The sequence below is a fragment of the Equus caballus genome, chromosome 1, assembly GCF_041296265.1.
Source record: "Equus caballus isolate H_3958 breed thoroughbred chromosome 1, TB-T2T, whole genome shotgun sequence".
NCBI classification, from domain to species: Eukaryota; Metazoa; Chordata; class Mammalia; order Perissodactyla; family Equidae; genus Equus; species Equus caballus.
This window is the reverse complement of record NC_091684.1, coordinates 110,568,681-110,817,325: the sequence shown is the minus strand read 5'-3', so window position 1 is coordinate 110,817,325 and position 248,645 is coordinate 110,568,681. Positions and strand designations below refer to the sequence as shown.

Sequence of the window (248,645 nt, the reverse complement as noted above, 5' to 3'; positions counted from 1 at the left end):
TTTGAGCACTTTGAGGGCAAGCATTCTGTCTTCCACCTTAGTATCCCATGGACCCTCAGCCCTTGCTGCCTTCCTTTCCAGGCTGCCAAGGCAGCCCCGGTTGTGCGGGAGCACTGAGAATACAACACAAGTAGGTGCTAAGAATCTTGTCCTTGAGAATCTGCCATCCAAGTAAGGTGGCAAGCTCAGCATTTATGAAATGATTGTGGCTAACACAAAGCTGAATATGATTAAGTATCTAAATTGAGGGCTAAAAAATAAGGGCTCTTTGAGGTCCAGAATTGGAAAAGTCATCGTGGGTGGAAGTTGCCCTGGGAGCTTCTTAGAAAAGGGAACTTACCCTGAGCAGTGAGGACCTGGCTGAGCAGAGGGAGATGCTATGTAAGGAGCAACAGGCCTGCCATCAGTGCCCCTACACTGCGCTTTTGAAAAGTCATACATTTTAAAGTGAGTATGTTAACATAGCAACTACTCAAACTGGATTAAAAAGAAGAAGCATAAATGTAAAGCTAGCCTGAGACAGGTAAAGAAACGATTGCTCAGCCAGGGATCCTGGGCACCCCCCGCATCCTGGCTCCCTCCCTCAGAACGTGGCCACACCCCTGCACAAGCAGAAGGTACACCTCTCACCTGACACTGCTTTCTAGTCCCAGGTGCCCAAATTTCCTGCCCCTCCTCCACTAAAATCCAGGACTTGTGGCCCGCTCTTCTCTATCATGGTCCTAACCTCCCACCAGAGTCTTCAATAAACTCATTGTTCCACCTCTCCCAGTAGGTGCTTCGTCTGCAATCCTCCTCAAGGATGACTTGTTTCCTTTCTCTTTGTCACTCACCAGGAAAAGAAAAACATCCAAAGCACAAAGAAGGCAGAAATTACTTCCATATAATCCTGAAATTAGCCAAGAAACTCCTAAATTGTTTTAAAGCGAGCAAATTATATAATAGAGAACCAGCTTTGCTCAAAAGCTTTATAGCTCAAGCTATACTTCATCCTGAGCGCAGCATACTGCACTTAAAAATTAACGCAACTGATGAAGTAGAGAGATCAGTTTGCATCACGTGCCGCCTCAGGCTTGGAGGTCAGATAGCATGATGTGTGACATGACCACATTTAAGGGTGAGGTGGATGGTGTTAACCAGCTCTGTTAGACACGTTTTAAAACTATGAAAAAGAAGAAGAGGACCGAATTCTAGGAGCTAATATTTTCCAGTATACTTAGAAATGGGAAAATACGTAAAGTCCAGGAAATATGGGCAGGGCTGCAGAAGGAAAAATTGCAAGGCTGGGTAGGAATTAGGGCTCTCAGCAGGCGAGGTTTTACTGCTTAACTGAAATGCCACAGGGCTGCAATCTTAACCCCTTCTGTACCAGAAGTCCCCGATTCAGTCTCTTTATTTAAATAAACGCTAGTGGAGAAAGGGATTTGCTGTAGCACAATTAACTTTATACCCAAGTGTTATATAAAATAAAGCTTAGGAAGGAAAGCTACTTCAAGGAGGCTTTTAACCCTTCTTTCTCCTCAATCTCATTACAGAGTAATTGAGGAAATCTCATGTTCTGTGCGTTCAAATATTTAGTCGTAAATATTACAGATACAGGCCAGGAGTGCGTCCTCATGAAACTGATCTACAGCTGAAAACAACACCCTGGCCTCCAAGGAGGAAGTAGAAGAGATCCCCAAAGACAAGAAAGGTCTGTTGGTCTTGGTTTTGGAGCACAGAGGTAGGGTTTTAAATACCTGAAGAGGAAGTAAATAGAAGAAGTGCTAGTGGGGGCCGGAGCAGCTTCCTCGTAGGGCTGAAGCTGTGGTGCTGAGAATCAACAGCCTCTGGCCTAAGAGACAAGCCTTTGTTGAGAAGAAGCAACCTATCATGGAGAGTCAAAGGGTGGACGTCTCAAGCTGGGCAACTCAAAACAGCCCGCCGCTGAGGATGGAAGTGGATCCCTCTGGCTCAGGATGGAGAAACACCTCCAAGCCTGGGAAGAACCTGGGGTCACTCCAAAGGCTTGAATTTGGCAGAACTTGACTCCCACGTGTGAGTGGGCAATTCAACATTCATGGTGCTATTTTTGTGAGCATTGAGGCTGTCTATAAGCCAGAATTATACTAATGGTGACCTGACCTTCATGATCATGCTTCAGGTGGCAACTGGACTCTAGATAGATCATTTTCCTAGGATCAGTATAGAAGGTCAAGCAGACCGAAATAGAACATTTCTCCCCAAAATTTACTTAGACACAAGAGGAAGGTACATCTATGACACACTAAAATACATAAATGCCAGAACTGCTTTGTATGAAATTGTATCTGCTTTTTTAAAAATTGTGGTAAAATGCATATAACATGAAATTTACCACTTTAATCATTTTTAAATGTACAGTTCAATGACATTAAGTATATTCATATTGTTGTACTATCATGTATCTGCTTTGTAAAAAAATTTTTTTATCTTATTGAGATCACATTGGTTTATAACATTGTGTAGATTTCAAGTGTACATCATTATATTTTGGCTTTCTATGGATTGCATCATGCTCACCATCAAAAGTCTAGTTTCCATCTGTCACCGTGTGTGTCTCTTTATCCCTTTCTCCCTCCCTTCACCCCCTTCCCCTCTGGTAACCACCAATCTGTTCTCTGGATCTATATGTTTGTTTGTTTGTTTGTTTATCTTCCACATATGAGTGAAATCCTACAGTATTTGGCTTTCTCTGTCTGACTTATTTCACTTAGCTTAATACCCTCCAGGTCCATCCATGTTGTTGCAAATGGCACAATTCCTATCTGCTTCTTTAGAGTTCGTGAAGCACCTCAGGATTTGGGGGCTCATTGGGTGATTATTGAGAACATTAACTCCAGCCATGCAGGAGATTTGGAAATGCCTGTAAGTGGAGAGGTCTAGTTAGCAGAGGACTGGCTTTGATTCTCTAGTGTTCCTATTTTTCTCTGGGTCTGGTAGGGTCTGTTATCAGCCCAGTGTTGGTCATGGGAGCATGACTGTGTGCAACTCGGGGTTATGTTGGTCTGAGAGGCAATATGACAGAGGGGTTGAGAGCGTCGGTCCAGAGTTGGACTGCAGGCTCTGAACTGAGACTGTGCCACTTACTAGCTGTAAGACCTTGAGAAGTTCTTTCACCCTCTCTGCCTCTGTTTTCTCTAGTTTAAAATGGAGGTAATAATACCCACCTTACTGGATTGCTATGAGGGTTAATTGAGTAAGTATATAAAATCCTTAGAACAGTGCCTGGTAGGTCTTACGTGCTATGAAAGTTAGCTATTATGATTATGGGAGGGAAAGAAGAGAAGAAGTGGGTAGTGGAACAAAAGTGACGCTTCTGCGGTTTAGCCTCGAGAGAGATGGAACTGAGTCAATACAAGAGGGTGGAGTCAAAACAAAAGAAACCAAACCAGGGTAGAAGTGATTTCTGCCTGCGATGGAGGAGCTGTTTGCGAGGCTGGCCCTGAGGCAAATTGCGAGCCAGGTATCGGTGTCCTGCTGGTACTGCTGTGATGGGGCGTGCAGAGAGCTTTTTCCTGTGGACCTGCAGTTAGAAATACACAAAGACCAGAGGACCTCATGTATGCATGGAGGACCTCACACTGGCTACCTCACATTGGGTACCTCATAGCGGCTGCCTCAGGAGGGTAAGGAAAAGGGTGGTCTAGTAACTTTGGGAAAGCCAGGACTAACATTTGATTAACTTTGTGCTCATCAGGTTGTGCTTCAGGTTCTTCACCTGAACGCCCCTTGCCATGTTTCTGTTCCAAGCACAACGCACCCAATCGGTCCCTTAAAGGACATACATTTAATTCATGGGGAGAGGGGGGAGATAACCAGCCTTTATAGCTATGAAAAGATCCTCAAAGTAACACATAATAAATGAGATGAAAAATAAAACTCTAATGAGCTCTGTTCCATAACAGATTGTCTAAAACCCCAAAGGTTGACAATATACACCGTTGGCAAGGCTACATACAAAAAGGCACCACCATGCATTGCTGGCGGGAACGCAAAGTGGCAGAACCCCTTTGCAGGGGAACTCGGCAAGATTGAGCACTGGCCCCTCTGTGCTCTGAAGTACATACCAAACAGATCTAGCAATCTAAACCAGAGTCCCAGGGACTCCCCTTGATCTAACTCAGAATTCTTAGCAAAGCAAATGGGTACAGAAAAACAGAAGGCATTCCTGTAGGCCCTGTAAAGTTTCTTCAAATTCTGTACATAAATTCTCGAGGGGATGTGCAGAAAAGAGTCAACACATCAGACCTGAGACTGTTATTCTTAGAAAGGCCTGTTTGCAAGGTTGGCCCTTGGCTGACATCCGTGAACTCGGATTTCAGGAGGATTCTCACCGTTTCCAGAACTGATAAGAGTGGCTTACTGCGTCTAAACTATTTGCACAAACAATATAGTTCATGCTGAAGACCTGCTTTCTTTGGGAGTTTGGAATTTCTGTACTAACTAAGTACAAGGGGCCTATGTGACCAGCCCGCAATAAAAATCCTGGGTATTGAGTCTGTAACGAGCTTTCATGACAGACAACATTTTGCAAATGTCACAAGTCATTGTTGGTGGAAGTAAATGTGTTCTGTGTGACTCCACTTGGCGAGGACTCTTGGGAGCTGGTGCCTGATTCCTCCAGACCTGAAGCACCTTTTCCATTTGCGGGTTTTGTTTTGTACCCTTTTGCTGTAATAAATCATAGCTGTGAGTATAACTATATGCTGAGTTCTATGAGTTCTCCTAGCAAATTATTGAAGCTAGGGATGGTCTCGGGGACCCCCAACATGGAGAAATCTTAAGATTTCTTAAGATTAAGAGACACTTGGTCAAGTCCTCTGACGATGTTGCCTGTTACCATCTTCTACATAATTTCCCTATATTTTGTCAGCCTCATCATTTTCTAGAGATGAAGTGTGACGATCACCACTGTGATAAAGTGCCATTCACATTATTTAAAATGCAACAGAAGTAACTGCAGGCTCATGATCAGAAATAGCTGTCTTTGGTTGTCTCTGTGGTATCAGTAAGTGATGTGGACTTGAGACTGTTGTGACAGAGTCTGAGATGGAAAGAGTAATAATAGGAGACCAGCTGAGCATTAGGTAAGAAGTTCTTCCATGGAAATATCCCTGCAAAATCAACATAGATGTTTGGCTAAACCTCCTAGGTAACTTTTAAAAACAAGGTCCCTTTAGCAGTTGATACCCAGCAGTCTGATGCTTATTATACTTTGTTGTAGTCACCTTGACATCAAAGTCAATTCCTAACTACCAGATTGGACAGATAGCTTCCATGAATCTAGATAGCAAGATACCAGTCCCAACAGATGGCCCAGGAAAAAGGTCCCCCTGGTCAACTATGATGAGGAAACCCTGCATACTAGTGGTGTTCACCATGCATATTAATAGATTAATGGCTCTGAGAAATTTTGTAGTAAATAAACATGTCAAATTTTGTTTAACCCAAAGTTTATTAAATGTTTTCAATCATTTGTCTTCTAAAACTCCTAAAATATATACACTGCACAACATTTATTGACAACCTATGTAAGTAGTGTTTTTCGGAAAACACTTATCCTCAGGAAAGAGTCCTACTAGTCCTTTGTGATGGATACAAGTTGCAAAGGCCAACTACAGTCTCTGTGTCTCCAATGTCATGCCTAGAAATCTATCCATCATTCTTACACCAGAGTTGTCTTCCTAGTACACAAGCTGAACAAAATCACCCCTCTTTTCAGGAACTATAGGTTACCCGAACTTCCTGTGAAAATAGCTTATTGTTTGGTGCCCACTTAGATGATTTGATCACTCTCACTATTGTAGCATCAACTCCAGCTACAGCTCATCCTTCCCCATCTCTCCACTCCAGCCGGAGTGAGGTGCAGCATATGTACTGGAAAGAGCATGGGCCTCGGAGTTAATCCAATCTAGTTGGACCACCATTTGGCCATACATTAACTCTTGGGAAGTTACTTATCATATTTGAGTCTCAGTTCCTCATCTATAAAATGAAGAAAATAGTACCTTATCTTAGGAATATACAGCCATGAGGAGGGGGAATTAAATGAGACAACATACATAAAAGTGCCTTCTATAGTTACAAACACTTAGTAGTGACCCAGTACATACTAGTTTTCTCCTCTTTGGCTCCTTATCCTGGAAATTTTCCAGATTCCTGGAAATCTATTTTTCCACTTTGCTGCCTATGAAGAAGCTACTAGTCCTGCAACCCTGAGCTCATGGACCACTTCCTTTCTTAGGTGGAATTAATGGATCCTTCCTCTGGAATGTTTGTGACTATATTGCAGCATTTGTTCCCATCTGCCTTACTGATAATTAGTTTGCATGTCTGTCTTCTCCACTAGACTGTAAACTCCTTGAAGATGGAAATCTTCCCTCCTTCCTCTTTGCTTCCATCTTATCCAAAGTACATATTCTAGATCTTTGGATGCTTTTGAACCTCAAAACATGTTATTCAACGGACATTCCTTTTCAGGGATGTAAAATAAACAAATTTAGTGAGGAGAGTTTCTTATCATCGAAATATTTTAATGTTAGTAATCATCTTTAGTGACAACAACTAAGAATATTTTGAGCTTGAAATGCAATTATTATATGAAGAAAGTATTCTTTTTTGTTTTTTGAGGAAGATTAGCCCTGAGCTAACATCTGCTGCCAATCCTCCTCTTTTAGCTGAGGAAGACTGGCCCTGAGCTAACATCCACACCTGTCTTCCTCTACTTTCTATGTGGGACGCCTACCACAGCATGGCTTGCCAAGCGATGTCATGTCCGCACCCAGGATCCGAACCGGCAAACCCCGGGCCGCTGAAGCAGAACGTGCGAACTTAACCGCTGTGCCACCGGGCCGACGCCAAGAAGAAAGTATTCTTAATGGAAATTATTTTTATAAAAAATGCACTGAAAGTAACATGTCATTTAATCTAATTAGATAATAATTTTAAAAGGTGTTCTTTAGCATTGAAATGCTCTACAACTATTTTTCCTTGTTCTCTTTCTATAAGATCATCAGCAATTTTATTCCACTTTAAGATGAAAAACTAAATAACCAAATTGAAGTGACTTCCTGTTTCCGGTACCTAAATGGTGTTCAAATCGGTCAATAAAATTCCTTCCTTCCTTGGATTTTAGAGGACTACAGAATAGACTAAAATTTCCAAAGTAGCCTTGAATGGGTCAAATTACCTTGGTTTAAGCATTTTTTATACTTGTGATTGACGACTTATGATTGGCCATTTGCTATTTCAAAAGGAAAAAAATCCTCCAAAACAGGACTTGAATCTTTACTCTGATACTTTAACCTTTCCATCATTGGATTTCACCAAGAAACTTTTCTTTTTAGTTAGCTGTCGTTCGTATCCTTCTGTGGAGGGACAAAAATTTTTTAATGTCTCTCTATCCAAAGCTCTAGGAAAAAAGGCCCTCATGGGGAATGGCTGCTACTGAACCCATGAAAAGACAATCATTCTTTTAATCTGTTAAAGAAATTCCAGAATGTTTTTAAAAACAATTAAAATGAAGCTTTCCAGCTCATTCAAATGAAATTGCAGTATAACTTTTAAAATAGGTGTTATTGAGAAAATGCTCATGAAAATAAAAACCAAACAAATGTATTCTAGTCTGAGCGTGGACTGTGGAGAAACTTGAATGTGGGATTACTGCTTCTCTTACAGAGAAGTTCTCGCAAACTTCTAAAGAATCCTAGAATGTGATTCTAAAGCAGCGATTCTCAAAGTTTCTGTGGGCATTCAAAACACCTTCACTTGTGAATGGACAAATGGGAAACAATGTACACCTTCAAATGATCTCATTGGGAACCTGTTGGTTTCTTTACAGGATGGGTATAGACTTAGTGTCTGAGTTTTCATGCCATCGTTTCCGTTGAATTATAAGAACTTCTATTTATGTATCTGCTATGCAAAAATTGTCCCCACCTAAAGTGAGAAATTGAATCAATGTCCAAGACTTTCTTCTTCATTAAGAAAAAGAAAAAAGTAATATATGCTTCCATGTTGTATGAGTTTCCTAGAGCTACTGTAACGAAGTGCCATAAACTGTGTAGCTTAACAATAGAAATTTATTCTCTTACAATTCTGGAGGGGAGAAATCCTAGATCACGTTGTTGGCAGGGTTGGTTCCTTCGAGGACTGTGAGGAAGAATCGGTGCCATGACTCTCCCCTAGCTTCTGGTGGTTGCTGGCAATTTTTGATGTTTCTTGGTGTATAGAAGCATCGTGTTGCTCTCTGCCATCATCTTTATGTGGTGTTCTCCCTGTGTGTGTGTCTGTGCACAAGCTTTCCCTTTTTATAAGGACATCAGTCATACTGGATCCTTGGCCCACCCTACTCCAGTATGACCTCATCTTAACTAATTAATCTACAATGACCCTATTTCCAAATCAGGTCACATTCTGAGGTACTGGGGGTTAAGATTTCAACATACGAATTTGGGAGGAACACAATTCAACCCAGAACACATGGGAATACATTGATCTTAACAGATAACTACATGGCACTGTGTGAAGCATCTACTCTCTCTGGATCTCAGATTCTTCATCTCTCAGGAAGGGTGATTGTTACTGCTCTTACTCTCAAGATTGTGGATCTCCAGGAGACCAAGGACTGGCTTGCTCTATTGAATAGACAGAGAGGGAAGCAAGCCCAACTTTACTTCTGCCCAGACAAGCACCTGGAAGCAGGACTGTCCCCTTATCTTACCATCAGTGCTGGGGGTGGAAAGCCCTTTGTCCCACTCAGCTGCAATCTTTGTAGATAAACTCTGCTTCATCACCAGCTCGGCAGCAGCTGCCCACGTGATTCTAGCTTCACTGCTAGGATGGCATAGCGCCCGCCTCTCACCTTCCCAGTACATGAGCAGGTTCTCATATCTGGCTCCATATTCTTCCTCTGATTTAGTGGCACCCTGGCCAACTAATATCTCCAGCCTCCCTTTCCCAGGCCCTGCCTTGTCCTCCCAAGACTAACAGGGGCAGAGCCCTTGCCTCTATACCACCTCCGGACAATGGGTGTTTAACCACACATTCAGCTGTTCCTCTTGTCACATGTCCTATTAGATCTGAAACTCTGAAATAACTATTTTGTCAAGGCTATACACAATGTAACCCTAATTCCTAGAATGGAATTCACTGCAATCCAACTTTTGGAGCAGTGCGTTTGTTTCACCAGTGAACTAGCCATAGAAACATTCTGGCAATGATTGTTCTCACAAATCAATGCTATCAAAATCTTACAATATATTTAATAAAACCTAGTAGACCACATACTCATAGACAAGCTTTCAGGATCACGGAAGCATGGTCTGAGAGGGACCTTTAAAAGAAAAAAGACTAGCTGCCTTCCTGGATTTGTGATAAGGAAAGAACGTCAATCAAATGGGAAGATGGGTGTGAAGGTTAATTTCGTGTCAATTTGGCTGGGCTATGGTGCCCAGTTGTTTGGTCAAACACCAGTCTAGATGTTGCTGTGAAGGTATTTTGTACCTTTGTACTATGTAAACGTTTATGATTAACGTTTACAATCCGTTGATTTGAAGTAAAGAAGATCATCCTCAATAATGCCTCATCAAATCAGTCAAAGCCCTTAAGAGCAAAACCTCAGGTTTCCTGGAAAAGAAGGAATTCTGCCTCAGACTGTAACATGGAAATCCTGCCTGAGTTTCCAGCAGCAGACCTGTTCTATGGATTTCAGCCTTGCCAGCTACCACAATCACATGAGCCAATTCCTTAAAATAAATCTCTCTCCAGATAGAGAGAGATTATACATGTGTGTGTATGTGTATATGTCCCACTGGTTCCATTTCTCTGAAGAACCCTGACCCATATGATCAGATTCATTCTTAATGGTGGCCAAGAGAACAGGGTAAGTTGTTTGAGTAAGGGATTCAAAATGAACTAATTGAAAGGCTAGAAACAGAATCTTTCATAATTTTCCACTCCAGATAGTAGGGAAAGAGAGAAAGAGAAAGAGAATGGCATCTGACAACTCCAAATAATTTGCTTCTCACTTTGAAGTTGCACCAGTAAGCCAAAGTCCTTCCAAGAAGGATGCCTAAGATGTTTTCTTAAACCCACATACCTCAGATATAAAGATGGAATGAATTCTCAACATATCTCTATAAATAAATGCTTAGAAAATTCCCCTGTTGACAGGCTACAAGCATAAGGTGGACTTTCCTCCCATCTCTATACAGTTCTTGAAAAGATGCAATAAGTAGGTTATTTTAGCCTCAAAGGCAATGAAATGAATTATGGATGACTCAATGGAGAGAACTGAACAGATAAAAATGTACATCTTCTGGGCCAAAAATAAGCTAATTAAATCAAAACTCAAAACTAGATGAGGGGAACTATTTATTAATAATGAGGAACAGAATTAATAGTCTTAATATTTAAAGAGGTCACAACATTCAGTAAGAAAAACCCCAATTGATAAATGTACAAAGGATTCCGCCAGACAATTCTCAAAAACAGGTTATATAAATGGCTGGCAAACATTTGAAAGAAATATCCAACCTCATGAATTCAAAGAAATGCAAACAGAAACAACAAGGAGATTGCATTTCCCACCTATCAAATTAGCAAAGACGGGAAAAAATAAAACTACGAATCATGGTGCCAACAGAAGTAAATAGCCTATTGGAAAGCAATTTGGCAATACCTACAAGTCTTGACCTAGTAATTTCTCTTCTGGGAATCTACCTAAAGAAGGGTTGAATCACAAAAATGTTGCACGCAGCATTGGTTAAAATAGCAAGAAATCAAAATGTCCTACCAGAGAGGAAGGGTTCATTCATTTAGTCATTGAAGTATATATTGAGTGTCTACTGTGTGATCATTTCCTGAGATGGTTAAACGACTAGTTGTTTCAAATGAAACTTCTTTTAAAATGTGGGTAGAATCTGTGAAGATAAATAGATGTATACGGTTATACACAATCTTCTGCATGCCTGTATATGCTTACGCCACCACTGGAAGGCTACACAAAAAACTCCTAACAGAGATTGCCTTTGGGAAAGGAGCTGGCCGAGGGGTAGGAGGGCAAATTACTTTTCACTGTACTCTTTTGTACATGTTGAATTTTTTAAACATGTGCATGGATTTTGTCAGCATTTCGAAAGTGCATGGTGATTAGATGCACTAATCTTATTTTTCAGTGATGTCTTGAGTTGTTTTCAAATGATTTCATGGGTGTCTCATCTTCCCGGATGTGGAAAGTTCTTCGAGAGAAAGGGCTGTTTTATATTTCTTTGGATTCTCCCATAGTGCTTAGCACAATTTGGGAATATCCTGGGTGCTCAAAAAATCTGTTGAATAGAAACTAATGTAATTTGGTGCTCAAATATCCTGAGAGTAGACGATAAAATCAATGACTCTGGGTATTGCTTTAATGCCGACTTGTGTGTTTTAAAGCATATCACTTATCTTTTATACCACCTAGTTTTGCTAATCCGCCAACGGGGAAAAACAAGATAATTGATTGAAATTCTTCGATGAAACTATAGATAAATGCAAAAAGCTCTTTTAATTCCTATGTATCCACCTGCAATCTTAATAGCTAAATTGATTTAAAGACCCCCTCGATATCAACTAAGAAAACATGTAGATAATCTCAAGGTTTTAATTACAAAATATAAAAATTTTATTATCAGGTCTATTTTGTGCCTTTGTAAGAGATTAGGTTTTCTTTAATACTCTTTTTGAGACATTCGTAATCTACAGCAATGCTTTTATCATCAGATACAGGTTTTTTTCTTTATTCTCCTCTATATGAGAAACAGAGAACAAAGTTGTTATGGTAATAAGTTGCATTCACCAGTGAATTTCCCTCTTCTACAGTTTCATGAATGAAGGATAACATCAGCTGAAACTGGCACCTGATTTAGTATATTGATTCCCTTCACCAATTCTTCACTCCTCGCCTCCTGCCATAGCCATGTACTTTCAAAATATCATTGCCGGCTGAAGAAATTAGCTGGCAAACTACCAAAAGGAAGTGTACTTCACTAAATGAAGTTCCTGAAATGCAGCTTTTGTTTTTTTATTTCTTTTTGCTCTGCCAGCAACTTCAGGTTATGAGAAAGCGCATTCTCTGCATTGCATAGCAATAAGACAGTTCAGGACTGTTCCAGAAGGTACAGCCATGATTCGATACAAAGTATAAAGGCCGGGGGCAGGCAAGGTTGAGCAAAAAAATGAAGGAATTTTTGAACAAAGGATGTGTTTTTGTTTCTGAAATTCACAGAAGGCATTACTTTGATGTTGAATGAAGTCCTATTGGTGAAAAGGTGGACAGAGAAGGCCAGCCCAGCATGCAAACAGAACTGGAGGCAGAGGTTGTAAATAAGGTCTATTAACGAGAGAGCGAGAAGGACCAAGTTCAGTGAAAAAAGGAGTGAGCAAAGTTCTCTGGCCAGTTGAAGGGGACTTTGCTGCAAAATTCCTCAATGAAAGGAATCCACAGACTCGCTGGATGCAGTTGGGCTGGATGGTGGGAAATTGGAAGATTTTATTAAACTAGAAAATAAGATGGAGGGGCCAGCCCGGTGGCGCAGCAGTTAAGTGCGCACGTTCTGCTTCTTGGCCAGCCCGGTGTTTGCTGGTTCAGATCCCGGGTGTGGACATGGCATCGCCTGGTAAAAGCCATGCTGTGGTAGGCGTCCCACATAGAAAGTAGAGGAAGATGGGCATGGATGTTAGCTCAGGGCCTGTCTTGCTCAGCAAAAATAAGAGGATTGGCAGCAGATGTTAGCTCAGGGTTAATCTTCCTCAAAAAAACAAAAGAAGATGGAGATGCTGGTAACGGTAGCCTGTCCCAGTGCACCAAGAGACAAATTACCAATTGCCAATTGCCAGCCTGAAGCCAGAGATCTGGAAAGTTGGCCCAGTACTACCTGGAGGGTATTGTCACTGAAGGAGAGAGGACAGGGTGCTGTATGTATTTTGGCCTCAGTACTGTTTTCCTTGGTAAGAGGAAGAAGAAAGAGAAAGAGGAGGAGGATGAAGAAAAAAGGAGGAAGAGGAAAAGAAAAAGACGAAAAAAATGAAGAAATTTTCATTTCATAGAGAATAAAAAAGGATGAGAGAGGGGGCAGGCCTTGTGGTGCAGTGGTTAAGTTCGCATGCTCTACTTCAGTGGCCTGGTGTTCACCAGTTTGGATCCTGGGTGCAGACCTATGCAGCGCTTATCGAGCCAAGCTGAGGTGGCATCCCACTTATAAAATAGAGGAAGGTGGGCATGGATGTTAGCTCAGGGCCAATCTTCCTCAGCCAAAAAAAGGAGGATTGGTGGCAGATGAGAGGAGGGAAGAGGAAGAGGCAAGAGACCACATTTATAGATGTCACTTCATTTCTCCTCTCTATAATCCCAGAGTGGTATTTTATCCCCATTTTACAGATGAAGGAGGCACCAGGCCACACAGCTGTAAAGGAATAGAGCTGGACTAGAACCTGACTACGGTCGTTCTCCTCCCTTCCATGCCACATATGAACATTTTCAACGGTCAGCAAAGAGGAGGTCTGTTAGTGATGGTCCCGTCACTTGGTGTGAACGTGTAAGGGGAAATCAGTAGGTGGGACATTACTTGCAAAACTGTTGCTGTAACATGAAGTTAAATTTCACCTTTGGGAAAGAATAATGAAGGGCAAGGACAAGCTTTTAACTCCTTTACGTCAATCCTGAACACGTAGGAATGGAAGTTACAACCAGTCATGATGGCACGCTGAAGGACTTGGCCAATGTTAAAAAAAAAATTAGCTCATCCTGGAAATAAAAAGCTAAGAAGAGATTTCCGTGGTACAAAAATGAAACATTAGGGACTTGCTATTTTAGATCATCATCGCCAAAAAAGAGAATGGTAACACAGCGTGAGTGTGTACGACAGAGGTGAATTGGAAACACTTAATTTGGAATCTTCTGCTCTGACTCTCTCAACACTTCATGTATCCCTTGGAATTGATGAATTGGCGTACTGTGTTCTTGTCTAAACGCAGAGCTTTACGGGCTGAGTTATTTCTCGTTGGTGCTGACACCACGTTAGAGCTAGACGGAACCAGGACACAGGCTCCAACTCAGTGTCAAACCCCTCAGCTCACAGAGGACAGTACTACGGTCCTGAACTCTCCCAGGTGCCTACTATCATTCCAAACCCTCTTCAGTCCTCAGACTCCTCAATTAAGCATCTTTCACTGAGTCCCCAGAACTACTGCGTCCTTTCACCCCAGGTAAGGGTGATCAGGGACTCTCCTGAAATCAGCTTTGGACCACCACTTCGTTACAGGGCCCTAACTTCCGGCTTCCAGCCCCATACTTCGTCCTTGTCGTGGCATGCCTCTTTCCTAGCTGCTGTCCCCGGATCTCATTAAAAGTGAAAAATACAGTGTCCTTCTAACTGGCTAAGGTAGAAATGAGACAAAATCACCATGATAAAGCAAATGAACTGATTTTTTTATTAATTCTTTTTAATTGTAGTAAAAATACACATAACACAAAAATATACACATAACACAAAATTTACCGTCATAACCAGTTTTTAATGCACAGTTCAGTGCAGCCGTCACCACCATCCATCTCCAGAACATCCTGCAGCACTGAAACTCTGTACCCATTAAACACTAACTCCTCCTTCCCTCTCCCTCCAGCCCCTGGCAACCAGCATTCTGCTTTCTGACTCTAAGAATGAAAACTCCAGGGACCTCGTGTAAGTGGAATCATACAGTATTTGTCCTTTTGTGACTGGCTTGTTTCACTTAGCAAAATGTCCTCAAGATTCATCCATGCTGTAGCCTGTGTCAGAATTTCCTTCCTTTTTAAGGCTGAATAATATTCCATTCTATGTGTGTACCACATCTTGCTTATCCGTTCATCTGCTGATGGACCCTTGCGTTGCTTCCACCTTTTGGCTATTAAACTGATTTTTAAAATCATGCATTTGTTCAGAAACTTTAAAGAAAGTTTTAAAGTACTTTTCCATATATGATCTTGCTTTATGCTACGTATCTTCTTCATCGCACATAGGAATAAATTCATAGGGTTACTATTTTACAAGTTTTGAAAGGGAAGTCAATCACGAAAGGTGGAAAACCACCATGCAAAGCATGCCAATTGCAACCAGTCCATGGAGCAGCCTTAACAAGGGCACAGAGGGTGAAGAGGCCCCAGCTCTGTTCTCTGGGGCAGCCCTGGGTATCGGGTTTCCCCTGGCACCCAGATTGGGGCAGGCAGGAGAAGGAAGGGCTTGCTGAGACCCTGGCATTTATGATCTGCTGTCCTGTTTTTTGACTGCAGGCAAAAAATACAATGGGTTCAATGTTGCTATAACATAAAGGAGGTCAGAATGCAAAGAAGATCAAACTCCCTTGTAATTCGTTTGTTAGACCTAATGTTTGCATAGCGCAGGATTAGGGAGATTTTTCATCATAGTTATCCCTATCAGAAAGAAACTTCTAGAGTTAATGATTAGAGAAAGCAGCTGAAGAATCTGACAAGTATTTGATGAGCTCACCAACATTCATTCAGTCATTCAACAAATATTTTTAAGGACCTGGTGGGTATCAGCAATTTCACAGGGGTTGTCTCACTTTGACCTTGCAAGAACCCTCTGCAGCAGGCCTGTTCAGTCACATTTTATAAGGTTAGTACCAGGCACGGTGCTGAGGGCAGCACAGCATGTGGGCCCTGCAGGCAGGGGAGCCTGGCCTGGCTCCACATTAGCAGCTGGGCCACCTGCAAAAGCGATTTTGCCCCCCTGAGTTTCAGTTTCCACATCTCTAAAAGGAGGCCGATAAGAACGTCCACCTCCTTGGGCTGTTGAGGATGGAATGAGATAGGTGCATAAGGTTTAGCCCATTGATTGGCAGACAGGTGGCATTCAATACATATCACCCATTATTGCATGGATGCATTTCTTTCAGTTGACTTGCCCAACAACCCCATGAGGACTATATTCTTAATATGCCCATTTTACAGATGAGAATACAGTAGCTCAGAGAGGGTGAGTAACCATCCAAGATCTTGTGTGCCCGCAGTAAATAACGGGTGGCGTTCAAACCTGTAGTCTGGGCCAGCCTGGTGGCGCAGCAGTTAAGTTTGCACGTTCCACTTCGGTGGCCCGGGGTTCGCCAGTTCGGATTCCAGGTGTGGACATGGCACCACTTGGCAAGCCATGCTGTGGCAGGCGTCCCACATATAAAGTAGAGGAAGATGGGCACAGACGTTAGTTCAGGGCCAGGCTTCCTCAGCAAAAAGAGGAAGATTGGTAGCAGATGTTAGCTCAGGGCTAATCTTCCTCAAAAAAAAGCTGGAGTCTAGTTCCGATCCCAGATCTCCATTCGACAGCTGTCTGTGGAGCTGGACCCCCCGGCCAGGAAGTCTGTGAGGCATGATGACACCACGCTCCACTGTCCTGGGATGGCTGTCCTGACCGCAGCTGGGGGAAGTCAACAGGCCGTGCTCAGTCCCAGGAGGTGGTCTGGGCCCCAGCAGCATCCTTAACTACACACTGCCACTGGGGTACAAAACCTCTAGACCCCAGCTCTCAACGAATGCCCATGCCAATGACGTGACCCGCTCTCATCTGCAAACCCCGAGACTCTTTTCCTGAGTCTTCATACGCCTCCCTCCTCACCTCTGTCTTCTCATCTCTCATCGCGTCTTTGCCTTCCCGCTGCCACATTCTCCCTGTCCATTTTCCTGGAAGCTTCCTTCTCTCTTCCCTCCCTACTAGCCTAATTTGGAATGGAACTAAATTATTCTATGTTCATTAAACAATGCATTAAGTTTCCTGTTCCGAAGTTTTAAAAGCAAATGAATTGAATATTTAAGCTAGGCTTTCAAAAAGCCTCAAACATCAGTGGCTTGGAGAGATGGAAGAACATACTACGAGGAAAGCAGATCTAGCAAAATGTTAATGGTAAAATCCAAGTGGCAGATAGATGGGTGTTCACCGCATAATTCTTGCAACTTTTCTGTCTGTTTGGGAATTTTCAGTATAAAATGTTGTGTAGCAGGAACCAATAGCTTTATATTTGTCACTTTCAACTAATTTTTGTCATGAGGAGGGCTAGGACAGCGGCCTCGATATGAAAAAGGTCTCTCCTGTGTCCTGGTAGAATGCACTTGGGGTGGGGTGGGGGTGGGGCTTCTCAGTGCTGGTGTCTCTTTCAGGAGGGGAAACACTGAGGGGCTCACGGGGGGGCTGGCAGTCAAGCGAAGCATCTTCAGACAAAGCCGGGCAGAGGCAGACATTCAGCTGTCGGCTGTTCTAGGAGGAACCACTAGCTTCACCAAAAGCTTTGATCTCAGGGAAGAGAATGCGAAAACTGAGCTGCCTTAAGCTGCCCAGGTCTTTTCAGAAGAGAAACAGGCACAGTTAGGTAGCCTTCAGAGAACTCCATCCCATTCGTCCCCTATCTGTTGGTCCACATTGCCCTGGATTTATAAGCAGTGCCTCCAGCTGCGTGAGTCACATAACCAGCCCAGTCCCTGGGACTGAGGGCCGTGCTGGAAAAGATGACAGTGGCGTACTTAGCCAGGCATATTTGGAAAAGCTCACAGTGTGTTTTCATTGCTGCAGCTACCAGACCACTGATCAGTGGAGGGGGCGTCTGGATGCTTTTTCTGAGCTGTACCTCCATGTAGCCACATGAAGTCTCTTCTGACTACAGCCCTATGGAGGAAACTCCAGCACTAATATAGGCCTTGGTGGCTGGGGGAGGGCATGCCATAAACTCTGCTCCCTCCCCTGCACATGTGACGTATCAGAGGGGCCTGCACCGCAGTGCAACAAAAACGGGCAGATTCACTACCCTGGCTTGTTGGAGCTTCTGGTTAGAAACAGCCTAAATAGTCATCACAGAGAGCTGGCTAGATAAACTATGACACAGCCGTACAACAGAAATATACAGCCCCTTTTACTTTTTATTTATTTATTTTAAAGGTTTTTTTCTTTCTTTCTTTCTTTCTTCCTTCCTTCCTTCTTTCCTCCCTCCCTCCCTTTCTTTCTTTCTTTCTTTCTTCTTTTTTCGGTGAGGAAGATTGTCCCTGAGCTAACCTCTGTTGCCAATCTCCCTCTTTTTGTTTGAGGAAGATTGTCCCTGAGCTAACATCTGTGCCAATCTTCCTCTCTTTTGTATGTGGGATGCTGCCACAGCTTGGCTTGATGAGCGGTGTGTAGGTCTGTGCCCAGGATCCGAACCCAAGAACCCTGGGCCACTGAAGCAGAGTGCATGAACCTAACCACTACACCACTGGGCCAGCCCCTACAGCCCCTTTTAAAATGCAAGAGAGTTGGAGGCTGGCCCGGTGGCCGAGTGGCTAAGTTCGTGTGCTCCACTTCAGGGGCCCATGGTTTCGCTGGTTCGGGTCCTGGGCATGGACATGACACCACTCATCAAGCCATGCTGAGGTAGCATCCCATATGCCACAACTAGAAGGACTCACAACTAAAAATACACAACTATGTACCAGGGGGCTTTGGGGAGAAAAAGGAAAAATTAAAAAATAAAATAAATTTAAAAAAATCTTTAAAAAGCAAGAGAGTGCTTTAGATATCGACAAGGAATAATTCCCAAGCTACACTGTTAATCAGAAATAAAAAGGAAGATACTGTACAGAACAGTGAGTATAGCATGTGCCCATTTGTGTGGTTAAAAATATATATCTCTATGGTTAAATATGCAAGAATATCTTTGGCTGGATGTACAAGAAAGAGGTTGTCTCAGGGGATGGAGGTAAGATGAAGAATCATATTCGCTAGATATAATATGCTTTTTGTGTTATCTGACTTTTAAACATGTGCATATTTTCCACTAAAAAAAAATTACTTACCTAGAAAAGGTGGAAACAAAACCAGATTCTCAACACAATACCACCAGAACTACAGTGTTCAGGCTGCCCAAGCTTCCTTTTCTGACTGACAGGTGAGTCCCAGGTCATTCATGCCACATCGGCCTGGAGGGATGCAGAGCCGCTCACATCTCAGTGAGGACGTGCCGGGGAGACCCCTCCAGCCTGCAGCAGTAACTATTCTGGGAGCCCTGCCTCCACCAGTGCCCCAGGGCAAGCTCCCTTGGGCATCTGCAGCTCTAATTTCTGATTTCCAGGCAATTGCAGGGGAGGAAAAGAAAGGGGAAAATGCAGCCAGGTTGGAGTTTGCAGTAGAAGGTGTGGCCATGTTGGGCCAGTGGGAGCGTTCCCAGGTGGGCCTTTGGCAGATTCCCTGGGGGTTAGTGAACTGTGGGCTCTCACACTCTCTATGGCTCTGACTCCTGAGGACACTTGACCCTAGACTTTGATGACAAGCTGCCTGGGCTTCCCATCCTGGCTCCCCCATTGACTGTGGGACTCGGGACATGATAAATTTTCTAAGCTTCAGTTTTTGTCATTCAAAAAGTAGGAGGGAGGGAGGGGATGGAGAGAGAATAATGCTACCAATGTTATGATAAGGTCATTGTTAAAATTAAGCTTTCAATAACTGTTGCCTAGCTTAGTAAGATCATGGACTCTGGAGCTGGACTTGCCTGGTTTTAAATCACAGCTGTACCATTTACTAGTTTTGTAACTTTGGAAAGTTATTTAATCTCTGTGCTTCAGTTTATTCATTTGTAAAATGGGCATAATAACAATAGTACCTATATCATAGTGATTTATGAGATATAAATAAATTAACACTTTAAAATGCTTAGAATAGTGCCTATGACATAGTGATTTTTGAGCTGGGTAAGGTCTTAACCCAAGCTTTTTATTTTTAATAACGAGGAACTGTGGTCCAGAGAAGGACTTGCCCAAAAGGGGACTAGTGATTAGCAACAGAGCCAGGAGTAAAACCCATCTGTCACTCCCAGTCGAGAATAGTTTCTACTCTTTCCTTTAGGCCAAAATGTTTTCTTACATTCTGCCATACAATTAGAAAGAAGTGAGGAAAAACCTGTTTTGGGTCAAATCAAATGATATTGGGTTCAAATTCAGCTGTGTGGACATGCCAAGTTTCTTGAGCTCTCTAAATTTCCTCTTCCTTGGGAAGAACATGAGGATAATACTGCGCACTTTGTAGCAGTGTTGTGCTAAGTGAGCTCCAAAAGGTAAGATGCCTGGCACATAGCATTTCTCATAAACGGTAATAATATTAATACCAATAGTATCCCACCACAACAGGTGACGGCATAGTTCGGATCAGGGGTCCCACATCTGTGAGCTTTTATTCCTTACTCTTCCAGGGGCTCGCAAACTAACTTGAGATATCCCAATGTGGATAATTATTAGCTATATGGAAGCAATTATATTTAAAACAAATTGGAAATGTAAGCATAAGCTCTAGTACCAGAGGCAGGCATGAGCTGGTGTTACGACATGTGACTATGAAATATCATGGTGAATAAGCTTGGTTTCTAAGTTGGGTAACAATATTTCTGATTAAAAGTAGGTGTGGCGTCATCAGGAAAATGCAAATTAACACCACGATGAGAAACAACCCCACGCCCACTGGAAGGGCTAAACTTTGAAAGACCCGACGATGGATAGCAAGTGTTAGCAAGGATGCAGCATCTGGAACCGTCCCTCATACGCTGTTGGTAGGACTGCAGAACGGTAAAAGCACTTTGGAAAACAGTGTCGTAGTTTCTTATAAAGTGAACCATAATCTTACTAGGTTAGTGACCTATTGCTATGTAATAAATTACCCCCAAATTTAGTGGCTTAAAATAGCATTAATCTTTTTTTTTTTTTTAACTCTCATGGTATCTGTGGGTCAGAAATTGAGACAGAACGCAGTTTGCTCCACCAGGCCTGGGCCCAGCTGGAAGATCGAAGGCTGAGATGAGATCACCCGAGGGCTGATTCATTGACACGTCTAGATGACGCTGGTGTTGGCTGGGGACCATTGTTTGGAATACCCACACATGGCTTTTCCACACGTCATGGGCTACCTGACAACACTGTGCCTGGGGTCCCAGGCAAGCCTCCCAAGGGAGAAAGAGATAGAGATAGAGAGAGAGAGATCCCTGAAAGCAGGGATCATGTCTTAGCCATTTTTATACCCTTATAACAGCTGCAACCTGGGAAGCAACCTTGTAATTTAACAAGCGCATTTTTCAAAATGGGTGTGTTAGCCTGTGTGACGGTTTACTTTATGCATCAACCTGGCTGGGCCACAGTGCCCAGATATATGGTCTAATGTAATTCTGAATGTTTCTGCCAGAGCATTTTCGGATGAGGTTAACATTTAAATCGGTAAACTTTGAGTAAAGCAGATTGCTCTCCATAATCTGGGTGGACCTCATCCAATCAGCTGAAGGACTGAACAGAACAAAGACTGACCTCCCCTGGGCAAGAGGGAATTCTGCCAGACACGGCCTTCAGAGTGGACCTGCAACCTTGGCATTCTGGATTCTCTGGCCTGGCAGTTCACTTTGCTGATTTTGGATTTGCCAGCCTCCATAATCACAAGCCAATTCCTTAAAATAAATCTCTCTCTCTTACTGGTTCCGTTTCTCCAGAGAACCCCAAGTAATACAGCCTGGTTCTATAGTATTACCAAAACCATGGACTTTCTCGTCCAGAAGTTTTTGCTCTTGCTTCGTAACCACAAACGGGATTTTCAAGTAAAATATTTCCTGTGCTATTTCCCAATGGTAGACAACGTGCCCCTAATATGAGCATTTACATGATGGCTGTAAAGCCTTGTGGCAAGGTGGCAGTTCTCAGTGGTCTTCTGAGGAGGACGTGGACAGGAGCCATTACATGGCTCGTCAGTGAGCTGTTGAGGAGAAGCTGTGCTCATCAGCGCAGAAGTCAATCTTTCATTACTGGAAAATGTGAATCAACTCAAGTGAAACTGGGTTCTGTCAGCTTATAAAACTTAATTATGTTTTTAACTCCATAAATTTGTCCATGTAAAGATATCCGAAAATACCTAACTTCCAGTTTGAGCTGACAGAGAATTAATTGCAAGAATGCAAACGCACACGGTGTGTGAGGAAATTATCTGAATTTCTTAACTGTGTCTTCCGGCAAGGGCGTGTGCTTTAAATTTTTGTGTCAACTCTGCATCAAACTTGCTCAGTTTCCTCTTATACAACAAACCCCAGATCATTCTAAACTTTCAGAATAAGAACATTCCCCAAAGAAAAGAAATTAGGGTGGGGGAAAAAAATCAGTACGTGACTTAAGTTGTGCACCCTTGTGGAGTTAAGAAAAACATTTCAGCAGGAGGACAAAGGCTCCCTTGTTTAAGTGCTTCCCCAGCTGCACTTCAACTAAATATATCCTGGGCAGAGTGTTTTCATTTCTCCACCCCTCTCCTGGAGCCAATCACAGGGTGACAAACAGCTCCAAGGTCCCCAGGGACTGGCACTGCAGAGGTACTGGCTTGGTTAAACGATCTCACCTTTCTTTCCAGCACCGGCTCTGCGGCAGCCCTGTCCCCCCGGGGGCCACCGGGGGCCACCGGCAGCCTGGGGCAGGCGTGCTGCGGGCTCTGCTCAGCTCTGCTGGGAGAGGAGGCCTGCAGGGGTTAACTGAGCCGCCTCTGTCTGGAATTCATGCACCACCTGGGCCGACAGCATGAATGACTCATTGTTTCCCCTCTGAACAGTCTGAGGAGTGCTTCTCGGTGTCAATAACTGAGGCAAAGTAAAAGGGTTTTTTCCCTTTCAACATAACCATTTTTCTAAAACTGAGCATAGAACTGGAAATCTGGAGAGTGCGTTTCTTCTGCAGCAACCGTAGCCAAGGTTACTGCTCTGAGTTGGTCTGTGGGGACAAAGGATTTAAATTTACTGTCTACAAGCAGAAAGAGGCCTAAAGCCAGGGGTCCTTTTATTTACGGCTTATGTGACAGTCCTATGAAAGGAAGCAAACTTAGCTTAAACCTCCAGTCTGCCTAAACCTGTGGGCTGACTGAATACTAGATTTTATGTTACTCTCGATTTGCAGAAATGGAAATTTTGACTGTACATTTCCCATAGTTAAATTTAAGACATGTATGCATTGAAGTCCAGCTATGAGACTTCCACACCCTTATTTCTAAAGGAGTGTATTCATAATCATGCCCCACCTCCAATTTTCCACTATGGCACCCTTCCTTGTTTGCAAAAGCAAGATTGACGCTCCTTGCGAAACTAGCCTGTAGGTTTTCCTGGACTGTGTCCTCTTTAGCCTTTCATAAGTATATCTCAGCACCAAAGCTTGAGAGCCAGACCATACAGACATTTCACTACTTTTCTGCAAGTGGGTCACAGACAACATTTGAACTCTTGTTTCTATGGCCTCTTCCTTCTACTTACCTACATGTTTAGGTATTCAAAGGAGAATGTTTAAAAAGGAAGATATGGAAAAAAGAAAGAAATATAGAAAGGAAAGGAAAGAAGTCCTATGTAGATTCAGAGTCTAGATTCTAAGTTGAATCTAGGAGGTTAGCGTGCAGCAGAATGTTCTCATCAAGCCAAGTAACAGCCCTGAGTAGATTCCAAGTCACTCTGACTTGAAATAAGGATGAGGAGAGTTGACCCTGAAGAAGAGGGGATATTCATGGCATAGGGAGATTAAATAGGGCGCTAACAAAAAGGCAGTCAATGCCTTTATTTTAAGCCCATGTACCCTTTACATTTCTGCAGTAATAGGAGACGGGTTTGGCTTTGGCTGGTTTTGTGTGATATATGGGGCTACTCTACCCCATGGATGGAAACTCATGTAGATCCTGAATTAGAATCAACATAAAAAATATTTCCCTCTCTTTCAAACCTGTGCTATAATTTAGCAAATTGAGTATCTTTCTTTAATTGCCAGTATCCTTAAAAGAAAGTCAGGTATCAAAATATTTTCATTGCCCTTTTTGAAGCTAATGAAAAGCCACAAAGATTAAGTATTTCTGCATTTCTGTAGACAGGACACAATTATTGCAGCACGCTGAGAGACACGGCAATAATCAAAGCTTCACCTTCACACATCTAACCACCAGTAAACGTGCAGTGCTCTGAACAAGCCTGTTTTCCATCACGTGCAATTAATCTATTTGCCAATGAGCTTCCTTAGCTACTAAAGATTTTTGGTCCTTGTTCCAATGCCACAATCAAGCATAGCTGGTGAAATATCTGGAGGACTGTGACTTGAGACAAGCACAATAAACACAACCCTACTACATGCAATATGGTTTGGGTCTTCCAACAGGATGAGATTTAAAATCTCTGGGCAGCCTCTAGCCTTTGAGACAGGCGGCATTTCCATTTTGTCATCAGTACAGCCATCTCCCCTCGTCTCTACCGAGTCTTTTCATCAACACACAGGTCTCAGGACTCCACCTTTGCTTTAGGTCCTTCTAGAGGGTGGTGGGTTCATTCTGCTTTTCTCAAGTGCAAAATAAATGCAATTTGCGTAGCTGATTGTTCTCTCTCCCAGTGCAGAGAACTCTTTCACCGTGAGTTTAACAAACGTAAAATTCTCTGATGCACCCTTCCCCTTGGGAACCCCTGGGGCATACCTTCCACTTGTCTGTAAGTGGGCCTAAAAGGAAAACTGGGGGTTCTTACAGACAGGGTATGCCCGATTCTACTGTGAAGCTTTTCCTAACTGGTTCCACCCAAACCACTGCCCTAATAGGTCTCCACATTTGGAAAGGAATAATATGGCCAGGCAAAACAATAATTTAGGGGCTGGCCTGATGGCGCAGCAGTTAAGTGGCCATGTTCTGCTTCGGCGGTCTGGGGTTCGCTGGTTTGGATCCCGGATTGCGGACATGGCACCGCTTGGCACACCATGCTGTGGTAGGCGTCCCACATATAAAGTGGAGGAAGATGGGCACGGATGTTAGCTCAGGGCCAGCCTTCCTCAGCAAAAAGAGGAGGATTGGCAGCAGTTAGCTCAGGGCTAATCTTCCTCAACAACAATAACAAAAAACCCAAAAAGAACCCCCAATAATTTAAGGACCTTAAAATCTCAGGCAAGGAGAAGGGAACAGATGACTTGAATCATATTTCGTGATGTCACAGCATGTTTGGAAGAGAAAGCAATACTTTACCTTGGCTCCCTATTATCATTCCATACTCAATAATGCCATCAAAAGACACAAGGTGTTCAGAAAGATTCTCTATTCCATTAAACCAGATAGGATTCGTGTTCAAACAATGTAACTCTAAGCTATGAAAATGTAGAAGGAAATAATAATTTAAAATCCTCCTTGAAAACAAAAGCTCTATTAAGCAAATCTCTGGAATTAAGAACAATACTTGTAACTTCTTTAACATGTTTTTATTATCTTGGTTGATTTTATGTGATACAGAACATCAATATCCTTACTCTGTACGTGCATCAGTATTTCTTATCTCACTGGTATTTAAAGAGGAAAGATAGTATTTATTTAGACGTTCATCTTTTTTGAGGGAGTTTAGCCTTGAGCTAATATCTGCCACCAATTCTCTTCTTTTTGCTGAGGAAGACTGGCCCTGAGCTAACATCCATGCCCATCTTCCTCTACTTTATATGTGGGATGCCTGCCACAGCATGGCTTGACAGGCAGTGTGTAGGTCTGCACCCAGGATCCGAACCGGTGAACCCCGGGTCGCCAAAGCCAAAGGTGCAAACTTTACCGCTGCGCCACCAGGCCAGCCCAAGACGCTCATTTTTATATGTAAGCATTGATAGCAACAGGACTAAGAATCTCCTCTTGTTTCTAAGTTTTACAAAATAGTTCTCAGTTTTACCCATGGAACATTGTCTATCATCTATAAGGTGTGGATAATCCTCTGGAAAACTGCCTGCATGAAGTGAACTTTGTTGTGTGCATTCTATGCCAGTGGAGTCACTAAGGACAAAGGGCATATTTATGACCTTATCTCACTGGATTTTGATAAGGTAGTTGCTATAGGAACCTGAGTATCATGTACACACCAAACCAAAACGCAGCACACGTTACAAGAGATGTTCAGGGTGAAATGGAAGGATTGGCTAAAGGTGGTAATATGTGAAGTCGTTTAAGTAGTCAGATTAAAAAGTTTGGTATCTTAACCATTTGCTGAACTTGTTTTTCTTTCCTTCCTTCCGTCCTCCCTTCCTCAAACAGCTTTTGAGTCTCTACTCAAAGGGTCAAAACCTCAAATAGCTCTATCTTCCAGGAAGATAACGTGAACAAGCAAAGCAGGGGGAGACAGACACATTTCATGTGCCTAATAAACACAGAGGCAATTCTTCATTCCTGCCAAGAAAGGAGCTCTCTCCCATTATTCTTGAAAGATATTTTAGTCATCTTCTCTCCTTTGGTACTGAGAAATATGTCACTCCAAGAAAAATGTCAGCGCACACGCAGGATAAATGACACCTCATACTTAGCCTCAATGGGGAGGCGCTAGGGAGTGGCCAGGCTGTGATGAAGTGGAGAGCTCGTGTCCCATCTCAAGTGGCCCATGTCTGCACCAGGTACCTGCCACCATGTAGAAATAGGCGCAGGGTGGCCATATCTTATTCTTCAAGAGAAGTCAAAGACCTTGCTTTGTATGTAAAACCAGATTTGAAAATGTGACCTGAAACTTCTAAAAATAAATTTTAAAAAGAGCCAAACAAAACAGTCTGGCGGGCTGGATTAGGCCTGTGGGTCACCAGTTTGAGATGTCAGAGCCACTCATTTAAGCACCCTGCTGTGAGGTGCTGGGAATACAAAGATTAAAAAAAAAGATCTTTGCTTTCAAGTTTATGCACTAGTACATTAAAGATGACTACACACACCTATCTATGGGCGTGCTGTAATAGGGGCAATTACCGAATGGTCTGGGAGCCCAGGGGAGACCAAACCAGATGCAACTGAGGGAGAAGGGAGGCGGGTCAAAGAAGGATTCCAGAAGGAGCTCGCTAGTTGAGCCAAGCAAGCAGACACGGTGCAGGAAGGTGGTCCAGGTTGAGGTTATCAGGACATGCTAAGGCACCGAGGCCATAAGCAACCTGAGCCTTTGTTCAAGAAGTTAAGGTAGGCGTTTGAGGTGTAGGAGGTCAGAGGAGGAGAGAGGTCCTCCCTGTCAGGCATCTCCAGGGCTGTGCAACCAAGAGGGAGGACGGAAGAGCGAAGACTGAACTCACAAGAACATCAGAGCCAGTTGTCCGTGCGGCACTTCTTCCACGTCCTCATGATCTGGTGCAGCACGCACGTTCACTCAGCATCTGCTAGAAATTATATGTAAATTCAAACAAACCAGGAAGTAAGAATTTGAATCAAAACAGAAAATTTAACTCTCAGCATTAGGTAATACACTTCTCCCGGCTTCCTACTATTTGGCTCATTATGATGTCTGTGAAACGGTGACTAGAGAGGTGACAATCTGAACGTAAGCCGACTTTTTTGGATTGGAAGAGCTGCCCGGAGTAGTCTCTGTATCCTGTGTCACAGTAAATACAAGTCTAAATAAATAAATAAATTTCCCTCATACAGAAAGGCAAAGAGACTCCCCTCCCTTGTTTTCAGCATTTACTTTAGAAAATTCGTGACTGTAAATTCTTCTCTGCCCCTTTGAGAAGTATGTGAACCTTTGTAAAAGCTAAATAAACCTCCTGCCAGCTTTACAGCCCAGGAATGTCCTTCTCAGTGACCTGGGAGCCATCTCTTTGAGATGTAATCACCAGGGATTCCTACATCCCAGTTTCCTTGGGAGGGCAGGAGCCTAACTTCGCTGGGTGCCTGGTTCCAAGCTGCAAACCCACCTCCTGTCATAAAAATATAACTTTATTTTTCCTCTGGATAAAGCTAACTAGCTAACATAGATTACCAGCTACCAGCTACCAGTTTAGGACGAACTATGTGTGACAAATAGTGCTGTCAAGTCCTCTTACTTGAGGACTAGTTATTGTTTATCTTGAGACCAGGTATGTAACAGAGTGTCTCTGCTTAGCTTTGTAAAAGGGTAAATTTCTGTCTGTCTTTGCAGTCTCTCAGAGGATTGCCTGTGATGCACATCATATTTTGGTTTAATGCTTATTCCATAAGAAAGCTGTTTTCTTTCCCTTCTGCTTTCGTGGAGAGGTTTTTTGGGTTGACAGGAGATTTTTTTTTTAACTATATTCCCCCCAAGCCTGCCACGAGGGTCGGCTAGGTTTGGTCTTCCAGCTCAGAGGATGGTAAGTAGCTAAATGCCCTGATACAAATGTGAAAAGTCGATTCACAAGAAAGAGGAACACATTTCACGGAAACAGACTTTCACGCTGCTCCCCGAAAGCGCTGCAACTCGTACCCCCCGCAGGATTTGCAGACGCGGCGCCGCCCCAAGCTCGGCTTGAAGCCTGGTTCCACCATTTACTGGCTGTGGCGCCCCAGACAATTACTTAACCTCCTGGTGCCTTAGTTTCTCTATCTGTAAAACGGGAGATAAAATAGGGTTCCCTCCCTCATAGCACAGTGCTCGGCAGAGTCAAAAGCGTCAATAGTTAACCTGCATTACGTTATTTAGCAATATTATTTGAAGGTTTGTTATAGGCAGAAACACTTCTGGGATAGAAAGATGAATAAAACATAGTTCCTGTCCCCAGAGGAATTTACAATCTTATAATAATTATAATGCAGCCATAAGATTAATCTGGGTATAAATAACCTATCAAGAAAAAGAAAAATAGAAAAATTAACAGGTGTGTTTAAAGGGGGGCGGACACGGCCAGGGCTAATATCCTAATTGAGCTCCACATAATTATATGGTCTATAGTTAAGCGTCATCGTCCAGTTTAAATCTCAAAAGACTTCTTCCTGAGCTAGTTTAACAGGAAAAACCAGAATTCTTATCAAAAGAAATGAATGTATCAGCATTAACTTTGAAGCCAAAAGCCCCGCCAGGGAAAGGCTGAGAGACGGTGACCTGCATACCTCGAGGCATTCCCTGATTTTTCTCCCATCCAAACAACCTAACTGAAAGGATTTTTGTGAAGTTATAAAAGTAAATAAATATTGACACTGGACACTTAAAGCCAGCCATACAACTCCCGCTTTCTCCTAAGCTCAAGGGTGTTCAACTGGCTTTGTTCCCAGAGTATTAAGAGAAGAGTCGGAGGCCATCTTGGAAACAAAAGGGCTTCGGGCGCCGGGGGAGGCGGAGGCGGTATCCCGGCAACGGGAGGCGCGCGACGCACCGCGCAGGCGCACTCCGCAGCGCCCGGCCGCCCGCCGCCCGCCGCGTGGGCGGGGCTGGCGGGGGCGGCGGAAAATTACCACGGTTCCTCTTAAAGGCGCCCGCACGTTTCCTGCTTGAAGCCCTTGCGCCAGTCGCCCGTGTAAACTGGAAAGTCTAAGTGTGCTGTCCAATTAATCTTCTTAAAGGAAAGAAAATTCCGTTGGAAGTCAATTCCCAGGGCAGCACGAGTCTATAATTAGGCAGATAATAGCGGAATAGGCTTCTTCATAACCAAGTTAAGAAAAGCAAAATAAAAATCTGAAATTTCGACTCTGATACAGAAAGATACTGAACACACAGGAACGGGGCAGAAGGAGCAACTTCATGAATAAAGTCACATTGACTATGCAACAGGTTTAAAAATGGGCTCTGAAGCAAAGAAATCTCATTTTCGACAGAGAGATTGACAAATTATGACATACTAAAAATTATCAAACAACAGGATAGAAGTGTTTAGGAAGCAGCAGGCTGGGTTTAACATGCATCAGAAAATTTATCCTCTTTATGAATCAGTTTTTACAGTAGAATAAACAATCTACAAGATTTTTCCTGCTTCTCAGTCATTAAAGAATTTTTTCTTCAGGTTAGAAGCAGCTTTTATGATCTACAAGTTAAGCAGTATTTATTGCTGTCTTACTTTTCAAAAGAACAAATAAATAACAATTCAGCTGGTTTTGCAACGTAAACACCTAGGGTATATTTCACTACACTCCGTAGCGCTGAAATTATTCCCCTTACCAAGCAATATTTACTAGAAGCCATCCTGGAAACAAGTGGATGAAATAGAAATATTGGTCTTCTCGAAGTGAAGCTCTTGACACATTAAATGTCTCTTCGGTCCATTTCAAAACATAAAAGATCATCCTTCGCTCTGTTCCTCCTCTGATGGTTTGCTGGGTGATAGCTGTCTTTTCCGTTGTAAACTGCCATCAGGCATACCCATCCACGGTTCTCAGGCTCTGGCTGCAGACACTACTGTGGGTATCAGAATGGATTCTCAGGAAATATGGAAGTGATGTTCCAGTCTTATCATGGCCCTGGCAAATTGATTTTCCACTCCGGACTGAGCCATTTTCCCCGTGCTTGTCGTCTATATTATTATGTCACATTACATTTCCACTCCAACTGCCTTTAGTATGTCCTCTTTTTTTTTTCCCACTGTAAATTCTCACATTCCAGTCACCACTTCTCAGTAATTTTTGACGGCCCCTTTTGTGTTTTTCAGAAAGCAGAGCCATGACATGAGTACTAAGCAAATGTTTTGTATAAGTTTACACACGATGGTGTTTAGCTTGTGATTTTCAGGTTTGGACGGCAGAAAAGGGACGACACTTGTGACATTATCTTACTTTCTAGGACCACAGGGAAAACTAATTACATGTAACAAAAAGCTGTGTCGTGTAGAGTTCTCATCCACTTTGAAGCTGCAAGGGAATGTGATTTAATGGAACGGGAACTGTGCCTTTGCAACAAAGATATGTGCAGCTGAAGTTGGTGCCTGCATTTTTGGCTTATGAGATATTTACCAGTGTTAAGAAATTGAAATCTGAAAATCCCCGCTTTCAGATAAGACGGTGTTTCTAACTTTTAAAATAGTCTTGTTGTAGAAAGCATAGTCTGTTCTAATACTTAATGGCTGCTGAATTGGCCAGTGCAGGTGCCAGTGCTGGACAGTGTGGCTCCCCCACTTCCTCAGAAGGGAAGTGGCATTTTACAGCCCCAGTCTCTGCGGGGTTTCTAGAATGGCTCTACCACCTACCGTGCCGGGAGATAATCTCCTCTTACCTAAGACTACTGCAGAATTGAGACAGAAAGAAAATATACAGGGAATTCAGATGGAAAGAGTCACCTGGATTTTCCCTCTTAGATCCAATTCTGTTAAGTGGCTAAGAGGCTAAATTAGTATAAATTAGAATGTAACTCTGATGGCTAAAATATAATAAAAGAATTTTAGAAGAAAGCAAAGTGTTTAGATGTGTGTAAAAAAACCCTGTAGTAAGCAGAGTTGGGAGATTTGGGTTGCTTATTTATATTGTAAAGATGATATTGCATAGTTCATAAAAATCTCTAAGAAGAATTGTGGGGCTGAACGCAGGAAGACAGGGTGTGGGAATTTAGCTTTTCATGTAGGGCTGCCAGATAAAACACAGGACATTCAGTCAAATTTGAATTTCTGATAAACAATGAATAATTTGTTTAGCATAAGTAATGTTTGGGACATAGTTACACTAAAAATATTGTTTGTTGTTTATTGGAAATTCAAATGTAACTAGGCAACTTGTATTTTTATTAGTTAAATCTGGCAATCCTACATTAAGGGCCTTAAAGAGGGCACATGTAATTGAGTTTTTGCACCTGTATTAGAGAGGTAAACACCATCAAAAGCTTCCGGTTCAAGGTCCCAGGCTGAGGTGAATGTGACACACACAGCACTCAAGTATGTTGTCCCAAATAAGTAACAGATGGCCACCAGGCACAGCCCATCAAAACATCACGAGCACTTTGCTATTACCTTGTTCACTCATTCATTCACGCATCAGTTATTTACTGAGTGCCTGCTATGTGCCAGGCATAAATTCAGGGAAGAGTAAAATAAACAAGGGAAAAATCTGTGCCTTTGAAGAGTCCTTGCTTTTGTCAGGTGGAATAACTTGTAAAGTGATAATTGTAATAAATGACCAGTGATCACAAGTTTCATCAGAGAGCTGTGGGCACATCAAGCTAAGTTTATCTAAGGTAGGGGGAAAACAGGAAGGCTTCAAAGAGGAAGCGACTTTGAATGAAGGAGACTAGGCTGGCGGAAAGGACATAGTAGAGGGAACTGCATGTGCAAAGGCAAGGAGTGTGAAGACATCGTGGGTTTTTAAAAAATCAAATAAAACAGGACAACCCACCAACAACTACAAAAACTGAAAAGACAGGTGTAACAGGAGCTACGGAGCTATGAGAGGGTTTGCTGGGAATGTCTGACAAAATTGGGTGGAGCCCATTACGAAGGTGAGTCTCCAGAGCTCAAACTCTCCTGTGGACAACGAGGACAGGTTCAGGGCTGTGGGGACTGGTAATTCATTCTTCCCAGTAATTAATCCATTTTCAATTCATTCCTTCCAAAAACAAAAGTGTGTGTATGTGTATCATCTTGGGCTGAATTCATGGAGCATATAAATGAATATAATACCAATCCTACCTCCTAGATAGTCTCTGTTTTCCAGGGAAACCAGTCATGTAGACAGTTATACTCAATACAATGGGATAAACCACATTCAAAACACTGGGGCGACTCAAGAAGCATGAAGGGGCTGGGGGGAAATTTCCTGGGAAGGGTGGGAGAGGGCCAGCCAAGGCTTCCCAAATGAAGAGATGCTGGGATTAAGGTGTTTTGGAGTTTTTTAAATTTAACTAAATTTAATACTTTATGCAAATGGTTAGACATTTTCCCCAAAGAACAAAAAAGTATACAGTGAAAGGGAAATTTTTCCACACCTAGACCCTTGACTGCCCATCAGAGGCAAACCCACCATCCCATTAATAGAAATATCAATGTATCACTCCTCTCTCTTCTTTTTACACAAATGGAGTCATCTTCTACTCAGCTTTTTTTTTTTTTTTGAGGAAGATAAGCCCTGAGCTAACATCCACTGCCAATCCTCCTCTTTTTGCTGAGGAAGATTGGCCCTGAGCTAACATCCATGCCCATCTTCCTCTGCTTTCTATGTGGGACGCCTACCACAGCATGGCTTGCCAAGCGGTGCCATGTCCGCACCCGGGATCCGAAACCGCAAACCCCGGGCTGCCGAAGCGTAACGTGCGCACTTAATCGCTGCACCCTCTACCCAACTTTTTATACCTTGATTTTTTTCATTTAGCAATATTATTTTAGAAATCTGTACATATAGAGCTACTCACTTTTTTTTAATAGCCCCATTATATTTCATGGTAGGGCTAACTCAAAAATTTTTATACAGGACCAGCCCGGTGGTGCAGTGGTTAAGTTTGCACATTCCGCTTGGGTCGGTCCAGGGCAGGGTTCGTCGGTTCGGATCCCAGGTGTGGACATGGCACTGCTTGGCACGCCATGCTGTGGTAGGCATCCCACATATAAAGTAGAGGAAGATGGGCATGGATGTTAGCTCAGGGCTAGTCTTCCTCAGCAAAAAAAAAAGTGGAGGATTGACAGCAGTTAGCTCAGGGCTAATCTTCCTCAAAAAAATAAAAATGTTTATCCTAGTGCTCTATTGGACATGTAGGATTTTACAATCTTTTGCTATTACAAACTATCTTTGTATACATTCCTTTTTCCCTCTGTGGGAAGATATCTACAGGGTACATTCCTAGAAGTAGAATTCCTGGGTCCATAGGTTGGTGCACTTAAATTTGGATAGTCTTTGTAAAAACTCCCCTTCCAGGAAGTTATATCAATTTACGCTTTCATCATCAGGATAGTAGGTTTGAGTTTTGATGAGTGAGTGGGAGTTTACCAGGCAGAGAAGAGAGCAAAGAGCATGTTTAAAGGGAAGACTGGTACAAGGAACAGCAGGCAGCTCAGAGCGCTGGGCTGGAGGGCTGGAGACCAGTGAGGAAGCAACCGGCCCAGGGAGAATGGGAGATGAACGTGAGTAGAAGATGGGTTAAGGAAGTAGAGGATTATAATCACTGCCGTCTACTGAGAGCTGATCTGTGCCAGGCACCGTGCTAAGCACTGCGTACCGTCCATCATGTAATCCTCACAACAGAGAAAGGAATATCCCCAATTTACAGGGAAGGAAACCGAGGCCCAGAGATGTTAACCTGCCCATGGTCACACAGTTTGTCTGTGACAGAACTAGAATCCAACCCTGGCTTCTTCGGGTTCCCAGCCCCAGTTCTTAACCTCTGCTCCATGGGCTCCCGAAAGAACGAGGAGCAGGGTTTTAGGGCTATTTGATATGGGGAAGAGAGGGAGACTGCGGGAGACCCGAAGATAGTGATGCATGAGCCCAGAGAGCCCAGACCCTGCTGGAAAGTGCCCACAACTTGCTGACATAGTAACCAAGACTCTGGGGCCTAGAGTCTAGGACAGGAGACAATCTAGAGTCCCTCTTTTATTTCTGGCAGGACTGAGTTAAGGGGCAAATTTACAAGACCTTTGCCTTTCATTGCTGGGCACTAACTGTACCTGAGAGTGGAATCTGGATCTTTTCAAGATTAGGTAATTTTCAAATATTAATATATATTTCTTCTTCTTCCTCCTCCCACCTCCACCCACCTTCTTCATTTATATCAGCAGCAGATTTTAAACTTCAGCTCCTAGCAGACAGGTTTCTACGAGCTATATAGCTTCCAAAAGCTGTTCAAAGTCAACTGTCCCTTAAAAGAACTAAAAAGTAAAATATTCATCCATTTGCTGTCTTGGGTATTAGCTGTGAAATCTAAATGATAACACAAACCAACCAACAAATAGATCTAGAGCCGTTTTGAAAGCATTCGAGTGAATGAATCTTTGATCACAGATTTTAATCTCAGACGCACAGTGCTGGTATAGCAAAAAAAAAAAAAATCTTCACGTGTTTATTGCTGTGCATCTGTGGAATCAGACTCTTTAATAGCTGGCCTCAAATACCCAAGTCCCAGAAATAAGTCACTGCACTGGTACTGTCACCAAAAGGAAGACTACAATAATGATTGCCACATATGGTAGCTCTTAAAGCCCCAAAGACTTTTGAGTAAATATTCTTAACAAGCTGTGTTCTCCATCCTAGTGGAATGTATCTTATTCCAAGTTTAGTAATCAGAAGGACATCAAGAGAGACTAGGGTGTTTGAAGTATATAGGGGGTGATCAGAACTGAAATTACCCCAGGAAAGAGCGTCCCATTCTCTGAGGTGATTTGAAGATGGTCACGTAATGGCTCTGCTGATTGATATTTTCGCATTATTCATGCACTTGTTTTATTCCTCCTTACTTCTTGGTATTCCCTAAATCATTTTTAGAGAGCAAAGGAATGATTGTGGCAAACAGAGTTTAATTGTGGAAGAACAGACTATGGAATGGTTTCATGGTAGGGAGTATCTAAGTATTTTTACACTGATCTCGAGGAGAAACCTTACAACTACTTGGTCACTTTGCTTTCAACAGAGCTGTCTTTCCTGTCCTTGTGGATAAAGGTCTAGCAGCAAATCCATGATAAAACAACTGAAAATAACTAATAAAGTGATAATATATGATGTTCAGAGGCCTTTAGCCTTAAAAAAACAATACCCCCCACAAATGTTCTTTTATATTAGATAATTTGGAGAACTACAAAGTTTGTGTACTTGCAGCACACGGGAAAGAAACGTCAGCAGTTTCTTTTGTATCACATCTACACATATAAATGAAGTAGTTAAAAGGAAAAGAGGTTCTGTATTGCTGACAGGTTGACAGTGAAAAGGCTCCTCTTAAATATTTAACTTGAAATTAAACATCCATGTCTGGTAGTTATTAGGCACACCTCCATATAGAAAACAATATACTTAGAATATATGATTTATAATTTTCAAAAAAAAATTTTGAAAAGTGAGGGCAAAGTAGAAGAGACTTGACCTCAGGTGGAATGCTGATGCACAGTCATGAGAAGGCTCAAGATGGAACGCCATTAACTCAGCAATTTGGGGAGTCAAATATGTCTCAATAAACGTAAAAAGTTCACATTCATTGTAAACCTTATTTTACAAAAATATGTTAAAAGCTTTTTGTAGAGAAGTAGTCATGTCAACATTATCTATAACAGCAAAACATGGCAAACAAATTTGGTGTCCAATAGTAAGAGAACTCTTATGGTTAATTCATCTGATAGAATATTATGCAGACTCTAAAAATCATAAAGATTTTTATTTGACATAAGAAAATGCCCATTATACATGGTTAAATACAAAATGTGGGTTACAAAATGAGGTATGGTGTTATTTTAAGACAAATACAGACATACAATTTGTTTAATAGTGTTTATTCCTTGGTACTGGCATTCGGGGTGATGTTTTTTCTTTCTATTTTTCTGTACTTTCCATGTTTTCTTTTGAACATAATTTACTTTAGTAATATGAACTAAAACAACATATTTTTAAAAGTTAAGAAGGTACCAAATTGTACACACAACATAATCCCCCCAAACAAACAAATCTATGCCAAGAAGGACAAATATCTCTGAATTATTGGAGTACAGTTTCTTTTTTCTTCTCATTACTTTTCTGGTTTTTTTAAAAAAATCAAATTTGCTATAATGATATTTTAATTTTAAAATACATTTTCTCATTTCAACAGGAAGGCAGTGCTAATGAAATTCTAGAGGCAAACAACTTAAGGGCTGAGGATGCTCTATAATTCTTGTGCTCAGTGGCATTTGCAGAAAAAGTTGCCCGAGATTCTTTTTGAATTATGAGTACAAAAGGAGACCAAAAAAAGGGGTATTCACTGCAAAATATAAGGACACAATGCGGCAGGCTCCTTTAGAGTAAAGGCTATGAAGGAAACCGTACTCTTTTCCCAGGCTGAGGGGAGGGAGGGTCCTTATCCTCCAGGTTACAGCATCCTTTGGAAACTCCGTTCAGCGTTCTTTGCAAAATGATGGACGAGTCTGAAGTGAAACCCTTGAAGGCGTGGATACAAAAAGCAGCAGCTGAGGGAAATTCTCTCAAACCTCTGCTTGGGTCAAAAATGCGCATTTAAGTCTTAAAAGAAAAGCCGTGAGTTTTTTTCCTCGTTTTCCCCCTTCTGATCACATTCTACTGTTTCTAGCCTGTCACTTAACAGCGACGCAGTTTTGACCACGGCATAAGTCTTAAAATCTACCAGGCTGAGGAAACCACAGAGGCTCCTTCATAAAGAAAATGTCTTTCCCGAGCTGTCACTGCAAAGTCCCCCCATTCGGGGACCTTATTACATTCAGAAATTTTTATTAATTAAGCCTCCCAAACATTTGGGAGGCAAATTTTATTATTATTTTTTATAAAGCAAAAAATAGTCCCATCATTTCAGAGACTTGCCAACGGTCTCAAAAATTAGCAAAATGAGAGAACTCGAATCCCAAGTCTAAGATGACAAATTTATAAATAAAACCAAGGACAACGTCTCCTTCATTCTAAATATACCCTCACAGGCAGAATGGCTTGTGTTAACTATTTTTACCCACTGCCTCGCTTGCGTCTCAAACTCGTGTAAAACGAAACGGTGGCGAAGAAGGACAATGAAGGCCGCTGTCCCGGCGCCCGCAGCGCCCGGTCTTCTGGCTCCAGCCCCAGGGACGTGCGGGGACCCGCCGGCCGTGGTGGGACCGCCAACACGCCGCGCCCGCGCTTGCTGTCCCACCTCCCGCCCTTGACAATACACCACACCCGACGTCTGCACTTTTCCTTCCGAAACCACGGCCAAGGTGGCCTGACGTCAAACAAGAGAACCGGGGCTCGGCCGCACCTTCGCGGTCGCAGCGCAGCTCCCGCGAGCAAAGCACGCAGAAGCCCGCAGCCCCGGGCGAAGGCGGGGACGCTGCTTTCAAGCCTGTATCACCGGGGGTTCTCCCTCCAGCCAGAGGGAGTCAGGGCCAACCCTTGGAACAAAGGCGGGAAGCGGGGGCCAAAGTGCTGGCAAGAGAGGAGAGGATGCATTTCGGTCCATCCAGGACTCGCCCGCTCCACCGGCAGCACCTGACCTCTCCCTCCAGACCGAGGAAGGGGTCTCTCCGGTCCCAGTCCGCAGGGACAAAGGGGACCGGGCCCGGACTGAGCAGCTTGGGGCCGCGGTGACCCCCGGGGGGTGCCCAGGGCCGCACTGCCTCGCACGGCTGCCCGCGCCCGGCGGCTCCGCGGCGGGACAAAGGGACAGCGCACCACGTCGCCCCTGCCCCCCAGCATCACTCAGCTCATCCCGCTCTTCCCCGCGACCACCGCCCTTCAAGGGGCACGCGGCCTCAAAGCCCCGCCCCCGCCGCCGCCGCCGCCATCTTGTTGTTTTCCCCCGGTCCCTGCCACCCGGCCACGTGGCGCGTCGCTGCGGAAGCCGAGGCACCGCCCCAGCTTCCGGCCAGACCGGTTCCAGCCGGCCGCGGCGCGCAGACGCACGGCTGCCCCCTCGTGGCGGGCCGCAGGGCTCCGGCCGCGCCCGCCGCTGCGCCATGGCCCGCGCTGCCCGCAGCACGTCCGCGCGGCCCCGGGGCGGGCCGGCCGCTGCGCCCACGTGTTCAGTCCGGAGCAACCAGGGGCCGCCCCTCTTTACACGCAGTCCAAACAGTAAGCGCCGTAGGGTTGCGTCGAGGGGCTTTTGGGACGCGGTGCTTTGTGTTTCAGGACTTTCCAACGGGCGTCCCCAGCCTCGGTTTGCAGGTGTGGGGTCTGCGCTCGGCCGGGACAGCGAACGCCAGCCTGGTCCCCGGGGTGGGCAGGGCGGCCCCCTTCTCTGGCCCGCGGGTTCCTGTTTGCCCGGCCTTCCCCCACCTTCCTAGCGGTTCCACGTCCCTTTCACGTTGCATTTCGTGAGCGTTTGCCATGAGCAACGCCCGCGCACGTGCTTTATCTTATCTAATCTGCACAACAGCCTTTGACATGGGAGTTGTCTCATTTGTGTATGAAAAAAAGAAAACTGAAGCTCAGAGCGTAATTTGCCCCGGTGGCCCAACCTGCGTGGGAATCTAGGGCATCTCAGTCCCCACTATGCCTTGAGGTTCCCAGTTGGCTCCCTGACCAGCAGCATTTGCAGCTTCAGGGAGCTCGCTGGAAATGCAGATGTAGGGCGTACCCCAGACCTTCCAAATGGAAACTGGAGTGGGGTGCAGGGAGGCAGTCTGTGGTCAACAAGCCCTGGATGAGTTTTAGGCGCGCTAAGGACCTCTTCCTGCACAGCCTTTTTATGGGTAAGAAAAGGGACACTGTCTTTATTGAGTGCTAACTCCATGCCAGGTGCTGGGCTTGGGCGTTTTCATAAACCTCTGATGTCTCTCCTCACCGCCCTTTCACAGCAGAGGGGATTGTAGCTCCAACTTTCTGTTAAGTCTAGAATGCTATCATTTGTATAAAATGGTACAAGATTGTATGTGCCATTTGCTTGTACCGTATATGCATAAAGTACCCCTAGAAGGAGATCAAGAAGGTGTTAACTTTGTTCTACCTCCAAGGAGAGGAGGTGGGTTGCTAAGCGGAAGGTAGGCTGCTGAGTTGGGGAGATTTTTTTTTTCTGTAAGTCTGTAAATTTTGAATTTCCACTATATGAATCAATGACTTCAAATAAAATGAAACAGTAAAAAATTACACCCAGAGCAGTATTAGAGCTGAAACCAGAATCTGAATTCAAATCTGACTGGCTGCGGATTCCGTTTGATCTATTGACCACACATGAAAAGCTTTTAAACATAAGATGCTCTATAAATTTGAAGTATTGTTACTAATAATGAAATACTAAATCATTTCTTAGAAATTTAGTTTCTATTTTAAACCTTTGAACAATGATTGTGTCTAATTCTGTTCTCTACGTGACGCATTGTATAGTACATGAAACTGTTCTTATTTTCATTACTATTAATGGCTATAAAATAACCATAAAACAGATCATAACTGTAATGCCTAGCCTCTGAGGAATATTGATGTGTAATTAATTGATAATTGCAAAGAGATTTGAACTCTTTCAGCGGAGATGAAGATGGAGAGGCAAAGTGCTGTTATCCCCGAGACTGATCATTGTGAAGAATTTTATTGGTGTATTTCTCTATCGGTTAGGTTCAACTTACAATTAAATATGTATAAATAATGCTTTTTAATTTTACACAACTTTATATCTAAAGTATATGAAGAATTTCCTGGGCTGGGAGGATGGTCATCTATTCTGCCACTCTTTATGGGAAATTGCAAAGGCAATTCAGGACTCGGTGACTTTGGGCATGTTACTTAACCTCTCTGCTTCAGTTGGCTCATCGTGGAACCAGACCATTAAAGTACTTGCCTCATGGGCTTGTGGTGAGGATAAATTGAGTCGTGGTATGCATTGCACTTGGAACAGTGTTTGGCACAATGTTAGATAAATCTTAAAAAAAAAGAAGAGATGTAATAATAAAGTTTGATGATAGCTCAGAGGAGAAAGATGTCAATGTTTGTTTTGTGCCTAGAACTTTATTGATGGAAGGAGTTGTAAAGATCCTTGAATGTTTTAAACACTTGTTCCTAGCAGTCGTAGTTGGTCCCTGAAATTAGGAAATTGTCTCTTTGTAGTGATCCTCTGAAAGCTACATTGTCCCATCCCTGCGCCTGCGAATTCTTACTGGGTGAAGGTTGAAGTTTTTCCACAGGTCCGAGGCTGGGAGCAGCAGGGATGTGCTGGGCTTGCCTGGTGAGAATGACTGTGCACATCTCTTCTCCACTGTTTTTCAGTGACAGCGTGTTGGTGGCTTGAAATTGGCCATCATGAGAATGTTTACACCCCAGGGATAGGTAAACACCACAAATCCAAGGCTTTTGCCCCTGGAGAACTTATTGTTGAACATTTATCAGCACACCACTGCCTGTAATCCCACAGCAGAAGCTCTGCTGGAACAAGCCCGGAGAAGGCAGCCAGCTTCTCAGGTTGCCCGGTGTTACACCGTGCTTGGGGACTCAGGAGTCCCTCAGTGGCCTTAGGCCAAGAAGTTTCAACAGCCTTAGTCTCCTAATCAAATCAAACGGTAAACAAGGGGTGAGTCACGAGTTAGTCCTGGGTGAGTCAGGCCAATATTGCACAAGCATTTCTAGGGGAAAGGGAAAAGCTGGGCAGCTTAGGGAACCATCCCCCGCAACCCGCCCAGGACACTAGCATCGAAAGCAAAAGGGAACTAATGAGGGAGAGGGGCACACTCTTCTCCATGGGAGGTGTCTGTGGCCCACTGTATTTCAGGAGTCAGGAACTCCACAATCTGTTTGGTTTTTAAAGACCTTTTAAAGTGCGGAATATTATAGGAAGGACTCTGCCTCTAAGGCTGTATCTAAAGCCTGTCAGTGGAGGAGATGGGAGGAGAGGGGGATTTTCCCCAGTAGAGGAAGCCATTCGTTCACTCATTCATTCATCAAACCTAGAGTAAGGGCCCATCTCAGTGATTTTCGTAGCTACATTAGAATCACAAGGAAGGCTTAAAAACCTACCTCAGGGGCCGGCTCCGTGGCCGAGTGGTTAAGTTCGCGTGCTCCGCTGCTGCTGCGGCCCAGGGTTCGGATCCTGGGTGCGGACATGGCACCACTCGTCAGGCCACGTTGAGGCGGTGTCCCACATCCCACAACTAGAAGGACCTGCAACTAAGATATACAACTGTGTACGGGGTGGGGTTTGGGGAGATAAAGCAGGAAAAAAAAAAAACCTACCTCAATTTAGTCTGATGGAGTTTGGATGTGTGGTAGGCTGAATAATGGCCCCCCAAAAGACATCCTAATCCCTGGAAACTGACTTCACCTGACAAAAAAAAAAAGGACTTGGCAGATGAAAGCTAAGGCTTTCGAGATGGAAGATGATTTTGGATTATCAGAGTGAACCCCAAGTGTTAGCATATGTGTCCTTAGAAGAGGGAGATGGAGGAAGGTTTGACCACAGACAGAAGAGGAGTAGACCAGTGTATGGCTATAGAGGCAGAGAGTGGAGTGACGCGTCCACAAGCCAAGGATTGCCAAGGAGTGCTGGCAACAACGGAAGTGAAGAGAAAGGTGTGGAACAGATTTTCCTTTAGAGCCTTCAGAAAGAGCGTGGCCCTGCTGGCACCTTGATTTCAGACTTCTAGCCTCCAGAACTAGGAGAGAACAAATTTCTGTTGTTTTGAGCCACCAAGTTTGGGATAATTTGTCCCTGCAGATAATTTGTCCTAGTTCCTAGGAAACTAACACAGGGTAGGACAAGACTTATGTGGAAGTATCTTGGTAGCACTTGATATATGATTTAGCAAACATCAATTATCCATGTTAGCAATGAAGGGTCACTGCTGGTAAAGATCACAGACTCATTCAATGCTGTCCACAAGCCAGGACCTGTCCCGCAATAGGTCTGGGACCCAGGAATCTATATTTTGAAACAAAAAGAACAAAAACTCTCCTGTGATTCTTTTTTTTCCTTCCTTTTTTTGGTGCGGAAGTTGGTCCTGAGCTAACATCTGTTGCTAATCTTCCTCTTTTTTTTTTTCCCTCCCCAAAGCCCCAGCACATAGTTGTATATCCTAGTTGTAAGTCCTTCTAGTTCTTCTGTGTGGGTTGATGAGTGGTAGGTAGGTCTGCACCCAGGATCTGAACCAGTGAACCCCAAGCCACCAGAGCAGTATGTGAGAACTTAACCACTATGCCACCAGGCCAGCCCCTCTCTTGTGATTCTGATACATGGCCATTTGCAAGTCCATTCATCTGCTATGTACCAGGTATTAAGATAGACATTAGAGATGCAAAGAAGGTCAATAATAGATACATGCCCTGTCCTCAAGGAGCTTACAATCTGTCAAGGAAAAGATGCAGGAATAAGATCATTTCAGTAGAGTCTGGGAAGTCTTAAGTAGTAACAAATATTTGTTGAGCTGTTTCTTCTTGCTAAGTGGCATCTCTATATGCCACCCTTCCTGATCTGCAAAACAATTCTATGGAGAAGTTATTAATATCCCCACCTTAGAGAAGGTTTTCTAGAAGGGTAAGCAGCTTGGACTTCACCCAGCTGGTGAGGAGACAAGGAGGATGCTGGGAGGGCTGGATGCCCAGAGGGGTGTTCTGGGCATGAGCTACCTCATGAGCAAGGGCAAAAGCATGTCTGTGGGAGAGAGCCAAGCCCATCTGGGAACTGCCTGTTGTTTACTGTGAGCAGAACATGGGGCGATGGAGGGGTGGGGCAAGAGAGAAGGCAAAAAAGAAAAGTGGGGGCTTGTGCCCCCAAACCTGGGACTGGGCTAGTTCTCAGCCTAGGTGCTGCAGGGTCTCCCTCAGCAGCCTGGAAGAAGGAGGCGGGGAACCTCTGAGTTTGGCCGGAACAGTAAATGTGTGGGTGAACGTGCAATCACTGGCCCTTCCTACCGTCTTCCTACAGTCATCTCCCCAGCATGCCTGTGGCCCTCCACGCCTTAGGGTTGGTGTGCCGGAAGGGAAGTCCTCTCAGCTGTCAGGCTCTGAAATCCAAGAAATGGTGCAAAGCTTCCAATTAGTCATCAGCAATTTTCAGCTGTTTTAGGATGAAATTAAAAAAAAAAAACTTGCATCTTAGAGCAAATCTGAGAAGAAAACGAGTTATAGGGCAACGTTGCCCCCCAGGGCAGAAGGGCAAATGAAAATAAGTGGGAAGGGATTAAGGACAAGATTCCAGTAAATAAACTACAGAACTATGTGCTGGCACTTTGCACTTTTACTCCACACAGCAACTGTGGTTTTAAAAAAACTTCTTGTTATTAAGAAAAATTAAATATATGGAAGTAGCAAATAATGTAATGAACCTCCATGCTCCTGTTCCCAACGTTGACAGTTCTCACTAATGGCCCATCTTGTCTAACCTGTACTCCCACTCTCCCTGCCAGATATATATTATTTTTATATGCCCACAACACTTTTTATTTAGAAAGTTTTAAGCCTACTGAAAAATTACAAGAATAGTATCACAAACATCCGTATCACCCAGATTCACCAATTGTTATTTTTCCAGCTTTATTGAGATACAATTGACATATAACATTGTGTAAGTTTAAGGTGTACAGTGTGTCAATTTGCTATACTTATATGTTGCAAAATGGTTACTACCATAGTATCAACTTAGATTCACCAGTTGTTAACATTTTGCTAAATTTGCTTACTTGCTTGTCTATTTCTGAGAGTGAGTTGTAGAGCAACCATATTTTAAAGTTGGGGAAACTGGAGTTTAGAGGCGTAAATAATTCCCAAGCCTCTCACTGTGTATTGAGGAGGGAGGTGGGGTTTGAACCCAGTTCTGTGTGTATCTGTTACCTCTCCTGAAAAAAAAAAAAAAAGTCAAGGCGAAGTGTTTGACACAGGAATGGCTGAGAGAAACTGAGAAACGTCTCTGAGATGTGAAGTGCCCTCCTTCAGGGCTGCTGACCCTTCTACCAGACCCAGCGCCTCTCCTCCCACAGCCTCTGAGCTGAAGGCCGTTTGTGTGATGAGGTGTCAGGAATGCTGGTACTTGGGTTTCTGGATCAGGCTGTTTAAACAGCCCCTGCAGCAAGTGGGGACCATTGGCAGGAGCCATCCTTCATCTCTGAGAGTGATTTTTCAGGAAGTGAGAGAAATTTGCTGGGAAGGGAACTGAGTCACAAGCTTCTTATAATCCTCTCCTCTTCCAGTTTTCTTTCTCGGCTTTGCTTCTCTTGAAACCCTCCCTTCTCTCTACCCTGACCTCTGTCTCGGGTTAGATTTCTACTGCTGTGTGGGCGTCTCTCTTTTGTGATCTGCTGCTGGATTCCAGGGCCAAAGCTGTTGGTCTTCATCCAGGTGGCCATGCTTCTTTCTCTTGTCTTCACCCTGCCCAGCTGACTCACATGGTTGTATCTTTGAACTCTAGACTCAAAGGTTTCTTGGCCTTCTGGACATTTCCTCCTGGCTGTCTCAGGACCCCTTCAAAGTCAGCATATCTAACAAGGAACTCATGACTTTCCTTCTCTGCCACCCAACTGCCATTTAAGACCCATTCACTCTTTCAGTTCCCTTTCATCTGCTGCCCTGTCTGAGCCAGACACTTGGGCCATCTCTGGCACTCCCCTTTTCGGAGCCACCCTCTAGCCACTGAGTTCTGGTACTTTCCCCTCTCTCTCAGTTCTTTCCCTTCATCTCTGTTGCCCTACTCTGATCCAAGACCAGCCCTTCCTCCCTGGACTCCCCCTCCCGTCCAATCTCCAGAGCCGACCCATCTCCCCGTCAGAATGCAAACCTGACCTTGTCAAATGCAAGTCTAATCTAGTCACCCAGCTCTCTCCCTTCCCGGAGTTTAAGGCCCTTCAGTGACCTCCTATTGCTCTTTGGCTGTAGATCCAAGTCCCCCAAATGAACAAGGCTCACGAGGCAGCTCCCACCCTGCCCCCCTCCCCTCTGGGCTCCAGCCACGTGACCTTGCAGTCCCGGCTCACCTCGGAGCCTCCGACAGCCTCTCCCCTCTGCCCAAGCACTCCCACCCGACACCTGCCAACTCCTGCTCTTCCTTGAATCTTGGCTCCTTCATCTGTTCTCAGGGACGCTACCCTGCTCCCTGGGAGGCCGGTTCTCCCATTGTGTACACTCCCAGCACTTCCTCAGGTGTGCTCTTTTATTCACTTCCTCACCTAGACCCTAAGGTCTGCGGACAGGGACCGTGTCTTCCCTCGCTGATCCTCGTATCCTAACTGTGGTGCCGGGCACATAGCAGGCACTGAATAAATATTTGTTGAATGAATGAAAGAATAAATACTGAGTAACAGTGCTCAGTTCTGAGGAGCAATGTTAATAACCAATTAGCACCGTTACTGCCATCTGGTGGTGACTGATGTTATAGGGATGGGCCCATTCTCAGTGACTGCCCTGCACAGTTGGCGAGATCTGTCGCTGTACTCCGGGCACAGAAGGGAATCAATACATGACCGATAGATAACGGTTGAGTGTGTGCCTTGTTTCAAGTATTGTAGGCACGTCACAACACTGCCTCCTTGACACCTGAGCACAGGGAGTGTAAACTGCCTTTCCAAGGCCATGTGCTAAGAAGGAGACCCATAATTCGATCCCAGGATACCGACCCTGTGTTTACTGCTCGCTTTAATGGCAGAAAACATTTTGTAACTGGAGAGGGTACTACGGGGCTCCTCGAATGTCAATAAGATGTCTGAATCCCTGGAGGGCTGCTCACCTGCTCCAGCCGAGCACTGTGCAAGCTCTTGTTTGGGCGGCCCCAGGACAACTGGATACGCGGTACTTCTGGATGGTCCACAGACCATCTTTCTTGGCATATGTTCCCTAGGTTTTTTGATTTTGTGGCCTGGAAAACTTTGGCCGTCAAGTTTCTACAAAGTTTCAGGTCTTTTATGGAGTAAATTGTCTATCAGTCTTCAGAAAGTACATTTGAGATTTCCGGTAAAAATTAATTACATGTACACCAGCCACCTCAAATATTTTTTTTTTTAAAGATTGGCACCTGAGCTAACAACTGTTGCCAACCTTTTTTTGCTTTTTCTCCCCAAATCCCCCCAGTACATAGTTGTATATTCTAGTTGTAGGTCCTTTTAGTTGTGGCATGTGGGACACCGCCTCAGCATGACCTGACAAGTGGTGCCATGTCCGCGTGCGGGATCCAAACCAGGGAAACTCTGGGCCACAAAGTGGAGCGCACGAACTTCTTAACCACTCGGCCACGGGGCCAGACCTTCAAGTATTTTTTTTGAAACAAGGTAGAACTTACATAAAATGTATGAAACAGTTGTACCTTGTTTTTTTTCTTTAACGTTTTTCTTTCCTGTGAGAAAGATTAGCTTTGAGCTAACATCTGCTGCCAATCCTCCTCTTTTTGCTGAGGAAGACTGGCCCTGAGCTAACATCCGTGCCCATCTTCCTCTACTTTATATGTGGGATGCCTAGCACAGCATGGCTTGCCAAGCAGTGCCATGTCTACACCTGGGATCCGAGCCAGCGAACCCCGGGCTGCTGAAGTGGAATGTGCGCACTCAACCGCTGCGCCACCGGCCGCCAGCAGGCTGGCCCCACTTGCATCTTGTTTTATGTTCATGACAAGTTTATGTGAGTAAATTTTTTCGGGGGAGGTAAATTTGATAATATTTTCTATGTTGAGTAAATTAAAAGGAGGCAGACTGTTAACTTTAATCGTGAAGTCAGGTGGAGGAGTAAGAAGCATGCACTTAAATTCGCCACCTGTGGTGAATTCTGTTCTAGAGAAATGCTTTTATTTATTTATTTATTTATTTGAGGAAGGTTAGGCCTGAGCTAACTGCCGCCAATCCTCCTCTTTTTGCTGAGGAAGGCTGGCCCTGAGCTAACATCCGTGCCCATCTTCCTCTACTTTATACATGGGATGCCTACCACAGCACGGCGTGCCAGTCAGTGCCATGTTCGCACCGGGATCTGAACCGGCAAACCCCAGGCCACCGAGAAGCGGAACGTGCGAACTTAACTGCTGTGCCACCGGGCAGCCCCCGAGAAATGCTTTTAAACTTGAACTTGCATAGGAATCACGGGGGCTTGTGAACACATAGATGGCTGGGCTCACCCCCAGAATTTCTGATTCAGCAGGGCTGGGAGAGGGCCTGAGAATTTGCATTTTAACCAGCTCCCAGGTGAAGCTGATGTGGCCGGTCCAGAGATCACACTTGAAAATTCGAGAGCAGTGAATTATCCCCAATTTACTGCAGTCTATTTCCTGCTCCCTGTCTTTTTCTGGACAGGTCAGGGTTCACCCAGCCTCACTGCTCCTCTTCCCCCTTTGGCTGAAAGCCGCGTCCTTCTGGGAACCCTTTGCAGCGTCAGTCCCTATGGCTCACGTCTTGTCCAGCTGATTTGGCGGTGGTTGGTGAACCTGGGCCTGGCTCTTCCTCATACTCTGGAGGACCTCACCAAAAATCCTCTACCATGGCCTGCCGAGAGGTCTCAGGCTAGTGGCCACTGCAGGTCTCTGTGGTCTGACCACGTTGGCCCACCTGGTGGTTTTGGAAACATCTGGGTCTGGCTGTGCAGGTGTGTGCCTGGGAGACCCTGGGTGAAGGCTGTCATCATTTCTTGCCAGGGTTGTGGTCTCCATCTCCTGCTCTGGCCTGCTGCCCGGCTCCCTCTGCTCTAGCCTCCATGCAAAGCCAGAGTCCTCCTAACACACAGGTAGGGGGTTGATGTGCTGCATAAACCTTTCAGAATCTTTATTTGTTCTTACAGAATAAAATCCCCTCTTTAGCAAGGCACCTGGGACCTTTTTTTTTTTAAAGGAAGATTAGCCCTGAGCTAACTACTGCCAATCCTCCTCTTTTTGCCGAGGAATACTGGCCCTGAGCTAACATCCATGCCCATCTTCCTCTACTTGGTACGTGGGACGCCTACCACAGCATGGCTTTTGCCAAACGGTGCTGTGTCCGCACTCTGGATCCGAACCGGCGAACCCCGGGCCGCTGAGAAGCAGAACATGTGAATTTAACTGCTGCGCCGCTGGGTTGGTCCCAACCTGAAACCTTTTTCTCTGGCCCTACTCGCCTCTCCATCGTCTTCTCTCTGGTGAGGCATTTTGATTTTCACATCCTGAGCTTTCTGCCTAGAACATCCTCGTGTTATTTCTTTGCTTATTTAATTCCTTTTAATCTTTCTTAGCCTAAGGATAAGTCCTTACATAACTCTCTGTGTGATTCTGGCACATGTAAGTTTATGGAATGAACAAATGCATGAATGAATAAATGACTAAATAAGAATACAGAAAATGGGTTTTTAAAAATTGCGGTAAGGGGCTGGCCCCGTGGCCGAGTGGTTAAGTTTGCGCGCTCCGCTGCAGGCGGCCCAGTGTTTCGTTGGTTCGAATCCTGGGTGCGGACATGGCACTGCTCATCAAACCACGCTGAGGCAGCGTCCCACATGCCACAACTAGAAGAACCCACAACGAAGAATATACAACTATGTACCGGGAGCTTTGGGGAGAAAAAAGGAAAAAATAAAATCTTTAAAAAAAAAAAAATAAATAAAAAATAAAAATTGCGGTAAAATACACGTTACATAAAATTTACCATCTTAAGCATTTTTTTGGTGTACAGTTAAGTGGCATTAAGTATATTCACATTGTTGCACAGCCATCACCACTGTCTCCAGAACATTATTCAACTTGTGAAACAAACTCTGGACCCATTAACCACTGGCTCCCTATTTCCCTGTCCCCCCCAGGCCCTGGCGACCACCCTTCTGATTTCTGTCTCTCTGAAGCTCTAGATGCTCCATCTCAGTGGAATCATACAGGATCTATTTCGCTTACAGGGCTTATTTCACTTAGCATAATGTCCTCAAGCTTCCACGTTGTTGCTTGTGTCAGAATCTCCTCCCCTTTATGGTTGAAGAATGTTCTATTAGACCACTTGTTGTTTATCCTTTCATACAGAGAATGGGTTTTTGTCCAGGAGTTTAATATTCAGCTTTGTATGAAATAGCAAAAGAGGGGGCCGGCCCTGTGGCCGAGTGGTTAGGGTCGTGCGCTCCGATTTGGCAGCCCAGGGTTTCACTGGTTTGGATCCTGGGCATGGACATGGCACTGCTCATCAAGCCGTGCTGAGGCAGCATCCCACATGCCACAACTGGAAGGACCCACAACTAAAAAAAAATATACAACCATGGACCGGGGGGCTTTGGGGAGAAAAAGGAAAAAAAATAAAATCTTTAACAAAAAAAGAAGAAATGGCAAAAGACTGGAAGCCATCTCAATGTCCGCGTGTAGGGGTCAGTGATACAAAACAGGCCTATCCTTCCAGTGGGATCCAGTGTAGCATCGATCGAGTGGGGCCTCTCCATCTGCACTGAGATGGAACACTCACCAAAACAGAATATTAAGGTATTGACAACTGTGTAGACCTGTTTTACCTTTGGTATATGACCAAAAAAAAAAAAAAATCCCCAAACAACAACTAGGGGCTGGGTATAGAGGTACATGCTTTCCCTAGTTCCCAGAGGCTGCCCCTGGGGGAGGGAACCACAGGATGTCGTTTTCTCTCTGTGTTCTTTTGTATCTTTTGTACCAGGCATTGCATATTTCCTATTGAAAAAAATGTTGGAAAGAATGCAAATACCCTGTCCAGAGGGAGAAGTGATTAATTTCCTGCAGATCTTACACAGGGAGCGATGCTTTGTGCTTACAATTACTTATTAAATCAAGTCAGCAAGAAAGGCCTAAATTTAATTAAACTTGGTTGGTTAATTCTCTTGCCGCTCAGTAAAGATTAGCCACAGATCTGATTCTTTGACCACCCCGGGGATTTTTAATAACCGCAGCTTATCAACAGGATAGCGATCAGATATGTGCAGTACCCAGAAATTGACCTGAAAAAGCTCCAGCCAGGTGAACTGAAGGACAGAGCGTGGGCTTTATCCACCGGGCCTCTCAGTCGCTGTTCAAGTGCAGGCTTTTGAGTGGCTCCTCCTTGACAGCAGTCTAAAGCAGCTGGGAAAACTGCGTTCAGATGAATTTGATGACCTTGTCAGAATAAATGCTTATGTCTCAGCGCAAAGAGGCCGGTGTCTCCAGATCAGGGGTGATGGATGGGCCTTCCCATAGGATGAATGTTTGTTGATTACTGAAGCATCTGAGTGAGCCACGGTCGTTTGGGTTACGGTCTCTCGTCAGTGCCAGTAGCGATGGAAGAGTATCTGGCCATCTTTCAGCTGCGTCTCACCCCATTAAAAGCTGTGAGATTATCAGATCCCCTCTCAGAAGACAGTAAAATCATGCTGGCACATTAACACCATGACAGACGTGCCCTGGACATTTGTCATCAGTGACAAATAATTTTTCTGTTTCAAATATTCCAGTTTAATAAACAGGTAATCATAATGTTCCTGACTTCTGAAGAAATCTGCTTGGAAATTCTACTGTGTAATCAATGGAGCTAGAATGACCCTGGGGAACGGCTCATGTTTCTGTAGCTCCTTCTTACCTCTCCTCACTCCTCATTGTCCTCTAAACGCCCTGCTCATCAGGCACTGAAGCTGTTCAGGATGTGGTCCTATCCCATCTCTCTGTCTTCATTTCTTCACACCCCGCACCTTTCATAGTAGCTCCTCCAGCTTCCTAAACCATGCTGAGCTTTCTGAGCACACTGCAGTTTCTTATTTCTGACCTTTGTGCTGTTCTGTCTCAAATGCTAGAATGTTCTTCCTTGCTCTGCTTTGCCCAAGCAGCTCTTTCTCCAGAGCCCTGCTGAGGTGTGACTTCTTCCTGGGTGTTCCTTGCCATTCTTGGTGAGGGCAAGCATCCCTCCAAGGGCTTTCATGGCTCCTCTCATGGCCGTTTGGGTGCTGTGCCTCCCCCCTGCATTGTAATTGCTTGTTTATGTTTGCTGGACTTTGAGCTCCTCTGGGGAGTGGATCTCAGACTCCTCCGGGGCATCGGCCTCACCTGGAGGGCGTGTTAAGGCTCAGCATGCTGGGCCCAGAGTTCCTGATTCAGTAGGTGAGGAGTGGAGCCTGAGAAGGTCATTTCTTCAGAAGCTCCCAGTTGATGCTGATGATGCTGGTCTGGGGGGCTGCGCCGCGAGGACCCCCGCTCTGGGGCAAGGACCGGGTTTGCCTTCTTCATCTCTGTATCCCTGGGATCTGGGCCGTCTTGGTAGTTGATAGTCAGGAGGTACCCGTTAGTGTTGAACGAATGAGTGCCGTCGAAGAGGGTTATCGTGGGTCCTGTGGACCCCAGGTGTTTCCATAATATGCAGAGGGAAATCTGAATGCTTTCAGAAGATTGATGATGAAAGTAGTGGGGGAAGAGGCAGGGCCTGGCACGCAGGAAGAGCTCAGTAAGTGCATGGAATAGAGGAGGGAGGGGTGTGGGTAAGGTGTGGGGAGGTTGAGGGGGAAGCGAGGAGGCATGAGAGGTGGGAGGTAGATGCTTCTTAGCTTCACAAGTTGGGGCTTAACATATTAATTTTGTGACATTCTTATTTTCTAACCTAAACCTTTTAAGGTTGTAAACTTCCATCTAAATGATATTTTTGTTGTATCCCACATGTCTCAGAATGTAGTCGTTTTGTTATGGTTCACTTCTAAATATTTTGAGATTTCTTTTATGATTTCTTCTTCGATCCATGAGTTATCTAGAAGTGTATCCTAAATTTCAAATCTTGGGGTTTTTCTTGTTACCTTTATGTAATTGTTGACTGCATTGTGGTCAGAGGAGGTGGTCTGTATGTTGTCAATCTTGACTTTTTTTTGAGCTAGCCTTACAGGCTTAGTAGGGGGTTGCCTTTGTAAATATTCCACGTGTGCTTGAAAACAACACACATTCCCCATTTGCTGGGTCCTGGGTGCCATGTGTGTCCACTGGGCCAAACTTGCTAATGATGCTGTCTTTATTCTTAGGATTCTTACCGTTTCTTTGTCAGCTCCATCTATCCATTATTGAGAGAGAAGGGTTAGAATCTCCCCCTTTGGTGGTGCATTTATCAAGTTCTCCTTGCAGCTGTGTGAATTTTTGCTTTATATGTTAAGTGCATACCAAGTTAGACTCATCTCTTTCTGATGGGTAAGACCTTTTATTGTTGTGTAGTTGGGTTGTCATCTCTTTGTTTACAGCCTGTCTTGTCTGATAATACAGCAATATCAGCTTCCTTTTAGTTAGTATTGGCCTGCCATATTATTTTCTGTCTTAAGACTTTTGACCTTTCTGTGTCTTTCCTTCCTTTGGTCTGTCTCTCTCTGTTTTTTTTTTTCGCTGAGGAAGACTAGCCCTCAGCTGACATCCGTGCTAGTCTTCCTCTATTTTTCAACGTGTGGGTCGCCAGCACAGCATGGCTGCTAACAGAGTGGAGTAGATCCACACTCAGAACTGAAGCTGGGCCGCTGAAGTGGAGGGCACTGAACTTAACCACTAGGCCACTGGGGTTGGCCTTGTCTGTCTCTTTTGAGGGAGATGACTTCTTTTTAAAATAGCAGGTAAAACTATATATTTTTTTACTTTTTAAAAAATCCAGTCTGAAAAATCATTGTCTTTTAATGGAAAGTTTTGTCCTTTAAGTTTATTATAATTATTGATTTATTCAGATTCATTTCTACCACCTTATTATATTCTACTGTATTTCTCCTGCTTGCTCCCCCCTCACTACCATCTACCCTTCTTGCCTTCTATTGGATGATAGATGGTTTTTGTTGTTGTTGTTGTTTTAAAGATTGGCACCTGAGCTAACACCTGTTGCCAATCTTTTTTTTTCCCCTGCTTTTTCTCCCCAAATGCCCCCGAGTATATAGTTGTATATATATTTTAGTTGTGGGCTCTTCTAGCTGTGGCATGTGGGACGCCCCCTCAGCGTGGCCTGACAAGTGGTACCATGTCTGCGCCCAAGATCCGAACCAGTGAAACCCTGGGCCACTGAAGCTGAGCATGCAAACTTAAGCACTTGGCCACAGGGCTGCCCCGATGGTTTTGTTTTTCCCTTATTCTAGTACTCCCCTGACCCCAGTATTTTGGATATTTTGTGTCTATATAAAAATATGTATTCTTTGAGTGGTTACCCTAGATGTTTTGATGTACATACTAAACAAAATTTAAAGTTAATCAGCCTCTTATTTTCCTTCAGCCACAAAGATCTTAGAATGCCTGAGATCAGCATCTTCAAACTGGAGCACCGTGCATGCACGTTCTCCAAAGTGTATGGGGACTGTTTTAAGGGAATCAATTTCCAGACCTGCTGTTTTCATGTGCACCCTTTTCTAAAACTGATTTTCCTGGGCACTCCTTTGAGATGAAAGTGCAGGGTTTCCTTTCCTATTTCTTCTTGCATAATCCCCATTTTCTCACCTCTTGCCTGTCCTGAATTTGACTCTGGCACATTGCCCTAGGTGTATAGACCTTTAAGGTACCAACAAAGGGTTGACTCAAAAATGTCAGCGGTAAGTTTGGAATAGTGAATGACCGTAATGGTTGGGTAACAAAAACGTTCGCAAGTTAATTGGTTTTCATTTATTTGAATAATTTTGGTGCTAGATCATGTTGTTGAGAGTTTAGCTACACTACTCCATAATATTACTGTTTCAGCATACATTTTGTGTGGCCAAACAGCCTGCAGGGGTAGCCCCTCCCTAGACAACTTTATCCCCTCCCTAGTTACCAGCCGTGCTCTCTGCCTGCACCTTGACGTCCCGTCCCCATGTGGCCTCTCCATGTACCTCCTCCAGGATCTGTGAGTAATAAACGTCTCTATTTCAATTACCCTGTGGTATTTTGTTGAACAGAAGCTCACCATCCAACACCCGGGGGGCTCTGCTTAACAAACGTTGATTTAACAAAGTCTCAACAGTCATATAAATCAGAAGTTCAAAGCATTGAATGGCGTTACTTTAACAGACATCCTTCCATTTCCAACTGCTTACTTCTGTGAGCAAGGTTTCTCAGTGCTTGCATCTGTACAAACCAAAATCAGAAATGGAATTGATGCTGAACCTTTCTCATGCTGGTGATTATTAATATTCATCCATGACTGCATGAATTAATTGGAAATAAAACAGTCCCATCCGTTTTGTTAGTAGATACATTAAAAAAAATTTTTACTTTATATACTTAAAAATTATATGTCAAAACTGTCTATCTAGAGGCTGGCCTGGTGGTGCAGCGGTTAAGTTTGCACGTTCCGCTTCTCGGTGGCCCGGGGTGCGCCGGTTTGGATCCTGGGTGCAGACATGGCACCGCTTGGCAAAAACCATGCTGTGGTAGGCATCCCACATATAAAGCAGAGGAAGATGGGCATGGATGTTAGCTCAGGGCCAGTCTTCCTCAGCAAAAGGAGGAGGATTGGCAGCAGTTAGCTCAGGGCTAATCTTCCTTAAAAAAAAAAAAAAAGTGTATCTATATTGCTTTGATCTGTTGTGCACTAATCATAATTGTAATGCTAACTCAAGCTGGTGGGATTTTTTTTTTTTTAACACTTAGCCTTATACAAGAAATAAAAATGTTCAATTTATATTCATATTTTTGCTGCTGAACAGTCAGAGTGATCTATAAAAGACTTTCAAGAATATAAATTGTTACATTAGACTCCAATTCTATGGGAGAAGTGGCAGAGAAATAATCATTCAAGGGATAAAGGAAAGATGTAAAGTAAGAAAGAGGCAGCCTCTGACATCTGGGGGCTAGCCTGACACTGAGAGCTTGGCCTCAGTGTTGTTAGAAGCTAGCCTGGCTCTCACAGCCAGGCTGCGGTGTTCTCCCAGGCAATCCGATGCTCTCACAGTACACCAACCTCAGACAGGGTCACTCTGTGACCATGGTGATGTGAGCCAAAAAGAGAAACAGGACCCATTTATAACCTTCTCTAGACATAGGCAAGAGCGAGGTCACTGTGCAAACCAAGATCCTGCTAAACATCCCCATGCAGGACACACCCTAGGGAGGCCATCATGATTCCTGCCCCCTAGAGTCCAGACCTCTGTGTAAGCCTCTCCCCTTGAGTGGGAGGGACCTGTGACTTCCCTCTAACAAACTGAATCTGATAAAGGCGATGGGGTATTATTCCCATAATTAGTTGACATTATATGGCATAGCTGAATTTGCCATATAATACAGATGTAATTAAGGTCCCTAATCAGTTGATTGTTTTTGTTAAGGAATCATTGTTTTCATTTTGATATAGTTGGAGAACAAATCAAAGGAAATAGTTCACCATCTTTATATGGAATGGGTTTGCATGAATCTTTCAGAGGAAAGAGTAGTCTGACAAATAGGCAGGATAAGCAGAGGGGGAGGTCTGAGTATTAAAATCCTTTGCTCACTCAAGGGGTTAGAGCAGAATCTAGGTTTTAAAAATGCTGAAAGAACTAGGTTCCATTTGAACAGCAGAATAAGCAATGCATAACCTTGGGAAGATGGATCCTTCCCCAGTCAAGCCTCCAAATGAGAATACAGCCCAGCTAGCACCTGGATTCCAGCCCTGAGAGATCCTGAGCAAGGGACCCCGTTAGACCATGCCCCAATCTGACCTTCAGGCATTGTGAGATAATAAATGGTACTGATTTAAGTTCCTAAATTGGTGGTAATTTGTATAAAGCAATAGAAAACTAATATAATTCTGCTCTCCCAGCTACTATGAGTGATTGCTTCTCTGCCAATTAAAGCTTTAGCGTTCTCTATTCTTCCCTCCTTCCAGCTAAGATTTACTTAGGCCAATATAGAATTCCCCCTGCTTCCTGACCTCATCTATTCCAGAGCAAAGCCCTGCTTCCTTGAATTCTCCCTGAAAGTACCTAACACAAGCCCAAATCCTATGAGTCCTTATTAATACCCTGGCACTGAGATGCCCTATGGTTCCCCATGGTAAGTGTTCTCCCTTATTGCAATGAGTCAGTAAACTCAACTTTGTTGCTTGTCATCTTTGGCCGGAGGACATTGACAAAAGTTTTTGCTTTTTGAAGAAGAGCTCACTCATGTATTTCTTAAAAGGCTAATGATGGGTATCCACTCATTATATTTAGATTCTACTGGATATGTTTGAAAGAGTGGTGTAACAATTTTATTTAAAAATACCACAATTTTAATATATTGGAAATTATATAGTTTGCAACTATTTAATTGGGAAATGAAAAAATTTGCATGCTAACTTTAAAATTTGTGAAGAGACGCACAGATTTACAAAATTCTTTTAGGGAGGACACTTTCTGTTCAGAAATGTTTGAAGACCCCTGCTTTGTATCACTCTTCTCCCACTCTATATCCTCTTGCTGTCCATGATTTCAGTTTTGAATCCCAGTGTTGAGATCAAGGGTCTGAGGGCTCCCACCAGTGCCTGAGATCTAAGTCTTCAGAGGGGATGGCAGTGTGAAAATTCCTAGAGAGGCTGTATCTGTGCCCAGTTCCTGCCAGCCTGCTGGAGGACCAAGGCCCCACTGTGGCACAAACACAGCAGGGCTCAAGAATCTGAATGAATCATATGAGCAAGAATAAGAGGCATCACAGGGATAAACAGTGTGGACTGATGATCGAGGGGACTTCCTAATACTTGGTTGCTGCACGTGAGCCACGACCATCACAAAATGGAGGTGGAGGGTGGGATAAAGGATCAGAGGATAGTATGGTAGGAGGCCCAGTAATGTCTGAATTTCTGGCCAATCCAAATGGATAGCATTAGAGACAGATTTAAATTGGTTGAACAAAAGTAAAGAGTTGCTAAATTTCTTACACACCTGAGTTTATGGTTGCAGATTCACACCTGCTACATGTGGAACATTTTGCCTACACTTTCATTGGGTTCCTTGATGATTGGAAGCCTGCTCAAGGAATGTGGGTCAATCCTATAACCTTATTTCAGTGACAGACTATCAAAATGGATTCACTTCTAAGAGGGTACCTAGCATAGCAATGGAATAATATAGTGTAGAGAGAAGTAATAATGTGTTTGAATGTGAGTGGGCATAATGTTACCACTCAAATTGGGGTTAAAAGTCTGTATGAGTCACTGGGAGCTCGTCACCAACAAGCTGGGTCTTGGGCTGCCAGGACCAGGCCGCTTCCTATTGACCTTTGGCTGACAGATGCAGAAGGATTTGTTCTTTTCACTGAGGCGCATGGACTTGGTGAAACTCACTGTCATTTTCCAAACGCGAATAAAATTTTCACCCCTGGCCCCTGAGTGAAGTAGCAGCAGTGGAAGAAGCGCCGAGCCGTGGTTATGAATCCTGGCTCCATCACTTTCCAGTGGAGACACTCGGGGAAGCTGACACTTGAGGTTTCTCCAGTGTAAAGTGGGGCTAATTATACAGGACTATGGGTTTTACAAAGTTGTGATAAATCAGAAATTTTTGTTCCATGTACTTGGTTGAAACCAAGAGCCGCTGGGTCTGCTCCTACTACTTGTGGTGGGGGGGGGGGGGGGGGGTAGGGAAGGAGGATAGAGAAGGGCCTGCCCATCTTGAGTTGGAACACTGTGGGTCTTTGGCCATCCAGGGGCCTTTGATGGCTGCAGTGCAAGTGACACCCCATCCCGGAGTTGCACAAGGCATACAGTTCAAAAGGTTTGCCTGTCTTGATGGAAGGATATGTAAATCTGACTCAGTTCACAGCCTCTCTTAACAGTTCAATTGAAATTGCATCTAATTTAGGCTCATTCATAATCGTCATTGATGTAGGCAACTGCAAATGTGGAGGAGCCCACCACAAGGCCTGATAATTACTTCACAATGAAAACCCAACTGTAGGAACCTCATGGTTGCTATGACAACCATGAGAGAAGCCCGGTTGCCCAGGTTACCCATGTTACCAGATGTCGCTGGTGCTTGAGTCTTCGCTTTGAATGAGCCTCAGGAGCATAATGGGGAAAGGCCATGGGAACTGTATGAGTCTGAATGAAAGAGTCTCCTTGCGCCCACAGGCGTCTCTGATATCCATCCCTTTGCTTTCCTCGCCCTGATGGGTTCATGAAGAGTTTATCTCATTACAGGACCATTAAGTTGTCATATGGAGCCAGAGAGTCCTAAAATGACCCCTTCTCTAAAAGCTTTTCTTTTTTTTTTGAGGAAGATTAGCCCTGAGCTAACTGCTGCCAATCCTCCTCTTTTCGCTGAGGAAGGCTGGCCCTGAGCTAGCATCGTGCCCATTTTCCTCTCCTTTTATATGTGGGACGCCTACCACAGCATGGCATGCCAACCGGTGCCATGTCCACACCTGGGATCCGAACCGGCGAACCCTGGGCCGCTGAAGCGGAATGTGCGAACTTAACCGCTGTGCCACCGGGCGGGCCCCTAATTCTTTGTTAAATTTTTAAAATATGTGGTTCAAGTCTCAAAAAATACAAAAAGGATATGGAGAAATTCTCCTTCCTATCCTTGCCCCTCATCTACCCACTTCTGATCTTGCCCCGAAGGTATTTTTTATGTCTACTTACAAAATGCAAAATGTATTTTTTCTTTTTATGCAAAAGAATATATATAATACACACAAAAGAATAATATATACTCTGCTCTGCACCTTCCTTTTTTTCCTTAATATATCTTGAAATTGTGTCATTTCAATCCATAAAGTGCTTCCTCAATCTTTTCCAGTGCAAAGTACTGCATTAGATGGATGTGCCAAATGCATTCAACTAGTCCCTATTAATGGGCATTTAGGTTGTTTCCAGGACTTTGCTGTCACAAAGAAGGTTGCAATGGCTAGTCTTACATTTTGCGTGTGTGAGTTATCTGTAGAGGAATTTCTAGATGTGGAATAGCTGGGTGTATGGATTTGTCATTTTAAATTGCCCTGCATGGATCTTGTACTGATTTGCATTCCCCCCACCGTCTACATCAGGCTGTTTCCCCAAAGCCTCACAGAGTGTGTTTTGTCAAACTTTTGGGTTTTTGCCAATCTGTAGGTGAGAAATGGTATCTCAGTAGGGTTAAAGTCTGCATTTTTTGGTTACGTGTTTAATTTTACTGATCTATTCATATGCTTTGCCTGTTTTTCTCTTGGGTTGTTGGTTTTTTTCTTAGGGGGAGCTCTTAATATATTGGGGAGATTAGCCCTTTGTGATATGTTCCAAATTTCTTTTTCTTCCAATTTGTCATTGACGTTTGACTCTGATGGTAGAGCGTAATGGATCAGAGCACAGGCTCTGGGGCCAGGCTCTCCAGGTTCAGAGTCCAGCTCTGCCAATAGGCTGTGTGACTTGGGAAATTAGCTTCTTTGTGCTTCATTTTCCTCATCTATAAAATGGGGACAATAGTACCAACCTCATAAGGTTTTTGTGGATGAAATAAAGATATTTGAAGTGTTCATAACCATGCTCTATATAGGACATAGTAAATTCTATGTCTGATATTTGTTATTATTTAAGTTATTTTTATGGTTCCTGGATTTTGTGTCCTAGTTAGGAAGGTCTTAAGAAGCTTTCCCTGTGCCCTCCTTTGACTGTCCATGATTTTTTCACATACTTCTCTCAGAGAAGCAGTGTAGCTGAGTGGTTATGAGTGCTAGTTTTTGAGTCAGACAAACTTTTATTTTTTTTTTGGTGAGGAAGATTGGCCCTGAGCTAACGTCTGTTGCCAATCTTCTTCTTTTTGCTTGAGGAAGACTGTTGCTGAGCTAACATCTGTGCCAATCTCCTCTATTTTATGTGGGACACCACCACAGTGTGGCTTGATGAGTGGTGCTAGGTCCATGCCTGGGATCTGAATCTGCAAACCCTGGGCCACCGAAGCAGAACACATGAACTTAGCCACTTTGCCACTGGGCTGGCCCCAAAGTCAGACAAACTTGAGTTTCAGTGGCAGCTCTAGCATTTACTAGCTAAGTGACCTTGATCAAGTCATTTCACCTCCCTAAATGTGGATTAAAATGACGCCCACTCACAAGGTGGCAGTGGGAATTGGGATTGTGGCTGGTACATCGTGAGTGTGCATGTAAAATAAATGGTGGCCATTGCTTCTCTTAGCATAGTGCTAGCCACACTTCAGACTATTTAATTTTACTTCTGTGTCTTCCCAGCAGGCTGTGAGTTCTCTAAGGGCACTGACTATCTCTTGTTTTGTCTCCCCAGAGATCCATACAGAAGGGGTTTGCCAGATGCTGGTTGATGAGTGAACAGAGAAACAAGCTCAAAGCACTTTAGAGGTCGCTTAGCTTGGATCGTCCCTGGCAGTTTACAGAGGAGAAAACAGAGGCAGAGTGATTTGCCCGGGGTCAGAGTCAGGATGCAACCTGGAGGTTTTGACTTCTGTCCAAGGCTCTTTCCACCCCCTCAAAGGGCAGCAGCTGGGTGGAGGAGGGAACCCTGCCTCCCTTGATGCCATGTTGGCCCTAGGCTAGGAAGGGCAGTGTTCAGTGTCCCTCACAGCAGACGTCTCTGCCAATCACTGAGCATCAAGATCTTCTGTTCCAGCTTCTGAAGCTTCGTTCATTTTCCTTGTTCATGGTAGAACTTCAAAAAAAAAAAAGAAAGTGTGTGGGATTGAATTGAATCGAGTTGAATTTCTCTGGGCCTTGATTGCTCCATCTGTAAAACGGGAGCGATCCTTCATTTATTCACTCGTTCATTGAACAAATGTTTGTAGAGCCTCTGTGGATCCTGTCTGGGCCTACAGTGGACACTGAGGCTGCAAAGATGGCCATAGTGAGAGCTCTGCACACACACAGCTCGGAGAACCTCAACGATCCGTCAACAACGCCTGATCTTTTTTCGCTTGCTGGGGCCTGCACGGGAGCAGGGACACGGGACTTGGGAGAACACAGCTGAGGGCCTGTTTGTTTGGCTTGGGACAGAGATAAAGAAAGTTCACAGGGGACGTGGCCTTTGAGCTGCCTTCTGAAGGATAACTAGGTGCGTGGGGTTTATTGGCCTTGCTGCTCTTTAGAGATTGCTCTTGGCTGACGATGCCCTTTGTATGACAGGCCTTGTTGGGAGCAGGTGCAGAGATTATTTCAGAGCTCGAGGTTTGTGCTGCTTTAATGTGATGATGCTTCCTCTGGCCAAGCCCTTGCAATCCCTATTTCGACTCCTGCCCCTAGTGTGGGGTTGCCAGACTTAGCAAATAAAAATACAAGACTCTAGTCCAGTTAGAACTTCAGATAATATTTGCATGAGACATTCTTGTACCAAAAATTTATTTGTTGTTTATCTGAAATTCTGCTTTGACTGGGACACCTGTATTTTATCTAGCAAACCTACCCCAGTAGCACATGCCACCAAAATCTCGCTGCTGGAGTCCCTTTTCCCCAGCCGGCTGCCTTCTTGCGCAGAGAACATTCAGGATGGCTGAAGCCCTGACACTTTCCTCAGCACCACTGGCCCATGGGAAAGCTTACACATCTTCGTCACTTCAGACGGCGAGAGAGGAGGCTACCTCGTGGCTGCTTTCTCTTCTCTCCCATCCCGGAAACTCCAACCAACCCTCCTGTTTCCTGCCTCCCCAACCCCCCCACCACTTTCAGCATTCTCTGGATGGGAAGCACACATCAGCGTCTGTTTGCAGACAGACCTCAGACTCTAGGGGACGTGCGTTACACTTTCCCAAGAATGCTCAGGCTTTGGCAATATAAGAGAAAAGCCCATAAGCTGGTGTAATAACATAAGGTGGTAAGCATACACGTGTTTCCCAGCTCTGTCTGCTGAGAGGGCATGGAAGAGTGACACCCAGTAGCAATGAGCATACTCTAAGCCCACATCTTAGTTTCTAAATACCACTCGCCAATAAAAGGAACTAGGACTCCTTGAAAAAATGGCTGATTCCAGGATTGGGGCAGGGAAGATGCAAGATGAGCCTGGAGCATCTTGTAATAACAAAGAAATGGCCTCCAAACAAAACTAAAAACACAAAATGGATGAGGGGGCCGGCCCCGTGGCGGAGTGGTTGAGTTCGTGTGCCCTGCTTTCGAGGCCTGGCTTTTCGTAGTTTCGGATCCTGGGTGCAGACATGGCACTGCTCATCAAGCCATGCTGAGGTGGTGTCCCACATGCCACAACCAGAAGGTCCTACAACTAGAACATACAACTGTATACTGGGGGCCTTTGGGGAGGAGAAAAAGAAAAAAAAGAAGAAAATTGGCAGCAGATGTTAGCTCAGGTGCCAATCTTTAAAAAGAAAGAAAAGATGGGGACATGTCCAAAGGACCTAGGAGGCAATCTGAAAGCTCCCAATGGCCAAATCTGGAACAATTTGAGCAAGAAAATAAATAATGCTAGTATTAGATTATAACTCAAAGAAGATAAATATCCATCAGCCTATACAGATGTAAACAAATGATTGAATGACTAAATAGGAGAGAGAAAGAAATCTTCCATACAGAATAATTCCAAACAATATATGTAGATATCTCTCCTGCTAGGAGGTGGAACTTAATTTTTCTCTCCTTGAGTGTGGGCTGGACGTGGTGACTCACTTTCAAACAGCTGAGTGTGGGGAAATAACAGCTTTACCAGTGAAGAAGCCTGGCTGACACCCCCTTAAGCAGGTGATCAAGGCTAACATCACCAGTGGTACATCATGGTGACATCACATACTCCTGATATGATGCAGTGAGAATGGCGCTTCACTTCTGTGATATTCTTCCCCCAAACTCTTAAATCCAGTCTATCATGAGAAAACATCAGACAAAATCCAATGCAGGGACATTCTACAAAATGGCTGACCAGTATTCTTCAAGGGGTCAAGGTTATAAAAAGCCAGAGGAAAGACTGAGAAAGTCGCTGGTTAGAGACGACTGAGGAGACACGGTGACTAAATGCAGTGTGGCATCCTGGATGGGATCCTGGGATGAAGAAAGGACGTTAGTGGAAAAGCTGGAGAAATCCATGGTAACAGTAATGTTGGTTTCCGAATCTTGAGAAATGACCACAGTAATGTAAGATGTTAACCTTAGGAGAAGCTGGATGGGAGTATATGGGAACTTATTATCTTAATCAATTAAGATAATATCTTAATTAATATCTTATATTATCTTTGCAACTTTCCCATGTCTGATATGATTCCAAAATAAAAAAGCAAAACAAACAAGTAAGCAAAAACCATAAGGTGGTTTAAACACATAAGGTTTTATTTTCTTTCATGTAAATGAAGTCCAGGGGTAAGCAGTCCATGGTGGCTCCATGATCATCAAGGATCTGGGCTTCTTGTATATTTCTATGCTGCCGTCTTTAAGCACTTCATGTTATGGTCCAGGATGGCTGCCAGAACTCCAAACTTCCTGTCTACATCCCAGGCAGCAGTAAGGAGGAAGGAGAAAGGACAAAGAAAGATAAGAATTCTTTTAGTTGACTCATTTCCCATTCAGGAGCTTTCCCAGAACCCCCAGACAACGTTTCCACTTCCACCGTGTCGGCCTGGACATATCTAGTTGCAAAGGAGGCTGGGAAATGTAATCTTTTTCTTGGTGCATTGTGCACTGAGTAAAACAAAAGATCTGTTGCTAGGGAAGAACTGTATACTGCTTAGGCATCTGGTCGTCATTGAGCTTTCTGTTTCTGTGCATCAGGTGGCCTGTGACTTTCTCAGCTCAGTTGTGCCTGGAGGAAGGCAGACAGTCTCCCTTGAAGGCACCTCCTGTCTCTATGACCATTCTCTTGGCTTGGAGAAGGGGAAACTCACAATATTTCCCACCAGGCTGACGACTCACCTCCCTTTATAGATCTCTCCATAATAAACTTCAGTTTTTGGCTTCTGTTGGCTGGCTGGAGATAAGCATTGAAGGACAGTTTGTCTACTTTTTAGTAAGCTCTGTGGGTAATCTCCGAGTCCTCTGCTTTGGGACTGTAGGTAAAATTGTGGGGTAGCAGGAAAAGCCTATTCAACATCCTGTTATCCAGGTTTCACTGAGAAGAGAAGGGGGAGAAGAAAGACCAACAGGCCGTGCATCTTGTATGATCTCATGGTAGGACAAACTGTTACCTCGCTCTCTTCCAGAATGTAATTTGGCAGATATATCCAAAGTCTTCGAAACATTCGTACCCCTGTAATATAACCTTCTAGAAACTGGCATCTATTTCAAGGAAGTAATCTGAATACAAGGAATAAAAAATTGCTCGAAGGTATTTATTTCAGTGTTATTTATAATGTGAGAAAATAGGAACCAATTTAAAGTAAATGACGCGTCTTTTACTAGATGGATTTCATGTAGCCAATAAAAATAATGTTCATTATGATTTAAAGATAACATGGAGGGGCCGGCCCAGTGGCGCAGTGGTTAAGTGTGCACATTCCGCTTCAGCGGCCTGGGGTTCGCCAGTTCAGATCCCAGGTGTGGACATGGCACCGCCTGGCATGCCATGCTGTGGCAGGTGTCCCACATATAAAGTAGTGGAAGATGGACACGGATGTGAGCTCACGGCCAGCCTTCCTCAGCAAAAAGAGGAGGATTGGCAGCAGATGTTAGCTCGGGGCTAATCTTCCTCAAAAAAAAAAAAGATAACATGGACCTGTATTTATATTATGAAGTTAAGTGGAACTAAACTGGTTTCACTATTGCACATACAGTATGACTTAAAAAATTTGAAAGGAAGACATGCACCAATGTGCTAACTCTATTACAGGGTAATAGAGATTTTCATTTATTTGAGATGAAAAACATTTTTTCTAGATAAGTGCAGAAAAGCATAAGGAAGAAAAAGCATATTGGTGATTTTCTTAGTTTTGGGTTATCAAAAAAATTCAGTTTGGTAATTTAGAGTCAAGAGGTACTAGAAAGTATAAGTAGCAAAAGAGCTGTGCCCTATCTAACCTCTCCCTATTCTCCTGGGCAACCCTGTTTAAGCCTTTAATTTTTGCCCTCTGGGTCAAAATAACGTGCTTAGGTTGCCATTTCTTGATTTATCGATTGTAGACATTATCTGTTGGCTTCCTGATAAGGTAGATGGGGATTTAGGTCTCTTACACCCCCCATAGTAGGTGAATAATGGCCTCTCAAAAATGCATGTCTACTTGGAACCTCAGAATGTGATCGATTTGGAAGTAGGGTCTTTCCGAATGTAATTATGGATCTGAAGATGAGATCATACTGGATTTAGGGTGGCCGTAAACCCAGTGACTGATGTGCTTGTCAGTGGAGGAGAGGACACACAGACGCGAACAGAGAGAAGAAGGCCAGGCGAACATGGAGGCGGTGACTGGAGTTACGGAGCCCCAAACCAGGGATGCCAAGTGTTCCTGGGATCCGCCAGAAGCTGGAAGAGAAACTTGGAACACATTTTCTCTCACAGCCTCCAGAGGGAACTAACCGTGCCAACACCTTGATTTCAGACATCTAGCCTCCAGAACTGTGAGACAATACACTTCTTTTGTTTTAAGCACTCAGTTTGCGATAATTTGTTATGACAGCCCCAGGACAATAATATAACCCCCATCTCTCTCCATCTACCTGCATGTATACATTATGAATTCTTTTAACCTTTTTTAATTTCTTAGCTATCAGGACTGAAGACTGAAACCGCCTGTGTCAACACAATTACCATTTATTCCAGAAAGTTTTTGCCCGGGAAAGATAAAACTGTAAACCATTAAATATTTCACTGTTTGCTTTGGAAATTCCTGAAAACCAATTTATTCAAGTAAAGGAGTGCACATTTGGGTGCATAGCCCCATTCTCAGAACAGCTGGCTGCTCACTTGGGCAAAAAGTCCACTTGCCAAACAACTGTTTCCTGAAAGACTTGCTCCAAGGCTCTTGCCTACTGTGGCCACCGATCCTAATGTACGACGTCATGGACTTTGCCCAGTCCTGATGAGATGCGCATATTGAAAGACCCATTTTAAACCACCTGAGCTCAGACACCAAAGCCCAATAAGCCTCTGCCCCTGGTCTCCCCCTTCCGAGACCCTCCTAGGCCTGGTCAGGGTGCAGCTGCTGTCTCTGATGCAGGTAGCTGAAAACATGGCTTCGTTTGGTGTGCAGGCTGTTCTGGTGGTCTTTCTGGGAAGTCAGCAGACAGCAGTGTGTATGCGTTTGAGTGTGTGTGATGTGTGTGCTTGCTTGTAGGTGAGTGTCTGTGAGAGGAAGTGTGCGTGGATGTGTGTGTGCCTAGTGGCCAGAGGTTAGACCATAGAGTACAACAATTTATGAAAAGTCTTGAATGCCAAGCTAGAGAATCTGAATTCTCTTCCGTAAGCAATGGGAACCTTGAAGGCTTGACTAGAGAAAGAATGGCAAGTTCAGGTCAGTGTTTTGGAAAGATCTGTAATCCTAGGCTTGGGAGAACTCTCAGGGACACAGATAAAGATACCCACATAGTCACAGCATAGAAGTGGAGGAGGTTTCGAAACACCATTGCAATGGATTAAAGATGGCTGCTGATTCTTTGCCACTCTCCCATCAAGAGGTGGAGCCTATTACCCCTCCTTTTGAATCCAAGCTAGCCTTGGACTTTTGACCAGTTGAAGGCAATGGAAGTGACATTGCGTTACTTCTGAGGCTAGGCCTCAAGAGCTTGGCAGCTGCTGCCTTCCTTGTTGGAATGCTTCCTCTTGAAGCCAGCTGCCGTTAAGCAGTCTGATTACCTTGAGACCAGCATGCTGTGAAGCAGCCCATGCTAGCCATGTGAAAAGAGAGAGGCCACGTGGAAAAGCGTAGAGGCACCTCAAAAAGAAGCAAAGGCTTGAAAATGCCACTCCAGCTCAGCCACCAGCTGATGCCATGTGGAGAAGAAAGACCACTCAGCTGAGCCCTCTCTGAGTTCCTGACTCTCAGACTCTTGAGCAAGGAAAATGGTCATTTTAAGCCACTAGGTCATGGAATAGTTTGTTATGCAGCAACAGACAATATTTCTTGATTAGTCAGTGCCTGTGGAGTATAGTCCTAGGCAATATATATACTTTTTTTTTTTGAGGAAGATTAGCCCTGAGCTAACTGCTGCCAATCCTCCTCTTTTTGCTGAGGAAGACTGGCCCTGAGCTAACATCCATGCCCATCTTCCTCTACTTTATATGTGGGATGCCTACCACAGCATGGCTTTTGCCAAGTGGTGCCGTGTCCACACCTGGGATCCAAACCGGCAAACCCCAGGTGGTCGAAGCAGAACGTGCGCACTTAACCACCGCACCACCGGGCCGGGCCCAAGTCCTAGGCAATATTAAGATGTCAATTATCCATGATTACAGATTCAATGTAATCCCAGCCACTTAGATTTTAGTATTCGTGATCGCATTAGCTATTTTCCTGAAAGTATTGTATATTTAACTCCTCTTTTTATTCATAAGTAATTTCTGCATCAGAAATTTCTCTCAATATATATATTTAATCCAAATAAGACGTGAACCAAATGAATCCAAATTTGTGTCCTAAATTAGTCACATATGCTATCTTTCAATAATACTTTAAAAAAATAAACAAGGCATGGTGCCAGGCCTCCCCTCCTTAATCCTTGAGGTAGATGCTATTGTTATCCCCATTTTACAGAGGGGGACACTGAAGTTGAGGGAAAGAGCATGAGGGAAAGGAAGGATGGAACTAAAGGAAATGCGGAAATGGGCGGAGGAGAATCAGATGGGGAAACTGAGCGAGAACACCAGAGAGGAGAGAGGAGAGAGGATAGAAGAGAGAAGGTGTGGTGAAGCCCTAGTGGCCCCTACCCACTCTCAGACTGGGCTTCCTTTGTAGGATCCCGTTTTTGGAGAGGCATGCTACCTTTGGATCTGGGCTGGCTCCTGGCTTGAAGTGTGTGTCTTGCCTCCTTCCTTCAGATTCCCCAACCGATGGGCATCCAGGTTAACCTATCCCCCTGTGCCTCATTAGAATTTCCAAGTGAAACCTGGGTTTGGGGTGAAGGCTTACTTACTATTATTTTTTTTTGGAGAGGAGAGGTGAGTAGCAGGGAGAGAGAGAGGCTAGTCCTAATCTCTTAAATCGATTAGTTCAAAATATTTGCCTGTCTGGATTTCAGTAGCCTGGAGAAATCAACTCTTTAATGAGGAATTTCACCAGCATGAATTGATATGCAAATCAATGCATATAGCGTGCAACTCCTCCTGGGCCTCTGGAGACAGGTTTTTGTTTTCAACAGGATTACTTCACTGGGCCAATTCAATTGGGGAGAGAAAGCCCTTTGCAAATGGGATTTTCATATTAATAAGAGCTGCCATGGATTGAGTATCTGGCACTTGATGTATCTATTTATAACCTTCCAACAGTGGAACTGGGCAACCTCCACACAGCTTCTTGGAGTTGGTACCCAGGTTTGCCTACAGAGGAATATGAAAGCTGTTAGGCTGAGGCATTTCCCTCAAACAGCCAAATTCCAATGCTAAAATATCAACACCCATTTCTTAATTTCAACTGTAGCAAATTTACAGAGTATGATAAGACTTTTTAAAAACAACGTTTTCTTTTTCTGATGCAAATAATGACTATTGACAGGGAGATAAGAATGGAAGTTAAGTGTGCCTATTCTGGGGTCAGGGGCCTGGGTTTGAGCCCAGGTCCACCACTTCCCAACCCAGAGAACAGACCACTTGGCTTTTAATTGTGTCTCAGTTTCCCCATCTGTAGCCTGGAGATAAAACTGCAGGGTTGGTGTGAGGATTAACTGAGTTCATTCTCAGAAAGCACTTGATGCCTGGTGCTAAGGAGCTGCCCAGTAAATGTTAGCAAGTGCCCGGGAAATAACGAAGATGATAGTGGAAGGGAATTTCTTTTTGCTCTCTCATACATTTCTTTTCTTTTCTTTTCTTGAGACGGAATTTCTTAATCAGCGCGAGCAATCAATAAAGCTGCAACGTGAGAGAACAGTCACAATTTGGCCATGGCTTTTAACCCTGTTGATAATCTGAGACCTGGCCCTAAGCAGATTCAAAGCATGTTGAAAATGCAGGTCTTTGCAAGGTATAAAGGAGAACAAACACATTGTTAGTGAATGAACACTCATTTTTGGAAGGCAAGCATTCTTTTTTGTTTGTTTGTTTTTTTGAGGAAGATTAGCCCTGAGCTAACTACTGCCAATCCTCCTCTTTTTGCTGAGGAAGACTGGCCCTGAGCTAACATCCATGTCCATCTTCCTCTACTTTATATGTGGGACGCCTACCACAGCATTGCTTTTGCTAAGGGGTGCCATGTCCGCAACCGGGATCCGAACCGGCAAACCCCAGGCTGCTGAGAAGCGGAACGTGCGAACTTAACTGCTGCGCCACTGGGCTGGCCCGCATTCTTTTTTTTTTAAATTTATTTTTATTGAGACAAAATTGACATATTGTGTAAGTTTAAGATGGACAACGTGTTGATTTGATGCAGTTATATATTGCAATATGGTTACCACCATAGCATTAGCTAATATCTCTATCGTGTTACATAATTATCATTTCTTTTTTGTGGTGGGAACAATTAAGATCTAGTCCTTTCACAACTTTGAAGTATATAGTACAGTATTGTTGGCTGTAATCACTGTACTTGTAAGGCAAGCACTCTTCTTAAAAAAAATGTTTAATCCAATTTCCCCACCCAATTTTGAAACTTTTTATTATGAAAATAATGAGGTGGGAATACCTGATGTCTCGAAGGTTGGCCTCTCTAGTTTTGCTGTCTAGCTCTTCCTTCTGGTCTTTGAAGCCGCCTCTAGAAATGCTAAAGATGATAGCTTCTTCCATTTCATCTTTTGACACCTTTTCATGTACTTTGTGCTTTCCAGAAACTTGTTGAAATCACTCGTCTGCTGATGACCTCCAATTTATTCTCTCTTCTGTTTTGTGCTTGCATCTTTTCTATTTCTCTGTTATTGTTTTAGTTGGGTTTCTGTAATGAGAGAGAAATGAATGGTCTTTGAGAACCAAAGTTCCATTAAAGTTTATTCTCTTAAGATAATAAGTGGTACTTCGGGGGTCATAGGGTTTTGGTTCTGGTAAGAAATCTTGTCAGTTTTACCCTGGAGAAGTAACGTGGTTTGTCAGGAATCCCAATTTAACAGCTACAGTAATCCAGAGAGAGCTCACAGTTACGGGCGGAGGAGAGTGAATCCGTGCAGCTAAATCGGACTTTCCCTGGATTTTACAGAAGAGGAAGGTGCAGCTCAGAGAGAAGGGGTCACGTCCACTCAGTGAGTTAGTAGCAGACAGGAGGGGACCATCTTCTATACCCAATCTGGGTTCCTTCTAGTACGCCCTACAGTTTGTGCACTCATGACTGGGAGCCCGTTCTCACTGGCACTGACGCGCTATGGGGCATCCATCACAGAAGCTGAGGGGTGGTGGGTTTCAGAAGCGTGGGCTCTGTGGTGGAGCACAGCTGGCTCGATCTCCAGCTATGAGACCTTGGTCAAGTTGAGGATTTCTGCATTTTAGTGTCTTCACGTGAAAATGGGGACAATAGGAGTACTCATCATACACATTTGTGACATAAAGTGCTTTTTATAGCACTTGGCAAAAGGCAGTTGCTTTACAGGCACTAGCAGTTTTGAATTATTGTCCAAGACTAAGGACTTACTGGACCTGGAAAGGACCTTAGAAGTCATTTAGTTCAGTCTCCTAGCCAGTGCTTCAGGCTATCTACAGTGTCTCCACCAAGAGATCAGTGGTCTCTTCTTGACCACCTACGATGATGGGGACACTCAATACCATTGGAGGCAGCTCATTCTATTTAAATGGTTTCAAAGCTTATTTTCTTCCATTATAAAAATGTAAATGTACTTATTATAAAAAATCAGGAAGGGGGCCGGCTCCGTGGCCGAGTGGTTAAGTTCGTGCGCTCCGCTGCGGTGGCCCAGGGTTCGGATCCTGGGCGCGGACATGGCACCGCTCGTCAGGCCATGTTGAGGTGGTGTCCTACATCCCACAACTAGAAGGACCTGCAACTAAGATATACAACTATGTACGGGGAGGTTTGGGGAGATAAAGCAGAAAAAAAAAAAAAAGATTGGCAACGGTTGTTAGCTCAGGTGCCAATCTTGAAAAAAAAAAGATCAGGAAAATACAGAAAAGTGGGAGACAAAAAAGACAATGCTTATAATCCACTTCTCAGAGACAACACTTTTGTGCATGTTGTCCAGTATTTATAATATGATCATTTTTTCACACAGTCGTGATCACATGGCATGATGTACAACTGTTTAGAGAAGCGTGTCTCTTTACTCACTATAGAAAACTTGGTAAACATGGGGAATGTAAATTTTCCAGGTTCCTACACCCAGAGATTGCTCTGCTTATATATTGTGGGGCCAAGGGGGCAGCCAAGTGTGGTGGTTAGGAGGATATCTTTAAAGCCAGGCAGCCCTGAGGGACATTGGTCAAACTCCTCAAATCTCTTTCTAGGCCTGTTTCCTAATTTGTTTTTACAGTTAGTTTCTTCTTTTATTTATTTATTTATTTATTTTGAGGAAGGTTAGCCCTGAGCTAACTGCTGCCAATCCTCCTCTTTTTGCTGAGTAAGACTGGCCCTGAGCTAATATCCGTGTCCATCTTTCTCTACTTTATATGTGGGACGCCTGCCACAGCATGGCTTGCCAAGGGGTGCCATGTCTGCACCCGGGATCTGAACCGGTGAACCCCGGGCCGCCAAAGCGGAACGTGCGAACTTACCTGCTGCGCCACCAGGACAGCCCCTGTTTTTTCTTTTAAATTGAGATGAAATTCAGATAACATACAATTAGCTATTTTAAAGTGTACAAATCAGCGACATTTAGTGTATTTGCAATATTGCCAAACCATCTCTCTAGCTTCAAAACATTTTCATCACCCCAGAAAAACACCCTGTACCCATAATGAATCACTCTCATTTCTCCTACCCCCTCCTAATCCCTAATCTGAATTGTCTCTATAGATTTGCCTATTCTGGATATATCACATAAAAGCAATCATACAATATCTGACCTTTTGTGTCTGACTTCTTTTACTGAGTGTCGTGTCCTCAAGTTTCATCCATGCTGTAACATGTATCAATTATTAGTTCCTTTTCGTGGCTGAATAATATTCCGTTATATGTACACACCACAATTTGTTTATCCATTCCTCTGTCGATGGACATTTGGATTGTTTGGTTCATGCTTTTTGTGTCCCATTTAAGAAATCTTTGGCTAGCTTAAAGTCACAAAGATTCTCTGTGTTTTCTTCCAGAAGTTTTATAGTTTTAACTCTTATATTTAGGTTTATAATCAACTCTTATAATTTATAAATTGTAACTTATAATTTATAATTTATAACTCTTGTATTTATAAATCATACAAGTTAACTCTTGTATGTTGTGTGAGGTAAGCATTGAGGTCCTTTCTTTTTTTTCTCAAATAGATCACCAATTGTTCTGGGACCATTTGGTGAACTCCTATTCTTTCCCCATTGAATTACCTTGGCAGCTTTGTTGAGAATCAACTGACCATATATGTGTAGGTCTATTTGGATTCTCTTCTGTTCCGCTCATCTGTGTGTCTGTCCTTTTCCCAATATCACGCTGTCTTGATTTCTGTAGCTTTGTAGTAAATCTTGAAAGTAGGTAGTGTAAGTCTTCTGACTTCGTTCTTCCTCTTCACAATTGTTTTGGCTCTTCTAGGTCCTTTGCATTTTACAATCAGTTTGTCAACTTTTGCAAAAAAGCCTCCTGACATTATGATTGAGTTTATAGATCATTTTGGGGAGAAATATATCTTAACAGTATTGAGCCATCTGATCCATGAACACAATATATCTCTTCATTTTTCTAGGTCGTCTTTAATTTCTCTAGCAATGACTTTTCCATTGGGTCGCTTACTGTAATAGATGACAAGAGACAGAAGTCTATAATATTCCCAAGGCAGACTGGTGCAGAGCTGAAAATTTCATTACGCTGAAGCAGCTAAGACTCCACACCCACAGGTCTGAGATAGACGGCCCAGAATTCCCACCTAGTTCCCAGGAAGTTATCCTAACATCTACCTCCTGAGGCTGTTTTGAAGATTAAATGAATTCTCAGAAAATGCTTGCATACTGCCTTGCACACAAACGTGCAATAAATATTAGCTATTATTATTTACATCCTCAGAGTCTTTTTCTTTGCACTCTGTACATAATGAAAACATATATTGCATGTGCTTATTTTTAAAAAAGTTAACATAGGAGTGAGAAGGTCTTAGACAGAAGACAATATAAAATGAGGCTGGATGACAGGTAATCTACTACTGGTGGTTAATTTCTCTTCAACAGTTACAAATACTAAGAATTCACTCCTTAAAAATGAAGTTTTTATTTTCATTAAATTTTTTTTTAGTTATAAAAATGTCCAAACATACGCAAAGATAAGGAGAATATTTCACTGAACCCCTATGTACCTTTTACCCAGATTCAATAATTATCAAATTTTCCCACATAAGTGTCTACTCCTTTTTTCTTTTAAAAGAAAATTCCAGTAATGAGGTCATTTTGTTCCACATACTTTAGTATGCAGCTCTCATAATAGGGGGCTTATTTGTATAGCCACAGTATAGCCCCTTTTCACTCCCATCCTTGTGTTGCAAAAACTGGGTCAATTGTCCTAGAAAATATCGCACATTTTGGCTTTGGCGGTTTGCCTCCTTGTGCTCTTGTTTAACTAGCTCCTATCCTCCTTGCGTTTTATTTTATTTTAAAATTATTTATCTTTAAAGGCTTTCCCAATTAAAGGATATAACGCGATTGTTGTAAAAAGGTAGAAACGTCATGGAGCTACAGCTGGTCATGGAAAGTACAGGTTCACCACAAGCCTACCCCTGGAGATCATCATTGTTAATTGTCTGGCATATATTCAACCAGAATTTTTTCTTCACTCAATAAAAAAATTCCTCAAGTTATTTTGCAGTCAAATTGGTCTTTGTGTGATTCTTTATTACAGCTCGGTTTTGGGGCGATTATTCGGTGATTCTTTGCCTTGTGTCCCAATCCTGTAAAAAGCTTAGCCCTTTTTAGAACATGCTGGGGCCTGGCACCAAGGTTATTGTTTTAAGTCCAAACTTGGGGGATTTCGTACATATTGAAGGCTGACGACTGTCGCACTGGGGAAGGAGCAGATAGAGAGTGGGAACAGCCAGGTAAAGCATGCGGGCTGAGCCGACTCCAAGCTCCGGATTCCATCAGCTAGGACACCACTTAATGGGACCACAGTGCATTTGGTGTCCAACAGATGCAGGAAAGAGCCATTAGTGTGGTACCTAAGTGACAAGGACAGTTCCTTCAAACTGTTCAAACTCTGTCTCCCTGGAGCCTCTCAGCCTGCCACTCTCCCCTCCCATCCTAGGCCTGAGCTGTGGCTGGGGTGCATACCGTAATCTTGCTTCGTGTTGGTCAACTGTAAATTAAAACAAAAAGAATAATTCTAATGTGCAAGCCCTCCCTTGCCCAAGTTGAAGCTTTACACAAATCCTCTTATCCTCAAATTCCCTGTTTTTGCATTCTTAATTTTGCCTTTTCTTTCAGTTGGCCTTACTATGTCTTCAAATACTTTTTTTCTAAAAGCAACGTGCAGGATATGTTCTTGAATCCTTGGACATCTGAGAATAATTTTCTTTGCCTTTGCACATGAAAGACTTTCTGACTAGATTTTAGAATATTTGATTACAACACTTCTTCTTTTCTTTTTTTTTTTTGAGGAAGATTAGCCCTGAGCTAACATCTGCTGCCAATCCTCCTCTTTTTGCTGAGGAAGACTGGCCCTGAGCTAACATCCATGCCCATCCTCCTCCACTTCATATGTGGGACCTACCACAGCATGGCTTTTGCCAAGTGGTGCCATGTCCACACCCGGGATCCGAACCAGTGAACCCTGGGCTGCCGAAGCGGAACCTGTGTGCTTAACCGCTGTACCACCAGGCCAGCCCTGATTACAACACTTATGCTCAAAATTTAATAGATATTATTTCATGTCTTTTCTTTTTCTGTCTGCTGCTGGTCAGTCAACTGTGTCTTCAAAAGCTATATTTTGTCAAAGTCCCGAGTTTAGAATTGTGGTCATCAGGAGGAATAGTCTGATATAGGTTACTGTGCTATTCCCAGGCCGCTGTTATTCCTTGCTTCTATTTTTATAATGTGTCTTCCTGTGCCCTTGCCCCCTGCAGCCCATGCTCACCCTCATAGCCAGTCATCCTGTTAGGATGTTAAGTCTGATAATACTATTCCTTTCCTTACAAGCCCCGGCCCATCTCCCTCAGAACAAAAGCCGGAATTCTTGCAATCAGCTCCATTGTCCTCCAATATATCCTCCACCCCACTCTATCTTTTCTCTCTGACTTCGTGTCCTTTACTTTTCCTTTTTATTTGTTTTTTTTTTTTTTTTTTTGGTGAGGAAGATTGGCTCTGAGCTAACATCTGTTGCCAATCTTCCTGTTTTTGCTTGAGGAAGATTGTCGCTGAGCTAACATTCCTGCCAATCCTCTATTTTGCATGTGGGACACCACCATAGCATGACCTGACAAGCGGTCTGTAGGCACACACCTGGGATCTGGGCCTGTGAACCCTGGGCTACAAGAACTTAACTGTTATGCCACTGGGCTGGCCCCTCTTTTCCATTTTAATCACTCTGTTCTTGCCAAACTGACCTTCTTCCTACTCCTTGCACTCGCTTGAGGGCCCTTTCCCTTTCTTTTGTTTTTTTTTAAAGATTGGCACCTGAGTTAACATCTGTTGCCAATTTTTTTTTTAATTTCTGCTTTTTCTCCCCAAAGCCCCCCAGTACATAGTTGTATATTTTAGTTGCGAGTCCTTCTAGTTGCGGCATGTGGTATGCCACCTGAGTGTGGCCTGACGAGCGGTGCCATGCCTGTGCCCAGGATCTGAACCTGTGAAACCCTGGGCCACTGAAGGGGAGCGTATGAACTTAACCACTCGGCCACTGGCCAGCCCGGGCCTTTCCCTTTCTGTTCTCTCTTCCTGGAATGGGCTTCTCTCATCCTATTTAAAACTGTAGACCCCGGTATCCTTACCTCCTCTTATAGTCTCTTTCCGTCTCCCCTGACCCTATCTCCATAGGGCTCACAAGCAACTTGTTCATCATCTGTCTCCCCTCACAAGGATGTAAGGTCCATGAAGGCAGGATTTTTGTTTGTTTTGTTCACATCTATATTCCCAGGGTCCAGAATAAAGGCTGAAATTCAGATAAATGCTGAATGACTCGGCGTCTCTTTCTCCATAGGGAGTCTATCGGCTCAGCTCCTCAGTACCGGAAATGTATGTCAGGGCAGCTCCCAGCCATGTTATGAAACCGGCGTATTTCATCCTGGCTATTTCTATTCAGTCCTATAGACTTTCCTGTAGCTCCTCCCTTGCAGTGCTCGTCTCCTGGGACACGGCACTGTGGAATTTGATAAAAATCCTAGGGAATTAGGTGCCCTGGGGTTTGGATTATTTTTATTAGAAATAACTTCAGGAAAACATGGCATCTTTTAAATTTGTGACTAACGCGTAAAATACACTAGTGTTTTAGTGTTTATAGAGTGAATAGGATAGAGATAAGAAAAAGAAGGGAATATTAGTTTAATCATCGTTTACATAATGCAGTTTATGAGTCTACATAAATTATGCATCATTGACCTTTACATTAATTTAGGCTTAATGAGATGGTTTCATTATGTTTTAAGGTGTCATATAATTATTTTATTATGTTTTTTATTATTTTTTAAGCTTATTTATGTTTTGTCCCCCATCAAGACCCACGTGTATTGCCTTCTCGTTGAATATTGTTTTAGCTGTTTTCTGGTTTGAGGTTTGCAGAAGTCTGATCTCACTGAGGTATGGTGTTACTAAATTGTTTCATTTTCCAAGGCACTCTTCAACGACTTTTGATTTAATGGAGACCTATGTTTCCAAAAGAGTTAAACTTTGTGATCTGAAAATGAATTCTTTAAAAACGTAGTTTGCAACAGGGATCCTTATCATCCTGGACTCAACAAGTAGAATCGAGAGCTCAGTGAGGCTTGGCCTAGGGCCCTCTAGTGTTGAATCTTGAAACTGCAGATGAATTTTGAACACGACGTTGCGACCCGTGGAGTCCCAGGTCCCCAAAGGACCCCGGGGAATCTGAAGGGAGAGAGGAGGAGGCTGAACAGCTGCACTCTGGTCTCAGCCCTTTCAGCGGCGAAACTCCACTTTTACATAGTTTCATCGTTTTGGGACACTGCTAAGTTCTCATTGATAAAATGGTTATTTTGGTGCTTTAAAAATAAAAGTTTCAAAACTATAGTGCTAGAGTGTAAGCATATGAAACCCAAGAAGCGATTGAAGTATTTATGTTCATTGATGCCACTGGGTTTTAGGATCTAGGCAGTATTTCTTTGTATAAAACATATAAATACTTGGGCTAGCCCCAGTGAACAGTTTAACCTATGGTGGAATTGAACATTTATGTATTTTCATTAAAAAAATAGGCAACAGGGGTCTGGCCCGGTGGCCGAGCGGTTAAGTTCGCACGCTCCGCTGCAGGCAGCCCAGTGTTTCGTTGGTTCGAGTCCTGGGCGCAGACATGACACTGCTCGTCAAGCCACGCTGAGGCAGCGTCCCACATGCCACAACTAGAAGGACCCACAGGGAAGAATATACAACTATGTACTGGGGGGCTTTGGGAAGAAAAAGGAAAAATAAAATCTTTAAAAAAAAATAGGCAACAGAAAACAGTGTTCGTATGCTTGGGTTTCATGCACTCATAGTCAAACAGCCAGGCTTCGGGACTCATTTGCAATACTGTATTTATTGCTGATAATCAACCAGTCTTTGATCCCAGTGCGGGTGGCCCCGGGGGAGGCATCCTGAACCAATTCTGATGTTTCTGTGCTGTGCCTGGTAATGAAAGGTCTCCCTCAGTCCCTCATTAAAACAGTATTTAATGCTGTTTTTCTCTGGTTTTCTGGGTGGGAGTCAAAGTGTATGGGGAGGGGAAGTGGATTTATTGTGCAGTGGGAAACTGAGCTGGAAGGGGCCTGAGGTCCCTCTGGTTAGTGCCATGGAGTTAATTCCAGCTCCTAGCGACCCTGTGTACAGCAGAGTGGAACGCTGCCCACTCTTTTTCACCATCTTCTCATCTTCTGGTGCTGTATCAGAGGTGCTTCTGGAGGGGAGGAGAAGATGGGGTTTAGGGGGTCAAGCCTTTTCCAACCTTCCCGGGTAAGGATCTATACCCCCCTAGTAGTTTTCTCCCAAGGCTCTGCGTATCCCCTTAATTTCTGGGCACTCCAGCTTCATTCTCACAGTTCAGATCTGGGCTCATGGTTGCTTCTGCCTTTGGCTCTGTGATAACCTCCGCTGACCTTGAGATCTTGCTTCCTGCCCTTGTGCCTCTTTTATCAGGACAGTAGAGACTTAGAGAGAGACAGCAAGAAAAAGAAGGGGTGGGACAGTGGAACATCCTGCAAGGATGTGGGAATTTCCTGGGGCCCACTGTGGGGATGGCGGGGTGTGTCCTGGACCTGCTGGGGGAAGGTCCATGTGGGACACTGGAGTTGATTTCCTCAGCCTTGTCATAGTGACCAGATGTGTGCTGGGGTGCTTCCCAGCTATTTGGCATTGGGTCGGCAGGAGTTTTTAGGATGGTTGGAGGGCCCAAGAGGATAAAATATACTCCCACCCCAAGAATGTAAAAGGGAGAAATTCCTGAAGAATCTGATGGTATTCTGCTACTGGATGTCTTCAAGGAGCTGGAAAGACTGGGAAATGTGCCTGTGGTAGACAGTCTCCCAGAAAACTTGCAAGGATTCCGCACCTCTTGGTATTCATACTCTTGTTTAATTCTCTTGAGTGTGGGCTGGACCTAGTGACTCTCATAAATAGATTATGGCAGAGGGATGAGATGTTCCAAAGAGACTGCGGCTTCTGTTTTGCTCACACTCACTCTCTCTGGCTCTTCTTGCTTACTTGTGCTGAGGAAGCCAGCTGCCATGTTGTGAGCTGCTCCATGGAGAGACCCACGTGGCAAGGAGCTGAGGGTGCCTCTAGCCACCAGCCAGCATGTGAGCTTGGAAGCAGATCTCTCCCTGGCTGAGCCTTCAGATGAGTGCCCAGCCCCTGCTGATGCCTTGATTACAGCCTTGCGAGAGATGCTGAGCCAGAGGACCCATGTTAAGCCATGCCCAGATTCCTTACCCACAGAAACTGGGAGAATAAATGTTTGTTGTTTTAAGCTGGTAAGTTCTGGGGTAACTCGCTGGGCAGCAGTGGATAACTAAGACAGTGCCCCATGGAGTAGGAGTGTTGGAGAACCTTGTTTTATGTAGGGGAGGGTAATGAGTGGCTTCTTTCACCGACCTTTTCCTGTGATTCTTGAGCCAGGGGTGGGAGCCGAGGGGTGTGCAGAAGAGTAGAGCCAGGGCCAGGGTCCCTGTGCCAGGGAACTGTGCACCACCCCTCCCTCCAACGAAGAACTCCCACATCGTCCCACGAGAGAGTCAGAACCAGCATTTGAAGACCTGTCACGCAGAGACCAGCAGAACCTCCTCAGGGCTGGTCAGAGAAGCCATGTCACCCAACACAAGGAGAACTCTGGCCAACTCCAGCCCAGTAAGGAGACATTTGTCTTCTATCCCTTCAGGTCCTCAGCACCAAGTAGCCAGAGCTAGCGGATGGGATGAGTGGAGGGTGTGATGAGTTAACTCCTGAGCACATCAAAATAGTAGGTTTTCTGCGTACAAGGGCACAGCCTACCACCCTCCAAGAATGACCTGGTGGTCAGCAGAGGAAGGAAGCCTGGGGTTCACCGGTTCGGTTCCTGGGTACGGACATGGCACCGCTTGGCAAGCTGTGCTATGGTAGGCGTCCCACATATGAAGTAGAGGAAGATGGGCACGGATGTTAGCTCAGGGCCAGTCTTCCTCAGCAAAAAAAGGATTGGCAGCAGATGTTAGCTCAGGGCTAATCCTCCTCGAAAAGAAAAGAAAACTTCATTGCCTAGGAAGAGCACCGAGTAGGGGAAATAGTATGAGCAAAGGTCCAAAGGCAGGTAGCATCCTGGCCTCACTGGCAATATCTTTACAGACCATCTCCAGGGTCTGTTTTTCCCATAACCCCAGCCCCCTTCCTAGTGTTATTTCTGTGTGTGCGTGGGGGGCTGAGCCAGCCAGGAACCCCACAAGAGACCCAGGTCCCTGCTCATCCTCTCCCTGTTCAGAAGCTGGCTGTGCTTCAAAGAGGACAGTTAGGGGTGGCGGCCAGTGTCACAGGCTTGCTCCTTCCTGGAACCAGCATCGAGGACCTCTAGGAACTGTGTAGCCGCTCAGATTCACCATGAGGACCGAGGAGTTTCATTTTCCTAGCAAAGTCAAGTGACAAGGTCGCACAAAAGTCAATGGGGTTTAGTGACCAGCAGAGGGTGAGTCATTTAAAAACTTGTTTTTTCCCTGATGGTAAAAGGTATACATTTTTATTCTGGGAAATTTGGAAAATATCAGATAGCACAAGAAAGAAGAGAAAAAGAATGGTATAAAGAAACTTTGGAAATCCTCCTCCCCACCCCCCCAAGAGATAACAGGTTTGAAGTGACAAGAAACTCCTGAATAAGTTCCTTTTCCAGTTACTACTGATGCATAACAAACCATCCCAAAACATAGTGGCATAAACCAGCCATTTTCTCATGCCCGTAGATTCTGTGGGTCAGGAATTCAGAGTAGGCATAGACGTGATGCATTGTCTCTGCTCCATGGTGTCTGGACTTTAGCTAGGGAGACTGGAAGCTGGGGGTGACTTGGCTGCTGGGGGCTGGAATCCTCTGGAAGTTTCTTCATTCACACATCTGGTGGGTGATCTAGATGATGGCTAGGACCTCTCCTTGGCTGTTCCATGTGGTCTCTCTGAATACACTGCTTGAGCTTCCTCCAAGCATGGCAGGTGGATTCTAAGAGTGAGTGTCCCAAGAAATGAAGTAGAAGCTGCCAGTGTCTTGAGAGCCTGGACATGCTCATATAATTTCTTCTGTATTCTGTTGGTCAAGGACTAACAATTGACTCCACCTCTTGACCGGAGGAATGGTAAGGACTTTGGGGCTCTGTTTTAAAACCTCCACAGTTCCCTAGATGACAGTGTAGCTCAGTGGTTAGTTGATGAGGGTCTGGACTCAGACTGCCTGGGTTTACATCTCACTTCTGTTCTTCCTGGCTGCATGACCTTAGGCAAATTCATTGTGGTGGAAAATATTGTTGCTCACCAATATCTGTTTCTTTTTTTTTGCTGGGAAAGATTCATCCTGAGCTAACATCTGTTGCCAATCTTCCTCTCTCTCTCTCTTTTCCTCTCCAAAGCCCCAGTACATAGCTGTATATTCTAGTTGTAAGTCCCTCTGGTTCTTCAGTGTGAGCTGCCACCACAGCATAGCTACTGAGAGATGAGTGGTGTGGTTCTGCACCCGGGAACCGAATCCAGGCTGCCGATTCTGAGTGTGCTGAACTTTAACTGCTCGGCCATCAGGGCTCACTAACCAATATCTATGTCTCTCCTCCTCCTCCTAAGGACACCAATAGGCTATTTCCCAGCCCCCTGCATCCAGAGCCAAGAGACTGGTTTGAACTAGTGGACTGTGAGCAGAAGTGCCACATGTCACCATGGGTTGAGGGAGGTAAGAGCCACGGGTTTTCTCTCTCCTCCTCACCTGCTAGCTAGATACAGAGGATCCAGTGGTGGACTCCTCTACAGGAGGTGGTGGAGTCACTTTATGGAAGGAGCCTGGGTCCCTGAATGACTGCTACAGTGAGTCCTTCCTCTCATGCCAACAAGGACGTTGGGGAAAGGTAGGCCTTCTCTGTGTTAAGCCACTGAGGTTTTGGGGTTGTTTCTGAGAGCAGTTAGTCTAGCCTAATATATTACCCAGCATCTCTGAACCTGTTTCCTGGGGGGGTATTAGCTGTAGCTCCCTTTGGGTGCCCTGGGAATTAACTGGAATAATTTAATGTACAGTGCCTGGCAAATAGCAGGCACTCAATGATGTTAGCTATTGTGATTAAGTGAATGTGACTGGCACTTAGAAGAGGGGCCGGTTTGTGTCTGGGAGCATGGTGGTCTAGGAGGAGTGTAGCAGTAGGATTGTCATTGTCATCATCACCACCGTCCAGATGGCACTGGCCGTTTCCTGAGCACCTGCTTGGGCCAGGCTCTGTCTGAGAGATGCTTCACTTGGACACGCAGCCCTTGTTTTATTGTACTTTGCTTTATCGAGCTTCACAGATAGGGCGTTTTTTACAAGACCCTCCACCAGCAAAAAGATTATGACTGCCTGAAGGCTCAGATGATGCTTAGCATTTTTTGGCAATAAAGTATTTTTAAATTAAGGTATGCACATTGTTTTTTTTAGACATAATGCTGTTGCACACTAAGAGACCACAGTATAGTGTAAAAATAACTTCTATATGCATTGGGAAGTCAAAAAATTTGTGTGACTCGCTTTATTGCGGTGGTTTGGAACCGAACCCGCGATGTCTCCAAGGTATGCCTGTGTTCATTTCATTCAGTAACACCTGAGGGAGCTGTTATTACCCTCGAGGGCGAGTTGAGGACCCTGGGGCCCAGAGTGGCTGCTGCAGCCGTCCGGAGTCACACAGACAATGGCACAGGCAGGCTTTCAACTCTGGGCTCCCTGACCTCAGAGCCAGAGTCCTTTTGCTGCAGAGATGATACCAGGTGCATTTTTGGGAAATGTGACACATATTTAAAGAAAAAAACCATGAGGCCACCATCTGCTTTGCTTCTCACTGGGAAAGGGTTGCGTTTTCCTTTTGAGACTTTCTCTGCTTCAAGTTGTAAGGATTTGCTTTTATAAGTTAATCTTTTGGCGTCTAGCTTGGCTGCAAATGTGGGAGGCCCACCTTCCTTCCCTTTCCGAGGGTCCTGATGCTGCTTTGTTCTGTTTGAACTCCGCAGGCTCTCTGTGGAGTCAGTCAGTGGAAAGGGGCTGGCTCTCCAGAACCAAGCCCATGTTTAAGGCTCCCGTGACTAGAGCAGATATTTGAAAGCCTCTCCGTGACACCGCTAACCCAAGGGGGGACTATCGCACCCAAGTGGCTTCTTTTTTCCTGTGCAACTTGCTGGATGCACCTTCTGTTTCTTTATTTCTTTGTGGAACATGGGAAGATTCATTTGCAATTCCACAAGAATAAGAAAGACCCAGTGAAACTTCTGAGCTGCTGGTGCTTAAAATCCTGATATTAGATTTACTACATTAACCAGTTTTCTGAGATTAACCAATGATTAATTTCACAATGATGTGTCGTTTGCTCCCTCGTCCTCCCCGTTGAGATATCAGTTTTGGTTTTAGCAACATAAGCCATCTCATAGACTGATAGATCTGTAGGTGTGGATTCAATCATTAGCGGCATAGGACTGCATCTCCTTTTATTTATTTATGTATTCATTTTTTTTTTTTGAGGAAGATTAGCCCTGAGCTAACATCTGCTGCCAATCCTCCTCTTTTTTCTGAGGAAGACTGGCCCTGAGCTAACATCTGTGTCCATCTTCCTCTACCTTATATGTGGGATGCCTGCCACAGCATGGCTTGACAAGTGGTGCTATGTCCGCACCTGGGATCCGACCCCGCAAACCCCGGGCCACTGAAGCGGAACATGTGCACTTAACCGCTGCGCCACCGGGCAGGCCCTGCATTTGCTTTTAAATTAACAAGACGATTCTACTAGCAATTGTTTAAGTCGTGCCCACTTGCCAAGTGCTGCAGTGAGACAGCAGGTAAAGACCAGGGTTTATAATATATTTTACTTATACTGCTCCTCTTCTGGCTCTGATAAAGCTTTATACACAAAAACGGATCTTTCTTCCTTTTTATTTCACAGGTAGTTTCTCTGTCAAAGGCAATGCTAGAGGCAAGATGGATAAAACCAACTTCTACACTTAAGGTTATCTTTGAAATATTTATGAATATGTTCAGGAAAAAAGCCTTGACTACTCCGTGCGACAACAATGGGTAGAGTTGATTTTCTTCTAGAACGTCATCATCAATGTTATTACTATTGTTGCTATTATATTATTGTTATTATATAGGATACTGTAGAAATTCTTCTACAATAAAACTTTGAAAACTGTTTTGTTCTTTAAAAATAGTTAATAGAGATTAAAAAAATCTGTGGCTATTTAAAAAGTAACACAAGATGGCGCCAGAGAGCCGAAATGGAGATGGATTTGCTTCCAGGGACTGGAAAGAGACCTGAGAGTAAGGGGGCGGCCTGGGGGTGGAGACTGTTTCTGAGAGATGGCATCGGGGGCGGCGGGGGCGGCGGGGGCGGCGGCAGGCAGCCGTCGCCTTTGCCCATCCTCACGGGCTCATCTCTCCTCACGAAGCCTTTTCACAAGCTTTCCGCAAACTTTTCAGCCGGGGCGCCATCCTCAGAACCTGGAAATCTGTGGAAGCGGCAGACTGGCCTGGAGCAGTAAATGGAGGAAGGAGGAGAAAAAAGCGGGAGGGAGTGGACCGCTTCCTCAGGCCGCTTCTGAGTGAGCATTTGCCCAGCACGGCCCCTAGCGAGTGGATGGCGCCCGAGCCTTTGCTGCCGGGTGGCCGCAGACAGAGAAAGGGGAGGAAGCGGACACCACGTGGGAAGCTGGAGAGGAGAAGGGCTTTTGCCAGCAAGCTACTTCTCCTCTTTGGGCCCCAGGTTTTTCAATTAAAGGATGGAGAACTTGGTTTTTAGGAAATTGTGGTAAAATATACATAATATAAAACTTACCACTTTTATAACTAGAAGGACCTACGACTAGAATATGCAGCTATGTACTGGGGGGCTTTGGGGAGAAAGAAAAAAAAGAAGATTGGCAACAGACGTTAGCTCAGGTGCAAATCTTTAAAAAAAACTTACCATTTTAACTGTTTTTTCTTTTACTTTTTCATGATGGTAAAATATGTAACATGAAATTTACCATTTTAATGGTTTATGGTGTATAGCTCAGAAGTATTAAGTACATCCACATTGTTGGGCAACCCCCCCCACCGTCTCCGGAACTCTTTTCGTCTTGCAAAATGGAAACTCTGTCCCCATTAAACACTACCCCCCGTCCCTCTCCTCTCAACCCCCGCAGCCACCATTCTACTCTGTCTCTGTGAATTTGACTACTCTCGGTACCTCATATAGTGGAATCACGCAATATTTATCCTTCCGTATCTGGCTAACTTCACTTAGCATAATGTCCTCAAGGTTCATCCGTCTTGTAGCCTGTGTCAAAAGTCTCTTCCTTTTTACGAGTGAATAATATTCCTTTGGGTGGATACACCACATTTTGTGTATCGGTTTGTCTGTTGCTGGACACTCGGGTTGCTTCTCCCTTTGGATAATAGTGCTGCTGTGAACATGTGCCTACGCATATCTCTGTGAGCCGCTGCTTTTGGTTCTTTTGGGTGTATGCCCAGAAGTGGATCGAATGGTACTGCTGGGTTTAACTTTTTGAGGGATGTCCATGCTCTTTTCCACAGTGGCTGCACCATTTTACATTCTCCCCAGCAGTGCATAAGGGGTCCAAACTCTCCATAGCTTCACAACGCTTGTTATTTTCTGCTTTTGATTTTCATTTTTGATAATAACCATCTTATTGGGCCTGAAGTGGTCTCGATTTGCATTTCCTGGAGAAATTGGTTTTATGGATTTATTTTGAAGTCACAGACTCTTTCTTCAGTCAAGAGCTTGGGCAGCATGGCCTGGTGGTTCAGAGTGTGGGGTCCGGTGTGTGACAGCCTGAGGGGGATTCCCAGTGCCTTCATGTCCTAGCTGTCTGATGATGGGGAGTCACAGCCGCTCACAGCCTCGATGTCGGTGCCTGTCGGATGGGTTCACGAGAATTCCTTCCACACAGGTTGGTTGGAGGAACTCACATAAGGCCCATAAAGCTGTCTGCCCAGTTCCTGGCGTGCAGCAAGCACTGAGTTAATAGCCCTGTGTACAGAGCCCAGTGTGTAAAGCAGTTTACTGGGGAGGCCCTGAGGTTGAAGTGGCCACGGGAGCCTTCCAGCCCTTCCTCGACGCCCGCCTTTCCCCAGACAGCTGGCATCCTGGCCTGTGTCGGGCATCGTCAGCAAAGAGGAGCCCACTCTGAGCCCTGTGCTAGGCGATTCCCAGCGCCCCTCTCAGTGCTGGAGTCCACACCACCCTTGGAGGTCACTGAGCTGATTCCTGAGACTCCGTTGGGACAGACCAGTGTCACCAGCATCGGCCTAGGCCCTTGGAGCCATTTGAGGCTCGTGGCTCACACTCATCTTCCAGACCATGACACCTGGGCCAGGGTTCCTGAGGACTCAGTTGGAACAGACTGGTTAGGACACTGGGGCTTCCGTGTGCCCGGCTCAGCTTCCTCTGTGGAAGACTCCGGGGGAGGAGGAGTCTGCCGACTCGGGGACTGTGAGCAGTGGGCTTCCTAAAGAGGCCAGGGGTTATTGTTACTGATGGCATGGAGCGAGGCTGGAAGGGAGCGGATGGTCTTGAACTCCATTAAGTGTGGTCACTCTTTGCAGTATGAACGGAGGAAGAAGCATTTTGAAACAGAGAGCAACAAGTTGGCTGAGAAGTCAGGAAGCTGGGAGGAGGGAGGCCAGGGCAGGACACGGGTCCCCTTTTTGTCCAAGGAGCTGGTGACAACTTTGTAGGATGGTTGGCTTTTGGGTCTCTGCCAGGAGGTTTCCGTTTATTGTGCAGGAACAATCTGTACAGGAAGAAAGAGTATCAGTTAGGGAGCAGCAGAAACAGGCCGGCTCTCAGAGGAGCCGAGCTGGGGAGGGCCCAGCTGATGGGGCAGGAGAGGGAGGTGAAGGAAGGGGCCGGCCTGGAGGGAAGGGCCGAGCCCAGGACTGAAGGTGAGATTCAGATGGGCCACGAGAGCTGCCCGAGGTGCTGATGCTGCCAAGACACTCTTCCCGGGGGAAGAGAGTGGCAGTAGAAGCTTCTTTGACCGTTCAGAAGGGCTGGGGAGTGGGGCCTGGGGGACCCCTTCTGGCATGCAACCACGGTTTATTGAGCATGTGAATCAGACCTGCTTTTGGTCCTTAAAGGCCCAGTGGTGAAGCAGTCAGCCTAGACTCAAGTTGGGGTTGAGGGGACTCAAGTGAGGCTGGTCAGGGAGTATAGCCTGGAGGAGGTGATGTGTGAGCTGGGGCTTGAGGGATCTGTAGGAGTTCTGAGAACCTCACAGCTGGAATATAAGGTTTCCTATGGTGGTTGTGTAGGCCTAAGGTGAAGTTGAAGAAGGAAGCAGGGGCCACTTTGGGCTAGGCCTTTTATGTCTGGTAAGCCTTGCTAGGGAGTGTGAGTTTTATCTTGAAGACAGTGAGGAGCCACCAGAGGGTGTGAAGCAGGGGGTGATAGGACATGCCGTTTCAATAAAGGACTCTGTGGAGGCTGGATGTGGGGGCAAGACTTGAGGCAGGGGCTGGTATTGCCCTCCTCCAGACCAGGCCGACTCTATTCCAGGGTCGAAATAGAGGTCAGAGTTAAGTAGCAAGGAGTGGAAAGTGCCCGTTTCCACTGCTAAACTCTAGGGGGCACCATTCTCATGGACCACAGTGAGAATAATACGCCTTAGAATTTCACAGTGCACATCCTGTACAACCGCATGTGGCATCCCTGAGTGAACAGATTGAAGCTTGAAGATCAAGAGGATAAATGATGGAGGTTGATTGAATATGGGGGAAGGAATAGAGAAGAACCAAAGATGATTGCTAGGCTCTGGCTTGGTTACTAGGAATTAGGGGATATTGGTACCATTCACTGAGTCAGAGAAACGCAGAAAGGGGAGCAGGTTTGGGAGACAGGACTGGGACAAACTGGGAAAGCAGAGGGAAGCAGAGGTGTGGCTGTTGACACACAGGCCTGGAGAGCAGGCACTCTTTCTGTGTGGCTCCCAGCTGGGCACATGGTGGCCTCTCGTGACCCCCCCGGGGGCTGATGCAGACTCCTTGAGGCAGTTAGGGTTAGTGTTGGGAATGGTGGGTAGCTTTGGGGTCAAGAGCTTAGAGCAAGGAGAGTAAATGCTACACAAGAGCCCTAAAGGGACATCCTACATTGTTTCCATGGTGACCTCAAACAGACAGAGAACCCATGAGAGTAGCCGGTCATTATGGAGTCACTCATACCCCTTCCAGGACAAATGCCCAAAAAACCCAGGTGGTGGAACTGAATCCATCTCATTTTGTGTGTAGCCAGGCATCCTGAGAAAACTCCAGGACGAGCTTGGGATTTGGTTTCCCAGCCCGAACAGGGCCCCCCAGACTGGGGACACCCAGTTACCACCTCGTTTCCATTCAGGAAGAAGCTCAACCCCACACTTCCCCCGTGGTCAGCCACTCACCGCTCTGCCGAGAACATTAAAAGCATCTACAAAAGAGATGGCAGATTTTGTTGGCCGTAAACCTCAAAGATGAATTTTCCGTTCACATTTTACGAGTGTGGGTTTTAAAGCCTTCCTAATGCAGGGCAGCCCTCTCCAGTGCCCAGAACTCCCTCCTGAGGGGTGATTGGTGTTGTTAAGCCGCCAGGAGAAGACCTCGGACGATACACAGTGACCTAACGTATGGAACTAATAGACGCGAGTATCTTTTCTTTGGATGCAGAGGGAGGATCTTGCCGTCTTCTTTGAGCTTCTTAGTCCATAGAGGGGATCCCCTGTGGGGCACTTGGGTGGGGAGCCCACCCAGACAGGAGATGCTGTGGTCTCCAACAGTATCCAAAGACCTGAAGGTTAGAAGAACAGACAAAATGAAGACATGGGTTTTGAAGGGACCCCTCTGAGTGGAAGGCGATGAGATGAACAGAACTGTAGACCGTTAGGGCTGGGCAAAGCCTTGGGGATCGTTTGCCCCAGTTTGTTAAGGTTACAGTTTGGGCTTCAAAGCCTGATGGCTGAGGCTGCACTCAAGGTTATCCAGGGCCTCAAAGACTTAAAAATAATTCTTTAATTTACAAAAACGAAGTTTCTTTGGTTAAGTGGTGCAGTTAAATAAAACACATGCCTTCATTTGCGGTCTAATAATAACCCCAAAGGTTCCTCCTGTCCTAAATTAAGAAACCTCATTAACGAGCTGGGCTTTTGTTTGCAAGAAGCCACAGAGCAAGGCGTGTGTCCCCTGCTCAGAAGGACAGCAGCAATTACTGCCCATGGCCTGGACAGTGACTTTCCGTGCCTGCTCTGTGCTTGCGAGAGGTGAGAGTCATCAATGAGACGCTAAAGATCCAGCCCCAGACTCAAGTAGAGTTCACTTCTGCATTTCCTGGGCGAGGTGAAGGGGCCTCTTTTTTCTTTTTCCCTCTCGTAACCGGTGGGGGTATATATGCCAACCCTGGAGCAAGGGGCGGATTTGCAAAAGGGTGGGCAGACTAAACCCCAACCATTTTGGCAAAACCGTTTCTCCCAGGAGTGTGTACTCAGCAAGGGTGCACAAGCCCAGATCATAGGCATGCATTTGACTTGCTTTGGAAACCTGGTTCTCCCTCCGTTGGCCTTGTTTTCCGTCAGTTGGAGAATGCATGGTCTGCAAAAGATCTGCTTGGCCACCTTCTGCTCACCTGGCTTGACCTCGGAGTTGGATCGCTCTTCCCTGTATGATCATGGACACTGGTTTTGAAACAAATGCCTGAGCTTCCCCTTTAGGCATGGGCAGTGTTGTTTTCCTCTCTTGGTAGAGGCTGTGTCAGATCTGCACAATGTATATAGAGCCTCTAGCTCGAGGCCTGGCACACGGCAGGGGCCCAGTTGCTTTAGTTTGGGTTCCCTGGAAGCAAATTCTGAGACACTCTGTAAGGAGTTGGGGGAAATGAGACGAATGTTATGGGTGTTATGAGGCCAGCTCCCACTGTGGCAGCTGGAGCTTGATCCCATGGGAAACGAGGGATGTGGGAGAGGATTATTGCATCCGAGGGGTGAGGGAGCTGGGGTATTTATATGCCAACTTGTCAGTGGCTGGTTGAGAGCTGGCCGGTGTTGATTCCTTGAATGCCTGTGGATGTTCTGTAGCTTTGACAGAGCCCTCAAGCAAAGAGATGAAGACATTGGCAGTTGGCAGTCAGCCAGAGCCATGGCCCCCCGGGTACGCGCAGGGCAGGGACAGAAGCTATCATATCATCATATCCTTTCCGTCTCACTTCTCTTATTTTCTGCCTGAGTGTTAAAGTTTTTCCTACAAACTTTTGACCCATTTCCAGCCACCAGTTGTCAGCTGAGATTCTGCTCCAAGCTCAGTATCTTCCCTTAATTTCCCTGGGGCACCACCACACCCTGGCTGTGACATTTGGTTTTCTTAAGTCTCTTGCAGGAGTGAGCTAGAATATGAAAGTGGGTTGCTGTGGATCTCACACGTTCCCTCTGCCTGCTGGGATGTAAGCTGGGAATAGACTGCCTTGATATTTTAAAAACTGCACCCCAAGGGTCTCCACAGTCCTCCAACGGCCTCGATGACCTGGAAGAGGGAGTCAGAGCACACAGCTGGGGTGTTCTCTGCACTCCCAGTGTCCTAAGCCAGTTACAGAACCTTCTGGAAAACATCCTAGGGGCTGGCTGCCCACCTCAAGCAGGCTTTCCATAGCTTCTTCTTGGAGAGTCAAGAAATGTGGTCCTGCCACATTTCTCTCAGGGGAGGGGGTGTCCCAGAGTGGCTTTCTCTGAGCAGACTCCACCATAGGCCCAATCGGAGCATCCATGACCGATGTGTGTGAAGATGCTGTTCTGGAAACTGGGAGCAAGCTCTGGCATGGGTGGTGGTTGCCTCATCTACATGTCTCTGCCTGACCACTGCTCCCTCCTCATTGGTCTGCCTCACCTCTGCTCATGGATAACGACTGCCTTAGGTTGGGCTCCCTCAGAAGTGGACCCTGAGAGAGGATCTGAGTGCAAATGGTTTATTGGGAGTCAGGCCAGGGAAGCGTCTGTGTGGGAGTTGGAGGAAAGACATGGAAGGAAAGGGAAGGGAGCCAAGAGGGCAGGTTGATGAGCCCTTATCTCTGTGGAAGGCTGGGTCACAGTCCCCCTGAGAACCCTGGAGGGATAGTACTGAACACACCACAAAGCCCCTCCATCCAGGGGCAGAGAATTCTTTGTCAGCACCTCCCATCCTGCCAGCCTGCGACAGCGGGCCCCTTGCCCTCAGCATAGAGCCACAGGCAGTCACGGGAGAGGTGCTGGTGTGTTCAGGGATGGTGGGTGTGAGCGACTGTGACTGCAGTCGGAGCCTCTGCAGGTGCGTCCCCCCATGCTTGCCTGCCCCCCTCTTTACACAGAGGAGGAAAGGCGAGAGTAAGAGCTTGTCCAGGGTCACGCTGCTTGCGCGCTGGCCTGTCCTGCCGCAGAGCCTGAGCCATTTTCCTGGTGTCTGCTTCGAGGTGTTGTGTCTGGCCCCGGGCTCTGTGCAGTTGGCCCTCTTGGTCTTGGCCTTGGGGACATCTATTGAGAGCTGCTCTCCTGGGGAGCTCCAGGACCTCCCGCCTGGGCTCCAAAGGGCTGCGTGTTGACACCTCAGGAACACAGGGCGGGGGTCACTGTGAAGCCCACTTTTCCAATGATGTCCTGGGGGATCAGAGGTTGAGAGGTTGCCCAAAGACCCATGGTTGGTGAGGTATGGAGCTGGCTCCTGGGTCATTTGGTTCTCCCAGCAGTGTGTTTTCACTGTGTTGGGGTTTGGTGAAACAGGCACTCCCATCGCTGCTGGATGGGTATAAACTGGGGACATCTCAATGGTGGACAGTATGGTTAATATCTATCAATCAAAATTATGAATGCCCATGGCCATGCACGCAGTAATGCCATCTCTGGGAGGTCATCACGCAGATACACCTGCATGTGTATGAAATGCTTTATATATTTAGCGGGTCCCTGCAGCATTGTTTGTGCTAGTAAAAGATTGGAAATCGTTGAAATGTCCATCAATCGGAGGCTGGCTAACGCAGACATGAGCCACCCATGCAATGCGATGCCACGCAGCCATAAGAAAATGAGGAAGCACGCTGTGAATTTATCTGTTAGAGAAAACCCCCGGGGTAGAACAGTGTGTGCCTTGTGCTGTAAGTTGTGTAAAGAAAGAGCACGTGTGTGTGTTAGATTGCTTATGTGCATCTCTGGTAGGGACCCAAGAAACAGGAGACGCAATGCTGATTGCCTCGGGGTGGGAGATGCGGGAGGCTGGGGGCGGGTGGGAGGGAGACTTTGTAACCTTTAGCATCTTTCAAAAGTCAGATCATATGGATATATTGAATACTACTCAGAAGTAAATAAAATTAAAAAACATTAAATTCGGTGTGTCCTTTTAGTTATGTTGCATTTCACTCTGAAATCCCAATTTCGTCATCTGTAAGATGAGAAATGTAATATTCATTTCAGAGAGTGATGACCCCTATGTCCTTTCCTTTCTAGCACTTATCACCTTACACATTTAATTTTAGGAGCATTGACTTGATCTGTCTCCTGCTCGAAGAGAAGCCTCCTGAGGGCAGGCCTGGGTCTCACCACTGTATCTCTGGGGCATGCAGTTAGTGGGTGCTAAACAAAAACATTTTTTTTGAATGAATAAATGAATGAAAGCGCTTTGCTAATTAGAACATGCTGTTTGTGTCTTTGTTGTTAATCTTTATGGCACCAAACTGCAAGAGGCAGCTGTGCGCAGAGGCTCAGACTGTCTAGGTTCAAATCCCAGCTCTGCCATTTACTAGCTGTTTGACTGTGGGCAAGTCACTTAACCTCTCTGTGCCCCAGTTTCCTCATTAGCAAACTGGGAGATGTCGAAGTACCTAGCACATAGAATTGCTGTGAGGACACCAAAGCACTTAAAACAGCACCTGGCACCCAGTGAGGTATTATTATTTGCCATGACTTGGAAACTTTCCCGTTATAAATACTCATCTCTATGATTGTGGCAAAACTTCCTTCAGGATTTTGGAAGACCTTTAGACGAGCAGGAATTCTTCTTTGCTTGTTTCCACTTTCAATTCTTCCTTCCCTGGAACATTAAAGCGCCTCATTTTCTCAATGGTCTCTCTTATTTTCCCGGAGAAGACCATTCCGAGAACAGAGGCTCCTTAATTAAGATGACAGTCAACCTCCAGGCGACTGGGCAGGGGTTGGAGGGGCTCTTTCTCAACACCTCAGTCTTCACGCAGTGTGGCAGTCCCCCTGCACAAACCCCTGGGCTCCCTGTTCGCCTTTCCCGTGAAGCCACGCCCTTCCCATGAAGCCACGCCCTTCCCAGGTGCCCCAGGTCCAGCTTGCTTGGGGTTTGTTAAAGCGCCAGCTTGGGTTCAGCGTCTCCCTCGGGGTCCTGAGGGAAATGAAGTTGGCCCGGGAGGCCTGGAGAGCCCAGGATGCCTTGGAAAGCAACCCTCTGCTTTCTCTTTGAGCCGGAGTGAAAAGGGACACCTGCGCAAGCTAACTGATTATTATTGTTCAAAATTGTGGTTTGAGTGGCCTTAATGGAGACACACAAAAGACGTGGACAATTGGGGCCTGAACTGCTCAGGGCAGCTCCACAGGGAGTGGGGCTGGATCCACGGGAAGCTCGGCTGAGCCGATCAAAGTGCACTGGGAGAGAAGCTTTCAGGACATTTTCTCAGCATCTGTCCGCATTCTGACGGGCTCCCCGCAGTGGTCTTGGGCCCTTGAGTTCTCTGACAGGTCGGGGGCCTTCCTGCTGCTCTCGCCCTCCTGAGCCCCTTTCATCTCACGGCTTGCACTGCAGCTGTCATACTTCAGGGTGATGCTGGAAAGTTCTCTTGCCGCTGGGAGGCTGGGTGCTAGTGGAAGATGGCTCATTAGTGCCAGGCATTCTCCACGGAGTCGTCTGTGCCCGTTTGAAATGTCTCCTTGAGAAGGCGCAGGCCACCTTGGGTTGGTTCATTGGAACTTGAGCAGGTGGCCGTGACAGTCACACTCAGAGGATGACGGGAGCTCTGCACACCAGGGCCTGGACTCCGAGGCTGCAATTAATCTGCTTTCTTTTCAGGGTCTCTAAGCACATTTGCTTTTCATCCTGTTTCCTGACACAGGATAACATCTTATCACCGTAAAATGAAACTTCACTGTCCCCCCCACCCCCCACGTTGCTCAGCCATATGGGAACAGCAGTACACAAACGCACCGCTGCGTTTCAAAAACTGAAGACAGGACACAAATTGGCAGCAGCTGAAGGGGAGAGAAGAAACCCAACCTCTTCAAACCGTAGGATTTGGCTCCGTATCTACTGGATCCTGGGGCAGGATGGAGAAAGAGCCAGAATGTCTGACTTGGCTGTTTCCTTTTGCTTTGAAGTCCCCATACCCCGGGGGTCATGACAAAGAAAGAAAAAGAATTTCCAGAGCTTGATCTTCCGAGTTAGGAAAGATCCCAAACAAACAGACAGATACTCCTTCTGGTCCCCTCTGTCCACACGCACCTCCTAAAAGCAACACAGAAGTAAAGGCCACAAATGGGTAGGTTGTAGGCTGTATCCGGCTGGCTGATGTGGCTTGTTTGGCCCACATTGTATTTTTTTTATTGAAGTATAGCTAACATACAATATTTTATTAGTTTCAGGTGACAACGTAGTCATTGGACATTTATGTACATTACAAAATGATCACCTTGATAAGACTAGTTACCATCTGTCACCTTGTTGTTGACTATGTTCCCTGTGCTGTACCTTACATCCTCATGGCTTATTTATTGTGTGACTAAAAGTTTGTACCTCTTAGTCCCCTTCACCTCCTTTGCCCTCCTCTCCCCTCTGGCAACCACCAATTTGTTTCCTGCATCTATGAGTGTTTCTGTTTTGTTCCATTTGTTCATTTGTTTTATTTTTCTCAGATTGTACATTTAAGTGAAGTCATATGGTATTCTTTTTTGTCTCTGCCTGGCTTATTTTATTTAGCATCATAACCTCTGGGTTCATCCACATTGTCACAAATGGGAGGATTTCACTCTTTTTTATGGCTGAGTAATATTCCATTGCGTATATACACCACATCTTCTTCATCCATTCATCTATTGATGGGCACTTGGGTTACTTCCATATGTTGGCTATTGTAAATAATGTTGCATGAACATAGGGGTCCACATATCTTTTCAAATTAGTGTTTCATTTTCTTCAGATAAATACCCAGATGTGGGATTGCTGGATGATATGGTAGTTCTATTTTTAACTTTTTGAGAACCCTCCATACTGTTTTCCGCAGTGTCCACCAATTTACGTTCCCACCAACAGTGCACAAGTGTTCCATATTCTCCACATCCTTGCCAACACTTGTTACTTGTCTTTTTGACAATAGCCATTCTGACAGGTGTGAGGTGATATCTCATTGTGGTTTTGATCTGCATTTTCCTGGTGATTAGTGATGTCGAGCACTTTTTCATGTATGTGTTGGCCATCTGTATATTGTCTTTGGAAAAATATCTATTCAGGTCCTCTGCTCATTTTTATATTGGATTGTTTGTTTTTTTTGATATTGAGTTTTATGAGTTCTTCATATATTTTGGATATTAACCCCTTATTGGATATATCATTTGCAAATATATTCTCCCATTGTCTTTTTGTTTTGTTGATGGTTTCCTTTGCTGAGCAAAAGCTTTTTAGTTTGCTGAAAGCTTTTCCTCTAAGATCAGGTACAAGACAAGGATGCCCACTCTCCCATTCTTATTCAACATGGTGATGGAAATCCTAGCTACAGCAATCAGACAAGAAAAAGAAATAAAAGGCATTCAAATTGGAAAGAGATAAGTAAAACCGTCATTATTTGTAGCTGACATGAAACTATATATAGAAAACCCTAAAGGCTCCACCAAAAAACTATTAGAACTAATAAGTGAATTCAGTAAAGTTGCGGGATATATTATAGAAATCAGTTGCGTTTCTATACACTAACAACAAACTATCAGAAAGAGAAATTAAGAAAATAATTCCATTTACAATCGCATCAAAAAGAATAAAATACCTAGGAATAAACTTAACCAAGCAGGTGAAAGACCTGTCCACTGAAAACTGTAAGACACTGATGACGATACAAATAAATGGAAAGATATGCCATACTTACGGATTGGAAGAATTAATATAGTTAGAATGTCCACACTACCCAAAGCAATCCACAGATTCAGTGCAATCCCCGTCAAAATACCAACAGCATTTTTCACAGAACTAGAAAAAAGAATCCTGGGGCCTCCTGGTGGCATAGTGGTTAAGTTCACACACTCTGCTTCGGTGGCCCCCGGTTCGCAGGTTTGGATCCCTGGGGAGGACCTAGCACTGCTCGTCCAGGCATGCTGTGACAGCATCCCACATAAAAGAGAGGAAGACTGGCACAGATGTTAGCTCAGTGACAATCTTCCTCAAGCAAAAAGAGGAAAATTGGCAACAGATGTTAGCTCAGGGCCAGTCTTCCTCACAGAAAGAAAAAGAAAAGAATCCTAAAATTTGTATGGAATCACAAAAGACCCTTAATAGCCAAAGCAATCTTGAGAAAGAAGAACAAAGCTGGAGATATCATGCTCCCTGATTTTAAATGGCACTACAAAGCTATAGTAATCCAAACAGTATGGTTCTGGCACAAAAACAGACACATAGATCAATAGAACAGAATAGAGAGCCCGGAAATAAACCCACGCATATATATAGTCAATTAATTTATGACAAAGGAGCCAAGACTATACATCAGAGAAAAGACAGTTTCTTCAACAAATGATGTTGGGAGAGCTGGACAGATATATGCAAAAGAATAAAACTAGACCACTATCTTACACCCTATACAAAAGTAAACTCAAAATGGATTAAAGACTTAAATATAAGACCTGACACCATAAAACTCCTAGAGGAAAATGTAGGTAGTACACTGACGTCAGTCTCAGCAATATCTTTTTGGATGTGTCTCCTCAGGCAAGGGCAACAAAAGCAAAAATAAACAAATGGGACTACATCGAACTATTTTGTTAAAAAATTTGAACCAACATTTAAACATTGGGGGATTTCAAATAATAATCCAGAAAATCCGGAGTCCCTGGCCACGCTCATAATTGCAAAACCAGATGGAGCCACAAAGTTGAAGGAGCTCGAAGCTTCTTCCCACCCCATTCCCTGTTGTCTTAACTGATCTCTGACCCCTGGGGGCACCTGAGTTTGCCACCTCTGACGTAAAACACCTGGCCACCAGCTGTTGTCACAGTGTTTTTCTGGATGAAGCTTTCTGGAGCAGTGGGGTATGGCTCTAGTATTCTTAGATTCTCCTGCTCCAGATTTCCTCGATTCCCTTGACTGGTTTTATTAAACATCTTTTTGTATTTGTGTTAAGCCTGGCAGGTAAGCTTCCGTTTGAGTGTCTCTGCTAAGACCCTGTCTTAATGAACTTTGCTATTTGATTTTAAATTATGCTGCTTTGTAAATTTATGAATGTTCTGATTGAATGGTTTTGAGAAAATGGGAGAGTGTAATTGCGTAGATGTGTAAACTATGGCATTTTCTTTCAGTTTGTAATTGAAATTTCAGATTTGTTCTACAGCCTTGAGCTGTGTCAACTTAGTAACTTTTTTCAAGGAATTTGTCTATTTCATGCAAGTTGTGTTTATTGGCATAAAGTTGCTCATAAAGTTTCCTTATTATTCTTTTACTGTTTGCAGATCTGTAGGGACATCCTCTCACTGGTTTCTGATATTGGAATTTGTGTCCTCTTTCTTTTTTAGTGTTCAATCTAACTTAATGGTTCTTAAGATACCTATTGTTTGGCTATGTCCGTGTGTCCTCATAGACCGTCTGTACCATTCTAGGTTCCCTCAGTTGCCTCCTTTATCCTTAAGGCACCAGCCACCTCCTGTACCATATTGGAGACACCAGTGGGGCCAACCAGTCACCTGCTCTCAGCACTGGGCCCTGCCCCTTCCCTCTGCCATGTAGCTGGGCCAACCAGCCATGTGCTGGGAGATTCCACGTCTTCTGCCATTTTCGGCATGAATAAATGGAAGCACCACCGTCGTTAGGGCTCAGGCATCTGCAAGTTCAAAGGAAGTTCACCTTGTGGGGCGAACGTTGACTAATGGGAAAAAGAGACAGGCGTGAGCTGACCAGGGCTGGGACCAGGGTGCGGTGAATGAGGCACTGCAGGCTCAAAGCAGGGAGGTGCCCAATCAGGGTCACACCTGTCCTCCGGGCTCTTGCTGCCTCACCCCTCCTCGCCCCAGAACTGGCAGATAAACGCCCCTCCTTCCTTTCTTCACGGGCTCTCTGCGGGCCGGTCTGTCCTGCAGCGCATCTGCATCTCTGAGCTAACAACTGTTGCCAACATTCTTTCTTTCTTTTTTTCTTCTTCTTCTCCCCAAAGTCCCCCAGTACATAGCTGTATATTCTGGTTGTGAGTGCCTCTGTTTGTGCTATGTGGGACGCTGCCTCACATGACCTGAAGAGCTGTGCTAGGTCTGCGCCCAGAATCCACAGTGGCAAAACCCTGGGCCGCCGAAGCTGAGTACGCAAACTTAAGTGCTACGCCACCAGGCTGGCCCTTGAATTTTTACCTTTTAATAAGATGTTGTAATAGGAAAAAAGATCACTTAATTCTTATTTTTTGAGAAAGAAGTAGAGTCGTTAATTGGATGTTCACAGGCTGAATGTGCTGTTTTCTTTGATCTATATGTCTTTTAAAAAAAAATTGAGGGACCACTTAAGAATCAGGCAATTGCCTGTAAAAACCTAGATTTTTGACTTCTTTTGGGACGCTGGAAGATCTGTCAATATAGGCCAACAGTTGGCTGGAGCTGGGCATTGGCTGCCCTCTTCAGATGGGGTGGGCCTGCACACCAGCTGGATGTGGTCCCCGCGCTCCACAGGGACGAATCGCTCCACACGTGACCCCTCCCCCCTCATTTATGGAGTACGCGTGGCTCCTTGTAGCCATCAGAGTTTGAAATCTCCAAGAAAGGGACATTCAGCCAGAAGTCCTGTTGGGATAGCAATGGCTTCTTAGAAGCTTATACAAACTGTGGCTGGTGACCTATAGGTTTCTGAGTCGTCTGGCCCAGTTAGAAGTGTTCTGTGATGGATGGTGGGGGTCAGAGCAATAGCATGGAACACAGGCCAAGACGCCCCCTGCGTGTGCTGGGAAGACTCTCCCTAAGAAAGCGACAGTTTCCTGAGAGCTCCTGCAGCGTGAGAGAGAGGGACTTTGGCAACAAAGCTTCTGAGAATTAGAATATGTATATACATATATAATATACTATATACTAGTGAATATGTATATACATATATAATATACATACTATATACTAGCATATATGTATTATACTATATACTATTATATAATTATAATATATACTGTATATAATATATTGTGTATAAATAGTATATATAATAGTATACATAGTATTATATGTGTGTATGGGTGTGTGTGTATATATATATATATATATAGCATGTATATAGTATTGTGTGAATTCTGTGATGCCCCGTGGAGTGTAAGACACTAAACCACGGGTTCCTGGTTGCAGGTGTGAATGGCTGGCCAATAAAGTGATGCTTATTTCAGGATGTGCTACATCCCGTCTCTTTGTCAGTCTCCCTCATTTTCTTCCTCTTCTTGGTGTCAGTCGCTAGGTCCTGGCTGTCTCCCATCTCTACATGATCTACAGCAACCGAACTGGGTTGTAGAGAAACAGCATGTGGAAACGAGCAGATTATTCCGTAGCTTCTTTCGTCTCAATGACTGACACCGCCCCCTTGCCGGTGAGTGGTACTTTCATATTTTCAAAGTGCTCTCAGCTCTTTCATCTCATCAGATGCCTCCAATAGACCCTGAGTGGGATAGAGCAGGCAGACCCTCGACTGAAGATGGAGAGTGAGTCACAGCGAGGCTATGGGATTTGTCCTGCCCTGATCAGCAAGGCGGTGGAAGAGCAGGGACTCAGGCCCAGGTCTCTAGTGTTTTCCCACTCAACTCCCAACTTGTCACCGGGGGACATTATCCAGCTTTCATTCTTCAGCTGGGACTGATGGAAGCAGTACTTTTACAAATGGGATGCAACACAATAGTGAAATCAATTTAACAGGTGCAACCAGTTTTTACAAATGAAATAGAGCAGAATAGATAATATCAAAGCATGTCACATGTAAAGTTAAGTCTTGCTGGTACAACTTAGGTGTAAGTCTGCTGCTCTTTCGGGTTTCCCAGGCTCTAGCTGCTGCTTGGTAGGGAACAGAGTCACATCCCTTTAGACATGGGTGTGGATGCCGCGAAACCTCATCAGGTGCCTCCGTTGGAGTTTCCAGGAGGTTAGATTTCAGTGACAGGTTGTTGGCACGTGTTGCTCTTGCACATCTGACAATCAGGACAGAAATGCACCTCACAGATGCTGGGACTTCCATGTGCCTACGATATTGGACTAAAATAAAATTACAACCGAAAAACAAACCCAGGAAGATGGGGTGGCCCTGCCTAGGAAGGCTGGAGCCAAAAGGGCACAAGCTCCTAGGTCCTGGCACAGTGCTAACATATGATTTTAGAGAGAGTAGCATTTTAATACTCTGCTCTGCACATTTGACAAGTAAATGCATGGGCCTCAGGGCAAACAGGTGGAAGAGGCTGTGCTGGGCAGAAACTGGGGGCAGGAAGAGGGCAGAAGCGGATATAACGCAAGGAGTAAACGTGACTTACAGCTGAGGAGGGGGACAAGGTCAGTCCTGAGAGGCTGTCTCATGACCAGGGCAGTTGTTAAGAGGTGGGGGAGTATAGGACAAGTCAGGGCACAGTGACCACAAAGAAGGGGAGGGTGTTGAGGAGCTGTTCCTAACAGGCGCTGCCCACACGGCTTACAGGCGGTTTCCATTGAACGTCTGGACAAATGACTACGAGTGTGAATGATTAAGTAGTCAATTTACATTGGGTCATTGAGAAAAACCAATAAAATGGGAGCCAATCAAGAAAGGTGTTTAATAAATAATAAATATGCTTTTACCGTGGAGCACTCTTTCTAATTGATTGCCTGTTTGGCTAACTTTTCTTGCTGATGTCTAGGGAGAGACTCACAGACTCATAAATCATACTCAGTCAAAGGGAGAATATTCATTTAAGGATCTAGTAGGTTCCATCTATGGCTTTTACTGCATATATCAAAGTTTTTTCGTCTGTTGGATAATACCTCCGGAATGAAAATGGAAGTCAATGGGAAACTGAGATGATTTACAAATATTTGTTTTACATGAAAAATTTTCAATTGGCAACCTAAAAACATGGTGACAATGAAGTGAGTAACAATGGCGAAGTGATGATGGTGTATAAAAAAGGAAAAGCAACAGTAGAAGAAGAAACATAAAATGGCTTGGGATCTATAGAGAAGTAGGGGCTGGGGGTGGGGAGACAGGAGCAGGCAGATGAGAGAGAGACACACTCCTGCAGACCAGAGAAAGGGCATGATTTCCTGGAGACCTCAACCTTGTCCTTTAAGCCTCTTGATAACTCTCTCCATCCAGCATTGAACTCCCTTGGTGGGAACCCCATGGCTCCCAGGAAACTTGATTCTCCTTGATCCAATCTGACTTATTAAACTTGGGTTCACATACCTAACAGTAAATATTTTTATCTACATAAAGATATATTAAAATGCATAAATAAATATGTAAATAGTGATAAATCTATAAAACGTACTTATGTACACACACATACTCTACAGACCCCAAACAAGCACAGGGCTCTTAAAGAAAGGACAATAATGGTGTTGCTGGCCACATATGCACACGTGGCCTGTGACACCAGCTTCTTCTACTCTCAGTTGTATTTTCCTCCCCTGTTGACCTCCTGGCTGGCTTCCCTTCCTGTGGTACACTGAGCCCTCAAGACGATAATGGTGGGGCTGATCAGGAGAAGGCCATGGTCATGGTTGGACTGAGGAGAGGGCTGGGAGATGGTGGTCAGTGGAGTGTTGAGTCAAAGCAACGGGAAATAATAACCCAGGGTGCTTTGTAAGGAGAAGATCCAGAGAGGAGCGGAGAGACCAGTGCACGTGCTGCATCAGTTCAAAGGAGTCCACACCCACACCCTCTCACTCTTCCTTAGATCTGAGAGGTGCTGTAGATGGGCCCTGAGGGGCAGGAGCCTCTGGAAGATGCTCCAGGCGACAGCTGGTGTTTGCCTCTCAGAGGATCTGCCAAGGAGAGAAATATCTCCATGGAGATTTTCCTGCCTTTGCCTCCATGTTGCCCCAATGGCCACAAAGTTGAAATATGCCTTTATTGATAAACTAAAGGAAAGGGAGAGAAAGGTAACTATCATTACACCTGATGGGTCAAACCCATCTCCAACCTCTGTCTGGTCAGCTGCTTAGGGGAAGGGAGAATTCTTGAAAGATAAAGCAACATATGAGACTGTCCCACCAATGCCATTAAGCCAGAGGACCTGAGGAGCCAGGCCTTGCTGGTCTTGGGGTAGGTGGCCACTGGGAGATATGACAATTGAATCAAGGCTCTGGTTAATTAAACTCTACAATAACCCCTGGACATGTTTCAATGACGTGTGTCTGGGTTTCAGCAGCATCAGCCTCTGGGATGTAAATTGCACAGTCGCGTGGCCAGAAGCATCCAAGTTGGTTAGACCTTCCTAGGGGGATGTCCAAAGGTGACTTCAAAATTTCTATCTAGCGTGGGTGGCTTTGGGACAGCAATCAGGTCGGAAGGGGTTTCTTTTGAAGCTGTATTCATATAAGTGTTGCTCAGACTGAGACAGCCTCAGTGGCCCTCATCAGAGGTGGTGATGGTGGTAGAGTTGATGGACACTTGGGGTGTGTGACTGGGGTACCCCCACTCCCCAGCCACTACTAGCTGTTGCCATCAGAGTCAGCCAACTTCAATTTGAGGAAGATCCCTGATACCCAGATTAGGGGTGGACAAATCCCAGGGTCAGTTTGAGAGAGGATTATGGCCACTGCATAGCTTCACTTTACAAAAAGTTCTGCCTCAAAGTTTTCCTTCTCTACTCCCCTCTTTCCCACCACATTCTGTGCGCTGTGCACCCTTGTACCGCCAATGCTGCCCATCCTCCTGAATTTCCACCATAATCTTGCCAATGGCATGTTTTGGCCCATTTTCTTCACACAAGAATGATATTGATAGACAGTTGGTTTTTAGCCAACATTTGTCACCATCTTTGTGTCTGCAGCCACCACCTGGACACTGACACTGACGCTCAGAACCTTCTGTAATTAATCAATAGTTCATTCTTGCCTGAGGTCCTTTTAGTTTGAGAATTCTTAAGGCTCAACCTTCTCATGTGTAGTTGAGGAAACTGCTTCTCAGGGAGGTTAAGTGACTTTCTTTCGGAAACACAGGCATTTAGGGAGGACAGCCTTTTATATTAATATATGAGATTATATGAAAATGCACTCTGGGACCTCATTATTCTCCATTGTGTGGAATTTGGTAAGAGGTGGTAAAGTGGGCCTGTGTGGTCTGCCCAAATTCCTTTCCCCTCTGGGTAATGGTGCCCAGATTTCCTCGGAGCACTTCCCTTCTCCCCCGTGTATGTGGGCTTCTTCAAAATGCCCCATCCAATCCTGGATAAAGGGTGGGCACATGACCCAGGCTGCACTGTCCGACTGTCTCTTTGCGAACCCTGAATCCTGAGTGGGAGTGACACATGAGGCGGGAGATGTTTGCTTTCCATATTTATCTCAGCAGTGGGGCCCTGATGAGCTATCCATCAGGCCCTGCTCCCCTTCTCCCTAGAGAGGGTCTGGTTTCCACCTTTCTGGAACTGATAAGGCAGCTCTACATTGCATCCTGCAAGCAACAGATCTTTCCCAATCTTGCCTCCCAATCTTTCCAACAGATCCCATTTACTTAAGAGAGGCGGTTTTCGTTGCTTGCACCAAGTACCCTAACTGTACAGTGGCTATCCTGAGTAATGGAATTTTAAAATGCAATCGCTGCCCTGGGTTGTGCTTCATCATGGTGTTCAAAGGCAAGGTGGCTGAGCATGGAGATGGCCAGCATCATGGTCTGTGTCATGCATCCATGCTAGATTGTCCCGCACTCTCTGAGCGTTCACCGTTTGTGAAGACAGTGCCCCATTCAAGATCCTAAGCCTCTTTTAGCTAACACGGAGCCCCTGAGGCATGAACAATGCCTAAGTTTATTTTCTTAACATCTACCTTCGGCTTTCTCAGATTGAAAAGCCCTTCCCTGCTGTCTAATTCCTTTGGCTAAATTCAAATTTTAGCTTTGACTTTGTTTGCTTCCACCCCTTTCTGGTCAGTTTGGTGCGGTAACTCAATCACTTACGGCTGGAAGCCCTCATTTGTTTTCTCAGAAGGCTTGGAATGAGGGGAGAGAAGAATGAGTCCAGGAATGGTTTGTGACAGACATTAGACCTCTGAGCTGCACGAATCAGACACTGCTTGCAGCAGTACAAATGTGGCTGAGTGGTCCAGACGTGGCCGAGTCTAATTCTAACCTGCCTGGAGGGGGGATTAATGACTCGGGATGTAGTCTGGGTCTGGCGGTATAAGGCAGGCCTTATTGATCGTGATCTTGGATGCTTTTGTCAGTTCCTTGCTCTCACCAGTGCTCCTGATAATGCGCACTGGGGCGTCTACTCAAAGTAACACTGGACTGAAGAAGCAAGGAGCTGGAGAAAGGACTTCCCCCAGCTCCCGCTCCAATGTAGAGATGCGCTCAGAAGCCACCTTCCCTCCTCTCTCATCTTCCTCTCTAACACACGAAGGTAGGGCTGGCTCCTGCCCCTGAGCTCCAGAGGGCAGGAGGCCCAGCAAGTTCTGGGGTCCTGTGCTGTACTTTGGAGGGATCAGGCAGAAGAGTGAGTGCCAAGATAAGTTGTTGGAGAAGGGTTCCGTGTAGGTAGTGCATTTGGGCACATGTAGAATTCAGGCCTACCAAAAAAGGTGGGAAAAGTTATTCTAGACAGAGATGGATGCCAGCGAGTTATACGGTTATTTGGTTGTACTGTCTCACATTGTTCTGTATAATTTTCTATATTCCTTACAAAATTATTACAATTTTGAAAGCAGAGGTCTTAGAATGACTCTTCCTCAGTGTCTTCCAGCATGGTGATGGACACGTAGAATATGCTAGATAAAGACTTGTACATTAATTGGCTGCACTTTATTCAGATGGTGAAATGTCCTTCCCTCTGCTCACAGCTGACCTTTACACTGACCTGTTGGGGACAAGCTGCAGCCAGGAAAACCGTGAACTGATTGCTTTTCACTCCAACAGTTTCTACAATATGGACCAGGAGCGTCTATCTATTATAGACCGATATAGAATTCTGCTTCTTTTCCCTTTCCCTCGCTGAGCAGCTGTCTCGTGCCTCTGACTTCAAGTCAGTTGCTGGGCCTCAAATTTACTGGGTGAGTCCTCAGCAACCTCTGAATGATTCCCAGTGAGCCGGTCACCCTGAACGTGATTTTGAATTAAAAGTTCACCTATTGCTTGGAAGGAACATGACCGTCATGGGCAGAGAGGCAGAGAGGATGAAACGGTGGAGGCTGGCTCCTGGTGGCGGTTGGGGTGGGGCATGAGATAGAAATCTTTCCAGCTAGTGGAAGAGCAGAGCTCAGCATATTAATATTTCACTTTGATGCTCATCTAAGATTGTGCTGCAACCTGGAGTTCTCTGATTCCTGGGATGAGCTAGCAGGTGGTAGGCTTTTTAGTGTTGATATGTTCGATTTAGAACATGGGAGATGGAAACAGACCCAGAAAGCCACCCTGAAGAGTTGTGGGCTGATGGGCAGATCTGAGCCCTCCTTAAATCACCCTGTGATGGACTCTGTTTGCCCTCTTGTTGTAGGGCTCAGCACTAAGGAAGTGGAGATTTCTCCTGGAAACAAGAATTTCACTTATTAGGGATTTAATTCTTAAGTATTGCCCTCTCTGAAAAACCTCTGCTGTGGGGATAGGAGGATAACGTTGTTGTCAGTGCTTAGTACCTCAAAGTGAATTAATTTATCAAATCACTTTTATTCCTTCGCAGGGCAGAAGGATGGTGGGAAGTGGAGGGAACAGAGGGAAATGATGGTTTATTAAGGACCTATGATGTGCCAGGCACAGTGCCATGAGTAGGACCCATCTATCTCATTTTTTTTTTCAGGAAGATTAGCCCTGAGCTAACATCTGCTGCCAATCCTCCTCTTTTTGCTGAGGAAGACTGGCCCGGAGTGAACATCTGTGCCCATCTTCCTCTACTTTATTCATGGGATGCCTTCCACAGCATGGCTTGACACGTGGTGCATAGGTCCACACCCAGGATCCAAACTAGTGAATGCCAGGCCACCAAAGCAGAATGTGTGAACGTAACTGCTGCGCCACTGGGCTGGCCCACCATCTATCTCATTTGATCCTTATAACTTAGTGAAAGAATTTTTTTGACCTTGGAGGAAGAGGGTTGAGTTAATGACACCTCATTGTTGGTCAGTGCAATGTCCCTTTCTTGTTTCACTCATTTTTATACCTGTTTATCTTATTCTCTCTGTCCATTCCCCAATCTTCCTAATGGCAACCATTCTAATATGTTTGATGTATGGGCTTTTATTTGGACTTTTTTGAGTGCTTATATTTTAAATCTACACAAATGGTGTGGTAGATATTGTTTCATTATTTTTTTTGCTCACCGCTATTTAAAAAACTCTTTATTATGGAAAAATTTCCAACATTTTAAAAACTAGAATGGTACCATGAATTCCAATGTACCCATCAACTAAAGTCAAATGTAAACTTAAAGCCAATTTTGTGTCATCTATGCCTGCACCCATTTCCACTCTTCACAGATTACTCTGAAGGAAGTCCCAGAATCATACTATTTCATCAAGAAATATTTAGGATGGACCTCTAAAGTATAATCATTAAATCATATTATAATACCTAAAAATTAGAAATAATCACTTAATAGCTTTAACTATTCAATCAGTGTTCAAATTTTCCCAATTGTCTTGTAATTTTTTTAGTTGTCTGAATCAAGATTCAAATAAGATTTATACATTGTGATTGGTTGATGTATCTCTTAAGTCTCTTTTAATCTATGGGTCTTCCCTCCATTCCTAAAAATGTATTTGTTGACGATTAGGTCATTTATCTTCATAGAGTTTTCCACAGTCTAGATCCTGCAGACTGTAACCCGTGGTGTTGTTTATATGTTCCTCTGCCCTTTATGTTTCCTGTAAACTGGTAGTGAGATCTAGAAACTTGGTCAGATTCAGGTTACATTTGGTTTTTTGGCAAGAAACACTTCATAGGTGGAGTTATGAACTTCTTTCAAGAGGCATCCACATCTCAACAACAAAAAAATCGAAAACCCAATTCAAAAACGGACAAAAGGTCTGAACAGAGATTTCTCCAAAGAAGATATACAGATGGCCAACAGGTACATGAAAACATGTTCAGCATCATTAACTATCAGGGAAATGCAGATCAAAACTACAATGAGATATCACCTCACTCTGGCAGAATGGCTATAATGAACAAGACAGGAAACAACAAGAGTTGGAGAGGATGTGGGGAGAAGGGAACCCTTGTTCACTGCTGGTGGGAGTGCAAATTGGTACAGTCACTATGGAAAGCAGTATGGAGTATCCTCAGAAAATTAAGATCTACTATATGATCCAGCTATTCCATTGCTGGGTATTTATCCAAAGAACTTGAAAACACAAATGCATAAAGATACGTGCACCCCTATGTTCACTGCAGCATTATTCACAATAGCCAAGACTTGGAAGCAACCTAGGTGCCCATGAAGGGATGAATGGATAAAGAAGATGCGATATTTATACACGATGGAATACTACTCAGCCATAAGAAGTGATGAAATCCGGCCATTTGTGACAACATGGATGGTCCTCGAGGGTACTGTGCTAAGTAAAATAAATCAGAGGCAGAAAGTCAAATACTGTATGATCTCACTCATAAGTAGAAGATAAAAACAACGACAAACACATAGAGACAGATTGGATTGGTGGTGACCAGAGGGAAAGGGGGCAGGAGGAGGGCCAAAGGAGTGATTAGGCACATGAGTGGTAATGGATTATCATTAGTCTTTGGGTGGTGAACATGATGTAATCTACACAGAATTCGAAATATGTTATGATGTACATCTGAAAAAAAAAAAAAAAAAGAGGCACCCAGTGTCTGGTTGTCTCCCTTTGTGATGTTACCAGTATTAACGACCAGCATCTAGGTCCACGAATTCATTATGGGCTTTAAAATGATGATCAGCTAATTCTATAATTCCTTCTTCATTTATTTGCTGGAGAATTTATAAAGAGAAACAGTTACTTTGAGATATAGTTTGTATAGGAAAGGAAATGCTTGCTTCTTTCCTTTTATTTATCAATTTTCAAAATGAGTTAATTCCTCTTGAGCTAAATCAATTAGGGTTTTAAAAATAGTATTATAAACTCATGGATTTAAATGTATTTGATTATTTCAATTGTTTGTAGTTATTTTGCATATGGATGCTCAAATTGTCCCATCTTTGGCAGATGGGCCTCTACAAATCATTTTGGTTTTTTTAAAGTCATTTTTGACCCTGCCTCATTAGTCTTTGATAACTTTCTTGCTGCCTGGTATGATAAGATGTTGCTGGCTTATCTTGCGTATTTATCGATCGCCCCAGACCTGGCGTCAGCCATTTCTTCAAGGAGTCTTGGTTCTGACTAGTGAGAGATTATATGTAGAGGCTGCGCACTCCCCGCTACCACTAACAACACAACAATGAGCATCTTTGAACACGTTCCCTTAAGGAGCTGCGTGAGAATCTTTTTATTCAGGTCAATGTTATTATTTCTATTTTATTCAGGAGGCAAGCAAGCAACTGGGAGTGAGAAAGAAAGTGGGGAAATAGGAAAGAGGGGAGGTGCAGAAAGAGGAGATGGGGCCGAGGGCAGAGTGGGAGAGCTTCGAGCCTGTGTTTCCCTTGTGTGTCTCTTAAGTGGAGGCTGCTCATGCTTCTGTGGTCCTGGTATCAGGAGGCCTGGAAGGAGCACAGGGCAGGGGATGGACCAGCATTCTAACTCCTCATGGCTGCTTCCCTACGTTATTCATGAGTCAAAAACTCCCGGTGCTTTAAGGCTCATGCCAATGGAATATCACACAGCTTTATAGTTGTGTTTGTTGTCTACACTTGTGTTTCTTCTGCACACACACCAAGGGCTTTGGCAGGAGACTCTGAATCTTCTCAACTTAACCTCTTGCCATCATCATCCTAGCCAACACTGTTATTCATATGGACAACTTATTCTGCAGCACAGCCTCTCAGCAACTCGGTCTCCTCTATACCAACACTCTTCACTCTATTCCACTTTGGAGGCTTGTTCCATTGCCACCCCATGGACAGGGTTGGTGGCTAGAAAGAAGGCCATTAAGGCTAGAGCACAGGATGCAGAACCCACGGTGCAAGATCGGGCCCCAGAGTTAGGCATGGCCCTGTCACTGAGAGCTTTGCAGGTCAGAGTAGAGATTTTGGCCTCTATTCTAAGAGAAATAAGAAGCTCCTGAACAGTTTTAAATGGGCAGAGAGGGTGGCATGAGTTGCTGATGGTGACTGATCAAATCTGTGTATTGAAGAGATCTCCATGGCTACCATGTAGAGAATCGACTGGAGCAAGATAGACACAAGCCGGCCGTGAGGAGGCCAATGCTATAATCCAGTAAGAGATAAAGGTGGCTTTGAGCAGGACAGAGACAAGTTGACATACTTGGGGGATCTTTAGGAATAAAAATCTCCAGGACCTGTTGCTAGTTTGGAAACAGAAGGAAATGGAGAGAAGGCAGTCAAGGATGATCCCCAGGTTTTTAGCTTATCCACCTGGACAGCAGATGGACATTCCCTGGGCAGGGGAGCATGGGGAGAGGGCGAGGCTTGAAGTTTGGCAGTGGTAGTGGAGCAGAGTGTTTAAGGGTGGGGAGGGGGCACGAACACTCTCTTGGATATTTTGAGTATGAGAAGCCTTTGAAAGAAGCCAGTGACGATCTGAGTGGGGAGGGGCTGCCCAGGTCTGGAGCTCAGAGGAGACATCCGAGCTGAAGAGGGGAAGTTGGGCACCAACAGCATGCAGGTGGAAATTAAGCTGCAGGTGTGGCTGAGATGGCCTAAGGAGGAGTATCAGATGAGCAGAGAAGAGGGTCTGGGCCCAGCCTTGAGGAGAGCAGTGTCCACTGGTTACGTTGAGGAGAATGACTGTGCAAAGGGGACAGGAGGAGCTGCCAGAGAGGCACCAGGAGAAGCAGAGAGCTTGGTGTCGTGGAGGCCATGGGAAGAGCATACTTCAAGAAGGGAATCTCGCTCTGCTGAGAGAAAGGTCAGGAAAGATGAGGAATGAAAAACGTCTGTTGAATTTAGCCATGTGGAGTCATGACTAAGCTTAGGAAGTGCTGTTTCAGCCAGTAATGGGCCAGAGCCATGGCGGAGGTTGGGGAGAGTGGGTGTGAGGAGGCGGCAGTTGAGGGGCTTCTGGGAAGGCGCTTTAAGGGGTGGGTGACTCGATTGGGGGGCATGTCCTTCTGCCTCATCCTCCTACTTCCTGCCAGGAATGTGAACGTGATGGCTGCACAACAGTAGTGGCCATCTTGGGACCATGAGGACAAGGGCTAGAGACCTCAGTGCCAGCACCCTTGAGCTGCTGAAGCAGAGCCAGCTGTCACCCATCTCCGGATATTTCTCCACATGAGAAAAATAAAACCCTTTGTGTTGTCTGCAGCTGGAGATAATTTGCAACTGATATGGCGTGTCACCTGCGTTATCTCATTTAATCCTCGTGATGGCCTTTTGAGGTAGTGCTGTTATCATTTTCAGACAAGGAGATCAAAGCACAGCCAGGTTAAGAAACTAGGGTGACACAACTTAAGTGGCTGAGATTTAAAGACAGGGTTTCTGACTCAAGACCGTGTTCTTAACTGCTGTGATATATTTTCAATAATACTAGCTATTGGTGATTTTGTTGTTATTATTGCTGTTAGCCAACTCAAAAGATCATTGGGAGATGTATTGGGAAAAACTCACTCCCTCTGTGTTTTTCTCCTTTCCTCCCACACTACGACCACACTCACAACATTTCTGACACTAGAGGTGTGCAGGTTTTCTCCACCAAGCAATTCTCTGACACGAGCTGGGTGTCCTACAATTTAACTCAATTCTGACACTGTCTACCTGGAGAGAGAGTCAGATCCCGGAGATTAAGGGCTCAGTCCCACGAGACTGCTCCCACCCCACATCAGATGCCAATCGTCACCCTCCCAGCACGTGGATGTCTTCACCCACCCGGAACTCTCCAAACCCTTTACTTTTGGGGTTTTTATGGAGGCTTCCTGACATAGGCGTCATTGATCATTAACTCCATTTCCAGCCCTTTTCCCTTCTCAAGAGAATGCGGGGCAGGGCTGAAAAGTCCCAGCTTGGAAATTAGAAATCATGACTTGGTCTTTCCAGTGACCAGCCCTCACCTGCGAGCGCACTCAGAGTGGCCTCATTAGAACAAAAGACACTCCTATCACCGAGGAAATAAGCAGTTTTAGGAGCTCTGTGCCAGCAACTGGGGGCAGAGACCAATATATACATTTTCTACTATTTCACAGGAGAATGAACGATGCAATGATGCTAACTCCCCTTTCACCGGGGTAGTCATATAGCAGATACTTACTACGAGCTTTAAAATACCTAACAGTTCTTCGTGTACCTCTTCTGTCACATGCTCTGTAGAGAGGGTGGTGGTGGTAGGGATACAGAGAGTTCATATGAAAAGTACTTTCTAGAACGATAATTCTACAGTCGCACTTTAAACGCACTGCGGTGGTTCACGTACGGAACAATCTTCCAGCTGAGGACCACAGGGGGAAAAGTGCTGAGACCAGAGAATCAGAACAGCGAGCCTGGGGGAATCCAGTTCCATTTCCGTGGCGGTAACCAGCCGTCAGCAGCAGTGAGGGATGAGCACCCTGGGAGCGGCTCTGTTTATCGCTGTTCTGTTCAGCGTGATGTCACTAAGGGGGATTGCGAAATCACCCAGTTCCAAGCAGACTAGAAAATCTGTCCAAGTTGTGCAAATGTTATTTAACATCCTAGCCATCAGCCGTAAGCAAAGTCCCTGCAGTCACATTGAACTAGAATAGTTTTCAAAGATGGTTTTTATTACTGAATTCTTACTACAAATGTGCTTCCACCCAAATAGAGCAAAACATACAATTTTCTGAAAATCAGGGCTGGAAATTGCATCCCCAGAATATTTATAATGACTGTTGGTGATCCACTTGTCAGCATCTCAATACGCATCTTTAGGGGGAAAGACTGGCCCCCCAGCACGAGCTTGTATCAGTAATTAGTGAAGCTGCTACATTTTCTTAATTTAATTTAAAAATCGAATTTAATAAAGAAAATTGCCTGATGGCTCATATCTTTCTTTTTTAAAGATTGAATAAAGCTTAGAATTGCTTAAAGTATTTACATTACTTACAATACTTTAAGCACTGGTCTAATATATATAAAAACTTGACATGTGGTAAATAACAGGTAAATGTGTTTCACTGACCAAAATATTGGGTCAAGTGAGAAATGGATATTTACCTTCCTTTTTCAATTGTTGCCCATCAGTTTAGAACATATGAAATTCAAATTATTCCAGATTCTCTACCACCATCATCTTGATCATGAGGACTTATTTTAAAATGTGCTGATAATCAGTTTGCTGACCCATCCGTTATGAAGTTAGAGTGAAGAGTTGGGGTGACGTATGCATTTGCCACGGCTATTCCTGATTTACTCTGGTCATGCTTGGCTAATACTTTGAATGAACAATGATTAAGAGTTGGAAATCCTTTCCACCAGTCTTAGGAGTCATCCATTTTGGATTCATAATAATTACCATCTCTCTACTTTAGAGATCCTACGTATTTTAAAGGGTGCAACTCCCTATAACAGGGGGAATGGGATACCAAGGAAATGGATGGCTAGTGTCTTTATTAGGGAATTAGTACACCCACACTCTATGCAGAGTGCCCACTGTGTGCCAGGAACTTTGGGTTTATTACCATGATCGTCACAACTCTCTGAGGAAGGTGTAACAGCTGGGGAAACCGACACTCAAGATGGTGAAGAAACTTGCCCAAGGTTCCATCACTACGAGGAGATAGAGACTTGAAGATACCCCTCTGCTGCTGCTGTTTACCACAGAAGGGAGCTACTGGCTGACATGATAAGGAAATAAATAAGAGGAGAAAAGATGGGAAAGGGAGAAATAAAACTGTTTACACATGATATAAACACCAGATTATCTGGGGTGTCCCCATGGGGGCATGGGTGGTACAAACAAACCATGGAGTTCTGTGTAGCAGCCGAAAGAAATGGACTAGATGTCCATACAGCCACATGGATGGATCCACTTAGATCTGAATGAAATAAAAAATTAACTGAAATCTGTAGCATAATATTTATGTAAGAGTATGTATTACACAGGGTTTCCAAATTTAGTAAAAAACAAAACAAAACAACAAAGAGAATGCCCAGTTAAATTTGACTTTCAGATAACCAATGAACGATTATACTAAAAATTGTCACTTTTGCTAAACGTTATTTATTTTGTCCTCAAACTCAAATTTAACTGGGCGCTCTATATTTTATCTGGCAATCCTAAGTTTACAAGAAAAGTACTTATAAAAGAATACACATAATAGGGGTTAGAACGGTTGTTCAGAGTGGCAGGGGTGTGTGGTAAGCGTGTAAGTGTGGAAAAGGGTAAAGCGGGAAAAGACAAAACAAGACAGGGTTTTGCACGAACCCACGATGATAAAACGTCATAACTGAGGAATGTGGTGCAGTTGACCCCTACACGTGAGGTCAAACTTTTTTGGAAAAAGTAGCTCAAGAACCAGCTGCCATTCTCAATTTACAGGCTCACGTCTTCGGGGCCACATGGAGGTGAGAAGGGCCTTGACTCAGGATTAGGGAACCAACCACTCTGGAAGGGAGAAGCTTATCAATTTAGTTTCTGAGATAAGGAAGGTCCTCCAAATGCAATCAATTAATCCATTGACGAGCATTTAGAGCATTTAGAATTTAAACGAGAGGGACTGGTCATAGCGGATGACACGGAAGCTCCTTGATTGTCTCCTATGTGTCAGACACGCCCAGATGTTATTTCATTTAATCCTCCTGCCAACTGTACCAGGTGCACATTTTTGTCCCTATTTTATAGATGATAAAATTGAGCTTTGGAATGTCTTTTTTAGTTGGGAATGATTTGAGCTGCGCACACCAATGGCTTGGGCGCATGGGACATTTTAAAATTTCAAAAGCAAGAAATCCTGAAGTGGGTGATCTCAAGATCGTTCAGAGGCCCAACAGCATCCTTGTGGACGGAGGCCGTCTCTCTCTTTCCTCTGTTCTCCTGGCTGCAAGGGCTTCGGTCGTAGGGCAGTCTCCTGCTGCAGCTTCCCCGTGTCCCCTTCTCGCCTGGCAGCCTCCAAAGCAGGAAGGAGGAGGAGGGCTCCAAGGCCTTTTTCTCACAAGTCTCTCTCTTATCACGGAGGGAGATCCCCCCTAAACCTCAGCTGCTTTTGGAGAAGTAGGTCATATGCCCTTGTCAAAACCAATGTCTGGAAAAGGAGGATGTTGGGCACGATTGGTTCAGGAATGTGTGTGTGACCTATTTGTCTAATGAGATCCAATTTGGGGGCTTATGTTAGAGCTGTTGGGAGACAGAATTACTCTTTCCACTAAGGTCGCTGAGAGAGTAGGATCTCCCAGCTTGGCATTGGGGCTTCTGTCTGCTGTCTCGCCACCATGACGGCAGGGAGAGCCTGCTGGAGAACGCATCCATTGTGGAGGAAAGTAAGACTCGGAGATCGGGTGAGATCTCAATGGTGACACTGTTTGACCTCCTGGATCCAGACGTGCCTGATGCCTTCCACTCCTGAACTTCCCAGTTTGAGTTAAGAAAATCCTTTTGTGCTCAAGACTGTTTGAGTGAACTGGTGTCACTCGTTACTGGAAAGGCACTGACCATTGCTCCGAGTACCAAGGATGAAGACCAAGCACATGAAAACAGGACTTGGTGTTCTTATAAGAGAAAGCTTACCACAAACTTTTATTTTTTATTTTTTTAAAGATTTTATTTTTTTCCTTTTTCTCCCCAAAGCCCCCCAGTACATAGTTGTATATTCTTCGTTGTGGGTCCTTCTAGTTGTGGCATGTGGGATGCTGCCTCAGCGTAGTTTTATGAGCAGTGTCTTGTCCGTGCCCAGGATTTGAACCAACGAAACACTGGGCCGCTTGCAGCGTAGTGCGCAAACTTAACCACTCGGCCATGGGGCCAGCCCCAGCTTACCACAAACTTGACCCTGTACTAATGGAACCATAATTACTGCAATATAGGAGTATTGGAATGAAATATCTGTATTAGTTAAGGTTTTCCAGAGAAATAGAATCAATAGGATATATATTTATATATGCTCACACATATATATAACATACATTTTTACATATATATTATATACACATATATATGTAGATATGAATTGGCTCAAGTGATTGTGGTGGCCGATAGTCTGAAATTTGCAGGGCAAGCTGGCAGGCTGAAAATTGAGGCAAGAGTGGATGTTGCGGTCTTGAGTACAAGGCTGGAATTTCAGGCAGAATTCCTATGTTGCTGTCTGGAGGCAGAATTCTTCCTTCTTGGGGGACCTCAGTCTTTGCTCTCAAGGCCTTCAACTGATTGGATGAGGCCCACCCACATTATAAAGGGTAACCTGCTTTATTCAAAATCTACTGATTTAAATGTTAATTGCAGCTAATACCTTCACAGCAACATCCACACTGATGTTCGACAGAGCAACCGAGCACCACAGCCGAGCCAAGTCGATGCATAAAATTAACCATCACAATATCTGTTGTAGGCTGAATTGTGTCCTCCCCCTAATTCATATGTTGACATCCTATCCCCCAGGACCTCAGAATGTAACCATACTTGGAGATAAGGTCTTTAAAGAGGTAATTAAGGTGAAGGGAGGTCTTTAGGGCGGGCTCTATTCTAATATGACTGGTGTCCTTATAAGTTGAGGAAATTTGGGTATGGACATGTGCACGCACAGCGGAGAGACCAAGTGAGGACAGAGGGAGAAGGCGGTCATGTGCAAGCCAAGGAGAGAGGCCTCCGGAGAAACCAGTCCTGCTGACACCTTCAACTTGGACTTTCAGCCTCCAGATTGCGAGACAATAAATTTCCATGTTTTAAGCCACCTGTCTGTTGTAGTTGTGGCAATGCTGGCAGACCAATGCAGGATCCTATAGAACTGAGCAGAACTGATGTTTATATAGCGCTTCTGGGAGCAGCGGGGGGGAGGTGAGGAGAAGAGAAGAAAAGGGGAACTAATATCCCAGGCCCTCTGGGTCCCGTGGACCGACAGGGGTCTAGGCAGCAGAAACTCTCTGCCAGGGAGACGGGCGCATAGTTGGGGTTCTGTAAACCCTGGCCGAATGGGAAGCCCCCTCCTACTGACCTACCAGGCTTGGGAACTGGGCTCCGAATTCTGGGGCCTTGAGCTGAGGGCTGGGGCAGCCTCCTTCTCTCTGGAGTGGGGGGTCCCTCTCTTTGCTGAGAGAGTAGGAGCAGGGGGCTTCTCCCCACTCCCAAGGCTGACCTTATGTGGGGAGGGGTTGAGTAAATACCGCTTGCCGTGTCAGCCTTGAACTCTGCTAATTAGTTTCATGTGGGTAAACAAACATGGCAGATGTGTGTGTTTAAAGTGATCGATCGGTCATTCACAACTTACGAAAATAAAAACGAAAATCTAGTTTGCTTAATTACAGCTAGCTGAAAAGTACATTGGAGACTTGGGCCTCATTGCCAATGGCCCTGCGATGGACAAGTCCATGCCTGTCTTCCCCACCCCCGAAGGGGCTTGCTGTCTCCCCTCTGTGCGGGAACAGCGGGGCCAGCCCTCGGCCCCATCACTTTGTGCATCCTCTGGTTACATACTCAGAATTTCTAGAGAAGTTTCGGGAAGATCTCTTTTGGATGAAAGGAGGTTATGGGATGAGGTTAAAAACGAAAAACCAAAAACACACTGTCCTTCCCCAGCAGGCCAAAGAGCCCCTCCTGGAGGTTAGTAGGCACTCTGACAGCAGCATGGACCATTCCCTGAGCACCCACGGGGAAGACGGGCATGTTCTCTGCCTCCCAGACATTTCTCATCACTTGCAACGTGTACATCACACCCAATGACAACAGCATTCTCTCCGTTTACATCAAGGAAACTGAAGCTCAGAGTGGTTGTGTCCAAGGTGGGACAGTGTCTGGATCTGAATTCTCACCCAAGCCCGGCCCACGCTTTGTGCTCCTCTGCCTTGAGTTGCTGTCATGTGGTATGAGAGAATCATAGAGCCACTGAAAGTTAAAGATAGAAGGGACCATAGCCCTCAGGGAGATGAGGATGCTGAGGCCTGGAGGAGGGGGTGGTGGGAGGAGACGAGAGGTGGTGGTGAAAGGACTTGGCCAAGGGCCCTCGGCCATTAAGTGACAAAGTAGCCTCTACCTCTAGTGACAAAGCAGAACTGGGGCCCAGGGAAGTGTGCTCGACTCCAAACTGCTGTCTCGAACCTCTGGTTGACTAGAGTGGGACCTGGGAACCCGATTTTCTGACTGTGCTCCAGCTGATTCTGATCTACAGCCAGGACAAGTGTTCCAGACCAGGAGGGAAAAGATAATTGAGGCAGATAACAACAACCAGAATTATTTTTATTATCTCAATTAGGTATAAAGGAAAACTAGATATGAACTGTTTATGCTTATAGCTCTTATGCACCTATAGAACCAAACCAAATTTATAAGTTAAAAGCAAAGTATATGGGCACAACATCTAAATAAACAACATTATTTTGATGGGATTTATGATGAAGCTCTACTAAAAATAAATCACTATCGTTGGCTTAATAATGGTAAGAGGTAGCCTTGGGTCTAGTTCTATAATCTGTTTCTGTATTTTCACTTTAATAATAGCAGTCTGTCTCTTCTCATAAGAAAAGGGCATGAATGGTACTGATAACATCAAGGCTGCATTTGTTAATGCTGGACTTCTTTGTTAGTGCCCTGGGGTTGATTCCGACTCCTAGAGACCCTGTGTACAGCAGGGCAGAACCCTGCCCAGTCTTTTTGGTCTTTTTGCGCCATCCTTTCAAATTCCAGTGCTACACCAGACAATGCTCCACTGTTATTCATAGAGTTTTCATGGCCAATTTTTTGGAAGTGGGTGGCCAGGTCTTTCCACCATGGGTGACCCTGCTGATATTTGAAATACCAGCAGCATAGCTTTCAGCATCACAGCAACATGCAGGCACCACAGTATGACAACCAACAGATGGGTGATGTGGTTCCCTGGGAAATGAACTGGGGCCGACAGTGAGAGCGCTGAATCTTAACCACTAGGGCATCAAGGCTAGTGCTCACACTAGAGTGTCAGACACTATATGACCAGTTTGGCCAGTGAGTAATTCCCAATTGCTGGTTTTAATGAGGTGTTGCTTGGTAAGTCTGATTGTTCATGTTCACTTAGAGATATGGTTAGCCTTATTAAAATCTGCTTTAAATGGGGTTTCTCTTCCTACTGTTTTTGGAACGGGAAAAAATATCTTTAAGCATATTTACTAGCTATTCCTAGTGGGCTGCTGCAAACTGTTATGCATAGACAGGATGCTCAAGCTGCTAATGGATACTCGCTGGTCACTTTGAGTCTGTTTTCCACCATAGGAGGACTCAGTTTCCCCTCTTGATCCCTCTGTTTGGACTACTTCAAAATCTGTATATGTGCGCTGCCTTTACTTGATAAAACACAAACACGGCACTCAAATCTTGCAGTAGGTCTCTTATAAAGTGACGACCAGATCGCGTACAATAGTCGTATTTCAGATTATCAGCAAGTTGAAAATGCAAACAAAAAAAAGTTCTCATGCAGAACTGGTGCATCCCTGAAAAGATGTCTGTGGACCTCAGTTTGACAAACACTGACTAGAAAATGAAACCATCTGTCTCCTTAGGGAAGACACAGGTGAAGTGACCTCTTTTTCATTCCTCCAAGTTCCTGAGAGAATATCAAGGTGTGGAGGTATAATAATGCGTAAGGGCTGTTAGGAGCGAGGGTACCAGCCAGGAATGGTTAGGAGGACAGGTGGACCCCCTCATGTCAGCTGAGAATTCTCCAGTTCTTGTCCTGAGCACAAGGGGAGGGAGACAAAGGGAATTAAGTACTTGCTGTTGACAACCTGCTAGATTAGGGAAAACTGGAAGGACCCAGGGCAGCAATTAAGAGTTTAAAGAGCAACTAACCCAGTGCCCTATGGCAGAGGTTCTCTCCTGGTTGCCTATCAGAATCGCCTGGGGAGCCCTTAAAGGAGCTGATGCATGGATCCATCACTGGAGATTTGAATTAATTGGCTGGGTATTGGGCACCAGTCTTTGTAAAAGTTACCTAGGGGATTCTAATGTGTAGCCAAGGTGGCCGACCACTATTTTTTTTAACTGAAGTATAATTGACATACAATATCCTGTTAGTTTCAGATATACATCATAGTGATTCATATTTATATACATTATGAAATGATCACCATAATAAATCTACTTAGCATCTGTCTCCATACAGTGTTATTAGAGTATTAATAACTATATTCCCTATGCTGTACATTACCTCTCCATGGCTTATTTGTTTTATAATTGAAAGTTTGTACCTCTTAATTCCCTTCACCTATTTTGCCCACCTCCCAACCCTTCCCCTCTCTAGTAACCACCAGTTTGTTTCCTGTATCTGTGAATCTGACTCTATTTTGTTTTGTTTGTTCATTTGTTTTGTTTTTGGATTTCACACGTAAGTGAAATCATAGGGTATTCGTCTTTCTCTGTCTGACTTATTTTGCTTAGCATAGTACCCTGTAGGTCCATCCATGTTGTCACAAATGGCAAGATTTCATTCTTTTTTATGCCTGAGTAATATTCCATTGTGTATGTATACCACATCTTCTTCATCCATTCATCTGTGGTTAGACGCTTAGGTTGCATCCATATCTTGGCTATTGTAAGTAATGCAATGAACATAAGGGTGCATATATCTCTTCAAATTAATGTTTTCGTTTTCTTTGAATAAATATCCAGAAGTGGGATTGCTGGATTGTAGGTAGTTCTATTTTTAATTTTTTTGAGGAGCCTCCGTACTGTTTTCCATAGTGGTTGCGCCAATTTATATTTCCACCAACAGTGCACAAGGGTTCCCTTTCCTCCACATCCTTTTCAACACTTGTTATTTTTTGTCTTTTTGATAATAGCCATTCTGGTGGGTGTGAGGTGATATCTCGTTGTTGTTTTGATTAGCATTTCCCTGATGATGAATGATTGTTGAACATCTTTTCATGTGCCTGTTGGCCATCTGTATGTCTTCTTTGGAAAAATGTCTATTCAAGTCTTCTAACCATTTTTTAATTAGGTTCTTTGTTTTTACGATATTTAGTTGTGTAACTTCTTTATATATTTTGGATATTAACCCCTTATCAGAGGTATGATTTGTGAATATCTTCTGTTCAGTAGGTTGCCTTTTCCTTTTGTTGATAGTTCCCTTCGCTGTGCAAAAGCTTTTTACTTTGATGTAGTCCCACTTGTTTATTTTTACTTTTGTTGCCCTTGCCTGAGGAGACCAGTCCAAAAAAATGTTGCTGAGGCTGACGTCAAACAGTTGACTGCTTATGTTTTCTTCTAGGAGTTTAATGGTTTCAGGTCTTACATTCAAGCCTTTAATCCATTTTGAATTTGTTTTTTTATATGGTATAATATAGTGGCCCAGTTTCATTCTTTTGCATGTGGCTGTCCGATTTCCCAACATCAGTTATTGAAGAGACTCTCTTTTTCTCGTTGTACATTCTTGCCTCCTTTGTAGTAGATTGATTGAGCATATATGTGTGGGTTCATTTCTGGGCTTTCTATTCTATTCCATTCATCTAGTTGTCTGTTTTTGTGCCAGTACCATACTGTCTTGATTACTATAACTTGTAGTATAGTTTGAAATCAGGGAGTGTAATACCTCCAACTTTGTTCTTCTTTCTCAACATTGCTTTGGCAATTCTGGTTTTTTTGTGGTTTCATACAAATTTTAGGATTCTTTGTTCTAGTTCTGTGAAAAATGCCATTGGTATTTTGATGGAGATTGCATTGACTCTGTAGATTGCTTTGGATAGTATGGACGTTTTAACAATATTAATTCTTTCAATCCATGAACATGCTATATCTTTCTATTTATTTGTGTTGTCTTCAATTTCTTTCATCAATGTCTTATAGTTTTCAGTGTACTGGTCTTTCATTGCCTTGGTTAAGTTCATTCCTAGGTATTTTATTCTTTTTGATACAATTGTAAATGGAATGGGTCTCAATTTCTCTTTCTGATACCTTTTTATTAGTGTATAGAAATGCAACCAATTTCTGTATATATTGTATCCTGCAACTTTACTGAATTCATTTGTTAGTTCTAATGGTTTTGGGCAGAGTCCTTAGGGTTTCCTTTATATAGTATCATGTCAGCTGCAAACAATGACAGTTTTACTTCTTCCTTTCCAATATGGATGCCTTTTATTTTTTTTTCTTGTCTAATTGCTGTGGCTAGGACTTCCAATACTATGTTGAATAAAAGTGGCAAGAGTGGGTATCGTTGTCTTGTACCTGATCTTAGAGGAGTGGCTTTCAGCTTTTCACTGTTGAGAATGGTATTAGCTGTGGATTTGTCATATATGGCCTTTATTATGTTGAGGTGTATTCCTTCTACGTCTATTTTGTTGAGAATTTTTAATCATAAATAGATGTTGAATTTTGTCAAATGCTTTTCATGCATCTATTGAGATGATCATATGATTTTTAAAATCTTTTGTTAATGTTGTGTATCACACTGATTGATTTATGAATGTTGAACCATCTTCACATCTGTGGAATAAATCCCATTTGACTGTGGTGTAGGATCCTTTTAATATATTGTTAAATTCAGTTTGCTAATATTTTGTTGAGGATTTTTGCATCTATGTGTATCAGGGAAACTGGCCTGTAATTTTCTTTTTTTGTGATGTCTTTGTCTGGTTTTAGTATCAAGGTAATGCTGGCTTTATAAAATGAGTTTGGAAGCATTCTTTCCTCTTGAATTTTTTGGAATAATTTGAGAAGGATAGGTATTAACTCTTCTTTGAATGTTTGGTAGAATTCACCTGTGAAGCTATCTCGTCCTCGATTTTTGTTTTTTGGGAGTTTTTAAATTACTGATTCAATTTCATTACTTGTAATCAGTCTATTCAAATTTTCTATTTCTTCCTGATTCACTCTTGGAAGGTTGTGTGTTTCTAGGAATTTATCAGTTTCTTCTAAGTTTTCCAATTTGTTTACATATAATTTTTTGTAGTAGTCTCTTATGATCCTTTGTATTTCTGTGGTGTCAGCAGTAACTTCTCTTTCATTTCTGATTTTATTTATTTGGGTCCTTTCTCTTTTTTTCTTGATAAGTCTGGCTAAAGGCTTATCAGTTTTGTTTATCTTTTCAAAGAACCAACTCTTAGTTTCATTGATCTTTTCTATTGTTTTTTAAAGTTTATATTTCATTTATTTCTACTCTGATCTTTATTTTTTCCTTGCTTCTACTAACTTTGGGCTTTGTTTGTTCTTCTTTTTTCTAGTTCTTTTAGGTGTAAAGTTAGATTGCTTATCTGAGATTTTTTCTTGTTTCTTGAGGTAGGCCTGTATTGCTATGAACTTACCTCTTAGGACTGCTTTTGCTGCATGCCATAGATTTTGGAAAGTTGTGTTTCCATTTTCATTTGTCTCAAGCTATGTTTTGAGTTCCTCTTTCATTTCTTTGTTGACCCATTGGTTGTTTAGTAGCATGTTGTTTGGTCTCTACGTGTTTTTTTTTTTTTCTTTCCAGTTTTCATCTTGTAATTGATTCTGATTTCATACTGTTGTGGTTGGAAAAGATGCTTCATATAATTTCAGTCTTCTTAAATTTATTGAGACTTGTTTTGTGCCTAACATGTGATCTATCCTGGAGAATGTTCCATGTGCACTTGAAAAGAAAGTGTATTCTGCAGTTTTTGGATAGAATGTTCTGTACGTATCTATTAAGTTCATCTAGTCTAATGGGTCATTTAAGACCAATGTTTCCTTATTGATTTTCTGTCTGGATGATTTATGCATTGATGTGAGAGGAGTATTAAAATTCCTTACTATTTTGTATTCTCATCAACTTTTCCCTTTATGTCTGTTAATATTTGCTTAGTATATTTAGGTGTTCCTATCTTGGGTGCATAAATATTTATAGATGTTATATCCTCTTTTTGGATTGACCCCTTTATCACTTCTTTGTAGTTTTCATGGAATATCTTTTTCCATTCCATTGCTTTCAGTCTGTGTGTGTCTTTAGAGCTGAAGTGAGTCTCTTGTAGGCAGCATATAGATGGGTCTTGTTTTTTTTTTTATCCATTCAGCCACTCTATGTCTTTTTTTCCCCCTTCTTCTCTCCAAAGCCCCCAAGTATATAGTTGTATATTCTACTTGTGAGTACCTCTGGTTGTGCTATGTGGGACGCTGCCTCAACATAGCTTGGTGAGTGGTGCCATGTAGCTGAACCTGTAAAACCCTGGGCTGCTGAAGTGGAGCATGTGAACTTAGCCACTCAGCCATGAGGCCAGCCCCCACCCTATGCATTTTGATTGAAGCATTTAGTCCATTTACATTGGAAGTAATTATTAATAAGTGTGTACATATTGCTGTTTTTAGAATTGTTTTCTGGTTGTTTTTGTACTTCTTCTCTGTTCCTCTCTTGTGGTTTGATGTTTTTTAGGATTATGTTTGTATTCCTTTCTTTTTATTTTTTGTGTATCAATTGTAGGTTTTTGGTTTGTGGTTACCATGAGGTTCATTTATATCAACCTATATATATAGTACTCTATTTTAAGCTAATACTTGCTTAAGTTTGAATGCATTCTAAAAGCACCACATTTTTACTCCTCCCCATCATGTTTATGTCTTTGATATCATATTTTACATTTATTTATTCTGTATATCCCTTAACTACTTATTGTAGTTATAGTTGACTTTATTACTTTTACTTTTAACCTTCATACTAGCTTTTTAAGTGGCTAATCTACTTCTTTTATTTATTTATTTTTTTCTGAGGAGGACCAGGCCTGAGCTAACATCCGCCGCCAATCCTCCTCTTTTTTGCTGAGAAGACTGGCCCTGAGCTAACATCCATGCCCATCTTCCTCTACTTTATACGTGGGACACCTACCACAGCATGGCTTGACAAGTGGTGCCATGTCCGCACGCAGGATCAGAACCAGCGAACCCTGGGCCGCTGAAGCGGAACCTGTGCACTTAACCACTGCACCTCCAGGCTGGCCCCTACTTCTTTTATTATGTACTTTCCTTTACCAGTGAAATATTTTTCTTTCACATGTTTTCTTATTTCTAGTTATGACCTTTTCTTTTCCACTTAAATAAGACCCTTTAACACTTCTTTATTGTTTTTTTAAACAGACACATTTTATTTATTTATTTATTTATTGATGCATGCTGAGGAAGATTGGCCCTGAGCTAACATCTGTTGCCAATCTTCCTCTTTTTCCTTGAGGAAGATTCACGCTGTGGTAACATCTGTGCCAATCTTCCTCTATTTTTGTATGTGAGTCACTGCCACAACATGGCCACCAACAAGTGGTGTAGGTCCTCTCCAAGGAACCAAACCCAGGCCACTGAAGCAGGGCATACCAAACTTAACCACTAGGCCACAGCGCTAGCTCAAGACCCTTTAACATTTCTTGTAAGGCCAGTTTAGTGATGATGAACTCCTTTAGTTTTGCTTGTCTGGGAAGCTCGATCTCTCCTTTAATTCTGAAAGATAACTTTGCTGCGTAGAGTGTTCTTGGTTGTAAGTTTTTTCCTTTTAGCCCTTTGAATACATCGTGTCACTCCCTTCTGGCCTGCAAAGTTTCTGCTGAAAAGCCAACTGGTAGTCTTATGAGAGTTCCCTTGTATGTGACTGGTTGTTTTGCTCTTGCTGCCTTTAAGATCCTCTCTTTAACTTTTGGTGTTTTGATTATACTATGTCTTGGTGTGACTGTCTTTGAATTCATCTTGTTTGGTACTCTCTGTGTTTCCTGTACCTGGATGTCTGTTTCCTTCCCCAAATTAGGGAAATTTTCAGCCATTATTTCTTCAAGTAAGTTTTCTGCCCCCCTTCTCCTTCTGGGATAGGTATAATGTGAATGTTAGTACATTTGATGTTGTCCCAAACTCCCTTGAACTATCCTCATTTTGTTTTGAGGAAGATTGGCCCTGAGCTAACATCTGTGTCCATCTTCCTCAATTTTATATGTGGGATGCTGCCATAGCATGGCTTGATAAGCAGTGCATAGGTCCATGCCCGGGATTTGAACTGGTGAAGCTGGGCCGCCAAAGCGGAACGTGTGAACTTAACCACTACACCACTGGGCCATGGCCAAACTATCCTAATTTTTTAAAGTTATTTTTTCTTTTTGCTGTTCTGATTGGATGATTTCTACTATTCTGTCTTCCAGATCACTGATCTGTTCTTCTGTATCATCATTAATCTGCTGTTGATTCCCTCTAGTGTATTTTTCACTTTAGTTATTGTATTCTTTGGCTCTGATTGGTTCTGTCTTATATTTTCTAACTCTTTGTTGAAGTTCTCACTGTGTTCCTCCATTCTTCTCCTGAGTTTGGTGAGCATCTTTATGACCATTACTTTGAACTCTTTATGAGCTAAGTTATTTATCACTATTTCATCAGAGTTTTATCTTGTCATTTTGTTTGGAACATATGCCTTTGTCTCTTCATTTTGTTTGGCTTTCTGTGTTTGTTTCTATTAATTAGACAAAAGAGCTACCTCTCCCAGTCTTGAAGGAGCATCCTCTGTGTAGACTGGATGTGCCAGCCAGCTTTGGCAGACTGACTGGAGCTGGAGCAGGTGTGGGCTTGGGAGTTCCAGGGTGCCTTGAATTGGGGCGGCTTTGGCAAGATGGCTGGATTGTGTGCAGGCTAGGGGCAGGGGGTCCTGGGGCAAATCTGCCGGGGCTGCCTTGGCAGGATGGCTAGAGCTGGTGTGGGTCAGGGGTCCAGGGTGCACTGGGGTGGCCTTGGCAGGCTGACTAAAGAGTCTGGATTATGTTCCCTCTCATGCCATCAAGGTGGAGGGGGAATGCCAAAAATGGAGCTCACCAGCTCCTCTGACCCCGGAGAGAGTTCCAGCAGTTCCCCACCCATTTTGCAAATGCTCTAGGATTAGTAAATGGATTTCCTTCAGATATAGTCTAGATGCCCTTTAAACTGCTGTTTTGTTCACTGTGCCCCAGGGTGGGCGAGACTGTGTGTGGGCCCCTCAGTGATGTCTCTCCCTGCTGCATTCACTGCATTGGAGTGGGATTCCCATCGATACCATGTCTCCGTCTCTCCTACCTCCATCTCTGTCTCTCTGTGTGGTCCCTCTATCGTTTGTTGTGTAGAAGCTGTTCCTTTAGCCCCCAGTTCTCCTTCAGGAGGAGTTGCTCTATAGGTAAGTGTAGATTTGATGTGTCCATGGTAGGAGGTGAGTTCAGAGTCTTCCTGTGCCGCCATCTTGGACTCTCTTCCCCAAACAATGTTTTAAGGAAAGCTTCTCTATGGTATAATTACATTTGAGGCCACCTGTATTAATTTATTAAATGAGAGGAAGGGAACCAACCTTTATTGAATGTACTGTGTTAACTCTTTAAACAATAATAATATATAGTAACAGCAGCTAATGTTTATTGAAAGCTCGTTATATGCCAGGTATTATGTTAACCACTTTACATGCATTTAGTCATCACAACATCTCTATGAAATGAATATTATTATGTCCATTTTACAAATGAGGAAACAGAGGCTAAGCGAGACCATGAAATCTCTCTTAAATCATCCAGGCACAAACAAATAAATATGTAAATGAAAGTAATAACTTGCTCAAGGTCATGCAGGAAGGGGGATAGGATTTGACTCATGACCTTTAGCTCTTCCACTGACCCAATTAATTGCTACCTCAGTGAACAAATTCAGCAAATATTTACTGAGTATGGACCATGAATGTACCTGACACTAGGTTAGATGTTGGGGATACAAAGCTGAACAAGGTAAAATTTCTGCTCTCCAATCTTATCAGAAAGATAGCTAGCTCCAAAGCAATGTGATTAATCCTATTGGGGTGACCAAATGCCCCTGTTTGCCCAGGACTCTCTGGTTTTAGCACTAAAAGTCCCACATTCTGGGCAACTCTTCTGTCCTGGGTAAGCTGCGACAGTTGGCCATCCTAGCTGTCACAGAGGACTGTGTGTGGGATGGGGTAAATTTGCATGGGACGGCAGAGGGTTGTGAAGAGGAGATCAGGAAAAACTTCATAAAGGAGCGCGTGTCTTATTTGTAGAATGACTAAGGGTTCTTTAGGGAAAAAATGGAGGAGAGGGGTGTATGGAAGAGGATTCCTAGGAGAAGAACCCAGGAATAGCTTAGGCTAAGGCTCGGAGGGGAGGGATATCAAGTAGTTTAGTAACGTTAGAGTTTGGGGTGCCTGAGGGTGGGGGTAGATGAGGCTGGGGCTGTACTAAGGGGTCTGGACTCTAGAGGCAAAGAGCTCACTCTGATTTGAGAGTAGGGTGGGGATAACCCTGAGGGGAGGTGTGTGGACTCTAAGAGAACAGTTGGGAGGGCGTTATAACACAAGTGAGACCTGAGGATAGGGGAGAATGATGACAAGAACAATGGTAGTAGCTAGCAGCTGTCGATTTCTTGATATGCACCAGGCACAGTGATGAGCTCTTTGCGTGTATCGTCTCACTTAATCCTAATAATGAACTCTTGAGTCAGCTACTATTTTTGTGCCTGTATTACTGATGAGGAAGTTCAGACTTAGGTTAAGTTAATTTAGTTAAAAAGTCAACAGAGAGTAAATGGCAGGGTCAAGATTCAAACTCTTGCCTTCTGGCTTTAAATGTGTACGCTCAACCACTACACTACCTGACATAAACTAACACAGTGCCTATTTGCTCATTCAGCTGAGCATCATTTATTGAGCACTGACTATGTGCCAGGCACATTTCTGGCTGATAAGGATACAGCAACGAACAAAGCAGACATAATTCCTGACTTGATGTATATTACGTTCATGCATGTCTTTGTGTGTTTTGAGAAGACAAATAAGCAAATGAATGAGTCAGTATAATTTAATTGTGGATAGATCTGGACTCCGTTTTGAGGGAGAAGAGACAGGACTCTGCGAAGTGGGAGTGAGGAGGGGGAGGGGTATGTGGGACCCCCAGGTTTCTGGCTCTGTCAACAGAGACAGGGAGCTCAGGAAGCAGAATAGGTTTGGGGGGAAGACGAGAGTCCAGTTTTGAGCATGTTGAGTTTGAGGTTCCTGGAGTCAGAAGCTCTTAAGGATGATCAAGGGACAAATTGAGAAAGCCACTTAAAGCTGGGGCCATGGTTGAAGACCCAGGGAAGGGGACAGGGTGAGAAGAGGTCACAGGTGGAAACCCTGGGGACTGAGCTCAAGGCAGAGAAGTCAGCTCCAAAGAGGAAGAGCAAGTCAGAGAGAAGATGGAAAAGCTGGAGAGAAAGAGGTCCCGGCCCTCCAGGAAGCAGAGAGTTCTGAATCAGGAAGCCCCAGCATCGGCAAATGCCTCCTAGAGCTTCCGGGAAGGAGCAGCCGGAGATATTGGGGTCCAGGAGGGAGACACACAAAGTTGATGGGATTTTTCTTGAAACTTGATGAGAGACCAGAATGGGAAATATCTAGCAGAGGATTGAAGATACAGGAGAAAGTGGAGGCAATTTGTGGAGCAAAGTCTTAGAAGAGATGGAGAAGGCAGGATCCGGGGTAAATGTGGAGGGATGGTCTTGAATAGGGGGGCATATCCCTGAGATTGGAGGGGAAAAGGAAAGAAGGGTAGGGATGCAGAGCAGAGCTTCTTGGGAAGCAGGTGACAAGGTTGTTTGTGAGATAGAAGGGTCGAGAGTGGGACTCAGAGGCATCCACAGACGGGTAAAGGTTTGGAATTCACACTGTGGGGATGGGACAGGGTGCCACCTGGGACCATCTCAAAACTTACCCTTCTTCTGCCCTGTCCTTCAAAGGGAACTGGAACACGAATTCTCAAAAATGTGGTACCTAATTCCAGCCTTCACTGAGAGGCCAATGATGCCAATTGTGGGAATTACAGCAGGACAGGCATGGAGGGGATGTCTCTGGATGTGGGGGTGACTCTCACTTGGAACTGCAGACCCTGAAACATGCAGCGACAACAGCTGGTGTGTTTTCATCGAGCAGGCTGGAGTCCGCCTCACATCGATATTTATTTTACAAACGGCCATCCGGAGGGTGAACGGCCCCCCTCCCCACCCTCAGCTGTTTTGGAGAAAGAAGTCTGTGGCCTGTTCTGCTCAGCTGGTCTTCGCCTCTCAGAATCTTCATTTTGAGAAGAGGATGAATGAATGTGACTTTGATGTGCGTGAGATAAATGCTGAACAGCAAAAGGAGCTGTGGCCAGATGGTCACCCTTAGATTGGAGATTGGGGCCGTGCCCACATTATGCACCTCAGGACTTTGTGTCCTGTTGAAATCCCATAAAAAGTTTCTCTGTGGGTGGCATTCTTTGCTGCATCGTGATTGGCTGGGAGGGCTCCGTCAGCCAATATTATGTCATCACTGGTTGTCGGCGGGCTCTCCTAGGGGACACTTGAGAAACTTTGATAGAAATATTTCTCTTTGGCAACGGCCAGCTGTTTCCATGCTTGGACAATATTAACCAGATGTAAAGTAGGCCAGCAGAGGAGACGCTGCCCCGGGGGAGAGATGGCCCGGCATGCACTCGCGTCTAAGCCTGGGCAAGTTAGCTCACCTCCTTAGGCCTCCATTTCCTGATCTTTCAAACAGAACAACCAAAGGAGCCTCAGTTATCTTCTGGTGTTGTGAGAATTAGTGTTAAAGAACTTCGCCAAATTTTGAGTTCTTTTGGTGAATAATTGTAAAGTCCTTTGGAGCATATGTTTTAGGAATGAATGAAATAATACACAAGCAGGACTTAAGCATGGTGATGTTAATTCTGCAAAGGTCTAATAAACTATTGTTTGCCATTCTTAGAGATCTACTAATTTAAATAAATAGTCCTCTCACCTGATTGACAGAATGTTTTTAACCTATTATTTTTGAAAAGGTAATAAACTCACATGGTTCAACATTCTAAATGTGTGAAAGGGTATAGTCACCATTTTCCCCTCTGCCCTATCCCAGCGATCCAGATCCCTGAGCATAGGTAGGATGACCAACTGCTCCTGGTTTTCCTGGGACTTTCTGGTTTAGCGCTGAAAGTCCTGTGTCCCAGAAAACCCTCAATCCCTAGCAAATGGGTTGGTCACGCTATGTCATATACAACCAACATTATAAGTTTGTTGTGTGAGACAGGAAACAACAAATGTCGGAGAGGATGTGGAGAGAAGGGAACACTTGTACACTGCTGGCGGGAATGCAAACTGGTGCAGCCACTATGGAAAGCAGTATGGAGTATCCTCAGAAAATTAAGAATAGAACTACCATATGATCCAGCTATCCCACTGCTGGACATTTGTCCAAAGAACTTGAAAACACAAATGCATAAAGACACACGCACCCCTAGGTTCATTGCAGCATTATACACAATAGCCAAGACTTGGAAGCAACCTAGGTGCCCATCAAGGGATGAATGGATAAAGAAGATGTGATATATATACATGATGGAATACTACTCAGCCATAAGAAATGATGAAATCCAGCCATTTGTGACAACATCGATGGACCTTGAGGGTATTATGCTAAGTGAAATGTCAAAAGGAGAAAGTCAAATACCGTAAGATCTCACTCATAAGTAGAAGATAAAAATGACAAACAAACACACAGCAATGGAGATTGGATTGGTGGTTACCATAGGGGACGAGGGTAGAGGGCAAAAGGGGTGATTAGGCTCACATGTGAGGGGATGGACTATAATTAGTTTTTGGGTGGTGAACATGATGTAATCTACACAGAATTTGAAATATATCACGATGTACATCTGAAAGCTACATAATATTATAATCCAACGTTACTGCAATAAAAAAATTAATTAAAAAATGTTTGTTGTGTGTCCTTTTGAGATAATTGAATGAGAGCCATCATAGTATTTTAAAAATCATCACAGGTGACGAAACAAAGATCTTGTAAAAAAGTAGTCCATGATATGGGGGGGTGGGGGAGGGGAGGAGGTACCCATAATAACATGGAGACCCAAATCTTATTGTCTAATGATTGTTTCTAAGCCTTCCCAGCTCTGGAATTGCCATCTCTCTGCAAAAGAAACCCCCCTCTCAGGCTTGGGAAAAAGACTCACATAAGCATCGTCTGTGGCCCCATTCCCATAGCCATGGTTGACCATAGACTCCATCATGCTCTTGTTTATAATTTATTTTTGTGGAGTTAAAAAAAGCATGTGTGTACTAGGAGCTTGGATTACATAAATATGCTTATTTGCCAAGTTATCTTTTAGATTTCCCTATGCGAATGTAACTGATTTGGGAAAGCCCAGTTTCAGAGAAAGCATAACACTGCCCTTATCAAGTGTGAACTGAGAAAGACATCGGAAGGCCTTTTCCAGGCTAAAAATAGACCTAGAACTTGGTGTATTTTAGCTTTGGGACTTTCACAAACTGTCAGGCAAACCAGCACATTATTATTTTATGAATAAGGCTCCAACGTTCCTTTTAAATGTTCCAGCTTCAGGCTATTTTACTTTTGTGCAAAAAAAGATGAATTATTTATAAAAATAGGCATGAATATCATATGATAATACCCTCATTTCTAGCAGGGAGTAAAATGAGCTGCAGCTGGTGCTCTCAGCTCCACGGGAGAGCCGAGTGGGAGCAAGATGAGGATGGGTGAATCCTTCGGAAGGTTGATTTCTGAGATGCCGCACGTCCTCCTGGGAGGACGTTCAAGTCTCCCTTCTCTCACTCATCCTTCCCTCTTATCCTCCTTCCCTCTCTCCCTCTTTCTTCCTTTTTCTCTCCCTCCACCCCCCCGCTTCCTTCCCAACTTCCCAACTTTCTAATTTCCGTCCTAACTTCCTCTCTCCTGCCCTCTGTCTCTCGCTCTGACAAACTTCAGAAAGCAGAGAACAGAGCCCCTTTCTAAACTCAAGTGTGGGCAGAAGCTGGTCTTATGAAAATATTTGTATACAAGTTACTTAACCTCTTTAAGCCTCAGTTTCTTCATCTGTGAAAGGAGGTGATAATTGTGTTTTCTCTTTAGGTCTGAGCTGAGGATTAAATGAGGCAAATGTGTAAAGTGCCTGACACTGAGTAAACACTCGAGAAACACTGGCTGTTACTAAAGTCGGCCAGCTGGGGATCACCGGGTGGGGTGTGCACGTGGGCCAAGGAAGGATGAGAGCCAGAGGCCTCATTACCTGAGCGCGAGAGGTTGGGTAAGGTGCCCAACTCTTCTTGCTTTGTCCAGGACTAGCCTGGATTTAACACGGAAAGTCCTGCATCCCGGGGACCCTCTCAGACCCAGGCACGCCGGAGCGCTGGTCACCCTCCTGAGTTAGTTTGGCATGGGTTTGCCTTTTATTCTTCCTCTCTGTTCCTCTCCGTAGACTGTTTCACAGTGCCAGAGCTCCAGCATGCATGCGGTTGTCTGTCCTCTGGGACGTGCCCTCCTGATAACAGGTCACTAACTTACCTGCATGTAGAAAGGGACGGGAGAGCCATCTTACATGCATGACTCCCTCTGCCCCCAGGGCCACTTGCTTACAGAGAATTGTGAACTGGGACCTTCCCCCCCCAACCCCTGCCATCGCCCCCAAAGCTTCCCAGTTGACCCAGGAGAAGTGGGAAGAAATTGTAAGGACTTAAAAATGAAAGAAATACAAATCCTTTTATAATATAGATGATAAAAATGAGTATAGAGGAGCCCATTTTGAGACTTGATTGATGTTTCACTGGTATTCTGGGCTTATGTTTCATGACTGAGGCCTATGTAAAAGGGGTTTGGGACGAGCTTCTGGAGGGTTCTCCCTCTGAGCCAGCACTCCTCTTCCGAATGCTCACAGACTGTGGAGGTTTTGGTGGTGAACGGGCATCCTTAAGGGGGCAGTGGGCTGCCTGGAGAGGGTCTCGCCCTCCATCAGGAGGAGGACAGCCTGGGGGGCGGGATCTGGCTCTGAGCCTAGGTACTGGTGTGACCTCAGACAGTTGTGGGACCCCCGGGAGAACACAGACCACAGATGGCTGCTGTGAGGACTGAAGCGCCGACGTGTATGAGGTAGGCACTCAATACATATCAGTTCCCCGTGTGAACTCTTCTGGCAGTGATTGTGCAGCACCCTCAAACCCAATTATCTACTCTCCCTGACCCTTTCCTCTTGGGTCTGGAAACATTATTTACTATGATTGGATTAGCGGCCAGCAGGTCTTGTCTGCAGATCAGAACAGCTTTCATTAAGGCCAGAGGCCACGGGTCCCATGCTTCTCCTCTCCCCACAGTGCTCAGCCCATTACAGGAGCACAGAAAATATCTCTTGCTGTGGTGAGAAGCCTTGCAGATGACATGAGCTCTGCTGACATACTGAGGAAAAATGAAAGACAGGCCGGGACACTGTGGGGTTGCAGCCCTGGGCTTCTGGCTCAGTTGTGTTGGGTATCTCCTCTACCTCTTTGCCCTGGGTGCCCTTCAGGAAGATGGTGGGTCAGCCGCTGCTCCAAGCTGGAGTAGAAACAACTCCCCAAGGCCCATAGGGAGCCCCTCACCAGGCCTGACCTTACTCTCACTGCCCAACACATGTGTCCCTCTCCAGTCCTTAAACTGAGAAACTGAGATGAGCCTCAGTTTCCTCATCTGTAAAATAGGGATGCTGATGCTTACATCCCCTAGGGTTGGAAGGTTAAGTGTGATTACGCATGTAAAGCTCAATGAACAGTGGCCATTATTATCCGGAGCTTCTTTACCCCCATTAAGTCAATCCTTAGGAATCATTTTCACTAGAGGGTGTTGGGGTGTGAGGTAGAGCAGGAAGGGAGAGTGCCAGCCCTTGGGTTCCCGAGTCTGCCTTTCACGTTTTCCTTACACACGCTCTCAAGTCTGATCTCTGGTCATCTTTGCAAACTTTTTCCCCAAAGTTATATTAAAAAGAAGTTGATTCACTCCATTATTAGTTTTAGGCAACAAAATAGTTCAGATTAGAATATATACTGCATGTAAAAAAATTACAAAATTAATACTATTAACACAAAATAAAATACAGAATTAATTATTTATTATAGAGACTAGAAGATTCTGACAAGGAAAAGAAGGAAATGCAAATGTCCATGACCGCACATTTAGGGATAGCTGCTATTAACACGTTGGTATATTTCCTTCCAATGTCTTTTTCTCTGGTGTCCTTCCGTTTTAAGTCAGCTGTTAGTTCCAGAGAACTGAGAACATCTGCCCTCGAAGGGTTAGGTTACTTGCTAGAGAACTGTTTCCTCTGGGCTGACACATGGAAAACCAGTGAATAGGGGAGAGACATCCAATGGTTGTTCATGCTCTGAATTAAAGGTAGTCTAGCCACTGTGAACAAAGGTACCAGTTTTGCTCGTCAGCTACTGCCCCAGGAGGCATCTCAAGCAAGAAATTGGAAACTCTCTCCTTTGGGTATTGGTGAGCCTCGAAGGTAGGAAAGAGAATTTACAGTTAAATGTTTTATGCCATTTCAATGTTCCTTCGTCATTGCTGTTAATAATTAACGCTTCCTGAGCATTACCATTTCTTAGATATTGCGTTAAGCATGCTACAGGTATTAACTTATTTAGACCTTGAAATACACTCATGAGGTAGGTTCTCTATTATCCCTATTTTACAGGTGAGAAAACTGAGGGCATAGGAGGTTTAAGCCAGGCCACACAGCTAGTAAATGGTGTGTTGGGATAAATTACTGCTCTTGTATTTGCTACGTATAAATAAATAAATAAGGATGCATATATAAAAATATGTATATATAACTATCTCTTCTATCTATCTATCTATCTATCTATCTATCTATCTATCTATCTATCCTTGTTTGATCTAAATTATTTCTGAAGAATTTTTATCTATGCTGCAAGTGGCCATTTGCATTTTTGGCTACACTGCATCCAGATGTCCTTCTTATTTTGCTGGACTCCCCGACCTGGTATGAGCCTTGGTGGAGGAGGACCCCACCTCTCATTGGGAAGCTGAAGGAGGTGGGGTAGTCCTTTCTCTCTCCTGGAACAGCTAGGACAATAACTATGTCAGCAAATCAGATTCCCCATCCCAGGACTTAGAATTTTAAGCAAGTGGTGCAGTTCAAGGGCAGTATAGAAATTGCTCTTCCAGCAGCAGCAGTGATGACAGTGGCATCTGTGGTCCAGTGACAGAAGAGGTAGTGGTAACGGTGGGGTCTGTAGAACATCTGCTGGACAATGCCACTGGGTAGTGGTTTCCTCACTGCAGCCTTCCTGGGGTCTGATTTTGGCTTTGGTTCTAGAAGTCCAGCCACACTCAGTTCCCTATTTCCTGCCTGTTGGAATGGGAGTTGCAGTCTATGCAGCGTCCATTTCTTCCCTTCCTCCTCTCTAACAAAGACTTCCCTCCCCTTTCATTTTCCTCAGGGGGCTGCCCTATCCCCAGTTCCAAGGCAGGTACAGTCCAATCAGTAGGGCGTTCTCTTGGTGGGCTATAACTCAACATGCACCAGTCAGACTGAGAGGAGGGTTTATATTCCATGGCTGGAAGGTATTTTCTCTCACCTGCCGTGTGTGAACATGAAGGCATGCCACCCTGATTGCCACTGCAGTGATCTTGTGACCAGGAGGCCACCCTCCTAAGGCTGAAGCCAATGCTGTGGGCAGCACAGCAGACAGATGGAAAGAGCCAGGGTCCTTGACATCATGTAGCTGCTGAATCAACCAACCCTGGAGTTGCCCCACCTGGGACTTCCTTTATGTGAGAGAAAGGATTTCCATTTCGTTTATATTCAGTTCAAGGTGGGTTTTCAGTTTCTCACAGCAAAAAATATCCTCATTGATTTTTTTTTTTGCTTCTTTTTTCCTCTAGCTTGATTCTCTAAGCTCAGCATTTCTCAAACAACTTTTTGGCATCAGGAAATTTTTGGTCTCTTTTTAATTTCCAGGCTTAAGAAAGATGAAGGACCTCAAAGAGCTTCTGTTTATGTGGGTTATAGCTATCGATATTTACTGCAATAGGTATTTAAAATGGAGAAGTCTTTAAAATATTTAATTCATTTAAAAACAAAAGTAATAAATATATTAACATGTTAACATCAATAACATGTTGCTATGAAAAATAAATGTATTTTCTCAAAAAAATTAAAGAGAAGAGTTGAGCTTTTGTTAACAGTTTAACATTTTCTTTGCAAATCTTTTAAATGCCTGGCTTGATAGAAAATAGCTGGATTCTCATATCTATTTTTGCAATTTGCATGGCAATCTGTTGCAATTCGTTGTTTTGGTTGAAGAATATGAAGAAAATCCAGCCTCACCCAGATATGTTGTTGGAAAAGGGAGGAGAATTTTAATAGCTTTTTTCAGATAGTGTGGATATTCTCCTTTGATAGCACATCAAAACTTGCAGCTAGCAGTTTCTTTCTTTTCAAAATTGTTTTAAATTAAAAAAAATTTTATTATATACTTTTTATTGAGGTAACATTCGTTTATAACATTATATAAACTTCAGGTGTACATCATTATATTTTGATTTCTGTGTAGATTACATCATGTTCACCACCCAAAGACGAATTACCATCCATCACCACGCACACGTGCCCAGTCAGCTCTTTCACCCTTCTCCCTCCTCCCTTCCTCTCTGGTAACCACCACTATAATCTCTGTATCTATGTGATTGTTTGTTGTTGTTGTTTTTATCTTCTATTTATGAGTGAGATCATATGGTATTTGACCTTCTCCATCTGACTTATTTCACTTGGCATAATACCCTCGAGGTCCATCCATGTTGTCACAAATGGCAAGATTTCATCTTTTTTTATAGCTGAGTAGTATTCTATTGTGTATATAAACCACATCTTCTTTATCCGTTTGTCCCTTGATTGGCACTTGGGCTGTTTCCATGTTTTGGCTATTGTGAATAACACTGCAATGAACATAGGGGTGCATATATCTTTAGGCATTCATGTTTTCATGTTCTTTGGATAAATAGCCAGCAGTGGAATAGCTGGATCATATGGTAGTTCTATTTTTAATTTTTTGAGGAATCTCCATACTGTTTTCTATAGTGGCTGCACCAGTTTGCATTCCCACCAGCAGTATATGAGGGTTCCCTTTTCTCCACATCCTCTCTAACACTTCTTGTTTCCTGTCCTGTTCATTATAGCCATTCTGACAGGTGTGAGGTGATATCTCATTGTAGTTTTGATTTGCATTTCCCTGATAGTGATGTTGAACATCTTTTCATGTGCCTGTTGGCCATCTGTATATCTTCTTTGGAGAACTATCTGTTCAGATCTTTTGCCCATTTTTTAATTGGGTGGTTTTTTTGGTCATTGTTGAGATGTATGAGTCTTTATATATTTTGGATATTAACCCCTTATCAGATATATGGTTTGCAAATATCTTCTCCCAATTGTTAGGTTGTCTTTTCATTTCGTTGATGGTTTCCTTTGCTGTGCAGAAGCTTTTTAGTTTAATGTAGTCCCATTTGTTTATTTTTTCTTTTGTTTCCCTTGCCTGGTCAGACATGGTATTTGAAAATATGCTGCTAAGACTGAGGTTGAAGAGCATGCTGCCTATGTTTTCTGCTAGAAGTTTTATGGTTTCAGGTTTAACATTCAAATCTTTAATTCATTTTGAGTTAAGCTTTGTGTATGGTGTACGATAATGGTCTACTTTCATTCTTTTGCATGTGGCTGTCCAGTTTTCCCAATGCCATTTATTGAAAAGACTTTCCTTTCTCCGTTGTGTGTTCTTGACTCCCTTGGTGAAAATTAGCTGTCCACAGATGTGTGGTTTTATTTCTGGGCTCTCGATTCAGTTCCATTGATCTGTGTGTCTGTTTTTGTGCCAGTGCCATGCTGTTTTGGTTACTATGGCTTTGTAGTATATTTTGAAATCAGGGAGTGTGATACCTCTAGCTTTGTTCTTTTGTCTCAGGATGGCTTTGGCTAATTGCGGTCTTTTGTTGTTCCATATACATTTTAGGATTCTTTGTTCTATTTCTGTCAAAAGTGTCATTGGGACTTTGATAGGGATTGCATTGAATCTGTAGATTGCTTTGGGAAGTATAGATATTTTAACTATGTTAATTCTTCCAATCCAAAAGCATGGAAATTCTTCCCATTTCTGTGTGTCTTCTTCAATTTCTTTCAACAATGTTTTATGGTTTTCAGTGTATAGGTCTTTCACCTCTTTGGTTAAGTTTATTCCTAGGTATTTTACTCTTTTTGTTGCAATTGTAAATGTGATTGTATTTTTAACTTCTCTTTCTGCTACTTTATTGTTAGTGTATAGAAATGCAACTGATTTTTGTGTGTTGATTTTGTATCCTGCAACTTTACTGTATTCATTTATTATTTCTAATATATTTTTTTGGTGGATTTAGGGGTTTCTATATATAAAATCATGTCATCTGCAAAAAGTGACAGTTTAACTTCTTTCTTTCCAATTTGGATGGCTTTCACTTCTTTTTCTTGCCTAATTCCTCTGGCTAAAACTTCCAGTAGTATGCTGAGTGAGAGTGGTGAGAGTGGGCATGCTTGTCTTGTTCCTGTTCTCAGAGGGATGACTTTTGGTTTTTCACTGTTGAGTATGATGTTAGCTGTTTGTTTGTCATATATGGGCTTTATTATATTGAGTTGCTTTCCTTCTATATCCAATTTATTGAGAATTTTTATCACAAATGGATGCTGTATCTTGTCAAATGCTTTCTCTGGATGTATTAAGATGATCATGTGATTTTTATTCTTCATTTTGTTAATGTGGTGTATCATGTCAATTGATTTGCAGATGCTAAGCCATCCCTGCATCCCTAGAATAAATCCCACTTGATCATGATGTGTGATCTTTTAAATATATTATTGTATTCGATTTGCTAGTATTTTGTTGAGGATTTTTGCATTGATGTCCATCAGTGATGTTGGCCTGTAATTTTCTTTTTTTTGTGTTGTCCTCATCTGGTTTTGGTGTCAGCGTAATGTTGGCTTCATAGAATGAATTAAGAAGCTTGCCCTCCACTTCAATTTTTTGGAAGAGTTTGAGAAGGATAGGTATTAAATCTTCTTTGAATGTTTGGTATAATTCACCAGGGAAGCTATCTGGTCCTGGACTCTTATTTTTGGGGAGGTTTTTGATTACTGTTTCAATCTCCTTACTGGTGATTAGTCTATTCAAATTCTCTATTTTTTCTTGATTCAGTTTTGGAAGGTTGCATGATTCTAAGAATTTATCCATTTCTTTTAGATTATCCAGTTTGTTGGCATATAGCTTTTTGTAGTATTCTCTTGTAATCTTTTGTATTTCTGAGGTGTCCATTATAATTTCTCCTCTTTCATTTCTGGTCTTATTTTTTGAGCCTTCTCTCTTTTTTTCTTGGTGAGTCTAGCTAAAGTTTTGTCAGTTTTGTTTATCTTTTCAAAGAACCAGTTCTTTGTTTCATTCATTTTTTCAAACCTCTATTTCACTTATTTCTGCTCTTTTGTTATTTCCTTCTGCTGATTTTGGGCTTTGTTTGTTCTTTTTCTAGTTCCTTTAGGTGCACTGTTAGATTATTTATTTGAGATTTTTCTTCATTGTTGAGGTAGGCCTGTAGTGCTATAAACTTACATCTTAGCTTTTGCTGTATCTCATAAACTTTGGCATGTCATACTTTCATTTTCATTTGTCTCCAGATATTTTTTGATTTATCCTTTGATTTCTTCATTGACCCAATCATTGCTCAGTAGCATTTTGTTTAATCTCAACAGATTTGTGGCTTTTCCAGTCTTTTTCCTGTAGTTGATTTCTAATTTCATACTGTTGTAGTCAGCAAAGACACTTGGTATTATTTCAGTCTTCTTAAATTTATTTAGACTTGTTTTGTGCCCTAATATGTGTTCTATCCTGGAGAATGTTCCATGTGCATTATAAAAGAATGTGTATTCTGCAGTTTTTGGATGGAGTAAGTCCACCTGGTCTAATGTGTCATTTAAGGCCAATGTTTCCACATTGATCTTCTGTTTGGATGATCTATCCATTGATATAAGTTGAGTGTTAAACTCCCCTACTGTTATTGCATTACTATCTATTTCTCCTTTTATGTCTGTTAATAATTGCTTTATATATTTAGATGCTCCTATGTTGGGTGCATAGATATTTACAAGTATTATATGCTCTTGCAACTAGGAGTTTCTTAAAGATTAGTTCCAGTGTGAACTCTGGAACCATATCAATGAACTTTTTTTTTTTTTTTTAAAGATTTTATTTTTCCTTTTTCTCCCCAAAGCCCCCCGGTACATAGTTGTATATTCTTTGTTGTGGGTCCTTCTAGTTGTGGCATGTGGGACGCCGCCTCAGCGTGGTTTGACGAGCAGTGTCATGTCCGCGCCCAGGATTCGAACCAACGAAACACTGGGCCGCCTGCAGCGGAGCGCGCAAACTTAACCGCTCGGCCACGGGGCCAGCCCCCATATCAATGAACTTTTGTACTCTGTTTCATCAAAATCCAATGGTCTATTTTGCACTTTGAATGGATCTTTTACCTGTACATGATTTTGTAACATTGTGTATTGGTCATTTGGAAAAACTGGTTTGCTGATTTATGCAGATCTTCAAAATTTTGACGTATTTCATTATACAATATAAAACTCCACAGTTTTTAGTATCGCCACCAAGCTCATCAGAAAAGTCTTGAAGTATTGGGAAGCAGTCCAGCTCACAGCAGAAAGCATCCTAAGTGACAAGTTTTCTAAAAATTCAAGCTTGTCCTTGAAGGTTTGAATTTTATTATTGGCTACAATACTGTCAGTTGTTATCCTTGAAATGACAGGCTCATCTCATTCCTTTCTGAGAAAATGCCTGCCAAAGACCAGATCTGAAGTCTTTCAGGCTCTCTTTTGATTAAAAACGGTGTTCCATGAAAAAAGTGGGTAGCTCAGTTTGCAACTCTAACAATTGCACGTACTTTTTCTTAAGACAATCACCATGCTTCAGTGTGCAGTTGAAGTGATTTATTCATACTTCCCATTTCATCACATATAATATTAAAATGATCTGTTCTCAAGAGTCAAGATTAATAATTTCATGGCTATATCAAGGACATTCTAAAGTAAAACTGGCATTTTTTTCCTATAGTGCATAGTTGTGAAGAATACAATTACTGGGAGTACAGTTTGTCTTAATTCATGCTAAGAGACCATCAGTTTTCATCACTATTGCTTTTGCACCATCTGTGCAAATGTTAACTCAGTGAAAAAGTCAAATGACATCTTAGTATTATTATGGAATTAGTTTTGACTTTATGGGTTCCCTGAAAAGATCTCAGAGGCCCCAGGAATCCACAGACCACACTTGCAGAACTTCTGCTGTAGCCTATAGTTGATTCTGGAAGCAACCCAACATGCTTCTGATAAAATCCCTTTTTCTGAAATCAGCCAGTTGGTTTCTGTTGCCTGTCACCAGTGTTCCATGTTAAAAATGTCATTTCTTATGGTTGGTTGAATCAGAATGTTTAATGAACTCTAATTTAGGGCAATTTATAAGTAAGCCTTTTGTTGTCATGATTTTCCCAGCAAACAATCAGGAAGAAGGAAAGATTCTAAAGTTTCACTTTACTAAAAACATCTAACATTTGTGCTCTCTACATTCTTGGTGTTAAGTCGATGTTAACTGACCAAACAAGTCTGTGTCAGTCCATGAATTGTGGCAAAAGAAGGGTAGGAGTGCTAATATTTTCTCTCTTCTTATGAATGCTTCCAGTGACCTCACTGAGCTCAGTCTTATTGTCCTCATTTTAGATATTTAAAAAACTGGGATTTGTTGGTTAAGTCCTTGGCCAAGGCCACTCAGTGGTCAAAATTGTCATCTTGGCTGAGTCTCCAAACCCAGGACCTCTTTGCTCTATTGCACAGGAATTACTGTTAAGGACAAAAGTGGGAGCCTGTGACGTCTGAGGTTTATGCCTTAGAGGGCAGTGCTGCAAAATCCTGGACGTCAGAGGTGCTCTTTTAAAGGGATTTCTTTTACAGATTCTATCCTGATGCTATGGTAATGCTGGCTGTGTACCAATGCAACATTTTCGACATACCACAAAGTGGTATTTTAGAGTTGGACAAGGCCTAAATCATGTCATCTGTCCAAATTTCTCACCACTGGGTCATGCTGTAATTTTCAATGTGCATTTCAAATAGTACTTCCTGGGGTCTGTCTTCTGATAACCTGATTATTGTTCATCCCACTAAATTGAAATGTATCACATAAAGTGGCAGGCAGCTTCTTACATGGCCCCAATAATCCCTGCTTCTTGACATTCATGCCCTTGTGTACTCCCCTTCTCTTGAGTGTGGCTGAGATCTGTGACTTGCTTCTAACCAATAGACTACAGCAAAGGCGTTGGGATGTCTGTGATTAGGTTTCCTAAGATAGTGACTTCTGTCTTGCTAGTAGACTAGTGACTTCTAGACTTGCACATTTTTTTTCTAATTATTTTACTGAAGTCATAAAGGTTTATAACATTGTGTAATTTCCAGTGTACATTATTATTTATCAATTTCTGTATAGACCGTATCATGCTCACCACTAATCTAATTTTTATCCATCTCCATACATGTGTGCTCCTTTACCCCTTTTGCCTCCCCCACAAACCCCTTCCCCTCTGCTAACCACTAATCTGTTCTCTTTGTCCATGTATTTGTTTATCTTCCACATATAAGTGAAATCATGCAGTATTTGTCTTTCTCTGTCTGGCTTATTTTAGTTAACATAATACCCTCATGGTCCATCCATGTTGTTGCAAATGGGATGATTTTGTCTTTTTTTTTTGAGGAAGACTGGCCCTGAGCTAACATCCTGTCCCATCTTCCTCTATTTTATATTTGGGATGCCTGCCACAGCATGGCTTGATACATGGTGCATAGGTCCGCACTTGGGATCTGAACAGGAGAACCCCGGGCCACTGAAGCAGAACATGCTAACTTAACCTCTGTGCCACTGGGCTGGCCCCAGGTTTTGTCTTTTTTCTGGCTGAGTAGTACTCCATTGTGTGTGTGTGTGTGTGTATATATATATATATATATATATATATATATATATATATACCACAGCTTCTTTATCCAGTCATCAGGGGATGGGCATCTCGGTTGCTTTCAATTCTTGGCTCTTGTGAATAATTCTGCAATGAACATAGGGGTGCATAAGTCTCTTTGAATTGTTGATTTCAAGTTCTTTGGGTAAATACCCAGTAATGGGATCACTGGGTCATATAGTATTTCTGTTTTTAGTTTTTTGAGGAATCTCCATACTGTTTTCCATAGTGCCTGCACTAGTTTGCATTCCCATGAGCAGTGTATGAGGGTCCCCTTTTCTCCACATCCTCTCAACATTGCTATTTTGTTGGACTTGCACATTTGGCCGAGACAAGCTGTCATGTTGGAGAGGCTCACATGGTAAGGAACTGAGGGTGGCTTCTGGCCAACAGCCAGTGGGGAACGAAGGCTCTCAGTTCAACAGTCTGTGAGAAACTGAATGTGGCCAAAAACTACTGATTGTGCTTGGATCCTTCCCCAGTCAAGTCTTCAGATGAGACCCCAGCCCCAGCCTTGATTGCACCCTTGTGAGAGCCCCTGAAGCAGAGGACTCAGCTAAGCTATGCTCAGATTCTTGACCTACAGACACTGTGAGATAATACATATGTATTCTTTTAAGCGGATGAGTCTTGGGGTAATTTTCAAGGCAGCAATGGCTAAGGAATACACTGTACTATCTTTACTTATCTGTCTCTCTCTCTAGCAGGACCAAGAATGAGCTGTTTAAGGTCGTTGAATCTTTGTCATGTGTGTTTACTTGATTTCCCACCATTGGAGAGCTTCCTGCCAGGATCCATCCTCAGGGTACAAGGTGGAACCTGAGGCCCTCAGTGTAGCTTCTAGTTCTCCAGGAAAGCGCTCTGTGCCCTCCATCAGTTCCCACCTTTGGGCCTCCCACTAGAACCTCCGTAAAGGTCTCTCTCCACTTCAGCATCATTTAGCCTACAAACCAGAGGCAGCAAGCCAATTACTCCCTGGAGTCTGAAACTTGAGCCTGGGAGGGAGGCTGCTAACTGCCCCACTGCTGTTCCACAGCAAAGGTATGAATGCAGAAATGCACACCTCAGTCTAGTTCATCAGCAGAGGTGCAGAACGCCTGAAAAATCGCAAGCCATGAGATAAGAAACCCCTTTTGAGAGAAAGGGGGAAATTGGGGAGGTATTGAAATATATGCAATGCCTAGGTCATTGGGCAACCCTCTTCCCTCTAGAGCCTTAAGTTTCCCATCTGTGAAACGGAGGTTTCCCTCCACGGTCTTTGATTCTTAGTCTGACAATCTGAGTTGCTGTGAACTGGCTCTCTGGGTCCTAAATCAACGATTAAAGGAGGATGACAAATACCTGTCTCCTAAGGAGGTTTTAGGATTAAAAGAAATAAAACATGAAACGGGCAGGACAGCGCCTGCAGAAGAGTGAGCCTGGCTGTTCTTACTTCTCCAACGGGTCCCGGGTCCCAGAGGAATAGGGGCGGCCGGCGAGCGGAGCGCAGCACGCACCGGGCCTGGTGGCCTGCCCCGCCCACGTGGGGCCGCGGCCCGTCGAATGACTCCTTGCAACGTGTTGGTGGCGGCGGCGGCGCGGGCTCTTCCGGGCGCCGCAGCTTCCTGCCAAGCCCCGCGCAGCCGCCTCCGCCGCGGGCGCCCCGGTGCAGGCCTCGGCGCTCGCGCGGGACCCGGGGCTCCGCCGCGCGCCCCGCCTGGCCCGCGCCTACGCCCGCACCATGCGCGCTGCGCCGCTCCCGCTGCCGCTCCAGCTGCCACTGCCGCTGCCGCTGCTGCTGCTGCTCGCGCTCCTGGCCGCGCCCGGCGCCCGGGCCAGCAGAGCCGAGTCCGCCGCGCCGCCGCAGCCCGGCCCGGGGCCCGGGAACGCCACCTGGACGGCGGGCGGCGGCGGCAGTAGCTCCAACAGCAGCGGTGACACCCTGGTGACCCGCATCTCCAGCCTACTCCGCGACCTGCCCACCCTGAAGGCGGCTGTGATCGTGGCGTGCGCCTTCACCGCGCTGCTCATCGCCTGCCTGCTGTTGCGCGTCTTCAGGTGGGTCCGGCTGCCCCTGGTCCTCCCGCGCGGGCCCACCTGCTGTCCCCACGCGCCCGCTCCACCTGCGCGCACAGATGCTCGGGGTGCGCGGCTCGGCTCCAGCCTGGCGCCTTGATGCGCTCCGGCTGGCCAAGCGGCTCCCGGCTTTGCCACGCAGGGGTGCGCCCGTCTGGTTTTCCCTGGTAACATTTTAGGAATTTTCTCGCCTTTTAACGATATATGCTAACTATTAGATTCCTTTGAACCCTGCTAATGGTTAACAGTCACAGGAGGGCTCCGAATTCTGATAACCTTACACGGAATTTATTTTCATACCCATTTCACAGATGAGGAAAAGATTTCCAGTAGAGGTAGGGTGGCTTATCCAAGTAAACTCAGTGGTGGAGGTAGACTTTGAGCCCAGGCTGGCTGACCTTTCCTACCTTGGTACCCCTCCCTTCCTTCCGTTTGAGGCTCCCTCACACCCCACCTGTCTTTTTTCTTTTCCTCGTTGTTCTACCAAAAGAAGCAGTGTCTGGCGTGTGTGGATGCCCCCAGGACGGCTGTTTGAGGCGCGTTTTGTGCCCTGGATTGGAGTTGGGTTCGGGGATGCCTGGTGACCCTCTGCGCCCACGGTGACTTTCTGTCAATGGGGCATGCAGACCACTCTCCCATGCCTCTGGCTGCCTGAGCCGCCCCAGTGAGGATGCCTAGGGGCGTGAGGGATCTTGGAGAAGCTTTTGTAGGTTGCTCAAGTTCAGGGAGAAAGTTTCTGGGAAATTAGGAAGGGTGACCCAGCTCCCTGGAGTAGTGAGATGGAGGGGGGCTGAGGGAATGCAAGGAGGACATTTTCCCCGAATGCCTGGGAAATTCTATTTGTTCAGGAAATGCACTAAATGTGTCCTGTTATTCAGGCCGGCCGCCGGGAAATCTGGGTGTGCGTGTGTCAGTTATTCACGGCCCATTCCCTCCCCTTCCAAATGTATGCAGTGTGCTTCTGTGTTTGATCAGCTCTTGGAGGTTTGGGGCCATGGGTTTGCTCTCCCCTCCGGGAGCATTTTCAGCACAGGAGCAGAAACCAGACCTGGGAAGGCAGGGTTGGGAGCTCTCTATTGAGCTTTGCTGTTGTTGCTGTGTGACTTTGAGTCAAGGTGTTTCCTTGTGGGTCCGTGGGCTTAAATGCCAGTGGTCCTGAGAAAATGGAGGAGGGGGAACCGTGGTCTCACATTTGTCCCACCATCTCCTGCCCTGGCTCAGGCCACGTCGTTCTTCACTGTGCTGGTCCCCTTGATGTGCTCTGGGCATCGAATTGCCCCCCTCTTCACCCTATCCTTCTCACTGTGCTCACTCCTCTGCTTACAAACTTCACTGGCTCCCTGGAGCTACCACTTGAGCGTGCCATTCAGGACCCTTACACGCTGGCCCTGGCACATCTTGTGGCCATCAGCCAGCCCTTTTGAGCCTTCTCCCTGTCGCTTGCTCTGTTCTTTACACTTCACGGTGCTGGCGTGTGCTTTCTCGCTCCTGGGCTGGTTTCTGCTGCCGCCTGCCGAGACTGCACACAGCCACCAGGCCCAGCTCCCGTGCTCTTTCCTCTGTGCAGTTTTCCTGGACGTCCGAGTGAGACCACCACTTCCTTTTCTGGCCTCCCCCAGCCCTAGCCTTGTGCATCCTCCATACAACCCTTCTCCTGCTGTGCTGCGAGGCTGGGTTTAGTGCCCAGCTCCCCAACTCAGCAGACAGCCCTGCAGGCAGGGATGTCCAGTCTGTCCTAGTGTCTCTGTGACCCATGCTGGCCTGGTGTTCAGTGGGTGCCCCGTAGTCCTTTACTGACCTCCTGCTTGTTCAGATGAAGTGAACGTTGATGCCTAGAGCCGCTCTGAGCCTGGAGATTTGAAACAGTTCGCTTAAAATAGGCCACCGAGCCCACAAGGCCGTGTACTTTTTAAGAAGGTATTTGAACTATTTTGCCAGTCTGCTCCTTATTACCCAGGAATGGGGGAGAAAGCAAGCAGCATGCGGCCAGATGTGAGGGCCTTGAGGCGCGTGTCTGAGTGGGAGCACCGGCTCGCAGGCCTGGAAAGGAGGGGTCCTCATTGCCTTGTGTGCAGAGTGTTGGAAGAAGGTTCCGTCCGATTCATAGGAGGAGCCAGTTATGGCCGTGATCTGTGTCTTCCCAAGAAGGCATTCTTGTTGGGGTGACTTTGCAGGCGGACACCTGCCACCCCGGTTTCTGATGTAGACGGAAGCTTACAGCATTTTACAGCTGGCAGGGACCTTGATGGCACACAGTCCCCACGTACTCCTTTGCAGAGCAGAATGTTGCATACCGGGGAGTGGAGTAAGTTATCCACAAGATTCTAGAACACTCTGCAAATCTGTGACTGAGGCAGGACTAGAGCCCATCTCGCTGCTGGGTGTTCTGTGCTGTCACCTTTCCGCCTTTTCATGGTCCTCTACATTTTGGTTTATCAGGTCCCTTGAATGCCTCTGTGCTGGCTGAGCATCTTCTGTACCTGCTCCCTCTCCCAGCTCCTTAGCTGCATCCTGGCCATCACCACCTGCCCCCCAAGGCTCCCTCACCTGCATCTACACACCTTCCCCCACAGAAGCTTCCCCACCTGCCAGCACCTGTCGACCTTGTCTCCTGAGTCACAGCGGCATCCTTCAGGCTGGCGCTCCTGCCATCAACCTTGTCCACACTCCCGTCCATCCTCCTTCTTCTGGTCTCATCCTTTTTCTGCCCACCCCTTGCCCCCATGCGCAAGCTCCTTAGCGTGTGGCAAGGCTGGCTCTTCGTGACTGGGGCCCTGCCTCCCTCGGGAGCCCCCCTCTCGGCTCTCCCTGCTGCTCCAGCCCTGCTGGACTTTGAGGGGTTCTCCGGAGGTGTCGTGTGGCCTCGGGCCTGCGTGTCTTGTCTCTGACCCTCTGTCTGGAGTCCCTTCCACCACCAAGACTGCGTGGCCAGCTCACTGCTGTTGGCTGCCTGTGTTGCCTCCTCTGAGCCTCCTCCTGGTCCCAGCCAGGACCCCCAGTGCTCCCAGAACATACTCAAGTTTTGAATTTTCTACTCAGGAGTTGAGTCTCTCTGCATGTGTCCCTCTGCCTTCCCAGGCTGAGGGCTTCCAAGAGCAGGGCTGGGCCTTCATCCTTTGTGTCTCTCTGACACCTACTGTGGCTCCAAGCACAAGCCGGCATGGCATAAAGATATTTTTAACAAACGAATTTTGAACGTCTAGTATTTTGCATTGCTGATGCTTCTCAAAATGTCCTCTGTGACTAGGTGCGTGGCTGATGCCGGAAACCTGTGAGGTCAAGATTTGTTCCCATGGCGGCCCTCCGTTTTCTTAACAATGCAGATAAGGGAGGAAGAGCATAGTTAGTATTATTGCTTAGGAAGCAGCAATCCTAGCCCAGTTTTCTGTTTTCCCTGAAGGAGTCACTTTGGCAGACAACAGAAAAAATGTGGATCTAAGGAAACTGTTAAAATTAGAAGCAAAGAATGTGTATTGTAGTGAAAAATATATATAACTTTAACCAAGCAATTCCATTCCTAAGGCATGCACATTTTTCACACTGATACGTACTCTGCTTCTAATTTTATTAATTAGAAGTGGACAGAAAGATGCATGGGCAACGAAGTTCAGAGCAGTTCTGTTTGATAATGAAAAGCCTTAAATAACCTATGTATCCGACAATTGGGCATTGGTTAAATAAATTATGGTAATGCTGACAGTGGAGGACTGTGCAGCTGGTAAAAATGGTGATGTTGATATAGTACTTGCTGGATGTTGGTGAGCGGGCCAGGTCACAAAACAGCAGGTATAGTATGAGCTTATTTAAATTGATAAATTATATATATTGATGTGAATGCACAAAGAAATCTATATATGTGTGCGTGCACATGTGTGAATGTGGGTGATTGTTATTTTATCGTGTATTTATTTATGATTCATGATATATTTCTACATTGTATGAATTTCCTTATGGACACATATTCATTGTTTCTCTCCTTGTCTGTACACTCAGCTCCTTGCTGCATCCTTGGACGTGTCTTCCTGAGGACCTGTACAAGACCATCTGGGGTGTCACGTAGGAGTGGGATTTCTGGGTCCCACGGTGCTCAGACTTGATTTCCTTGAGTATAAACCAGTTTACCCTCCCACTTGCAGTGCCTGAGGGTCCTCAGATCCTCCCGTCATATCCGACACTTAGTATTGTCCAACTGTCTAATGGTTTCCAATCAGAGGGGTATAATTTGGTGTCTCATTGTTTTGTTTTGCATTTCTCTGTTTTCTGCTGAGGTTGGGCAGCTGTCTCTTCTCATACTTAGTAAGCAATCCGATTTCCCCATCTGCAGAATCATTTCCACCTTTTTCATGTATTTTAATCATTAAGGAAAACTATTTTAAGCCTGGAGACAAATTTGGAAGGAGGAAAAGGCAATCTGGAAGCAGAGGGCCCTCTGGCGAGGGTACCTTCGTGCGTGCGTGTGTGTGTGTGTGTGTGTGTGTGTGTGTCTCTGTGCGCGTGTGTGCACCATCCCCCATTGGTCTGTTACTTGTCATGTTTGTGAGAGCTGGAAGGGAATCAACAAAGAGGTGGTGTTGAAGTGGAAAACTGTGATTCCTCTGGTCTTTTGATGTTGGGAAGTGTCCGCTGGGGTTGCATGGATTCAGGCAGAGCAGGCCTCAGCCAGCGGCCCTGTTCTCTGTATCTTTTCCCCATGCACACTCTTGGGTCTGCCTTTACCAGTTGAGATCTGGGAGGATCTGACTTCACTCTCTGTTATCTTATGAACAGAGTGTAGACAAGGCGGGGTAACCACCACCTGAAACCACCACTCTCCTTTGCTTTGCGGATCCTTTCCCCATCTTGGCAGGTCTCCCAGCTCTACTACCCAGGCCACATTTCTCCCAGATCTCTGCTGGCTGCATGCCCAGCCACTTCTTATTTCAAAAGCCCTGTAAAATCCTCTTATCTGAAAGGAGGGTTTGTTTTGGTGCTTCCTGGGAGATGCGGAGGAAGGTGAATTCTAGGTGATCTGACATTGCCCAGCTGTCACACTTGGATCCGTGGCAAAGGCACACACCGCTATGTCCCGAAGACGCTGGCACCATGGAAGCCTAGCTCGTTTCCTAAGCCAGGTCTTTGAAAAGGAACGAAAGCTTTCCTGCTCCGCCGGCTTTCCCCAATTCCCCATCGTCTGTGTATTGACATTTGTAATAAGAATCTAAGTTAAGAAAAAATACAAAAGCTTAATATTTTCAGGGTTTGGGGAAAGTGACCATTCTGAAATGTTTTTAGTTATTGCTCATTAGCATATTAACATTATTTTAATAAATCGGTGCTTTGGGCAGAGTTGTGGTTAGAAGGCCTAGTCCTTTTTTGTGACTTTGAGATTGTGGAGGTGGTTTGGCACCAGGAGGTCATTTTTGATTGTTTGACCAAGGTTTTGAATTGGGGGAAAAGCTATAGAAGTGAAACGTATTCATCTTAATTTAATTTTAATTGGATTTTTTTTCAGTTTTATTGAGATGTAATTGACATACAGCACCATATAAGTTTAAGATATACAGCAGAAGGACTTGACTTACATATATTGTGAAATGATTGCCACAATAAGTTTAATTAACATCCATCAGCTCATATAGATCCAAAAAAAAAAGAAAAAGACAAAGAAGTCTCTTCCTTGCGATGAGAACTTTTGAGATCTATTCCCTCAGCAGCTCTCATCCTTAGAGCAGTGTTGGCTACAGTCACCATGCTGTATGTGACATCCACAGGACTTATCTGTCTTATAACTGGAATTTTGTACCTTTTGACCACCTTCCCCAGCCCACCTTGTGTCATTTTATATACCGCAGTGAAGAAAGAGTGTTAAAGAAACCTCAAACAGCAAAAATCCAGATTGTCTTTTAAAGAGGGTGGAGAGTGTGCCCTTGATTCACTTCTCCACCAAGTTAAAAAAAAGTCATGGGGGCCGGCCCGGTGGTGCAGCGGTGAAGTTCGCACATTCCATTTTGGTGGCCCAGGGTTCGCTGGTTCAGATCCCAGGTGTGGACATGGCACCACTTGGCAAGCCATGCTGTGGCAGGCATCCCACATAGAAAGTAGAGGAAGATGTGCACGGATGTTAGCTCAGGGCCAGTCCTCCTCAGCAAAAACAGGAGGATTGGCAGCAGATGTTAGCTCAGAGCTAATCTTCCTCAAAAAGAAAAAAAAAAAAGAAGGCATGGCACATGGGAAGAATAAGGGAAGAATAGGGTCCCTCAAATGGTTCTCACCTGAGGCGGATTTCACCCCCTTTGGGGTCATTTGGCAATGTCTGGAGACATTTTTGGTCGTCTTGACTTGGGGAGGGGGATGCTGCTGGCATGTCGTGATTAGAGGCCAGCGGTGCTGCTGAACATCCTGCAGTGCACAGGATAGCCCCCTCCACAAAGGATGATGCAGCCCAAGAGGTCAATAGTGCGAGGGTGAGAACTCTGAGAGTCCTGGCTGCGAGGCTGCTTGGTGTCTGATGTGAGCGGTTTTCCGAACCTTTCTGGGCATCACTAATTAGAGTGCACGCTGCCAAGGGCTATGGGGGTGTTTAGCTGAGAGCGAGTCAACCAGGTCCCCAGTTCCCCTTTAAGCAGCCGAGTGTCCTATTGTATTTAAAAATAACACCCTGAAAGCAGATATAATTTACACCCAACCTTTTGGTCTTGCTTCTGCCTGTAAATGAGGATACAGCCATATGGTCGAAATAATCAGACAGGTGCATCTGCTTCTGAGCCTTTACAAAATGAAATTGGTGACTCTTTAGCCTGAGTGAGCCTCCGTGGACACGTGGGACCCCACATAGGACCTCCCTCGACTACTGATTTCCCGAGTGAAGGAGGTGCCCCACCAGCACCCGGCACCTGCCGCTGATTCCTTCTATAGAGATGGAAAGGGAGGGAAATCCCTCTGTAATTTACCCCTGAGCCCTCTGGCCTGTCTGGTTTTACCTGTAAACTCATGCCTGTGTGCCTATTGTGTTTGGGCTCTGCAAACGCGGATTCTTCTTGAGACCCGAGGCACGTCGAGGCGTGGGGCACCTCCAGTGTCAGCGTCTGCATGGCGTCCTGTAGGGAGAGGGTCCCGGGAGGAAAGGTCTCCCAGATTTCAGCAGGGAAGGCTTAAGGGGTTGTGTCCGGTATTTTAGTTTTATGGCTGGTATTTGGTTCTAACCATTTGTAAAGGGAATTTCTGGGACTATGAATTTAGAACTATGTTGTCATGGTTTCACCGTAAAAATCTGTACTTAATCTAAGGGCCGTCTGCCGGGAATCCGGACTTGATCTTTATATTCCTAGGGGTGCAGGGAGGAGGAAATTCACTCCCCCCGGCCGGTGTGGAACAGAGAAGGGGCTGGGGCACATGGGGAGAGCCTGGGCAGGGCTCCTCAGGCCTGAGAGGGCTGCAGGGCCTTGCAACCTCTCAGGTGTGGGGTTTCTTTGCACTGAGAGCTCCCCTGACCTCTTTGCCTCCACCCATTGTACAGATGAGGAAACTGAGGCCCAGAACTGGGAAGGGCTTATTAAGGTCATCCAGTGAGTTTGTAGGGAAAGTCGGACTTAAGCTGAGGGGTCTTGATGCTCAGCTTGGCCTTTACTGGGCCTCCAAGACGTAGTAGGCTAGGTTTTGGCCTGGACCAGCTGGGCCTCCCCAGTACCCAGCCAAGGACCCAGGAGAAAACATGGCTGAATGGATAGAGCGATCTTCCCAGTGTATTTAATGATGCCTGCTGTGAACCTAGAGGGTTTGTGGGGAACACACCAGAGGCTAGGGTGCTTCCAGTTCAATCTGGGAGATGGCTCTCCTTGGCAGATGAGAAGCAATCCAATTCATTAGGAGAGTGATGTGTCAAACAAAAGCATCAACCTCGAAAGGACGGCCCCAGGGCCTTTGGTGGGGACAGAATGGCCTGGGGAGGAGGATGGTTAGGACTTCAGTGTGGCAGAAGAGGTCCTCCCAGGACCAGATGGCCAGGGAGGGTTTGTGGTGGGTAAGGTTTGTGAAAATGGTCATGATGTTGACAATAAGAATAGCAACTAGTATTTATTAAGCCCTTGCTGTGTACCAGGCTCCATGCTAAGTGTTTTCTGTGTGTTTCCTTGTTCCTATGATGAGAGTGCCGTTGGAGTCCCCATTTTACAGAGGAGTAAATCAAGGCACAGACTGATGAGTGTCTTGCTCAAGGCCACGCAGCTGGTGAAGGGCAGCAGTGTGGCTCCCAATCCAACATTCCTCACCCTTCCCCTGTTGCAGACAGGAATTCCAGCTGGAGGATTTGGGGAGTTGTTTTGGGTCAGAGGAGCAAATGGAGGATTGGAATACAGGAGTGAAGCAATCAGAGGGCTGCTTTAGAAATGCTGACCCATTTTAGGTGCTTAATAAGTGTTTGCTGAGTGAATGGATAAAGAGTGACATGGCTGAGTCGGGGTGCGGGGTGGCTCAGAGACCCGTGGAAGGTGCTGAAAGGACCAGTTGGGGGCGCTGGAGACCCGAGTGGATGAAAAGGAGGAAGAGGAAAATGCCAGGATGCCCTGAAGGACCGGGAGAAGGGGGAGATGTGGTAAAGGGGGTGGTCAGGCAGGGGAGAAAGCTTGGTGAGAAAAAGGATGTGGTACAGGTGAAACTTGCTCATGGAGATGCCAGCCATGCAGCTGGACATCTGGGCTTGAGGCGGAGAGGTCAGGAGCGTCTGCTGAGAAGTGACTGTCTCTCAAGTGGAGGTGGTGGTAGCAAGGACTGACATTCCCACGCCTCCCCTACCACGTGGCAGGGCCAAGTGGTTGTTAAAAGGGTCACTTATGACGTGTGTCCCACAGCACAGTGACCCCAGAGTTTCCAGGCTGTGGTTGGGTCCCCTGGGTCCACCAGAGAGTCCCTGTTGGCTGTCTTGCCACTGCCCTGGAAACCATGGACCTGTCCTAGAGGCTCCTTCGTCACTTTAAGCCTGGCTTCCCCTACCTGGCATCTCCTGTGAAAGCGAAGTGAACCCAGCCCTTGGCAAACACACTCAGGAGCTGGAGGAACAGGTCTTGGGGCGTTTGCAGTTGCCATATTTCATGTGCCTCCTCAAAAAGGTCAAACCCTGGGTGTGCTTATTTTGTCTTGGAAGAATGACAGTTAGATCTATCCCTCAGGGATTGATGGGGAAAGAGAATCAAGGGTGGGGAGCAGATGGAGGCAAAATGCTATAGTGTTAAGAAGAAAAATCCTAAGACTTGTAGTTGAGCTCTTTGGGGTTATCTGGCCCACATTGTGTGATCCTATATGAAGTATAAGCCCCCCAGGGCACACTCTGTATTGTGTGCTGGATGCAGGCATTGGCATCAATCAACAGTGGTACCATTTTGTTAATCCTGAGGGGATGGTGCCCAAGAGGGGAGGGAAGCAGCTACGTTGTATAAATAGCAACTGGTCCCCCTCTATCGTGACTGAACTGCTGGTGGACTGACAGAAGGAAGCCCTGGGTTGAATGTGGATATCAGTCCGTGTCTCTGGGCTCATGATTTTTAGCTGAATTATTCAATATCACTCATGCTTGACACCCATGACCAAATAAACCGTGGCCTGGAAACTAAGTCAGAGGTTGCAAACTGATGGCCCAGAGACGTGTGTTTTAGTTTAGTTTTGTGTTGATCTGCACAGTGGTTTTAACCACTGGGGTGGTTAAGAACACTTAAAAATCGGGGGTGTTTGAGTGAAAATCTGGATCTGCTTTTCTTGACAGGTGGGAATACCTGGAAACACAAAGCCTCTGTTCCACGTGACAGGAACGGGTGGGAGCTGGGGAGTGGCCATTCCAGCTCGGCTGGGTTTGAGTGCCACTCCTTGTGTCTTCTTGACTCTGAGACAGAGCATTGGTCACCATTTGTCACTGTGTTTGTTCTAATGTTTCTGTCACACCAGGCTGCTTCACTGGTTTCCTGCGCCTGTAGGGCTCTGGGGCATTTGGGGCCTTGACATGGTGCTTGGAGTCATTGCGCTTGACTGGGCGCTGGTCCTGGAACAGAGGGGCCCTGGTTCTGCGGGAGGGGGCATCCCCAGGACAGGGGTAAGGTGTGGAGATGCCGCCGGGTGCATCTGGAAGGCTCTGGGACACCCGTGTTCAGGAGGGCTGGCCGGGGCCGTGTTAGAGCTGGGCTGCTGAGATGTGGAAGCTCGTGCTGCAGTGGCGGAACTGCTTTGGTCGTGTGTAACCGAGTGCCTCAACTTGCCCATCTGGAGCGGAGTGGGGTGAGATTCATGTCACACTGGCCTTCTCAGTGGCTTCTCTCAACTGCTCTAAGAGGAGGGGCTGTGTCCAAGGCGGGAGAGGGAGGACGGCTGGGACTTGGGAATTGTACCACCGGCCACCCGCCTTGGTGGTTGGTAGTGGTGGCTTTGCCACCCAAGCCCAGGAGTGATCCTAGGTCATCGCTCATTTTCCAGGGGAAGCAGCGCTGTTGTCACAGCCTCTGGGGCACCTGATCCCTACAGGATGGAGTGGGGGCTGGGGCTGGAAAGTGGGTTCTGGAGTCACGTTCTTTCTCTTTTCAAGTCTACTTGGTGGTTAGGGAAGGCTCAGTTATGTCTTGTGATCTGAGGGAGAAGGTTCAGGGTGGAGGTCAGAGGTTAAAAGGGGACAGACCTCTGTCCCCAGAGCACCCGAAGCTTCCGCCAGGCCATGAGGCCCGCCGGTTTGGCACTCCCATCCACTTGCAGCAGCTACTTGATTTGGTCTCGTCCTCCACGTTTTGTTTTCATTTTCTATTTTCATTTTTCTAGATATCCAAGGTTACATGCTCTTTGTGAGAAGTAGTGTGGTTCCAGCAGAAAGCCAGCTACAGAGCTACTTTCATGGGCTTAAGATGAGAACAGCTAAGGGGGAAGAAAGGTTTGAGTTGCTGGGTTTGGCTCCTGAAGTCAGCAGATGAGCAAAACCACACTGAGGAGGCGACGTGCAGCCTCTGGGCAGGACAGAGGGACTCCCACGCCAGCTCCAGGAAGAGGCAGGTGTGACACATGCTTAGTTCATTTTAAAATTTTATTTTAGTTACTTACTATGAATTTTATTTGTTTTAAAAATGGGTCGTATAATTACAATGCTTGAAATTGATGAGGAGCCAGTGTATAGTCTCCTCCGACCCCTGTCGCTCAGCCACCTAGCTTCCTTCTCTGGAGCTGTCCATCCTTGTGACTCTTTCCAGAGAGATTATATAAGTACACACATGAATGTGATATATACACGGGCCTGTATAAGTATACATCTATTTCTCTGTTTTTGATAACAGCTTTATAAGATGTAATTCACATACCATACGGTTCATCCATTGGGAGTGTCCAATTTATGGTTTTTAGTCTATTCACAGAGCTGTGCACCATCACCCCAATCAATTTCAGAGCGACACCCCCCAGAAAGAAACCCTGAGCCCATCAGCAGTCACCCCAGCCCCGTCTCGAGCCCCAGCCTTCGGCGAACTCTAGTTAACGTCAGTTTCCCTTCACGCTCCTCCTTCCTGGAATTTTCCTGGCTATTCTTGCTGCCCTTTTTTTCCCCTCCTCTGAACTTTGGCATCAGCTAGTCTAGATTCTCCAGCAAAAATCCGTCAGTGTTTTCTTTGATTTTGTGAAGCTTGTAGATGAATTCAGGAGGCATGGGATCTCGATGAGGTTGAAACTTTCTAGTCGAGAGCGCGGTGTGGCCTCCTTCTCTTGACACCATCTTCGCTGGGTTGCTTTTGGTTGTAGCAGGAGGTGGCGGGCAGCCAAGAGATCTTGCGACTGCACTTCTGGCTGCCTGAGAGGTGTCCCTGGGGGGGCCACTCCAAGGGCATGAGGAGACCAAACGTCTGAGGAGAGTTTCCTGCCTCTCGTTGGAGTGTGAAGAGCTCGGGTCCTGGCCTCGGGCAGCCTGAATCTGAGTCCCACTCACAGGGCAGGTTGTGTGCTGCCTCCTGGCTTCTATCTCCCTGACCCCGTGATGCCTCACTGGCTGGAGGCTGCGATGAGACGATGCATCAGTGCCTGGCACCAAGGGTTGCTGCCTCATGGTGGCTGCTGTCCCTATCACCCTAGTGGAGCGATGATGCAGGAAGGCCCGTGTACGTCAGAGTCTCAGGTTGATGGCACCCTGCAGTGGGGGTGGTGGCTATGAATGGAGACCACAGGAGCCTGAAGAAGGGGGAAACCTGGCCTTCCCAGGCTGTCCTGGCAAGGCCTTGTTGGGGAATGGGAAAACGGTGGCCCCATGGAGTGGATAGGGTGAGGAAGCACCATGAGGATCTGTCACCAGAACCCTGACTGCACCTGGCAAGCAGTAGAAACGGACACGAGATTCAGGTTCCGGGTGAGCGACTTGCCCTGAGGAGTGGCGGAGGCGAGATCCAAACCTCCGTGTCTGGACACGTGGTCTGTGGATCTGACCGCTCTACCCCGGAGAGCTGAAGTTCGAATAACAAACTCGCCCTCGAGGGCTGGCTTTGTTTAGTTTCTCTTTGGGGGAGGGCAGGAAGGGAGGCCCCTCTCCAAGTCGGTGGCCCAGCTCCAGGCTCCGCTCGCTCGGCCCTGCTGTTTGCACAAGCAGCCGGCTGGCGCCCCTTGGGAAACCTGCTTCTGAGCAGCTGTTGAAAGGGCCTTTGAATAAACAACCCTCTGGTTTTAGGATTACATTTCAGAGTAAAGAATTTGAACTTCTCCTCTGTCTTGTTGGAAATGTGTGTTTTGGCTCCAGTGGAAGAATCCTTTGTCTCTTCCCGAACTTCTCTGGCCTTGCCTGTTCCTGGGAGGCACAATAGGGACATTTCCTTACAACCCCCCTTTGCAGTTTCTTCGTTGAGGCCACCTGGTTTAATGAGACCTTGTTCCAGAAAAGAAAAGCTGTGGCAAGGGTGCCGTGCTGTTGAGGGTGGGCCAGCAATATCCTTTCCCATCTTTGATTCCTGAATCTCCTATGACTGACAGTTTTCGCAGCTGCTGTGCTGCTCGGGCGCCCACCCCACCCTCTGGATGGCTGAGGAAACCGCTCTGTGTTTCTGCAGAAACGCTGAGATTGAACCTAAGTCTGACCTTCAACCTGTGCTCATTCTAGAACCAGGTGCTTCCTCCTCAAGGTGCGTGCGTCTGGGAGGTGAGGGCTCTGTCCCTGAGGCTGGCCCACCGTGCCCTGGAGAGGCTGGGGTGACTTCAGATTCTCCATGGCCGTGTGGCCTTCACTGTCTCCTCAGGCCAGGGTGCTCCGAGACGCCCCGTGAGGGGGTCTTGAGGATGATTGTCTTCTGGGAAAACCTGTTCACAGGGGAGCCGGAAGCAGAAATATTTATGATACTGCCATGGAGAAACTCTTTCTCTATAATTGTTTGTTTCTAGAGCAGAGAAGAGTCCTAAGGTTTTAAAGGGTTTGAGGAAATGAGAGAATTATACGTGGAAGGTTTACTCTTAAAATGTGGAGAAATCCCAAGATGGTGTTTATTCTCACAATGATGGTTCCTCTTCATGCTGGGCCTGCCCTTGTTCCTTTGAGATCTGGTGGCACTTAGAATTCTTTAGGTTGAGTGACAGAAAACCTGGCCCAGACTGACTTTGGTGAAAAGAGAGTAGCCTTGTAGTTACCAAGGACGGCTGGCTTCATAGTGGGTTTGGAACGTGGTCTCTCTCTGTCTGATCTGTTCTCTGCCATGTTGGCTTTGTTTTCCATTTCTAGAAGGTGTTAAGATGCCAGTGAGTATGGGCAGGGCATTTACTGTCCCTTTTCCTGCCTTCCTAGCAAAGGGTCACTGGCCCTGATGGGTCACGTGCCCTCCCAGACTGCGCCCCATTGCCATGGCCTGGGGGTTGCAACACGTTGGCTCTGGCTTGAGTCCCATGTTCCCTCCTGGAGTTGGGGGTGCGGTCAGTGGTCAGGCCTTCTCAACCACAGGGACCGTGTGGGACGGGGATTCACTAAGGCCACTGAGGATACAGATGCCCAAAGGAGGGAGGACACGGATGCTGGCCTGCCCCAAACTGGCACATGTCCTGAAGGAGTCACGATTTAAAGAGAGTTTATTAGACGTGCACCCAGATCAACTTGAAATAGGAACGTGTATAGAGTGACAAGTTCCAGAACGAGAGTCTCTGGGTGTTAAAGTCGAGCGAAGTCTGCTGGGGATATGGAGGGGGTTTGCTGTTGGGAGGGAGTGGGAAGTGGCGAGGAGAGCTGGTGCCCGGCCTCTTGGCAAGCACGACGTGGGTCAAGGTGACCTGTCAGGGAAGGTGGCGCTGGGGCAGCCCTTGGCCCTCTTTTGAGCAAATCAGGAACGACATGCACTCACTATGCCCTTGGGTTTTCCTAAGTTGTCTCCACAGTCTAAGCTCTCAAGCCCTGGGCACGTTGCAAACCGAGTAGTCGGGTAGCACTGTCACTTAAGCATGTGCGAAGGAGGCGCAGATGTCCAGCTGTCTAGGCATCGGGCCACCTGCCTTCAAACCCCGCCTCTGCTACTTATTAGCCATGTGGCTATGGGGACGTCAACCTCTCTGAGCCTCAGTTTCCTCAGCTGTAAAACAGGTAACAGCAGTGCCTTCTAGGGTGATTTGTATGTTTTCCATGCCATCGTACATGTGAATTGCTGAGCCAGTACCCAGGGAGAGCTCAGCTGTTGTGGACTGTTATTAATTAGAAAAGACACATCGGGGGGGTGGGTCCCTACTCAGAGAAGAGAGAGCAGGACGTGGCAAGGTGGTTTCGGCTTTGAGCTGTGTCCGGCTTTCATGGTCTCCCTCTCTGAGGCTCGATGGCACATCCTCTGACCCCAGGACGGTTAGGCTCCGCAATCTGAGGATATGCGGGAAACGCTGAGCCACTCTGTTCACACGTTTTCCTGCTTCTGACTCGCACAGCTGGTAAAGGAGGGGTTCGCCTTTTAATTTGGGAGCAATGTGAAGACCCCCATCCCCCCTACCCCACCTGACTCCATTCATACATCGCGTAGTTTCCCCCCTGCCCGTGGAGGTCCTCCTCGGTGCAGCCCGTGAGCCTCTGCCACGAACGAGCTTGAGTCTCTTTTGACTCACGAGTCCCAGTTTTCCCTTATTAACACGCTCGACAGCCAAACAGCAGAAGTGACTCTTCCTTTGTGAGGGGTGTTGTGTCTCAGAGAATTGACTGTTTGAGATGTAATTTCTTCAGCTCCTTCTGTCGGAACTGGCGTTTGAAGCGTGCATGAGGACTCTCGCTAACGGCCTTCTGGGTTAGTCAGGGTTCTCCAGAGAAACGGAACCAAGGAGATAGAGATGGAGATTTATTATAAGTAATTGGCTCATGCCATTGTGGAGGCTGACAAGCCCCAAGGTTTGTGGGATGAGCGGGCAAGCTGAGACCCAAGAGACCCAGTGGGGTAAGTTCCAGTCCCAAGGCTGGCAGGCTTGAGATCCAAGAAGAGCCAATGTTTCAGTTTGAGTCTGAAGGCAGGAGAAAACAAAACAAAAGGATGCCCCAGCTCAAAGGCAGTCAGGCAGGAGGAATGCTCTCTTATTCGTGGGAGGATCAGTCTTTATGTTCTATTCAGGCCTTCAACTGATTAGATGCGGCCCATCCACGTTAGGGAGGGTAATCTGTTTTAGTCGGTCTGCTGATTCAAACGTTAATCTCTTCCAGAAATACCCTCACAGACACACCCAGAAATAATGTTTGACCAAATGTGTGGGCACCCAGTGGCCCAGTCAAGTTGACATGTAAAATGAACCATCACACCTTCTGTGTAATCTCAGGGTTTACAATTATTTTCTGAGGTGATGTGGTTGCAATGGTTGGCATTAAAGCATGTGGGCCATGATGTTCTAGAGGCTGGGGTTGTTTTCCAGCTTCTCCGTGGGTAACTGTTAAGGGTCTTGTTTTGAGCTAAATAGGTTAGTTTTCTCATCACAAGATTCTGAGGCAGGAAGACTGAGTCGGGAAGAAGGAAGATGACTTTATGGGTGATTGGGATCCACTCCCATGAAACAGGGCTGAAGTCAGAGCCTCTGGAACCTTCTTCCAAGGTCAGCAGTCAGTCCTGCCCCAGGGCCAAAGACTAAACGAGGTTTCAAGTCTTTTTTGAATCCGAGTTTGTGGTTTCTAGGCTTCACGACACCTGAGAAAGAGTCACAGGCAGCCTGGGAGCCTTCAGCCTGTAGCCATCGGGCGGCAGACTCTCCAGGCGTCTACAGGTGCGTCCTCAAGTCCTGGCTTCACCGGGCGGCTCCTTTCCTAGGACCCCAGATGCTTGTTCAGATGCGTGTGGGGAACGGGTGACCTGGGTGCACGGCAGGGTCAACAGAGGGGCGCGCCCCGCTGCTTGCAAAGCCGCGTGCTCCCTCCCCACAGCGTGAATCATCTGGGCAGAGCCAGGGGGCTGTCTTCCAGAGGCAGGTGTGCTGTGTGGGTCTGCGTAGACGGGGATTTTGAGTCTAGTCTTGAGGGCTTGAGGACGGCTGGTTTTCCTGTGGCTTTGTCTTGGGTTGCTTGTGGCATACGGAGCTGTTTCTGGGCTTAAATTTCCCCCATCCGGTATTAGAGAGGGAATTGGTCGGGGATTATAAATCATCTCAGGCAGAATGCAAAGATTTATTTCACTCCTTTGAGGGGAGGTGGAGAAAAAGAAGAATCTGGGGATGGTGAGCACATGGGGCCAACGGCGTTTATAAGGTTAGCACTGACACTCCCGCACAAAGCCTGCTTCCAAGGTACCGTTGTCCCAGGGCCATGCGGGAGGCGACTGGCTGTGCCCCTCCCGCCTCCCACCACCAGGCTTGGCATCTGTACCGTGCTTCATCCTGTCTTCAAAATCCAAGAAGTCTCACACCCATGCCTCTGAGTGTGTGTGTGTGTGTGTGTGTGTGTGTGTATACTGTGGTGAAAGCAAGAGGGACACACAACTTTGGGGTGGGGCTTGGGGCTCATCAGCTTCATAGCTGCTTTCTCCCCGTCTCCCAAGGCCTCTACCCAAAGAACCACAGGGAGCAGGAACCATAGACTGTAGAGTTTGCTTTACGCCAAAGATACAGACAAATATGTGTATTTTATATGTAAGTGACACTTTCGTAGATTACATTTCTGTTTAATCAGACTAGGTACGATGAGAGCAAGTTGCTGCCTGAAGGTGCACTTCTTTTTTCATTATTTTGCAAACTTCTTGAAGAATTTCTGCGTGCGGAGGACAAGATCTCACACGTGTCCTTGGTGTGGTCTCCCCCCGGGAACGGCTTACAGTTTGCAGGAAGAATGCTTAGAGAATATGATTCTTCAGTGCCCCACTTAGGATTTTTGGGCTTGGCTGGTTCTCAGATATACTTCAGAAGGAGGGACACTAGAGAATACAAGACATTTGGAGAAAAGGTCAAGATAGTGGGGAAATAAATGCAAAGAGCATCAGTAGTCATAATAATAGTAGTATTCCCGGTGGCATCATAAACTTTCAGCCATGCTCCATATATATGGCATCCTTCATGCAGAGGGACTGACGCCAGAGACCCAAGTGGCCTCTCTCAGCACTTTCCCTGTGGTCCACAGTGACCCTCTACCATCCCAGAGGTAAAAGCTTAGTGTTGTAACTTGCTATCCTCATAAATCCTTGTGGTGGATACGATATTGACTCATTTTTACAAGTCGTTGTCATACAAGAGAGGCTGTAGTACTTCTGTTTATTATTTTTGCTAACAGTATTTTTTTTCTTTTGGTGAGGAAGATTGGCCCTGAGCTAACGTCTGTTGCCAGTTTTCCTCTTTTTGCTTGAGGAAGATTGTCACTGAGCTAACATCTGTGCCCATCTTCCTCTATTTTGTATGTGGGACACCCACCACGGCATGGCTTGATGAACAGTGTGTAGGTCTGCACCTGGGATCCGAGCCTGTGAACCCCAGGCCACTGAAGCAGAACACGTGAACTCAACCACTATGCCACCGGGCCAGCCCCTACTAACAGTAATTTTTGCTGAGAGCCTCATTTGTAGGCTTGTTAAACACATCATCTCATTTAATCCTCCCTCGCCTGTGAGGGACAAACACTATTCTTATCCCATTTTGTTTATGAGGAGACTGAGGCTTGGGGAGATTCACTGACTTGTCCATGATCACCCCGGCAGGGAGTGCCCGAGCCCTGACCCTAGTCCCACCTGGCCGGCCCATAGGCCAGTGCTCTCAATGCCAGGCGCTGTCGTCTGTGCTCGGAGGAGAGACCTGCAGACACAGCGGGGCTGGGTGGAGGGAGGGGGGGAAGGGGGTAGGGGTCAGGGCTGTCGTGCCTGTGCAAGCGCAGGGCTAGACCCTGTCCTCATTGAACATTTTGATCTTTTGCTCATGGTGTATTTTCTTTACGTTAATTTTGCCTTTCTAAAGTATTGCATTTGGGTATTCTTTATCTTGATTTCTGGGTTTTTCCGTGCTCGGAGCAGGTGTAATCATCTTTGCTTTGTGGATGAGGATGACGAGGCTCAGCGAGGCCAGTGACCCGCCCGAGGTCCCGTGGCTGGAAGTGGAGGAGCTGGGATGTTGGCTCGGTCTCCTGGGAGCCTGGCTGGAGGCAGCGGCCTGGTTTCCCCGGGTGGGGACGGTGGAGTTCTCAGGGATGTGCTTCTCCTCTGCCAGGTCGGGAAGGAGGCTGAAGAAGACCCGCAAGTATGACATTATCACCACTCCAGCCGAGCGGGTGGAGATGGCGCCGCTGAACGAAGAGGATGACGAGGATGAGGACTCCACAGTATTCGACATCAAATACAGGTCCGGGGTGGGGACGGCGGCTTCCTCCTGGGCTTGTGGGCGTGGGGCGGTGGGACGGTTCATCTCTGAGAACACCACGAGGTCGGGCTGTTCTGTCTTTGAGTGTTGGTGCATTCTAATGATGGGGAGAATTGCTCTCATCCCTTCCTAGGGCACACAGCACCCGGAAAGCCAGCCGAGAAGTACTGCCAGAGAAGGGGTGTTCCCTGCTTTTCCCAAATGCCAACACCGAGAAGCCACCTTTATGAGAGCAAAAGGGGGGCTGGATTTCAGGCAACGAGCTTGTCGTGCACCCGCTGTGGGAGACCTGGTCCCAGCACCTGCATGTGCCACACGCCGTGCGCACAAGTGGAAGCTTCTCATTCAGCTTCACTTAAGTCAATGCCGAGAGTGTGGGGCGGTTGTGGAGGGGTAACTCCTTGGAGGAAATTTGCCGATGAGCTCCAAAGACGGGTGTGTTTCCTAAAAGAAGGTCAGAATGACTGTGCCTTCAGGATTGTGGTGCCTTTGGGATCCTTTTGGGATCCTTTTGGAATGTACTTTGGATATGTGAGATTCTCCGTGTAAGGGCTAGGGGTGAGCACAGTTTAGAGGTGAGGGCTCCAAGGCCCAGAGAGGGGCAGTCGCTTGCCCAGGGACCCAGTTATTAGTAGCAAAGGTGAGACACAAATCCAGGCTGGACCCAGCCCTGAGCTTTCCCCCCAGGGTTCTCCAGAGAAGCAGAACCAATAGGATATGCATCTCTGTACAGACAGAGATTTGTTGTAAAGGTCCAATCTGAAGGCCTGAGAACCGGAGAGCCAATGGTGTAAGTTCCAGTCTGAGGGCAGGAAAAGACCAATGTCCCAGCTCAAAAAGAATTAAGCAGAGTGAATTCTCCTTTATCCCACCTTTTATTCTGTTCAGGCCTCCAGTGGATTGGATGAAGACCCAAGAAGAGCTAATGTTTTGGGTTGAGTCTGAAGGCAGGAAAAAAACCATGTCCCAGCTCCAAGGCAGTCAGTGTGAGGGACAGTCTTTATCTTCTGTTCAGGCCTTCGACTGATTGGATGCGGCCCACCCACACTGGGGACAGCAATCTCCTTTACTCAGTTTACTCAGATACTTGTTAATCTCACCCAAAACACCCTCCCAGACTGCCCAGAATAATGTTTGACCGTATATCTGGGCACTGTGTGACCTGTCAAGTTGACTCATGAGATTAACCATCACACATAGCTTTTCCACACCTGGGAAGGCAAGTCTTCCCCGCCTCTCCTGACTTGATCTTATTTGGCACAGCCTTGGCTATTCTTAGCCCTTGGCCCTTCTATATAGATCAGTTGTCAGATTCAACAAAACAATGTTTAGGATTTTGATGAGAACTGCACTGACTCCCTAGGTGGATTTAGAGAGAATCAGCCTCTTTATGTTGACTCTCTCAACCCATGAACATGGAATGACTTTCCATTTATTTAGCTATTTTTTAAAATGCCTTTCAGTGCTTTCAAAAATTTCTCCATAAATATATTATAAATTTTTTTTTTGGTGAGGAAGATTGGCTCTGAGCTAACATCTGTTGCCAATTTTCCTCTTTTTGCTTGAGGAAGATTGTCTCTGAGCTAACATCTGTGCCCATCTTCCTCTATTTTTTATGTGGGATGCTGGCACAGCATGGCTTGATGAATGGTGTGTAGGTCTGTGCCTGGGATCTGAACCTGTGAGCCCAGGGCCACCAAAGCAGATTGCACAAACTTAACCACTACACCACTGGACCAGTCCCTATAAGTTTTGTTAGATATATTCCCAGGTGTTTCACATTTTTAAGAGAGATATATATGTGTGTATGTGTATATATATACACATACACACATATATATTAACTCTAAAAAATACTATTTTATTTATACTCACGTCTGAAAAAATGACTCTATTATCATGTTTACGTGCATACCCCTCTTGGAAACAGAGTTTGTTAATCAGTCATACTTAATTTTTATGAAGAACATACAAACATTAGAACACGGATTGGTTATAGATAGAGTGGGGGAACAAACCATTAGCTATAATTTGCATTTTCGATAAAGAGCAGCACCCTTTGAGAAGAACCAGAGCAATTAGTAATATTCATCCATACTGCAGAATAATATATACATAAGAAAGTTAGCGATGGTATTGATTTTATTGCTAAGCTGTTTTATCTGTCTCACATTCAATGCACAGAAATAAAACATAAGGTGAAGAAAATTACGTCCTTGTTGTTAGTCATAGTAAAAAGGGTCTGTCTGCAGGCCTGGGAGTATGGTACAATGGGGAGTGCTTGATGGCTTAAGTGGATCAGCGCCCTGTTTTGATTCTGAGCCACTGAATAGCATCTCATCCGTATTTGGTGCCTGGCCTAAATCGTGGAGCTGTGATAGACTCAGCCAAATAAGAGAAGACCCTAAACAAAGAAATAGAACCGTCAGTCTGTCCAGAAATTCTACTTACAGGCTCTGTCTTGAGTATAAGGTAGAAAAAGGGCCCTTTCTTGAGTACGTGGATCCCAATATTATTGCAGTCTAAAGACTGCTGGCTTGATATTGGCTCTGGTATAATGAAGATAAAGTACACATTGAAACCACTGTCAGATTAAGAAACTTCCACGGCTTGTCTCAAGTCTTCAAATAGTGGAGCACGTTCCTTTTCTCGGCTGACAGTGCTGCATTGGCTTTGCTGCTGGCCGTGAAACTGCTCACCAAGGGCAAATGTTTAAATGGAACCACCTGCTAGGTGTTAAAGGAACAGATAATACTTCTGTTTTTTGAAAGTCCAAGCTTACTACCTGGTCTGTTGCGAGGACAAAAGCAGGTAAGAAACTGGGTCTCAAAGCGTGATCTGGAGCGCTTGCATTGGCCACGGTGATAACCCCACTCCGTCCCCATCTGACACAGCAGTAGCCTGGAACCCTTCCACACGCAGTTGTTTTTGACACAGGAATCACGTTAGGTCCTTCAGGTTCCTCAGTGTTTCTTCTCCAGCCCTACTCTGGGCAGAAGCTCAGGACCCAGCAAATTTACCTGGATCACCCGCAGTAATGAATCCTCCTGTCCCGCAGGGTCAGTCTCCACGCCTGGGTGTCTGCTTCCCCGGCTGCTGGCTCCTCTGTGCCGTCACTTTGGGGACAGTTTCAAAGACAGGTTCCTCCGCAAACTGCTGTCACATGATTGGTGACCTCGTCTCTGATATCTTTTTTTTAAAAAAAATCATTTTCTAACTTTTTGTTCATGGTGTCTAGACGTGCACTTTGATTTTTTAAAATATTGATTTTTAAAAGCCAGCAACCTCACTAAACTCTTATTAATTCTAGTAGTGTAAATGAGGATTCTTTTGGGTTTTCTTTATGGATGTATCATCTGAAACTAATGAATCCCACCCACTCCCCTGTGGTCCCAGTCCTTAAACGTTTTATCTCTTTTTTTAGCCTTTTTGTCCTCTTGGCCTTGAAGTCATTGTTAAATAGAAGTGATGGTAATAGGCATCCTGTCTTGATCTTGATCTTAAAGGGTATGCTTTCATACTGACCACTAAGAATGGTGTTTGCTATAGGGTTTTCTAGATTTTACTTTTTCCAGAAAGTTTCTCTCTTCCTAGTTTGCTAATGTTGGATTTTATTAAATGTTTCTTCTAGCTCCATTGAGAGGATCATGTTTTTTTCCTTTAATCTGTTACAGTGGTGAAATTATATTCATTGATATTGCTAATATTAAACCAAATTACGTTTCTGAGATCACACGAGCTTGGTCGTGGTTGTGCTATATTTAAAAAAACAAAAAAAATCTTTTTTTTGAGAAAGATTTGCCCTGAGCTAACATCTGCCGCCAATCCTCCTGTTTTTGCTGAGGAAGACTGGCCCTGAGCTAACATCCATGCCCATCTTCCTCTATTTTATATGTGGGACGCCTGCCACAGCATGGCTTGCCAAGCAGTGCCATGTCCACGCCTGGGATCCGAACCCATGAGCCCTGGGCCGCAGAAGTGGAACGAGCGAACTTAACTGCTGTGCCACCGGGCCGGCCGCCTGGTGTTATCTTTTTATGCACATTGCTGCATTCACTTTGCTGCTGTTTTGTTTAGGACTTTCTTATTTCTCTTAATGACCAAGAGTGGCTTATCATTTCCTGTTTTATAATATCCTTATCAGGCTTTGGTGAAAGTTTTACTAGCTTCATAAAACCAGCTGAGACGTGTTCCTTATTTTCCTTTTCTCTGGAATAGTTTGGATCCGATTAGAATTATTTGTTTCCTAAATGTTTAGAAGGTTCTAAAACTGGCTGGAGCCTGATGCTTTTCTTGTGCAAAGATTTTTAAAATGGATTGATGCTCAATTCTTTGAATAGTTATGGGACTATTTAGTCTTTCTTTCTTCTTGGGTCAATTTCAATGGGTTGTATTTTTCTGGGGGTTTGTCCATTTCCTCTAAGTTTTCAAATGGATTCACCTAAAGTTGTTCACAACATTTTCTTATTATTGTCTTTTTAATCTTTGTAACTTGTAGTCATGGCCCCCTTTTCATTCTTAATATTGATTATGTTCTCCTTTTCTCCTTTTTCTTGATCAATCCTACTGGAAGTTTAATTTTATTTGTCTACGTAAAGAACCAGTTTTTTGCTTCTTTGATCCTCTCTATTATATTATCATTTTCCATTTCTCTTTTCTTTTGTTTTTACAGGGACTCACCCTGAGCTAACCTCTGTGGCCAATCTACCTCTTTTTTTTTTCCTCCCCAAGCCCCAGGGCGTGGTTATATATTCTAGTTGTAGGTCCTTCTAGTTCTTCTACGTGAGCCACCACCACAGCATGGCTACTGACAGATGGCTGGTGTGGTTCCGCAACTGGGAAACGACCTTGGGCTGCCATCGTGGTGACCACTGAGCTTCAACCACTAGGCCATCAGGGCTGGCTCTCATTTTCAGTTTCCATTGATTTCTGCTTCACTTCCTTATGCTTTCTTTGGGTCTATTCTCTTCTTTTTTCTGACTTCTTCCACTGAATATTTAGCTCCTTCATTTTCAGCCTTCTTTTCTGGTGTAAGCATTTATTCTGAAACTTCATCTGCTTCAGCTGCCTCCCACGGGCTTCCTTATCACTGCCAGGCACTCTCCTGCCTCCCTGTTGGTTGTGAAGAATTGGAATTCAAGTTGCTCACATTAGAAGTTTGTGTCGTTTGTGGGTGGAATACAGTCATGCTGTCTAACAATGTTAGTCGTTTCGGTCAACGATGGACTGAATATACAACAGTGGTTCCATAAAATTATAATGGAGCTGAAAAATTTCTATGGCCTGGTGACGTTGTCGCTGTTGTAATGCAATGCATTACTCGCTTGTTTGTGGTGATGCTGGTAAACAAACCTACTGTGCAGCCAGTTGTATAAAAGCATAGCACATACAATTATGTACAATACATAATGCTTGATAATGATAATAAACAACTATGTACTGGTTTATGCATTTACTATACTATACTTTTTATCATTCTTTTAGCATATACTCTTTTTACTTATAAAAAAAGTTTACTGTAAAACAATATGCCCTGTTATGTAGCAGCAGCTTATATATCCTGTGTTTATACCGTGTATCTTGACTGCATCATTTTCTCTTGTGCTTGATTTAACCTCATGTTGTTTTGTTCATCATGGCCCCTAAGGGTACAAAATTCACTGCTAACGTTGACAATAAAAGGCCATGTTGAGTGATTGACCTGGAAAAGAAATTAGAAGTGACTAAGGACTGAGAAGGTGGAAAATCAGTGATGGTTATTGCTCACCAGTCAGGCATGTCCCATTCCACCTTAGCTACAATCTTGAAGAGTAACAGCAAAGGATTGGGAGCTATTAAAGGATCTGCTTCATTGAAGGCAATGAGACTAACAAAAATTCGAGAAGGGCTTAGATCAGGCATGGAGAAACTTCTAATGGCCTGGATTGAAGACCAGACACAAGAAGTGTATCCCTCTTGTCACTCTGGGGATCACGGCCAGAGCAAAAAGTTTGTTTGCAATGTTGAAAGAAAAGGCTGGACGGGATTATGATGTTGAATTTACTGCTATCTCCGGATGGTTTAAACAATTCGAGAATCATTATTAATTCCATAATGTGAAAGTGAGGGGTGAGTCTGTGAGTGCTGATGCGACGGCAGCTGAAGAAGTTTTGGAAACTCTAGATGAGCTGATTGTGGAGGAAAATTACTTGCCAGAGCAAATATTCAATATGGATGAAACCTGCCTATTCTGGAAATGAATCATCCATAAGGTGGCCAACACAATGCCAGGTTTCAAGACTTTTAAGGACAGGATAACAGTCTTGCTTGGGGGCAATGTTGCAGGCTACAAATTGAAACCCTTTGTGATCGGGCACAGTGAGAACCGCAGGGCCTTCAAGCGTATCAGTAAGCACACGCTGGCAGCGTACTACAGGAGCAACAGGAAGTCATGGATGACCCAGCTCCTCTTCTAAGATGCCTCCTGAATTGCTATGCTAGTGAAATGAAGAAATACTATGTGGAGAACAACATACCTTTTAAGATTTTGCTTATTGTTGATAATGCTCCCAGACGTTCTCCTTTTATTGGTAATCTTGATCCCAACATCAAAGTGGTGTTTCTCCCTCCAAACACCGCATCTTTGACCCATCCAATGGATCAAGGAGTTATAGCAGCTTTTAAGATCTACTGCCTGAGGAGGACCTTTGCCCAGACTATTGCTGCAACTGAGGAAGACACTGATGCAATTCTGGAAGGTTACATCATCTATGACTGCGTCAAGAACCTTGCTTGGGCTTGAGGTCGTGTCACCAAGGAGACTATGAATGGCATCTGGAAGAAGACACCTGAGAAGTTTGTCAGTGAATTCAAAGGATTTGCCAAGGGTGAGGTTGCAGAAGTTGACAAGGCTGTGGTTGAGAAGGCAAACAGCTTTAGCCAGGATGTGGATGAGGATGACACTGAGGGGCTCCTGGAGGTGGTTCCTGAGGAAGTGGCTAGTGAGGGGTTGTTGGAAGTGGAACAGGAAGGCATAGCTGAAGAAGAGGCAAGAGAAAAGGAAACTGCATGAGAAGAAAAAGAAGAGCCTCCAAGAAAATTCCTAGTGCAGGGTTTATCAGAAGCTTTTGCAGACCTCAGCAAGCTCCTTAAAACGTTTGAGAACATAGACCCCCAACACCGAAACGTTTTCATTAATGGAGAGGAATGTTCATGGTGCATTATCTGCTTACAAGCAAATCTGTGATGAAAAAAGAAGCAAACCAAGCAAACCGCCGTGGAAATATTTCTGAAAAGAATGACACCCCCCTCAAGAAGAGCCTGAGGCAGGTCCTCCAGGAGATATTGCAGAAAAGACCTTGTTATCATGGGAGATGACAGCTCCGTGCATGTTAGTGCCCCTGAAGACCTTCCAGTGGGACAAGACGGAGAGGTGGAAGACAGTGATATTGATGATTCTGACCCTGCGTAGGCCTAGGCTAATGTGTGTGTTTGTGACTTAGCTTTTAACACAACAATTAAAAAAGTAAAAAAAAATAAATAAATTTTAAAAATAGAAAAAAGCTTACAGAATAAGGATATAAAGAAAGAATTTTTTTTTTCCTGAGGAAGATTCACCCTGAGCTAACATCGGTGCCAGTCTTCCTCTATCTTTCAGTATGTGGGCCACCAGCACTGCAAGACCACTTACAGAGTGGTGTAGGTCTGTGCCCGGAACCGAACCTTGGCCGCCGAAGTGGAACGTGCTGAGCTTAACCACTAGGGCACCGGGGCTGGCCTGAGCAAAGATATTTTTGAACAGCTGTACAATGTGTTTGTGTTTTAAGCTAAGTGTTATTACAAAAGAGCCAAAAAGTAAAAAAAAAAATTGAAAAGTTTACAAAGCAAAAAAGTTATAGTAAGCTGAGGTTAGTGTATTATTGAAGAAAGAAAAATATTTTTTTATAAATTTGGCGTGGCCCAAGTGCACAGTGTTGCACAGTGTACAGCAGTGTCCAGTGATGTCCTAGGCCTTCACATCCACTCACCACTCACTCACTGACTCACCCAGAGAAGCTTCCAGGCCTGCCAGCTCCATTCATGGTAAGTGCCCCGTACAGGGGTACCATTTTTAATCTTTTGTACCGTATTTTTACTGTACCTTTTCTAGGTTTAGATACACAAATACTTACCGTTGTGTTACACTTACCTGCAGTATTCAGTCCAGTTTGCAAGCCTAGGAGCAACGGGCTCTACATGTAGCCTGGGTGTGCAGTAGGCCATACCGTCTTGGTTTGTGTAAGTCCACTCTGTGATATTCACACAACAACGGAATCACCTAACGACGCCTTTCTCAGAACGTATCCCTGTCATTAAGCGACAAATGACTGTAACATCAGAATGTGAGTGAACTTGGAGGTGAGGCCCTGGACACGAGACCACTCTAGTCCTCAGGCCTAAAGACGACTGACCACTTAGAACGAGTGACAACTTTTCTTCTAACAGGTGTCATGGATGGTATAGAAATTACTGATGAGAAAAAGGGAAAATAAAATGAGCTCTAAGCTCGTTCCTGACGGCTAACCACTAGAGTGCGTGTGAGTGCAGATCCGTGGAGTTTTACTCTTTACAGAACTAGGCCCACGTTACACGTGCTGTTTTGGGAAGTTTTTCCACTTGAACCACATCTCGCAAACAACTTTTCAGGTCAGTACGTTGGAAAGAACAGGAATTCGAAGGCCAGTTTATGTTGAGTTCAGTGTTTCAGAGAACGCCTGTGTCTGCACGTGATAATCCACGCACAGGTTCTCGCCTCTCCTGTTTAGACATGGCTCCACAAAAGTTTTTGGTTCCCCCTGGGAGACAGACTACATTTAAATTGGATGCAGCTGCGTCATGACCTGGGGTTGTTTCATGAGTGAGTGCAAAGAGGAAAATCGTGTTTTTGACGCCAGGACAGTTAGGCAGGAACTTGGCTCCTGTTGTTACACACACAGTTCTCCGAGCATCTCGTGACTTCGGGCCCGTGCGCAACAGCCGGGCAGGAAACGGAGAGAAGGCTGGGGGGGGAGTGGAGGGGGAGGCCTCTGTGAACAGCCCTCGTCTTAGGCTTCCATGCAACAGGGATGTTATTCTCCATGGGGCAAGACCCTCAATGTTTAGGGCCGGATGTGGGGAGGGAAAAAAGCCTGTGGAAATGAGTTTCTAACTCTGTACTTAAAAAGGCTAATTAGAAGAGAGAAATGGTGGCTGCATGGATACAGGAATACAGGGAACCCTGGGCTGTGGAAATGGTGCTATATTTCAAAAGGCACTTGAGTCCTGGTTGCGTGTGTTCTGAGCTTGGTTGGCCTAGCGTGCGGTTGTGGCTGATGTTTTGGGGCTCTGCGCATCCCTGGTTTGTTGCAGGAGACTTTTGTGACACCCTCCAGGCGCTCCCCTAAGGCGAGGCAGACGCTGCTCTTCCTCCCGTTTGTCTGGTAGGCGCACTGGCAGCTGTGACAGGCGCAGCCCAAAGGTGCGGTGCTGGGAGAACTCACCGCTCCCGCCAGCCCTGCCTCCCTGTTAGGGGGAGGGCTCCACTCCTTTGCTTCTCAGATTTGGAAAAGATACGGCCTCTGGGGGTGTTCTAGAATGTTCTAGAAATGCCTGCCTCCCACCTTCTCGTGGATAGAGCTTCCTGTGGGAATATAATTAGAAACTGAAGAGATTTCTGCTGTGGCACTGGGGGCTGTGCCTGGCATCTTGTCTTTGCAACGAAGCGCATTTGGTGGCTGTTTGCAGCGAGAAGCCCCTGGAGGCTAGGCTGGGAGTAGGAGAAAACAGACCTGCTTATCCTAGACTGAGGCCTGGGGCTCAGGGTCCCCATGGATACCCTATGGCAGTTGCTAAGCACACTCGAAGTAGTGACTTCTTGAATGCTTGCGCTCACAAGGCCCTTCTGCCCACCCCAGGCTTCCTCATCTCCTGAGGATGAGGAGCAGAGCTGTTAGAAGCATTCGCATGAGGACGGCTGTGGATGCAATGGATATCATGAGCTTCTGAGGCCTGGAAGGGACCAGAGGGGACCTGGTGACCTGCAGGCTCCCTTGAGGATGCCAGGGTGTCCTACCTGGACCTGAAACAGAGGTCATCCCCAGACCAGTTTAAATAAAGCTCTGCCAGCCATCTTCCTTGCTGAGTGCTGAGCTTGGGTGTTAAAATGGTCATGTCATGAGGCATCTTTGTTTCTTTGCAAAGCAGTGTTGGCCTTCGGGGGCAGTGCTCAGGAGAGGCATCGTGTGCCTTCAAACAAAATATAAAAATAAAAAAGGAAAACAGCACAAATAATTCTGACTGGCCATGCTTTTGGAAATCTAGCCCTGTTTTCCAGTTGCTCTTTTCCGCGTTTGGTGTCCTGGATGACAGGGGTAGGACTGCTGAGGGCCCCTGGCACGTGGTGGTTAGTCCTTACATCTGTCCGTCTCAGGTAGACTCACAGATGGAGCCTGGCTTCCTCCCTCAGCTTCCCTGTCATTTGTCCCGTGGCCTCTGTGCCCTCTTCCTGAGGTGTCCTTGCCTGCTGCCGGGGGGCTGGACAGGTGCTGAGACAGGTGCCGGGCTCTTTCTGCTGATAGACAAGCTTCTTGTAAATATGGGACAGGTTGGGACGTGGCCCTCTCCTTCTCTGGGATCGTTATAACCCACTGTCGTTGTCCAGGATAGTGGAAATTTGAAAGGAATGAGCCTGGGTGACAGCACCTGAATGTGTCTTCACTTCTCATGGCATTTCCGGGGGTGGGGGCAGGGTCGACATTAACATTCTTCCGGTTTAACTTGATGAAACTGGAGTGTCATTAGCAGTTTGGCTGTTCTCGGGGAGAGAAAGGGACCAAGAAAGTCCGCTTGAAATCTCTGCTCGTCACCCCTTCGTGAGTCTAGCTCATGAGCCTGCTAATTCTGCTCCCTGTGAGCGCAGGATGGGTGAGCCTGGCCCTGCCCTCCGCCAGCTGGCGCTGAGAGTAGGAGACACCTGGCCACCGCAGGGAGGAATGCACAGGTGCTGTGGGCAGCCAGGAGGGGCACCTCTCCGGGGCAGGAAGCTCTCCCCAGAGGAGGTGAAGCTTAGGGTGGGTTTGGAAGAACCAGGAAGCGAGCCCAAAGCGGATTAACGTGCAGGGGGGAGCGAGGACATTCCAGAAGAAGCAGCATGTGCAACATGTGCAAGTTCAAGCGAGCGCAGGGGTGAACAGGTGCGCTGCCACTGTGAGTCTCTGCCCGCAGGCCGTTCTCCAGGAGAACCGCAGCTGCATGGCCTCAGGGAGACAGAAGATGAAAAGAGGAGACCAGGGACTTTACAGCCAGCCTCTCCATTGTCCCTGGAGCTTCCTGAGTCACAGTCGCACCAGAGAGTCTGAAGGGCCTGCCAGCTCCACTGCTCCCACTTGAGATGGGCTCACCTCCTAGAGAGGCTGAGTAGGTGGCTTCCGTGGGCGCTCGCCCGTGCCCAGAATCACTGCTCCCCATGGAGGGGCACGAAAGATCTGTTGTTTTCTCTACTCTGGTAGCAGCCCTGGAGGTTTATTTCTGCTGTGGAAGGGGCCTGAGGATTGTGATGTGCTTGATGGTCGCTGGGGGGGCCCCTCCTTCTGCTCCGTTTCCCCCCACCCTCCGTGTGTGTTTACTCGTGGGCGTTTGTTCCTGTAAGCACAGGGGTGTGAACAGCTGCAGACGAGGGAGGGGGTGCAGGCAGGGGATGGGTGGGTTTGGAAGAACCCACCTGCAGAGGGCCCCTGGGCTGTGCTCTTGGGGTGTCCACAAGATGCCATGTCCCCAGCACAGCAATATTGGGATGCCCGGGAATGAATTTTCAGCATTGGAGGCATATGAAGTTTACGTCCCTGTGAATTCTGAGGGTCTGCTCTTTCCAGGCTCAGCGGGCCCGCTGTCGCTGCTTTTGCTTGTGTGCACGTCTGCTCTGGTGGAGCTATCGGGAGGAGGGTCCCTTCTCTGTGGTCTGATCTTGGTTTCTTCTTTGAAACCTTCGCCGCTCTGTCCCCAGTGCCTGCTCCTTATCCTCAGCATTGAACTTGCAGCGGGAGGCAGTGGAAGGCTGAGTCAGGGCTGGCAAGAGTCTTCACATTCGAGGTCCCCAGGCTGCATTTGTAGAGTGCAGGTCTCCATGGATGTCAGTCAGTGGGGGTTTGCCCCCCACTCCCCAACCCAGAGTTGGAGGCAGGTGGGTGCTCTAAGAAAGCCAGCCTGCACAGCTTGGACGTGCCTGTGGGCATTTGTATTTTTCTTCCTCTAGTCTGTTGAGTAGGGGATGCTGGTGGCCAATATGAGGTTACCCATATGTATTTTTTTCCTTTAAAAAAGCTTTTATTTGGAAAGAGAAAAAGTTGCAAAAACAAAAATAGTATAGGGAACACCCTGTATCCTTTTCCCAGATTTTCCCATTTTAGCATTTTGCCTCATTTGGCTTATGATGGCTGTGTATGTGTGCACACAGATTCTTTTTCCGAACCATTTGAGGGTAAGTTACATATATCATGTCGCTTTCCTGCAAATACTTAAGTGTGTATTTCCTAAAAAAATGATGTCCATATATTGTAGTAAATAACTACCTGATATTTATATTGTATTTGGGATCCTGTAACATTAGGAAAACAAGTTCATTATTTTATAAATTCTGTTCAATCCTATTTTTACGCATGTGATTATAGAATGCCCATGGCGACCTCTCAGATTTTCCCTTCTTTTCAAACTCCCTTGGATGACGTCTCGAATAGATTTAAAAAAATTTTTTTTTGAAGATTGGCACCTGAGCTAACAACTGTTGCCAAACTTCTTTTCTTTCTTTTTTACTTTTTCTCCCCATATCCCCCTGGTACATAGTTGTGTATCTTTAGTTGTGGGTCCTTCTAGTTGTGGCATGTGGAACGCTGCCTCAGCATGGCCTGATGAGCAGTGCCATGTCTGCGCCCAGGATCCGAACCGGCAAAACCCTGGGCCGCCGAAGCGGAGCACGTGAACTTAACCACTCAGCCACAGGGCCGGCCCCTTGAATAGATACAATTTTTAAACTTTCTTTCATTCATTGCACAAATATTTCTTGCACCCCCTACATTGTCTGACACTGTGCTTGGTGCTGGGGTTTAAAGATGTGCAAGCTCAGATGAGGGTCTTGCCTGCAAGGAGCTGCCAGTCTGAGCAAGAGACAGACAGGAATCAGATAATGATGCAACCTGGGGTCAGAAACCATATGCCAGGTTACGTAAGTCAGGGGTCAGTAAACTATGGCCCGTAGGGCGAGTCTAGCCCACTGCCTGTGTTTGTATGGCTCACGGACCAAGAATGATTTTTACATTTTTGATGGTTGAAAAAGAATCAAAAGAAGAATATTTCATGACGTGTAAGAACTATATGCACTTCAAATCTCAGTATCCACAAATAAAGTTTTATTGGAACATAGACACACCAAGCATTTCCAGTGGCAGGGTTGAGTAGTTGCCAGAGAAACTGTAGGTCCCGCAAAGTCAAGAGTATTTACTCTCTGGAATTGTACAGGAAGAGTTTGCTGAGCCCTGGAGTAAACACTGTGCTGAGAAGGAGGGATACAAGGAGAAAAGGGGTTGTGTACAAGGCATCTGTGTGGGAAGCTAGGAAAGGATCCTGAGCTGGGAGCTGAGGGAAGGGAAGGAGTTACCTGGAGGAGTGGAGTGTGCCTTACAGACAGCACATTCAAAGGTCCTGTGGTTGAGGAGTATGGCGTTTTCAAGGACTGAAAAGACGGCTTGTGTAGCAGGAGTAGAGATGAGGGTTGAGAGAGTAGGAGGCATTGCGTGAGAAGCATGGAGAGGGATGTCAGCTGCCATGCTGGCAACAGCGTGGCCTGAATGATGGAGGCTGTTAGGGAGGGGCCAGAATGGGTTTGGGGCTCTGCTGGAGGACACTGACTTGATCTTCCTTTTCTTTTAGGTAAAACCTGTTTTCCAGTGTGTCGGCATCCTGTGGAAGGTTGGTCACCTGAAGTCTGGGATGTGAAGGATCTGAAGCTGTCTCATCTGAGGTGTTGAAACCAAAACACACATTATTTATGACACTCTGGCACAGTTGTGTGTGTCGAACGTCCGCTCAGCATGCCACCGCAGGAGTCACCTCTGCCATGCTCTGGATGCCCCTTTAGAATGTCACCCTTTCTCCCTCCTGAAGAGGGCTTTGCCCTGCTCAGGGGCAAAGGGTAGAAACGTTGATTTTAAAAATAATTTTAAAGCAACTATTGACAAAAGTAAAAGAGATCAGAAGTTACCAAGAACCTAAACAAAGCCTGAAGGATATTCAGCTGTATATTTAGGATTTCTCCTGGATCTATGACCTTCTAGATGTCTGACCCTTGGGTGGTCTTTGGGGCTTGGGCAAGTTCCGGCCTTGGGTTGGTGATGACCGTGTGGAAGCTCAAAGTCACAGTGCTCAGAGCTGTGCAGCCCTGGCAGAAGTACACACCTGTCTGTGGCTCCTTCTCTTTCTTTTCTTTTTTTTTTTTAAGGGTTCAGCAAAATCAGGCATGGCTAGTTCACAAAGAATTCTGAATATCAGGGAAAAACCTACACCTGTGTGCGTGTGTGTGCATGTGTGTGTGCATAGATGAGTGTGTGCATATACATTTGAAATAATTCCTTCTTCTCTGAAGGGAAAAGGCAGCACGAGGCAGCCTTTGGTTAGTAACAGCCTTGTGTGTTTCTCTGCCCTGTCACGGTTCTATGTTGATGGTCTTAGAAATGTAATTTGAAACAATCACTGTGGTGATTTAAGCAGATGGCGGTTTGGTTGACTGGAAGAGTACAGTCAGGGACTATATTTGATGTTGGTCTGGGCCAGACTGGACTAGAAACCCACCTGGACCAGCAGGTTACTGCAGGGGGCCCCTCCCGCAGGGGTCAGTGTGGGGGGGTCCCGGGGGGTGGCTGATCCCAGAGCTCCTGTGCCAGGACGTCTGCTGGCTCCTGGGGGCAGGGCCTTGGGCTGACTTCTCAGGCTGATCGAGGTCTCCCGTTTCTCTCTTTCCCTGGGGTTGAGGTTATTTGCTGCAACTAGGATGCTTCTGCTAAAGTCTGCTAGCAGTGCCTTTGGGGTCCTGGGACTCTGTTCTCTCTGGAAAGGTGTTTTTTTTTAATCTACTCTTTTGTTTTCTAGCATTCTGCAGGGTTTGTGTACTTGCCTGTTTACTGTCTGCTCTGTTGCTTTGGATGAAAACTCCAGCCTTTCCCGACTCCCCCTGGTTTCAGATTCTTCAGTTTTCTGAGAAGGGGCTGCCGGTGCTGCAGGGTCCTCTGGCTCCCCAGGCCCCTGGGCACGGGGTTCTGCAGCCCTGGCCTGTTAGGAAGGCACGCTGGCCTGTGCCGGAAGGAGACGGCCGCTTGGGAAGGCCACTCTGAGAAGAGCGCGGTATGGACGCACACGTTGCCCTTGGCTCCCTTGATTGCACTGGTTTTGTTGACTTTCCTTCTCCATTTCTCTGCCCTATTTGTTGGAAGGGTGGGCCTGCCTTATCTCTCCCCTCCACAGTGTACTCATGGGCCCCAGCGGTGACTAAACGCGACTGGCCACCGAGCAGCTGGGCGCCCTCTGAACCCTCCAACTGGAACTGACGACTGCAGCTGAACCATCTACGGAAAAGCTGGAATTTTCTGCCTTATGCATAAACGCCAGACTCCAGGGCAGCGGCTGCCAGGGGCTCACCACTGGGCCTGGCAGAAGCAGCTGCCCAGAATGACCTTCCAAATTCTGGAGCTTCAGCCCTGCAGGCTCTTAAATAAAAACCCTTTCGGCGTGAACCATGTGTGCACCAGTTTGGATGTTTTCTGAGAAGGCGGCCAGCGAGGTGCCTTTTTGTGATTGGGGGTGGGGGCACGAGTCTCTGAGGAGGGCAGAGGTGGGCCAGGGAGAGGTCCCTGGGCTGCTGGTTTAGAAAAATCTTAGGAATGAAAGGGTGCCCGGGGAAAGGGGATGCAGTATTTTCCCACATACATTTGTAGGTGCATCTGGTCATTTCCTGGCAGCGGCCTCTTTGGTTGGGAAATAGTGAGGCCTCATTGTTTTGGGGGCATCTTGGGATCTCTCCAAAGAATAGATAACCAATTGAGTCAAAAACTGCTGGCTTCTTACTGCCTTCTGCCTGGCTTGGCTTAAGCTTTCTGGAAGGCGAGCGTAGTAAGTCCAGGCTGGGTTAATGTGTGAGTGAGGAAACGCCAGAAAGAAAAGCTTGTGTGCTTCCGTTCTAACACGGTGCCCTCGGAAGTTTGGAGAAGCTGGCGGGTGTTCTGCCTCCCTCTCCCGAGAGGGCTGCTCCGGTTCTTGCCTTCTCTACAACCGCAGTAGCAGCTGGGTGTCTGGGGAGCTCTTTCTCCAAGTCACCCCCCCAAAGTCCTATCAGGCAGGTTCCTTCAGACACCCAGGGAGGGACCGGCCTGAGTGGGAGACAAGGCATGTTCTGGAGTCGGCAGGGGTCCCCCAAGGGTTGGCCGATATGCAACTTGCCATTTATTTTTGAGGATTCAGTCGGGGCTCAATTCCTGCTGTGCCCCCTTCTACACAAAGAAAACCTGTCTCCCCAGTGGGCCATGTGGGACCCGCAGAAAGCCTGTTATTAAAGAATTCATAATATCAAAGCCCTTCTCTCTACTGCCTGTATTTTCAATCATGGAAGTTAATTATATGTCTACTCTCACACTGTGGGGATGGGGGAGAGATTGGGGTGTCATTGCAAAAGGACGTTTTATAAGGACATTGGCACGTTATCCCCAAAGGCCAGTGATGAAGTCTTGTGTTTGTGTCCCTTCTCTGCCCCCCTCCGTGGGATTCCTGTGTTTGGATACTGTTTTAATGCAATTAGGGTGAGATGACCTTGAAGGGCAGGATCTGGGGGCTGGAGCGCAGCAGTGCCCCATACTTGCCTGTGAGATCTCAGCAACCAAAGCTGGTCAAGAGATTGAGACGTGGGTGTTGTCGTTTCCTGGAGAAGGAAGGGAAGGGGAGAGGGGAGGGAGAGGAGGAAGAAAGGAGAGGAGGAGAAGGGGGAGACAGGAAGGAGAGGGGAGGACGGGAGGGAAGGAGGGAGGAAGGGAGGGGAGGGGAAGAGAAGGGGGGAAGGAGGGGCGGGGAAGGGGAAAGGAGGGGAGAAGGTGAGGAGGGGTGGGTAGCATCAGCAGAGGATGATCACTGGGCATGGGAGAGAAAGGCAGTGAAGGGCTCTGTGCCCATTCGGTGCTGCCTCCCCTCATGGAGGCTTTCTCAGTGACCCCCCCCCCCCCCCCCCACAACACCTCTTCCAGGGCAGCCATGAATCTGCAGGTCCCCATATTGCTTACATTTCTCACCACTCACATCTTCCTGGGTTTTCTGAGGCTATTGGGGTTAGGTCTTGTCTGACGCAATTAAATGCTTTCATCCTTTGAGCCTGAGGAGCCAGCGAGCTCTGGGGGCCTGGAGGTGTCTACTGCAGCCCAGCAGTGCAGAAAAAGGGTCTGCCACAACAAGACCCGCAGGCTGCTCACCTTGGGCCTGGCAGTGCCAGCGTCTTGAAACATTCTTGTGGTTTTTACTTATCAGTGGATTCAAGAACGCTTGATGTGGACTCAGTGTGAATGGCACACAGCTTGTGAAAACAAGTGTATTTTGCATTTTTGTTGGGAACCAAATGGACACGAATGTTCTGGGTGCTCGTGAGCCATGCTCTGCATTGCTACCTGAGTTCTCTGGTCCACGAGAGTCTGAATGTGACTCTCCTTGTAAAGCGCCTCTGAATGCACTGGTAATTCCTGGTGGGCCTCCTCCAGGGTTCGTTGGCTGGTTTATCAGCAAGCTCTGTCTCCTGGGATGGGTTTTTGATTAGCCAAGTTGACGTGGACGGGAACAGAGTGAGCTCTTGTGTCCAAACCCGTGTGCGATTCCTGGCCCCCGACTCACCAGCTAAGTGAGCTTGTCCTCACTTTTCTCATCTGGATTATGGGCAAGCTTACTTCTGTAATTACCATGATCATTAAAAGGAATAATCTAGCAAAGTGCATGTTGCCTGTGACCGGCACAGGGTCACTCAGGAAATGGTCACGGCCACCACCTCCACCGAGAGTGATGTTCGAGCCCCTCCTGCGTGCCAGGCACTTTTGTATCCACTTCCTTATTCAGTCCTTTGGGGAGTCCTTCAGGTAGGCGTCGTCCCTGGAACCCAGGCCCAGGGCTGTTCCCACCAAGAACCCCGCTTCCCTCCCTGGCTCCCCGTAAGAAAACAAATCTCACATTGGCCCAGCACTTCAACACTCTCTGAGTCCAGCCAGTAGTGTGCTGAGGCTGGCGATGGTCTTTATTTTGTACTTGGAGGAACAGGACCAGGAAGGTTCTGTGGCTGTGTAGGGTCACCTGGTTATAAGGGGCTGGTCTTGGACCACAGGCCTCCTGCCCACTCTAGCAATTTCCCCTGAAGGGACGGGGGGGGGGTTCTCTTCTGAGACCCCAGCAGCTCACTAGTGGGATGGTATAAGAGGTCTGAGCTCTGGGTCAAGGACACTGAAGGTCAAATGTCCCAACTGGCACCCCACGCTCTAGAGGGCCCCACTCTGGCTGTGGCCTCCTGATGGGGAAAAGAATTGGTGGGATAAAGGGGACGTGTCCCCTGGGGCCCATGCCCTTCCCTTTCCAGATCTCACCCTAGAATTCTCTGCCCACATATCCTGGAGCTGGCTTCCAGGGCATCCTCCCTAGGGCCACTCGTCTACCTGCACCAGGTGTGACTAGGATGGGCGTGTGCAGGCTGTGGTGTCCACAGGTGTTCGAGGCCCCTTGTAATGTGGACCAGATGAGGAAGGCAAGAGAAGGGGCCTTCAATGAAATCCTGATCCTGGCCCAGCAAACTTCGGGAGCAGGTCGGCTGGGTCCTGACTCTGGCTTTACTTTTATTTTTTTTATTTGAGGAAAGTAGTGTATTTGGTCTCAGTTTTAGTTCTGATCACATCAGCAGTGGCGTACATTAGAACCAAGGGTGGGCAGAGAAGCAAGCGCACACACGCAATGAGGAGCCTGCTCTGGGTGCCTGTGAGGTTAGAATGGACCCCTTGCCCAACTGGGGTCGGGTTCCGGGGGAATTTTCCACGTCTCCTCTTTTTTCTTATCAAAGATGAAGTCGACAGCCGTGCTTGGAGATTGCCACTGTGCTGAGATCGCTTTGTTTTTCTTTGCAGTGATTCCGTTTCTCACATTATAAGACTTTAAGACCATTGTTGTTTGAACTGGCCTTGGCCTCAGCCCCGGTTTTCTGATGCTCTCGCTCTCCCTCCCGATTCTCTCAAGGCCTTGGTGAGCCTTGGTGTTCTTTTCTCTCTTGACTTGGAATCACTATCCATGGAAAATAATTACTGGAAACGTTCTGGAATAGAAAGTGAGGAACAGAGTTGGATAAGCACCACATAAAGCAACTAATGAAATGGACTCATCTCCTTTTCACTTGAAAGCCACCCCAGGGGCACGTTACACGGCCTTGAGAATCAGTCTCCCTTTGTCCACTGTTCACCCCTTGCTTGTGGGGAGGTGGCGAGGTGGCCTGGAGACACCCACCTTGGCCACCTCCTGCCTGGGTCCCTTTGGCTGAGACAGTGACATTCTCAGCTGCCCGCAGATGGGGGGAGTGTGCGTGGGAGGATCAGATGAGATAACGTGCACCCAGTATGTGCTTATTAAATGGGATGTCATTGCACCGTGCATCCAGCAGGTGCTCAGGGAGCCACAAGTCACGATGCCGGGGCCTGTTGAGCGACAGAGGTGAAGGGGACAGGCACGCCTCCGTCTTTTAAGGCAGTTAGAGTGGGAGGGAGAGGAGGATTGCACACAGAGCCCCACCGTGGCCACCCTCTGCTTTATTAAGGCGTCTGCGACAGTACAGCATCGGCTACTATTTACTGTGCTGTTAACAGGTTCCAGGTGCCGTGTTAGGAGCTCGGGCTCTGAAGCCAGAGTGAATCCTGGTTCTAACATTTACCACCTGTGGGACCTCGGGCACAGCTCTTCGCCTCTGTGAACCCCTCTGCTCTCCTGTAAAAGGGGGGTGGTAACAGCACCCACCTCATCGAGCATTGTGGACTGGATGCGTGACGTCTTTACAGTGCTTACACTACCCCCAGGCGCACAGCACTCAGGTGTTAACATGCATTAATGCTAAAGTAGCTTCTGTTATCACTTCTGCTTCACAAGCGAGGAAACCGAGGCTTTGGTAATGGACTTGCCCAGGTCTGATGCCCTGGGTGCTATGCACAGTGCTGCATCGCCACGCAGTGCTGGAGCTCGCTCCCAGCTCAGGGGGCCAGGTCCCATGCAGGCCTTGAGGCCCTGCCAGAGCTACAAAGTTCTGTGGGGTTCCAGAGGCGCAGAGTGCTGGGGGCCTGTAGGGGCCCCTGAGGCGGTTCTCTTTGCCCGGGGCAGGTGTTTCTGATGGCTGGTGCTTGGGAGTGGGGCCACGGATGTTGCTCCTGGGCAGAAGGGAGAAGGGAGGATGCGGTGGGGAGAGGAGGCTGCTGAAGGGCCTCCCTTTACCTGGAATATCCAGCTCCTCGTCGGGGAAGACAAGAGTCATATCTTAGAAGCAGAATGAGTTCAGCCTCGGGGAAGCAAGGTTGGGCTGGAAGGAATATCGGACCTGGATAGGGTGTCTGTCTCCTTCCACATTTCCCTCTTTCCATCCTTATGAGGGCATTTCAGAGGGGCCAGCTTTGGGTGAAACAGATCCCACACACCCTGCAATGCTGCCTTCTTCCTTAGATGTGGGGTGCCTGTTCCTTACATGTGGGGGTCTTGCTCAGATTTGTGAAGCACCGTGATTCCAAGTATTCGGTTCCATTTCTTTTATGAGCATTTGGGAACCTGTTAGATTGTCCCAGTACTGGCTTTAAAGATGTGGCTGCTGTGGTGGACACGATCTAGTTCAGTGTCTTCTGGATTTTCTAGTTAAAAACAGGACTTGAAGTTATGAGAAAACAGTTCAGATTGATTTAAATAGCAGAATTTTGATAAGAAGTGGATTTATTATAAAAGTGATTCATTCATGTAATTTTGGAAGACAGATAATTATAAAGATAAAATAAATTATCCAGATGATAATAACCCTTAACATTTTGGTGTATTTCCCTCTGAACTCACCCCTTCCTTCCTTTCTTCCCTCCTTCCTTCCTTCTTTCCATCATTTATCCACTTCTCATTTGCAAACACTTATCAAATGCCCACCTGTGCCAGTGCTGTGTTAATTGGAAGGCTCAAGAAGCTGAGTCTGGCGGAGGACCAGACACGTGACCTCCAGGGACATCAGAGGATGAGGGGCTGTACTGGGATGTGAGGGCCTCAGAAGCCCTGACAAGGGAGGGGCCAGCTCTGCTTGGAGGGCAAGTGATCTCTGGACTTCTGTGTGGGTGCCTTTCCATGTTTTTCTCTACAAAATTGCATCATATAACCTGATTTTTTCAGTTAATATTGTAAGCATTTCCTCGTATCCATAATATTTAAAACAATTTTTAAAGGCAGCTTTAGAATTGTATTTTGTAGGATTGCACCACTGTGTGACCCTGTGTCTGACCTATATTGGCAAAAGCTATGGACGCAAGAGGCCCCATGGCAAAGTACAGGGGTGAGGCCCCTGGGGTCTGAACTGGCCCCCAAGAAGAGCTCTGATAACCATTAATTTCCTTTCCTCCTCCTCCTCCTCCCTCCCCTTTGCACCCCTTTCAATATTTCAGCTTGCAACCTGGAGCGGGATGAAGGCTGCCTGAGCGCAGAGCTCAGCTCACCATGATCCATCATAATCTGTGCGCCACCGGGGAGCTTCTGCTTGCTGCCAGGCGCAACCATCGCGACCAGGCTGGGTGCCGTTCTGACCCTCAGCTCTCCCTCCCGGGGTGGAGCAGCACAGTGATTGTCCACGTGTCACTGAGTGGATCCCACAGCCCATGGGGAGCCTGTGCAGGGAGGGCTGAGTGGGCAAAGTGAAATGAAGCTCCTCGCCTATGACAGACCCATCAAAGCCCCACTAGCTTTCACCCAACCCCCGCAGGCATCGTGGCGCTAAGAGCCCCCGGAGGTCCTGATGTGTGGAAAGGGTTCAGAACCACGGGTCTCTTTGAGCCCTGTCCCTAAGCAGCTGTCCTGTGAGGCTGGGATTCAATTTTGTTTGTTCTCAGATGTCTATCCACCTGTCCCCACACCACTGAATTGAAACACCATCTCTGTTGTATAGTAAGTTCTATATCAGAGTCTTATGTTTAAAGCTTTTGCATCTTATCTCTACTTATCTTTAGGACTAGGTCCTAAGGCCTGGAAAGGTCCAACACAAGTCTGTACCTGAGGATTGACAGCAGGGACTTATAATGTGGGTATTCTGGCTGGATGGGCATTTGGGGATCACGGAGTCCAGCATCCTTATTCTATACTTGAGGGAACTCTGGCTCACAGAGTTTCTGGGAATTCCAACTGTTTCCTCCACAGGAGAGTAATTCCTTTTGAAGTTGGACATCTCTACCCCGAACTCTAAGCAAGACTCAGCTGCAGGCTGCTGGCTTCCTCTTCCTCCAGTTCTTCCTTCTACACCTGTGCCTCATGGCTTTCCTACCCCGCTCAGGGGAGGATGTGGCTGGATGAGTCTAGATGGGCACACCTCACCCACATCCACACTGGGAAGGATGTGGCCACTGCATTCGGGGCAGAGAATGGATTTGGACCCACCCATAGAAAAACCCCAGATTCATAATGTGGTGCCAGCAAAGGAGTTCTCTGTAAGGTGTTTCCCCAAAGCAGTGAGTTCAGTGACCAAGGACCCAGGAGTCTGAAAGCCTTGAATTTCACCAGGGGGGACCAGGAAGCACAGTGGAGAGAGGTGGCCCCAACTCATCACTGTGGCTTCTGCTGCTTGGGTTCCGCCACATGTGTCTCACTCTGGGGCAGGAGGTGCCAGGTCTGGGCATTCTGTGAGGGGTGCTAGGGGCCCCAGAGGGAGGAGGTAGCAGCCGGGCCCTGGAATGACAACAGCTAGCTCAGCCGGCCTCACAGGAGGCCCAGTCGGGGACCCCTCAGGCCAAGGCCACACAGTGTGTGGAAGATGCATGAGAACTCACTGCGGGAGCCTAGATGAGATTCGTTAGACCTGTGGCCTAAGACTCTGCATTTCCAACAAGCTCCCAGGAGAGGAGCACCACTGGTCCAGGGAACTGCATCGTGAAGAGCAAGGTTCTAGGTTGCTTTTTTCCTACACCCTGCTTCATCAGCCCACCTTGGCTGACTGAACTCTGGCCCTGGAGGTTTAGGCCACAGCCCCGCGATCACCCCTGACCCATCCCCGCTTCTGCAACAGCCCTCAGATACCGTGATGCTCCCCCCCCCCCCCCCCCCCGTATTAAAATCACAGCAAGCAGACATGGATGTCCCGGCTGGGCAGTCTCACATGCCTATTCCACAGACCATCCCAGATACTGGAGGCCAGAAGGCCAGGATGAGGATATCACTCGTGCCCTGGAGGAGAGCGGGGACTTGGGTGGGTGAGTTTCCTCCCCATGCTCAGGAAAGCCACTCTGTCTGGAGGAACGGGGTTTCTAGGGTGGTGGTTGCCAGGAAGATGGTCCTGAGATTTCAAAAAGCACGACAGAGTTTCCTTCCCTTCTCAGCAAGCTACAAGTGGAAAAAACTCTGATTCAGAAAGAGAGGGTCCAGCCCTTGAGGAAAACCAGGCGTCTCCTGGAGGGCGCACCTGTACTGCAGGCCGGATTGGAGAGGAAGTCTTGCCGTGGCGTGCCAGCTCACATCCTCCAAGTGTGCCAGGGGCACGTCCCAGGGAAAACGGGATTGCCAGTAATCAGTGCAGCATCTCCAGATCAGAGCTCGGGAGGATGGTGGGAAAGTTAAAACAAAAAAAGGTGTTGCAAGACTCTAGGATTTGTGGTGCCAGAGTCCTCTTTGGGATTAGAGAAAGACGGGATATGGCATATAGGGTTTTGGGCCAAATAGTCACTCTCTATCCAGCGGAACGACAGCCATGGAGGGGATGAATACAGCGAAGTATTTGGAAACTAGCCAAGCACTGGTGCAGGTTGGCCTGAGGAAGAAATAGATGCAAAGGAGAAAAAGAGAAAGTACCCTGAAACCTTCGATTACAATGTATAAAAAGTCACAAGTTCAGACTTTGCAAGGAGAGGTAAAGAATCACGAGACTAGTGCAAGAGTAAACAGATAGGTGAGATATGCTGAATGTCTCCAAGAATTTCGGACGTTTGCCCGTGGATACTTCAAGTGAGTTAAGGGCTTTTGTATGTGGAGGTCTAGATGGCGTAAGAGAAAAAGTGAGTGGGCAGATGGGCAGCTGTGTAGATTCCGGGCAGGGTCAGGAGGGTGGGATGGACGTGGTCCCCCTGGCCTGACTCCCGGAAAGGCAGGGGAGAGGACCCGCGGCAGGTGAGAGCTGCCTTGCTCAGGCTCACCCGTAGGTGCTGTAAACCAGTGGTGTGTGAGTGGCTGCCAAGTGGGCATTTTGGGGTGGCCTGTGTCTGTCCTATGAGACATAGATACCTCTCTTAGCGCAAGGCAAGATGGCACAGAGCCTCTGTACACTTGAGAAGACAGGGGAAGAGAGTGAGAGAAGTTTGCATTTGAGAAAAGTGGCTTCAAAGTAAAGAAGTTCTCCCGTTCACCCCCTTTCCCTCCCAAATGAGCACATCTGGTGCATTTCCCAGCTGGAGCGCCCTGAAACCCACCTGCCTCTCTCCGGGGTCCCCTTGCCTCTCCCCACACTCTTCCCAGGCACCAACATCGTTCATGTCCTCTTTGACTCCATGTCTGTCCTCCTCCCCCCTCCCTGCCCCCAACCAGCTGCTCCCTGGTTCTTGTCAATTCTCCAACCATTATAATCCTCAATCCTGCCTTTGCAGAACCCGCAGCCCCTGCCCCTGTCCAGGTCCTCCTCCCGTGAGCCTGGACTCCTGCAGAGTTTCCTAACTGGTCCCTCGGCTTCTAGGTGCTCCCTGCTCTGCCTCAGGGCCTCTCAAACGCCACCCTCGGGGGGGTTGTCTCAAGCACTCTTCAACCTAGGTGCTCCTTTGGTCAATAAACCTTCAGTGGCTCCCTATTGCCAACAGATTAAAAGTCCAAACTCTTTAACTTAGCTTTGGAGGCTCTGCAGCCCACGGCCCCATCCTGCACTTTCCTCCGCTTCTTATCTACACAACCCTCTTATTGGTGTCCAGCCAATCTCCTCAGTTATTCCTGGACGTACCACACACCCTTCCCTTTCCAGTCAAGATGCAGTTCAAGCTCCACTTTTGTGTGGTGACGTCACCCACTGGGGCCGTGGTGATGATCTCCAGAGGTGTCTGTTCTCTGAGGCTGCCAGCCCCGTTGAGATCCCAGGTCTCGGGCGCTCTGATGCCTTCCCACTTTGTCTGCTTGCTTTGGAAGCCCGGGGCTTGTGACCGTGGGGTCATCTTGGCCTCCTGGTTTCTGCCTTCTGTACATCTGCTCTCTCGGTTTACTGGATCACTCTGGGTATAAGACGCAATCAAAACTGAATCACATAAAATATTCGGGGGCAGTGTTTTGACTTTCTGCAGGAGCTGGGGATGTTCTGGGGATGGCTAACAGGTGCCCTCCCTTTCCCCAGCATGCCTTAGACATTCCTGCTTTTACATATTCTTTCTGCCCACTTGCCACTGGAACGTTCCCCGGGCCGCAGGTCAGCGTCCAGCCTCTTGCTGATTCCACTCGTTTTGCCAGCCCTCTGTTGCCTCACTCTGCTCGCCCCTCTCATCCTTTCCCCCAACCAAAACATCCCAGTCTCCCTGCTTCTTGTGGGCAGTTACTTCATCCTCTCCTCTGAGCCTGGGAATGGGCCACCTCAGGCTCTTGGGACCTCACTTCTGCCATGAGCACAGATCACGCTCTCTCCCATCCACCCCAGCAGAGAGCATTCTTTCTCTCAGAAGGTGCACATTTCAGACTTATGTGTCTGTAACGTGATCAGAGCCCTCGCTGGCCCTGCTTCCGGCCAGGCATGGACTCCTGATCCTTTTTGTGCTGAGTCATTTTGTGGCGGGTCTTGTACTTGGGCAGAGGGGCAGTGTTCACTTTTGGTAGTGACAATGACGGTAGTTTGAGGACCTGCCAGTAGGTGAATTTGGGACCATTTTTAGAACAGAAAAGAGAGTCAACCAGCACTTACTATAAAAGCACCTGTTGATCCAGACACCTCAAAAGTCTTGTAGAAAAGGAGAAGACAAAAGAAGAGGAAAATGAAGCAAGATAAGGAGAGGGTCTCCCAGTATTCCCAAAGGAAGAGAAAATCCATCTATGCAGCAAAAGCAGGGGTGAAGCCCTGAGCTGGCTGTCCTGAGTCTCTGGGCTTCATAGGAAATGCTGTGATTTCCTTCATTCACTCAGGACACAAAGTGGCTGAGTCCTACTCTGTGCCAGGCACTGTTCTAGGAACTGGGAACACCCTAGCGGACAAAGCAGACTTGGCTTCGGTTTCCGTGGAATTTATCACAAGCACAAGCCAGAGAGCAAGCAAGGAAAAATCCTGGCATTGTGCTCAGAGCTCTAAGGGGTGACGGAGTGGTGGCCTCCTGACCGGTGTCGACCACAAGTCAGGCAGTGGGCAGCCCCCCTGCTTGAAGGGACAGGAAGAGACTTGAGGGGAATGAGGGAAGGATGAAGGAGGACCATGAGTGAAGCTCGGGAGAAATGGCCAGCAGGTGGCATGTGCGTGAGTCCATCATGGGGGCTAATTTGCTGTCAAAGAGCCTGGCACTGATTTCCCAGTGTCAGACCCCCTCTTTGGGGCATGGCTACCTGATTCCTAAGAGATCTTCATGGCTCCGTGCAAAGAAAAGTGGGGGAGAAGAGGGCGATGAGTTTAATGGTTCTAACTTGCATTTTTTATTTCAGCTAGAAGAGACCTCCAGCATGGACACAGCTGATTTCAAGGACAATCTGCATCTGGGTCCAGGTTCATCCCAGAAAAGGGCACACTGAGGGCTCGTGGCAGTGTGGGGAGGGGTCAGGTTTGTTTCTGCCCAGGGGTCAGCCATTTCAGCATCCTTGAAAGGTGACTTCCATGATTCCTTCTGGGGAGCTACCTGCCAGGAGTTCCTGGTGAGGCAGGACTTAGAGGATGGTTATTTCTTTGTAGGAACGATTTGAGGCCTAGGATGATGTTATCATCTTCTGGAGAAGACTTTTCTCTGCTTCAGACAAATGCCTGCTGGCAGCACCAGACTGGGGCCACCATAATCCAAGTTCACAGCTTGAGGTCCCCTGAGTCAACCCGATGACACGAAGCTGAACTGCAAGTCCTCGGAGGGTTGGCTTAATTCGAAATCACCTTTGCTCTGAGAGTATAACCCTTCGGGGTTAATAAAGGAGGTGGGGGAGGCCTCATCAGGACCCCCAACTTCCGTGGGTGCTGGGCTGTGTCTTTCGTCTACAAGCCCATTGGAAGCACGGCTCAGTTTCTAAGCAGATTTATCTGGATCCACCAGTGCCCTCAAGGCAAAAGCAACTTTGGGAGCTGGGTTTACTGTTCTGGGTTCTCTACGACTTTGCCCAGCAATTTCTCACTATCTTGTTATATGCCTTTAAGAAGATTGTTTGTCTTATGATATACCACCCTTAAAAAAAAAACAACTGTTTGGCCTAGTAGGCCATTTCCAGAAGCGGAAGTCTTAGTTACTTCTCTTGGTGCCTCCTTGCCTGGGGCTTCTCGCCAGCTTCAGAGATGCCCACTGTGGGAAAATGGAGTCCAGCAGAGCATAGGGGAAAGAGCAGAGGGAGGTTGGCTGGGCCCTGGGGTGGGGGAAGAGGCTGGAAGAGTTCAGAGATACAGTCTCAAGTCAGAGGCCTGCCCACCTGCCCAAGAGGATTTGGAGGGTCCAGCATCTGGACCACCCAAGGGAGCCTCCAGAACTGGCATCTTTATTCACTAGCTGCCAAGTTTGTGTTTCTCTAAGGGGCTTTGGCGGCAGGGATCGCTCAGGAGACAGGTGGAGTTGCAAGTGCTGGAGGGGCCTGCAGACCTCAGAGGATCAGAGAGGAGAGACCAAATTGCCTGCAGATATAAAGAGCCGACGTATTTCTGGGGGACTCCCACCTAAGCCTTTAGGGAGTGTATTCTGTTTTTTTTCCCCTGAACTTAGGCATTGTTATAGAAAAATAGGCCCAAATGGAAATCCAATTACATTTATATTTCTGCAAATTCCCTCCAATTCTCTTTTCATATATTTATGTATATATCCATTTATGTTATTGGGGTCAGCCTTGGTCAGCTTGTGCCTTCTGACCTGTGGCCTCTTTCTGCCATGTCTCATAGGTACCTGTGCCAATGACCCCTTATTTGGCATGGGACACATTGGATTTAGGTCTCTCTTTTTATAAATATCTAATAAGGAGGAAGGGAGAAGCAATGGGGGATGCTCAATCCAGTGGGTCTAGAGGACAGCAGGGTGCTCAGGAGGCTGGAGACGAGCTCAGGGAGACACTGGGACAACAGCTGAGTACACGAATTTTTCTGTTTTGAATGAGATGCTGTCTCTTTGCAATGTTAAGTCATCTCTACAAACCCCCTCCTCTTCCTGCCAATTTACAGAATCCTTTGTAGGGCTGGGTTGTTTGAATTTGAGTTTCCTGCCATCTCTTGGTTCTACAGTGTTGCTGAGGGCATGGAGGGATTTCCTGAGGGACGTACGTTTCTTTATCTAACCATTCTCCTATTCTGGGACGTTTACGTGGCTTCCCAGTTTTCATTGCTATCATTAATGCTTTGAAAAACATCCTTTTACAGATGTCTTATGATTGCCTTCTCATATCATTTCTAAGGATAGATTCCTGAAAATGGGATCATGGGGGCAAAGGTTCTTGGTGTATATAATCATTGCTTTTGTCTTTTCTAGAGAATTCGCACCAGCTTGCACTCCAAGAAGCCGCAAATGATAATGTGAGTCTCGCCCAAGTGCCCCTGTTAATGTGCCTTGTCCTGATTTCACACTTCCCAGCCCTCATGTAAGCCAAGGAGGAGTGAGGAATGCTGAGGGACCTCCAGACTTCGGAGGAGCAGAGAGGAGGGAGCAGACCCAAGAAGATATGCCACCAGGCCATGCTCATGGCCCCTACGACAGAAGTCTTTCTCTTTTTTCTAGTGATTACCTTGGGCTTACACTTTGTCAGTTTTGGATACCAGGGAAACCCAGGCTTCCGCATTTGCAAAGGCTGAGGGAGGGCCTTGTGCCTCCTCTGGTCCTCCCACAGGCTGTTGGGAGAAGCAGGCCTTTGCTCAGTGAGGTAGCCGGCCTCTCCAGTGACCTCCTTGGGCAGCTCGGCTGGCCTGGACCCTCTTCAACTTCATAATTCCACAGGTTTGTAAGGAACCAATCTTGATCGATTCATTCATTCATTCATTTCACAAATATTTACTGAGCACCTACTGTGTGCCAAGTCTTCTTTTCGGTGCTGGGGACATACCAGCCTACAAAACAGACCAAACATAGCCCTGCCCATGTAGATGTCCCATTCTCAGGAATATTTTCCTGCATGAGGACCCGTTTAGGAATCTGTCACTCTTCTAAGTCATCATAGTAGGAGTTCCCTCTCCTGTGCTACAAAACTCCTCCTATCCCCCATGGTTACTTGTCCCTGAACAAGGGGGGCTCCCTCCAGGACTGTATTTGCCAGCCGCCCGGGGTGCATCCAGTTTCTTTAGCTTTTATCGCTAGCCTTTTTGGGCTGGGCAGAGCCCTCTGTCAGGTTTGTATCTGCGGGGTAGGGCAAGTTGCAGGACAAACCAGAGCTCAGTGTCAGCACGGGCAGGCTTTCATCAGGGGAGGAAAGCGGGGCTGGGCTGTGAGCCGGTCAGAGGCGGCAGGTGGCGCATTGCCCTGGCTGCCCAGAGGTCAGCTGAGCAAGTTGCGGTACAAGTTAGTATAGCGAGAATGTTGGGACCTGAGGTAATGACATTCCTGGAGTCTCGATGTCTATCTGCAGAGGACTGTGGCGATTGAGAAAAGACGTGATCCACTCACAGTATCTGCCGGGAGCATTCATTTGCATTTCTTTCCATTACGCGGATTAAGAAATGGGACGTATAACATATTTGCATGATTGCAATTTAGCACTTCTCAAAACATGTAAGTGACGGAGCTCTGTTAAGACAGGCCTGTCACCAGCGAGGCTGCCGTGCCGGGGGTGTCTTCTGGATGCGCCCATCCTGCCCATCCTGGGAGGGGGCCCACGTGTCATCTGCAGCTCGTGGGGTCACATTATCACATCAGCAGTGCTCCAGGCCACAGATCTACAGAAGTCCAAGCTCAGCTGTGTCTTGCCACCAGTTTCTGGAAAGGGCCTGCTCACTGTGCCCTGGCCTCAGACTGCTCTTTGAATTCATGCCACCCATGTTAACCAATGTGAATCACAGCCATTTTCCCCAGACAAGCCAGTCCCACCAGACATTTCTTGCTCTCTTCTGTAGACTTGGCTGCTTCAACGAGGGGTTCACACTGAGCCACATACAGTCTTCGGAAACATCACCAGTGCCTCTCCCCCGTGCCGCATCCCTGCTTCTTCCCCCACTCCCATCCCATTAACAGATGAATGTCCTTCTCTGTAGGTCTGAGCTTGCATGTCCGAACCCTTAAGGGTGCCCAACAGAGTAAAGGGTTTTCCATTCACCAAAGCAGCCCCTCTGAGGAGAAAATGGAAGTGATGATTAGAACTTTGGGGTGGGGAGGGAGAAGGTGGCTGGGGTGCTCATGTCTAGAACACCTTTCCCAGGAAGCGGTACACCTGTACCTATGACCTGCTAAGTCTGGCTGTGCGTCCATCAGCACTAGTCCTCTCTGATTGATGGGGAGAGATGGTCTGATGGGGGCAGGGCACCATCCTCTCCCCCTCAGAAGCCAGTTTCTGGGGAGTGGGGAGAGGTCCGCTTAGGTCTGGCGAAGCTCCTGTGTCCCAGAGTTAGAGATGGACAGGTGAGGCAAGAGTGCTGTCGTGCCTTCCTTGAGGCAAGATGTCTTCTTCTGCATAAGAGGGCAGTTGGTGTGTCTCAAGGGACATGCTTCTCCATCTGCCACCCTGAATAAAACAGTGACTGAGGGTCCCTCCAGGTGTAGGCATGTTTCGGGATATTTTAACGGCAACTGGGGAGAGGGTATGTCTCAGGTTCTACGGTGTGCAACGTGCCAACACACGCTTTATGTGTGTTTTAAAATGTGAGCTCTGGAAGCATCCCAGAGGGGTCACGAAGACATCTTAGCAGCTGAAGGAGGGGAAGCATCTCTCCCCAGCCCAGATCCCCCCTTGCCTTCCTACCAGGTACCCCCTTGCCTTCCTACTGGTCATGGATGGCACTGTGCTGACCACAGTAGTTTTCTTCCTAAGACACAATTGTCCTGCAGAGGAGAATTCTAAGGGTGGAGAAAATCACCATCCCTCCTTCCAGAACTCCTTGGTTTTTCTCTATATACCACATTCGCACCGTGTCAGTGTCCCCCAGCGCCTGGAGAAGGAGCTTGGCAAGCAAGAACCAGCTGGGTCACTGTATTTGATTGCTTTTTGGGAGCCCAATAAAGGCTCCCTTTGTTGGAGGTTTTTAGGAGGTCACTTGAAACACACATACGGCTCTCAACTTCTCACAATTCCAAGACCAGGTGAGGCCAGGGGTCCGGGAGTCCCGCTCAGGCCCCTGCGCCCCGCAAGCTCAGCAGACTTCTATTCATGGCTTCAGTCAGAATCAGGCAAGGTGGCCCCAGAGCTGAGAAGCAGCTGAGTCAAGCAGGAACAAAGGGCAGTCCTACAATAAACCATTGATACTTATCTATTAAATGGCAAAGTCACTGGGGCAAGGACTGGCTGCTGCTTCCATTGTGTGTCCGGTTCCCTTTCCAGGACTTGGTCTACATGGGGAGACTCTCAGGAGATGTTTGTTGAATTGGAAACCAATCCTCAATTAGATACCTCCTTAGAAGGAATTTCCAGTCTGCCTTCAAATTCAAATGGAGGTACACAAAGCTAAGGGTGACACTCCAAAAGATTTTAGAGGAAGTGTGTGACCATGTACCCTATCATTTTAATAGCCACTTAATTTTCTCTTTCTCTAGCTTGTCAATCCCCAGAATTGTAAGCAATCGAGTAGCTAGCCACTTAGGTGATTGATAAAGGAAAACTCAGGTCTTTGAGATTATGCTGGGGTAGGTGAAACCCCTATAACAAGTAGACCCAAAATGTGCTGGCTCAAACACGATAGACACTTATTTTTTTCTCACATTATAGTCCAGGGCAGATGTTCTAGATTGTTGGAATCAGGGAAGGAAGTTCTGCTGTGTGTATTCCCTCAGGGACACAGGCCAATGGCTGTGTCATATTCAACAGTGGCTGCCAAGGTTGCTATCATGGTCATCGTCATTCCAGGTCATGGTATGTGGGAAAACATGGGAAAGAACACTTGGGAGGTTGAATGGGCTACGTGGAAGTGGCATGCACCCCTTCTGCTCACATTAGAAAGAATGCACTCACATGGCCACACCTAACTTCATGACTGGGGAATGAGGTAGTAGCTGGTTAACCAAACACCTAGCAATCTTGGAAATGGAGGATGAAATTGGGTAGGAGTAAAGAGACTTACAGATTACGGATTTGGAAGAAATTTAGAAAATTGCTTTCTCCTTGTCCAACGGGCAATCTGGCACAAGCACTAATCTTCCTGTTCAAAGTGCTCCATGCCCCCATTACATATCTGAGCTGACTTTCTGATCTAGAGCACTAAGGAATACTAAGCATCAGTCTACGGGGAGACAACAGGAATGGTCTTTTCTTTCAAAACATTCTTTGTCATTTGACAAAAATGATGACACAGAGGAGGGGGAAATTAAATCTGGAGAAGCTGCTTGCATGTGGAGCCCATTCTCTGTGGCCCTGGGAGACTGGAATTGTGCTGTTCCCATGCTTTAGTTATCCTAGGGCTCATAGAATTGTGCCACATCACTGATGACATCACAGGATCCTTGGAAACCGTGGTGACTTGAATTGCAATTGCTGCTTCCAGCTGAATGTGGTTGTGTTTCTAGAAGGATAACTATTTTTTGTGATTAAGGAGAAAAGGCAACATGGACCCACGGTTGGCTTTAGCAGGCTTCCCTGTATCCTAATTCTTACCTCATGAATAGTCTTTCAGCTTGGCTGACCTCACTTCCTCATGTTTCTTCCCCTCCCACACCCCTCCGCCATCCCATTCACTTTCTTACACAGATCTTCCAGTTTTGGGCTAGCGGTATCTTTAATTGTTCTTGGAATTGCGTATGTCTATCGCTGCCCTTGAGCTCACATTCCACCTCCCTGTGCAGACCACCCCAGTCATCCCGCCCTGCCCTCACTCTCTCCATTCCTGTCTTGTTCACTGGTGGGCACTTATACGTTGCTTGGATTGTTGCATATATTTTTTTCAAGGTTAATGGTGTCTTCCAAGTGACACTCTAAGCTTCTTGCGTGTTTGGAATTTGTCTTGCCTTTGTCACTTCCTTGGGCTTGAGCGTGGTGTGGGGAGCATTCTGTCAATGCTCGTGGATGATGATGGTTGTGTAAGAACTTGGGAGGCTCTGCAGTGACTTGAGCCAGAGACCTTGGATGGCAGGGATTGACAAAATCCCTCTACTGGGCCAGTCTCTCAGCAAGAGGAGAGGACAACAAAAGGAAAGTCTCTCAGTCTCCCTTATCAACAGTGAACCAGCTCCGGCAGGGTCAGCTCCTGGTGTGTAGCACCCTGTCTGGGCAAGGCGAGGGTGCTGGCCATCTGGGCGATGTCGTTGGGAGGCTTTGGTTGTGATGTTACTGAAAACACTCAGCTCAATGGACAGGACACCAGATTCTCAAAGAGATGGGGAGGCAAGACAAAGAAAGGATGGTGCCCATGGACCGCAGCCAGGAAAGCAGGGCTGTGGGCGGGCTTTGGGCCACTCTGCCCACCTCTCCTGCTCCATTCTTCCAGGGACCTTTCAGATGATGCTTCTCGCCATGATAGAGTAGAGGGTGGGACAGGGAGAAGGAATCAGTTATTTCTCGTGTCCCAAGTGAAAGGGTGTCAGATGAGCTCAGTCTCACTTTCTTCATCAGGAATTTAAAGGACTCCCATAAATAACGGCCCCTAACCACTAGTTATTTAGGAAATGAGTGACAAGCTCGGCTCTATTAGAAACTCAGGGTCCTGGAGCCCAGGATTCCATGAGTGATCGTCCCACAAGTTAAATAGTGTTTCTTTAGCAGGGAGGAAGAAGGGTATATGGCATCTGGAAATGGGAAAGGCTTAGAAAATCAGATGCCTGTGGTTCTGCTGTGCACATTGACTTGTGACCTAGAAATAGGACATACGTTAAAGCAGGGAAATTCCCTCTTCTCCCACCGTCTTTCCCACAGGCACTGGCCCTTCATCCCCACCCACGGGCCATGAGATTTGGCCTCCTCAACCTACAAAGTGACAGGATGTATGCAGGGGTGAGTGTTGGAAAGACGAGATTCTGGAATGACATCTATAGAACGGACTCTGCTGTGATGGTCCATGTTGTGCCCTTTCTGTGGTCCAAATTCCACAGCAAAATTTCCATCGTCTGACCCTCCTTCCTTGGCAGCTCTGCCAGGGCCCTAGGTGTTTTCTATGACATACGCATCACCAATCTGTTCTAAGTCTGATCGTTTCTCTCTAACACCTAAGAGGAGGCTGCCAGGGTGCCTGGGAGTATGAGGGATACCATCCATCTCTTAGGGCAGCTCTTCCTAAACTGCCAGCTGCCACCCAATAGTGAGCTGGGAAGTAATTTAGCGGGTCTTGAACAGTGTTAGAATAATAATGGGAAACCTCAGAGTACGCTGCACATAGTAAGGTAAATATGGTTTTGTGAAACTTATGTTTTCTCTGTAAGTACAGCAATGGGTGTAATAGGTGCCCACGTAAGGTGTATTTCTTACTGTGGTCCTGGTTAAAAAAAATATCTGAATAACTCTCCTGGAGGTCTCAGCTGATCCTGACTAATCCTGGAATTACGCAGAGTGAGAGTGAAGTGCAAAATGGGGGGAATAAAAGGTCCCAAAGAAAGGGGTGACCATTTTTATTTGCTTCCTGGACGAGGTATCGAACACCTCCTCTGCCCCTTGAGGATATCAGTCCTGGAACCCAGCCTCTCTGGACCTGGGGGACCCCTGTGAGCTTTGTGCTCCCATCACTTCTTGAAGCAGACCCTGCCAAGAGTACCTGGGTAGGAGGAGCTGTCCTTTTGGAATGTAATCAAAAGGGATTCAGCAGTTAGCTGTGAAACGGTAAATGACACGTCCAGGGCTTGTCTTGATCCCTAGAATGCCTGTGAATTTCTGAGATGCACAGGCTGGAAGAAGAGAGCCCTGTTGCAGCCTGGAAGAAAGGAGACAGATAAGGTTGGCTCACCGCCTCCTGCCTCCCAGTTCTCACCCCACCCTCCCTTCTTGAACACCCCACTTCCTGCAGGGGGAGGGAGATTGGAACAGGTAGCCCTTGGGGGTATCTGGTACCCTCTTCCTAGTAGGTCAGACCCACAGTCGCCTGGGAAGACCCTATAGAGAGAGAGAAGCACTGGGTCCTCCAGGACAGGAGATGATGGTTTATGTCTAAGAGTGACAGGTGTGCTTGCTACAATATACAGGAGTAAAAAGCAAAGAGGAGCAGACAGAGGCGGGCATCAAGGGAGGAGGGCTTGGAGAGATCCCTAAGAATCAAACAGGAGCAACGAGAGAGGCCTAGCAAGAGAGGGAGGATTTCTTAGTGTAGGCATTCCAGCAGGAACCGGGGCTTTGTTATTTTTCCAAACTGAAGCATCTGCAGAAAATCAGTTGCCATAATCTGCCCAGCTATGGCTAAAACATGGCTAGGAAACATTGCCTGAGGTAATTTCTAGAAGAGTGTTCTTCTTCCAAGTCTTCAAGCTTGGGGCTGGGAATTTATTTTCTGTTCCTGTTTTTTTTCTTTTGGTTTGCTCATTTTTGAGCCAGAAGAGGTCTTCTCTGTTTGCGAGAAGATGGGGAGAGTGGAAATGTCCGCAGCCAACTTCCTCTCAGATTTCCTCCTAGGTCTCAGTGAGGAGATCTGATAGGGAGGGATGGGTCCCTGAAGCACTTGTCCATGTGAGGGGCAGTGAGGTGTGCTTGGACCAGAAAGAACTCTCTGAAAGATTAGCACCCAGGGATGCATCTATATGGCTTCTGTTTATCATGATCCCCCACCCTGCAACCTTCAAACTATTTCTTAGGGTGCTACACATCCCAGGCTCTAACAGTCCCTCTGCATCCCTAAATGTGAGGGCTGTTCAGAGTTACGTTCTTGGGATGTGTGACTACCATGTAATCTACCCTAATGGAATCTTCCCCAAATAGCTCCTTTCAAAACTGAAACACAGATTAAACAAAGAGAAGAAAAACCAATCCTGACAAACAGCTTCTTCAAGGGAAGCCCGTCCTCCCTGGATTGGAAGGTGGGGATGGTGGGCAACCCTGTTTCCGTCTGTCCGGGGCCCATGGCTGCCTGGACCGTCTTCCAGACAGGTGCCATCTAGTCAGGTAGAAGCGCACATGACCACTAAGACCTGAACTCCTTCTGGCTGCTTAGGGGTATGAGTGCTTTCTCTGGGTGAACAGTCCAATCTGGAGAGTCAGAGGAAAGCTGGGGAGAAAGCAGCGGTGGTCAACCAGCAAAGCCAAAAACCTTTCATGGTTTCCATTGGTTCGTTAGGTTAGCTCTTGAAGGCTCTTTGCTCTTCTGACTTGAACCTCTCAATATTTCCTAGGACTTTTCTCACAATCCATTGTTCCCATTGGCAGTTCAGATGATGCCCTGTGCACATCCATTTTCTCCTCTCAGCCATAGCCACCACTCCCATCTTCTGAGTGTCACCCTTTCCATCCAGCCCTGGTAGGGACCGGCTTGTCTTTCTTTTACAAGAGTTTCTGTACATTACTTACGCTGGGCTCTGATTCCATCGCTACTTCTTGTTTTGGCTTACATTTGAATCTTGTTTTTTTAAAGCAACATCTTCTGATTATAATTTCTACTTTTTGCAGAAAATATGAGCAATACAGGAAAGTATAAAAAGTATCATTCAGAATTCCATCCTCGGAGATAGCCATCCTGTACATCTTGGTGGATTTGCTGCCTGGCTTTTTTCTATGTATGTATCTATTATTTGTGACAGTTTATAAAATTGATATCATGCTGTCAGTGTAGTTTCTCAATTTGCCCAGTTAAGATTATAACACAAGTATTTTCCCAGTCAAGGCTCTTCCCAAATCTGATATTTACTGATCATACAATATTCTATTGAGTGAGGGAGAACCGTAATTCAATTATTCATAGTTTCCGAAAAGGTTGTGCTCATTTGCACTCCCATTAGCAGCCTTTGACAGTGCCTGTGTCACTTCATGTGACAGTTTGGGGTCTGAGAAACAGAGAGCAGGTGGACTTGGGAGGGGACGTCCCAGGGAATGGGGGAGTGGGGAGGGAGCAGGGCACGCTGGAGAGCCGACTGACATCTGTGAAGGCCAGAGAGGGCAGGGTTGGGTAGAAGCCTCTGCTGCAGGCGACTACTGCTTGATTCTGGGAAAGTTTTGGGCAGGGGATGGGGAATCCCCAAACCAAAGTTTCTCCCAGGAGGAATTCCAAGACAGGCGGGAATGGGCTAGTATGAAGACCCTCCTAACTCTCAAGCTTTGGTTGGGACCCTCTGTGGTCATGAGTGGGTGGGAGCGGGCAGCTGACACTGTCAGTCAACTCTGCTTCTTGGGGGCTGGTTCTCATGAAAGAGAGCCGAGCAGCACCCCTACCCTGACCCAAGGCCACCCCACTCCACCTGATCAACTGTGAAAATAGTTAAAACACATAATAATTAACTGAAAAAAATGGTCTCGTTTTGCTGATTTTCCCTTTTCTGATTAACCTTGAGATCAAACATTTATCATGAATTTGGTTAGACACTTTGATTTCTTCTAAAGATTGCATGCCTGGGTTTTCTGACCATGATGGTTTTCCTTACTGATATATAAAAGTATTTGCTGTGTTAAGCCTGTTAGCTCTTTGTTCATTTCCTTCAAATATTTTTAATCATTCTGTTGCTTCTCTTTATGTTTTACGTAGGATGTCTCTGATTTTTTTTTTTTTGGTGGCTCAAGATAGCCCTGAGCTAACGTCTGTTGCCCATCTTCCTCTTTTTTTGCTTGAGGAAGATAGCCCTGAGCTAACAACTGTGCCAGTCTTCCTCTATTTTGTATGTGGGATGCCTCCGCAGCATGGCTGATGAGTGGAGTAGGTCCCCACCCGAGATCTGAACCTGTGAACCCAGGCCGCCAAAGCACAGGGCATGGAACTTTAACCACTTGGCCGTGGAGCCTGTCCCCCTGATTTATTTTTAAAGAACTCATTCTCTGTTATGATCATCACTTTCATTTACTTCGTGTTCAGAAAGCTTTTCCTCATCTAGGCTTTAGTTAAATATACACCAATGTTTTCTTCTAGATACTTTGGGTTCATTTCTTTTACATTTAATACACTGGGATTTTATTCTGGTGTATGGTGTGAGGAAGGGACCAAATCTGATCCCCCTTTCCCCCATAACAGCCACATTTTCCAATTTCACTTTTAGATGATTCGATGACTAACCACTGCTTTCTGGTGATTCCTTTCTCAGATTCAAGTTTTAAAAATATATATAACAGATTTCAGGACTGTCTGCTTCTACTTCATTGGTCCACAGAGTCTTGACCCAGCACCACCCTATTTTAATTACTGTGTCAATAATAATATAGTTAGAGATCTCTTAGGGAAACCACTTCCTTGATACTCTTTAAGTGACTCAGCTATTTACGTCTTTTTTTTTCCTTCCAAATAAACTTTAAAATCTTTCATTGAGTTCAAAAATAAAATCCCACTGGGATTTAATTAGGATTGCATTTCTCCTAAAATTAGTTTGGCAAGGATTAACAGCATTACCATATCTAATATTTCAATTCAAGATTGTATCTTTCCATTAGCTTTTCTCTTTTATAAATCTCTGTAAAAAGTTTGTGTTTTTAATATAGGTCTTGGACATTTCTCATTAGCATTGCTTCTAAATTTTTTCAATACCCTGTGAATGCAATTCTCCTTCTATATTTTCTGCTTGTTGTTGGAATACAGGAAGGGTATTGATTTGGGAGATTTTTTTGTATATTTATCTTGTATCTTTCCTCTTCGTAATGTCCTATTAATACTAAAAATGTTCCAACTGATGCTCTTCTATTGTCTTGGTGCATAGCCATGTTACAGTCTATAGATATCAAACATTTTGTTTTCTCCTTTTGAACAGTTTATGGCTATTGTAGAGTTTGAAAACAAGTTGGCATGTTGTCCTCTTGCCTCATGTTGAGTTTTTAAGTTATGGAGTTGAATTTATCTTGAAATTCCAGGTAACTTTAAAGGACAGTGTGTGATTTTTGGGTTTATTGAAATGAGGACTGCATTTAGGAAGCCTGAACAATGTAGTTTTGGAGTGCCGAATGAACAGGGTGTCCTGCGTTTCAGCATAGTCGCCATACTTTTCTCAACTGAATGAGTAGTTCGTCCCTCATGAGTCCCAGGAGTAAGGTTCCTCCACGATGCTGGTTAAGAGCTTTAATAGGGAGCACAGCCAGAGTAGGACTGAGATCTTCTAGGAAAGCTGAGAATCCTAACAAAGCCAGGGGTTGGAAGAGTGTGGGTTGAGAAAGCACACTCAGGTCAGCGGAAACCATATTTCTCCACAAACAAGCCTGCCAACAAAAAGCACCCCCAAACAAACCCTTTTGAAACTTTTCAGAGTCCTAGTAATTGTGCCTTTCTATCAGAAGTTCTAAGAGACATTTCCCAACTGTTGGTTCATGAATTCTGAGAGGCACGTGGAAGAATTAAAGAAGTAAACATCTTATTTTAAAAATCTATAAGTATTTTTAAACAATTTAAAGCAAAATGTGGGTGCTCTGTGCGTGTACTGATTGCATCTGTGGGGTAGTTCGAGGAGATTCTCTGAGCATCTTCGGGACTCAGTTGCTTGAGTGGCTTAGCTCTCAGTTGACCACTGCCAGCTGCCATGATGCTCTCTGACCACCAAGCAGTTTTAACTCTTTCCCTTAGTCCTCCGTTATTTGCTTTAGACCCACAATGGACTTGTTAGTTAAAAATTAGGAAGCATAAGGAGTCCTGATGTTGAATTACAAGTTAACAGGGAGCTCCAACACGAAAATAATTCCACAGATGTGCTGTAAGATAACCCTTGCCCAATCTCTAAGTTGCATTCATCTCATCAAAATCCTCAGTTTGAAGAACATTTTGAGGTACTCTTACATCAAGAGGTCTCTGCTACCTCAAAAACCAGTGTTCAAAAGGAGAATGTACATGCATTTTGGGGAGGCAGGAATAAAAGCTTTCCCTTGCTGCATTATGTTATATGTGGAAGTGTGGAATATGCATGATTGTTCTCTCATCATTTAGAAACAAAACGTAAAAACTATGAAAATATGCCAGTATTTTTGGTGTGCAAATTCACACAATTTAAAAAATCCTATCTTTCTACAGCTCTGATCTATTTTTGAGGCTGTGACATGTAGTTAAGTTTCAATCTATGTTTAAATTTTTGATTCCTCCCAACCAAACGCAGTGTGTGTTTAAGCATATTTGTTGACTGTGCTTTTTCTTCTAGCCTGAATCATTCTGAGAACAGGTGTAACTTGATGCCCCCTGAGCCTACCAATGCATTTATGAAATCGCTATAAAATGCTCAATTAACTTTGAGCAAAGTTGTTTCTTGTATCCAGGAAATACATGTTTTCAAAACGTCACCCCAGTAAATAAAATTGTTGACATGAGGTGTGGGGATATTACTCACATTATGGGGGCAAAATTTGTAACAGCTGACTGGAAGTGGGGCCAGTTGTCTATCAAGGTATTTCTAATCATGGCAATGAAACCATGTCATCTGCACAGAGGAGAGCTCACCCACCCCTCCCCCTCCATGGTGGGGGACTTGTATCTGGTTCACTTAAAAGTGGTTCCAGGTCACTAACATATATGAGCGGCTATCAGACTACATTCCTATGTACCTCTACTGGAAATTCTTATCTGATAGATGACAGTTTCCATATGCCTCGTTTTGATGCTAAAGTACAGACTTCCTACAGGCATCAGTACAGGGATCTAAACTGGCTTTATTTAGCATATTTCAAGGGATTTCCTATCAACGGAGCCCAAACTCAATACAAGCTACAGCCTTACGTTATTCCTAAAAGATTTCTCCTTGGGATGATAAACAGCAAGCCAATGTGTCTCTGGACCACTACGCTTAAATCCTTGTGTCTGTGTACAACATTAGCCAAGGACAGCTATATCCAGATTTAATCAAGAAAGGAATGTTTATTAAAACTTAAAAAAATTAAGAATTATGAAAGTAACTGTTTACTGTAAGAATGTCAAATAATTTGAAACTTCACATAATAAAAAGTGAACGCTCTAATTTGTCTGCTCCCCATCCTTTCCTCTCCCCAGTTAAACTCGCCTCCTTGGATCTGATGGACAGATTCTGGTCCTCCATCAAGGATTTATTTTATCTGAGATTTTATTTATGGCAAAGAGAAATTTGTAATAATAATTTGATAAGATTGGATGTGGTCTTTGACCAGGAAGAATTTTTTTGTTTTCTGGCTGGGGCTGGTACTCAACAGAGATAGGCAACAAGGTAAGAAATTCCCCCCTTAAATGTTGACTGGGGAGAGCTGTTATGGGTCTGCTACACAACATGTGGCCAAAACAGCTCAGCATATTTAGATTTCTAATTATCCCAACTAAATATCTCAAAAATTTAAAGAAGAATGATAAATGGAACCAAATGTGATATAATATATGATGCTGACCTCAGATGGAAATGAGATTTTTCTGTCCGATTTATACTGTGTACCACATTGAACACTATCAGTACTATTTATGAATAAGAGGGCTGAGGGATTCTCTGTTTAGATTCGTAGTCTGTTTCTAGAAGAACAGCCCATGGGAAAGTATTTTCTTCCCCAACTCTCAAGAGGGCAGTCTCATTGCCTATGCTAAAAAAGTCTTAGAATTTTGGTTTAGATGGTTAACTCCTTAGTGGGATATGCAGAATAAAGCTTGCGAAAGGGTGACCATATTCCCCCAGCAGACAGAATGGACCACACATCCAGAAGGAATGTAAATGCAGCTGGCTTCAATTTTTTTTTAAATTGAGAGAAGCTAATCTCTTCCCCTTAAAAACCCACTTGAGCATCTCTCTCAGTTATGCAGAAGCAATGAGAGCAAACACTCATTTTTTATAGATTTATAGTGTTAAAGAACCTTCTATGACTTGCTCTGAATCTCCTGAATGCAAAGCTCATTAGGGGAGGAGGTGGATCTCTTTGCACAGGTTCTAGGATCTTCTGGGAAAGACTCCAACCTCGAATTCCTGATGTCCAAAGTCCTAAGTCTTTGACACGGAAAGAGTGGGCCAAACTCAGGCATAAAATATTATCTTGAGAAAAGACGCTGACCCAGACTCAACATAAGCAAGGTGAAGGGAGGGTGTGAGTTGGAGGAAAGGGTGGCTTTCTAGCACAGTGTGTGGTGGGGGTGGAAACAACCCTTGACCCAGCCACTCAGGCACACTGGATGTACTTTGGAGATAGTGACTGTGTGTGTGTGTGCATGTGTGTGAGCAGGCATGCATGCTTGAAGGTGGAGCACCCTAGGTTGAATTTAACACCAAGGAAGTGGGGCCATCTTCTCTTGAAGTTGCCTGCAACCTGCTCACAGCCCAGCAAGGGCATTGTCACTGCTCACTGCTGGACTAGCCTGAGTCTGGGGAACGGGTTGGGGGCGGGGGGCAGAGTCAGTGTTCAACAGCGATGCCATGTGGCAGTGAGACCCAACAGTGAGAGAGAACCTGTTGGACTCTAGTTCTCTGTCCTGGTTAAGTTTGAAAGAGCCAACACAGTCCTCAGGTAGGATCCCAATCGACCAGAGAAGGGCACATCAAGGTAGCACTTGTTGAATCAACATGTGGAAGCCAAACTTTCTGGCTTCATTTCCCATCAAATGAGGTGCTTCTTAAGGACTCCCACTGGGGAAAGGGTGTTGAGCAGGGAGGGAGAACAGCCTTCAGACGAATATTAGCTTTGTGCTTTCTGAGAGGTGAACCGACTGGGTCCAGGCGGGCCGCACAAGAGGTTTAGCTGAGGGTTATGTGGGGGCAAACGACCATTTATAGATTCACCTTCCTGTTGTAAATTAATCTACGGTTTGAAACGAAGAGGTTAGTTTACTTTCAGTTGGGCAGCCACAGGTAAGTGGTATAGGCAGTAAATTAGACACCGGGGTGGAACTCTCTGGAGGGATTTCTGACCCCCTCCTTGGAGAGGAAGGACTGGGAAGAAGACCCAAGCCAGCAGCACGTCTCCAGGGGCAAAGGCACCAGGGGCAGGTCAAAAATAAAATAACAGTGGAGGGACCCAGCCTTCCTGCAGGTGCAAGGCTGCTGGTTGTTCTTGTCAGGTGGTGGCTTCCGTCTGTTTGGCCTAGGGCCCCTGAAGGGGCTGTTGAGGATGTCTCGTTCCCGTCACTGGAAGCCCCAGTAACCAGTCAAATCCTAAAGGCTTCTTCTGTCTGGAGTCCCACATGCAAGTTACCTGCAGGAGAGCTCTTTTATCTCAAGTTTTGGAAGGAAGTTGAGAAGAAACCGTTGTCAACCAACTAGTAAGTTGTTAAGAAGTCATCTTCAGCTGGGACAAGAGGGAAATAGAATTTTCTAGAGCCCCTTTCTCCACTTTAACCTGCACTGTCCTCATATCCCCTGGGCATTTTCCTCCTGGCACTTAGAATTGTAGACATGAACTTGGCGATTATTTGACTAATGTCTGTCTCATCCCTCTAGACGACTGGTTCTTGAGGGCAGACAGCCTGCCTGTGCTCATTGCTTTATCCTCGTGAAGGCACAGGAGGTCGAAGTGTCTACGTAAGATTTTGGGGCTGTAATGCCCTGTCAGTCTCCAGGTGCAGTGTGGGGAGGTGGTGTCTGGGGGTTGTTGGAGGCCACTTTGTTTCGAGTCAGGGGGCTGCTCAGATTTGGGGGGCAGGTGCCCAACAGCAGCTTCAAAGGTATTGGTGGAAAAGACCCCCCACCCTTGCTGACACACATCTAGGATAGTTTTAGGTTCTAATACTTCTATGCCTTCCTTGTCAAGACTGACTGGGGCAGGTGGATGGAGAAGAGGGAGGGTGGGGTCTCCCAGGCCCCAGGAGAGTTAAAGCAGGTGTCGTGGGGGGCAGTTGCCGTGGCTTAAAAATGTCACCCAGACAGATGGGTTTAGCATCTGGTTGGGAGGAAAGCTGGTTGGAGAGGAGAAGGTCAAAGAACAAAGGAGAAACTGGCAGGTCTCCTTTGGGGAGAGTAGGTCCTGGGGTCATGGCTGGCACCAGTGGGTGGACACTTCCTGCCACCGTCTCTCAGGTCTCCCCCGAGTTTGCCCAGTGCTCAGAGCCCCAGGGAAGAGCCACTCAGACAAGGCTGCCCTCCTCGTCTGCAGCCAGGCTCCCAGGTGCCAGTGCCCATCTGGAAATGGGCCCAGGCTGCTCATCCCCTGAAGGCGATTCCGGGAAGGAGGAATCAGTGTACATCAGCCAAATTTATAAAAGTTTCCTAATATCAAAAGAGCCCAATCACCTGTAAACCAAAAAACAAAGAAAATGCCCAAGTGTAAAGGAAAAGCAGAAAGAGTGTCAGTGCTATCAGGTTGAACTGGGACGGAAGTCGTGACTTCCTCCCTGCTGCTGGAGTCAAAAGTCCATCATGCCATTCTGATTGGGGGAAGGCAAGGCCTTGAAGATGACACGATTTAGATCGTTGCTTATTTGTCTGTCTTTCCTACTGAACCGTGAGCAACCAGAGGTGGGGTCTACCATCTGTTCGTTCTGCATCACCTGGGCTGGTACCCTGTACCCACCCGAAGCATTTAACCAATGCTTAGGGGATGAAAGTGCTTCCAAAGTGGGAGTCCTTCTAGACCTGTCACCTGGTTTCTAGTCAGGCAAATGTTAATACAATCACGATAGAATCACCAGGACGTGGAACTGGACCATATCATGTTGACCGCTACCTGTGTCCTCTACATATAGGAGGCAGGAAAAATTGAGCTAGGGGAAAGAAGAAAAAGCTGACAGGGTTTCAGAAAATGATGGACTGCTAGTGCTGGACGGTCACTTCTCGTCCCCCAAGTCCAAAGACCTCATTTTACAGCTGAGGCCGCCATGGCCCAGAAGACCCTGTGCATTTCCTTTCCTTTGTGCCAGCCTTCCTGAAGCTGGGTTCAGTGTGCATCTGCACCAACATAGCCTGGAGGGCCGTCCTTGTGACTGGGTCACAGCCTACAATGGCTTCCGTGACTCAGGCGGCTGCCTTGCATGCCACCCCTTGGTGGGGCCAAAGAGGGTTTGGACCTGGTGTGGGGGCCCAGGCATAAGGGACTTAAGACCCAGCATCGGCGGGGGCAGCTCATCTTTAGTGGCATGAGAACTACCATTGAGGTCAAAGTACAGAGGGAAAGACACAGGAGGGCTCACTCCAGAACACTTTACCCTCCAAAGAATAAGCCCTGGACAGGGGGACAAGCCCCACAAGGTTGGGCTAGACTCTTCCAGAGCAGCCCCTCCCTGCTCCCAACCCTGCTGACTGCCACAAAATCTGCTCCACCACGGAGGGGCACCAGGGGCCAGAATGCTGGGAGAGGTGTCCTGACTGCTGACCACAGGTGCTATTCCAGAGGCAGAGGCTGAGGGCTTGGGAGACTCTGGCAATATCAAAGAGAGGAGAAGAGAGTAGGGACAGCCTGCACTAACTGAGTGTGAATAGAAACGGCACCTCAGGGGAACAAGCCAGACATGGGCACCAAGAGAAGTGGCCCTGATGTCTGGGCTTTGTGCATTTTGAGGACACAGAGTAGATAATGATCAGACCGTGGGGAAATAGATTGGCTTTGTTCCCAGGTGCCACATGTTTTTCTGCAGAGATCCCCATCACTCTAGGCAGCTTACTGGTCAAGAAGGAAGACCCAAACCACAAGAAGTGGAACTGATGGGGCTCTTGCCCACTCCATTGAGCCAACAGAGAGAGAAGTGGTACTATTGTTCCCCAAGGACAAGTCAGTTCAGGGGTCCAGGGCAGCTCCAGGCAGCACATCAGCTGTCCTCTGTGAACTACCAGGCCCTGCCATGCAGAAGGCATGGCCCCACCTCTGCTTGGGCCACCTAGTAAGTGGGGCAGTTGGTTACAAATCTATCAACTGAGAAACACCAGCATTTCTGGGCAGAATGACACCAGGTCCAAGGAAAACATTCTCTAAACCCTGAAGGAGGCACTGAGGAGAAAGCTGAGAGGGAAAGAATAAGTATGTGATTTGACTCATCCCTTTGGTGGAATTTCTATGATCTTGCATCAAGGATGTAGCAATTCCATATAACCCTACTGCCAAGTACTCTTGCAAATGAACTCTTTTGACTATGTTCTCAAATAACGGGTGATCCCCCATTGTGTAATGGAGCCCAGTCCTCCCAAGCCAGAAACTTGGATGTCACCTTTGACCCCAACACAATCAGTCAACAAATCAGGTCAATTCCCACTGTCCAGCCCCATCACTGCGACATTCGCCCACTCGTGCATATCCATAGCCTCCAATGGGTCTACAAACTGGCTGCCAGTCACTGTAACTTCTGCACAGGTTCCCAACTGGTCTCCCAGTCTCCAGGCTCAGCCTTTCCAGTCCTTTCCATGCACCACTGGCCAGGAAGTCTCCTGTCACAGTTAGGCACCTGTTTCTGTCCGGCTCACAAACCTTCAACAGCTTCCCATTGCCAACAGATTAAAGTCCAAACTCTCAACTTGGTGTGAGAGACCGGACCTTCCGTGACCTGCCACCTCCCTCTCTCCCTCTGTTGCTTCATCCTTCACTCTTCTGTGGACATCGTCTATGTCTGTCCTGAGTACTTGGTACACGTCCCACCTACTGAGAGCCTTGAATTTCAGATTCCAGCTTAACCTCTCCTCTCAGTGACCTGGCATTCTTTAGGAATCTTCTGAACTGATTAAGTTCCCTCCTGCTGCCTGTATGGCTGCCTATATTTGTCTGTCTTTCTCTCCAAAGACACTGTAAATTCCTTGAGGGCATGGATTGTGTTTTTTGGTTCTCTGAAACCTCAGCCTTTATCAACAAAGGGCCTGAGAACAGTACTTACTCACTCTGCTGGCTTGTGGGTTTAAGATTCTCCTGTGATCCCCAGGAACACGTCTAGGGGAATTGTGATATTCCATTGGAGAGATGCATACGTCGACAACACTAATGCCAAGATTGGACTGGAAGAAACCTGGGCTGAGATGAATTGACCAGGGAGAAATGAAGAGAGGAAATAAAAGTCTGGAAGTGGCTCCTTGTGTTCTTGAGGGAAAAAGGAAAAGTCTTGTACCCATTGACAGGGAATACCAACACAGCCCCAGCCCTAGAGTGGCCTGAGCGGAAGTCGCTGTTCCGGTGTGGAGCAATGGGAGTGGCCACCCGGGCTTCTGGGGCAGGCTGAGGGCTGGGCGACCTGGCTGCAGGTCAGCGGAGAGCTGGTGGGGCTGGAAATAGCATCATGAACACAACAAATACCATCTGTTTAAGGGGAGGGAACGTCAAATCGGTGCAGAGCAACCATCACCACCCAGAGAGGAATTAAGGAAAGAATGAGAGTGCACATAGGGGTGAGCAGCTGGGAGCTTTCGGCCGGGGTGGCAAAGGCCCCTTGTCTGCTCCCAGTCCGCCTACCCAGGGGGTGGTGGCCATGGCAGTGTGAGGAGGGCCGGAAAACTGCAGATTTCTTTTGACAAAACTAAAATACTCTGTCAAGTGACTCTCAGGGTCTCACCCTCCTTTAGCTGGAACTGAATGCCATCTCATGCTCCCAGACTCCAGCCACTCAGGGTGTGGGTGATGACCCGCCCTGCACTGGGTTCTCAGGGTCACGGATGGTCTCTGTCATGGAAAGGTTTTTCTGGGCGGAGAAAAGGGTTGGGATCTGAAAGATGGGGTCCTCTGCCTGGCAGCAGGAAGGTGGACAAAGGCTGGTGCCCAGGCCTGCGTGGGCTGCGGTGCCAACCAGCCATTATCCCGGGGATGGGGATGGCGCCTGTCCCCACACCCAGGAGCGGGATTGGCCCTTTCCTTCCTCCACCTCACGCCCACTTCTCTCTGCCCATTCCCCTCCCACTAGAGCTGCGAGGCGCCCCAGGTTCAGCTGCCGCTCACCCCAAAATCTTGTAAACAATGGGAAGAAAGAAGAGGAGAATGGAGTGGTTCAGGGAAGACAGCCATGGAGAGGGATGGGGGCCGAGTCCTGCCCTGTGCTCAGCCTGGCCTCTGTGAGATGTTGCCAGGAGCAGAAACTCCTTAGGCAGCAGAGCAGCCAGACTTCTTACAGCCTCCCCAGGGGGACGTGGTGGGTGGAGAGGGCCTCTTGGATCAGCTCAGATTGGGAACTTTCCTTGGTATTCCTTAAGCATAAAAGGCTGCCTGCCAAGGTGCAAGGCAGAAGACGCATCGCCTGCCTCACACAGCAGAGTTTTCCATACTAGGGGTCACAGACCATTAGTGGGTTGTGAAATCAATTTAGTGGTTTACAGGCAGCACTTTGAAACAAGAGCCCCAGTGTATTGCTTACAGAAAGTGAGTTTTTCTTTTTTTCAATTGTATGTACATGTATCCATACCTATACTTACATTATATCTAAATATCTGTACTGGCTGGTGATGAAAAGTTTACTAGATTTATTTCTTGCCGTGGCTTTAGGGTCCCCCAAAATTGAAAAACATTGGCCTAGACTAGGACACCAGTGCTGGGCCCAGCTGGCCCTGGACGAGCCCAAAAAGACCAAACCCGCAGCTCAGGGCGTATTTTGGCCTCGTGGAGCTGACAGCCCGGGATAGGTGACTATGTCATTGGGCCCCGTCTCTCCTTGGTAGGATGACATTCGGGGGCCCCTGGATGGGAAGGACTGTGACAGGAAAGCACCTTAGGGGACTCTGGATGTATCTCTAGCTGTCTAAATGCTGCGGCTCTTCATCATGCATGCGGCTATTCATGTTAGCTTCTGAGATGCACAGACTGGAAAAAGAAAGCCAAGCAGAACCTGAAAGAACTGGTCAATGGTGAGGCGGGATGGGAAAACAGGGATTTGTCAGGAAGTCAGCAGCATTCTCGGCCATGTTACTATTTGAGCTTAGAGGATGGGCAGGGACAAGCGCTCATCTTTGCCAAAAGCACGAAATCCAAGATCAGCTGGAAGAGTCGGAGGTGCCAGAGATGGGGACCCTCTTCCCGGCAGATCAGACTCACAGGGCCCACTGGGAGACCATTAGAGAAAGCACAAGGGTCTGGAGAGGGGGCCGGCCCTGCCAGATTCCTCAGTCAAAGCAGGCACTTCTGCTGGCTGCCGGTTGCATTCGAGAAAGAGGAAAGAGGGCAAGACTTTGATCCTTCACTGCAGGAATGCTTCTCAAATTACTGAGGATCAGAGAATGGCGTCCAGAATGCTAAGAGAGAGGAGAAAGAATATGAATGTGTGTGTGTGTACACATGATGCTCCTGTGTGGCTTCTAGCGGTGACAGTGTTTGGCTGGGAAGATGCGCTGTGTGGGGCATCCCCGAATCAGGGTGGTAGGAGAGCTACCCAGAGAGATGGCACATTTTACCAAGGAAAAAATTGTATGTATTTATTAGCACACTGCCTTGAATATATACTACATACTTCATTAGAGTGATTTCACAGAGATTTCAGAATTATTTGTGCTTGTTAATTGCTGTGGAAACCAGGAAGAGAGTAGTTCAAAGGGGTTGGTCCTCCAGGTGTGGATAGCGGGTAGAAATAACTGAAATTGGGATTCTAGCATGGAAGCCCCTGCTTTCGAAACTTAAAGTATGCATTCTTCTTTGCTGCTTTCAAAACCCCCTTCATTTCCCTGCTGACAGAGAACTTTCCCTCATGTCCCTCCCTCCTCCCTTGTTCCGGCTTCTCAGTGCTACCCATCTCCCCGGCCTTCAATACACCATGAAGAGGGTAGAAAAATTAACTTGACCCAGAGAAGGGATGGCTTCCGGGGTCAGTCTAGTCTGGGCTACTTCCCAGGCCTGGGCCTCAGGCGATTGGAACTTGCATTTACTTCCGGTTGGTAATACCAAGAATGGGTCTAATGTGACTTGGATCCATTGCTGAGCTCATGTAAGATAGCAAAGGCCACCAGTGAGTGAGGTGTTTACTTCGTTATTGTCATTTCCATCACCCCTGAGGACACCCTGAAGCAGCAGTGACAGGTGGCCATTTCTCACAACCAGCACTTGTGAGCCCCCGTGTCGGCTGGCACTGTGCCTGGGTGGGGGAGGGCTGAAGCCACCACCTCTGCCTTTGAGAAGGCTCTGATCTCGTCGGGGAAAGCATGGAGACGTGGACTAGAGGACAATGACAGCTAGGACGAGGCCAAGAATGCCACTGTGTGAAACCTAATGTCACCGCTATTGGCACTTTAAAATGGGGTGCATTTTGAAGATTAAATTTCTGTGTTGACGGGGAAAACTTTTTGAGACCCTGGGGAACATCCTTCCAGATGCTTTAACAACTTTCACAGTGTGGACTTGAGTCAATGAAACTATTCCTTACGGGCAAAGATTCCCGAGAAGACTAGTACTTGCCAGAAACCAGCTGGGCAACAGTGGCACTTTTTAAACTAAATTAAAAAAAAATTGAGACAATCGTGCTTGCCATCTTTCCCTCTGATACTCGGTGGTAACTATGGAAGGACTCAACCAGTGGTTTGGGTCTGTGGTTCCCAAATTCTGTTCCGGGGTGCCCCAGGGCACTGTGACGGACTCACAAGAGTGCCACGGAATATTGAAAGATTTTCAAAGCGAACACAGTGACATCTGCCAGGCACCACGCTATTAAGTTGTTTTGACCTAACTGCCTATTAATGGAACTATCAGGCATTTCTTTCAGCCCAGGAGTACTGCAAAGCAGTCTTGGGACTCTCAGGGCACTTTGAGCTGAGAATGTTCGGCAACTCTTTACGGATTTAGTGTGGTGTCACCGCCTACCCAATCTGATGGACACCAGGCAATATGCCCGCTCACAGACGTGCCTTCTGCGTATCCCCTCCTCAGGCTTGTCATTGGCCAGTTCCTTTGAACTTGCCATTGCCAATCTCTTTCTGTAAAATAGTTGAATGTTTGGCGTGAGCTTGATCTTGATTCACAGCACCCACCTATAGTTTGGCCCCAGAGGCAGCCAAAACTCACGCCTTTTGGGCTAAGAACGATCCAGTGAGTCAGTGGCTGTGGTAGAGGCTGTGAGTTTTCATCCTTGGGGCTGGCCCTCAAACGATGCACAAAGGTTGCCTTTAGGCCGTCTGATAATGGCACCCGCCAACTTCTCCTCCTGGACCGTATCACATTCTTCCCTGAAGGTGCCAGCTGGATCTCTGCTGACCCCCTTCCTCTCTCCCATCGCCTTCCCCTGCAGGCCCTGAAGAAGCCTCTCCCCCTCTGTGCTCCCCTGTGGATTCTGCTGTCCCCGGGGCTTCACTCAACGGTTGCCTTCAACTGCCATCGGAATTTTCTCTCTCTAAAATTCTCGGAGGTTGGTGCTCTGGCCCTGCTGCCGGGAGGGCTATCAGGCCTCAAGGATGTGGTCCAGACCTTTGTGTGGGGACACAGCAGCTGGCACACTGGGGATGCTCAGTGAACGTGTGATGAATCAACTTAGTAACTGAATTCTCAGCACGGGTTCTGGGCCAGCCACACCTGCCTGTGAGACACTCTTGTCACTGCCTGACTGTTTTCCAGGGGCTCTCCCTGCCTTAGTTGAAGAGAAACTTGGTATGGGAGCCTTGGCAGGCCCAGCAGAGGAGGTTTGTGGCTGGAGGACTTTGGCCCCCTCCTATGGCCTCTCTCCTGTCCCACTGAGTTGTGCCTATTCATTGCCAAGGTTCTTGTGTCTTTTTGGGCAGGTGGCTGGGTGCGCACAACCCACAGAGATGGGGCAGGGCTATATGGGGATTTATGTGCAGAATTTAATAACCTTTTGCCCTTCTCCTGGGCACCGGGAGAGAAGACTGGATGTCTCTGAGGTAGAGGTGTCCACACCCCTTCCCTACCCGGGGGCCCTGCCTCCCAAGGCTTGGTGCTTCCTTGTTCCTATGACTCCGAGACCGTCAGAGGCTGGAGAGGGGTGCACTGGGAGGGGGCTGGAGAAGAGGCCTCCCCTGCCTTTGACACCTGGACTGCTCAGTGCTGCCATCCACTCTGTGTCAGCATCGAGAGGGTGTTTTAGAGATGGAAAAAGGCCCTGATCTTTTCCATTTTTTGAGTACCTTGAATATTAAAAAAAAAAAGAAAAATGCCAAAAATGGGTACAAAAAATTGTAGGTTGTACAGTCTATTTAATTGCTGAATAAATGAATGCTTTTTAACACATAAAAGTATAATTAGGCTGGATAGACCCTCCTTTGGAGGGAAGGCCTGTGGTTTGAGGCCCTTTGTGAATGAGGTTCAGGACACGTGGCCCTCCTGGTGCTCTGCTCCTCTTCATCCCCCACGTTAGGTCCAGGCATCATTGGGGGCTCTCCTGCCAGTGGGCTCAGGATCCCACTTTCCTGGTGGACCCAGGCTCTCAGACCAACTCTGTGTCCCTGGGCAGGGGAGTAGAGCCCTCAGGCTGGCCTGGCTCGGCCTGTCACTGGCAGGGTCTCTTTGCTGGTTGGGATCAACAGGAGGCCAAGGGAACACTCCAGGCAGTGCCTGGGTCACGGCGCCCTCCTCCTAGGTGGGGCCCATCACTGGGGTCTCCAGGGCCTTGGTTACACACGGGCAAAGGAACCCCTATAGCTCCCACTCAGGCCTTCTGTGCTTTCAGACCTAAGCAACAGCTCCACCACCGGGGGCGAACTTTCTGCTGGTTTCTTTGTGATGGTAGCAGCTGTTGGCTCACTCCTCACGTGCCTATGTTGGCTGGGCATTGTGATAAGAGCTGAGAATGTGGTGAGGGTTATTCCCAGTGGCTGTCCTAGAGGGGTTGACCATTGACATGGGAGAAAAGCACAAGAGCATTGGTCACGTCCATGTAACCGAGGGAGCGCTCTGCTCTGGTGGTGACAGAATCCCAGAAGAGGGCTGCCCACAGGGGCCTAAGTTCCTGTGGGCTTCTGGAGCAGAGGGAGCCTGAGCTGAATCCCATGAAGATAGGACTTAGCCAGGCCGGGAGTGGGTGGTGAGAGAATTTAAGCGATGGGGGCACCAGTGTGGGCAAAGGCACAAAGGTTAACAGGGCGAGGGGGAGAAAGGGGGGAACTGAGTATCGAGGAAACAAGTGGGAGGTGGGTGTGGAGAGGGATGGGGAGGCAGAGACAGTGAGCAGCAGGGCAGCACAAGGGTCAGACGGACGTTTGGATGGAACTCTTTGGCTGCAGTCTGTGGGGGACAGATCCAAGTGAGGTTAAGAGTAGGGCAAGAGTGCGGGCGGCTGCAATGGACCGGGCAGGAGATAGACGCTGAGCGTGGAGGACGGGAGGTGGGCTCGAGCGGAGGGAATGAGTGATTGCACGTGTAGGGGTGGCCCTGGGTACATGCCACCAAATAAGAAAGGAACAGAGTTGCAAGGTGGGGGTGACCATGGCGATGTCTCTGTGGCCTCAGGGGAAATGGAAAGGAAGGTGTCCATGGCTCCTGACTGGGCTAGGCTGTTGGACATCAGCATTCACGAGGCTTCTGTGATCAGAGCTGATGGGAGATGCAGCCCAGGGAGGGTGGGGGGAGCGGTGGGCGAGGAGGGATCCCTGGAGACAAATGTGTAAGGGACAGGACCGAGGAGCCAGATGAGGCAGAGAGAGCCAGGCAGGGGAGAGAGGAGAGTTTGGCAGAGAACCCAGAGAGTGAGGTGGGAGGGCTGTCCCCCACCAGCCTGTGAAGGAACTCCTGGAGGGCAGTGATGTCCCCTATGGTACCCAACATGTCTGACATACAGTAGGTACGAAATTAATGTTATTAAATCATTGAGCACAAATGCGGCACAGAGGCCAGTAAAAGGAGGGCTGAAAACGTCCAGTGGATTTGGCAATAAGGGTGGGGCATTCCCCCAGGGAAAGGTAGGAGCGGGACCTAGATTTCAGCGGAGCGAGGGAGGGAGCAGGCTGCTTTCTGGGTGGGGTTGGGTAGGGTAGGGAGGTGAGGAAAGAGAAGACAGAAAGTCCCTTTATTCTGTTTAGAAGTTTGACCAAGACAGGAAGGAGAGAAAGTGCCAGACTCATGATTGGAGCATTTTTAAAAAATTAAAAATATCTTTTACTGCTCCATCCCACCCACATTAAGGAAAAAATCCCACATGCCTTATAGAAAAGCTAGGAGATACGTCTAAGGAAGAAGAAAATAAAAATAACCCGTAATTCTACCCATTGGAAATATATACTGTTAAACCTGGAGTAACTTCCTTCCAGACTTTTGTTTTTGTTTTTTAGTAGAAATAGTATCACGCAGTACATTCTTACTTTGCAAAGTATCTTTTTCACTTAATATTTCTTGAATACCTTTTTCTGTCCAAGCTACTATTCTTCCAAAACATCCTTTAAAGTTTTACCTACCTGTCTACCTGATAGCTAAGATTCAGAGGATTCAAAATGCAACAGGTACACACGAGCATTCTGTGAAAAGTTGCCTGTCTCTGACCCACCCAGTTCTTGTCCCTGAAGCCAACTGGTATTACAACACCCACTTGGGTGGTTAGATAATATTCCCATGCGTGACTGTTCCGAAATTTATTTAAATAACTTCCCTGTCTTGGATATTTCGATGCTATTTAGTTTTATTTTTCTATTGTACATGAGGCCAAGATGAATATCCTTCTAGCAGAATATTTGTATACATACCTTATTTTCTTAGAATAAGTTTCTAAAAGTGGAATTTCTGGGTCAGAAGGCAGAACAAATTCAAAGTAAAAATTGCCATTCCAGATTTTACCTTCAAGGAAATTAACGTCAACTGACACTCCCACAGCAAAGCGTGAGAGTGTTTCCAGCCCCAACAGGCCCTCAGCTTGTGTTATTAAAACTCATTTCCTCCAACTGTGCCAACCTAGTGGGTGAAAGATGGGGGTGAGCACCTCTAACCCTTGCTGTGAGTTGTATTTTAAGAGAAACAAATGGCACTTTGGGGGACAAATGGGGATTGGATGTGGAGAGGGCAGCTCTGAGACTGGGAAGGACAATATCCAGCTGTGGGGCGAGGTGGCTGCATTGTCAGTGAGGACCAAGCCTGGGGACAAGGCCCTTCTTCATTTTCAGAGTAACCGCCAGCCGTGAGAAACGTAGGGGCCTCGAAAGAACCAGAACCTGTAGGCGAGGTCCAGGGATAATTGGTACCCAGGCTGAAGTATTGTTTGCTTTTCCCCTTTTAAGAGGCAGCCCTGTGGGTTCTTTACTGACAGCTTCCCGATGCGCTGGGAGGGGTTCCAGGAACAGGGACGGGGGATGGTCTCTCAAGAGCAAAATCCACCTCTCCCTAGACTTCGCCCCAGGCACAGGCGTAGCGGTGAGAGTCTGGGTCCTTGTGCCCTCAGCTGTAGGGCTGCCTGACTCCTGATTGGGGAAGGGAGGCTGAGCTCTGCTTGCAACACGTGCCAGCTGAGAGGGGAGACAGGAACACCGTGGAAATCTGTTGCCCCCTCAGTCATAAATCCCAGGTCTTGCAAAGTGGGAGGGTAAACCTGGATGTCGGGACGGGCAGGCTATTCCCTCCACATTCACCCTCCCTTTGGGACTCTCAAAAGTTCTTGCTCTCACCATGCAGCCCTCAAGGGGAGCTGCTTTTCTTTGGCTTTTTTGCACACTGCGGACTCTATAGACGATTCTCTAGACTTTTTAGAGATTTTTCCCTAAGAAAAACAAAAAAGAGAAACAAACAAGACAGTTTGATTTACAGTATGTATTTACTCATTTTTGGGCTAGGATTGCCCGAGGTCACCCTGCATTGCTTCCAGTCTGACTCCAAGATTGGGAGGCCAGATTTAACCCCTACCCCCAGGAGCACCTTCCGGGACTAGAAGCTTCCTAGAAATTCACATCCTAGAGAGCTGGCCCAAGAGTGAAATGAGAGTCCCCACTCACCATGAATTTGGAGTTGGATCTGCTATAGCTCGGTTCTTCCTCAGTTATGACTTCTTACTGGTTATTCTTTTCAAATATTGTTTCTCTCCAAGGCCTTGTTTTGGTCTCAGGGGTCATTTGCAGAGCCTGAATTCCAGCTAGATTCTTTATTGGTCTCTGTTAGTTTCCTGGGGCTGTTGTTACAAAGGACCACGAGCTGCGTGGCTTAAAACAACAGAAACTTATTGTCTCACAGTTCTAGAGATCAGAAGTCTGAAATCGAGGTGTCAGCAGGGTCGATTCCTCCTGGAGGCTCGGAGGGAGTATCCCTTCCCTGCCTCTCTCCTCGCTTCTGGTGGTTGCTGGCCATCCTTTGTCTTCTTTGGCTTGGAGAAGCATCACTCCACCCTCTGTCTCCACCTACACATGGTGTTCTCCTCTCTGTACGCATCTTTGTGTGTCCTCTCCTCTTCTTTTAAGGACACCAGGCATTAGATTTAGAGCCCACCCTAAGCCAGTATGACCTCATCTTAACTAATTACATGTGCAAAGGCTCTATTTCCAAATAAGGTCACGTTCTGAGATTCTGGCTGGACATGAATTTTTGAGGGTCACCATTAAACCCACTACAGTGTTTCTGCCTTCAGACACTTTCACCCACCAATCCAATCCTATGTACCCTGTTGGAGCCATTTTTCTCAAAGAATGCTTAGCAGAAGTACCTCACCTTGCCTCAAAATCCTTCAATGACTTCCCACTGCCAACAGAATAAAGTCCTATCTCTTTAGCTCAGCTTTAGAAGGCTCCCCATAGTCTGGTCCGAACAATTTTTTCACATTCCATTTCTCTACTCTTCTACACACACCCTCCAATCACATTTGAAAGATCTTCGACATTGTTGAACGTGTTGTAAGCACTCTCATCTCCTGCCCCATCTCTGTTTCTTGACTAGATGCCCTCCTTCTCAAACACCCGTGTCGTATCATACCTTTCCTCTCTCATGAGAACATTTCCAGCCAGCCAAGGTCGAAGGCTGCTCTTTGCTCACAGACCAACTTGACTCCACACTCTTCACCACTCCTCAGTCTGGAGGGATGCTATTCTCTGCTGGAGTCAAACTTTTACCCAAGAATGAGCCTGTGTCTTAAACTTCTTTGGGTCCTTGGATATGAAAGTGGTGTATTGAATCATGTGGCTTCATGGTAAATGATTGTGGCTGCTGCTGCTGGTGTGAGTATATGAGGGGGTTGATTTGGACCTGAAGTGATGAGGACTATCATTTTTCATTGCATTAACGGAATCACTCCATGCCTAGAGCCCCACGATGTCTACAGCAAATGAAGAGCCCTGTGCTGAGATGAAATGAGGGCAAAGGAGAGAATGCTTGCTGCTTTGAGAATCAGGGGCAGCGATCTTTCAAAGGAAGAGTGAATGGGCAGAATTGCTGCAGGAGAAGCGAATCCTCCAGACCAGATGCTGAGGGGCAGTGGGCTCAGTGGGAAAATTGTAACCATATCCGAGGGGAAGCCCTGCCCCCATCCTCCTGGAAGGACAATTGGCGTGAGCAACATGGCTGGCAGGGGTACGGCAGGGGAGGGAGGTAAATGAGGGGACATATAGTGCAATGAACGGATTAGATATCAACACCTTGCACTATCAGCTTTAATAGATGCTCTGAAAACTTGGAAGTAACAAGGACATTTTTATTCCAAAGATTGTCATTAGTGTCTTTTGCTAGCCCCTCCTAAGTGGCAGTGGTTGACCATTGGCAACTGACTCTTCAAACTCTTCTCCAAAGCAGTGCAAGGAACTTAGTTCATCTGGATGCAGGTTTATTCCAAACTTTCTTGCCTTGTGTGCTCTGTCCTTCCCCTCTGATTATGCTTCAGCCACATCAAAGCCCCATAGGCATTGCCCTGGGGGATCAAGAAGCGGTCCACCCAACAAAGAAGAGTAGAGGTACGAAGAATCAGGGTGAGAATTCTGGGCAGATGCTCAAGGTGTGGGCTCCAGGCTGAGCCCATGGACATGTGACATAATACATTTCAGATATGCCAGGACAAGTTTCCAGTGTCAAAATCTTTGAAGCCATCAGGTCTCTTTCTTGCTGAGTCTTGGTAATATTCCTTGTGTCATAGATTTAGAAAGTCAAGCTAAAGAAACACCTGAGGAAGAATGCCTATTTCTGGACTGTTTACGGACAGTTTGCAATGGTGGCTCTGATCCTTGCTCAATTGACTCATAGCTCTACATGCACGGTCTTGCCTGGCTAGATTCATAAAATATTATAGAAACAGGCCACCCTTAACTCCATTAAAAACTTATAGTTTCTTAGACATTCCATCTAAATGGTTTGCCAGTTTTCCTCTTCATAAATTGCCAATTTGGGTATTTCAGCAGTCAATATTCAACACAAAAGGAAGAATTTAGTCAAATTTCTTTTGTCAGTAAGTCTTCTGTGTGACGTATTTGTTTTCAGGTCCTAATGACAATTCTGCTCAGGTTCAAACAAAACAAAACCCCAAAACCAAGCATACGAAAAGGAATGATTCAAGTTTGAGTTAGTCCTATCCATCCACATAAAGACTATACATGAGTGTGACACGTTTTGAGAATAAGGAAGGGGAGAGGAGACATGAGGAAATGGATGCCTTGTTCATGATCCTGCGCTTAAGCAGTGATTTTTCTCTACCACTCTGTGTTACTAGAATTTTCCAACCACCTCTGACAAAAGGAGAGTACAAAGAACACTTGACACAAAGTAAAACGTGAAAAGATCTTTCAGTGGTTCAGCGTCCTGGCTATGATTCAGAATTATCCATTAGATTAAAAAAAATATGCATGTCCAGGTATGCTCCATAGCTCAGTCTGGCGCCATTGTCCAATATCAGAAGGTTAGAGAAGATGTGGTCAATTAATATAACTCTTCTTGCCATTTGCTGTCTCCATTGAGGGACTCTGGGTTGGTCCAACTCTAGTCTAACTTCTGAAACATCAAGGATTCTAGGTAGTTGCTTCTGTGTTTCTTTTTCCAACTAGACAGTGAATTCCTTGAGGGAAAGGATGATGTCCATTTGGCTTTGCATCTGCAAGGAAGCAGCTCAGTAGCACATAAGAACACTCTGGTACATTCTTTTCGAATGACAGTGGTTTAAAAACAGCAAGGTCCTGTGTAAAGGTAGGATGTTATGCTCCTGATTTCCTTCAGAGTATATAAATATTTGATATGAGGTTGCACCAGGATTGGGATTCTGACTCATAGCAGTGCTGGTACCCAGGGATCCATAACTTAGAGACAGAAGAGATGGAGCTCTGGTGGAAAGGGTGGAGCCAATGGGAAATTGTGGTGTGGGTGTTAGGGATGGAGGGTGAATTAGTTTCCTACTGCTGCTGTAATAAGTTACGACAAGATGAGGGGGTGAAAACAACACAAATTGTCTTAATGTTCTGCAGGTGAGAAGTTCAAAGTGGGTCCCACTGGGCTAAAATCCAGACATTGGCAAGACTGTGTTCCTTCAGGAGGCTTTAGGGGAGAACAGTCGTCTTGCCTTTTCCCATTTCTAGTGGCCATCTGCATCCTTTGGCTCATCGTCCCTTCCTCCATCTTCAAAGCAGCATCTTCAAATCTCTGCCTCTGACACTGACCCTCCTGCCTCCCTCTTTCACTTATAAGGACCCTTAAGATTACACTGGGCTCACTCGGATAATCCAGGATAAACTCCCCATCTCAAGGTTACCTGATTGGTTGCCTAATTCCATCTGCAACCTTAATTCCCCCTTGCCAGGTAACATAACATATTCACAGGTTCTGGGGAGCAGGAAATGGACATCTTTGGGTGTGGGGGGAGAAGTATTCTTCTACCACAGAAGGACACTTGGACATTATGGAGTCCAGTGTCCTCATTCTACACGTGAGGAAACTCAGGTTCACAGGGTTTCTGTGAATTCCAACTGTTTCCTCCACAGGAGAGTAAATTCCTTCTGAGACCATCTGTACGTAGAACCCTAAGCAAGATTCAGCAGGAGGCTGCTGGCTTCCTCTTTCTGCAGTTCTTCCTTCTACACCTGTGCCTCGTGGCTTTCCCGCCCCATTCAGGGAGGGATGCCGAAGGGTGTGTTGGGGGGCACATCTCACCCACATTCAGACTGAACGGAGAGTAGCCATTGTATGGAGTCAGAGAATGGATTGGATCCATCTCCAAGGACCTTATTGTTTTGGCAGAAGCACAAACTCTTAGAAATGCTGCAAGTGCCCAGTTAGGGACACTGAGCTCAGTGACGAGGGGACCCAAGAGTCTGAAATCCTGGAATTTCTCCCCAAGGAGGTCCATGAAGGGGAACTACAGGGTGAGCACCAGCTGGTTGGTTCACAACCGACAGTGACGCTTGCTGCCTGGGCAGCTGCTGTGGGTTTCTCAGTCTGAGACCCTGTCGGACCAGGGCTGGCTCCTGGCAAAAGAGGGTTTCAGCTGCTGGGTTTCCTTTGAGGAGATGCTGGTGATTCTGGTCTCAGAGCCCAAGTTTAAGGCAGCAGGTGGTCCAGTAGGTACAACAGCAGCTCTCCTGTCAAAGTCAGGGCCAGAGGAGAAGACACAGGAAGACTTACTGCGCGAAACTTCTACCTGGAAAGAGTAAACTATGGTCTGGGAGAGCAGATGCCCAAGGGAGGGGTCAGGTCTCATTCCTAAAGTCCCCTCCTTCCACATCACTCCATCTAGGTAGCTGCTGAGCCCTTTACACTCACCACTGTACCTAGAGCAAGAAACCAATGAGAACCTGGCCTCTGGCCATGGACACAAGGGCCTAGGATCTTGCTTGGAAAGTGAATTCCTCAGAACTCTGAGATGCAGCCAGTTTTGGGAGGAAGATGAGGCGCTGAGGAGAAACAGTAGGGATCACTGAGGAAGGCAGCCCTGGCCTCTGGAGGAGGCTCACGTGGCTCTGTGAAGCACACAGGGGCTACCTGTAAAATGACCCATGACCACCCTTTCTTCTTCTCTGGAGGCTCTTGACAGAGTGACTGGGTCCCACCTCAGAGAGCTACCGCAGTATAGTACTGCACAATGCCCCTTCTTCCCCAGCAACTGACTGGGGGAGAGAAGAACCCTGACCCCCAGGGATGGACAGTGAAAAGCAAATCAAGGTGTCTACCAGCCAGGTGAGAGCCGTATGGCCGAGGTCTGGGGGAACTGGGATCCCCATGGGGTAGCTCTTTTTCTATTAAGAGGAAGTCTTTAGCGTATTCCTGACTAACACCCACTATTCTCGGAGAAGAGACACAGCTCCAAAAGGGCAAAGGGACCTTTGCAGGAAAATGTGTATGGACAAAATTGGGGAAAACATGAGAAAATGGCCTGGGGATTTGGCTGAAGTTGAGGTTGGTTGTTCTGGTGGTTGTTTGTGGTCCTGGGGAAAGATGGAGAACAGGTGAGCAGGTTGTGCTTCTGAGGAGACAGGTATCAAGGAAGAACGAGGGGGGTGGTATTCATCAGCCTGAGGGACATTTCTTTGTGGAAATGAACCCTAGATGGGTAGCGATGACAGAGGATGCTCACTGGGCAGCGAGGGTGGCACCCCGCCTCCACAGTGGTGTTAAAAGCTGGCTGGCCCAGGGGAGGAGAGAGGCCTCGTGTACTTTGTCTGCACCCACAGCTGCAGACAGGAAGGCAGGGTGCCCGCCTCTCCCAAGGAAGAGTCAGTTCAGGAGCACAGCAGCCCACGCCCCCGGGGAGGCCCCTGGCTCCTTCTGCTGGGGCCTTCCAATAGGTGAGCTCCTCTAGTCCCTGGCGGAAAGCGGGTCCTAGAGGAAGGGCAGACTGCCAACTGGTGAGCAGCTGGACTGGATGTCCCCTGTTGCCACTTGGGACTCCAGTGGCCTCTGAATCTCTTTCTCAGAGACTGGGCAGCAGCTACCCGGGGCCTTGTTGGGCTCTGGGCTCTCTTGCCAGGAGTTCCTGGGTTGGGAAGGCTGAGAGTTAAGACTTTCTTTTAGGAACTCAGTGGTCAGCTGTAAAATATATAATGACCCACGACGGCCCCTCTTCTTCTCTTGGGGTTCCTGACAGCTTCTGAGCTGTACAGACCGGAATACGAGAACCTAGCAGAAATGGAAGGAGAAGCAACAGATAAGGTCTTTAGGCCTGAAACGAGGCTGCAGGAGCAGCTTCTGAGCCCCTCTTCCTGGGGGGGTGAGAGCTAAAACGTCATGGGGAGCCTATTCAAGAAAGCTCACAGTTTCTAGGGAAGGGGCAGCCCCTTTGGGACTGATGAGCTCATCTACAGTTGGCCAAGTTTGCATTTCTCAGAAGGACCCTTGTGGCCTCTTGTGTTATTGCCTATGAGTGGAGACTGGATCTTGAGCAAAGAAAATCTTGTAGGCTCTGGAGCAAGGAGAGCCCCCAAAGATACGTGGGTAGAGGCAGCCATTTCTGGGAGCTGAGGTGGGCCTGGCTGAGAAATCCCAGCGTCGGCATGGTATAATCCAGTTATTTCTGGTTCACCGGAAACCAAGAACTTAGGAGAAATTGAGTTCATTTCTAGAATTTCTGTCCCCAAACCACCGGTTAGGTTTGTTTTTAACCCACTTAGCACAGGAGTTTGACAATGGCTGTCAGGTAATGTGTTTGAAAATCTGGTATGACAAGACCGTCATTATTTTAAAGCTCTATAAAGTGTCCAATTGGTTATTGTTCTAGATGAGTTTGAGTATGACTTGTCAAGGTTTCTAATGTAGCCTTACCTGTAATGGCATTAAACCTATGGATTCACTTGGGAAGTAAAGTCATTGCTGTTGGATCTAGTGTTTTCAATTAAGAGCAGCCTGCAGAGAAAGGCAGTGGATGTAGTGGTTAGTAACACAGACCCTGAAGCCTGCTGTCAGGGGGTGGGTCTCTACTTTGCCACTGAGTGTGACCTTGGGCAAACTCCTTAATCTTTCTATGCCACAGTTTCCTCATCTGTAAAATGGGGATAAAAATAATATCTTACTCACAGGGTTATGTGAAGATTGAATGAGTTAATAGATGTAAAATATATAGAACAGTGCTTGGCACGTACTAAGGACTCAAATGTTAACTAATATTATTATCTCTTATTTTATTTCAGTTCTTAAAATAATGTTTTTCCTTCCTGTGGATTTTGCAATGTTTTTTTGGAGGAAAATCCAGTCCTTCCTTTGCCTGTCTTGACAGCATGCCCAGGAAACGAGATGTTTTGTTTTGGGACTGATGATTCTGGAAAGATGTTAGGAATAGTACATGGGAATGGAATCTTCCAGTAACATTAGTCTATACCTAGCGTCAAGCCATGCGCCCTTTACAACAGTGTGGGCTTGGCAAATGGTTGATAAATAATTTCAGTACATTCACCGAATTATTTTGGGTTGTTTCTAGGTCCAGACTCCAGGCAAATGTCATTGGAAAGTAGCCAGCATGGAGATCCCACAGTACCCCTCCCTCTAGTATTCTGATATTCTCTGGAGCTGGGAAGCTGGCAAAAAAAATAAATAAATAAATAAATAATCAAGATTTTAAAGTTTCAATGGATTGTTTTCTGTTTCTTTCTACATTCTCTCCACATCCTCTCTGGTGGAAGCCCGCCTGTTTTCCTAGCATCACTGAAGAATATGGCGGCCTCCATTCCAGCTTGAGGTCTGCCCCTTCCTAGGCAGCCGTGAGCTTTCAGTTGAGACACTTGGCATCCGTTAAAAGGAGAATAATAAAAAACGTCATAGCCATCTCACTGGCTATTTCTTCCAGTTGGTGGGATAGTGCCTGTAAAAATGTTTTAAAAACAGAGGAAGTGGCAAATTGGCCTCCATGATAAACAGAACTTGATGCCACATTTTCTAAAAGTTAAAATCTCAATGAACAGAGCAACCCCTAGTGTTTTATTTCTCGGGGCAAATGCTGTGTTGCATTTACGCATCTGCAATGTTTTACCAAGATCCAAGGGGGGTTGTTATCTTAATTAACAGGGAGTCTTTCGTTTATATATAGAACTTTTAATGTATTTGGAGCTTTTAATAGATTTGCATCTTGCAACTTATAGTATCTCACCCCCTGAAGGAGGTAGGGTGCACATGGTGGAGCAGCTGATCCTTAAATTCCAGCCCCTCCCCATTCTCCCCTCAACCCTGGGCTGCTGGGTGCTCCTTTGAGTGTAGGAGGTGTCAGAGGTACAGGAAGTACAGCTCCTGGGCCTCTGATGGCTGCGGGGGAGGATGACTTTAGGGTCTCATTCAAAAACTGGCCATGAGCCCAGCCTGGCACGGGATCTCTGTCTCTGAGTTAATGGTGTGGGGGCTCCCAGCAGTGGTTGACCCAATGGACCAACTCCATTGTAGGAAATGTAGGCTCTGCTTCTATAGTGTCCCAAATGGGGTGTGGGGTGACAATGTGGAAGTGACAGTGGTTGAAACAACTCCTACCCTTCAACCCCTAGGGTTGCCTTGGACAGAGGCCAAAGGAAGGAGATAGGAATACACAGGGATTTGTGCTTTGTATTTTTTTTTTTCATTGAGAAGGGGGAATTGTGAGGGAGAATAAAAAAGGCTGTGGAAAAGGAAGGCTTGTTTGTTTTAAGGGAAATTAGAGTGGGATCAGGAAAGACAGTCCTTCCAAATGATATTTAGTTAACACTGGGGCTCTGGGGTGATAATGGCTATTGTTTTTGAGTTCTTATTATCTACCTGGCACTGGCTAGGTTCTCCAATTGGGTATGGACTTCTCAAGTCACAAACCCCACTGTAGATGAAATACCTTCTATGACTCAATTTCTATTCAGGGTTCACATTTCATCCAATAGTAGAAACTTAATCAATTCAAGATAATTCAGCCAATCTCAGTTTTCTTAGCATGCTTGGGAGTTGGCAAATTTATTCTTTCCCCAGGGAGTTGCATCTAAGATCTGGGGACCTTAACAGACATTGAGGGGGAGGGGGTGATTGTGGGAGAGTGGTGGTCTTGAGAGCTAGTCTCCTTGGATCCTAACCCTGACAAGTTTTGGGGCCTGTGGGACTTCTCCCAGCCACTTGTGTGTGTGTCATCTCAGCTTCTCTCTCCTGAACCCCCAGGAGGCTGCAGGTCCTCTGGGCCCATTTCAGCCCTGTGACAGCTTTGCCTTTGGCCGCCTTCCTTTACAGGCGCATGAGCAAGTTCTTGGGCCTCGCAGCTTGTCTGGGCCCCTCTGAGCCAGCGTGGGCTTCAGAGGCACTCTGCACAGTCCTGCTGTGTTGCTTTCTTCCCAGCCTAGATGCTGGCCTTTCCCTGGGAACACCTCCCTCTCCGAGGTGCAGGTGTGGAAGTAGGAACAGGGATGCTCGAGCAAGTCTTCCTCCAAACCCACTTTTATGCCAGGACTTGGCCTTCCAATCCTCTCCAAAGACACTGGCTGGTTTCTCTTTGCATCTCGGCTAGAACAACCTGGCCCTGAAGGCAGGGAGTGGATGCTGCCCGGACCAAGAGGAGGAGCAGTTAAGACACACGGGCACATGTTTTAAAGTCTTGTGATGCCTGCTTGTTCTCTCTGCTTCAACTATTCTGAAGTATTTGCTGCATCCCCATTCTGTGACTACAAGGCTGAGACACATCCGGAGGGATGTTTTTGGTCCCCTATCATGAGGTGGGAAGTGGCAGAGGTGGGGTCCAGAGTTAGGATCTTTTCACTCCAGCTCCCAGTCTGTCCTCTCTACCAAGCCCTGATCTCTAAAATGAAAGCCCTCATCAGCGTGTTCTGTTTCAGGGGCAACATCGCTCTGCCTTGAGCCTTTCCTCATTCTTCAGAGCATTATTTACAATAGCCAAGATATGGAAGCAAGCAAGGTGTCCATGGATAGATGACTGGATAAAGAAGATGTGGTACATATACACGATGGAATATTACTCCGCCATGAAAAATAACGAAATCTTGCCATTTGAAACAACATGGATGGACCTAGAGGGTATTATGCTAAGTGAAATAAGTCAGACAGAGAAAGACCAATACCATATGGTTGCACTTATATGTGGGATCTAAAAAATAAAAGACATAAACAAGACAAAACAGAAACTCATAAATACAAAGAACCTCCTGGTGGTTGCCAGAGGGAAGAAGGTGGGTGATGGGCAAAACAGGTGAAGGAGATTAAGAGGCACAAACTTCCAGTTATAAAATAAATACGTCATGGGGATGTAATGTACAGCAAAGGGAATATAGTCAATAATACTGTAATTACTTTGTGTGGTGACAGATGGTAACTAGACTTATCATGGTCATCACTTTATAACATACATAAATGTCGAATCAGTATGTTGTGCACGTGAAACTAGTATAATATTGTATGTCAAGTATGCTTCAATAAAAAAAAGTAGAGCCAGCCACCATGGCCTAGCGGTTAAATTCAGTTCCCAGGCATGGACATACACCACTCATCTGTCAATGGCCATGCTGTGGTGGTGGCTCACATAGAAAAAAAGGAAGGATTGGTAGCAGATGTTAGCTCAGGGCAAATCTTCCGAGCAAAAAAAAAAAAAAAATGGTAAATTTAATGAGTACGTTTTAAGAAAAGCAATTCTCCAGATTTCTGTAAGAATTTTCTTAACACGCCTCAAAGGATCCAGAAGTCCCAGAAGTCCTCAGTCTGCATCCTCTGATTAGACTCGCTCTTCCTGAAGCAGCAGTGCTCAAGTTCATAAATGATTTCCTACCCAGTTCTGTTGTGTTGTGATTTAGTTACTACCTTCCATGATTATTTCCTACTCTTCAAATGCATTGTTATATTATTAGTTTCATAGGTTTCTGTGGGCTAAACTTGGAACCTTACCACAACCGATTGCATTATTTCTTTAGAAGTGTGTTTCGAGTTCCTTATCCAATGTCTAGATGTCTTTTTAGGACTCATTCTTTTCAGCGGGAAACTTCTTATGTTTTGATATTAAATTTAGGCAAATTTTCTCTCTGGCAAACAATTTGAGAAAAATGTGGTATCTTTATTATTTTAGCCTAAGAGTTTAGCTCCTGCAATAGTATGTACTACTCAAAAATGCAGGCACGAAGTTTATAGAGCAGGGAGGATTATTAAGAAAAACAGACTAAGAGAAATGGACATCTTTCCCCATCCTCATCCCAGGAAAGAGAGGCTGGCGCCATTGGGTTTCTTTATTAATGTTTATTTCCCTTTCCTAAGATTTCTCTCCGTTAGTGATTATTTGCATGTGTATCATAAGGAAGGCCAAAGGGATTGAATGAACCTGTGTCCCTTAGTGGCAGATAGAATAAATCAACTTTCAGCAAGTGGTCAGGTCAAGCTGCAGGCCCTTGGGTCTCTAAGGCCCCTGAGAGGATGATAGCTGATGTCTAAGGGGTCAGTCATCTTCAAGCCCAAGAAGGGCTTCAAGAAGGGTTGATGAATTGGCACAACCCAAAGACGGTTTTCATTTTCTTCCAAGACTGGGAAAGATGAGTGGGGCTACATGGCAAGACCAGTGCCCCATTGGTTGGGCACCAGTGTTTGGCCACATATCTGGAAAATCCAGGCTAGCATGGAATTTCACAGACTTCTCCAAAATTCCAGGGGCACTGAGTATACTTGATGGATATTTGCACTCACGACGCACCACCCTTATGCCCTAGAATCCGTTGGGCTGTTTCAGTGCATCCTTCCCAGCCCTCCTGAGGCTTTGGTGTGCCTGGGAATTTACATTCCCCCTCCCAGCCCAGGATCTGACCCCTCACCTTTTTTTTTCCACACTAACCAGGGGTTTAATAGAAATACAACCAGAACAGAAAAACTCAAATCATACATAAATCCAAACCAGAATGCCAAGTGATCAACACAAAGAGCAGAATTTTTGACTCTTCAACTCAGTCAGCCCCCAAATAAAAACCAACAAAGATAGTGGATCAAGAGAATAGAGACAAAGAGTCACGTGAAGCTACAGGAGGAGAGTTGGGGATGTTATGTGTGTGTCACAGGGAACAGTCAAAGAAGACCCCATGGTCAGGGCAGACCATGGGCCAGGATGGCCTAGCCGATAGTGAGAGCCCACCTCCTTTGCCTGCCAAATGGACAGCTCTGAGGAGGACTTCTACTCCAGAATTGCCCTGTAGAAGGCAGCTGAAAGTCACCCTCTGGGGGTTTAGTCTGAAATTGTACCCCTGACTGCCATCCTCCCAGTTTTTGCCCTGCTTGCCCCGTTCTCTTGTGGTTTTCTCCTGGGAGCTCTTCCTTAGTCCAATGTTGGGACACAAATCTTTGTCTTACGGTCTGCTTCTGGGAAACCCTACCTAAGTCAGTGGTTCTTTCTGAATGTGAGCCACAGTGGAGGGCATGCTAGTGGTTAGGTCCTGCCTGTCTACTAGTCAACATGTAGAGTGTTCTTTAAGCAGGACAATCTTTTGCGAAAAGCCTCCCACCCAGAGACATTAGTAGTTTCCCTCATGGGCATGGAATTGGGTGGCCAGGACCTAGAACAAAGGCAGGTCCCTAGATGAGCCCTAAATAAACATTGTTCCTGGTGGCCATGGACTGGCCTCCATCCTAGGCAAAGGAACCAGGCGATAGGCAAGGTGAACGTGTAAATAATAAAGAGCTATTGAAGGACCAAATCCTAGGGTAAAAGCTAACAAAAGGAGTGACAGAGATGGAGAGACTAATAATGGCGTACTTATTAGAGATGCTTCCTTGGGGAGCAGTGGTAGCTGTTGTGTCTCCAAATCAGAAAGTTATACCGCCAGCACCATTCTACTCACTATTGCTGTGTAACAAACCCCTCCCAAACTTAGTGGCTTAGAATAACAGCAATCATTTATTTTGCTTATAAGTCTGCAATTTGGGCAGGGCTCAATGGGGACTGCTTATCTCTGCTCCACGTGCTGGTGGCTTAGGTGGCTCAACTGGGGCTGGAAGGCTCACTTCTAGGATGGCTCGTTCACGTGGCTGGCAAGTTGGTGTTGGATTTCAGCTCCTTTCACATGGATCTTTTCACAGAGAAGATTGAACTTCCTCACAGTATGACATCTAGCTTCCAAGAGCAACTGCCCTAAGAATCAGGGAGTGGAAATTGATGGTTTAAGATGTTAGCCTGGAAACTGGCACAGCGTCACTACTGCTGTATTTTGTTGGTCAGTCACAGAGCCCAGATTCAAGTGGAAGGGTCAACGACCCCATCTATCAATGAAAGGAATATCAATACATTTTGCAGCCGTGTTTTTAAACTGCCACAAGCATCTTCCATCAAATTGAGGCAGCTGGAAACCTGCGAGTCATCTTTGCTGCCTCCATTTCCTTTATCCCTACGTTTAATGCACCACTAAGACCTGTTTTTTATTGTGGTAAAATACACATAACATAAAATTCACCAATTTATTTTTAATTTTTAAAAATTTTTAAATTTTTGGTGAGGAAGATTCACCCTGAGCTAACACCTGTGCCAATTTTCCTCTGTTTTGTATGTGGGATGCCTCCACAGCATGGCTGATGAGTGGAGTAGGTCTGTGTCTGAGATCTGAACCTGAGAACCCAGGCAACCAAGGAGGAGTTGGGAAAACTTCAACCACTCAGCCACGGGGCTGGCTCCAAATTCACCATTTTGATAATTTTAAAGTATACAATTCAGTGGCATTTAGTACATTTATGACTTAAATGTAAACCTTCACCAATATCTAGATTCAGAGCATTTCCATCATTCCAAAAAGAAACTCTGGAGCCAGCCCTGATGGCCTAGTGGTGAAAGTTCAGCACACTCTCCTTCAGCAGCCCAGGTTCACTTCCTGGGTGCAGAACCACACCTCCCCGTCTGTCCATTGCCATGCTGTGGCAGTGGCTCACGCGGAAGAACTAGAAAGACTTACAACTAGAATATACAACTATGTACTGGCGTTTGGGGAGGAAAAATAGAGACAGAGAGAGAGAGGAAGATTGGCAACAGATGTTAGCTCAGATCTAATCTTTAAAAAAAAACACAACTCTGTATCCATTTGTTACTCCATTCCTCCTACCCCCCAGCCCCTGGCCATGACAAATCTGCTTTCTATCTCTGTGGATTTGCCAATGCTGGATATTTCATATGCTGGAATCATACAATATGCGGCCTTTGTGTTTGGCTTCTTCCACTTAGCATAATATTTTCAAGGTTTATCCATGTTATAACATGTATCAGTATTTCATTTCTTTGTATTGCTGAGTAATATTCCATCATATGGATATACCACATTTTGTTTATCCATTTATCAGTTGATGACATTTGAGTTGTTCCCACTTTTGGCTATTGTGAGTAGTGCTGCTATGAATATTTGTATATAAGTTTTTGTTTGAACACCTGATTTCAATTCCTTTGGGTATATATCTAGGAGTAGAATTGCTGCATCATATGGTAATTCCACGTTTAACTTATTGAGGAACTCCCATACTGTTTTCCATAGTGGCTGCATCATTTCAACTTACCACCAACAATGTATGAGGGCTCCAATTTTTCCACATTCTCACCAAGACTTGTTATTTTCTATCGTGAGTGTAAAGTGGTAACTTGTGGTTTTGGTTTGCATTTCCCTAACGACTAATGATGCTGAGCATCTTTTCATGCTTGGTCTGTTGGTCATTTGTATTTCTTCTTTGGAGAAATGTCTGTTCAAGCCTTTGGACATTTTTTAATTGGGTTGTCTTTTTGTTGTTGACTTGTAAGAGTTTCTTGTATATTCTGGACACTAGACACTTCCCAGATATATAATTAAAAATATTTTTCTCCCAGTCTGTCAGTTGTCTTTTTTACTGTCTTTATAGAGTTCTTTGGTAAATAAAAGTTTTAAATTTTGATGAAGTCTAATTTACTTTTTCTTTTGTTGCTGCTTTTGGTATTTCTGAAAATCCATTGCCAATTTTTTTTTATTTTTTTGAGGAAGATTAGCACTGAGCTAACGTCTGCTGCCAATCCTTCTCTTTTTGCTGAGGAATACTGGCTCTGAGCTAACATTCATGCCCATCTTCCTCCACTTTATATGTGGGATGCCTGCCACAGCATGGCTTGATAAGCGATGTGTAGGTCTGCACTCAGGATTAGAACCTGTTAAACCCAGGCTGCTGAAGCCAAACGTGCGAACTTAAGTCCTGTGCTACTGGGCTGGCCCCTCCATTGCCAAATTTAAGGTCATGAAGACTTACTACTGTTTTCTTCTAACAGTTTTATAATTTTAGCCTTTATATTTAGGTCTTTGATCTTTTTTGAGTCAATTTTTGTATATGATGTGAGGTAAGAGTCTGACTTCATTCTTTCGTATGTGGATATCCAGTTGTCCCAGGACCGTTTGTTGAAAAGATGATTCTTTCCTCATTAAGTGGTCTTGGTACCCTTGTCAAAAGTCAATTGCCCATAGATGGATGGGTTTATTTCTGGACTTTTAATTCTATTCCATCGATCCATATGCCTATCCTTATGCCAGTACCACACTATTTTGATTACTCTTAGCATTGTATTAACTTTTGAGATTGGGAAGTGTGTATTTTCCAATATTGTTCTTTTTGAAGATTATTTTGGCCATTTGGGGTCCCTTATAATTTCACATGAATTTTGGGATTGGCTTTTCCATTTTGGCAAAAAAGACCACTGAGAATTTGATAGAGATTGTGTTGACTCTGTGGAACGTCAGGGAGTATTGTGATGTTAACAATATTAAGTCTTCCAATAAATGAACACAGGATGTCTGTCCATTTGTTTAGGCCTTTAATTTCTCTGAGCAATGTTTTGTAGGATTCAGTGTACAATTCTTGTATCTCCTTTGTTAAATTTATTCCTAAGTATTTTATCCTTTAGATGCTATTGTAACTGGAATTGTTCTCTTAATTTTCTTTTCAGATTGTTTATTGCTAGTGTAGAGAAATACAACAGATTTCTGTATGTTGATCTTGTATCCTGTAACTTTGCTGAACTCATTTGTTAGCTCCAATAGTTTTTCATCGATTTTATCTTAAAAAGATTTAATCTGGGGCCAGCCCGGTGGTGCAGCAGTTAAGTTCGCATGTTCCACTTCGGCAGCCCGGGGTTTGCCAATTCGGATCCCGGGTGTGGACATGGCACCATTTGACACGCCATGCTGTGGTAGGCAGCCCACATATAAAGTAGAGGAAGATGGGCACGGATGTTAGCTCAGGGCCAGTCTTCCTCAGCAAAAAGAGGAGGACTGGCAGGTTAGCTCAGGGCTAATCTTGCTCAAAAAAAAAAAAAGATTTAATCTTATATAGATTTTCTCTATATTAGATCATGTTGTCTGTTATCTGCAAGTAGAGAGAGTTTTACTTCTTCCTTTCCAATCTGAGTGCCTTTTATCTCTTTTTCTTGCCTTATTGGACTGTCTAGAACTTACAGTACAGTGATAAACGGAAGTGGAAAACGTGTTCATCATTATCTTGTTCCTGATTGAGAGGAAAGCTTTCAGTCTTTCACCATTGAGTTTGTTAGCTGTGGGTTTTTCACAAATATGTTTGATCACGTTGAGGAAATTGCCTTTTTTCCTAGTTTGTTGAGTGTTTTTATCACAAAAGGGTGTTCAATTTAGTCAAAAATTTTTTCTGTATCAATTGAAATGATCATATGATATTTTCTTTCATTTTATTAACGTGGTGCATTATATTAGTTGATTTTTATATGTTGAACTACCCTTGACATCCTGGAGTAAATCCTACTTGGTCTTGGTGGATAGCCATCTTAATGTGCTGCTGCATTCAGTTTGCTAGTATTTTGTTAAGAATTTTTGCATCTGTATCCACAAGGGCTATTGGTCTGGGTTTTCTTTTGATGGGTTTGGCTTTGGTACCATGGTAATGTTGGCCTTGTAGAATGTTAGGAAGTATTCTCTCCTCTTAAGTTTTTGGGAAGATTTTGAGAAAGATTGGTGTTAATTCTTTTTTAAAGTTGGTTTGGTTGAATTCATCAGTGAAACCATTTGATCCTGGGCTTTTGTTGTTATTGGGAAGTTTTTAAGTGTTGATCCAATCTCTTTACTGGTTATAGGTCTGTTCAGATTTTCTATATCTTCTTGAGTCAGTTTTGATAGTTTGTGTGTTTTTAGGAATTTCATTTCAATTCATCTAGATTATCTAATTTGTTGCTGTACAATTTTTTATAGTAGTCTTTTATAATCCTTTATACTTGTGTAATGTCCCCACTTTCATTTAAGTTTTAGTAATTTGAGTCTTCCTTCTGTTTTTCCTGGTCAGTCTAGCTATAAGTTTAATTTTGTTGATATTTTCAAAGAATCAACTTTTGTTTTCATTGATTCTCTCTATTGTTTTCCTATTCTCTATTTCATTTATCTCCACTCTAATGTTTATTATTTCCTCCTTCTGCTAGTTTTTGGTTTATCTGCTCTTCTTTTTTTTAGTTCCTGAACATGTAAAGTTAGGTTGTTGATTTGAGATCTTATTTTTTAATGTAGGCATTTACAGTTATAAATTTCCCTCTGAGAGCTCCTTTTTCTGCATCCCATAAGTTTTGGGATCTTGTGTTTTAATATTCTTTTGTCTCAAAGGATTTGCTAAGTCTCCTTGTGATTTCTTCTTTGACCCATTGATTGTTTAAGAGTGTGTTGTTTAATTTCTGCATTTTTGTGAATTTTCCAGCTTTCCTTCTGTTATTGATTTCTAGTTTCACTGCATTATTGCCTGAGAAGATACTTTGTGGGTAATTTCAACCTTTTAAAATTTACTGAAACTTGTTTTGTGGCCTGACATACGATCTATCCTTGTGAATCTTCCAGGAACACTTGAAAAGAATATATATTATGCTATTGTCGAGGAGAGTGTTTTGTATGTGTCAGTTAAGTCATGTTGGCTTATGATGTTTTTCAAGTGCTCTCTTCCTTATTGATCTTCTGTCCAGTTGTTCTAGTCATTGTGAAAGTGAGTGTAGTGAAATCTCCAACTATTATTATAGAATTGTATATTTCTCTCTTCAATTCTGTCAGTTTTTCTCTTGAAATATTTTGGGGCTCTGTTGTAGATGTATATATGTTTATAATTGTTATGTCTTTTTGATGGATTGTATCTTCATCATTATAAAATGTTCTCCCTTGTCTGAAGTAAAAATTTTTGCCTTAAAATCTATTTTGCCTTATTAGTATAGCCACTGCAGCTCTCTTTTGGTTACTATTTGCATGGATTATCTTTTTTCCATTCTTTCACTTTCAATTTCCCTATGTGTTTGGATCTAAAAAGAGTCTCTTGTAGACAGCATATAGTTGGATCATTTAAAAAATCCATTTGGCCAATCTCTGCCTTTTAATTGAAAAGTATATTAGACAGCGTACTCCAGAGAAACAGAACCAACAGTATATATATAGTGGAGGCTTGGAAAGTCCAAAATCTGATGAAGTAGGCTGGTGGGCTGGAGACTCAGAAAAGAGTTGCCGTTTGAGTCCAAAGTCAGTCTGTTGGCAGAATTCCTTCTTGGTCAGGTTCGATCAGTCTTTGTTCTATCAAGGCCTTTAAGTGATTGGATGAGGCCAACTCACACTATGGAAGGTCATCTGCTTTACTCAAAGTCCCCTGATTTAAATGTTAAACTCATCCAAAAAAATACGTTCACAGAAACATCCAGAATCGTCTTTGACCAACTATGTGGGTACTGTGGCCCAGCCAAGTTGACACATAAAATGGACCATCAGAAGTCCACTCCTTGTCAACTTGGCACTCATACACAGCTCCTTAAAGAATACTTAATCTCCAAATAAAGACAATAACAAGGTCACACTTCTGCCTAACATGATATAACTATCCTGCGTACAACCCAAGACATACTAACACTTTCCTCAGAAGAGAATGGAAAAGTCCTTGGGTGATGTTTACTCTTCTTGATATCCTGTAACTTAAATCCTATGATATAAAGTCAATGCATCTTGTATTACATGATAAAGGGATAAGAGAAGGAAGAAGGGCCAGCTCCGGGGCCGAGTGGTTAAATTCACGCACTCCACTTTGGTGGGCCAGGGTTTCATGGGTTTGGATCCTGGGCACGGACATGGCACCGCTCATCAGGCCATGCTGAGGCAGCGTCCCAGGTAGCAAAACCAGAGGCACTCACAACTAGAATATACAACTATGTACTGGGGGGCTGTGGGGAGAAGAGGAAGAAAGAGGAGGGGGGGGGAGGGGGGAAAGGAGATGGGGGAGGGGAGGGAAGAAGAAGAAAGAAGAGGAAGAAGAACAGAAGATTGGCAACAGATGTTAGATCAGATGCCACTCTTCAAAAAAAAAAGAGGGAAGAAAACAAAAATATTTGCTTATTATACACACACTCATGTATGCACACACACACAAATAGACACACACAGAAACATATTGATATCATAAGGAAGAAATACTCATGACAATTACAGTCCTCATCTCTGTAACTGGTCACGTGGTCTTAGTTGGTATTTATAACTATCTTCTTCTACTATTTTGTATTTCCTATGCCCTTAGCGAGCTCCTGAGCTGATTATGGTACTTTACCTGATAGGGTGACCCAAACCTTTATTCCTGAAGGGTCTGGGCCATTAGTAGTCCCTCCTGGATTGGGTTGCTGTAATTTTCCCTTGACTTTAATTAAAGAGCATGGTAGTACTAAGAGATGCCCTAAGGGATCTTCTGGATTCCAGAATACTCTTCCTTACCTCCATTGTGAAGTAGCAGTCCAATTTATACCTGGTTGTCATGATCAGTTACCCCAGACAGCACATTAACTCCCTTCTTTTCCTGTTGATTCAGAAGCCTGAGGACCCCCAAGGGTGGCTAGATGACAGTCTTAACTTCTAGTTTAATGGAATCACTATTGTGTCTCCTTTGGAAGCGTTCCTCCCTTTGGAACTAAGATTTCTAGGCCAGCATAGCATAAGGTCACGGGGACAGGAAACAAAAATTTTGCTAGTGGGTCACTAGGAGTGACCTAGGAGTGATAGTGTGTGGCACCACTCCTATTTCCACCCCTTGATTCCTGGACCTGTGAATCCTGGCTATGGGAGAAACAGTATCATATGTTGGGTGCTAATTCAGAGCATATACAGCCTGCTGGAGAATCTTGCCCCAGCCAAACCGACACAAATTTAACCATCACACAAAGTTTAATTCATTTGCACTTTAAGTAATTACTGCTAAGGAAGGAGTTACTTTGGCCATTTTATTATTTGTGTTCTACATGTCTTTTTTGTTGTTGTTCCTCAATTTCTCCATTACGATCTTCTTTTGTGTTGAATTGATTTTTTTCTAGTATGTTGTTTTAATTCCTTCTCATTCCTTCTCTGTATATTTTTTAGTTATTTCCTTAGTGGTTACCCTGGGGATTACAATTCACGTCTTACATTTGTAACCATCTAGTTGGAATTAACATCAGCTTAGCTTCTGTAATACAGATATACCTGTGCTTTGCTTTACTGTGCTTTGCAGATATTGAGTTTTTCACAAATTGAAGATTTGTGACAACCCTGCAACAAGCTAGTCTGTCAGCACCATTTTCCCCATAGCATTTGCTCACTTCATGTCTCTGTGTCACATTTTGACAATTCTCACAGTATTTCAAACTTTTTCATTATTACTCTATTTGTTATGGTGATTTGTGATTAGTGATCTATGGTGTTACTATTGTCATTGTTTTGGGGTGCCGTAAACCGCACCCATATAAGATGGCAAACAATAAATACTGCGTATGGTCTGACTGCTCCCCCAACCAGCCCTTCCCCTGTCTTTCTCCCTCTTCTCAGGCCTCCCTGTTCCTTGAGACAGAACAATATGAAATTAGGGCAATTAATAACCCTACGATGGCCTCCAAATGTTCAAGTGAAAGGAAGAGTCGCACATCTCTCACTGTACATCAAAAGCCGTAAGTGATCAAGCTGAGTGAGGAAAGCAAGGTGAAAGCCAAGACAGGCTGAAAGCTAGGCCTCTTGTGCCCACCAGTTAGCCAAGTTGTGAATGCAAAGGGAAAGTTCTTGAAGGAAGTTAAATGTGCTGCTCCAGTGCACACACGAATTATAAGAAAGTGAAACAGCCTTATTGCTGATTTGGAGAAAGTTTTAGCGGTCTGGATAGAAGATCAAACCAGCCACAACATTCCCTTAAGCCAAAACCTAATCCAGAGCAAGGCCCTAACCCTCTTCAAGTCTATGAAGGCTGAGAGAGCTGAGGAAGCTGCAGAAGAAAAGTGTGAAGGCAGCAGAGGTTGGTTCATGAGGTTCAAGGAAAGAAGCCGTCTCCACAATGTAAAAGTCCAAGGTGAAGCAGCAAGTGCTGATGTAGAAGCTGCAGCAAGTTCTCCAGAAGATCTAGTTGAGATAATTAATGAAGGGGGCTACACTAAACAACAGATTTTCAGTGTAGACAAAACAACCTTTTTTTTTTAAGATTAGCACCTGAGCTAACATCTGTTGCCAATCTTCTTTTTTCCTTCTTCTTTTTCTTCTCCCCAAAGCCTCCCAGTACGTAGTTGTATATTCTAGTTGTAGGTCCCGCTGGCTCTGCTATGTGGGACGCCGCCTCAGCATGGCTTGATGAGCGGTGCCATGTCCATGCCTAGGATCCAAACTGGCAAAGCTCTGGGCCACTGAAGCGGAGCTCGTGAACTTAACCACTTGGCCCCGGGGCTGGACCCGACAAAACAACCTTATGTTGGAAGAAGATGCCATCTAAGACTTTCACAGCTAGAGAGGAGAAGTCAGTGCCTGGCTCCAAAGCTTCAAAGGACAGGCTGACTCTTTTATTAGGGGCTAATGCAGCTGATGACTTTAAGTTGAAGCCAGCGTTCATTTACCATTGCGAAAATCCTAGGGCCCTTAAGAATTAGGCTAACTCTACTCTGCCTGTGCTCTATAAATGCAACAACAAAGCTTGGATGACAGCATATTGGTTTACTGAATATTTTAAGCCCACTGTTGAGAGCTACTGCTCAGGAGAAAAGATTCCTTTCAAAATATCACCGCTTGCTGACAGTGCACCTGGTCGCCCAAGAGCTCTGATGGAAAAATGTACAATGAGATTAATGTGGTTTTCATGCCTGCTAACACAACATCCATTCTGCAGCCCATGCATCAAGGAGTAATTTTGACTTTCAAGTCTTATCATTTAAGAAATACATTTTGGAAGGCTATAGCTGCCATAGATTGTCATTCCTCTGACAGACCTGCCGAAGTAAATTGAAAACCCTCTGGAAAGGATCCACTATTCTAGATGCCATTAAGAAGATTCGTGATTCATGGGAAAAGGTCAAAATGTCAACATTAACAGGAGTTTGGAAGGAATTGATTCCAGCCCTCAGGGATGACTGTGAGGGGTTCAGGACGTCAGCGGAGGAAGTAACTGCAGATGTGGTGGAAACGGCAAGAGAACTAGAAGTGGATGTGGAGCTGAAGACGTGACTGAACTGCTGCCATCTCATGAGAAAACTTTAATGCATGAGGAGCTGCCCCTTATGGATGAGCAAAGAAAGTGGTTTCTTGAGATGGAGTCTACTCCTGGTCAAGATGCTGTGAAGGTTGGTGAAATGAAAACAAAGGATTTAGAACATGACATAAACTTAGTTGAAAAATCAGTGTCAGGGCTTGAGAGGATTTTGAAAGAAGTTCTGTGGTGGGTAAAATGCTATCAAACAGCATCGCATGCTGCAGAGAAATCGTTCATGAAAGGAAGAGTCAATCGATGTGGCAAGTTTCATTGTTGTCTTATTTTAAGAAATTGACACAGCCACCCAACCTTCAGCAACCACCACCTTGATGAGTCAGCAGCCGTCAATGTGGAGGCAAGACTCTCTGCTAGCAGAAAGATTATAACTTGCTGAAGGCTCAGATGATGGTTAGTATTTTTTAGCAAAGTATTTTTAAGTTAAGGTATGTACATAGTTTTTTTAGACATAATCTTATTGCATGCTTAATAGACTACAGTATAGTATAAACATAACATTTTTTTCTAAACAACAGGTATTACTATCTCACATTGTTTTTTATGCTCTTTTGGTGAGGAAGAGTGGCCCTGATCTAACAGCTGTTGCCAATCTTCATCTTCTATTTTTCTCCGCAAAGCCCCAGTACATAGTTGTATATCCTAGTTGTAAGTCCCTCTACGTCTTCTATGTGGGATGCCACCACAGCATGGCTTGATGAGGGGTGTGTAGGCCCCTGCCAAGGACCAGAACCAGCAAACCCTTGGCCACTGAAGTGGAGCACGGTGAACTTAATGACTACACGACCAGGCTGTCCCTAAACATAACTTTTGTATGCACTGGGAAACCAAAAAATTCGTGTGACTCACTTTATTGTGATATTTGCTTTATTGTGGTGGCCTGGAACCAAACCTGCAATATCTCTGAGGTATGCCTGTATATCAAACTCTGCACTTATATTCCTCCTCTCCCCTTTAAGTAGTTATTGTCAGAAATTACATCTTTTTTTTTTTTTTTACATTGTGTGCTGTTAACATATATATGTAATTATTTTTTGAATTTGTCTTATAAATCATATGGAAATAAAAAGAGAGTTACAATCTCAGAATTCAATAATACTGGCTTTAAAAAAATTTTTTTAGTTTTTTATTTCTTTGAGTCATATTGGCTTATAACATAGTGTAAACTTTGGGTGTACATTATTATATTTCAGTTTCTGTATAGATTGCATTGTGTTCACCACCAATAATCTAGTTTTCATCCATCACCATACCCACGTGCTCCTTTACCCCTTTTACCCTCCTGCCACGTCCTTTTCCTCTGGTAACCACTAATCTGTTCTCCTTTTCTATGTGTTTGTTTGTTTATCTTCCACATATGAGTGAAATCATATGGTATTTGTCTTTCTCTGTCTGAATTATTTCACTTAGCATGCTACCCTCAAGGTCAGTCCATGTTGTCATAAGTGGTGCAATTTTGTCTTTTTTATGGCTGAGTAGTATTCCATTGTATATATATGCCACATTTTCTTTAGCCACTCATCCGTTGATGGGTACTTGAGTGGCTTCCACATCTTGGGTATTGTGAATAGTGCTGTGACGAACATAGGGGTGCATAAATCTTTTTGAGTTGTTGATTTCATATTCTTTGGATAAATACTCAGTAGTAGAATAGCTGGATCATATGGTATTTCTATTTTTAGTTTTTTAAGAAATCTCTATACTGTTTTCCATAGTGGCTGCACAAGTTTGCATTCCCACCAGCAGTGTATGAGGGTTCCCTTTTCTCCACATCCTCTTCAACACTTGTTATTTATTGTCTTATTAATTACAGCCATTCTGATGGGTGTGAGGTGATATCTCGTAGTTTTGATTTGCATTTCCCCAATAATTAGTGATATTGAACATCTTTTCAAGTGCCCGTTGGCCATCTGTATATCTTCTTTGGAAAAGTGTCTGTTCATATCCTCTGCCCATTTTTTGATTGGGTTGTTCATTTTTTTATTGTTGAATTATATGAGATCTTTATATATTTTGGAAATTAATCCCTTGTTGGATATATGATTTGCAAATATCTTCTCCCAGTTGGTGGGCTGTCTTTTCATTTCATTGATGGTTTCTTTTGCTTTGCAAAAGCTTTTTAATCTGATGTAGTCCTATTTGTTTATTTTTTCTTTTGTTTACCTTGCCTGAGTAGACATTGTATTCAACAAGATATTGCTAAGACCGATGTCAAAGAGTGTACTGTCTATATCTTCTTCTAAGTGTTTCATGATTTCAGGTCTTACATTCAAATCTTTAAGCCATTTTGAGTTAATTTTTGTGTATGGTGTGAGATAATGGTCTACTTTGATTCTTTTGCATGTGGCTGTCTAGTTTTCCCAACATTATTTATTGAAGAGACTTTCCTTTCTCCATTTATGTTCTCAGCGCCTTTGTCAAAGATTAGCTGTCCATAGATGTGCAGTTTTATTTCTGGGCTTTCAATTCTGTTCCATTGATCTATGTGTCTGTTTTCGTGCCAGTACCATGGTGTTTTGATCACTATAGCTTTGTAGTGTAATTTGAATTCAGAGAGTGTGATAACACTAGTTTTCTTCTTTTTTCTCAGGATGCTTCGACTATTCAGGGTCTTTTGTTGTTCCATACAAATTTTAAGATTCTTTGTTCTATTTCCATGAAGAATGTCTTTGGGATTCTGACTGGGATTGCATTGAATCTGTAGATTGCTTTAGGTAATATGGACATTTTAACTATATTTATTCTTCCAACCCATGAGCATGGAATATCTTTATGTCTGCTTTGATTTCTTTCAATAATGTCACATAGTTTTCAGTGTATAGGTCTTTCATGTCCTTGGTTAAATTTATTCTTAGGTATTTTATTCTTTTTGTTGCAATTGTAAATGGGATTGTATTCTTCTCTTTCTACTAGTTTGTTATCAGTGTATAGAAATGCAACTGATTTTTGTAGATTGATTTGGCACCCTGCAACTTTACTGTATTTGTTAAATAATTTTGATAGTTTTTTGATGGATTCTTTAGGGTTTTCTATATATAGAATCATGTCATCCGCAAATAGTGACAGTTTCACTTCTTCCTTTCCAATTTGGATCCTTTTATTTCTTTTTCTTGCCTAATTGCTCTGGCCAAAACTGCCAGGACTATGTTGAATAAGAGTGGCTTGGGTGGGCATCCTTTTCTTGTTCCTATTCTCAGAGGGATGGCTTTCAGTTTTTCACCATTAAGTATGATATTGGCTGTGGGTTTGTCATATGACCTTTATTATGTTGAGGTACTTTCCTTCTATATCCATTTCGTTTGGAGTTTTTATCATAAGTGGATGTTGGATCTTGTCAAATGCTTTCTCTGCATCTGTTGAGATGATCATATGACTTTTGTTCTTCATTTTGTTAATGTGATGTATCACATGGATTGATTTGCATATGTTGAACCATCCTTGCATCTCTGGAATAAATCCCATTTGATTGTGGTGTATGATCTTTTAATGTATTGTTGTATTTGATTTGCTAGTATTTTGTTGAGGATTTTTGCATCTATGTTCCTCAGCAATACGGGCCTGTAATTTTCCTTTCTCGTGTTTTCCTTGTCTAGTTTTGGTATCAGGGTAACATTGGCCTCATAAAATGAGTTAGGAAGCATCTTGTCCTCTTCAATTTTTTGGAATAGTTTGAGAAGAATAGGAATTAAATCTTCTTTGAATGTCTGGTAGAATTCACCAGAGAAGGTGTCTCGTCCTGGACTTTTGTTTTTGGGGAGGTTTTTTATTACTGTTTCAATCACTTTGTTTGTGATTGGTCTATTCAGATTCTCCTTTCTTCTTGATTCAATTTTGGAAGGTTGTATGATTCTAAGAATTTATCCATTTCTTCTAGGTTATCCAGTTTGTTGGTGTATGGCTTTTCATAGTATTCTCTTATAATCCTTTGTACTTCTGAGGTGTCCCTTGTAATTTCTCCTCTTTCATTTCTGATTTTGAGTCTTCTCTCTGTTTTCCTTAGTGAGTCTGGCTAAGGGTTTGTCAATTTTGTTTATCTTCTCAAAGAACCAGCTCTTAGTTTCATTGATCCCTTGTATTGTTCTTTTAGTCTCTATTTCATTTATTTCTACTCTGATTTTACTATTTCCTTCCTTCTACTGACTCTGGGCTGTGTTTGTTCTTCTTTTTCTAGTTCTTTTAGGTATAGTGTAAGCTTGTTTATTTGAGATTTTTCTTCTTTGTTGAGTTAGGCATCTATTGCTATAAATTTCTCTCTTAGTATCATTTTTGTTGCATCCCATAAGTTTTGGTCTGTTGTGTTTTCATTTTCATTTGTCTCTAGGTATTTTTTTTTATTTCTCCTTTGATTTCTTCGTTGATCCAACAGTTGTTCAGTAACATCTTGCTTAGACTCCACATATTTGTGATTTTCCCAGCTTTTTTCTTGTGGTTGATTTCTAGTTTCATGGTATTGTGGTCAGAAAAGATGCTTGATATGATTTCAATCTTCTTAAATTTATTGAGGTTTGCTTTGTTTCTGAACATATGGTCTATCCTTGAGAATCTTCTATGCACACTGGAGAAGAATGTGTATTCTGCTGTTTTTGTATGGAATGTTCTATACATATCCATTAAATCCATGTGGTCTAGTGTTTCACTTAAGGTCACTGTTTTCTTTTTGACTGTCTGGATGATCTATCCATTGACATAAGTGGGGTGGTAGGGTCCCCTACTCTTATTGTGTTGCTGGCAATTTCTCCCTTTAGGTCTGTTAATATTTGCTTTATATACTTTTGTCTTTTGGTGTTACGTGCATATATATTCATGTGTTATGTCTTCTTGGTAGAATGGCCCTTTTATCATTATATAATGGCCATCTTTGTCTCTCATTATCTTTTTTATCTTGAGGTCTGCTTTGTCTGATATAAGTATGGCTACACCTGCTTTCTTTTGCTTACCATTTGCCTAGAGTATTATCTTCCATCCTTTCACTCTGAGCCTATGTTTGTCTTTAGAACTGAAATGTGTTTCCTGGAGGCAGCATATTCTCAGGTTCTGTTTTTTAATCCATCCAGCCTCTCCGTGTCTTTTGATTGGTGAATTCAATCCATTCACATTTAGAGTGATTATTGATATATGTGGGCTTAATATTGCCATTTTAGCTCTTGTTTTCCAGTTGTTCTATATTTCCATTGTTTCTTTTTCCTTGCATTTCTGTCTGCTATTTCAGTTTGGTAGTTTTATGTGATGATTTTTTCAGTTTTCTCTTTATTTATGACTTGTGGTTCTGCTCTGATTTTTTGTTTAGTGGTTACCATGAAGTTTGTATAAAAGATCTCAGAGATGAGATAGTCCATTTTCTGATAGCTTCTTATCTCCATTAGCTTATGCAGGTTCCATCCCTTTCCTCTTTCTCTTCTATATTTTTGTTGTGACAAATTATTCTATTTTTTGTGTTGTGAGTTTGTGACCAAATTGAAGTAGTTATAGTTTTTGATGCTTTCTTTCCCTTTATTGTGTATTTATTTATTTTTTTAAAATTTCTAGGTCTTTGTATTTTTTCTTTTTTCTTTTTTTTAAAGATTGGCCCTGAGCTAACATCTGTTGCCAATCTTCCTCTTTCTTTTTTTTCCCTTCTCCCCAAGACCCCTGGTACTTAGTTGTCTGTGATAGTTGTAGGTCCTTCTGGTTCTTCCATATGGGACACTGCCTCAGCAGGACTTGATGAGTGGTGCTAGGTCTACACCCAGGACACGAACTGGAGAACCCCAGGCCACCAAAGTGAAGTATGCAAACTTAACCACTCTGCTATGGGGCCAGCCCCATCCTTTATTTTATAATTAAGTGTTTGCTAACCTACTGTGATAT

At 45.4% G+C, this 248,645-nt stretch overlaps 1 protein-coding gene, 4 long non-coding RNA genes and 1 other non-coding gene across 8 annotated transcripts; 3 read left to right on the top strand and 3 right to left on the bottom strand.

The window, feature by feature from the left end:
- Window positions 1-14,467: 14,467 nt before the first annotated feature.
- LOC111775319 (uncharacterized) lies at window positions 14,468-30,314 on the bottom strand. Of its 2 annotated transcripts, XR_011438802.1 has the most exons (3): window positions 29,911-30,282; window positions 27,101-27,184; window positions 14,468-16,469 (listed from the first exon to the last, which is right to left on the bottom strand). It is a non-coding gene; the product is annotated as an uncharacterized lncRNA (long non-coding RNA). The 2 variants fall into 2 exon arrangements; XR_002810874.2 differs by lacking the exon at window positions 14,468-16,469 and having other exon boundaries at window positions 25,264-27,184; window positions 29,911-30,314.
- A 5,806-nt stretch (window positions 30,315-36,120) lies between these two features.
- On the bottom strand, window positions 36,121-37,531 carry LOC138924113 (uncharacterized). Its single transcript, XR_011438767.1, has 2 exons — window positions 37,315-37,531; window positions 36,121-36,776 (listed from the first exon to the last, which is right to left on the bottom strand). It is a non-coding gene; the product is annotated as an uncharacterized lncRNA (long non-coding RNA).
- Window positions 37,532-38,207: 676 nt separating this feature from the next.
- On the top strand, window positions 38,208-131,219 carry LOC138924110 (uncharacterized). 2 transcript variants are annotated; one of them, XR_011438763.1, is made up of 3 exons: window positions 38,208-38,411; window positions 99,632-99,767; window positions 129,209-131,219. It is a non-coding gene; the product is annotated as an uncharacterized lncRNA (long non-coding RNA). The 2 variants fall into 2 exon arrangements; XR_011438764.1 differs by lacking the exon at window positions 129,209-131,219 and adding an exon at window positions 106,144-108,163 and having other exon boundaries at window positions 38,256-38,411.
- A 13,725-nt stretch (window positions 131,220-144,944) lies between these two features.
- On the top strand, window positions 144,945-179,953 carry FAM174B (family with sequence similarity 174 member B). The gene is made up of 4 exons (XM_070267212.1): window positions 144,945-145,427; window positions 164,031-164,162; window positions 178,098-178,188; window positions 179,313-179,953. The coding sequence occupies exons 1-3, from the start codon at window positions 145,111-145,113 to the stop codon at window positions 178,099-178,101; spliced, it is 453 nt and encodes a 150-aa protein (XP_070123313.1). The 5' UTR covers window positions 144,945-145,110; the 3' UTR covers window positions 178,102-178,188; window positions 179,313-179,953.
- Window positions 179,954-183,060: 3,107 nt separating this feature from the next.
- LOC111775318 (uncharacterized) lies at window positions 183,061-186,628 on the bottom strand. The gene is made up of 2 exons (XR_002810872.2): window positions 184,698-186,628; window positions 183,061-183,537 (listed from the first exon to the last, which is right to left on the bottom strand). It is a non-coding gene; the product is annotated as an uncharacterized lncRNA (long non-coding RNA).
- A 29,601-nt stretch (window positions 186,629-216,229) lies between these two features.
- MIR9054 (microRNA mir-9054) lies at window positions 216,230-216,354 on the top strand. Its single transcript, NR_128075.1, has one exon. It is a non-coding gene; the product is annotated as a microRNA mir-9054 (primary transcript).
- The last annotated feature ends 32,291 nt before the right edge of the window (window positions 216,355-248,645 follow it).

What these genes read in the sequence shown, in the direction of transcription:
- FAM174B (XM_070267212.1), top strand. Translation starts at nt 145,111, where the DNA reads ATGCGCGCTGCGCCGCTCCCGCTGCCGCTCCAGCTGCCACTGCCGCTG. An exon ending in CTGCTGTTGCGCGTCTTCAG is followed by an intron (nt 145,428 to 164,030) that starts GTGGGTCCGGCT and finishes CTCCTCTGCCAG; the next exon opens with GTCGGGAAGGAGGCTGAAGA.